Below are 288358 nucleotides of genomic sequence, written 5' to 3' on the forward strand. Positions count from 1 at the left end.
CCCCTATCATCACCAAGCCTATCACCAACCTTGTTAACCTGTTTCTCCTTCCTGGGGAGGTTCCCATTGCTTGGAAGGCAGCCACGGCTCATCCTTCATTTAAAGGTGGAGATCAAGTTGATCCTAACTGTTATAGGCCTATTTCTATTTTGCCCTGTTTATCAAAAGTGTTGGAAAAACTTGTCAATAATCAACTTACTAACTTACTAGCTTTCTTGATGTCTATAGTATTCTCTCGGTATGCAATCTGGCTCAGGTTATGGATGTGTCACTGCAACCCTAAAGGTCCTCAATGATGTCACCATTGACCCTGATTCTAAGCAATGTTGTGCTGCTCTTTTTATTGACTAGGCCAAAGCTTTTGATACGGTAGACCATTCTGTTCTTGTGGGCCGGCTAAGGAGTATTGGTGTCTCTGAGGGGTCTTTGGCCTGGTTTGCTCACTACCTCTCTCAAAGAGTGCAGTGTATAAAGTCATAAAATCTGCTGTCTCAGCCACAGCCTGTCACCAAGGGAGTACCCCAAGGCTCAATCTTCTCAATTTACATCAACAACATAGTTCAGGCAGTAGGATGCTCTCTCATCCATTTATATGCAGATGATAGAGTCGTATATTCACATGGCCCCTCCCTGGATTTTGTGTTAAACTCTCTACAACAAAGATTTCTTAGTGTCCAACAAGCTTTCTCTGCCCTAAACCGTGTTCTGAACACCTCCAAAACAAAGGTCATGTGGTTTGGTAAGAAGAATGCCCTTCACCCCACAGGTGTTATTACTACCTCTGAGGGTTTAGAGCTTGATTTAGTTACCTCATACAAGTTCTTGGGAATATGGCTAGAAGGTCACTCCTCTCAGCACAAATCAAAATTGCAGGCTAAAGTTAAATCTAGACTTGGCTTCCTCTATCATAATCGTTCCTCTTTCACCCCAGCTGCCAAACTAACCCTGATTCAGATGACCATCGGCAGATAAGAGTGCTCTCGAGCGGCTAGATGTTCTTTACCATGCGGCCATCAGATTTGCCACCAATGCTCCTTATAGGACACATCACTGCACTCTATACTCTTCTGTAAACTGCTCATCTCTGTATACCCGCCGTAAGACCCACTGGTTGATGCTTATATTTAAAACCCTTCTGTTAAAGGTCCCCAAAGAGAACACATCCCTGGGTCGCTCACTTTTTTCAGTTCGAGCTGCAACAAACACTCAAACACTCAAACTGGACAGTTTTATCTCCATCTCTTCATTCAAAGACTCAGTCATGGACACTCTTAATGACAGTTGTGGCTGCTTTGTGTGATGTATTGTTGTCTCTATCTTCTTACCCTTTGTGCTGTTGTCTGTGCCCAATAATGTTTGTACCATGTTTTGTGCTGCTACCATGTTGTTGTCATGTTGTGTTGCTACCATGCTGTGTTGCTGTGTGTATAATACTGTGTTTTCATGTGTTGCTGCCTTGCTATGTTGTTGTCTTAGGTCACTATTTGTGTAGTGTTGTGTTGTCTCTCTTGTCGTGATGTGTGTTTTGTCCTATATTTATAATATTATAATATTGTTTTATTTTAATCCCAGTCCCCCGTCCCCACAGGAGGCCTTTTGCCTTTTGGTAGGCCGTCATTGTAAATAATAATTTGTTCTTAACTGACTTGACTAGTTAAATAAAGGTTATATTAAATAAATGAAAATATCAACAGAAGTATTTTTTCTGGGTGATTTAAATATTGATAGGATGTAGTGCTCACAATGTAATAGCCATAGCTAGGAAATCCAAAGCTCCAAAGGCTGAGCCTAATATAGGGAATAATGAGGAGCAACCAGACTCTGCACTTGGCACATTTATGAAATTGCTTATTCCAGTTACTAATAATACACCCATTATGAAAATGACTATAAAAATGTTTAAATCCCCATGGATTGATGAGGAATTGAAACATTTTATGGTTGATTGGGATGAGACAAAAATGAATGGCAAATAAGTCTGGCTGCACAACCGATTGGCAAATGTACTGCAAATCGAGAAATCATCTGAATTAAAAGAAGTACACTATAAAACAAAGGAGGCGGCAGGTAGCCTAGTGTTTAGAGCGTTGGGCCATAACCGAAAGGTTGCCAGATCGAATCCCCGAGCTGACAAGGTAAAAATCTGTCGTTCTGCCCCTGAACAAGGCAGTTAACCCACTGTTCCTAGGCCGTCAGGAATTGAAACATTGTATGGTTGAGAGGGATGAGGCAAAAGGTATGGCAAATAAATCTTGCTGCACAACCGAATGGAAAATGTACTGCAAATTGAGAAATAATTTGACTAAAATAAATGATACTATGAAACAAAAATAAATGATATAAAGAATGGTAGTAAAAGATCTTTAGGGCACCTTAAATGAAATTCTGGGGGAAAAAAGCTAACTCGGCTCCATCATTCATTGAATCAGATGGTTCATTCATTACAAAACCCACTGATATTGCCAACTAATTTAATTACTTTTTCATTGGCAAGATAAGCAAACTTAGGTATGACATGCCAGCAACGAAAGCTGACACGACACATCCAAGATTATCGGACCAAATTATGAAAATCAAGAATTGTACTTTTGAATTCCGTAAAGTCAGTGTACAAAATATACAGCATATTGTTATCTATCAACAATGACAAGCCACCGGAGTCAATCTGGATGGAAAATGACTGAGGATAACAGTGGATGATATTGACACATCTTTAAAACCTCTTAAGGATCCGCCCCTTTTTTTCGATTTTCGCCTAGAATTACAAATCTAACTGCCTGGAGGCCCTGACGCAGGAACATGCACATTCTTGGTACCATTTGAAAGGAAACACTTTGAAGTTTGTGGAAAGGTGAAAGGAATGTAGGAGAATATAACACAACAGCGAGGACTATGAAGAGTCACACACAGAAACAGGCACCTAGACACATAGTAAGACACATGGATTTTGTATTGGTGATATCTCATTGTAGAGTAGTGGTCTGAGGGAACAATTAATGTGTTGTGAAAAGTGTTATGAAATGTCATGTCATGTAATATTTTAAATTGTATATAAGTACATTAGTGTAGCTGGACCCCAGGAAGAGTCACTGCTGCCTTGGCAGGAACTAATGGGGATCCATAATAAACCCCAGGAAGAGTAGCTGCTGCCTTGGCAGGAACTAATGGGGATCCATAATAAACCCCTGGAAGAGTCGCTGCTGCTTTGGCAGAAACTAATGGGGATCCATAATAAACCCCAGGAAGAGTAGCTGCTGCCTTGGCAGGAACTAATGGGGATCCATAATAAACCCCAGGAAGAGTAGCTGCTGCCTTGGCAGGAACTAATGGGGATCAGTAATAAACCCCAGGAAGAGTAGCTACTGCCTTGACAGGAACTAATGGGGATCCATAATAAACCCCAGGAAGAGTAGCTACTGCCTTGACAGGAACTAATGGGGATCCATAATAAACCCCAGGAAGAGTAGCTGCTGCCTTGACAGGAACTAATGGGGATCCATAATAAACCCCAGGAAGAGTAGCTGCTGCCTTGACAGGAACTAATGGGGATCCATAATAAACCCCAGGAAGAGTAGCTGCTGCCTTGGCAGGAACTAATGGGGATCCATAATAAACCCCAGGAAGAGTCGCTGCTGCCTTGGCAGGAACTTTTTTTATTTTATTTTTATTTTTTTATTTCACCTTTATTTAACCAGGTAGGCAAGTTGAGAACAAGTTCTCATTTACAATTGCGACCTGGTCAGGATAAAGCAAAGCAGTTCGACGCATACAACGACACAGAGTTACACATGGAGTAACACAAACATACAGTCAATAATACAGTATAAACAAGTCTATATACGATGTGATGTGAGCAAATGAGGTGAGATAAGGGAGGTAAAGGCAAAAAAAGGCCATGATGGCAAAGTAAATACAATATAGCAAGTAAAACACTGGAATGGTAGATTTGCAATGGAATAATGTGCAAAGTAGAAATAAAAATAATGGGGTGCAAAGGAGCAAAATTAATTAATTTATTAAATACAGTAGGGAAAGAGGTAGTTGTTTGGGCTAAATTATAGGTGGGCTATGTACAGGTGCAGTAATCTGTGAGCTGCTCTGACAGTTGGTGCTTAAAGCTAGTGATGGAGATAAGTGTTTCCAGTTTCAGAGATTTTTGTAGTTCGTTCCAGTCATTGGCAGCAGAGAACTGGAAGGAGAGGCGGCCAAAGAAAGAATTGGTTTTGGGGGTGACTAGAGAGATATATCTGCTGGAGCGTGTGCTACAGGTGGGAGATGCTATGGTGACCAGCGAGCTGAGATAAGGGGGGACTTTCCCTAGCAGGGTCTTGTAGATGACATTACATTTACATTTACATTTAAGTCATTTAGCAGACGCTCTTATCCAGAGCGACTTACAATGGACATGGAGCCAGTGGGTTTGGCGACGAGTATGAAGCGAGGGCCAGCCAACGAGAGCGTACAGATCGCAATGGTGGGTAGTATATGGGGCTTTGGTGACAAAACGGATTGCACTGTGATAGACTGCATCCAATTTGTTGAGTAGGGTATTGGAGGCTATTTTGTAAATGACATCGCCAAAGTCGAGGATTGGTTTAACTTTGGATTGGAGATGTTTGATATGGGTCTGGAAGGAGAGTTTAGAGTCTAACCAGACACCTAAGTATTTGTAGTTGTCCACGTATTCTAAGTCAGAGCCGTCCAGAGTAGTGATGTTGGACAGGCGGGCAGGTGCAGGTAGAGATCGGTTGAAGAGCATGCATTTAGTTTTACTTGTATTTAAGAGCAATTGGAGGCCACGGAAGGAGAGTTGTATGGCATTGACGCTCGTCCGGAGGTTAGTTAACACAGAGTCCAAAGAAGGGCCAGAAGTATACAGAATGGTGTCGTCTGCGTAGAGGTGGATTAGAGACTCACCAGCTGCAAGAGCGACCTCATTGATGTATACAGAGAAGAGAGTCGGTCCAAGAATTGAACCCTGTGGCACCCCCATAGAGACTGCCAGAGGTCCAGACAGCAGACCCTCCGATTTGACACACTGAACTCTATCAGAGAAGTAGTTGGTGAACCAGGCGAGGCAATCATTTGAGAAACCAAGGCTGTCGAGTCTGCCGATGAGGATGTGATGATTGACAGAGTCGAAAGCCTTGGCCAGATCAATGAACACGGCTGCACAGTAATGTTTCTTATCGATGGCGGTTAAGATATCGTTTAGGACCTTGAGTGTGGCTGAGGTGCACCCATGACCAGCTCTGAAACCAGATTGCATAGCAGAGAAGGTATGGTGAGATTCGAAATGGTTGGTAATCTGTTTGTTGACTTGGCTTTCGAAGACCTTAGAAAAGCATTGTAGGATAGATATAGGTATGTAGCAGTTTGGGTCAAGAGTGTCACCCCCTTTGAAGAGGGGGATGACCGCAGCTGCTTTCCAATCTTTGGGAATCTCAGACGACACGAAAGAGAGGTTGAACAGGCTAGTAATAGGGGTGGCAACAATTTCGGCAGATAATTTTAGAAAGAAAGGGTCCAGATTGTCTAGCCCGGCTGATTTGTAGGGGTCCAGATTTTGCAGCTCTCTCAGAACATCAGCTGAACGGATTTGGGAGAAGGAGAAATGGGGAAGGCTTGGGCGAGTTGCTGTGGGGGGTGCAGTGCTGTTGACCGGGGTAGGAGTAGCCAGGTGGAAAGCATGGCCAGCCGTAGAAAAATGCTTATTGAAATTCAATTATGGTGGATTTATCAGTGGTGACAGTGTTTCCTATCTTCAGTGCAGTGGGCAGCTGGGAGGAGGTGTTCTTATTCTCCATGGACTTTACAGTGTCCCAGAACTTTTTTGAGTTAGTGTTGCAGGAAGGAAATTTCTGCTTGAAAAAGCTAGCCTTGGCTTTTCTAACTGCCCGTGTATAATGGTTTCTAGCTTCCCTGAACAGCTGCATATCACGGGGGCTGTTCGATGCTAATGCAGAACGCCATAGGATGTTTTTGTGTTGGTTAAGGGCAGTCAGGTATGGGGAGAACCAAGGGCTATATCTGTTCCTGGTTCTAAATTTCTTGAATGGGGCATGTTTATTTAAGATGGTTAGGAAGGCATTTAAAAAACATATCCAGGCATCCTCTACTGACGGGATGAGATCAATATCCTTCCAGGATACCCCGGCCAGGTCGATTAGAAAGGCCTGCTCGCTGAAGTGTTTCAGGGAGCGTTTTACAGTGATGAGTGAAGGTCGTTTGACCGCTGACCCATTACGGATGCAGGCAATGAGGCAGTGATCGCTGAGATCTTGGTTGAAGACAGCAGAGGTGTATTTAGAGGGCAAGTTGGTTAGGATGATATCTATGAGGGTGCCCGTGTTTAAGGTTTTGGGGAGGTACCTGGTAGGTTCATTGATAATTTGTGTGAGATTGAGGGCATCAAGTTTAGATTGTAGGATGGCTGGGGTGTTAAGCATGTTCCAGTTTAGGTCGCCTAGCAGCACGAGCTCTGAAGATAGATGGGGGGCATTCAGTTCACATATGGTGTCCAGAGCACAGCTGGGGTCAGAGGGTGATCTATAGCAGGCGGCAACGGTGAGAGACTTGTTTTTAGAGAGGTGGATTTTTAAAAGTGGAAGTTCAAATTGTTTTGGTACAGACCTGGATAGTAGGACAGAACTCTGCAGGCTATCTTTGCAGTAGATTGCAACACCGCCCCCTTTGGCAGTTATATATTTTGTCTGAAAATGTTGTAGTTTGGAATTAAAATTTCAGAATGTTTGGTGGTCTTCCTAAGCCAGGATTCAGACACAGCTAGAACATCTGGGTTGGCAGAGTGTGCTAAAGCAGTGAATAGAACAAATTTAGGGAGGAGGCTTCTAGTGTTAACTTGCATGAAACCAAGGCTATTACGGTTACAGAAGTCATCAAAAGAGAGCGCCTGGGGAATAGGAGTGGAGCTAGGCACTGCAGGGCCTGGATTTACCACTACATCGCCAGAGGAACAGAGGAGGAGTAGAATAAGGGTGCGGCTAAAAGCCGTCTGGAACGTCTGGAATAGAGAGTAAAAGGAGGTTTCTGGGGGCGATAAAATAGCATCAAGGCATAATGTACAGACAAAGGTATGGTAGGATGTGAATGCAGTGGAGGTAAACCTAGGTATTGAGTAATGAAGAGAGAGATATTGTCTCTAGAAACATCATTGAAACCAGGAAATGTCATTGCATGTGTGGGTGGTGGAACTAATAGGTTGGATAAGGAATAGTGAGCAGGACTAGAGGCTCTACAGTGAAATAAGCCAACAAACACTAACCAGAACAGCAATGGACAAGGCATATTGACATTAACCTCTTGAAACTCCCCATCCCGGATCCGGGATTGTGACTAAGCCTCAGGCTCATTAGCATAACGCAACGTTAACGATTTCTGAAAATCGCAAATAAAATTAAAATAATGTGTTTGCTCTCAAGCTTAGCCTTTTCTTAACAACACTGTCATCTCAGATTTTCAAAATATGCTTTTGAACCATAGAAATTGACTAATTTGTGTAAGAGTATGCAAAGCTAGCATAGCATTTTGTGTAGCATGTAGCACGCAACATTTTCACAAAAGCCAGATAACCAAATAAATAAAATCATTTACCTTTGAAGAGCTTCTGATGTTTTCAATGAGGAGACTCCCAGCCACATACCAAATGCGCAGTGTTTCCTGAAAGCGTCTGTGTGTAGGAGAAATCGTTCCGTTTTCTACATTGCGCCTGGCTACCGAAACGAACCGAAAATGCAGTCACCTACAACGTGAAACTTTTTCCGGATTAACTACATAATATCGACCGAAACATGGCAAACGTTGTTTGGAATCAATCCTCAAGGTGTTTTTTCACATATCTCTTCATTGACATGCAGTTCATGGAAGCTTGCTTCTCTCTCTGTGCCCCATGGAAAAATACTGGCAGGTGACTTTTGCGCACCAATTTCGGCGCAGGACACCGGGCGGACACGTGGTAAATGTGGTCTCTTATGGTCAATCTTCCAACGATCTGCCTACAAATACGTCACAATGCTGCAGACACCTTGGGGAAACGACAGAAAGGGCAGACTCATTCCTCTTGCGTTCACAGCCATATAAGGAGATCATGAAAGACAGAGCCTCAAAAATCCTTGTCATTTCCTGGATGCCAAGTCATCTTGGTTTTGCCTGAAGCTCACGTTAAAGGGCACGCACAGAGAAGATATTTGTATTTCTGGACACGTCAGAGTGTTTTCTTTCGAACAGTAGCAATTATATGCATAGTCGAGCATCTTTTTGTGACAAAATATCTTGTTTAAAACGGGAACGTTTTTCTTCCAAAAATGAAATAGCGCCACCACAAGTGTAAGAGGTTAAGGAGAGGCATGCTTAGTCGAGTGATCAAAAGGGTCCGGTGAGTGGAGAGGTTGGTTGGGGGTCACGGCGATTTAGACAGCTTGCCAGGCCATCGGTAGCAAGCTAGCATAGGATGGACGTCTGTTATTAGCCACCTCTTGCGTTCCGTCAGTAGATTAGTGGGGTTCCATGTGGTAGAGGGGATTAATCCAAATCACACAACAACAATAAAAACAATAGATTTAGTTATAGAGGCCCAAGAAGAAAATAGATACATAATAAAAATAAATAAATAAATTGTCCGATTGTCTATTCAGATAGCAGCCGATAAGACAGCTAATGGTTAGCAGGCCGCAGATGGGCGTTCAGGTAACGTCGCGACGGAGGAGCCAGCCGGATAACTCCATCGGGTAGATAACGTCGGCAGTCCAGTTGTGAAGGCCCGGTGGGGCTCCGTGTAGGCAGTAAAACGGGTCCGGATATTTGACTGCAGCCCAGGAGTGATTGATGGAACTCTTCAGCTGGCTAGCTCCGGAATAATTGATGTTTGCTCCGGAATCGACGAAAGCCGATAGTCACACGGATAGCAGCTAGCTAGCTGTGAGATCCAGGTATGAATGTCCAGAGTTGAAATCCAGGGACATGGAGAGAAAAATTGGTCCGGTATGTTCCGTTCCGAGCCGCGTTACGCTGCGCCGTACAAAACTGGCGATAGATTTTCGAGCTAAAGGATAGCTGATGACCACAAACCGTGGTTAGCTGAATACTAACGATTTGCCAGTAAAGAAGCTAACTAGCTTCTGAACTAGCTTCTGATTAGCTTCTGGATTAGCTTCTGGCTAGTTCCTGGCTAGCTCCTGGCTAGCTTCTGGCTAGTTTCTGGCTAGCTTCTTGCAGTTTCTGGCTAGCTTCTTGGAGGATTACAGATTTGAGGTAAATAATACTTTTTTATAAATATAAATTGGTGAGGCGGGTTGCAGGAGAGTGTTTTGAAGAAAATTTTAAAAAATGTATGAAAAAAGTTGTAAATATATATATATGACAAGACGAGGACAAAAGACGTCTGAACTGCTATGCCATCCTGGATAGGATGAAGAGGATGGGGATCCATAATAAACCCCAAGAAGAGGAGCTGCTGCCTTGACAGGAACTAATGGGGATCCATGAAAAATACAAATACTCCAAGACACTAACCACAGCATACTACAGTTGAAGTCTGAAGTTTACATACACCTTAGCCAAATACATTTAAACTCAGTTTTTCACAATTCCTGACATTTAATCCTAGTAAAACTTCCCTGTCTTAGGTCAGTTAGGATCACCACTTTATTTTAAGACTGTGAAATGTCAGAATGATTTATTTCAGCTTTTATTTCTTTCATCACATTCCCAGTGGGTCAGAAGTTTGCATAAACTCAATTAGTATTTGGTAGCATTGCCTTTAAGTTGTTTAACTTGAGTCACACGTTTTGGGTAGCCTTCCACAAGCTTCCCACAATAAGTTGGGTGAATTTTGTCCCATTCCTCCTGACATAGCTGGTGTAACTGAGTCAGGTCTGTAGGCCTCCTTGCTCGCACACGCTTTTTCAGTTCTGCCCACAAATGTTCTATGTGATTGAGGTCAGGGCTTTTTTGGCCACTCCAATACCTTGACTTTGTTGTCCTTAAGCCGTTTTGCCACAACTTTGGAAGTATGCTTGGGGTCATTGTCCATTTGGAAGACCCATTTGCGACCAAGCTTTAACTTCCTGACTGATTTCTTGGTACATTTTATGAAGTGTACCAGTCCCTCCTGCAGCAAAGCACCCCACAACATGATGCTGCCACCCCCGTGCTTCACAGTTGGGATGGTGTTTTTCGGCTTGCATGCCTCCCCCTTTTTCCTCCAAACATAACGATGGTCATTATGGCCAAAGAGTTCTATTTTTGTTTCATCAGACCAGAGGACATTTCTCCAAAAAGTACAATCTTTGTCCCCATGTGCAGTTGCAAACCGTAGTCTGGCTTTTTTATGGTGGTTTTGGAGCAGTGGTTTCTTCCTTGCTGAGCGGCTTTTCAGGTTATGTTGATATAGGACTCGTTTTACTGAGGATATAGATACTTTTCTACCTGTTTCTTCCAGCATCTTCACAAGGTCCTTTGCTGTTGTTCTGGGATTGGTTTGCACTTTTCACACCAAAGTACGTTCATCTCTAGGAGATAGAACGCGTCTCCTTCCTGAGCGGTATGACAGCTGTGTGGTCCCATGGTGTTTATACTTGCGTACTATTGTTTGTACAGATGAATGTGGTACCTTCAGGCGTTTGGAAATTGCTCCTAAGGATGAACCAGACTTGTGGAGATCTACAATACTACAGATATCACACCCTACTCTCACCACAGCATACTACAGATATCATACCCTACTCTAACCACAGCATACTACAGATATCACACCCTACTCTAACCACAGCATACTACAGATATCATACCCTACTCTAACCACAGCATACTACATATATCACACCCTACTCTAAGACACTCTTGCAACCACTGGAGTACACTTCCAAAGTTTCTGACTCATGATCCAACTCATAATTTGATATTTCTATTTTGTAGTCCTGTCAGAGACACTCTACTTTAATCTGTATCTCTACATTTACGGTTTATCTGTCTGTCTATCTGTCTGACTGTCTGTCTGTCTTCATGCGTTCATTTGGGGCACCTCATGTTTTGACACATAAAAGGAAACGTGAACATAGGATGTTATTCTGCAGAGGTTTTGATGTGATGTTAGAACATCAAGGACTGAGACAAACACATCCAGATGCTTCTCTCTCACTCTACCCCCGCATCTCTCTCGCTCTACCCCTCCTCTCTCTCGCTCTACCCCTCCTGTCTCTCGCTCTACCCCTCCTCTCTCTCGCTCTACCCCCCCTCTCTCTCGCTCTACCCCCTCCTCTCTACCCCCTCCTCTCCCTCTCTCTCTCTCTCTCTTGCTCTCTACCCCCTCATCTCTCTCTCCACCCCCTCCTCCCTCTCTACCCCTCTCATCTCGCTCTACCCCCTCATCTCTCTCTCTCTCTCCCTAATATCCCCCTCATCTCTCTCTCCCGCTCTATTGCTACCCCCTCATCTCTCTCTCACACTCGCTTTCTCTCCCTACCCCCTCCTCTCTCTCGCTCTACCCCTCCTCTCTCTCGCTCTACCCCTCCTCTCTCTCGCTTTACCCCCCTCTCTCGCTCTACCCCCTCCTCTCTCTCGCTCTACCCCTCCTCTCTCTCGCTCTACCCCCCCTCCTCTCTCTCGCTCTACCCCTCCTCTCTCTCGCTCTATCCCCCTCTCTCTCGCTCTACCCCCTTCTCTCTCTCTACCCCCTCCTCTCCCCCTCTCTCTCTCTCTCTCTCTCTTGCTCTCTACCCCCTCATCTCTTTCTCCACCCCCTCCCCCCTCTCCCTCTCGCTCTCTACCCCTCTCATCTCTCTCTCTACCCCCTCATCTCTCTCTCTCCCTAATATCCCCCTCATCTCTCGCTACCCCCTCATCTCTCTCACTCTCGCTCTCTCTCTCTACCCCCTCATCTCTCTCTTCTCGCTCTCTCTCTCTACCCCCTCATCTCTCTCTCTACCCCCTCATCTCTCTCTTTTTCTCTCTCTCTCCCTCTCACTCTCTCTCTATTACCTCATCTCTTTCATTCTCTCTCTACCCCCTCATCTCTCTTCTCTCTCTCTCTCGCTCTCTCTCCACCCCCTCATCTCTTCTCTCGTCTCTCTCTCTCTCTCACTCTCTCTCCACCCCCCTCATCTCTCTCTCTTCTCTCCCTCTCGCTCTCTCTCCACCCCCCCTCATCTCTCTCTTCTCTCCCTCTCGCTCTCTCCCCACCCCCCCTCATCTCTCTCTCTTCTCGCTCTCTTCTCTCCCTCTCGCTCTCTTTCCACCCCCCGATCTCTCTCTCCCTCTTGCTCTCTCTCCACTCTCCTCATCACTAACTCTCTCTCTCATCTCTCTCCACCCCCTCATCTCTCTCTCTCTCTCTCCCTTTTTTTCTTCTCATGGCATCTTAGGGTTCATCCAAGCATCAAGTCTCCTCTCTCTCCTCTCTCTCTCTCCACCCCCTCTCCTCTCTCTCTGTCTGATGTTCTCACAGACTTAGGAGGAATTCTTGGCAGAACAATACAGAAACCTCAAACCCAAGCCTGATAAATTGGAGGTATGTCAAGAATGATAAATGACTTGGAACAGAGCTCTGTGTGTACTGAACTGCACCAGATTGGTTCATGGTTACTATGATTTTTGGGAAATTAATATATGCGCAATGATCACATGTTCCCAATACAGTGATGTATCCATTTCTCAGGGTTTCAGACAAGAAAGATCCCTTTTATTGTTCCTTAGAGTTCGCCCTTATACTCCCTACGTAGTCAGAATCTGACTGTACCCGTACCTCAACCTTTTCATAAAACCTGAAGGTCCAAAATAGCTCTGAAATGCCCAGAGCTGGTTACCTAGACACAGATCAAGTCTGGTCCTGGACTAAACTTAACATAGCCAGTTCATGACCGGTTCTGACCAACATTTCTGTGTATAGCATCAATTCCTGTACACTCCGTGAATGGTCTGGTTGTCACCTACTCTCCAATGTGATGCAGTTTGGGCCAGATTCCGATCCGAGTTAAGCGCGTAAATGGAACGTAATTCCCCTTTTAATGCACTTTTCTCCCGGTCAATATCTGACCTTGAACTTAAGGATGACAATAGCATGCTATTCACGTAATATTTGTTGGGGATGGAGCTTGAATAAATTAAGACTCGCCTTATTCTTTTTTTAAATGTTATTATTATTATTTATTTTTTATTTTAGTCCCCTTTTCTCCCCAATTTCGTGGTGTCCAATTGTTTTAGTAGCTACTATCTCGTCTCATCGCTACAACTCCCGTACGGGCTCGGGAGAGACGAAGGTTAAAAGTCATGCGTCCTCCGATACACATCCCAACCAAGCCGCACTTCTTCTTAACACAGCGTGCATCCAACCCGGAAGCCAGCCGCACCAATGTGTCGGAGGAAACACTGTGCATCTGGCAAGGTGGGGGCGGCAGGGTAGCCTAATGGTTAGAGCGTTGGACTAGTAACCGGAAGGTTACAAGCTCAAACCCCCGAGCTGACAAGGTACAAATCTGTCGTTCTGCCCCTGAACAGGCAGTTAACTCACTGTTCCTAGGCCGTCATTGAAAATAAGAATTTGTTCTTAACTGACTTGCCTAGTTAAATAAAGGTAAAATAAATAACACCTTGGTTAGCGCGCACTGCGCCCAGCCCGCAACAGATATTGCTGGTGCGCAATGAGACAAGGACATCCCTACTGGCCAACCCCTCCCTAGGCCAATCGTGCGTCACCCCACGGACCTCCCGGTCGCAGCCGGTTACAACAGAGCCTTGGCGCGAACCCAGAGTCTCTGATGGCACAGCTGGCGCTGCAGCACAGCGCCCTTAACCACTGCGCCACCCGGGAGGCCCCAGACTTGCCTTATTCTGACCTTGTTTTAATTCCCTCATAATTCCACAACCTTTACGTGTAATCAAACCATGAATAAGGTTGACCTGAAAAAGCATCTATTTTTTTTACAATATAAATAACACCAATCTCCATGTACTGTAATTTACAACTTGATAACAGTTATTGATAAGAGCTAGGTAAATGAGTAATCCGTTTGGAGAAGGGGATTGTCTTCATCGACCATGCCAAGGCTTTCGACTCTGTCAATCACCATATTCTTATCGGCAGACTCAGTAGCCTCGGTTTTTCGGATGACTGCCTTACTTTGCAGACAGAGTTCAGTGTGTAAAATCGGAGGGCCAGCTGTCCGGTCCTCTGGCAGTCTCTATGGGGGTGCCACAGGGTTCAATTCTCGGGCCGACTCTTTTCTCTGTATATATCAATGATGTTGCTCTTGCTGCGGGCGATTCCCTGATCCACCTCTACACAGACGACACCATTCTATATACTTCCGGCCCGTCCTTGGACACTGTGCTATCTAACCTCCAAACGAGCTTCAATGCCATACAACACTCCTTCCGTGGCCTCCAACTGCTCTTAAACGCTAGTAAAACCAAATGCATGCTTTTAAACCGATCGCTGCCTGCACCCGCATGCCCAACGAGCATCACCACCCTGGATGGTTCCGACCTTGAATATGTGGACACCTATAAGTACCTAGGTGTCTGGATAGACTGTAAACTCTCCTTCCAGACTCCTATCAAACATCTCCAATCGAAAATCAAATCAAGAGTCGGCTTTCTATTCCGCAACAAAGCCTCCTTCACTCATGCCGCCAAACTTACCCTAGTAAAACTGACTATCCTACCGATCCTCGACTTCGGCGATGTCATCTACAAAATTGCCTCCAACACTCTACTCAGCAAACTGGATGCAGTTTATCACAGTGCCATCCGTTTTGTCACTAAAGCACCTTATACCACCCACCACTGTGACTTGTATGCTCTAGTCAGCTGGCCCTCGCTACATATTCGTCGCCAGACCCACTGGCTCCAGGTCATCTACAAGTCCATGCTAGGTAAAGCTCCGCCTTATCTCAGTTCACTGGTCACGATGGCAACACCCATCCGTAGCACGCGCTCCAGCAGGTGTATCTCACTGATCATCCCTAAAGCCAACACCTCATTTGGCCGCCTTTCGTTCCAGTACTCTGCTGCCTGTGACTGGAACGAATTGCAAAAATCCCTGAAGTTGGAGACTTTTATCTCCCTCACCAACTTTAAACATGTGCTATCTGAGCAGCTAACCGATCGCTGCAGCTGTACATAGTCTATTGGTAAATAGCCCACCCATTTTCACCTACCTCATCCCCACACTGTTTTTATTTATTTACTTTCCTGCTCTTTTGCACACCAGTATCTCTACCTGTACATGACCATCTGATCATTTATCACTCCAGTGCTAATCTGCAAAATTGTAATTATTCGCCTACCTCCTCATGCCTTTTGCACACAATGTATATAGACTCCCCTTTTTTTCTACTGTGTTATTGACTTGTTAATTGTTTACTCCATGTGTAACTCTGTGTTGTCTGTTCACACTGCTATGCTTTATCTTGGCCAGGTCGCAGTTGTAAATGAGAACTTGTTCTCAACTAGCCTACCTGGTTAAATAAAGGTGAAATAAAAAAATATAAAAAATATAAATTGCAATTGGTTTAGATCTATTTGACCTTATAATCGCTGGAGACAAATGTGAATCCAGACCTATGGAAGCACACTGAGGCATATCAACATATCAACTTGATGCAGAATTGAAATTGTATGGCCTTGTAACTTGCAAGGATGGGCACTCTTAGATAATTATAGGTGACCCTATTCCATTGAATTACTTTGTTGTGTTTACCGTCATTTCCTTTGTCTGTAAACGCTGTCACGGTCGTATGGTTGTTGTTACTGAGGATCATTAGTAACAGTTGATAATATATATGTTTTAAATACACACATGCGAATGAAGTCTTTATGGAGCAGAGGCCAGACAGTTTGAACCTGACACATGGCCCAATACTTGGCTGTGTCATCACACAGTTCCATGGTTAGTGCAGGCACTAGATGATGGTACTGTTGTACACTACTGTTGTACACGTCATTGTAAATAAGAATATCTTCTTAACTGACTGACCTCGTTAAATAAAGGTTAAATAAAACATTTCTTAAGTATTACCATGGGTTAAACAACTGAATGTGGCAATTTTCAGAATTAAACCTCAGTTTTCTTTATTTTGTGCGTAAAGCAAACTTGCTTTTTATGATTCAGAAATACTTTGCTAATCCTAATAGTATTTTTTTTTATCTACCAATTGGTGCCGAAATGGAGATTAATATGCATATATTAATTATATTTACCGTTCTCTCCATATATTCATTATATTTACGGGTCTCTCCATATATTCATTATATTTACGGGTCTCTCCATATATTCATTATATTTACGAGTCTCTCCATATATTCATTATATTTACCGTTCTCTCCATATATTCATTATATTTACGGGTCTCTCCATATATTCATTATATTTACTGTTCTCTCCATATATTCATTATATTTACGGGTCTCTCCATATATTCATTATATTTACCGTTCTCTCCATATATTCATTATATTTACGGGTCTCTCCATATATTCATTATATTTACGGGTCTCTCCATATATTCATTATATTTACCGTTCTCTCCATATATTCATTATATTTACCGTTCTCTCCATATATTCATTATATTTACCGTTCTCCATATATTCATTATATTTACGGGTCTCTCCATATATTCATTATATTTACCGTTCTCTCCATATATTCATTATATTTACTGTTCTCTCCATATATTCATTATATTTACTGTTCTCTCCATATATTCATTATATTTACGGGTCTCTCCATATATTCATTATATTTACCGTTCTCTCCATATATTCATTATATTTACCGTTCTCCATATATTCATTATATTTACGGGTCTCTCCATATATTCATTATATTTACCGTTCTCTCCATATATTCATTATATTTATGGGTCTCTCCATATATTCATTATATTTACCGTTCTCTCCATATATTCATTATATTTACGGTTCTCTCCATATATTCATTATATTTCCGGGTCTCTCCATATATTCATTATATTTACCGTTCTCTCCATATATTCATTATATTTACCGTTCTCCATATATTCATTATATTTACCGTTCTCTCCATATATTCATTATATTTACGGGTCTCTCCATATATTCATTATATTTACTGTTCTCTCCATATATTCATTATATTTACGGGTCTCTCCATATATTCATTATATTTACCGTTCTCTCCATATATTCATTATATTTACTGTTCTCTCCATATATACATTATATTTACCGTTCTCTCCATATATTCATTATATTTACTGTTCTCTCCATATATTCATTATATTTACTGTTCTCTCCATATATTCATTATATTTACGGGTCTCTCCATATATTCATTATATTTACCGTTCTCCATATATTCATTATATTTACCGTTCTCCATATATTCATTATATTTACGGGTCTCTCCATATATTCATTATATTTACGGGTCTCTCCATATATTCATTATATTTACGGGTCTCTCCATATATTCATTATATTTACGGGTCTCTCCATATATTCATTATATTTACCGTTCTCTCCATATATTCATTATATTTACCGTTCTCTCCATATATTCATTATACAATTTGTAAGTCGCTCTGGATAAGAGCGTCTGCTAAATGACTTAAATGTAATGTAAATGTAAATATATTTACCGTTCTCTCCATATATTCATTATATTTACGGGTCTCTCCATATATTCATTATATTTACGGGTCTCTCCATATATTCATTATATTTACCGTTCTCTCCATATATTCATTATATTTACGGGTCTCTCCATATATTCATTATATTTACGGGTCTCTCCATATATTCATTATATTTACTGTTCTCTCCATATATACATTATATTTACGGGTCTCTCCATATATTCATTATATTTACCGTTTTCTCCATATATTCATTATATTTACGGGTTCTCTCCGGGTCTCTCCATATATTCATTATATTTACGGGTCTCTCCATATATTCATTATATTTACCGTTCTCTCCATATATTCATTATATTTACGGGTCTCTCCATATATTCATTATATTTACGGGTCTCTCCATATATTCATTATATTTACCGTTCTCCATATATTCATTATATTTACGGGTCTCTCCATATATTCATTATATTTACGGGTCTCTCCATATATTCATTATATTTACCGTTCTCCATATATTCATTATATTTACGGGTCTCTCCATATATTCATTATATTCACGGGTCTCTCCATATATTCATTATATTTACCGTTCTCTCCATATATTCATTATATTTACCGTTCTCTCCATATATTCATTATATTTACCGTTCTCCATATATTCATTATATTTACGGGTCTCTCCATATATTCATTATATTTACAGGTCTCTCCATATATTCATTATATTTACGGGTCTCTCCATATATTCATTATATTTACCGTTCTCTCCATATATTCATTATATTTACCGTTCTCTCCATATATTCATTATATTTACCGTTCTCTCCATATATTCATTATATTTACCGTTCTCTCCATATATTCATTATATTTACGGGTCTCTCCATATATTCATTATATTTACCGTTCTCCATATATTCATTATATTTACGGGTCTCTCCATATTTTCATTATATTTACGGGTCTCTCCATATATTCATTATATTTACGGGTCTCTCCATATATTCATTATATTTACGGGTCTCTCCATATATTCATTATATTTACCGTTCTCTCCATATATTCATTATATTTACGGGTCTCTCCATATATTCATTATATTTACCGTTCTCTCCATATATTCATTATATTTACCGTCATTATATTTACCGTCTCCCTCCATATATTCATTATATTTACGGGTCTCTCCATATATTCATTATATTTACGGGTCTCTCCATATATTCATTATATTTACCGTTCTCTCCATATATTCATTATATTTACCATATATTCATTATATTTTCTCTCCATATATTCATTATATTTACCGTTCTCTCCATATATTCATTATATTTACGGGTCTCTCCATATATTCATTATATTTACTGTTCTCTCCATATATTCATTATATTTACTTGTCTCTCCATATATTCATTTTATTTACCGTTCTCTCCATATATTCATTATATTTACTGTTCTCTCCATATATTCATTATATTTACCGTTCTCTCCATATATTCATTATATTTACTGTTCTCTCCATATATTCATTATATTTACTGTTCTCTCATTATATATTCATTATATTTACTGTTCTCTCCATATATTCATTATATTTACTGTTCTCTCCATATATTCATTATATTTACTGTTCTCTCCATATATTCATTATATTTACGTTCTCTCCATATATTCATTATATTCACCTCTCCATATATTCATTATATTTACCGTTCTCATATATTCATTATATTTATTCATATATTCATTATATTTACGGGTCTCTCCATATATTCATTATATTTACGGGTCTCTCCATATATTCATTCCATATATTCATTATATTTACGGGTCTCTCCATATATTCATTATATTTACGGGTCTCTCCATATATTCATTATATTTACCGTTCTTCCATATCTCCATATATTCATTATATTTACCGTTCTCTCCATATATTCATTATATTTACCGGTCTCTCCATATATTCATTATATTTACGGGTCTCTCCATATATTCACCGTTCTCTCCATATATTCATTATATTTACGGGTCTCTCCATATATTCATTATATTTACGGGTCTCTCCATATATTCATTATATTTACTGTTCTCTCCATATATACATTATATTTACGGGTCTCTCCATATATTCATTATATTTACCGTTTTCTCCATATATTCATTATATTTACCGTTCCCTACATATATTCATTATATTTACGGTTCTCTCCATATATTCATTATATTTACGGGTCTCTCCATATATTCATTATATTTACGGGTCTCTCCATATATTCATTATATTTACGGGTCTCTCCATATATTCATTATATTTACCGTTCTCTCCATATATTCATTATATTTACCGTTCTCCATATATTCATTATATTTACGGGTCTCTCCATATATTCATTATATTTACGGGTCTCTCCATATATTCATTATATTTATATTTTCATTATATTTACGGTTCTCTCCATATATTCATTATATTTACCGTTCTCTCCATATATTCATTATATTTACGGGTCTCTCCATATATTCATTTATACGGGTCTCTCCATTATTCATTATATTTACCGTTTTCTCCATATATTCATTATATTTACCGTCTCTCCATATATTCATTATATTTACCGTTCTCTCCATATATTCATTATATTTACGGGTCTCTCCATATATTCATTATATTTACGGGTCTCTCCATATATTCATTATATTTACCGTTCTCTCCATATATTCATTATATTTACGGGTCTCTCCATATATTCATTATATTTACGGGTCTCTCCATATATTCATTATATTTACCGTCTCTCCATATATTCATTATATTTACGGGTCTCTCCATATATTCATTATATTTACGGGTCTCTCCATATATTCATTATATTTACGGGTCTCTCCATATATTCATTATATTTACGGGTCTCTCCATATATTCATTATATTTACGGGTCTCTCCATATATTCATTATATTTACCGTTCTCTCCATATATTCATTATATTTACGTTCTCTCCATATATTCATTATATTTACCGTTTCTCCATATATTCATTATATTTACGGGTCTCTCCATATATTCATTATATTTATATTTACGGGGTCTCTCCATATATTCATTATATTTACCGTTCTCTCCATATATTCATTATATTTACGTTCTCTCCATATATTCATTATATTTACGGGTCTCTCCATATATTCATTATATTTACCGTTCTCTCCATATATTCATTATATTTACTGTTCTCTCCATATATACATTATATTTACCGTTCTCTCCATATATTCATTATATTTACGGGTCTCTCCATATATTCATTATATTTCCGTTATCTCCATATATTCATTATATTTACGGGTCTCTCCATATATTCATTATATTTACGGGTCTCTCCATATATTCATTATATTTACCGTCTCTCCATATATTCATTATATTTACGGGTCTCTCCATATATTCATTATATTTACGGGTCTCTCCATATATTCATTATATTTACCGTCTCTTATATTTACGGGTCTCTCCATATATTCATTATATTTACGGGTCTCTCCATATATTCATTATATTTACGGGTCTCTCCATATATTCATTATATTTACCGTCTCTCCATATATTCATTATATTTACGGGTCTCTCCATATATTCATTATATTTACGGGTCTCTCCATATATTCATTATATTTACGGTTCTCTCCATATATTCATTATATTTACCGTTCTCTCCATATATTCATTATATTTACCGTTCTCCATATATTCATTATATTTACGGGTCTCTCCATATATTCATTATATTTACAGGTCTCTCCATATATTCATTATATTTACGGGTCTCTCCATATATTCATTATATTTACGGGTCTCTCCATATATTCATTATATTTACCGTTCTCTCCATATATTCCATATATTCATATATTTATTATATTTCACCGTTCTCTCCATATATTCATTATATTTACGGGTCTCTCCATATATTCATTATATTTACGGGTCTCTCCATATATTCATTATATTTACGGGTCTCTCCATATATTCATTATATTTACGGGTCTCTCCATATATTCATTATATTTACGGGTCTCTCCATATATTCATTATATTTACCGTTCTCTCCATATATTCATTATATTTACGGGTCTCTCCATATATTCATTATATTTACCGTTCTCTCCATATATTCATTATATTTACCGTTTTCTCCATATATTCATTATATTTACCGTTCCCTCCATATATTCATTATATTTACGGGTCTCTACATATATTCATTATATTTACGGGTCTCTCCATATATTCATTATATTTACCGTTCTCTCCATATATTCATTATATTTACCGTTCTCCATATATTCATTATATTTACCGTTCTCTCCATATATTCATTATATTTACGGTCTCTCCATATATTCATTATATTTCTCTCCATATATTCATTATATTTACGGTTCTCTCCATATATTCATTATATTTACGGGTCTCTCCATATATTCATTATATTTACCATTCTCTCCATATATTCATTATATTTACTGTTCTCTCCATATATTCATTATATTTACTGTTCTCTCCATATATTCATTATATTTACTGTTCTCTCCATATATTCATTTATATTTATATTCATTATATTTACTGTTCTCTCCATATATTCATTATATTTACTGTTCTCTCCATATATTCATTATATTTACTGTTCTCTCCATATATTCATTATATTTACGGGTCTCTCCATATATTCATTATATTTACGGGTCTCTCCATATATTCATTATATTTACGGGTCTCTCCATATATTCATTATATTTACGGGTCTCTCCATATATTCATTATATTTACCGTTCTCCATATATTCATTATATTTACCGTCTCTCCATATATTCATTATATTTACGGGTCTCTCCATATATTCATTATATTTACGGGTCTCTCCATATATTCATTATATTTACCGTCTCTCCATATATTCATTATATTTACGGGTCTCTCCATATATTCATTATATTTACGGGTCTCTCCATATATTCATTATATTTACGGGTCTCTCCATATATTCATTATATTTACGGGGTCTCTCCATATATTCATTATATTTACCGTTCTCTCCATATATTCATTATATTTACCGTTCTCCATATATTCATTATATTTACGGGTCTCTCCATATATTCATTATATTTACAGGTCTCTCCATATATTCATTATATTTACGGGTCTCTCCATATATTCATTATATTTACCGTTCTCTCCATATATTCATTATATTTACCGTTCTCTCCATATATTCATTATATTTACATATATTCGTTCTCTCCATATATTCATTATATTTACGGGTCTCTCCATATATTCATTATATTTATATTCATTATATTTACGGGTCTCTCCATATATTCATTATATTTACGGGTCTCTCCATATATTCATTATATTTACGGGTCTCTCCATATATTCATTATATTTCTCTCCATATATTCATTATATTTACGGGTCTCTCCATATATTCATTATATTTACGGGTCTCTCCATATATTCATTATATTTACGGGTCTCTCCATATATTCATTATATTTACCGTTCTCTCCATATATTCATTATATTTACCGTTTTCTCCATATATTCATTATATTTACCGTTCCCTCCATATATTCATTATATTTACGGGTCTCTCCATATATTCATTATATTTACGGGTCTCTCCATATATTCATTATATTTACGGGTCTCTCCATATATTCATTATATTTACCGTTCTCTCCATATATTCATTATATTTACCGTTCTCCATATATTCATTATATTTACCGTTCTCTCCATATATTCATTATATTTACGGGTCTCTCCATATATTCATTATATTTACGGGTCTCTCCATATATTCATTATATTTACTGTTCTCTCCATATATTCATTATATTTACGGGTCTCTCCATATATTCATTATATTTACGGTTCTCTCCATATATTCATTATATTTACTGTTCTCTCCATATATTCATTATATTTACTGTTCTCTCCATATATTCATTATATTTACTGTTCTCTCCATATATTCATTATATTTACTGTTCTCTCCATATATTCATTATATTTACTGTTCTCTCCATATATTCATTATATTTACTGTTCTCTCCATATATTCATTATATTTACTGTTCTCTCCATATATTCATTATATTTACGGGTCTCTCCATTTATTCATTATATTTACGGGTCTCTCCATATATTCATTATATTTACGGGTCTCTCCATATATTCATTATATTTACGGGTCTCTCCATATATTCATTATATTTACGGGTCTCTCCATATATTCATTATATTTACGGGTCTCTCCATATATTCATTATATTCATTATATTTACCGTTCTCTCCATATATTCATTATATTTACCGTTCTCTCCATATATTCATTATATTTACGGGTCTCTCCATATATTCATTATATTTACATTATATTTACGGTCTCTCCATATATTCATTATATTTACGGGTCTCTCCATATATTCATTATATTTACGGGTCTCTCCATATATTCATTATATTTACGGGTCTCTCCATATATTCATTATATTTACGGGTCTCTCCATATATTCATTATATTTACCGTTTTCTCCATATATTCATTATATTTACGGGTTCTCCATATATTCATTATATTTACGTTCTCTCCATATATTCCATATATTCATTATATTTACGGGTCCCTCCATATATTCATTATATTTACCGTTCTCTCCATATATTCATTATATTTACGGGTCTCTCCATATATTCATTATATTTACTGTTCTCTCCATATATTCATTATATTTACCGTACGGGTCTCTCCATATATTATTCCATATATTCATTATATTTACGGGTCTCTCCATATATTCATTATATTATATTCATTATATTTACGGGTCTCTCCATATATTCATTATATTTACGGGTCTCTCCATATATTCATTATATTTACGGGTCTCATATATTCATTATACGGGTCTCTCCATATATTCATTATATTTACGGGTCTCTCCATATATTCATTATATTTACGGGTCTCTCCATATATTCATTATATTTACCGTTCTCTCCATATATTCCTTATATTTTCCGTTCTCTCCATATATTCATTATATTTATCGTTCTCTCCATATATTCATTATATTTACGGGTCTCTCCATATATTCATTATATTTACCGTTCTCTCCATATATTCATTATATTTACTGTTCTCTCCATATATTCATTATATTTACGGGTCTCTCCATATATTCATTATATTTACCATTCTCTCCATATATTCATTATATTTACTGTTCTCTAAATATATTCATTATATTTACTGTTCTCTCCATATATTCATTATATTTACTGTTCTCTCCATATATTCATTATATTTACTGTTCTCTCCATATATTCATTATATTTACTGTTCTCTCCATATATTCATTATATTTACTGTTCTCTCCATATATTCATTATATTTACTGTTCTCTCCATATATTCATTATATTTACGGGTCTCTCCATATATTCATTATATTTACGGGTCTCTCCATATATTCATTATATTTACGGGTCTCTCCATATATTCATTATATTTACGGGTCTCTCCATATATTCATTATATTTACCGTTCTCCATATATTCATTATATTTACCGTTCTCCATATATTCATTATATTTACGGGTCTCTCCATATATTCATTATATTTACGGGTCTCTCCATATATTCATTATATTCATTATATTCATTATATTTACCGTTCTCTCCATATATTCATTATATTTACGGGTCTCTCATATATTCATTATATATTCATTATATTTACCGTTCTCCATATATTCATTATATTTACGGGTCTCTCCATATATTCATTATATTTACGGGTCTCTCCATATATTCATTATATTTACCGTTCTCTCCATATATTCATTATATTTACCGTTCTCTCCATATATTCATTATATTTACCGTCTCTCCATATATTCATTATATTTACGGGTCTCTCCATATATTCATTATATTTACAGGTCTCTCCATATATTCATTATATTTACGGGTCTCTCCATATATTCATTATATTTACGGGTCTCTCCATATATTCCACCGTTCTCTCCATATATTCATTATATTTACCGTTCTCTCCATATATTCATTATATTCCATATATTCATTATATTTACGGGTCTCTCCATATATTCATTATATTTACCGTTCTCCATATATTCATTATATTTACGGGTCTCTCCATATATTCATTATATTTACGGGTCTCTCCATATATTCATTATATTTACGGGTCTCTCCATATATTCATTATATTTACGGGTCTCTCCATATATTCATTATATTTACCGTCTCTCCATATATTCATTATATTTTCTCTCCATATATTCATTATATTTACGGGTCTCTCCATATATTCATTATATTTACCGTTCTCTCCATATATTCATTATATTTACCGTTCTCTCCATATATTCATTATATTTATTCCGTTCCGGGTCTCTCCATATATTCATTATATTTACGGGTCTCTACATATATTCATTATATTTACGGGTCTCTCCATATATTCATTATATTTACCGTTCTCTCCATATATTCATTATATCTCCATATATTCATTATATTTACCGTTCTCTCCATATATTCATTATATTTACGGGTCTCTCCATATATTCATTATATTTACTGTTCTCTCCATATATTCATTATATTTACGGGTCTCTCCATATATTCATTATATTTACCATTCTCTCCATATATTCATTATATTTACTGTTCTCTCCATATATTCATTATATTTACTGTTCTCTCCATATATTCATTATATTTACTGTTCTCTCCATATATTCATTATATTTACTGTTCTCTCCATATATTCTCTCCATATATTCATTATATTTACTGTTCTCTCCATATATTCATTATATTTACTGTTCTCTCCATATATTCATTATATTTACGGTTCTCTCCATATATTCATTATATTTACGGGTCTCTCCATATATTCATTATATTTACGGGTCTCTCCATATATTCATTATATTTACGGGTCTCTCCATATATTCATTATATTTACGGGTCTCTCCATATATTCATTATATTTACGGGTCTCTCCATATATTCATTATATTTACGGGTCTCTCCATATATTCATTATATTTACGGGTCTCTCCATATATTCATTATATTTACGGTTCTCTCCATATATTCATTATATTTACCGTCTCTCCATATATTCCATATATTCATTATATTTACGGGTCTCTCCATATATTCATTATATTTACCGTTCTCTCCATATATTCATTATATTTACGGGTCTCTCCATATATTCATTATATTTACGGGTCTCTCCATATATTCATTATATTTACGGGTCTCTCCATATATACATTATATTTACGGGTCTCTCCATATATTCATTATATTTACCGTTTTCTCCATATATTCATTATATTTACCGTTCTCCATATATTCATTATATTTACGGGTCTCTCCATATATTCATTATTCATTTACGGGTCCCTCCATCATTATATTCATTATATTTACCGTTCTCTCCATATATTCATTATATTTACGGGTCTCTCCATATATTCATTATATTTACTGTTCTCTCCATATATTCATTATATTTACCGTTCTCTCCATATATTCAATATATTTACGGGTCTCTCCATATATTCATTATATTTCCGTTCTCTCCATATATTCATTATATTTACGGGTCTCTCCATATATTCATTATATTTACGGGTCTCTCCATATATTCATTATATTTACGGGTCTCTCCATATATTCATTATATTTACCGTTCTCTCCATATATTCATTATATTTACGGGTCTCTCCATATATTCATTATATTTACGGGTCTCTCCATATATTCATTATATTTACCGTTCTCTCCATATATTCCTTATATTTACCGTTCTCTCCATATATTCATTATATTTACCGTTCTCTCCATATATTCATTATATTTACGGGTCTCTCCATATATTCATTATATTTACCGTTCTCTCCATATATTCATTATATTTACGGGTCTCTCCATATATTCATTATATTTACGGGTCTCTCCATATATTCATTATATTTACGGGTCTCTCCATATATACATTATATTTACGGGTCTCTCCATATATTCATTATATTTACCGTTTTCTCCATATATTCATTATATTTACCGTTCTCCATATATTCATTATATTTACGGGTCTCTCCATATATTCATTATATTTACGGGTCCCTCCATATATTCATTATATTTACCGTTCTCTCCATATATTCATTATATTTACGGGTCTCTCCATATATTCATTATATTTACTGTTCTCTCCATATTCATTATATTTACCGTTCTCTCCATATATTCAATATCTTTACGGGTCTCTCCATATATTCATTTATTTTCCGTTCTCTCCATATATTCATTATATTTACGGGTCTCTCCATATATTCATTATATTTACCGTCTCTCCATATATTCATTATATTTACGGGTCTCTCCATATATTCATTATATTTACGTTCTCTCCATATATTCATTATATTTACCGTTCTCTCCATATATTCATTATATTTACCGTTCTCTCCATATATTCATTATATTTACGGTTCTCTCCATATATTCATTATATTTACGGGTTCTCTCCATATATTCATTATATTTACGGGTCTCTCCATATATTCATTATATTTACGGGTCTCTCCATATATTCATTATATTTACGGGTCTCTCCATATATACATTATATTTACGGGTCTCTCCATATATTCATTATATTTACCGTTTTCTCCATATATTCATTATATTTACCGTTCTCCATATATTCATTATATTTACGGGTCTCTCCATATATTCATTATATTTACGGTCTCTCCATATATTCATTATATTTACCGTTCTCTCCATATATTCATTATATTTACCGTTCTCTCCATATATTCATTATATTTACGGGTCTCTCCATATATTCATTATATTTACTGTTCTCTCCATATATTCATTATATTTACCGTTCTCTCCATATATTCAATATCTTTACGGGTCTCTCCATATATTCATTATATTTTCCGTTCTCTCCATATATTCATTATATTTACGGGTCTCTCCATATATTCATTATATTTACGGGTCTCTCCATATATTCATTATATTTACGGGTCTCTCCATATATTCATTATATTTACCGTTCTCTCCATATATTCATTATATTTACGGGTCTCTCCATATATTCATTATATTTACGGGCCTCTCCATATATTCATTATATTTACCGTTCTCCATATATTCATTTTATTTACGGGTCTCTCCATATATTCATTATATTTACGGGTCTCTCCATATATTCATTATATTTACCGTTCTCCATATATTCATTATATTTACGGGTCTCTCCATATATTCATTATATTTACGGGTCTCTCCATATATTCATTATATTTACCGTTCTCTCCATATATTCATTATATTTACCGTTCTCCATATATTCATTATATTTACGGGTCTCTCCATATATTCATTATATTTACAGGTCTCTCCATATATTCATTATATTTACCGTTCTCTCCATATATTCATTATATTTACCGTTCTCTCCATATATTCATTATATTTACGGGTCTCTCCATATATTCATTATATTTACCGTTCTCTCCATATATTCATTATATTTACTGTTCTCTCCATATATTCATTATATTTACCGTTCTCTCCATATATTCATTATATTTACGGGTCTCTCCATATATTCATTATATTTTCCGTTATCTCCATATATTCATTATATTTACGGGTCTCTCCATATATTCATTATATTTACGGGTCTCTCCATATATTCATTATATTTACCGTTCTCTCCATATATTCATTATATTTACGGGTCTCTCCATATATTCATTATATTTACGGGTCTCTCCATATATTCATTATATTTACCGTTCTCCATATATTCATTATATTTACGGGTCTCTCCATATATTCATTATATTTACGGGTCTCCATATATTCATTATATTTACGGGTCTCTCCATATATTCATTATATTTACCGTTCTCCATATATTCATTATATTTACCGTTCTCCATATATTCATTATATTTACGGGTCTCTCCATATATTCATTATATTTACGGGTCTCTCCATATATTCATTATATTTACGGGTCTCTCCATATATTCATTATATTTACCGTTCTCTCCATATATTCATTATATTTACCGTTCTCTCCATATATTCATTATATTTACCGTGTCTCCATATATTCATTATATTTACGGGTCTCTCCATATATTCATTATATTTACGGGTCTCTCCATATATTCATTATATTTACGGGTCTCTCCATATATTCATTATATTTACCGTTCTCTCCATATATTCATTATATTTACCGTTCTCTCCATATATTCATTATATTTACCGTTCTCTCCATATATTCATTATATTTACGGGTCTCTCCATATATTCATTATATTTACCGTTCTCCATATATTCATTATATTTACGGGTCTCTCCATATATTCATTATATTTACGGGTCTCTCCATATATTCATTATATTTACGGGTCTCTCCATATATTCATTATATTTACGGGTCTCTCCATATATTCATTATATTTACGGGTCTCTCCATATATTCATTATATTTACCGTTCTCTCCATATATTCATTATATTTACCGTTCTCTCCATATATTCATTATATTTACCGTTTTCTCCATATATTCATTATATTTACCGTTCCCTCCATATATTCATTATATTTACGGGTCTCTACATATATTCATTATATTTACGGGTCTCTCCATATATTCATTATATTTACCGTTCTCTCCATATATTCATTATATTTACCGTTCTCCATATATTCATTATATTTACCGTTCTCTCCATATATTCATTATATTTACGGGTCTCTCCATATATTCATTATATTTACAGTTCTCTCCATATATTCATTATATTTACGGGTCTCTCCATATATTCATTATATTTACCATTCTCTCCATATATTCATTATATTTACTGTTCTCTCCATATATTCATTATATTTACTGTTCTCTCCATATATTCATTATATTTACTGTTCTCTCCATATATTCATTATATTTACTGTTCTCTCCATATATTCATTATATTTACATTATATTTGTTCTCTCCATATATTCATTATATTTACTGTTCTCTCCATATATTCATTATATTTACGGGTCTCTCCATATATTCATTATATTTACGGGTCTCTCCATATATTCATTATATTTACGGGTCTCTCCATATATTCATTATATTTACGGGTCTCTCCATATATTCATTATATTCATTATATTTACCGTTCTCCATATATTCATTATATTTACGGGTCTCTCCATATATTCATTATATTTACGGGTCGGGTCTCTCCATATATTCATTATATTTACGGGTCTCTCCATATATTCATTATATTTACCGTTCTCTCCATATATTCATTATATTTACCGTTCTCTCATATATTCATTATATTTATATATTCCATATATTCATTATATTTACGGGTCTCTCCATATATTCATTATATTTACGTTCTCTCCATATATTCATTATATTTACGGGTCTCTCCATATATTCATTATATTTACGGGTCTCTCCATATATTCATTATATTTACGGGTCTCTCCATATATTCATTATATTTACGGGTCTCTCCATATATTCATTATATTTACGGTCTCTCCATATATTCATTATATTTACCGTTCTCCATATATTCATTATATTTACGGGTCTCTCCATATATTCATTATATTTACGGGTCCCTCCATATATTCATTATATTTACCGTTCTCTCCATATATTCATTATATTTACGGGTCTCTCCATATATTCATTATATTTACTGTTCTCTCCATATATACATTATATTTACCGTTCTCTCCATATATTCAATATCTTTACGGGTCTCTCCATATATTCATTATATTTTCCGTTCTCTCCATATATTCATTATATTTACGGGTCTCTCCATATATTCATTATATTTACGGGTCTCTCCATATATTCATTATATTTACGGGTCTCTCCATATATTCATTATATTTACCGTTCTCTCCATATATTCATTATATTTACGGGTCTCTCCATATATTCATTATATTTACGGGTCTCTCCATATATTCATTATATTTACCGTTCTCTCCATATATTCATTATATTTACCGTTCTCTCCATATATTCATTATATTTACCGTTCTCTCCATATATTCATTATATTTACGGGTCTCTCCATATATTCATTATATTTACCGTTCTCTCCATATATTCATTATATTTACGGGTCTCTCCATATATTCATTATATTTACGGGTCTCTCCATATATTCATTATATTTACGGGTCTCTCCATATATACATTATATTTACGGGTCTCTCCATATATTCATTATATTTACCGTTTTCTCCATATATTCATTATATTTACCGTTCTCCATATATTCATTATATTTACGGGTCTCTCCATATATTCATTATATTTACGGGTCCCTCCATATATTCATTATATTTACCGTTCTCTCCATATATTCATTATATTTACGGGTCTCTCCATATATTCATTATATTTACTGTTCTCTCCATTATATATCTCCATATATTATATTTACGGGTCTCTCCATATATTCATTATATTTACGGGTCTCTCCATATATTCATTATATTTACGGGTCTCTCCATATATTCATTATATTTACCGGGTCTCTCCATATATTCATTATATTTACGGGTCTCTCCATATATTCATTATATTTACCGTTCTCTCCATATATTCATTATATTTACCGTTCTCTCCATATATTCATTATATTTACCGTTCTCTCCATATATTCATTATATTTACGGGTTCTCTCCATTTATCTCTCCATATATTCATTATATTTACCGTTCTCTCCATATATTCATTATATTTACGGGTCTCTCCATATATTCATTATATTTACGGGTCTCTCCATATATTCATTATATTTACGGGTCTCTCCATATATTCATTATATTTACGGGTCTCTCCATATATTCATTATATTTACCGTTCTCTCCATATATTCATTATATTTACCGGGTCTCTCCATATATTCATTATATTTACGGGTCTCTCCATATATTCATTATATTTACGGGTCTCTCCATATATTCATTATATTTACCGTTCTCTCCATATATTCATTATATTTATTCATTATATTTACTGTTCTCTCCATATATACATTATATTTACCGTTCTCTCCATATATTCATTATATTTACGGGTCTCTCCATATATTCATTATATTTACCGTTCTCTCCATATATTCATTATATTTCATTATATTTACGGGTCTCTCCATATATTCATTATATTTACGGGTCTCTCCATATATTCATTATATTTACGGGTCTCTCTCCATATATTCATTATATTTACCGTTCTCTCCATATATTCATTATATTTACGGGTCTCTCCATATATTCATTATATTTACGGGTCTCTCCATATATTCATTATATTTACCGTTCTCTCCATATATTCATTATATTTACGGGTCTCTCCATATATTCATTATATTTACCGTTCTCTCCATATATTCATTATATTTACCGTTCTCTCCATATATTCATTATATTTACCGTCTCTCCATATATTCATTATATTTACGGGTCTCTCCATATATTCATTATATTTACGGGTCTCTCCATATATTCATTATATTTACCGTTCTCTCCATATATTCATTATATTTACCGTTCTCCATATATTCATTATATTTACGGGTCTCTCCATATATTCATTATATTTACGGGTCTCTCCATATGTTCATTATATTTACCGTTCTCCATATATTCATTATATTTACGGATCTCTCCATATATTCATTATATTTACCGTTCTCTCCATATATTCATTATATTTACCGTTTTCTCCATATATTCATTATATTTACCGTTCCCTCCATATATTCATTATATTTACGGGTCTCTCCATATATTCATTATATTTACGGGTCTCTCCATATATTCATTATATGTACCGTTCTCTCCATATATTCATTATATTTACTGTTCTCTCCATATATTCATTATATTTACCGTTCTCTCCATATATTCATTATATTTACGGGTCTCTCCATATATTCATTATATTTTCCGTTCTCTCCATATATTCATTATATTTACGGGTCTCTCCATATATTCATTATATTTACGGGTCTCTCCATATATTCATTATATTTACCGTTCTCTCCATATATTCATTATATTTACGGGTCTCTCCATATATTCATTATATTTACGGGTCTCTCCATATATTCATTATATTTACCGTTCTCCATATATTCATTATATTTACGGGTCTCTCCATATATTCATTATATTTACGGGTCTCTCCATATATTCATTATATTTACGGGTCTCTCCATATATTCATTATATTTACCGTCTCTCCATATATTCATTATATTTACCGTTCTCCATATATTCATTATATTTACGGGTCTCTCCATATATTCATTATATTTACGGGTCTCTCCATATATTCATTATATTTACGGGTCTCTCCATATATTCATTATATTTACGGTTCTCTCCATATATTCATTATATTTACCGTTCTCTCCATATATTCATTATATTTACCGTCTCTCCATATATTCATTATATTTACGGGTCTCTCCATATATTCATTATATTTACAGGTCTCTCCATATATTCATTATATTTACGGGTCTCTCCATATATTCATTATATTTACGGGTCTCTCCATATATTCATTATATTTACCGTTCTCTCCATATATTCATTATATTTCATTATCCATATATTCATTATACCGTTCTCTCCATATATTCATTATATTTACGGGTCTCTCCCATTATATATTCATTATATTTACCGTTCTCTCCATATATTCATTATATTTACGGGTCATATCTCCATATATTCATTATATTTACGGGTCTCTCCATATATTCATTATATTTACGGGTCTCTCCATATATTCATTATATTTACGGGTCTCTCCATATATTCATTATATTTACCGTTCTCTCCATATATTCATTATATTTACGGTTCTCTCCATATATTCATTATATTTACCGTTCTCTCCATATATTCATTATATTTACCGTTCTCTCCATATATTCATTATATTCATCTCCATATATTCATTATATTTACTCTCCATATATTCATTATATTTACGGGTCTCTCCATATATTCATTATATTTACCGTTCTCTCCATATATTCATTATATTTACCGTTCTCCATATATTCATTATATTTACCGTTCTCTCCATATATTCATCTCTCCATATATTCATTATATTTACGGGTCTCTCCATATATTCATTATATTTACAGTTCTCTCCATATATTCATTATATTTACGGGTCTCTCCATATATTCATTATATTTACCATTCTCTCCATATATTCATTATATTTACTGTTCTCTCCATATATTCATTATATTTACTGTTCTCTCCATATATTCATTATATTTACTGTTCTCTCCATATATTCATTATATTTACTGTTCTCTCCATATATTCATTATATTTACTGTTCTCTCCATATATTCATTATATTTACTGTTCTCTCCATATATTCATTATATTTACTGTTCTCTCCATATATTCATTATATTTACGGGTCTCTCCATATATTCATTATATTTACGGGTCTCTCCATATATTCATTATATTTACGGGTCTCTCCATATATTCATTATATTTACGGGTCTCTCCATCCATTATTCATTATATTTACCGTTCTCCATATATTCATTATATTTACGGGTCTCTCCATATATTCATTATATTTACGGGTCTCTCCATATATTCATTATATTTACGGTCTCTCTCCATATATTCATTATATATTCATTATATTTACGGGTCTCTCCATATATTCATTATATTTACCGTTCTCTCCATATATTCATTATATTTACCGTTCTCTCCATATATTCATTATATTTACCGTTCTCTCCATATATTCATATTTACGGGTCTCTCCATATATTCATTATATTTACGGTCTCTCCATATATTCATTATATTTACGGGTCTCTCCATATATTCATTATATTTACGGGTCTCTCCATATATTCATTATATTTACGGGTCTCTCCATATATATTCATTATATTTACGGGTCTCTCCATATATTCATTATATTTACCGTTCTCTCCATATATTCATTATATTTACCGTTCTCCATATATTCATTATATTTACGGGTCTCTCCATATATTCATTATATTTACGGGTCCCTCCATATATTCATTATATTTACCGTTCTCTCCATATATTCATTATATTTACGGGTCTCTCCATATATTCATTATATTTACTGTTCTCTCCATATATACATTATATTTACCGTTCTCTCCATATATTCATTATATTTACATATATTCATTATATTTTCCATTATATTTCTCTCCATATATTCATTATATTTACGGGTCTCTCCATATATTCATTATATTTACGGGTCTCTCCATATATTCATTATATTTACGGGTCTCTCCATATATTCATTATATTTACCGTCTCTCCATATATTCTCTCCATATATTCATTATATTTACGGGTCTCTCCATATATTCATTATATTTACGGGTCTCTCCATATATTCATTATATTTATCGGGTCTCTCCATATATTCATTATATTTACCGTTCTCTCCATATATTCATTATATTTACCGGTCTTCCATATATTCATTATATTTACGGGTCTCTCCATATATTCATTATATTTACCGTCTCTCCATATATTCATTATATTTTCTCTCCATATATTCATTATATTTACGGGTCTCTCCATATATTCATTATATTTACGGGTCTCTCCATATATTCATTATATTTACGGGTCTCTCCATATATTCATTATATTTACGGGTCTCTCCATATATTCATTATATTTACGTTTTCTCCATATATTCATTATATTTACCGTTCTCCATATATTCATTATATTTACGGGTCTCTCCATATATTCATTATATTTACGGGTCTCTCCATATATTCATTATATTTACGGGTCTCTCCATATATTCATTATATTTCTCTCCATATATTCATTATATTTACGGGTCTCTCCATATATTCATTATATTTACTGTTCTCTCCATATATTCATTATATTTACCGTTCTCTCCATATATTCAATATCATTTACGGGTCTCTCCATATATTCATTATATTTTCCGTTCTCTCCATATATTCATTATATTTACGGGTCTCTCCATATATTCATTATATTTACCGTTCTCCATATATTCATTATATTTACGGGTCTCTCCATATATTCATTATATTTACCGTTCTCTCCATATATTCATTATATTTACCGTTCTCTCCATATATTCATTATATTTACCGTTCTCTCCATATATTCATTATATTTACGGGTCTCTCCATATATTCATTATATTTACCGTTCTCTCCATATATTCATTATATTTACGGGTCTCTCCATATATTCATTATATTTACGGGTCTCTCCATATATTCATTATATTTACGGGTCTCTCCATATATTCATTATATTTACGGGTCTCTCCATATATTCATTATATTTACCGTTTTCTCCATATATTCATTATATTTACCGTTCTCTCCATATATTCATTATATTTACGGGTCTCTCCATATATTCATTATATTTACGGGTCTCTCCATATATTCATTATATTTACCGTTCTCTCCATATATTCATTATATTTACGGGTCTCTCCATATATTCATTATATTTACCGTTCTCTCCATATATTCATTATATTTACCGTTTTCTCCATATATTCATTATCTTTACGGGTCTCTCCATATATTCATTATATTTTCCGTTCTCTCCATATATTCATTATATTTACGGGTCTCTCCATATATTCATTATATTTACGGGTCTCTCCATATATTCATTATATTTACGGGTCTCTCCATATATTCATTTATATTTATTCCGGGTCTCTCCATATATTCATTATATTCATTATATTTACGGGTCTCTCCATATATTCATTATATTTACGGGTCTCTCCATATATTCATTATATTTACCGTTCTCTCCATATATTCATTATATTTACGGGTCTCTCCATTATATTCATTATCATTATATTTACGGGTCTCTCCATTATATATTCATTATATTTACGGGTCTCTCCATATATTCATTATATTTACGGGTCTCTCCATATATTCATTATATTTACGTTCTCTCCATATATTCATTATATTTACCGTTCTCCATATATTCATTATATTTACGGGTCTCTCCATATATTCATTATATTTACAGGTCTCTCCATATATTCATTATATTTACCGTTCTCTCCATATATTCATTATATTTACCGTTCTCTCCATATATTCATTATATTTACGGGTCTCTCCATATATTCATTATATGTACCGTTCTCTCCATATATTCATTATATTTACTGTTCTCTCCATATATTCATTATATTTACCGTTCTCTCCATATATTCATTATATTTACGGGTCTCTCCATATATTCATTATATTTTCCGTTATCTCCATATATTCATTATATTTACGGGTCTCTCCATATATTCATTATATTTACGGGTCTCTCCATATATTCATTATATTTACCGTTCTCTCCATATATTCATTATATTTACGGGTCTCTCCATATATTCATTATATTTACGGGTCTCTCCATATATTCATTATATTTACGGGTCTCTCCATATATTCATTATATTTACGGGTCTCTCCATATATTCATTATATTTACGGGTCTCTCCATATATTCATTATATTTATTTACGGGTCTCTCCATATATTCATTATATTTACGGGTCTCTCCATATATTCATTATATTTACCGTTCTCCATATATTCATTATATTTACGGGTCTCTCCATATATTCATTATATTTACGGGTCTCTCCATATATTCATTATATTTACCGTTCTCCATATATTCATTATATTTACGGGTCTCTCCATATATTCATTATATTTACGGGTCTCTCCATATATTCATTATATTTACCGTTCTCTCCATATATTCATTATATTTACCGTTCTCTCCATATATTCATTATATTTACCGTTCTCTCCATATATTCATTATATTTACCGTTCTCTCCATATATTCATTATATTTACGGGTCTCTCCATATATTCATTATATTTACCGTCTCTCCATATATTCATTATATATTTACGGGTCTCTCCATATATTCATTATATTTACGGGTCTCTCCATATATTCATTATATTTACGGGTCTCTCCATATATTCATTATATTTACGGGTCTCTCCATATATTTACCGTTCTCTCCATATATTCATTATATTTACGGGTCTCTCCATATATTCATTATATTTACCGTTCTCTCCATATATTCATTATATTTACCGTTCTCCATATATTCATTATATTTACCGTTCTCTCCATATATTCATTATATTTACCGTTCTCTCTCCATATATTCATTATATTTACGGGTCTCTCCATATATTCATTATATTTACGGGTCTCTCCATATATTCCATATATTCATTATATTTACCGTTCTCTCCATATATTCATTATATTTACCGTTCTCCATATATTCATTATATTTACCGTTCTCTCCATATATTCATTATATTTACGGGTCTCTCCATATATTCATTATATTTACTGTTCTCTCCATATATTCATTATATTTACGGGTCTCTCCATATATTCATTATATTTACCATTCTCTCCATATATTCATTATATTTACTGTTCTCTCCATATATTCATTATATTTACTGTTCTCTCCATATATTCATTATATTTACTGTTCTCTCCATGTATTCATTATATTTACTGTTCTCTCCATATATTCATTATATTTACTGTTCTCTCCATATATTCATTATATTTACTGTTCTCTCCATATATTCATTATATTTACTGTTCTCTCCATATATTCATTATATTTACGGGTCTCTCCATATATTCATTATATTTACGGGTCTCTCCATATATTCATTATATTTACGGGTCTCTCCATATATTCATTATATTTACGGGTCTCTCCATATATTCATTATATTTACCGTTCTCCATTTATTCATTATATTTACCGTTCTCCATATATTCATTATATTTACGGGTCTCTCCATATATTCATTATATTTACGGGTCTCTCCATATATTCATTATATTTACGGGTCTCTCCATATATTCATTATATTTACCGTTCTCTCCATATATTCATTATATTTACCGTTCTCTCCATATATTCATTATATTTACCGTTCTCTCCATATATTCATTATATTTACGGGTCTCTCCATATATTCATTATATTTACCGTTCTCTCCATATATTCATTATATTTACGGGTCTTTCCATATATTCATTATATTTACGGGTCTCTCCATATATTCATTATATTTACGGTCTCTCCATATATTCATTATATTTACGGGTCTCTCCATATATACATTATATTTACGGGTCTCTCCATATATTCATTATATTTACCGTTCTCTCCATATATTCATTATATTTACCGTTCTCCATATATTCATTATATTTACGGGTCTCTCCATATATTCATTATATTTACGGGTCCCTCCATATATTCATTATATTTACCGTTCTCTCCATATATTCATTATATTTACGGGTCTCTCCATATATTCATTATATTTACTGTTCTCTCCATATATACATTATATTTACCGTTCTCTCCATATATTCAATATCTTTACGGGTCTCTCCATATATTCATTATATTTTCCGTTCTCTCCATATATTCATTATATTTACGGGTCTCTCCATATATTCATTATATTTACGGGTCTCTCCATATATTCATTATATTTACGGGTCTCTCCATATATTCATTATATTTACGGGTCTCTCCATATATTCATTATATTTACGGGTCTCTCCATATATTCATTATATTTACCGTTCTCTCCATATATTCATTATATTTACGGGTCTCTCCATATATTCATTATATTTACGGGTCTCTCCATATATTCATTATATTTACGGGTCTCTCCATATATACATTATATTTACGGGTCTCTCCATATATTCATTATATTTACCGTTTTCTCCATATATTCATTATATTTACCGTTCTCCATATATTCATTATATTTACGGGTCTCTCCATATATTCATTATATTTACGGGTCCCTCCATATATTCATTATATTTACCGTTCTCTCCATATATTCATTATATTTACGGGTCTCTCCATATATTCATTATATTTACTGTTCTCTCCATATATACATTATATTTACCGTTCTCTCCATATATTCAATATCTTTACGGGTCTCTCCATATATTCATTATATTTTCCGTTCTCTCCATATATTCATTATATTTACGGGTCTCTCCATATATTCATTATATTTACCGTTCTCCATATATTCATTATATTTACGGGTCTCTCCATATATTCATTATATTTACCGTTCTCTCCATATATTCATTATATTTACCGTTCTCTCCATATATTCATTATATTTACCGTTCTCTCCATATATTCATTATATTTACGGGTCTCTCCATATATTCATTATATTTACCGTTCTCTCCATATATTCATTATATTTACGGGTCTCTCCATATATTCATTATATTTACGGGTCTCTCCATATATTCATTATATTTACGGGTCTCTCCATATATACATTATATTTACGGGTCTCTCCATATATTCATTATATTTACCGTTTTCTCCATATATTCATTATATTTACCGTTCTCCATATATTCATTATATTTACGGGTTCTCCATTATATATTCATATATCATTATATTTACGGGTCCCTCCATATATTCATTATATTTACCGTTCTCTCCATATATTCATTATATTTACGGGTCTCTCCATATATTCATTATATTTACTGTTCTCTCCATATATACATTATATTTACCGTTCTCTCCATATATTCATTATCTTTACGGGTCTCTCCATATATTCATTATATTTTCCGTTCTCTCCATATATTCATTATATTTACGGGTCTCTCCATATATTCATTATATTTACGGGTCTCTCCATATATTCATTATATATTTTACGTTCTCTCCATATATTCATTATATTTACGGGTCTCTCCATATATTCATTATATTTACGGGTCTCTCCATATATTCATTATATTTACCGTTCTCCATATATTCATTTTATTTACGGGTCTCTCCATATATTCATTATATTTACGGGTCTCTCCATATATTCATTATATTTACCGTTCTCCATATATTCATTATATTTACGGGTCTCTCCATATATTCATTATATTTACGGGTCTCTCCATATATTCATTATATTTACCGTTCTCTCCATATATTCATTATATTTACCGTTCTCCATATATTCATTATATTTACGGGTCTCTCCATATATTCATTATATTTACAGGTCTCTCCATATATTCATTATATTTACCGTTCTCTCCATATATTCATTATATTTACCGTTCTCTCCATATATTCATTATATTTACGGGTCTCTCCATATATTCATTATATGTACCGTTCTCTCCATATATTCATTATATTTACTGTTCTCTCCATATATTCATTATATTTACCGTTCTCTCCATATATTCATTATATTTACGGGTCTCTCCATATATTCATTATATTTTCCGTTCTCTCCATATATTCATTATATTTACCGTTCTCCATATATTCATTATATTTATGGGTCTCTCCATATATTCATTATATTTACGGGTCTCTCCATATATTCATTATATTTACGGGTCTCTCCATATATTCATTATATTTACCGTTCTCTCCATATATTCATTATATTTACCGTTCTCTCCATATATTCATTATATTGTCCGTAAGCTCCCGGGTAATGCCACGCTCCCTTGCTCCAGGAAAGCAGTACCGTAAGCTCCCGGGTAATGCCATGCTCCCTTGCTCCAGGAAAGCAGTACCGTAAGCTCCCGGGCAATGCCACCCTCCCTTAATCCAGGAAAGCAGTACCGTAAGCTCCCGGGTAATGCCACACTCCAGGAAAGCAGTACCATAAGCTCCCGGGTAATGCCATGCTCCCTTGCTCCTGGAAAGCAGTACCATAAGCTCCCGGGTAATTCCACGCTCCAGTAAAGCAGTATTATAAGCTGGTGCTGCCAGGTAATGCCATGCTCCAAGAAAGCAGTACCGTAAACTCCCGGGTAATGCCACGATCCAGGAAAGCAGTACCGTAAGCTCCCGGGTAATGCCACGATCCAGGAAAGCAGTACCGTAAGCTCCCGGGTAATGCCACGATCCAAGAAAGCAGTACCGTAAGCTCCCGGGTAATGCCACGATCCAGGAAAGCAGTACCGTAAGCTCCCGGGTAATGCCACGATCCAAGAAAGCAGTACCGTAAGCTCCCGGGTAATGCCACGATCCAGGAAAGCAGTACCGTAAGCTCCCGGGTAATGCCACGATCCAAGAAAGCAGTACCGTAAGCTCCCGGGTAATGCCACGATCCAGGAAAGCAGTACCGTAAGCTCCCGGGTAATGCCACGATCCAAGAAAGCAGTACCGTAAGCTCCCGGGTAATGCCACGATCCAGGAAAGCAGTACCGTAAGCTCCCGGGTAATGCCACGCTCCAGGAAAGCAGAAAGTCTTTGCCTCTAACACATCACAGACAATGGCCACCCTGGGAGGACGAGGTCATGGATTCCCAGGTTTCTTAGAGCCAGTGACCCTGGATGATGGTGGGCCTGTGGGGCATTGGTCTGTGGGGCATTGGTCCGTCAATCTTTAGGATGTTTTTATCATAAATCTTCAATAATGTTCCAACCGGAGAATTCCTTTTTCCTCAGAAATGCAATTTAACGCGAGCTACCTCTCACGTGACGAGCGCAGACCTCTGACTCATTCCCCTCTCATTCAGCCCCCCTTCACAGTAGAAGCCTGAAACAACGTTCTAAAGACTGTGGACATCTAGTGGAAACGTTAGGATGTGCAACATGACCAATATCCCACTGTATCTTCAATAGCGGATGAGTTGAAAATCGACCAACCTCAGATTTCCCACTTCTTGGTTGGATTTTTTCTCAGGTTTTGCCTGCCATATAAGTTCTGTTATACTCATAGACATCATGCAAACAATTTTAGAAACATCAGTGTGTTTTCAATCCAAATATACTAATAATATGCATATATTCGCAACTGGGACTGAGAAGCAGGCAGTTTACTCTGGGCACCTCTGGGAACCTTATTCATCCAAGCTACTCAATACTGCCCCCAGCCATAAGAAGTTAAAGAGGGCTGTTTCTGCATACATCAAAACATGTCACACCTGCCAATTAACTGGTAAACCTAATCAAGCTATTAAGCTACTGTTTCCTATTCCTGTACTCAGCCAACCTTTTGAGTATCTGATTATTGACGGTGTTGGTCCTCTGCCTCGCTGAGCCTCGTCACTTTAGTCCAAGTTCTTGCTCTGCTGCTAATTGCTTGTCCTCCTTTTCAAGCCAAGTTTCAAGGTCCATACACTGAGCAAAACAATCTAGGTGCTCCTCCAGAACGGAGGAAATCGCGACAACTGTATTGCCATTCCAGAACGGAGGAAACTGTGCCAACTGTGTTGCCATTCCAGAACGGAGGAAAGCTTGCCAACTGTGTTGCCATTCCAGAACGGAGGAAAGCGTGCCAACTGTGTTGCCATTCCAGAACGGAGAAAACTGTGCCAACTGTGTCGCCACTCCAGAACGGAGGAAAGCGTGCCAACTGTGCCATGTAAATCTGCTAAAACCCTATTACCCACGTTCCTCTGGGGATGGGAGAGAGGATGGTAAATCCTGTTATATTGGCCTGTACTGTTACACCGCTGTGTTCTTCTTTTTGTCATGCGAGGTCAATGCATGGTGAGGAGGATGGCCCTGTTCCCGATGATTGCATACTGCAGGGTAGATTGAACAATTCAGTCACTGGATGTTTTGGATAGCCTTCTTGCTCATCTGACTGCTGATAGGCGAGACAAATTGTTTGGGCTAATTCAGAGTGTTCCAGTTTTGTTTTCTGATACACCTACACGTACAAACTTAATAGAACACGATATTGACGTTGGGGTTGCTGACTCATTCATCAGCGGTTCTATAGAGTTTCTTCAGAGAAACAGAGTTGTCTGGATGCTGAGATCAGGTACATGCTGGAGAGTGCTATAGCAGAGTCTTTCTCCAGCTGGGCTTCTCCCTGTGTCTTGGTCAGTAAACCGGATGGGACAAACAGATGTTGTACGGACTACAGTAAGGTAAATGGTGTCACCAAGCCAGAATGATTTCCTCTTCCTCAGATGGAGGACTGCGTTGATCAGGTCAGAGCAGCAAAATGTGTGTGAGCACGTTAAAGGGCTATTGGCAGGTGCCACTGACGAGTATGTGAAATCTCTGCCTTTATTAGACCCCCTGGCCTCATATTCGGTTATGAGTTTCGGTCTGCATAATGCACCTTCCACTTTTCAGAGCCTTATGAATAGGGTTGTCTCCAGTCTGGTCGGGTGCGTTGTTATCTGTTGATCACTTCCTCTCTCTGTTTATCTGGACGATGCAGTGGTTTATGCAGATACTTGGGAGGATCTGTCTCGTATTGAAGCCTTGTTCGACCGCCTGGCTCCGTGTCACCTCACTATCAATCTGGCTAAATGTGAGTTTGCTCAGGTGACCGTTACATACCTTGCTAAGGTGGTTGGGCAGGGTGAAGTGCGTCCTGTTCGGGCTAAAGTGGTAGCTATTGATGCTTTTCCACCGCCAACTACTAAATAGGAACTGATGCGTTTCTTGGGAATGATTGGTTATTACCGTAGTTTCTGTGGGAAATTCTCTACCGTAGTCGCTCCTCTGACAGATTGGCTGAAAGCTAAGGCGGATTGGCTGAAAGCTAAGGTGGATTGGCTGAAAGCTAAGGTGGATTGGCTGAAAGCTAAGGCGGATTGGCTGAAAGCTAAGGCTGATTGGCTGAAAGGATTGGCTGAAAGCTAAGGCTGATAAGGCTGATTGGCTGAAAGCTAAGGCTGATTGGCTGAAAGCTAAGGCTGATTGGCTGAAAGCTAAGGCTGATTGGCTGAAAGCTAAGGCTGATTGGCTGAAAGCTAAGGCTGATTGGCTGAAAGCTAAGGCTGATTGGCTGAAAGCTAAGGCTGATTGGCTGAAAGCTAAGGCTGATTGGCTGAAAGCTAAGGCTGATTGGCTGAAAGCTAAGGCTGATTGGCTGAAAGCTAAGGCTGATTGGCTGAAAGCTAAGGTGGATTGGCTGAAAGCTAAGGCTGATTGACTGAAAGCTAAGGCTGATTGGCTGAAAGCTAAGGCTGATTGGCTGAAAGCTAAGGCTGATTGGCTGAAAGCTAAGGCGGATTGGCTGAAAGCTGGCTGAAAGCTAAGGCTGATTGGCTGAAAGCTAAGGCTGATTGGCTGAAAGCTAAGGCGGATTGGCTGAAAGCTAAGGCGGATTGGCTGAAAGCTAGGCGGATTGGCTGAAAGCTAAGGCGGAGGCTGATTGGCTGAAAGCTAAGGCTGATTGGGCTGAAAGCTAAGGCGGATTGGCTTGGCTGATTGGCTGAAAGCTAAGGCGGATTGGCTGAAAGCTAAGGCGGATTGGCTGAAAGCTAGGCTGATTGGCTGAAAGCTAAGGCTGATTGGCTGAAAGCTAAGGCGGATTGGCTGAAAGCTAAGGCTGATTGGCTGAAAGCTAAGGCTGATTGGCTGATTGGCTGAAAAGGCGGATTGGCTGAAAGCTAAGGGATTGGCTGAAAGCTAAGGCGGATTGGCTGAAAGCTAAGGCTGATTGGCTGAAAGCTGAAAAGGCTGATTGGCTTGGCGGATTGGCTGAAAGCTAAGGCGGATTGGCTGATTGGCTGAAAAAGCTAAGGCGGATTGGCTGAAAGCTAAGGCGGATTGGCTGAAAGCTATTGGCTGAAAGGCGGATTGGCTGAAAGCTAAGGCGGATTGGCTGAAAGCTTGGCTGAAAGCTAAGGCGGATTGGCTGAAAGCTAAGGCGGAGCTGAAAAGGCGGATTGGCTGAAAGAAAGCTGAAAGCTAAGGCGGATTGGCTGAAAGCTAAGGCTGATTGGCTGAAAGCTAAGGCGGATTGGCTGAAAGCTAAGGCGGATTGGCTGAAAGCTAAGGCGGATTGGCTGAAAGCTAGGCGGATTGGCTGAAAGCTAAGGCGGATTGGCTGAAGGCGGATTGGCTGAAAAGGCGGATTGGCTGAAAGCTAAGGCGGATTGGCTGAAAGCTAAGGCGGATTGGCTGAAAGCTAAGGCGGATTGGCTGAAAGCTAAGGCGGATTGGCTGAAAGCTAAGGGATTGGCTGAAAGCTAGGCGGATTGGCTGAAAGCTAAGGCGGATTGGCTGAAAGCTAAGGCGGATTGGCTGAAAGCTAAGCGGATTGGCTGAAAGCTAAGGCGGATTGGCTGAAAGCTAATTGGCTGAAAGCTAAGGCGGATTGGCTGAAAGCTAAGGCTGATTGGCTGAAAGCTAAGGCGGATTGGCTGAAAGCTAAGGCGGATTGGCTGAAAGCTAAGGCGGATTGGCTGAAAGCTAAGGCGGATTGGCTGAAAGCTAAGGCGGATTGGCTGAAAGCTAAGGCGGATTGGCTGAAAGCTAAGGCTGTTTATGTCTGGTCTCCTCTCTGTCATCAGGATTTTGAGGATGCAAAGAGGTTGCTTACCTCAACTTGGTGCTGGTTGCTCCTCGCATGGATTTGTGATTCACCTTGCAGGTGGATGCGAGTCACGTGGGGGCAGGTGCAGTCCTGCTGTAATGTGTCTGGTGTTGAGGCCTGTTTCTTTTCCAATAAGTTTATTAAGCATTATCAGTTGAACTACTCCTTGGTGTAAAAAGAAGCGCTAGCACTCATATGGGCGCTACAATAGGTAGGTGTAGTCTGCTCGGGTGTAGTACCTATAGTGGTCTACAGCGATCATTACCCTTTAACCTTCTTGAGGTCTATGTGTCCTAACCAGAGGATAATGAGATGGTGTTTTTTTTGCAGGCATTCCATCTGGATGTGAGGCACATCCGGGGGACTGATAACGTCGTTGCTGACGCGCTCTCTCGTGTGCCCTGTTCCTGAACGCTTCTGGTCATATTGATCGTTGTCACCAGTGTATGCGTGTCGTCCACGTGACTGGCCCCTGTTTATTTTGTATTTCCTGTTGTCCTGTTGCTCCTGTCTGTTCCCTGTTGTCCTCTTTTTTGTCATTTCTCTTAAGGTTGCTTCCTGTGCGCAAAGGTTGCTGAGGTCAGGGGTCAGGGGAGGATGATGTTGGCTGGGGCAGTGGGGTAGCGTTAACCAGGGCAGTATTTTGTTTGTGCTTATGTTTGGTTGGTGTGGTGTTCCGGCATCCTTGGTGGTCCCCGGTTTTATGGGGGAGGGGGGTGTGACAACCCTCCCACTCTGTCTGCAGACCCTCCCACTCTGTCTGCCAAATTCTTTCTCTTTGCTCTTGTTTTCCTTAATAGGATGTCGGTGGGCAGAGTCGGGTGTGTCCCGGGGATAAATGCACCTTACCCTCAAATATTGAGGAGACTTTCTCCATGCAGACACACTGTTGTTTTTGGATGTGGCAATTTGGGGTCTTTGTGTTCATTTGTTTTGGCAATTCTCAACAACACTCATTATCACCAATTGTGCACACATCCACTCACTTCCACTACTGACTACACACACCATTGGTAATTGTATATAGTTTACTGTATTTAATAAATATATTTTTGTTATTCCATTATCTCCACGTTGTCTCTGACTTTGTAATGGCTACGAGCCGGTCCGTGCCTCTCTGTAGCCTCTCTGATCTTAGGCAGAGGCCTAGAGATCTGCTGCCTGTATGGGTGGGGAGTGGGGATCCTCTCTGCCATCTCGCAGCAACATCACTATCTTCTCCTAGAAGGATGCAGAAAATAAAACAAGGTTCATGCTCAATCAGCTGAAGTGTTTTACCAAGAACTCATCGTAAAGGGCAGGGGTAAGGCAGTTTATTTTCTCTCTCTCCCTTGTAAGGTTTGACATTTACCATCATTTGTCCTCACCCAGCTTTCATTAATTTCCTCAATTAGAGACAAAACGTTGTTCTGTATCCACAGGGCACTCAGTAAGGGGTAGATGTGCTTTTCGTTATTTCAGATCGTCATCTGTTGTAATTCCCCGATATTTATTTTTCCCTCTCTTCCCCTCCTCTCTCTCTTCCCCTCCTCTCTCTTTTTCCCTTCCTCTCTCTCTTCCCCTCCTCTCTCTTTTTCCCTTCCTCTCTCTCTTCCCCCAGTCCAGATTGGAGGAGATGTCACCCCCCCCTCACCCCCCAACTGAGAGGCTGCAGAAAATCGATCAGAGACTGATTAACAGTCACAACAACAATTTACCTCATCAGCTCGCTTGCGCTCAGTTGGGAGGGGTTGGAAATATGTTAGGCGTGTCCATCAAAACATCCAAAGTGCTAATTTCAGGCAACGCTGGTAGGGGTATATAAGACCAACCAAAAGCTGGTTTTAGCGGTAATACAGTTGGTTATGGCATGAGTTTTCACAGTGGGAAGACAGCCTGACCAGCCGTGATGCACACTGCCCATATGAACATGGAACATGCAATCACAAAGTAGTCTGTAGTTAAAAGGTTTGTCTCCTGAGACCGCTTGGAAATAATAGTTCATCACCAAAGCTTCAAAATATGGAGTTGGAGAGCTGTGAGCTGACATTCCTTTTTTTATCTATGGATTGTCGGCAGGCCAACATTATTTTAGACATGCAGGTCCCGTTTTGGATGTGTGTTAAACCCTCCATAGTGTGCATTGTTTTAATATTATATGCCCACGGCGATACATTATGGTGCCTGTAAATGTGACTTTGCCTATTTAAAACAAGATGTTTTGATTCTAATTATTGGCTCTCTTTTTAGGCCTTATAATTGTGAATTTAATCTTGCTTATTGACAATGTTTGGCATGTCCACACTCAGCCATAATGCAATTTACAGTAGGCCCTAGCCCCTATATCAGTGTGAATGCTATTGAAGACACAATTACTTAGAACAATGTGGATTGTAAAATGGGTTCAAGTTAATGTATTTAGCAAAGATACTATCGGTCTACATTTTGTTATGTAGTTTCTGTAAGACATTTAACAAACTACACTGCTCAAAAAAATAAAGGTAACACTAAAATAACACATCCTAGATCTGAATGAATGAAATATTCTTATTAAATACTTTTTTCTTTACATAGTTGAATGTGCTGACAACAAAATCACACAAAACTTATCAATGGAAATCAAATTTATCAACCCATGGAGGTCTGGATTTGGAGTCACACTCAAAATTAAAGTGGAAAACCACACTATAGGCTGATCCAACGTTGATGTAATGTCCTTAAAACAAGTCAAAATAAGGCTCAGTAGTGTGTGTGTGCCCTCCACGTGCCTGTATGACCTCCCTACAACGCCTGGGCATGCTCCTGATGAGGTGGCGGATGGTCTCCTGAGGAATCTCCTCCCAGACCAGGACTAAAGCATCCGCCAACTCCTGGACAGTCTGTGGTGCAACGTGGCGTTGGTGGATGGAGCGAGACATGATGTCCCAGATGTGCTCAATTGGATTCAGGTCTGGGGAACGAGCGGGCCAGTCCATAGCATCAATGCCTTCCTCTTGCAGGAACTGCTGACACACTCCAGCCACATGAGGTCTAGCATTGTCTTGCATTAGGAGGAACCCAGGGCCAACCACACCAGCATATGGTCTCACAAGGGGTCTGAGGATCTCATCTCGGTACCTAATGGCAGTCAGGCTACCTCTGGCGAGCACATGGAGGGCTGTGAGGCCCCCCAAAGAAATGCCACCCCACACCATGACTGACCCACCGCCAAACCGGTCATGCTGGAGGATGTTGCAGGCAGCAGAACGTTCTCCACGGCGTCTCCAGACTCTCATGTCTGTCACATGTGCTCAGTGTGAACCTGCTTTCATCTGTGAAGAGCACAGGGCGCCAGTGGCGAATTTGCCAATCTTGGTGTTCTCTGGCAAATGCCAAACGTCCTGCATGGTGTTGGGCTGTAAGCACAATCCCTACCTGTGGACGTCGGGCCCTCATACCACCCTCATGGAGTCTGTTTCTGACCGTTTGAGCAGACACATGCACATTTGTGGCCTGCTGGAGGTCATTTTGCAGGTCTCTGGCAGTGCTCCTCCTGCTCCTCCTTGCACAAAGGCGGAGGTAGCGGTCCTGCTGCTGGGTTGTTGCCCTCCTACGGCCTCCTCCACGTCTCCTGATGACTGGCCTGTCTCCTGGTAGCGCCTCCATGCTCTGGACACTACGCTGACAGACAGCAAACCTTCTTGCCACAGCTCACATTGATGTTCCATCCTGGATGAGCTGCACTACCTGAGCCACTTGTGTGACTCCGACTCATGCTACCACTAGAGTGAAAGCACTGCCAGCATTCAAAAGTGACCAAAACATCAGCCAGGAAGCATAGGAACTGAGAAGTGGTCTGTGGTCACCACCTGCAGAACCACTCCTTTATTGGGGGTGTCTTGCTTGCTAATTGCCTATAATTTCCACCTGTTGTCAATTCCATTTGCACAACAGCATGTGAAATGTATTGTCAATCAGTGTTGCTTCCTAAGTGGACAGTTTGATTTCACAGATGTGTGATTGACTTGGAGTTACATTGTGTTGTTTAAGTGTTCCCTTTATTTTTTGAGCAGTGTATAACGGAGTATCATTGTAATTAGAGTTGATTCCAAGGCAGTACATAAAAGACTGTAAATACACAACTTGAAGCAACCACATATTTAGCCCTGGAGCACGTTCTGATTGGCCAGCGAGGGTTTAAGCCTCAGCACACGCACAACTTGTTTATTCATCAGAATCCAGCCCTTTCACTGAAATTTATTTTTTATTAAACTAGACAAGTCAGTTCAGAACAAATTCTTATTTGCAATGACGGCCAACCCCTAACCCGGACGATGCTGGGCCAATTGTGCGCCGCCCTATGGGACTCCCAATCACAGCCGGTTGTGATACAGCCTGGAATGGAACCAGGGTCTTCAGTGACTCCTCTAGTATGGAGATGCGGTGCATTAGACCACTGCGCCACTCGGGAGCCCTGGCCAATGCCAACAAGTGCGCCGATAATTGTAATAGTGAAAATAGCACAAGAATAACAAACCCTAGACCTACATCACTACCGCCTGCAGTAACATTTACCACTGCTTTAGCGCCTGCAGTAACATTTACCACTGCAGTAACATTTACCACTGCTTTACATCCTGCACTAACATTTACCACTGCTTGACCTACTGCACTAACATTTACCACTGCTTTACCTCCTGCAGTAACATTTACCACTGCAGTAACATTTACCACTGCTTTACCTCCTGCAGTAACATTTACCACTGCTTTACCTCCTGCAGTAACATTTACCACTGCAGTAACATTTACCACTGCTTTACCTCCTGCACTAACATTTACCACTGCTTGACCTCCTGCACTACAATTTACCACTGCTTTACCGCCTGCAGTAACATTTACCACTGCTTTACCGCCTGCAGTAACATTTACCACTGCTTTACCACCTGCAGTAACATTTACCACTGCTTCACCACCTGCAGTAACATTTACCACTGCTTTACCACCTGCAGTAACATTTACCACTGCTTTACCGCCTGCAGTAATATTTACCACTGCTTTACCACCTGCAGTAACATTTACCACTGCTTCACCTCCTGCACTAACATTTACCACTGCTTTACTGCCTGCAGTAACATTTACCACTGCTTTACCACCTGCAGTAACATTTACCACTGCTTCACCTCCTGCACTAACATTTACCACTGCTTTACCGCCTGCAGTAACATTTAACACTGCAGTAACATTTTCCACTGCTTTACTGCCTGCAGTAACATTTTCCACTGCAGTAACATTTACCACTGCTTTACCTCCTGCAGTAACATTTACCACTGCAGTAACATTTACCACTGCTTTACTGCCTGCAGTAACATTTACCCCTGCAGTAACATTTACCACTGCAGTAACATGTACCACTGCTTTACCGCCTGCAGTAACATTTACCACTGCTTTACCGCCTGCAGTAACATTTACTACTGCTTTACCACCTGCAGTAATATTTACCACTGCAGTAACATTTACTACTGCTTTACCGCCTGCAGTAATATTTACCACTGCAGTAACATTTACCACTGCTTTACCTCCTGCAGTAACATTTACCACTGCAGTAACATTTACCACTGCTTTACTGCCTGCAGTAACATTTACCACTGCAGTAACATTTACCACTGCTTTACCACCTGCAGTAACATTTACCACTGCTTTACCTCCTGCACTAACATTTACCACTGCTTTACTGCCTGCAGTAACATTTACCACTGCAGTAACATTTACCACTGCTTTACCGCCTGCAGTAACATTTACCACTGCAGTAACATTTACCACTGCTTTACCGCCTGCAGTAACATTTACCACTGCACTAACATTTACCACTGCTTTACCTCCTGCAGTAACATTTACCACTGCTTTACCTCCTGCAGTAACATTTACCACTGCTTTACCTCCTGCAGTAACATTTACCACTGCTTTACCTCCTGCAGTAACATTTACCACTGCTTTACCGCCTGCAGTAACATTTACCACTGCACTAACATTTACCACTGCTTTACCTCCTGCAGTAACATTTACCACTGCTTTACCGCCTGCAGTAACATTTACCACTGCTTTACCTCCTGCAGTAACATTTACCACTGCTTTACCTCCTGTAGTCAGGCCAGAGGGTTTCTGTTCACCCCTGACTGTCAGCCAACCCTCCGTCAGGCCAGAGGGTTTCTGTCCACCCCTGACTGTCAGACCAGAGGGTTTCTGTTCACCCCTGACTGTCAGCCAACCCTCAGTCAGACCAGAGGGTTTCTGTCCACCCCTGACTGTCAGCCAACCCTCAGTCAGACCAGAGGGTTTCTGTTCACCCCTGACTGTCAGCCAACCCTCAGTCAGACCAGAGGGTTTCTGTCCACCCCTGACTGTCAGACCAGAGGGTTTCTGTCCACCCCTGACTGTCAGCCAACCCTCAGTCAGACCAGAGGGTTTCTGTCCACCCCTGACTGTCAGACCAGAGGGTTTCTGTCCACCCCTGACTGTCAGCCAACCCTCAGTCAGACCAGAGGGTTTCTGTCCACCCCTGACTGTCAGACCAGAGGGTTTCTGTCCACCCCTGACTGTCAGCCAACCCTCAGTCAGACCAGAGGGTTTCTGTCCACCCCTGACTGTCAGCCAACCCTCAGTCAGACCAGAGGGTTTCTGTTCACCCCTGACTGTCAGCCAACCCTCAGTCAGGCCAGAGGGTTTCTGTTCACCCCTGACTGTCAGCCAACCCTCAGTCAGACCAGAGGGTTTCTGTCCACCCCTGACTGTCAGTCAGACTGTCAGCCAACCCTCAGTCAGACCAGAGGGTTTCTGTCCACCCCTGACTGTCAGCCAACCCTCAGTCAGACCAGAGGGTTTCTGTCCACCCCTGACTGTCAGTCCAGAGGGTTTCTGTCCACCCTGACTGTCAGACTGTCAGCCAACCCTCAGTCAGACCAGAGGGTTTCTGTCCACCCCTGACTGTCAGCCAACCCTCCGTCAGACCAGAGGGTTTCTGTCCACCCCTGACTGTCAGCCAACCCTCAGTCAGACCAGAGGGTTTCTGTCCACCCCTGACTGTCAGCCAACCCTCCGTCAGACCAGAGGGTTTCTGTCCACCCCTGACTGTCAGCCAACCCTCAGTCAGACCAGAGGGTTTCTGTCCACCCCTGACTGTCAGCCAACCCTCCGTCAGACCAGAGGGTTTCTGTCCACCCCTGACTGTCAGCCAACCCTCAGTCAGACCAGAGGGTTTCTGTCCACCCCTGACTGTCAGCCAACCCTCAGTCAGACCAGAGGGTTTCTGTCCACCCCTGACTGTCAGCCAACCCTCCGTCAGACCAGAGGGTTTCTGTCCACCCCTGACTGTCAGCCAACCCTCCGTCAGACCAGAATGTTTCTGTCCTCCCCTGACTGTCAGACCAGAGGGTTTCTGTCCACCCCTGACTGTCAGCCAACCCTCAGTCAGACCAGAGGGTTTCTGTCCACCCCTGACTGTCAGCCAACCCTCAGTCAGACCAGAGAGTTTCTGTCCACCCCTGACTGTCAGCCAACCCTCAGTCAGGCCAGAGGGTTTCTGTCCACCCCTGACTATCAGCCAACCCTCCGTCAGACCAGAATGTTTCTGTCGACCCCTGACTGTCAGACCAGAGGGTTTCTGTCCACCCCTGACTGTCAGCCAACCCTCAGTCAGACCAGAGAGTTTCTGTCCACCCCTGACTGTCAGCCAACCTCCAGTGAGACCAGAGGGTTTCTGTCCACCCCTGACTATCAGCCAACCTCCAGTGAGACCAGAGGGTTTCTCTCCACCGTTTCAGTATGCAAAGACCTGAACTGAGTCCCAAATGACACCCCATTCCTTATATAGTGCACTAGCTTTGACCAGGGGCCTCAGGTTACACCTCACCAAAAGTATTGCACTATAAAGGGAATAGGGTGCCATTTTGGACAAAGCCCAGCTATCTTCGCTGGTTCTCCTTTGACACTGGAGAATGCATGTTTCCATACTATTGGCAGTGATGTGCAAAAAATTATATTTCTCACATTGCTATTATTATTTTGACTAAGTTTGAGTCCTTTAAACTCACGTGAAATGTGCCTTTCCCTTTCATAGTGCACCACTTCTGACCAGAGCCCTATTGGTCAAGAGTACGACATAGGGAATAGGGTGCAATTTGGGACTCATTCTGTGGGACCTAGGAGCTGAGTTGTTTTGAACCCTGTGATATTTGGAAGCTGTAGTATTTTACTGACCTGTAGTCTGCTGCTGCACTTATCAGAATCGACACAGCCTGATTAGAAACAGGTGGTCAGGAAAAGACAGTCAGGGGGACAGGCATCACAAATCAAATTACCCAGTCCACAGACAGACATATATCGCATTCATCAGCTGATTTGTCCTGCCGTACATACCTACACGTACGCTACGGTCACAGACCTCCTAATTGTCCCTAGAATTTCTAAGCAAACAGCTGGAGGCAGGGCTTTCTCCTATAGAGCTCAATTTTTATGGAACAGTCTGCCTACCCATGTCAGAGACGCAAACTCGGTCTCAACCTTTAAGTCTTCACTGAAGACTCATCTCTTCAGTGGGTCATATGATTGAGTGTAGTCTGGCCCAGGAGTGTGAAGGTGAACGGAAAGGCTCTGGAGCAACGAACCGCCCTTGCTGTCTCTGCCTGGCCGGTTCCCCTCTTTCCACTGGGATTCTCTGCCTCTAACCCTATTACAGGGGCTGAGTCACTGGCTTACTGGGGCTCTCTCATACCGTCCCTGGGAGGGGTGTGTCACCTGAGTGGGTTGAGTCACTGATGTGATCATTCTGTCTGGGTTGGCGCCCCCCCCCTTGGGTTGTGCCGTGGCGGAGATCTTTGTGGGCTATACTCAGCCTTGTCTCAGGATGGTAAGTTGGTGGTTGAAGATATCCCTCTAGTGGTGTGGGGGCTGTGCTTTGGCAAAGTGGGTGGGGTTATATCCTTCCTGTTTGGCCCTGTCTGGGGGTGTCCTCGGATGGGGCCACAGTGTCTCCTGACCCCTCCTGTCTCAGCCTCCAGTATTTATGCTGCAGTAGTTTATGTGTCGGGGGGCTAGGGTCAGTTTGTTATATCTGGAGTACTTCTCCTGTCCTATTCGGTGTCCTGTGTGAATTTAAGTGTGCTCTCTCTAATTCTCTCTTTCTCTCTTTCTTTCTCTCTCTCTCAGAGGACCTGAGCCCTAGGACCATGCCTCAGGACTACCTGACATGATGACTCCTTGCTGTCCCCAGTCCACCTGGCCGTGCTGCTGCTAGGCTGGGTTTCTGTATAGCACTTTGAGATATCAGCTGATGTACGAAGGGCTATATAAATAAATTTGATTTGATTTGATCAACAAGAAAGCTTGTTCTCATAACACCTTCCACTATAGGTTAATTGAATTAAATATGTAAGGAAACACCTATGGATGGGGCACATGGGGAGTGAGTAGCTGTACTGACAAAACTGTGGTTATATGTAGGAACCAGACATCATAGTTTAAATTAAGCCTCTAAAATCGATAGATCTGTATCCCCAAGCAACTAGGAGGGAGTGAATGGTCCGCTATATACAACAGCGAACCACTCAGTTGGTAAAGCGACACTGCGATACGAATCCAACAAGCCATGGCTTCCCTCAGATGAACAGACAAGGAACAACATGGAGACATAAATGAGAGTAAAGCACAGCTGAATGATATCCAGGACAACACAGCTAAAATGCTGTCAATGCTCACCAAAACAAACACATTGCTACAATCTGTCATTACAAAAGTAGATTTGCTTGAAAACAAAGGAGAGGCTATTGGGGCAGACACGAACCAATAAGGCATGCACATGAATGAACAAGACAACAAAATGTTGTCTTGCTTTGGATACAAAGCTGCAAACTTTAGAAGATGAATGGGACCAGCAAGAAAACAGAACGGGCACAGGGGGGAAAGGAGATCAAAATCCACGGCCGGTCCATTTGATTCGTGCAGGACCTGTCTGCTAAGCTGAGAGAGAGACGTAAGGAACACATTCCGATCAGACAGTCACTGGAGAAAAATGGATCAAGTCTCAGCTTTGCTTCCTGGCAGTGCTGTGGGTATGGAAGGGGACGCAAAGGATGGAATTCACAAGCGCTGATGACGCTTTAATCAAGCTACAAGAAACCTTCCCAGTTTAAGGAGGAGCGCCCCCTGCTCTGAGAAGAGGACGAAGTAGGAAACCTTCCCGTTGAAGGAGGAGCGCCCCCTGCTCTGAGAAGAGGACGAAGTAGGAAACCTTCCCGTTGAAGGAGGAGAGCCCCCTGCTCTGAGAAGAGGACGAAGTAGGAAACCTTCCCAGTTTTGCTCTGAGAAGGAGGTAGGAAACCTTCCCGCCCCTGCTCTGAGAAGAGGACGAAGTAGGAAACCTTCCCGTTGAAGGAGGAGAGCCCCCTGCTCTGAGAAGAGGACGAAGTAGGAGAAAACGATACAGTGATGCCTAAAAACAGCTTTTTGTAAATTTCCCCCAATTCAATCTATACCCTACTTTCCCCAAATAACTATTCTTCTCTGAAGTAATGATAAATTAGCCGATGCTAATGGGCTACATGGGCACTGAAAAGAAAATGCAAAGAGAAATATACTGTATGTCTGTTCTATGGAAGTGTGTGGTTTGTGTATTTGTATTGGAGAGAAGACTGAGGGATGGTGAATATGTTTAGGAGGGTGGGACAGAATGGGTCTCTGGTTGCATAGGGTAAAGGACAAGGACAGCAACCCCCCGAGCCACTGCCTGTTCACCCTGCTATCATCCAGAAGGTGAGGTCAGTACAGGTGGATCAAAGCTGGGATGGAGAGACTGAAAAACAGCTCCTATTTCATGGCCATCAGACTGTTAAATAGCCATCACTAACATAGAGAGGCTGCTGCCTACAGTTGACATCAGAGTTTACATACACCTTAGCCAAACACATTTAAACTCAGTTTTTCACAATTCCTGACATTTAATCCTAGTAAAGATTCCCTGTCTTAGATCAGTTACGATCACCAATTTATTTTAAGAATGTGAAATGTCAGAATAATAGTAGAGAGAATGATTTATTTCAGCTTTTATTTCTTTCATTGTGTTCCCAGTGGGTCAGAGGTTTACATACACTCAATTAGTATTTGGTAGCATTGCCTTTAAATTGTTTGACTTGGGTCAAATGTTTCGGGTAGCCTTCCACAAGATTCCCACAATAAGTTGGGTGAATTTTGGCCCAAATTACACAAATGACAAGACACGATTCAGTACTTCCTAGTTCCACGTATCAAACAGTTATTGCAGTTATATTAAAACCAGGAACATCTGAAGTCGGTTACGACACCAAACTGCAGTCAGATCAAAGCCCTGATGAGGATGACGAGCATGCAGATGAGCTTCCCTGAGACAGTTTCTAACAGTTTGTGTCTAAATTCTTTAGAAACCCACAGTTTCATCTGCTGTCCGGGTGACTGGTTTCAGACCTTTCTGCGGGTGAAGAAGCCAGACGTGGAGGTCCTGGGCTGGCGTGGTTACACGTGGTGTGCGTTTGTGAGGCAGGTTGGACGTACTGAAAAATTCTCTAAAACGACATTGGAGGCGGTTTATGGTAGAGAAAATAACAATTAATTAAATTATCTGGCAACAACTCTGGTGGACATTCCTACATTACATTTACATTTACGTCATTTGGCAGACGCTCTTATCCAGAGCGACTTACAAATTGGTGGGCAGGGTGAGCAGGTGGGGGCAGGGTGGTGGGGGGGGGGCAGGGTGATGTGAGGGTGGTGAGCAGGTGGGTCTGGGCAGGGGGTGGGCAGAGTGGTGTGGGCAGGATGGGTGAGCAGGGTGGTGGGCAGGGTGATGTGACCAGGTGGGTCTGAGCAGGGTGGTGTGAGCAGGTGGGTCTGGGCAGAGTGGTGTGGGCAGGATGGTGTGAGCAGGGTGGTCTGGGCAGGGTGGTGTGGGCAGGGTGGTCTGGGCAGGGTGGTGTGGGCAGGGTGGTGTGAGCAGGGTGGTGTGGGCAGGGTGGTGTGGGCAGGGTGGTCTGGGCAGGGTGGTGTGGGCAGGGTGGTGTGAGCAGGGTGGTGTGGGCAGGGTGGTCTGGGCAGGGTGGTGTGAGCAGGGTGGTCTGGGTAGGGTGGTTTGTGCAGGGTGGTGTGGGCAGGGTGGTCTGGGCAGTGTGGTGTGGGCAGGGTGGTGTGAACAGGGTGGTCTGGCCAAGGTGGTCTGGGCAGGGTGGTGTGTGCAGGGTAGTCTGGGCAGGGTGGTCTGGGCAGGGTGTTCTGGGCAGGGTGGGGGGGGGGCAGGGTGATGTGAGCAGGTGGGTCTGGGCAGGGTGGTGTGGGCAGGGTGATGTGACCAGGTGGGTCTGAGCAGGGTGGTGTGAGCAGGTGGGTCTGGGCAGAGTGGTGTGGGCAGGGTGGTGTGAGCAGGGTGGTCTGGGCAGGGTGGTGTGGGCAGGGTGGTCTGGGCAGGGTGGTGTGGGCAGGGTGGTGTGAGCAGGGTGGTGTGGGCAGGGTGGTGTGAGCAGGGTGGTCTGGGTAGGGTGGTTTGTGCAGGGTGGTGTGGGCAGGGTGGTCTGGGCAGTGTGGTGTGGGCAGGGTGGTGTGGGCAGGGTGGTGTGAACAGGGTGGTCTGGCCAAGGTGGTCTGGGCAGGATGGTGTGGGCAGGGTGGTGTGAGCAGGGTGGTCTGGGCAGGGTGGTGTTAGCAGGGTGGTCTGGGCAGGGTGGTAGGAGTAGGTTGTGTTGTTGTCATGTGTTGTTGCTACCATGTTGTGTTGCTACCATACTGTGTCCTTGTCAAGCTGTGTTGTTGTGATGTTCTCGTGTTGCCTCGGGGTCATGTTGTGGTGTAGTGTTGCTACCATCTTGTGTTTTTGTAATGTTGTGCTGCTACCATGTTGTGGTGTTGTCCAAAATACATATATATATATATATGTTAGCAAAGACCTGATGGTTTTCCAACCTTTGAACAAGTGTACTATAGCGTACTTCATTACTGTAACAGCATTATAGGTTATTGTTTATTCATCCAGATTTGAAATTAATTCCAGTGTTCTTTTTGTATCGTTTTTCAGAATATCACATTGTGAAATACTCGTTGTTACGCCGAACGCCAGTTTGTTACAACACAAAACATACTTTATTTATTTAAACAGGGATATGCCATTTATTTTATTTGATAAAAAAATATTAAAGACATTACAATAGGCTTTCGATAAAAGCGGGATGGGCCGTTGTTTCGGTTTGCCTGTGAATAGGACAGTCAATGGAGAGGTAGAGTTAATGCCGGTGAGGACTCAAAGGTTTGTTCCGCCCCCTTCAATGAATTAAGTAGCAGAGGTCCAGCCAGAGATAATGAGTCAGAGAGCAGCGGTGTTCGGACGTTATGTACTGTACTAACCAGAGCTTTTCTGCAGCCTCTTTTCTTCCATCCCATGGATTGAATCAAGGTAATGCTTTAATTAACAGTTTCACCGGTATTTTTAAAGGTTTGTGAAAAGTCTGACGCGCTTTTGTGGACATTTGTTGCACTTTCAAATGTCATGGTTTGTGTGTCATAAACTGCGTCTGTCACAGAAATGCATCAACAGTTGAATTTACCTGCTTTAGCGACTCTATGAATGAAAGTGTTTCAACGAGTTAGAAAACGTCTTTGCTTAGATCTAAACTTTTGATTTCTGAATTCAAATAAGGCGAATTACTTTTCCAGCCCGACAGGTCGTTGGCAGCCATGTATAGGTATTTCATCTACGGAGAACAATTCCTTTATGAAACTTGTCCAAGCTTTATTGTAATGTACAATAGATTAAGACAAAATCAATGCTGTGAAAGCTGTTGCACAACAACAATAGGTTCCAATGCGGACTCTACTGTGTAACGTTGTTGCAAAATATGAAACTGATTGCCAACAATTAATATCAAAGAGCTGTGACCAGGATATGAATTGTTGGTTATGATGTATTGTAGGCTATAAGAGGTGCGCAGGTCAGCTGTTTGTTTCTGCACGCAATTGCTAGTAACCCATCAGCAACCGTCCGACTATATGTGATAAAGTGGAACTCTGAGGCCCGCACCCGAGTCTATCCCGCTAATATAGAAAATGTGCTCTAGGCTACTGTCAGATGACAGAACAAGTTTTTTTGACGGGGTGCATTTTTTTTTGCCTGATCTAGATGTTTCTGCCTCTAATTTCCGAAATTTTGGCAGGCAATTTGTTGCTCAACTTGTCTGTAATTAGATACATTTAGCTTCTCTTCTGTAATTATACACTGAACAAAAATATAAATGCAACATGTAAAGTGTTGGTCACATGTTTCATGAGCTGAAATAAAAGATCCCAGAAATGTTCCATACACACAAAAAGCTTTTTTCTCTCAAATGTTGTCAACATATTTGTTTACGTCCCAGTTAGTGATATTTTCTCCTTTGCCAAGACAATCCATCCACCTATCAAGTGTTGCATATCAAGAAGTCTTTTGAGGGAGTGTGCAATTGGCATGCTGACTGCAGGAATGTCCACCAGAGCTGTTGCCAGAGAATTGAATGTTCATTTCTCTACCATAAGCTGTCTCCAAGGTCATTTTAGAGAATTCGGCCATGTGTCCAACTGGCCTCACAACCACAGACCACTTGTATGGTGTTGTGTGGGTGAGCGGTTTGCTGATGTCAACGTTGTAAACAGAGTGCCCCGTGGTGGTGGTGGTGGGGTTATGGTATGGGGCAGGCATAAACTACAGGCAATGAACACAATTGCATTTTATCAATGGCAATTTAAATCCACATAATGCATGGCCCCATGTTTCAAGAATCTGTACACAATTCTTAGAAGTTGAAAATATCCCATTCTTCTGTGGCTTGCATACTCACCAGACATGATTCCCGCTGAGCATGTTTGGGATGCTCTGGATCGATATGTACTACAGCTTGTTCCAGTTCCTGCCAAAATCCAGCAACTTTCCACAGTCATTGAAGTGGAGTGGGACAACATTTGACCACTGTGGTCAAATGGAAATGGTTCTAATTGTTTTTCTACCATAAATTTTTCTGATTAATGGATTTTTAAAACACTTAAAGTAAGGTCTGTGTTTCATGTAAACTTACCCTGGCATGACATTTTGATAACCATGTAAATCTCTCTCGGACAAGGTGATTTTTATCATTATATTCGGCTCTATTTACTCTCAGATTCGAAAAAGCTAATTAGCATCATTCAAAACTACAAATCCCTGCAAACTTCCATCACAAACTGACACCTTTGCAAACAGGTATTGTGTCAATTGAAAACTTGCAGGGATTTATGAAAGCCACATAAGCAGCTAATTAGCAAAGTCACCTTGTCCTAGAGATTTAACATTTGAGATTTTTTTTACCCTGTTTTCTCCACAATTTTGTAGTATTCAATTGGTAGTTACAGTCTTGTCTCATCACTGCATCTCCCATACGGACTCGGGAGGGCCGTGCGTCCTCCGAAACACAACCCAATACTTGCAGGGATTTATGAAAGCCACATTAGCAGCTAATTAGCAAAGTTACCTTGTCCTAGAGATTTAACATTTTATATTTTTTTTTTACCCTGCCCATTCAACCAGGAAGCCAGCCGCACCAATGTGTCGGAGGAATTACTGTATACCTGGCAACCGTGTCAACGTGCACTGGCCAGCCACAGGAGTCGCTAGTGCGTGCCAACCAAACAGTGCCTTAGACCACTGCGCCACTCGGGAGGCCCTTTCTAGAGAGATTTATATGGTCATCAAAACGTCAGGGTAAGCCTACATGAAACAGCCCTTATTTTAAGTGTTCCTATGGGAGACATGAATGGTGGAAAAACGATTAGAACCATTTACCTATTTGACTGCTAGGTTTTATGGGTATTACTACCACAGTATGAGTCATATGTCTATATAGTGAACGTCGGTAAAGTTTCCTCTGTCATCTCTGCTTCCTTCATGGAGCAAAGACGTTTAGGGACGGGGGAGACAATGCAATGACTCTTTACTGGAAGAAGAAAACAATTGGGCAAAATGTCCAAATGACGTCAGTGTGACCGGTTGTAAGGAAATGGAAAGCTGTGAAAACAACCCAACATGTTTCTGATAAGATTTCAGTTCGGCTTGGATGCATATTTTATTTGGTTTTAAATACTATCAGCTTTTATGATGCTGATAAAGACAACAGCTCTACTGACGCTATCTAACTGAGCATTGGCATGTTAACTTGGGAACAGGAGTAGAGAAATATGATTTCTTTCTTTCAGCATCTGGAGAGAATGCCAAAGCTCAGTTAGATAGCGTCAGTAGAGCTGATAGTTTTACAGGAAAAAGTGCTTAACTCTGCACTATATATTAAGGAGTTAAATGGAAACTGAAATCTGGACACTGATTGAAGGTCTATAACTTCTCACATAGCATCTGAACAGTAGTCTACAGTTCTCTTGATGTCCCCATCTTGTGACTGGAATTTGTAGTACTTCACAATCATCACACATGATGTAGCCTTTTATCCTCTTAGCAATTCTTTCCCAAACGTTACTTTTCTGGCCCTCCCTTCTCTTCATTTTCAACTCTCCCTTTCACAACTTTTCTCTTCTTGAATTAAACTCTGACATTGTCCTTTTTGCCTCCTGTGGATTGTTAACCCTTTCTGCCGTTCCCAAAAGCATTTTGGGATTGTCTGTTTGGCTCAGGTACAGCAAGAACCTGCAGTTCAGGCCGATGCACTAATGCCAGATGAAAATAATGACAAACCTCCATGTAGCCTATAGATATAAATGACACAATAATGATACATTTGTGTTTTTTTTGAAAGGTATTGTTTTGTCTTTATTCAACCCGCCCGCTCTTCATCCACACAATATTTAATGCCTCTATCCGCAGGGACTGCGAGTTATGAGTCAACCCATGCATCACTAGTTGGCCTATCCTGAAGACAAATGCACCATTCATCTCCAGGTCATTAAAACAAAGACATTATGTGTCTTGAACCAGATAGAAGGCATGTCCCTTCCCTTGGCTCAGACTGCCTGAATCAGGTTGACATGAGGGAGTAATCAGAAATCAGCTGGACGGGGAGGGAGGGGAAGAAGAGATGGAGGGAGGGGAGGGGAAGAAGAGATGGAGGGAGGGGAGGGGGAAGAAGAGATGGAGGGAGGGGAGGGGAAAGAAGAGATGGAGGGAGGGGGGGGGAAAGAAGAGATGGAGGGAGGGGAGAGGAAAGAAGAGATGGAGGGAGGGAGGGGAGAGGAAAGAAGAGATGGAGGTAGGAAGGGAGAGGAAAGAAGAGATGGAGGTAGGAAGGGAGGGAGGGAGAGGAAAGAAGAGATGGAGGGGGAGGGAGAGAGGGAGGAAAGAAGAGATGGAGGGAGAGGGGAGGAAAGAAGAGATGGAGGAGGGAGAGGATAGAAGAGATGGATGGGAGGGGGAGAGAAGAGATGGAGGGAGGGAGAGGAAAGAAGAGATGGAGGGAGGGAGGGAGGGAGAGGAAAGAAGAGATGGAGGGAGGGAGGGAGGGAGAGGAAAGAAGAGATGGAGGGAGGGAGGGAGGGAGAGGAAAGAAGAGATGGAGGGGAGGGGAGAGGAAAGAAGATGGAGGAGGGAGGGGAGAGGAAAGAAGAGATGGGAGGGAGGGAGGAAGGGAGAGGAAAGAAGAGGTGGAGGGAGGGGAGAGGATAGGAGAGATGGAGGGAGGGAGGGAGAGGATAGAAGAGATGGAGGGAGAGGATAGAAGAGATGGAGGGAGGGAGGGAGGGAGAGGAAAGAAGAGATGGAGGGAGGGGAGAGGAAAGAAGAGATGGAGGGATGGAGAGGAAAGAAGAGATGGAGGGGAGAGGAAAGAAGAGATGGAGGGAGAGGAAAGAAGAGATGGAGGGAGGGAGGGAGGGAGAGGAAAGAAGAGATGGAGGGAGGGAGGGAGAGGAAAGAAGAGATGGAGGGAGGGAGGGAGGGAGGGAGAGGAAAGAAGAGATGGAGGGGAGAGGATAGAAGAGATGGAGGGAGCGGAGATTATAGAAGAGATGGAGGGAGGGGAGATTATAGAAGAGATGGAGGGAGGGGAGAGGATAGAAGAGATGGAGGGAGGGAGAGGATAGAAGAGATGGAGGGAGGGGAGAGGAAAGAAGAGATGGAGGGAGGAGGGAGAGGAAAGAGGAGGGAGGGAGAGGAAAGAAGAGATGGAGGGAGGGAAGGAGAGGAAAGAAGAGATGGAGGGAGAGGAAAGAAGAGATGGAGGGAGGGAGAGGATAGAAGAGAGGGAGGGAGGGAGAGGATAGAAGAGATGGAGGGAGGGGAGAGGATAGAAGAGATGGAGGGAGGGGGGAAAGGAAAGAAGGAGGAGGAGGGGGAGAGGAAGAGAGAGGAGGAGATGGATGGAGGGAGGGGAGAGGAAAGAAGAGATGGAGGGAGAGGAAAATAATCCCTGATGTCCTGTGTGTGCCAAGGAATTGCCTGTCACTTTCACTGGGGCTGCAAGTCAAATGTTATTTGTATGCAAAAAAATATAGAGGGGAAAAATACAGATGAAACCCTGCAGACATGGTTACTGAGTTTTTCATGAAATCAGGATTCTAATGTCAGCTGTCTCCTTGGTGATGGTATAATATTAGAACTCAGAAGTTCTTCTGTCTGGAGGGGGTCTGCAGTATGGGCCTTGAGATTGGTCTGGGAGTAAATGGGTATAGAGCAGGTTTCTATATGTTCAGAGTAGAAGAGAGCAGTATACCGTGGTATTTCAAAATACAGACAGAATGAATTTCAATACTGTTTAAAACAATTTATTTTTTGGGGGGGGGTTACGGGCACCCCCGCTTAGCAGAGTCTGCGTGCTACGCCACTGCTTATAATTAAGTATAACAATTAAGATATACAGTGCCTTGCCTATTCGGCCCCCTTGAACTTTGGGGTATGTCTCTATCAGTTTTGCACATCGAGAGACTGAAATTTTTTCCCATTCCTCCTTGCAAAACAGCTCGAGCTCAGTGAGGTTGGATGGAGAGCATTTGTGAACAGCAGTTTTCAGTTCTTTCCACAGATTCTCGATTGGATTCAGGTCTGGACTTTGACTTGGCCATTCTAACACCTGGATATGTTTATTTTTGAACCATTCCATTGTAGATTTTGCTTTATGTTTTGGATCATTGTCTTGTTGGAAGACAAATCTCCGTCCCAGTCTCAGGTCTTTTGCAGACTCCATCAGGTTTTCTTCCAGAATGGTCCTGTATTTGGCTCCATCCATCTTCCCATCAATTTTAACCATCTTCCCTGTCCCTGCTAAAGAAAAGCAGGCCCAAACCATGATGCTGCCACCGCCATGTTTGACAGTGGGTATGGTGTGTTCAGGGTGATGAGCTGTGTTGCTTTTACGCCAAACATAACGTTTTGCATTGTTGCCAAAAAGTTCAATTTTGGTTTCATCTGACCAGAGCACCTTCTTCCACATGTTTGGTGTGTCTCCCAGGTGGCTCGTGGCAAACTTTAAACGACACTTTTTATGGATATCTTTAAGAAATGGCTTTCTTCTTGCCACTCTTCCATAAAGGCCAGATTTGTGCAATATACGACTGATTGTTGTCCTATGGAAAGAGTCTCCCACCTCAGCTGTAGATCTCTGCAGTTCATCCAGAGTGATCAAGGGGCCTCTTGGCTGCATCTCTGATCAGTCTTCTCCTTGTATGAGCTGAAAGTTTAGAGGGCCGGCCAGCTCTTGGTAGATTTGCAAAAAAAATCTGTTTTATGTCTTTGTTTGAAGCCTGAAATGTGGCAAAAGGTTGCAAAGTTCAAGGGGGCCGAATACTTTCGCAAGGCACTGTATAAGATGTGTCAAATACATTATGTCCAGCACATTACATTACATTACATTTAAGTCATTTGGGGAGACGCTCTTATCCAGAGCGACTTACAAATTGGTGAATTCACCTTATGACATCCAGTGGAACAGCCACTTTACAATAGTGCATCTAAATCATTTAAGGGGGAGGGGGGGGTGAGAAGGATTACTTTATCCTATCCTAGGTATTCCTTAAAGAGGTGGGGTTTCAGGTGTCTCCGGAAGGTGGTGATTGACTCCGCTGTCCTGGCGTCGTGAGGGAGTTTGTTCCACCATTGGGGGGCCAGAGCAGCGAACAGTTTTGACTGGGCTGAGCGGGAACTGTACTTCCTCAGTGGTAGGGAGGCGAGCAGGCCAGAGGTGGATGAACGCAGTGCCCTTGTTTGGGTGTAGGGCCTGATCAGAGCCTGGAGGTACTGCGGTGCCGTTCCCCTCACAGCTCCGTAGGCAAGCACCATGGTCTTGTAGAGGATGCGAGCTTCAACTGGAAACCAGTGGAGAGAGCGGAGGAGCGGGGTGACGTGAGAGAACTTGGGAAGGTTGAACACCAGACGGGCTGCGGCGTTCTGGATGAGTTGTAGGGGTTTAATGGCACAGGCAGGGAGCCCAGCCAACAGCGAGTTGCAGTAATCCAGACGGGAGATGACAAGTGCCTGGATTAGGACCTGCGCCGCTTCCTGTGTGAGGCAGGGTCGTACTCTGCGGATGTTTTAGAGCATGAACCTACAGGAACGGGCCACCGCCTTGATGTTAGTTGAGAACGACAGGGTGTTGTCCAGGATCACGCCAAGGTTCTTAGCGCTCTGGGAGGAGGACACAATGGAGTTGTCAACCGTGATGGCGAGATCATGGAACGGGCAGTCCTTCCCCGGGAGGAAGAGCAGTTCCGTCTTGCCGATGTTTAGCTTGAGGTGGTGATCCGTCATCCACACTGATATGTCTGCCAGACATGCAGAGATGCGATTCGCCACCTGGTCATCAGAAGGGGAAAGGAGAAGATTAATTGTGTGTCGTCTGCATAGCAATGATAGGAGAGACCATGTGAGGTTATGACAGAGCCAAGTGACTTTGTGTATAGCGAGAATAGGAGAGGGCCTAGAACAGAGCCCTGAGGGACACCAGTGGTGAGGAGCGCGTGGCGAGCACAGCTATGCATCTGGTTTGCTAACTAAGTGGCTAGATGTCAAGGTCAGACTTCTTGGTGACAGCAGAGACATTCTAGCCTGAGTACCAGTCTTCTGCTAACATTCCACTCCTTGCCACTCCTTGGGTGTGTCTCAATATGCATACTACTGTGCTCTACACACTCATGCTCCGAGTGCATTCTCTTGAGTACATCCTTGTGAGGACGAAAGTTGAGAACACATAAACCTTACATTTGAGCAGCACTCCCCCTACTGTATTACCTCACGCTGAGCATCACTCTCGCTACTGTATTACCTCACGCTGAGCATCACTCCCCCTACTGTATTACCTCTCACTCCCCCTACTGTATTACCTCACGCTGAGCATCACTCTAGATTCTGTATTACCTCATGCTGAGCAGCACTCCCCCTACTGTATTACCTCACACTGAGCAGCACTCCCCTACTGTATTACCTCACGCTGAGCATCACTCCCCTTACTGTATAACCTCATGCTGAGCAGCACTCCCCTTACTGTATAACCTCACGCTGTTTAAGCACTCCCCCTACTGTATTACCTCTCACTCCCCCTACTGTATTACCTCACGCTGAGCAGCACTCCCCCTACTGTATTACCTCATGCTGAGCAGCACTCCCCCTACTGTATTACCTCATGCTGAGCAGCACTCCCCCTACTGTATTACCTCATGCTGAGCAGCACTCCCCCTACTGTATTACTTCAGCACTCCCCCTACTGTATTACCTCACGCTGAGCAGCACTCCCCCTACTGTATTACCTCATGCTGAGCAGCACTCCCCCTACTGTATTACCTCATGCTGAGCAGCACTCCCCCTACTGTATTACCTCACGCTGAGCAGCACTCCCCCTACTGTATTACCTCTCACTCCCCTACTGTATAACCTCATGCTGAGCAGCACTCCCCTACTGTATTACCTCACACTGAGCAGCACTCCCCCTACTGTATTACCTCACACTGAGCAGCACTCCCCTACTGTATTACCTCATGCTGAGCAGCACTCCCCCTACAGTATTACCTCACGCTGCACCTCCCCCTACTGTATTACCTCTCACTCCCCCTACTGTATTACCTCATGCTGAGCAGCATTCCCCCTACTGTATTACCTCTCACTCCCCCTACTGTATTACCTCATGCTGAGCAGCATTCCCCCTACTGTATTACCTCAGCACTCCCCCTACTGTATTACCTCACGCTGAGCATCACTCCCCCTACTGTATTACCTCTCACTCCCCCTACTGTATTACCTCATGCTGAGCAGCACTCCCCTACAGTATTACCTCACGCTGCACCTCCCCTACTGTATTACCTCTCACTCCCCCTACTGTATTACCTCATGCTGAGCAGCATTCCCCCTACTGTATTACCTCAGCACTCCCCCTACTGTATTACCTCACGCTGAGCATCACTCCCCCTACTGTATTACCTCTCACTCCCCCTACTGTATTACCTTATGCTGAGCAGCACTCCCCTACTGTATTACCTCACGCTGAGCAGCACTCCCCTACTGTATTACCTCACGCTGAGCATCACTCCCCTTACTGTATAACCTCATGCTGAGCAGCACTCCCCTTACTGTATAACCTCATGCTGAGCAGCACTCCCCCTACTGTATTACCTCACACTGAGCAGCACTCCCCCTACTGTATTACCTCACATTGCACCTCCCCCTACTGTATTACCTCATGCTGAGCAGCACTCCCCTACTGTATTACCTCACACTGAGCAGCACTCCCCCTACTGTATTACCTCACGCTGAGCAGCACTCCCCCTACTGTATTACCTCATGCTGAGCAGCACTCCCCCTACTGTATTACCTCACACTGAGCAGCACTCCCCTACTGTATTACCTCATGCTGAGCAGCACCCTACTGTATTACCTCATGCTGAGCAGCACTCCCCCTACTGTATTACCTCACGCTGAGCAGCACTCCCCTACTGTATTACCTCATGCTGAGCAGCACTCCCCCTACTGTATTACCTCATGCTGAGCAGCACTCCCCCTACTGTATTACCTCATGCTGAGCAGCACTCCCCCTACTGTATTACCTCACGCTGAGCAGCACTCCCCCTACTGTATTACCTCACGCTGAGCAGCACTCCCCCTACTGTATTACCTCACGCCAAGCAGCACTCCCCCTACTGTATTACCTCACATTGCACCTCCCCCTACTGTATTACCTCATGCTGAGCAGCACTCCCCCTACTGTATTACCTCATGCTGAGCAGCACTCCCCCTACTGTATTACCTCATGCTGAGCAGCACTCCCCCTACTGTATTACCTCATGCTGAGCAGCACTCCCCCTACTGTATTACCTCACGCTGAGCAGCACTCCCCCTACTGTATTACCTCACGCTGAGCAGCACTCCCCCTACTGTATTACCTCACGCCAAGCAGCACTCCCCTACTGTATTACCTCACATTGCACCTCCCCCTACTGTATTACCTCATGCTGAGCAGCACTCCCCTACTGTATTACCTCACGCTGAGCATCACTCCCCTTACTGTATAACCTCATGCTGAGCAGCACTCCCCTTACTGTATAACCTCATGCTGAGCAGCACTCCCCCTACTGTATTACCTCACACTGAGCAGCACTCCCCCTACTGTATTACCTCACATTGCACCTCCCCTACTGTATTACCTCATGCTGAGCAGCACTCCCCCTACTGTATTACCTCATGCTGAGCAGCACTCCCCCTACTGTATTACCTCATGCTGAGCAGCACTCCCCTTACTGTATAACCTCACGCTGAGCAGCACTCCCCCTACTGTATTACCTCACGCTGAGCAGCACTCCCCCTACTGTATTACCTCACGCCAAGCAGCACTCCCCCTACTGTATTACCTCACATTGCACCTCCCCCTACTGTATTACCTCATGCTGAGCAGCACTCCCCCTACTGTATTACCTCATGCTGAGCAGCACTCCCCCTACTGTATTACCTCATGCTGAGCAGCACTCCCCCTACTGTATTACCTCATGCTGAGCAGCACTCCCCCTACTGTATTACCTCACGCTGAGCAGCACTCCCCTACTGTATTACCTCACGCTGAGCAGCACTCCCCCTACTGTATTACCTCACGCCAAGCAGCACTCCCCCTACTGTATTACCTCACATTGCACCTCCCCCTACTGTATTACCTCATGCTGAGCAGCACTCCCCCTACTGTATTACCTCACGCTGAGCATCACTCCCCTTACTGTATAACCTCATGCTGAGCAGCACTCCCCTTACTGTATAACCTCATGCTGAGCAGCACTCCCCCTACTGTATTACCTCACACTGAGCAGCACTCCCCTACTGTATTACCTCACATTGCACCTCCCCTACTGTATTACCTCATGCTGAGCAGCACTCCCCTACTGTATTACCTCATGCTGAGCAGCACTCCCCTACTGTATTACCTCATGCTGAGCAGCAGGGATACTGTATAACCTCATGCTGAGCAGCACTCCCCCTACTGTATTACCTCACATTGCACCTCCCCCTACTGTATTACCTCACACTGAGCAGCACTCCCCCTACTGTATTACCTCACATTGCACCTCCCCCTACTGTATTACCTCATGCTGAGCAGCACTCCCCTACTGTATTACCTCATGCTGAGCAGCACTCCCCCTACTGTATTACCTCATGCTGAGCAGCACTCCCCTTACTGTATAACCTCATGGAGGGAGCAGCACTCCCCCTACTGTATTACCTCACATTGCACCTCCCCCTACTGTATTACCTCATGCTGAGCAGCACTCCCCTACTGTATTACCTCATGCTGAGCAGCACTCCCCCTACTGTATTACCTCATGCTGAGCAGCAAACTGTATAACCTCATGCTGAGCAGCACTCCCCCTACTGTATTACCTCACGCTGAGCAGCACTCCCCCTACTGTATTACCTCAGCACTCCCCCTACTGTATTACCTCATGCTGAGCAGCACTCCCCTACTGTATTACCTCACGCTGAGCAGCACTCCCCCTACTGTATTACCTCACGCTGAGCAGCACGCCCCCTACTGTATTACCTCTCACTCCCCTACTGTATTACCTCATGCTGAGCAGCACTCCCCCTACTGTATTACCTCACGCTGAGCAGCACGCCCCCTACTGTATTACCTCTCACTCCCCTACTGTATTACCTCATGCTGAGCAGCACTCCCCTTACTGTATAACCTCATGCTGAGCAGCACTCCCCCTACTGTATTACCTCACGCTGAGCAGCACTCCCCCTACTGTATTACCTCATGCTGAGCAGCACTCCCCTTACTGTATAACCTCACGGAAAGCAGCACTCCCCCTACTGTATTACCTCATGCTGAGCAGCACTCCCCTACTGTATTACCTCATGCTGAGCAGCACTCCCCCTACTGTATTACCTCATGCTGAGCAGCACTCCCCCTACTGTATTACCTGAACGCTGAGCAGCACTCCCCCTACTGTATTACCTCATGCTGAGCATCACTCCCCCTACTGTATTACCTCACCCTGAGCAGCACTCCCCCTACTGTATAACCTCATGCTGAGCAGCACTCCCCCTAATGTATTACCTCATGCTGAGCAGCACTCCCCCTACTGTATTACCTCACACTGAGCAGCACTCCCCCTACTGTATTACCTCACCCTGAGCAGCACTCCCCCTACTGTATAACCTCACGCTGAGCAGCACTCCCCCTACTGTTTTACCTCACGCTGAGCAGCACTCCCCTACTGTATTACCTCATGCTGAGCAGCACTCCCCCTACTGTATTACCTCACGCTGAGCAGCACTCCCCCTACTGTATTACCTCAAGCTGAGCAGCACTCCCCTACTGTATTACCTCACGCTGTGCAGCACTCCCCCTACTGTATTACCTCACGCTGTGCAGCACTCCCCTACTGTATTACCTCATGCTGAGCAGCACTCCCCCTACTGTATAACCTCACGCTGAGCAGCACTCCCCCTACTGTATTACCTCATGCTGAGCAGCACTCCCCTACTGTATTACCTCACGCTGAGCAGCATCTACTGTATTACATCAGCACTCCCCCTACTGTATTACCTCATGCTGAGCAGCACTCCCCCTACTGTATTACCTCATGCTGAGCAGCACTCCCCCTACTGTATTACCTCACGCTGAGCAGCACTCCCCCTACTGTATTACCTCTCACTCCCCCTACTGTATTACCTCGTGCTGAGCATCACTCCCCCTACTGTATAACCTCACGCTGGAGCAGCACTCCCCCTACTGTATTACCTCATGCTGAGCAGCACTCCCCCTACTGTATTACCTCATGCTGAGCAGCACTCCCCCTACTGTATTACCTCATGCTGAGCAGCACTCCCCCTACTGTATTACCTCACGCTGAGCTACTGTATTACCTCAGCACTCCCCCTACTGTATTACCTCACGCTGAGCAGCACTCCCCCTACTGTATTACCTCATGCTGAGCAGCACTCCCCCTACTGTATTACCTCACTCCCCCTACTGTATTACCAGCACTCCCCCTACTGTATTACCTCACTCACTCCCCCTACTGTATTACCTCTCACTCCCCCTACTGTATTACCTCATGCTGAGCAGCACTCCCCCTACTGTATTACCTCACACTGAGCAGCACTCCCCCTACTGTATTACCTCATGCTGAGCAGCACTCCCCCTACTGTATTAACCTCACGCTGGGCAGCACTCCCCCTACTGTATTACCTCTCACTCCCCCTACTGTATTACCTCATGCAGCACTCCCCCTACTGTATTACCTCACGCTGAGCAGCACTCCCCCTACTGTATTACCTCATGCTGAGCAGCACTCCCCCTACTGTATTACCTCACATTGCACCTCCCCCTACTGTATTACCTCATGCTGAGCAGCACTCCCCCTACTGTATTACCTCACGCTGTAGCAGCACTCCCCCTACTGTATTACCTCACGCTGAGCAGCACTCCCCCTACTCTATTACCTCACGCTGGGCAGCACTCCCCCTACTGTATAACCTCACGCTGGGCAGCACTCCCCCTACTGTATATGCTCACACTGGGCAGCACTCCCCTACTGTATAACCTCACTCTGAGCATCACTCCGCCTACTGTATTACCTCACGCTGAGCAGCACTCCCCCTACTGTATTACCTCACGCTGGGCAGCACTCCCCCTACTGTATATGCTCACGCTGGGCAGCACTCCCCCTACTGTATTACCTCACGCTGGGCAGCTCTCCCCCTACTGTATTACCTCACGCTGGGCAGCACTCCCCCTACTGTATAACCTCACGCTGGGCAGCACTCCCCCTACTGTATTACCTCACGCTGGGCAGCACTCCCCCTACTGTATAACCTCACGCTGGGCAGCACTCCCCCTACTGTATAACCTCACGCTGGGCAGCACTCCCCCTACTGTATATGCTCACGCTGGGCAGCACTCCCCTACTGTATAACCTCACTCTGAGCATCACTCACCCTACTGTATAACCTCACGCTGAGCAGCACTCCCCCTACTGTATTACCTCACGCTGAGCATCACTCCCCCTACTGTATAACCTCACTCTGAGCATCACTCCCCCTACTGTATTACCTCACGCTGAGCAGCACTCCCCCTACTGTATTACCTCACGCTGAGCATCACTCCCCCTACTGTATTACCTCACGCTGAGCAGCACTCCCCCTACTGTATTACCTCACGCTGAGCAGCACTCCCCCTACTGTATTACCTCACGCTGAGCAGCACTCCCCCTACTGTATTACCTCATGCTGTGCAGCACTCCCCCTACTGTATTACCTCAGCACTCCCTCTACTGTATTACCTCACGCTGATCAGCACTCCCCTACTGTATTACCTCACGCTGAGCAGCACTCCCCCCTACTGTATTACCTCACGCTGAGCAGCACTCCCCCTACTGTATTACCTCATGCTGTGCAGCACTCCCCCTACTGTATTACCTCAGCACTCCCTCTACTGTATTACCTCACGCTGATCAGCACTCCCCTACTCTATTACCTCACGCTGAGCATCACTCCCCCTACTGTATTACCTCACGCTGAGCAGCACTCCCCCTACTGTATTACCTCACGCTGAGCAGCACTCCCCCTACTGTATTACCTCACGCTGAGCAGCACTCCCCCTACTGTATTACCTCACGCTGAGCAGCACTCCCCCTACTGTATTACCTCAGCACTCCCCCTACTGTATTACCTCACGCTGAGCATCACTCCCCCTACTGTATTACCTCATGCTGAGCAGCACTCCCCCTACTGTATTACCTCACGCTGAGCAGCACTCCCCCTACTGTATTACCTCACGCTGAGCAGCACTCCCCCTACTGTATTACCTCACGCTGAGCAGCACTCCCCCTACTGTATTACCTCACGCTGAGCAGCACTCCCCCTACTGTATAACCTCACGCTGAGCAGCACTCCCCCTACTGTATTACCTCACGCTGAGCATCACTCCCCCTACTGTATTACCTCACGCTGAGCAGCACTCCCTCTACTGTATTACCTCACGCTGATCAGCACTCCCCACTACTGTATTACCTCATGCTGTGCAGCACTCCCCCTACTGTATTACCTCACACTGAGCAGCACTCCCTCTACTGTATTACCTCACGCTGATCAGCACTCCCCCTACTGTATAACCTCAGGCTGAGCAGCACTCCCCCTACTGTATTACCTCAGCACTACCCCTACTGTATTACCTCACGCTGAGCAGCACTCCCCCTACTGTATTACCTCACGCTGATCAGCACTCCCCCTACTGTATAACCTCAGGCTGAGCAGCACTCCCCCTACTGTATTACCTCAGCACTCCCCCTACTGTATTACCTCACGCTGAGCAGCACTCCCCCTACTGTATAACCTCACGCTGGGCAGCACTCCCCCTACTGTATTACCTCAGCACTCCCCCTACTGTATAACCTCACGCTGGGCAACACTCCCCCTACTGTATTACCTCACGCTGAGCAGCACTCCCCCTACTGTATTACCTCAGCACTCCCCCTACTGTATTACCTCACGCTGAGCAGCACTCCCCCTACTGTATAACCTCACGCTGGGCAGCACTCCCCCTACTGTATTACCTCAGCACTCCCCCTACTGTATAACCTCACGCTGGGCAACACTCCCCCTACTGTATTACCTCACGCTGAGCAGCACTCCCCCTTCTGTATTACCTCACGCTGGGCAGCACTCCCCCTACTGTATTACCTCACGCTGAGCAGCACTCCCCCTACTGTATTACCTCACGCTGTACCTCCCCATTCACTGAACCTTTTTCCAGTCAGGACAATGGCAATGGAGACTAAATTATTGGCCTATTTATTGCCTTTACCTCCCTAATCTTACTAAATTTGCACACACTGTACATGGATTTTTCTATTGTGTTATTGACTGTACGTTTGTTTATTCCATGTGTAACTGTGTGTTGGTGTTTTTGTCGCACTGCTTTGCTTTATCTTGGCCAAGTTGCAGTTGTAAATGAGAACATGTTCTGAACTGGCCTACCTGCTTAAAAAAAGGTTAAAACCTCTTGAAACTCCCCATCCCGGATCCGGGATCGTGACTAAAGCCTCAGGCTCATTAGCATAACGCAACGTTAACGATTTCTGAAAATCGCAAATAAAATGAAAATAATGCGCCTACTCTCAAGCTTAGCTTTTTCTTAACAACACTGTCATCTCAGATTTTCAAAATATGCTTTTGAACCATAGCAATTCACTAATTTGTGTAAGAGTATGCTAAGCTAGCTTAGCATTTTGAGTAGCATTTAGCACGCAACATTTTCACAAAAACCAGATAACCAAATAAATAAAATCATTTACCTTTGAAGAGCTTCGGATGTTTTCAATGAGGAGACTCTCAGTTACATAGCAAATGTGCAGTTTTTCCTGAAAGCGTCTTTGTGTAGGAGAAATCGCTCCGTTTTGTACATCACATTTGGCTACCGAAACGAACCGAAAATTCAATCACCTACAACGTCAAACTTTTTCCGAATTAACTCCATAATATCGACCGAAACATGGCAAACGTTCTTTGGAATCAATCCTCAAGGTGTTTTTTCACATATCTCTTCATTGATATATCGTTCGTGGAAGCCTGCTTTCTTCTCTAAATTCAATGGAAAAATACTTGCAGCTGAGTTTTGCTGTTCCACTGGATGTCAGAAGGTGAATTCCAATTTCTGCTAAATGACTTAAATGTAAATGTAAAGGACACCGGGCGGACACCTGGTAAATGTGGTCTCTTATGGTCAATCTTCCAATGATATGCCTACAAATACGTCACAATGCTGCAGACACCTTGGGGAAACGACAGAAAGGGCAGGCTCGTTCCTCTCGCATTCACAGCCATATAAGGAGACAATGGAAAACGGAGCCTCAAAAATCCTGCTCATTTCCTGGATGCCGTCTCATCTTGGTTTTGCCTGTAGCTCACGTTCTAGGGCACGCACAGAGAATATCTTTGCAGTTCTGGACACGTCAGAGTGTTTTCTTTCCAAAGCTACCAATTATATGCATAGTCGAGCATCTTTTTGTGACAAAATATTGCGCTTAAAACGGGCATGTCTTTTTATCCAAAAATGATATAGCGCCCCCAGAGTTTCAACAGGTTAAATAAATGAGATATACACAAAGCAAATGTTTGACTTCATAACTATCAGCTATATAGATAGAATGTAAACTCAGCAAAAAATACATGTTCTCTCACTGTCAACTGCGTTTTATTTTCAGCAAACTTAACATGTTTAAATATTTGTAGGAACATAAGATTCAACAACTGAGACAGAAAATGAACAAGACTCACATGTGATTAACATAAATGGAATGATGTGTCCCTGAACAAAGGGGGGGTCAAAGTCAAAAGTAACCGTCAGTATCTGGTGTGGCCACCAGCTGCATTAAGTACTGCAGTGCATCTCCTGCTCGTGGGATGCACCAGATTTGCCAGTTCTTGCTGTAAAATGTTACCCCACTCTTCCACCAATTCACCTGCAAATTCCCTGACATTTCTGGGGGGAATGGCCCAAGCCCTCACCCTCCGATCAAAAAGGTCCCAGACATGCTCAATTGGATTGAGATCCGGGCTGTTTGCTGGCCATGGCAGAACACTGACATTCCTGTCTTGCAGGAAATCACACACAGAACGAGCAATATGGCTGGTGGCATTGTCATGCTGAAGGTACCACATGAGGGAGGAGGATGTCTTCCCTGTAACGCACAGCGTTGAGATTGCCTGCAATGAGAACAAGCTCAGTCCGATGATGCTGTGACACACTGCCCCAGACCATGACGGACTCTCCACCTCCAAATTGATCCCACTCCAGAGTACAGGAATCGGTGTAACACTCATTCTTTCGACGATAAACGTGAATCCGACCATCACTCCCGGTGAGACAAAACCTAGACTCGTCAGTGAAGAGCACTTTTTGCCAGTCCTGTCTGGTCCAACGACGGTGGGTTTGTGCCCATAGGCGACATTGTTGCCGGGGATGTTTGATGAGGACCTGCCTTACGACATGCCTACAAGCCCTCAGTCCAGCTTCTCTCAGCCTTTTGCGGACAGTCTGAGCACTGATAGAGGGATTGTGGATTCCTGGGTGTTACTCGGGCAATTGTTGTTGCCATCCTGTACCTGTCCTTCAGGTGTGATGTTCGGATGTACTGATCCTGTGCAGGTGTTGTTACACGTGGTCTGCCAATGCGAGGACCATCACCTGTCCATCCTGTCTCCCTGTCGCACTGTCTTAGGTGTCTCACAGTACGGACATTGCAATTTATTGCCCTGGCCACATCTGCAGTCCTCATGCCTTCTGCAGTCCTCATGCCTCCTTGCAGCATGCCTAAGGCATGTTCACGCAGATGGGCAGAGACACTGGGCATCTTTCTTTTGGTGTTTTTCAGAGTCAGTAGAAGGCCTCTTTAGTGTCCTAAGTTTTCACAACTGTGACCTTAATTGCCTACCGTCTGTAAGCTGTTAGTGTCTTAACGACCGTTCCACAGGTGCATGTTCATTAATTGTATATGTTTCATTGAACAAGCATTGGAAACAGTGTTTAAACCCTTTGCAATGAAGATTTGTGAAGCTATTTAGATTTTTATGAGTTATCTTTGAAAGACAGGGCCCTGTTAAGGGGACGTTTCTTTTTTTGATGAAAAAAATGTACCTAAAAGTAATGCAAGGTAGATGCAAAGTCTTGGTGTGTAGCTAGCTAGCTAACAATTATTTGTGGCGATCTGGCTAGCTAGCCAGTTAGCCCTATTGATGTATGGGCTTGCTATGTACGCACTCTACAGTGTGTATTGTAGGCAGGTAAATATGCCAAAATGAACAAAGCATGTATTTATTAACATGCCAAAATAAAATATTGACTCATACCTTCCCAAAAGAAACACAACCTGCTTTTATTCACAGTAAGACCATTTTATCTTTTTTTTTATTTTACCTTTATTTAACCAGGCAAGTCAGTTAAGAACAGATTCTTATTTTCAATGACGGCCTAGGAACAGTGGGTTAACTGCCTGTTCAGGGGCAGAACGACAGATTTGTACCTTGTCAGCTCGGGGGTTTGAATATGCAACCTTCCGGTTACTAGTCCAACGCTCTAACCACTAGGCTACCCTGCCGCCCCATGAAGGTCTGAGTTACTATGGGGTTACTATGAAGTTATTGATGTGCTTCCAAAATGGCAACCTCTTCCCAATTAAGGGCAGATAGTGCTATGGTCTAAAGTAGTGCACTAGATTGGGAAGAGGTTGCCATTTGGGACAAAGTTTATGCTCCCTACAGTGAGCACAGTAGAAAACAAATTTATGAGACAGAAAGTTGTTTAGTCTCCCGCTCTCTTTCGGTCTCTCTCTCCCCTCTCTCTCTTCTATTCCACTGACCACAGCTATAGAATAATATAATTTTTGTAATCAACTGCAAACAAATTGAGAAAGCAATCATGACAGACGGAGTGCATTTTGAATTAACACGTCAAGACTACAGGGCATCTTTGACCAAATATCCATGGTGATGTGACCCTCACAGAAATGAATATATATATATGCAGTTGTAGTCGGAAGTTTACATACACTTAGGTTGAAGTCATTAAAACTCATATTTCAACAACTCCACAAATTTCTTGTGGTTAAACTATAGTTTTGGCAAGTCGGTGCTGTGTCTTTGGCTATTCTATAAAATCCTTTCTCTGTAATTAATATTACCTGATTGAGCTAATCATGTAAATGTAATTAACTAGAGAGTCGGGGCACCACAAAATGATATTTATAGAGCTGTAATCTTCCTACCTAGTAATATTTTACATCAATAGCAGTCAATATTAATCGTCACCTTCATTCAGTCTCAACCAAGAATGTACAACTTTCAGATATCTGCAGGAACCCTGGCTAACAAGTTGCATCAGCAATACAAAATTTACTAAATACCTAACTAATCACACAGAATTACATATACACAGAGTGAATCATACCTTGATTACAAATTACGTCATAAAGGAAAACGTCCCTGGCGGGTGGAACAGATATGACAGCTGGTTACACAAAAGAAAAGGGGTTGGGTTTGAGTGAAAGAGCGGGAAGACTGAGGGACAAAGGGAGAAGCTGTGCTAATGGTAAATACAGTATCTTATGCATTCTAAATTACCGCCCATTTGGAAAAGGAAAATGCAATAAATATTTACTCTGTGTTTCGGTAGGTTGGTGGTAGATGGAAGGCCGTGTTGCCAAACCGAGTCCTTTGTCCTTTGAAGAATGTCTCTGGTGGTCAATTGAATACATTGTAGTAACTTTGTTGTGTGGTAGACGGGATACTCTGTCTGTTCTTTCCTAGACCACATTTGCAGCTGCTGTTGCTAACTCAACGGCTAGGAGGTATCACTTCTGTAGTGAATAAGAGTTCAAAGTTCATACCATTCGCAACCAAACCTCACTCTGAGGTTGGCTTTGTTCTGTAGTTGAGATGTTAGTCCTTTTAACGCAGAGGCTGCAGACCTCACGTACTTGGAACAGGAGGTTATATTGTCGTCAAGGCTTTATATAGGAAGGGAGAGGAGGGCGTGTTTCAAAAGTTGTATAACCCATGTCCCTTCACAGGGGCGGGCCACTGATTGAGCAGAGCCCTACCTTATGAAAACCCAAATCTCTCATTTGGAAGCTAAAATTACATTTCATCTCTTCACCAATAATTTCATATTCAAACATTTAAATTGAACAACAATTCCACGTGAATCTGAAACTACAATCTTCAGACGGTAGAGTTTATGTCATCTTATCATTGATGAGAATGTCTCAGATGACAACCGAACTGACATCATATTCATTAAGTACCACCGCATATGTTCAATTGGTCAGATTACCAGAATATAGTTCAATTCCCCCCACCTTCTGATGTTCCCAGAATCTCTATGTTAACCAAGAGGTTTTCACATTTCACATCAGTAGGTTAGAGAGAGGAAAAAGCGAGGAAGAGGTATTTATGACTCATAAACCTACTCCCCAGGCCAATGTCATGACATCGGTTAGGACATCTACTTTGTGCATGACACAAGTCATTTTTCCAACAATTGTTTATAGACAGATTCTTTCAATTATAATTCACTGTATCACAATTCCAGTGGGTCAGAAGTTTACATACACTAAGTTGACTGTGCCTTTAAACAGCTTGGAAAATTCCAGAAAATGATGTCATGGCTTTAGAAGCTTCTGATAGGCTAATATACATAATTTGAGTCAATTGGAGGTGTACCTGTGGATGTATTTCAAGGCCTACCTTCAAACTCATTGTCTCTTTGCTTGACATCATGGAAAAATCAAACGAAATCAGCCAAGACCTCAGAAAAAACATTGTAGACCTCCACAAGTCTGGTTCATCCTTGGGAGCAATTTACAAATGCCTGAAAGTACCATGTTCATCTGTATAAACAATAATACGCAAGTATAAACACCATGGGACCATGCAGCCATCACACCCCTCATGAAGGAGATGCGTTCTGTCTCCTAAAGATTAATGTACTTTGGTACGAAAAGTGCAAATCAATCCCAAAGATACAAAGATTGCACTTTTTGGGGAAATGTCCTCTAGTGTGATGAAAGTTGTGGCAAAATGGCTTAAGGACAACAAAGTCAAGGTATTGGAGTGGCCATCACAAGGCCCTGACCTCAATCCTATAGAAAATGTGTGGGCAGAACTGAAAAAGTGTGTGTGAGCAAGGAGGCCTACAAACCTGACTCAGTTACACCAGCTCTGTCAGGAGGAATGGGCCAAAATTCACCCAACTTATTGTGGGAATCTTGTGGAAGGCTACCTGAAACGTTTCACCCAAGTCAAACAATTTAAAGGCAATGCTACCAAATACTAATTGAGTGTATGCAAACTTCTGACCCACAGGGAATGTGATGAAAGAAAAAAAGCTGAAAGAAATCAATCTCTTTACTATTATTCTGACATTTCACATTCTTAAAATAAAGTCGTGATCCTAACTGACCTAAAACAGGGAATTTTTACTCTGATTAAATGTCAGGAATTGTGAAATAACTGAGTTTAAGTGTATTTGGCTAAGGTGTATGTAAACTTCCGACTTCAACTGTATATATTTCATAAATAAAACATCACACAGAAATATGTTTAACCGTTTATCAAGCAACGAACAATGCAAGTCTTGGTGATATTGGCTCTGCTCCTTCAGCGTAGCTCACTGCCCAAGCAAAGCATCGACATAAAATAGTGAGCACGGTAAACTATACCAATCCCCCAAAACAACACAACCTTACCCCAGGTACGCTAGGTAGGGCACATCACCGTTTAGACATCAATAGACCACCTAAAGAAGGCATACTATGGGAATGTTAACCATACCCCAGGTACGCTAGGTAGGGCATATCACCGTTTAGACATCAATAGACCAGCTAAAGAATGCATACTATGTGGGAATGTTAACCTTACCCCAGGTACGCTAGGTAGGGCACATCACCGTTTAGACATTAATAGACCAGCTAAAGAATGCATACTATGGGAATGTTAACCTTACCCCAGGTACGCTAGGTAGGGCACATCACCGTTTAGACATCAATAGACCAGCTAAAGAATGCATACTATGGGAATGTTAACCTTACCCCAGGTACGCTAGGTAGGGCACATCACCGTTTAGACATCAATAGACCAGCTAAAGAATGCATACTATGTGGGAATGTTAACCATACCCCAGGTACGCTAGGTAGGGCACATCACCGTTTAGACACCAATAGACCAGCTAAAGAATGCATACTATGTGGGAATGTTAACCTTACCCCAGGTACGCTAGGTAGGCACATCACCGTTTAGACATCAATAGACCAGCTAAAGAATGCATACTATGTGGGAATGTTAACCTTACCCCAGGTACGCTAGGTAGAGCACATCACCGTTTAGACATCAATAGACCAGCTAAAGAATGCATACTATGTGGGAATGTTAACCATACCCCAGGTACGCTAGGTAGGGCATATCACCGTTTAGACATCAATAGACCAGCTAAAGAATGCATACTATGTGGGAATGTTAACCTTACCCCAGGTACGCTAGGTAGGGCACATCACCGTTTAGACATTAATAGACCAGCTAAAGAATGCATACTATGGGAATGTTAACCTTACCCCAGGTACGCTAGGTAGGGCACATCACCGTTTAGACATCAATAGACCAGCTAAAGAATGCATACTATGGGAATGTTAACCTTACCCCAGGTACGCTAGGTAGGGCACATCACCGTTTAGACATCAATAGACCAGCTAAAGAATGCATACTATGTGGGAATGTTAACCATACCCCAGGTACGCTAGGTAGGGCACATCACCGTTTAGACACCAATAGACCAGCTAAAGAATGCATACTATGTGGGAATGTTAACCTTACCCCAGGTACGCTAGGTAGGCACATCACCGTTTAGACATCAATAGACCAGCTAAAGAATGCATACTATGTGGGAATGTTAACCTTACCCCAGGTACGCTAGGTAGGCACATCACCGTTTAGACATCAATAGACCAGCTAAAGAATGCATACTATGTGGGAATGTTAACCATACCCCAGGTACGCTAGGTAGGGCACATCACCGTTTAGACATCAATAGACCAGCTAAAGAATGCATACTATGTGGGAATGTTAACCATACCCCAGGTACGCTAGGTAGGGCACATCACCGTTTAGACACCAATAGACCAGCTAAAGAATGCATACTATGTGGGAATGTTAACCTTACCCCAGGTACGCTAGGTAGGCACATCACCGTTTAGACATCAATAGACCAGCTAAAGAATGCATACTATGTGGGAATGTTAACCTTACCCCAGGTACGCTAGGTAGGCACATCACCGTTTAGACATCAATAGACCAGCTAAAGAATGCATACTATGTGGGAATGTTAACCTTACCCCAGGTACGCTAGGTAGGGCACATCACCATTTAGACATTAATAGACCAGCTAAAGAATGCATACGATGGGAATGTTAACCTTACCCCAGGTACGCTAGGTAGGGCACATCACCGTTTAGACATCAATAGACCAGCTAAAGAATGCATACTATGTGGGAATGTTAACCTTACCCCAGGTACGCTAGGTAGGCACATCACCGTTTAGACATCAATAGACCAGCTAAAGAATGCATACTATGTGGGAATGTTAACCTTACCCCAGGTACGCTAGGTAGGGCACATCACCGTTTAGACATCAATAGACCAGCTAAAGAATGCATACTATGGGAATGTTAACCTTACCCCAGGTACGCTAGGTAGGCACATCACCGTTTAGACATCAATAGACCAGCTAAAGAATGCATACTATGTGGGAATGTTAACCATACCCCAGGTACGCTAGGTAGGGCACATCACCGTTTAGACATCAATAGACCAGCTAAAGAATGCATACTATGTGGGAATGTTAACCTTACCCCAGGTACGCTAGGTAGGGCACATCACCGTTTAGACATCAATAGACCAGCTAAAGAATGCATACTATGTGGGAATGTTAACCTTACCCCAGGTACGCTAGGTAGTGCACATCACCGTTTAGACACCAATAGACCAGCTAAAGAATGCATACTATGTGGGAATGTTAACCTTACCCCAGGTACGCTAGGTAGGGCACATCACCGTTTAGACATCAATAGACCAGCTAAAGAATGCATACTATGGGAATGTTAACCTTACCCCAGGTACGCTAGGTAGGCACATCACCGTTTAGACACCAATAGACCAGCTAAAGAATGCATACTATGGGAATGTTAACCTTACCCCAGGTACGCTAGGTAGGGCACATCACCGTTTAGACACCAATAGACCAGCTAAAGAATGCATACTATGGGAATGTTAACCCTAAGCTGAGCCTCGTATGAGGCAAGACGAGCGTCATTGTGTGAACTATCTTTCCAACATAGCGGTGTGAACCCAGCTGCCCTAGAGATGCACCGCCGGGTACTCTCACTGAACAACATGAGTAGCGTAATCATATGTGGCCAACATGAAATATCTAAGTATCTAACAAGCAACCAAACAATCTGCACCCAGCCAACCGTTTGTAGCTAATGTGCACTGTACTTTATTAGGACAACCACCAAAGCAATGCTATTGACTGGTCTGAACGCAGACATAGTCAACTAGATAAGGCATGGAACTCATATGAACTCATCACTTTAAGGCATCTAAAATCTCCTTAGTGTTTAATCTAATATAGCATTCGTAGGAAGCAGAGGACCATGACATACAGTGTTAATGCAGGGACAGAGAGAAGCCGTTGAAGCAGCAACGATGTGAAATGAATGGGCTGCGTACAGCTCAAGCGATTGTCCACAGCGTTGGCAGAGGGGACGGAGCACTGATTAAAAATCAGCATCTCTTCATTGGTTCGCCTGGCGTGGCTAGTGGTCACCATTGCAGGTAGCGTAACATGGAAGAGATGACATAAAGCTAGTTTGAGCAGTGATACCTGGGGTACCTTCACCCTTCCTATTAGTTTGAGCAGTGATACCTGGTGTACCTTCACCCTTCCTGTTAGTTTGAGCAGTGATACCTGGGGTACCTTCACCCTTCCTATTAGTTTGAGCAGTGATACCTGGGGTACCTTCACCCTTCCTGTTAGTTTGAGCAGTGATACCTGGGGTACCTTCACCCTTCCTGTTAGTTTGAGCAGTGATACCTGGGGTACCTTCACCCTTCCTGTTAGTTTGAGCAGTGATACATGGGGTACCTTCACCCTTCCTATTAGTTTGAGCAGTGATACCTGGTGTACCTTCACCCTTCCTGTTAGTTTGAGCAGTGATACCTGGGGTACCTTCACCCTTCCTATTAGCTTGAGCAGTGATACCTGGGGTACCTTCACCCTTCCTGTTAGTTTGAGCAGTGATACCTGGGGTACCTTCACCCTTCATATTAGTTTGAGCAGTGATGCCTGGCGTACCTTCACCCTTCCTATTAGTTTGAGCAGTGATACCCCGGCACCTATTATTGCTGGTGTAGTGACGCACATCTTTAATCAAACATTTGTTGTAGGAAAGATTCCTAAATCTTGGAAAACAGCTTTGCTTTACCACTCCTCAAGGGAGGTGATGGTAATGAGTTGGATAATTATCGGCCCATCTCTCAGCTCTCCTGTTTGGCTAAAATTCTAGAGTCACTGCTGAATAGGCAACTACAACATTTTTTAACTGTTAACAATACTCTTTCTAGTAATCAATCTGGCTTCAGACCTAAACACAGTACTATTACGGCCATTGTACGTGTTTTAAATTATATTACTAATGCCTTAATCGAAAGCACTGTGCTGCCTTGTTCATAGATTTATCGAAAGCTTTTGACACTGTAGACCTTGCAATAGTTTTGGGTAAACTGTCGTCAATAGGACTGGGATTGGATGCCTGTCGTTGGTTTCATGACTCTCTAAAGGATAGAAGTCAGGCTGTTGGAGTTGACGGCATCCAGTCGGAGCCATTGGAGTTGGTTAAAGGGGTCCCACAAGGTTCCATACTTGGTCCATTACTGTTCACTCTCTACATAAACAATATCGGTGATGAGATAAAAAAGTGTCAAATTCATTGATATACTGATGATACTGTCATGTACTCTATCGCTTCAACGGCTGGCCAAGCATTATCATTATTGGAGACAGATTTTAAGATATTACAAGGGTCTTTTATACAGCTGAAACTTGTTTTAAATGCAAAGAAAACATATTTTATGATTTTTAATAGGTTCAAACACTTACGAGCTTAGATGGTTCTGGAATGAATCAGGTATCTGCATATAAATACTTAGGGATATGGTTGGATGATAAACTGTCTTTTAAAATGCATATTGACCAACTTTGTAAACGGCTAAAACTCAAGCCTGGCTTCCTCTATAGAAACAGGGAAACAGGGCATGTTTGTCCTCTACAAATAGAGACAAATTGCGCAACTACTTTTATGTCTGTTATAGAATATGGGGATATTATTTACATGCTACGGCATCAACACTTAAATCGCTGGATGCTGCTTATCATTGTCCACTTAGGTTTATTACGGGTGCTAGCTACAGAACTCACTACTGTGTTTTATATCATAATGTGGGTTGGACTTCGCTGTCCGTGAGACGAGAACAACATGCTCTCGTGTTTGTCTTTAAAGCACTTCTGAATAAGCTACCTTCTTATTTATCATCACTCATCAATATTAGAATTATAATTCCTAAAACCAGGTCTCAAGCATGGATTACACTTGAGGCCCATGCGATTTCCACAGAGTTGGGTATGGCTGCCTTTTCCTGTTACACTCCTCACTTCTGGAATAGCCTGCAGACTAAACTTAAACTGTCGTCTATTTTAAATATTTATTGGAAGATGTTTATTTTTGTATTGCTTGTAACTGTTTCGGGTAATGTAAGTTCTTGTGCTGTTAGTAGAATAACCTGTTAGGGGAATAACCTGTGTAAATGAAATCTGTTGCTGTATTTGTTTGTGTTATCTGTGATGGTTTTGTTTGTCTTGTGTAGTTTCTTAATCATTGTACCTAAACTGTATGTGTAAACATGTATACGCAGGGCCCAGCTGTAAAAGAGACCTTGGTCTCAGTCTGTTGTTGAAATAAAGGTATTATAATAATAATAATACCTGCTGGAGTGTACAGGTCGCAGTGGTGGTGGATAGTATATGGGGCTTTGGTGACAAAACACATGGCACTTCGATAGACTGCATCCAGTTTGCTGAATATTGGAGTGTTGGAGACTTTTGTAGATGACATCGTCGAGGATCGGTAGGATGGTCAGTTTTACGGGGGTATGTAAGGCAGCATGAGGCTTTGTTGCGAAATTGGATGCCAATTCTAGATTTAATTTTGGATTGGAGATGCTTAATGTGAGTCTGGAAGGAGAGTTTACAGTCCAACTAGACACCTAGGTATTTGTAGTTGTCCACATATTCTAAGTCAGAGCCGTCCAGAGTAGTGATGCTGGACGGGCGGGCAGGTGCGGGCAGTGATCGGTTGAAGAGCATGCATTTAGTTTTACTTGCATTTAAGAGCAGTTGGAGGCCACGGAAGGAGAGTTGTATGGCATTGAAGCTCATCTGGAGGTTAGTTAACACAGTGTCCAAAGAAGGGCCAGAAGTATACAGAATGGTGTCGTCTGCGTAGTGGGGGATCGGAGAATCACCAGCAGCAAGAGTGACATCATTTATGTATACAGAGAAAATAGTCGGCCCGAGAATTGAACCCTGTGGCACCATCATAGAGACTGCCAGAGGTCCGGACAACAGGCCCTCCGATTTGACACACTGAACTCTGTCTGAGAAGTAGTTGGTGAACCAGACGAGGCAGTCATTTGAGAAACCAAGGCTGTTTTGTCTGCCGATAAGAATGTGGTGATTGACAGAGTCGAAAGCCTTGGCCAGGTCGATGAATATAGCTGCACAGTATTGTCTCTTATCGATGGCGGTTATGAAATTGTTTAGGACCTTTTAGCGGGGCTGAGGTGCACTCATGACCAGCTCGGAAGCCAGATTGCATAGCGGAGAAGGTACGGTGGGATTCGAAATGGTCGGTGATCTGTTTGTTAACTTGGCTTTTGAAGACCTTAGAAAGGCAGGGTAGGATAGATTTAGGTCTGCAGCAGTTTGGGTTTAGAGTGTCTCCCCCTTTGAAGAGGGGGATGACTGCGGCATAGATTTCTAATGTCTGTGGAAATTGGGACTGCACCAAAAAAGACTTCTAAAAGGTGCCGATCGCGGCAGCTTTCACATTTTTGGGGATCTCAGATGATATGAAAGAGAGGTTGAACAGGCTAGTAATAGGGGTTGCAAAAATTGACGGATATTTTTAGAAAGAGCGTGCCCAGATTGTCTAGCCCGGCTCATTTGTAGGGGTCCAGATTTTGCAGTTCTTTCAGAACATCAGCTATCTGGATTTGGGTGAAGGAGTAATGGGGGAGGCTTAGGCAAGTTGCTGTGGGTGGTGCAGGGCTGTTGACCGGGGTATGGGTAGCCAGGTGGAAGGCATGGCCAGCCGTAGAAAAATGCTTCCTGAAATTCTCAATTATCGCAGATTTATTGGTGGTGACAGTGTTTCCTGCCCTCAGTGCAGTGGGCAGCTGGGAGGAGGTGCTCTTATTCTCCATGGACTTTACAGTGTCCCAGAACTTTTTGGAGTTTGTGCTATAAGATGCAAATTTCTGTTTGAAAAACTAGCCTTTGCTTTCCTAACTGCCTGTGTATATTGCTTCCTAACTTCCCTGAAAAGTTGAATATCGCGAAGGCTATTCTATGCTAATGCAGTATGCCACAGGGTGTTTTTGTGCAGTCAGGTCTGGAGAGAACCAAGGGCTATATCTGTTCCTGATTCTAAATTGTTTGAATGGGGCATGCTTATTTAAGATGGTGAGGAAGGCACTTTTAAAGAATATCCTGGCATCTTCTACTGACGGAATGAGGTCAATATCTTTCCAGGATACCCGGGCCAGGTTGATTAGAAAGGCCTGCTCACTGGTGGTCGTTTGACCGCGGACCCATAACGGATGCAGGCAATAAGGCAGTGATCGCTGAGATCCTGGTTGAAGACATCAGAGATGTATTTGGAGGGCAGGTTGGTTCGGATGATATCTATGAGTTTGCCCGTGTTTACGTATTTGGGGTTGTACCTGGTAGGTTTATTGATAATTTGTGTGATCTTGAGGGCATCAAGCTTAGATTGTAGGATGGCTAAGGTTTTAAGCATATTCCAGTTTAGGTCACCTAACAGCACAAGCTCTGAAGATAGATGGGGGGCGATTAATTCACATATGGTGTCCAGAGCACAGCTGGGGGCAGAGGGTGGTCTATAGCAAGCAGCAACGGTGAGAGACTTGTTTCTGGAAAGGTGGACTGATGTTCCATTCTTTCATCTAGATTTGAGAGTCCATAATGCAAACAGGTCTTAAGGGATCATGCCAGATTTAAGGGAAGGAACATTTCCGCCTCTGGAAAAGCGTAATGTAAACCCAACAGCCTTAATGTGCTACTGGGAGGGGAGATTCTCTGAAATGGATCATTGCTTCTTCATAGGCCATGAAGAGTGTGCTGGCTGTAGGATCCCTGCACACTGAAAGGTCCTGATGCCCAATAGGAACTGAATCCCTGTTGTCGGACCATGATAACCTCTTACACTTATGGTGGCGCTATTTCATTTTTGGAAGAAAAACGTTCCCGTTTTAAACAAGATATTTTGTCACAAAAAGATGCTCGACTATGCATATAATTGCTACTGTTCGAAAGAAAACACTCTGACGTGTCCAGAAATACAAATATCTTCTCTGTGCGTGCCCTTTAACGTGAGCTTCAGGCAAAACCAAGATGACTTGGCATCCAGGAAATGACAAGGATTTTTGAGGCTCTGTCTTTCATGATCTCCTTATATGGCTGTGAACGCAAGAGGAATGAGTCTGCCCTTTCTGTCGTTTCCCCAAGGTGTCTGCAGCATTGTGACGTATTTGTAGGCAGATCGTTGGAAGATTGACCATAAGAGACCACATTTACCACGTGTCCGCCCGGTGTCCTGCGCCGAAATTGGTGCGCAAAAGTCACCTGCCAGTATTTTTCCATGGGGCACAGAGAGAGAAGCAAGCTTCCACGAACTGCATGTCAATGAAGAGATATGTGAAAAAACACCTTGAGGATTGATTCCAAACAACGTTTGCCATGTTTCGCTCGATATTATGTAGTTAATCCGGAAAAAGTTTCACGTTGTAGGTGACTGCACAGCGTTTCGGTAGGGCAATGTAGAAAACGGAACGATTTCTCCTACACACAGACGCTTTAAGGAAACACTGCGCATTTGGTATGTGGCTGGGAGTCTCCTCATTGAAAACATCAGAAGCTCTTCAAAGGTAAATGATTTTATTTATTTGGTTATCTGGCTTTTGTGAAAATGTTGCGTTCTACATGCTACACAAAATGCTATGCTAGCTTTGCATACTCTTACACAAATTAGTCAATTTCTATGGTTCAAAAGCATATTTTGAAAATCTGAGATGACAGTGTTGTTAAGAAAAGGCTAAGCTTGAGAGCAAACGCATTATTTTAATTTTATTTGCGATTTTCAGAAATCGTTAACGTTGCGTTATGCTAATGAGCCTGAGGCTTAGTCACAATCCCGGATCCGGGATGGGGAGTTTCAAGAGGATAAGAAAGGCTGCATTCTCTGTTATCGGACCATGGTAAGAAAAGCATATAGTATTACTATCAATCCCCCCAAAACCAAAACTTAACGTTAGTTAATTTCGCTATCTAAAGGCCTAATGTCCTACTGATACTGCTCAGCAGTAACATCTGCTGCATCTTCAGTTTGCACAGCGAGAATGACCTGGTAATCACCCTACGATATAGTCTACCTGAGCTGAAGGCTAATGTCTAACCACAACATGCAATTGGCATGCTGACTGCAGGAATGTCCACCGGAGCTGTTGCCAGAGAATTTAATTCTAATTTCTCTACCATAAGCCACCTCCGTCGTTTTAGAGAATTTCGCAGTACGTCCAACCAGCCTCAAAACCGCAGACCACATGTGATAACGCCAGAGCAGGACCTTCACATCATCAGAGACCAGCCACCTGGACAGCTGTGGGTTTGTACAATGGAATAATTTCTGGAAGAACTGTCAGAAACCATCTAAGGGAAGCTCATGCTCGTTGTCCACATCAGTGTCTTGACCTGAATGTAGTTTGGCATCGTAACCAACTTCATTTGGCAAATGCTCACCTTCGATGGCCACTGGCACGCTGGAGTAGTGTGCTCTTCACGGATGAATCCCGGTTTCAACTGTATCGGGCAGATGGCAGACTGCGTGTATGGCATCGTGTGAGCGAGCGGCTTGCTGATGTCAACGTTGTGAACAGAGTGCCTCATGGTGGAGGTGGGGTTATGGTATGGGCAGGCATAAATTACGAATAAGGAACACAATTGCATTTTATTGATGGCAATTTGAATGCACAGAGATACTGTCACGAGATCCTGAGGCCCATTGTCTTGCCATTCATCCACCGCCATCACCTCATGTTTCAACATGATAATGGACAGCCCCATGTTCCAAGGATCTGTACACAATTCCTAGAAGCTGAACATGTCCCAGTTTTTCCATGGACTTTATACTCACCAGACTTGTCACCCTTGGAGCAGGTTTGGGATGCTCTGGATCGGTGTGCCACATCATGTTCCTGTTAGCACCAATATCTAGAAACTTCTCACAGCCATTGAAGAGTAATGGGACAATATTCCACAGGCCACAATCAACAGCCTGATCAACTCTATGTGAAGGAGATGTGTTGTGCTGCATGAGGCAAATGGTGATCACACCAGATACTGACTGGTTTTCTGATCCACACCCCTACCTTTTAAAAAAGGTATCTGTGACCAGCCGATGCATATCTGTATTCCCAGTCATGTGAAATCCATATATAGTGCCTAATAAATGTATTTCAATTGACTGATTTCCTTATTTATATTTAAACTTTATTTAACTAGGCAAGTCAGTTAAGAAAGAATTCTTATTTACAATGACAGCCGACCCTGGCCAAACCCTAACCTGAACGACGCTGGGCCAATTGTGCACCGCCCTCTGTGACTCCCAATCACGGCCGGTTGTGATACAGCCTGGAATTGAACCAGGGTCTGTTGTGGCATCTCTTGCACTGAGATGAGGTGCCTCAGGCCGCTGTGATACAGCCTGGAATTGAACCAGGGTCTGTAGTGACACCTCTAGCACTGAGATGCAGTGCCTCAGACCGTTGCGACACTCGGGAGTCCTCCCTTATATGAACTGTAACTCAGTAAAATCTTTGAATTTGTTACATGTTGCATAGAAACTTTTGTTCATTATAGACTGCATCTTTGACCAAATCGCCATGGTGATGTGGGCCTTGCAGATGAATGTCAGGTCAGACCTCCTCCTGATAACTCTAGAGCTGCAGTGATGTAGGGAGCCTGTATGTCTGTATGCATGTCATGCTACTGGCATACTGGGTGAAACATACCTGGGTTCAAATACTATTTCACATCATTTTAAACAGTATTCTCAAGCTGTGCTTGATCAAGTTTACCTGGCTTGATGAACCAATAGAAAAGTCCTGAAACTGTAAACCCCACCCACATCTGGCACACCAGGCAGTCTAGAGGAAACGCTCAAAGAAATATGTTGTATAGTATTTCAAAGCAAGCCTGGTGAACTAATAAACTGGACAGATGTTGAAGAGTATTTGAACCCAGGCCTGGTAAACTAATATACTGGACAGATGTTGAATAGTATTTGAAAGCAGGCCTGGTAAACTAGTAAACTGGACAGATGTTGAATAGTATTTGAACCCAGGCCTGGTGACCTAATAAACTGGACAGATGTTGAATAGTATTTGAAAGCAGGCCTGGGGGAAAGAAGGGTGTAGTCATAATAATATCACCCAGCAGTAGTGAAAGTAATGGGACAGACCAGAACCTGAGAGTTCAACTATGAATCCAGATGTTGGTGTGTGTAAATGTATCTCTCTCTCTTTCTCTCACTCAATTCAAGGGGCTTTATTGGCATGGGAAACATGTGTTAACATTGCCAAAGCAAATGAGGTAGATAATATACAAATGTGAAATAAACAATAAAAATAAACAGTTAACATTACACATCTCTCTCTCGAAACCCCCCCCTCCCTCCCTCCCTGTCTCCCTCCCTCCCTGTCTCCCTCCCTGTCTCCATCCCTCCCTCTCTCCCTCCCTGTCTCCCTCGCTTTCCCTCCCTCCCTCCACCCCCCCTCTGTCTCCCTCCCTGTCTCCCTCCCTGTCTCCCTCCCTGTCTCCACCCCTCTCTGTCTCCCTCTCTTCCCCCTCCACCCCATCTCCCTCCCTCCCTCCCTCTCTGTCTCCCTCTCTTCCCCCTCCCTCCCTCTCTGTCTCCCTCTCTGTCTCCCTCTCTGTCTCCCCTCTTCCCCTCCCTCCCTCCCTCCACCCCATCTGTCTCCCTCTCTTCCCCCTCCACCCCATCTCCCTCCCTCCCTCCCTCCCTCCCTCCCCTCCCTCCCTCCCTCCCTCCCTCCCTCCCTCCCCTCCCTCCCCCCCTCCCTCTGTCTCCCTCTCTTTTTCTCTGTAGAGTGGTAGTGATCCCTGAGAACAGAGAGAGTGTGTCTGAATCCTTGAGGAGGACTACAAAGCTAAACCTCAAAACACTGTGAAAAACATCTTCAGTCTCATTGCTTTCAATCCATCTGGTGTCATCATGGCTGGTCCCCCACGAGTTGAACAGACATTACGTCACAGTGCCCTTGTCCTCCTCCTGCTGAGTGTGAGTGGTAGCCTGGGCCAGAAGGACTGTACAGGTGTAGACTGCCCTGATCTGAGTAACTGTATTGAGGAGCGGCTGGAAGCTGGGGCTTGCTGTACTACCTGCGTTCAGACTGGGTGTACCTGTGAGGGCTACCAGTACTACGACTGTGTCCATGCCGGCTTTAAGAATGGTCATGTTCCCGAGGGGCAGTCCTACTTCGTGGACTTCGGGAGTACGGAGTGTTCGTGCCCGGAAGGTGGCGGACGGATTGGCTGTCACTTCATGCCCTGTCCTGATGTCCCTGCTAACTGCATCGAGGTGTCTGAGCCGGCTGACGGCTGTGTCACCTGCGAACGTATCGGCTGTGTCCATGACAACCAGAAGTACGAGGCCGGACACTCCTTTCACCTTGTTGCTTGTGAGGTCAGTTTGTTCTCTCTACCTTTACCCGTGAAGTCTGTCTGTTATCTACCTTTACCTGTGAGGTCAGTCTGTTCTCTCTACCTTTACCTGTGAGGTCAGTCTGTTCTCTCTACCTTTACCTGTGAGGTCAGTTTGTTCTCTCTACCTTTACCTGTGAGGTCAGTTTGTTCTCTCTACCTTTACCTGTGAGGTCAGTTTGTTCTCTCTACCTTTACCTGTGAGGTCAGTCTGTTATCTACCTTTACCTGTGAGGTCAGTTTGTTCTCTCTACCTTTACCTGTGAAGTCTGTCTGTTATCTACCTTTACCTGTGAAGCCTGTCTGTTATCTACCTTTACCTGTACCCTTGTCCCTTTTACCTGTGAAGCCTGTCTGTTATCTACCTTTAACTTTACCCTTGTCCCTTTTACCTGTGAAGCCTGTCTGTTATCTACCTTTACCTGTACCCTTGTCCCTTTTACCTGTGAAGCCTGTCTGTTATCTACCTTTACCTGTACCCTTGTCCCTTTTACCTGTGAAGCCTGTCTGTTATCTACCTTTAACTTTACCCTTGTCCCTTTTACCTGTGAAGCCTGTCTGTTATCTACCTTTACCTGTGAATTCTGTCTTATCTACCTTTACCTGTGAAGCCTGTCTGTAATCTACCTTTACCTGTGAAGCCTGTCTGTAATCTACCTTTACCTGTCCTGTCTTCTACCTGCGTCCTGTCTGCTACCTGCGTCCTGTCAGCTACCTGCTTCTTGTCTGCTACCTGTCTGCCGGTTATCTACCTTTACCTGTGAAGTCTGTCTGTTATCTACCTTTACCTGTGAAGTCTGTCTGCTACCTGTCGATCTACCTTTACCTGTGAAGTTTGCCGGTTAGCTACCTTTACCTGTACCCTTGTCCCTTTTACCTGTGAAGCCTGTCTGTTATCTACCTTTAACTGTACCCTTGTCCCTTTTACCTGTGAAGCCTCTCTGTTATCTACCTTTACCTGTGAAGCCTCTCTGTTATCTACCTTTACCTGTGAATTATGTCTTATCTACCTTTACCTGTGAAGCCTGTCTGTTATCTACCTTTACCTGTGAAGCCTGTCTGTAATCTACCTTTACCTGTCCTGTCTGCTACCTGTGTCCTGTCTGCTACCTGCTTCCTGTCTGCTACCTGCTTCTTGTCTGCTACCTGCCTGTCTGTTATCTACCTTTACCTGTGAAGTCTGCCGGTTAGCTACCTTTACCTGTACCCTTGTCCCTTTTACCCGTGAAGTCTGTCTGTTATCTACCTTTACCTGTGAAGTCTGTCTGCTACCTGTCTATCTACTTTTACCTGTGAGGTCAGTCTGTTATCTACCTTCACCTGTGAGGTCAGTCTGTTCTCTCTACCTTTACCTGTGAAGTCTGTCTGTTGTCTACCTTTTTCCTGTACCCTTGTCCCTTTTACCTGTGAAGTCTGTCTGTTATCTACCTTTACCCTTGAAGTCTGCCGGTTATCTACCTGTACCCTTGTCCCTTTTACCCGTGAAGCCTGTCTGTTATCTACCTTTACCTGTGAAGCTTGGCTCTGATCTACCTTTACCTGTGAAGCCTGTCTGTAATCTACCTTTACCTATCCTGTCTGCTACCTGCGTCCTGTCTGCTACCTGCTTCCTGTCTGCTACCTGCTTCCTGTCTGCTACCTGCTTCCTGTCTGCTACCTGCTTCCTGTCTGCTACCTGTCTGCCGGTTATCTAACTTTACCTGTGAAGTATGTCTGTTCGCTCTACCTTTACCTGTGAAGTTTGCCGGTTAGCTACCTTTACCTGTACCCTTGTCCTGTTTACCTGTGAAGTCTGTCTGTTAACTACCTTTACCTGTACCCTTGTCCCTTTTACCCGTGAAGCCTGTCTGTTATCTACCTTTACCTGTGAAGCCTGTCTGTTATCTACCTGTACCCTTGTCCCTTTTACCTGTGAAGCCTGTCTGTTATCTACCTTTACCTGTACCCTTGTCCCGTTTACCTGTGAAGCCTGTCTGTTATCTACCTTTACCTGTACCCTTGTCCCTTTTAACTGTGAAGCCTGTTTGTTATCTACCTTTACCTGTACCGTTGTCCCTTTTACCTGTGAAGTCTGTCTGTTATCTACCTTTACCTGTGAAGTCTGTCTGCTACCTGTCGATCTACCTTTACCTGTGAAGTTTGCCGGTTAGCTACCTTTACCTGTACCCTTGTCCCTTTTACCTGTGAAGCCTGTCTGTTATCTACCTTTAACTGTACCCTTGTCCCTTTTACCTGTGAAGCCTCTCTGTTATCTACCTTTACCTGTGAAGCCTCTCTGTTATCTACCTTTACCTGTGAATTATGTCTTATCTACCTTTACCTGTGAAGCCTGTCTGTAATCTACCTTTACCTGTCCTGTCTGCTACCTGTGTCCTGTCTGCTACCTGCTTCCTGTCTGCTACCTGCTTCTTGTCTGCTACCTGCCTGTCTGTTATCTACCTTTACCTGTGAAGTCTGCCGGTTAGCTACCTTTACCTGTACCCTTGTCCCTTTTACCCGTGAAGTCTGTCTGTTATCTACCTTTACCTGTGAAGTCTGTCTGCTACCTGTCTATCTACTTTTACCTGTGAGGTCAGTCTGTTATCTACCTTCACCTGTGAGGTCAGTCTGTTCTCTCTACCTTTACCTGTGAAGTCTGTCTGTTGTCTACCTTTTTCCTGTACCCTTGTCCCTTTTACCTGTGAAGTCTGTCTGTTATCTACCTTTACCCTTGAAGTCTGCCGGTTATCTACCTGTACCCTTGTCCCTTTTACCCGTGAAGCCTGTCTGTTATCTACCTTTACCTGTGAAGCTTGGCTCTGATCTACCTTTACCTGTGAAGCCTGTCTGTAATCTACCTTTACCTATCCTGTCTGCTACCTGCGTCCTGTCTGCTACCTGCTTCCTGTCTGCTACCTGCTTCCTGTCTGCTACCTGCTTCCTGTCTGCTACCTGCTTCCTGTCTGCTACCTGTCTGCCGGTTATCTAACTTTACCTGTGAAGTATGTCTGTTCGCTCTACCTTTACCTGTGAAGTTTGCCGGTTAGCTACCTTTACCTGTACCCTTGTCCTGTTTACCTGTGAAGTCTGTCTGTTAACTACCTTTACCTGTACCCTTGTCCCTTTTACCTGTGAAGCCTGTCTGTTATCTACCTTTACCTGTGAAGCCTGTCTGTTATCTACCTGTACCCTTGTCCCTTTTACCTGTGAAGCCTGTCTGTTATCTACCTTTACCTGTACCCTTGTCCCGTTTACCTGTGAAGCCTGTCTGTTATCTACCTTTACCTGTACCCTTGTCCCTTTTAACTGTGAAGCCTGTTTGTTATCTACCTTTACCTGTACCGTTGTCCCTTTTACCTGTGAAGCCTGTCTGTTATCTACCTTTACCTGTACCCTTGACCCTTTTACCTGTGAGGCCTGTCTGTTATCTACCTTTACCTGTACCCTTGTCCCTTTTACCTGTGAGGCCTGTCTGTTATCTACCTTTACCTGTACCCTTGTCCCTTTTACCTGTGAGGCCTGTCTGTTATCTACCTTTACCTGTGAAGCCTGTCTGTTATCTACCTGTACCCTTGTCCCGTTTACCTGTGAAGCTTGTCTGTTATCTACCTTTACCTGTACCATTGTCCCTTTTGCCTGTGAAGCCTGTCTGTTATCTACCTTTACCTGTACCCTTATCCCTTTTACCTGTGAAGTCTTTCTGTTATTTACCTTTTACCTGTGAAGTCTTTCTGTTATCTACCTTTACCTGTACCCTTATCCCTTTTACCTGTGTAGTCTTTCTGTTATTTACCTTTTACCTGTACCCTTATCCCTTTTACCTGTGAAGTCTTTCTGTTATTTACCTTTACCTGTACCCTTATCCCTTTTACCTGTGAAGTCTTTCTGTTATTTACCTTTACCTGTACCCTTATCTACCTTTACCTGTGAAGTCTGCCTGTCTACCTGTCTTCTACATGCTTCCTGTCTGCTACCTGCTTCCTGTCTGCTATCTTCTACCAGTGCTATTCTAGCACATTGCCTGTCTATCTACCTTTACCTGTGAAGTCTGCCTGTCTACCCGTCTTCTACCTGCTTCCTACTTCCTGTCTTCTACCTGCTTCCTGTGTGCTACCTGCTTCATGTCTTCTACCTGCTTCCTGTCTGCTATCTGCTACCTGTGCTATTCTAGCACATTGCCTGTCTATCTACCTTTACCTGTGAAGTCTGCCTGTCTGCTACCTGCTTCCTGCTTCTTGATTGCTACTTGGTTCCTGTCTGTTACCTATCTTCTACCTGTGCTATTCTAGCACATTGCCTGTCTATCTACCTTTACCTGTGAAGTCTACCTGTCTTCTACCTGCTTCCTGTCTGCTACCTGTCTGTTACCTCCTGCCTGTCTGCTATCTTCTACCTGTGCTATTCTAGCACATTGCCTGTCTATCTACCTTTACCTGTGAAGTCTGCATGTCTACCTGTCTGCTACCTGCTTCCTGTCCTCTACCTGCTTTCTGCTTCCTGACTTCTACTTGCTTCCTGTCTGCTACCTGCTTCTTGTCCACTACCTGCTACCTGCTTACTGTCTGCTACCTGCTTACTGTCAGCTACCTGCTTCCGGCTTCCTGTCTACTACCTGTTACCTGCTTCCTGTCTGCTACCTGATTCCTGTTTGCCATCTGCTTCCTGTCTGCTACCTGTCTGTCTGTTATCTACCTTTACCTGTGAAGTCTGACGGTTATCTAACTTTACCTGTGAAGTATGTTTGTTCGCTCTACCTTTACCTGTGAAGTCTGCCGGTGAGCTACCTTTACCTGTACCCTTATCCCTTTTACCTGTGAAGCCTGTCTGTTATCTACCTTTACCTGTGAATTCTGTCTTATCTACCTTTACCTGTGAAGCCTGTCTGTAATCTACCTTTACCTGTGAAGCCTGTCTGTAATCTACCTTTACCTGTGAAGCCTGTCTGTTATCTACCTTTACCTGTGAATTCTGTCTTATCTACCTTTACCTGTGAAGCCTGTCTGTTATCTACCTTTAACTTTACCCTTTTCCCTTTTACCTGTGAAGCCTGTCTGTTATCTACCTTTACCTGTGAATTCTGTCTTATCTACCTTTACCTGTGAAGCCTGTCTGTAATCTACCTTTACCTGTGAAGCCTGTCTGTAATCTACCTTTACCTGTCCTGTCTGCTACCTGCGTCCTGTCTGCTACCTGCTTCCTGTCTGCTACCTGCGTCCTGTCTGCTACCTGCCTTTCCTGTCTGCTACCTGCGTCCTGTCTGCTACCTGTCTGTTACCTCCTGCCTGTCTGCTATCTTCTACCTGTGCAAATCTAGCACATTGCCTGTCTATCTCCCTTTACCTGTGAAGTCTGCCTGTCTAACTGTCTGCTCCCTGTCTCCTACCTGCTTCCTTTCTGCTATCTTCTATCTGTGCAATTCTAGCACATTACCTGTCTATCTCCCTTTACCTGTGAAGTCTGCCTGTCTACCTGTCTGCTTCCTGTCTTCTACCTGCTTCATGTCTTCTACCTGCTTCCTCTCTGCTTCCTATCTGCTACCTGCTTCCTTTCTGCTATCTTCTATCTGTGCAATTCTAGCACATTGCCTGTCTATCTACCTTTACCTGTGAAGTCTGCCTGTCTACCTGTCTTCTACCTGCTTCCTGTCTTCTACCTGCTTCCTTTCTGCTATCTTCTATCTGTGCAATTCTAGCACATTACCTGTCTATCTCCCTTTACCTGTGAAGTCTGCCTGTCTACCTGTCTGCTTCCTGTCTTCTACCTGCTTCATGTCTTCTACCTGCTTCCTCTCTGCTTCCTATCTGCTACCTGCTTCCTTTCTGCTATCTTCTATCTGTGCAATTCTAGCACATTGCCTGTCTATCTACCTTTACCTGTGAAGTCTGCCTGTCTACCTGTCTTCTACCTGCTTCCTGTCTTCTACCTGCTTCCTGTCTTCTACCTGCTTCCTGTCTTCTACCTACTTCCTGTCTGCTACCTGCTTCCTGTCTGCTATCTTCTATCTGTGCTATTCTAGCACATTGCCTGTCTATCTACCTTTACCTGTGAAGTCTGCCTGTCTACCTGTCTTCTACCTGCTTCCTGTCTTCTACCTGCTTCCTGTCTTCTACCTGCTTCCTGTCTGCTACCTGCTTCCTGTCTGCTATCTTCTATCTGTGCTATTCTAGCACATTACCTGTCTATCTCCCTTTACCTGTGAAGTCTGCCTGTCTAACTGTCTGCTCCCTGTCTCCTACCTGCTTCCTTTCTGCTATCTTCTACCTGTGCAATTCTAGCACATTGCCTGTCTATCTACCTTTACCTGTGAATTATATCTGTCTACCTGTCTGCTTCCTGTCTGCTATCTGCTACCTGTTCTATTCACATTGCCTGTTTATCTACCTTTACCTGTGAAGTCTGCCTGTCTGCTACCTGCTTCCTGCTTCTTGATTGCTACTTGGTTCCTGTCTGTTACCTATCTTCTACCTGTGCTATTCTAGCACATTGCCTGTCTATCTACCTTTACCTGTGAAGTCTACCTGTCTTCTACCTGCTTCCTGTCTGCTACCTGTCTGTTACCTCCTGCCTGTCTGCTATCTTCTACCTGTGCTATTCTAGCACATTGCCTGTCTATCTACCTTTACCTGTGAAGTCTGCATGTCTACCTGTCTGCTACCTGCTTCCTGTCCTCTACCTGCTTTCTGCTTCCTGACTTCTACTTGCTTCCTGTCTGCTACCTGCTTCTTGTCCACTACCTGCTACCTGCTTACTGTCTGCTACCTGCTTACTGTCAGCTACCTGCTTCCGGCTTCCTGTCTACTACCTGTTACCTGCTTCCTGTCTGCTACCTGATTCCTGTTTGCCATCTGCTTCCTGTCTGCTACCTGTCTGTCTGTTATCTACCTTTACCTGTGAAGTCTGACGGTTATCTAACTTTACCTGTGAAGTATGTTTGTTCGCTCTACCTTTACCTGTGAAGTCTGCCGGTGAGCTACCTTTACCTGTACCCTTATCCCTTTTACCTGTGAAGCCTGTCTGTTATCTACCTTTACCTGTGAATTCTGTCTTATCTACCTTTACCTGTGAAGCCTGTCTGTAATCTACCTTTACCTGTGAAGCCTGTCTGTAATCTACCTTTACCTGTGAAGCCTGTCTGTTATCTACCTTTACCTGTGAATTCTGTCTTATCTACCTTTACCTGTGAAGCCTGTCTGTTATCTACCTTTAACTTTACCCTTTTCCCTTTTACCTGTGAAGCCTGTCTGTTATCTACCTTTACCTGTGAATTCTGTCTTATCTACCTTTACCTGTGAAGCCTGTCTGTAATCTACCTTTACCTGTGAAGCCTGTCTGTAATCTACCTTTACCTGTCCTGTCTGCTACCTGCGTCCTGTCTGCTACCTGCTTCCTGTCTGCTACCTGCGTCCTGTCTGCTACCTGCGTCCTGTCTGCTACCTGCGTCCTGTCTGCTACCTGTCTGTTACCTCCTGCCTGTCTGCTATCTTCTACTTGTGCAAATCTAGCACATTGCCTGTCTATCTCCCTTTACCTGTGAAGTCTGCCTGTCTAACTGTCTGCTCCCTGTCTCCTACCTGCTTCCTTTCTGCTATCTTCTATCTGTGCAATTCTAGCACATTACCTGTCTATCTCCCTTTACCTGTGAAGTCTGCCTGTCTACCTGTCTGCTTCCTGTCTTCTACCTGCTTCATGTCTTCTACCTGCTTCCTCTCTGCTTCCTATCTGCTACCTGCTTCCTTTCTGCTATCTTCTATCTGTGCAATTCTAGCACATTGCCTGTCTATCTACCTTTACCTGTGAAGTCTGCCTGTCTACCTGTCTTCTACCTGCTTCCTGTCTTCTACCTGCTTCCTTTCTGCTATCTTCTATCTGTGCAATTCTAGCACATTACCTGTCTATCTCCCTTTACCTGTGAAGTCTGCCTGTCTACCTGTCTGCTTCCTGTCTTCTACCTGCTTCATGTCTTCTACCTGCTTCCTCTCTGCTTCCTATCTGCTACCTGCTTCCTTTCTGCTATCTTCTATCTGTGCAATTCTAGCACATTGCCTGTCTATCTACCTTTACCTGTGAAGTCTGCCTGTCTACCTGTCTTCTACCTGCTTCCTGTCTTCTACCTGCTTCCTGTCTTCTACCTGCTTCCTGTCTTCTACCTACTTCCTGTCTGCTACCTGCTTCCTGTCTGCTACCTGCTTCCTGTCTGCTATCTTCTATCTGTGCTATTCTAGCACATTACCTGTCTATCTCCCTTTACCTGTGAAGTCTGCCTGTCTAACTGTCTGCTCCCTGTCTCCTACCTGCTTCCTTTCTGCTATCTTCTACCTGTGCAATTCTAGCACATTGCCTGTCTATCTACCTTTACCTGTGAATTATATCTGTCTACCTGTCTGCTTCCTGTCTGCTATCTGCTACCTGTTCTATTCACATTGCCTGTTTATCTACCTTTACCTGTGAAGTCTGCCTGTCTGCTACCTGCTTCCTGCTTCTTGATTGCTACTTGGTTCCTGTCTGTTACCTATCTTCTATCTGTGCTATTCTAGCACATTGCCTGTCTATCTACCTTTACCTGTGAAGTCTACCTGTCTTCTACCTGTTTCCTGTCTGCTACCTGCTTTCTGTCTGCTACTTGTCTGTTACCTCCTGCCTGTCTGCTATCTTCTACCTGTGCTATTCTAGCACATTGCCTCTCTATCTACCTTTACCTGTGAAGTCTGCCTGTCTACCTGTCTGCTACCTGCTTCCTGCTACCTGCTTCCTGTCATCTACCTGCTTTCTGCTTCCTGACTTCTACTTGCTTCCTTTCTGCTACCTGCTTCCTGTCTGCTACCTGTTTCCTGTCCTCTACCTGTCTGCTACCTGCTTCTTGTCCACTACCTGCTACCTGCTTACTGTCTGCTACCTGCTTACTGTCTGCTACCTGCTTACTGTCTGCTACCTGCTTACTGTCTGCTACCTGCTTACTGTCTGCTACCTGCTTACTGTCTGCTACCTGCTTCCTGTCTTCTACCTGCTTACTGTCTGCTACCTGTTTCCTGTCCTCTACCTGTCTGCTACCTGCTTCTTGTCCACTACCTGCTACCTGCTTACTGTCTGCTACCTGCTTACTGTCTGCTACCTGCTTACTGTCTGCTACCTGCTTACTGTCTGCTACCTGCTTCCTGTCTTCTACCTGCTTACTGTCTGCTACCTGTTACCTGCTTCCTGTCTGCTACCTGATTCCTGTTTGCCATCTGCTTCCTGTCTGCTACCTGATTCCTGTCTGCCATCTGCTTCATGTCTGATACCTGTTTCCTGTCTGCTACCTGCTTCCTGTCTTCTACCTGCTTCCGGTCTGCTATTCTAGCACATTGCCTGTCTATCTACCTTTACCTGTGAAGTCTGCCTGTCTACCTGTCTGCTACCTGCTTCCTGTCTGCTATTCTAGGACATTGCATGTCTTTAGGTGCCATTCCAGAGATGGTGTGGTGAACTATAGTTTAGATCTCAAACCAACTTTTTGATCAATAGATTCTTAATGTCTTCCCAGCTAACAAAATGGGTTCTGTGAAAATTCCCAGTCGTGCTGATGATTATAGAATGTTTGTATAAATCATTCGCCTGATGTTGCAAGAACGTTCCTAGAACACATTTAAGCTATAGGTTCCGAAAACACTGTCCAGTTGTGACGACGTTCATACAATGTTTAAGTTATGTGGCAACAGGACATTCCCTTAATGTTATAAGAATGCTGACAGAACAGCTGGCCTAAGTTCTTTAAAGGTACCCTGAACATTTCATTAACTTATGGGAGTTGTCTGGGGTTTTGCAAGAACATTCTTGTGATATTCACATAAGTTGCACAGAACATTCGGACAATGTTACACAATAAGAGAGTCCGTTTTTATGTGTGCCATCACAGCAGCAAGATTTGTGACCTGTTCCCACAAGAAAAGGGCAACCAATGAAGAACAAACACCATTGTAAATACAACCCATATTTATGTTTATTTATTTTCCATTTGGTACTTTAACTATTTGCACATCATTACAACACTGTATATAAACAATGTGACATTTGAAATGTCTCTACCTGGTTAAATAAAGGTGATCCGGTCTACCTGGTTAAATAAAGGTGATCCGGCCTACCTGGTTAAATAAAGGTGATCCGGCCTACCTGGTTAAATAAAGGTGATCCGGCCTACCTGGTTAAATAAAGGTGATCCGGCCTACCTGGTTAAATAAAGGTGATCCGGCCTACCTGGTTAAATAAAGGTGATCCGGCCTACCTGGTTAAATAAAGGTGATCCGGCCTACCTGGTTAAATAAAGGTGATCCGGCCTACCTGGTTAAATAAAGGTGATCCGGCCTACCTGGTTAAATAAAGGTGATCCGGCCTACCTGGCTAAATAAAGGTGATCCGGTCTACCTGGTTAAATAAAGGTAATAACGGTAAATAAAAAATAAAAAACTGTGTTCTTGGACCTTCAATGCTGTACATTTACATTTACATTTAAGTAATTTAGCAGACGCTCTTATCCAGAGCGACTTACAAATTGGTGAATTCACCTTCTGACATCAGTGGAACAGCCACTTTACAATAGTGCATCTAAATCATTTAAGGGGGGGTGAGAAGGATTGCTTGATCCTAGCCTAGGTATTCCTTGAATAGGTGGGGTTTCAGGTGTCTCCGGAAGGTGGTGATTGACTCCGCTGTCCTGGCGTCGTGAGGGAGTTTGTTCCACCATTGGGGGCCAGAGCAGCGAACAGTTTTGACTGGGCTGAGCGGGAACTGTACTTCCTCAGTGGTAGGGAGGCGAGCAGGCCAGAGGTGGATGAACGCAGTGCCCTTGTTTGGGTGTAGGGCCTGATCAGAGCCTGGAGGTACTGCGGTGCCGTTCCCCTCACAGCTCCATAGGCAAGCACCATGGTCTTGTAGCGGATGCGAGCTTCAACTGGAAGCCAGTGGAGAGAGCGGAGGAGCGGGGTGACGTGAGAGAACTTGGGAAGGTTGAACACCAGACGGGCTGCGGCGTTCTGGATGAGTTGTAGGGGTTTAATGGCACAGGCAGGGAGCCCAGCCAACAGCGAGTTGCAGTAATCCAGACGGGAGATGACAAGTGCCTGGATTAGGACCTGCGCCGCTTCCTGTGTGAGGCAGGGGCGTACTCTGCGGATGTTGTAGAGCATGAACCTACAGGAACGGGCCACCGCCTTGATGTTAGTTGTGAACGACAGGGTGTTGTCCAGGATCACGCCAAGATTCTTAGCGCTCTGGGAGGAGGACACAATGGAGTTGTCAACCGTGATGGCGAGATCATGGAACGGGCAGTCCTTCCCCGGGAGGAAGAGCAGCTCCGTCTTGCCGAGGTTCAGCTTGAGGTGGTGATCCATCATCCACACTGATATGTCTGCCAGACATGCAGAGATGCGATTCGCCACCTGGTCATCAGAAGGGGGAAAGGAGAAGATTAATTGTGTGTCGTCTGCATAGCAATGATAGGAGAGACCATGTGAGGTTATGACAGAGCCAAGTGACTTGGTGTATAGCGAGAATAGAAGAGGGCCTAGAACAGAGCCCTGGGGGACACCAGTGGTGAGAGCGCGTGGCGAGGAGACAGATTCTCGCCACGCCACCTGGTAGGAGCGACCTGTCAGGTAGGACGCAATCCAAGCGTGGGCCGCACCGGAGATGCCCAACTCGGAGAGGGTGGAGAGGAGGATCTGATGGTTCACAGTGTCGAAGGCAGCCGATAGGTCTAGAAGGATGAGAGCAGAGGAGAGAGAGTTAGCTTTAGCAGTGCGGAGCGCCTCCGTGATACAGAGAAGAGCAGTCTCAGTTGAATGACTAGTCTTGAAACCTGACTGATTTGGATCAAAAAGGTCATTCTGAGAGAGATAGCGGGAGAGCTGGCCAAGGACGGCACGTTCAAGAGTTTTGGAGAGAAAAGAAAGAAGGGATACTGGTCTGTAGTTGTTGACATCGGAGGGATCGAGTGTAGGTTTTTTCAGAAGGGGTGCAACTCTCGCTCTCTTGAAGACGGAAGGGACGTAGCCAGCGGTCAGGGATGAGTTGATGAGCGAGGTGAGGTAGGGGAGAAGGTCTCCGGAAATGGTCTGGAGAAGAGAGGAGGGGATAGGGTCAAGCGGGCAGGTTGTTGGGCGGCCGGCCGTCACAAGAAGGGAGATTTCATCTGGAGAGAGAGGGGAGAAAGAGGTCAGAGCACAGGGTAGGGCAGTGTGAGCAGAACCAGCGGTGTCGTTTGACTTAGCAAACGAGGATCGGATGTCGTCGACCTTCTTTTCAAAATGGTTGACGAAGTCATCTGCAGAGAGGGAGGAGGGGGAGGGGGAGGAGGATTCAGGAGGGAGGAGAAGGTGGCAAAGAGCTTCCTAGGGTTAGAGGCAGATGCTTGGAATTTAGAGTGGAAGAAAGTGGCTTTAGCAGCAGAGACAGAGGAGGAAAATGTAGAGAGGAGGGAGTGAAAGGATGCCAGGTCCGCAGGGAGGCGAGTTTTCCTCCATTTCCGCTCGGCTGCCCGGAGCACTGTTCTGTGAGCTCGCAATGAGTCGTCGAGCCACGGAGCGGGAGGGGAGGACCGAGCCGGCCTGGAGGATAGGGGACATAGAGAGTCAAAGGATGCAGAAAGGGAAGAGAGGAGGGTTGAGGAGGCAGAATCAGGAGATAGGTTGGAGAAGGTATGAGCAGAGGGAAGAGATGATAGGATGGAAGAGGAGAGAGTAGCGGGGGAGAGAGAGCGAAGGTTGGGACGGCGCGATGCCATCCGAGTAGGGGCAGTGTGGGAAGTGTTGGATGAGAGCGAGAGGGAAAAGGATGCAAGGTAGTGGTCGGAGACTTGGAGGGGAGTTGAAATGAGGTTAGTGGAAGAACAGCATCTAGTAAAGATGAGGTCGAGCGTATTGCCTGCCTTGTGAGTAGGGGGGGAAGGTGAGAGGGTAAGGTCAAAAGAGGAGAGGAGTGGAAAGAAGGAGGCAGAGAGGAATGAGTCAAAGGTAGACGTGGGGAGGTTAAAGTCGCCCAGGACTGTGAGAGGTGAGCCGTCCTCAGGAAAGGAGCTTATCAAGGCATCAAGCTCATTGATGAACTCTCCGAGGGAACCTGGAGGGCGATAAATGATAAGGATGTTAAGCTTGAAAGGGCTGGTAACTGTGACAGCATGGAATTCAAAGGAGGCGATAGACAGATGGGTAAGGGGAGAAAGAGAGAATGACCACTTGGGAGAGATGAGGATCCCGGTGCCACCACCCCGCTGACCAGAAGCTCTCGGGTGTGCGAGAACACGTGGGCGGACGAAGAGAGAGCAGTAGGAGTAGCAGTGTTGTCTGTGGTGATCCATGTTTCCGTCAGTGCCAAGAAGTCGAGGGACTGGAGGGAGGCATAGGCTGAGATGAACTCTGCCTTGTTGGCCGCAGATCGGCAGTTCCAGAGGCTACCGGAGACCTGGAACTCCACGTGGGTCGTGCGCGCTGGGACCACCAGATTAGGGTGGCCGCGGCCATGCGGTGTGGAGCGTTTGTATGGTCTGTGCAGAGAGGAGAGAACAGGGATAGATAGACACATAGTTGACAGGCTACAGAAGAGGCTACGCTAATGCAAAGGAGATTGGAATGACAAGTGGACTACACTTATCGAATGTTCAGAACGTTAAGCTTACGTAGCAAGAATCTTATTGACTAAAAAGATTGAAATGATACAGTACTGCTGGGGTAGGCTAGCTGGCAGTGGCTACGTTGTTGACACTACACTAATCAAGTCGTTCCGTCGAGTGTAATAGTTTCTACAGTGCTGCTATTCGGGGGCTAGCTGGCTAGCTAGCAGTGTTGATTACATAACGTTACGTTAAAAGAACGACAATAGCTGGCTAGCTAACCTAGAAAATCGCTCCAGACTACACAATTGTCTTAGATACAAAGACGGCTATGTAGCTAGCTAGCTACGATCAAACAAATCAAACCGTTGTACTGTAATGAAGTGAAATGAAAATGTGATACTACCTATGGAGCGAGGCGGAATGTTGACCGGGTTGTTGAAGTTCAATTCTGAAGACGTTGGCTAGCTGTTGGCTAGCTAGCTAGCAGTGACTCCTACGTTAAGGATGACAAATAGCTGGCTAGCTAACCTCGGTAAATTAAGATAATCACTCTAAGTCTACACACTCTAAACTACACAATTACCTTGGATACGAAGACAGCAAAGACAACTATGTAGCTAGCTATCACTACACTAATCGAGTCGTTGAGTGTAATAGTTTCTACAGTGCTAGTGGACGTTAGCTAGCTGCTGTGCTAGTGGACGTTAGCTAGCTGCTGGGCAGAAAGCAGTGTAGACTACGTTAGGATGACGAAATACGATAATTACGCAATTATCTTTGATACAAAGACGGCTATGTAGCTAGCTAAGAAGAAATTGCTAAGATTAGACAAATCAAACTGTTGTACTATAATGAAATGTAATGAAAAGTTATACTACCAGCGGACCGAAGTGTAGATGCGACCGCTCGCTCCAACCCGGAACCCGGAACATGTTTTGGTACCCATCCCCAGATCTGTGCCTTGACACAATCCTGTCTCAGAGGAATTCCTTCGACCTCATGACTTGGTTTTTGCTCTAACATGCACTGTCAACTGTGGGACCATATATAGACAGGTGTGTGCCTTTCCAAATCATGTCCAATCAATTGAATTTACCACAGGTGGACTCCAATAAAGTTTTCGAAACATCTCAAGGAAATTGTGGAACATTATGTAACCTATGAATATCACAAGACTATTCTTGCCAGACTACTCCCATAACTTTTTAAAGATTTAAGAACGGTTGTTCTACCAACATTCTTACAACATTAAGGAAATGTCCTGTGTAACCTAACTTAAACATTAAATTAATGTCATCACAAGGTTGTAACAATGTTTCACCAGGTGTTCTAGTAATGTTGTAACAAGGTTCTAACAATGTTCCCTCCAGGCGTGCCACTGTCCGTCCGACGGAGGTCAGCTGATGTGCTACCCTGTCCCAGGCTGTGGTCCCAGCAACCCCGGTGACCCCCACAAACCTATGCTGGCCACCATACAGGAGGGTCACCCTACCTACCCCCCTATCCATCCCTACCTCACACAGGACAAACTGAGAGAGACGGAGAGAGACAGACATGCTAAACCCCCCTTTAACACACAGGAGACACAGGCTATAGGATTACCCCCCTACAGCCGTCCTCCATACCCTTTCAACGGGCCAAAACTACCACCATCCAACAGCCCACACCTCCCCCCATTCCCAATCGATGCCCCTATTCCCTCGGACCACCTGCCCCTGTTCAAACCAGACCACATGACTGGGGATGGGGACTATGACTACCCTACTACAGACGCATCAGAACCACCTGATCTGGCCTACCCTACACCGTCCTCCTCTGTCACCTCTGTCTCCCACCCTGGGACAGGGGCTCCACAGCCGCGCCACGACAGGGGTAATAGTAAGAGCTACGATAAGTCTTATGATTGGGCTGATAATGGATATGGTAACAAGGCATATGATAGTAGAGATATGCAGGAGCTGAGGGAGATCTATGGAGTCCATGAGCCAACCACAGACAGTATGGTTACAGACAGAGTAGGACTGAGACACAGGCTAGGGCAGACAGACAGATCTACAGAGACAGACAGATCTCAGCATATAGGTAGGGTGAAGCTGACAGACAAGCTAAAGAAAACAGACAGGTTGATGACATTTGGACTTTACAAGGCCACCACAGATGGGTTCGGAGAGACAGGCAGCCCAGTTACTGACAGCCCAGTGACAGTAGAACACACCACTTCTAGCCAGCTTGAAGACACCACAGTAGAGACCAGCCCCCGCAGTACCAGCTCCAGCCACCAGGACACCACCTCGAACTGGAACAGACTCTCAGAGAGCCGGATTTACCCTCACTCTCAAGGGGCCAGTGCTGGGGACGCACTGGAGATCTGGGATAGAGGGATGGAGGGGGAGCAGGAGGAAGAGGAGGAGAGAGTAGATTCATTGGAGAATACCACAGGACCTGGGTGGAGAGACGTGTCTTATGATGGAGATTTGGATAAACAGGGGAGGAGAGGAGGAGAGGAGGAGAGAGAGAAGAGTACCCCTAGCAACCATGTGAAGGATGCAGGTGTCAGAGAACCTGGAAGTCACCAGGACAACACTACAGTAGAACACAGTACTACATCCCCCAGAAGGAATCGGGACCACATCACCCACAGGAAGCCTCACCACCACACCCTGACCCAGAAGCCTAAGCCTCACAATACTACCCCCAGGGAGTATGAGGTCGTCACAGACAGAACTACATCTCCCAGACTGCTTGACCACAACACAGATAGAACTACATATCCCAGACTGCCTGACCACCACACAGTCAAAACTTCAACTCCAAGAGAGCTTGATGTCAACACCGACAGACCTACAATCCCAAGACAAGCTGAGCACCACAGCCTCAACAGACAGCCTGATCACCATACCCTGACCAGGAAGCCTGACCCCTATGCAGTCAGAACTACAACTCCCAGAGAGCTGAACCACCACACAACCCACAGACAGCCTGATCACTATACCCTGACCAGACAGCCTGATCCCCATCACCCAGCTCCCAAGGACCCAGAGCAGCAACATACTCCTCCCAGGGTGAGATTCAGCCCAACCAGCCAGCCTTCTCTCAGGGTATCAGCTGATCTAGGTCACCACGGAAGTGAGCCTCTCCATAAGCAGTCCCAGACACTATTCAACCTGCAGAACAATGATGCAGAGGAGCATGAGAAGGAGGAGAAGGAGAGGGGATATGTTCCAGTCTTTCTCCCAAAAACTCAGGAGGGTGAGTAAAACACTTGACTGAACCTGGACGTTCTTGACTGAACCTGGACATTCTTGACTGAACCTGAACGTTCTTGACTGAACCTGGACATTCTTGACTGAACCTGGACGTTCTTGACTGAACCTGGATGTTCTTTATTGTTTAGTATCTGGAAGCTGAGAAGGTTGAAAGCGCCATAGTTTTAAAGTTAGATGAGTGGGTCTGGTCCAGGTGTTTCTGTTGGCAGCTGTGTGTCTGGTCCAGGTGTTTCTCTTGAGGCAGCTGTGTGTCTGGTCCAGGTGTTTCTGTTGAGGCAGCTGTGTGTCTGGTCCAGGCATTTCTGTTGAGGCAGCTGTATGTCTGGTCCAGATGTTTCTGTTGAGGCAGCTGTGTGTCTGGTCCAGGCATCTCTGTTGAGGCAGCTGTATGTCTGGTCCAGGTGTTTCGGTTGAGGCAGCTGTGTGTCTGGTCCAGATGTTTCTGTTGAGGCAGCTGTGTGTCTGGTCCAGATGTTTCTGTTGAGGCAGCTGTGTGTCTGGTCCAGATGTTTCTGTTGAGGCAGCTGTGTGTCTGGTCCAGATGTTTCTGTTGAGGCCGATGTGTGTCTGGTCCAGGTGTTTCTGTTGAGGCAGCTGTATGCCTGGTCCAGATGTTTCTGTTGAGGCAGCTGTGTGTCTGGTCCAGATGTTTCTGTTGAGGCAGCTGTGTGTCTGGTCCAGGTGTTACTGTTGAGGCAGCTGTGTGTCTGGTCCAGGTGTTTCTGTTGAGGAAGCTGTGTGTCTGGTCCAGGTGTTTATGTTGAGGCAGCTGTGTGTCTGGTCCAGGTGTTTCTGTTGAGGCAGCTGTGTGTTTGGTCCAAGTGTTTCTGTTGAGGCAGCTGTGTGTCTGGTCCAAGTTTTTCTGTTGAGGCAGCTGTGTGTCTGGTCCAGGTGTTTCTGTTGAGGCAGCTGTGTGTCTGGTCCAGGTGTTTCGGTTGAGGCAGCTGTGTGTCTGGTCCAGGTGTTTCTGTTGGGGCAGCTGTATGCCTGGTCCAGATGTTTCTGTTGAGGCAGCTGTGTGTCTGGTCCAGATGTTTCTGTTGAGGCCGCTGTGTGTCTGGTCCAGGTGTTTCTGTTGAGGCAGCTGTATGCCTGGTCCAGATGTTTCTGTTGAGGCAGCTGTGTGTCTGGTCCAGATGTTTCTGTTGAGGCAGCTGTGTGTCTGGTCCAGGTGTTTCTGTTGAGGCAGCTGTGTGTCTGGTCCAGGTGTTTCTGTTGAGGCAGCTGTGTGTCTGGTCCAGGTGTTTCTGTTGAGGCAGCTGTGTGTCTGGTCCAGGTGTTTCTGTTGAGGCAGCTGTGTGTCTGGTCCAAGTGTTTCTGTTGAGGCAGCTGTGTGTCTGGTCCAGGTTTTTCTGTTGAGGCAGCTGTGTGTCTGGTCCAGGTATTTCTGTTGAGGCAGCTGTGTGTCTGGTCCAGGTGTTTCTGTTGAGGCAGCTGTGTGTCTGGTCCAGGTGTTTCTGTTGAGGCAGCTGTGTGTCTGGTCCAGGTGTTTCTGTTGAGGCAGCTGTGTGTCCGGTCCAAGTGTTTCTGTTGAGGCAGCTGTGTGTCCGGTCCAAGTGTTTCTGTTGAGGCAGCTCTATGTCTGGTCCAGGTGTTTCTGTTGAGGCAGCTGTGTGTCTGGTCCAGGTGTTTCTGTTGGCAGCTGTATGTCTGGTCCAGGTGTTTCTGTTGAGGCAGCTGTGTGTCTGGTCCAGGTGTTTCTGTTGGCAGCTGTATGTCTGGTCCAGGTGTTTCTGCTGTCTGCTCTGTGTGTCTGGCCCAGGTGTTTCTGTTGAGGCAGCTGTGTGTCTGGTCCAGGTGTTTCTGTTGGCAGCTGTATGTCTGGTCCAGGTGTTTCTGTTGTCTGCTCTGTGTCTGGTCCAGGTGTTTCTGTTGGCAGCTGTATGTCTGGGCCAGGTGTTTCTGTTGTCTGCTCTGTGTCTGGTCCAGGTGTTTCTGTTGTCTGCTCTGTGTCTGGTCCAGGTGTTTCTGTTGGCAGCTGAATGTCTGGTCCAGGTGTTTCTGTTGTCTGCTCTGTGTCTGCTCTGTATTTGTATTTTGCTGTGTTTGTCTTTTGTATCTATGTGTCTTTCGAGCCACAGTGGTCTAAGGCACTTTATCGCAGCTGTGCCACTAGAGATTCTGGGTTCGAGTCCAAGCTCTGTCGCAGCCGGCAGCGACCGGGAGGCCCTTGGGGCGGTGCACAATTGGCCCAGCGTCGTCCGGGTGAGGGAGGGTTTGGCCGGCAGGGATATCCTTGTCTCATCGCACACTAGCAACTCCTGTGGCGGGCCGGGTGCAGTGCATGCTGACCAGGTCGCCAGGTGTACGGTGTTTCCTCCGACACATTGGTGCAGCCCGGATGGGCATTGTGTCAAGAAGCAGTGCTTGGGTTGTGTTTCGGAGGACCCACAGCTCTCGACCTTCGTCTCTCCCGAGTCCGTACGGGAGTTGCAGCGATGAGACAAGACTGTAACTACCATTTGGATACCAGGAAACTGGGGAGAAAAAAGTGTATCTCTTTCTTTATAAAGATGTGGTTGAGAGGTTGTGTGTGTGTGTGCACTATATATCATGTGTACTATGTGTGTTATTGCCTCTGTATCTCCAGCTGGTCCTGGTCCGTCTTCTCTCTACATGGTGGAGAGATGCTGTGAGGTGGGCCAGAGGTGGGCATCAGAGAACCAACACTGTAACAACATGCCGTTGTTGAAGGACGATAAACACTCTGTCTGCAGGTTAGTCTGCACCACCAGGACCTAGTGTAATATGATGTTAGTCTGCACCACCAGGGCCTAGTGTAATATGATGTTAGTCTGCACCACCAGGACCTAGTGTAATATGATGTTAGTCTGCACCAGGACCTAGTGTAATATGATGTTAGTCTTCTCCAGGGCCTAGTGTAATATGATGTTAGTCTGCACCACCAGGGCCAAGTGTAATATGATGTTAGTCTTCTCCAGGGCCTAGTGTAATATGATGTTAGTCTGCACCACCAGGGCCAAGTGTAATATGATGTTAGTCTGCACCACCAGGGCCAAGTGTAATATGATGTTAGTCTGCACCACCAGGGCCAAGTGTAATATGATGTTAGTCTGCACCACCAGGGCCTAGTGTAATATGATGTTAGTCTGCACCACCAGGACCTAGTGTAATATGATGTTAGTCTGCTCCACCAGGACCTAGTGTAATATGATGTTAGTCTGCACCACCAGGGCCAAGTGTAATATGATGTTAGTCTGCACCACCAGGGCCAAGTGTAATATGATGTTAGTCTGCACCTGCAGGACCTAGTGTAATATGATGTTAGTCTGCACCACCAGGACCTAGTGTAATATGATGTTAGTCTGCACCACCAGGGCCTAGTGTAATATGATGTTAGTCTGCACCACCAGGACCTAGTGTAATATGATGTTAGTCTGCACCACCAGGACCTAGTGTAATATGATGTTAGTCTGCACCACCAGGGCCTAGTGTAATATGATGTTAGTCTTCTCCAGGGCCTAGTGTAATATGATGTTAGTCTGCTCCAGGGCCTAGTGTAATATGATGTTAGTCTGCACCACCAGGACCTAGTGTAATATGATGTTAGTCTGCTCCAGGGCCTAGTGTAATATGATGTTAGTCTGCACCACCAGGACCTAGTGTAATATGATGTTAGTCTGCACCACCAGGACCTAGTGTAATATGATGTTAGTCTGCACCACCAGGACCTAGTGTAATATGATGTTAGTCTGCACCACCAGGGCCTAGTGTAATATGATGTTAGTCTTCTCCAGGACCTAGTGTAATATGATGTTAGTCTGCACCACCAGGACCTAGTGTAATATGATGTTAGTCTGCTCCAGGGCCTAGTGTAATATGATGTTAGTCTGCACCACCAGGACCTAGTGTAATATGATGTTAGTCTGCACCACCAGGACCTAGTGTAATATGATGTTAGTCTGCACCAGCAGGACCTAGTATAATATGATGTTAGTCTGCACCACCAGGGCCTAGTGTAATATGATGTTAGTCTGCACCACCAGGACCTAGTGTAATATGATGTTAGTCTGCTCCAGGGCCTAGTGTAATATGATGTTAGTCTTCTCCAGGGCCTAGTGTAATATGATGTTAGTCTGCTCCAGGGCCTAGTGTAATATGATGTTAGTCTTCTCCAGGGCCAAGTGTAATATGATGTTAGTCTGCACCACCAGGACCTAGTGTAATATGATGTTAGTCTGCACCACCAGGGCCTAGTGTAATATGATGTTAGTCTGCTCCAGGACCTAGTGTAATATGATGTTAGTCTGCACCACCAGGACCTAGTGTAATATGATGTTAGTCTTCTCCAGGGCCTAGTGTAATATGATGTTAGTCTGCTCCAGGGCCTAGTGTAATATGATGTTAGTCTGCACCACCAGGACCTAGTGTAATATGATGTTAGTCTGCTCCACCAGGGCCTAGTATAATATGATGTTAGTCTGCACCACCAGGACCTAGTGTAATATGATGTTAGTCTGCTCCACCAGGGCCTAGTATAATATGATGTTAGTCTGCACCACCAGGACCTAGTGTAATATGATGTTAGTCTGCACCACCAGGACCTAGTGTAATATGATGTTAGTCTGCTCCACCAGGGCCTAGTGTAATATGATGTTAGTCTGCACCACCAGGGCCTAGTGTAATATGATGTTAGTCTGCACCACCAGGGCCTAGTGTAATATGATGTTAGTCTGCACCACCAGGGCCTAGTGTAATATGATATTAGTCTTCTCCAGGGCCTAGTGTAATATGATGTTAGTCTGCACCACCAGGGCCTAGTGTAATATGATGTTAGTCTTCTCCAGGGCCTAGTGTAATATGATGTTAGTCTGCTCCAGGACCTAGTGTAATATGATGTTAGTCTGCATCACCAGGATCTAGTGTAATATGATGTTAGTCTGCACCACCAGGGCCTAGTGTAATATGATGTTAGTCTTCTCCAGGGCCTAGTGTAATATGATGTTAGTCTGCACCACCAGGACCTAGTGTAATATGATGTTAGTCTTCTCCAGGGCCTAGTGTAATATGATGTTAGTCTGCTCCAGGGCCTAGTGTAATATGATGTTAGTCTGCACCACCAGGACCTAGTGTAATATGATGTTAGTCTGCTCCAGGACCTAGTGTAATATGATGTTAGTCTGCATCACCATGACCTAGTGTAATATGATGTTAGTCTGCACCACCAGGGCCTAGTGTAATATGATGTTAGTCTTCTCCAGGGCCTAGTGTAATATGATGTTAGTCTGCACCACCAGGACCTAGTGTAATATGATGTTAGTCTTCTCCAGGGCCTAGTGTAATATGATGTTAGTCTGCTCCAGGGCCTAGTGTAATATGATGTTAGTCTGCACCACCAGGACCTAGTGTAATATGATGTTAGTCTGCTCCAGGGCCTAGTGTAATATGATGTTAGTCTGCACCACCAGGACCTAGTGTAATATGATGTTAGTCTGCTCCAGGACCTAGTGTAATATGATGTTAGTCTGCTCCAGGGCCTAGTGTAATATGATGTTAGTCTGCACCACCAGGGCCTAGTGTAATATGATGTTAGTCTTCTCCAGGGCCTAGTGTAATATGATGTTAGTCTGCACCACCAGGACCTAGTGTAATATGATGTTAGTCTTCTCCAGGGCCTAGTGTAATATGATGTTAGTCTGCATCACCAGGGCCTAGTGTAATATGATGTTAGTCTTCTCCAGGGCCTAGTGTAATATGATGTTAGTCTGCATCACCAGGGCCTAGTGTAATATGATGTTAGTCTGCACCACCAGGACCTAGTGTAATATGATGTTAGTCTGCTCCAGGACCTAGTGTAATATGATGTTAGTCTGCATCACCAGGGCCTAGTGTAATATGATGTTAGTCTGCACCACCAGGACCTAGTGTAATATGATGTTAGTCTGCTCCAGGACCTAGTGTAATATGATGTTAGTCTTCTCCAGGGCCTAGTGTAATATGATGTTAGTCTGCACCACCAGGACCTAGTGTAATATGATGTTAGTCTGCACCACCAGGACCTAGTGTAATATGATGTTAGTCTGCACCACCAGGACCTAGTGTAATATGATGTTAGTCTGCTCCAGGACCTAGTGTAATATGATGTTAGTCTGCTCCAGGACATAGTGTAATATGATGTTAGTCTGCACCACCAGGACCTAGTGTAATATGATGTTAGTCTTCTCCAGGGCCTAGTGTAATATGATGTTAGTCTGCTCCAGGGCCTAGTGTAATATGATGTTAGTCTGCACCACCAGGACCTAGTGTAATATGATGTTAGTCTGCTCCAGGACCTAGTGTAATATGATGTTAGTCTGCTCCAGGGCCTAGTGTAATATGATGTTAGTCTGCACCACCAGGGCCTAGTGTAATATGATGTTAGTCTTCTCCAGGGCCTAGTGTAATATGATGTTAGTCTGCACCACCAGGACCTAGTGTAATATGATGTTAGTCTTCTCCAGGGCCTAGTGTAATATGATGTTAGTCTGCATCACCAGGGCCTAGTGTAATATGATGTTAGTCTTCTCCAGGGCCTAGTGTAATATGATGTTAGTCTGCATCACCAGGGCCTAGTGTAATATGATGTTAGTCTGCACCACCAGGACCTAGTGTAATATGATGTTAGTCTGCTCCAGGACCTAGTGTAATATGATGTTAGTCTTCTCCAGGGCCTAGTGTAATATGATGTTAGTCTGCACCACCAGGACCTAGTGTAATATGATGTTAGTCTGCACCACCAGGACCTAGTGTAATATGATGTTAGTCTTCTCCAGGGCCTAGTGTAATATGATGTTAGTCTGCACCACCAGGACCTAGTGTAATATGATGTTAGTCTGCTCCAGGACCTAGTGTAATATGATGTTAGTCTGCACCACCAGGACCTAGTGTAATATGATGTTAGTCTGCTCCACCAGGGCCTAGTATAATATGATGTTAGTCTGCACCACCAGGACCTAGTGTAATATGATGTTAGTCTGCTCCACCAGGGCCTAGTATAATATGATGTTAGTCTGCACCACCAGGACCTAGTGTAATATGATGTTAGTCTGCACCACCAGGACCTAGTGTAATATGATGTTAGTCTGCTCCACCAGGGCCTAGTGTAATATGATGTTAGTCTGCACCACCAGGGCCTAGTGTAATATGATGTTAGTCTGCACCACCAGGGCCTAGTGTAATATGATGTTAGTCTGCACCACCAGGGCCTAGTGTAATATGATATTAGTCTTCTCCAGGGCCTAGTGTAATATGATGTTAGTCTGCACCACCAGGGCCTAGTGTAATATGATGTTAGTCTTCTCCAGGGCCTAGTGTAATATGATGTTAGTCTGCTCCAGGACCTAGTGTAATATGATGTTAGTCTGCATCACCAGGATCTAGTGTAATATGATGTTAGTCTGCACCACCAGGGCCTAGTGTAATATGATGTTAGTCTTCTCCAGGGCCTAGTGTAATATGATGTTAGTCTGCACCACCAGGACCTAGTGTAATATGATGTTAGTCTTCTCCAGGGCCTAGTGTAATATGATGTTAGTCTGCTCCAGGGCCTAGTGTAATATGATGTTAGTCTGCACCACCAGGACCTAGTGTAATATGATGTTAGTCTGCTCCAGGACCTAGTGTAATATGATGTTAGTCTGCATCACCATGACCTAGTGTAATATGATGTTAGTCTGCACCACCAGGGCCTAGTGTAATATGATGTTAGTCTTCTCCAGGGCCTAGTGTAATATGATGTTAGTCTGCACCACCAGGACCTAGTGTAATATGATGTTAGTCTTCTCCAGGGCCTAGTGTAATATGATGTTAGTCTGCTCCAGGGCCTAGTGTAATATGATGTTAGTCTGCACCACCAGGACCTAGTGTAATATGATGTTAGTCTGCTCCAGGGCCTAGTGTAATATGATGTTAGTCTGCACCACCAGGACCTAGTGTAATATGATGTTAGTCTGCTCCAGGACCTAGTGTAATATGATGTTAGTCTGCTCCAGGGCCTAGTGTAATATGATGTTAGTCTGCACCACCAGGGCCTAGTGTAATATGATGTTAGTCTTCTCCAGGGCCTAGTGTAATATGATGTTAGTCTGCACCACCAGGACCTAGTGTAATATGATGTTAGTCTTCTCCAGGGCCTAGTGTAATATGATGTTAGTCTGCATCACCAGGGCCTAGTGTAATATGATGTTAGTCTTCTCCAGGGCCTAGTGTAATATGATGTTAGTCTGCATCACCAGGGCCTAGTGTAATATGATGTTAGTCTGCACCACCAGGACCTAGTGTAATATGATGTTAGTCTGCTCCAGGACCTAGTGTAATATGATGTTAGTCTGCATCACCAGGGCCTAGTGTAATATGATGTTAGTCTGCACCACCAGGACCTAGTGTAATATGATGTTAGTCTGCTCCAGGACCTAGTGTAATATGATGTTAGTCTTCTCCAGGGCCTAGTGTAATATGATGTTAGTCTGCACCACCAGGACCTAGTGTAATATGATGTTAGTCTGCACCACCAGGACCTAGTGTAATATGATGTTAGTCTGCACCACCAGGACCTAGTGTAATATGATGTTAGTCTGCTCCAGGACCTAGTGTAATATGATGTTAGTCTGCTCCAGGACATAGTGTAATATGATGTTAGTCTGCACCACCAGGACCTAGTGTAATATGATGTTAGTCTTCTCCAGGGCCTAGTGTAATATGATGTTAGTCTGCTCCAGGGCCTAGTGTAATATGATGTTAGTCTGCACCACCAGGACCTAGTGTAATATGATGTTAGTCTGCTCCAGGACCTAGTGTAATATGATGTTAGTCTGCTCCAGGGCCTAGTGTAATATGATGTTAGTCTGCACCACCAGGGCCTAGTGTAATATGATGTTAGTCTTCTCCAGGGCCTAGTGTAATATGATGTTAGTCTGCACCACCAGGACCTAGTGTAATATGATGTTAGTCTTCTCCAGGGCCTAGTGTAATATGATGTTAGTCTGCATCACCAGGGCCTAGTGTAATATGATGTTAGTCTTCTCCAGGGCCTAGTGTAATATGATGTTAGTCTGCATCACCAGGGCCTAGTGTAATATGATGTTAGTCTGCACCACCAGGACCTAGTGTAATATGATGTTAGTCTGCTCCAGGACCTAGTGTAATATGATGTTAGTCTTCTCCAGGGCCTAGTGTAATATGATGTTAGTCTGCACCACCAGGACCTAGTGTAATATGATGTTAGTCTGCACCACCAGGACCTAGTGTAATATGATGTTAGTCTTCTCCAGGGCCTAGTGTAATATGATGTTAGTCTGCACCACCAGGACCTAGTGTAATATGATGTTAGTCTTCTCCAGGACCTAGTGTAATATGATGTTAGTCTGCACCACCAGGACCTAGTGTAATATGATGTTAGTCTGCACCACCAGGACCTAGTGTAATATGATGTTAGTCTTCTCCAGGGCCTAGTGTAATATGATGTTAGTCTGCACCACCAGGACCTAGTGTAATATGATGTTAGTCTGCACCACCAGGGCCTAGTGTAATATGATGTTAGTCTGCACCACCAGGACCTAGTGTAATATGATGTTAGTCTGCACCACCAGGACCTAGTGTAATATGATGTTAGTCTGCACCAGCAGAACCTAGTGTAATATGATGTTAGTCTGCACCACCAGGGCCTAGTGTAATATGATGTTAGTCTGCTCCAGGGCCTAGTGTAATATGATGTTAGTCTGCACCACCAGGACCTAGTGTAATATGATGTTAGTCTTCTCCAGGGCCTAGTGTAATATGATGTTAGTCTGCACCACCAGGACCTAGTGTAATATGATATTAGTCTGCTCCAGGGCCTAGTGTAATATGATGTTAGTCTTCTCCAGGGCCTAGTGTAATATGATGTTAGTCTGCACCACCAGGACCTAGTGTAATATGATGTTAGTCTGCACCACCAGGACCTAGTGTAATATGATGTTAGTCTGCACCACCAGGACCTAGTGTAATATGATGTTAGTCTGCTCCAGGACCTAGTGTAATATGATGTTAGTCTGCTCCAGGACATAGTGTAATATGATGTTAGTCTGCACCACCAGGACCTAGTGTAATATGATGTTAGTCTTCTCCAGGGCCTAGTGTAATATGATGTTAGTCTGCTCCAGGGCCTAGTGTAATATGATGTTAGTCTGCACCACCAGGACCTAGTGTAATATGATGTTAGTCTGCTCCAGGACCTAGTGTAATATGATGTTAGTCTGCTCCAGGGCCTAGTGTAATATGATGTTAGTCTGCACCACCAGGGCCTAGTGTAATATGATGTTAGTCTTCTCCAGGGCCTAGTGTAATATGATGTTAGTCTGCACCACCAGGACCTAGTGTAATATGATGTTAGTCTTCTCCAGGGCCTAGTGTAATATGATGTTAGTCTGCATCACCAGGGCCTAGTGTAATATGATGTTAGTCTTCTCCAGGGCCTAGTGTAATATGATGTTAGTCTGCATCACCAGGGCCTAGTGTAATATGATGTTAGTCTGCACCACCAGGACCTAGTGTAATATGATGTTAGTCTGCTCCAGGACCTAGTGTAATATGATGTTAGTCTTCTCCAGGGCCTAGTGTAATATGATGTTAGTCTGCACCACCAGGACCTAGTGTAATATGATGTTAGTCTGCACCACCAGGACCTAGTGTAATATGATGTTAGTCTGCACCACCAGGACCTAGTGTAATATGATGTTAGTCTGCACCACCAGGGCCTAGTGTAATATGATGTTAGTCTGCACCTCCAGGGCCTAGTGTAATATGATGTTAGTCTGCACCACCAGGACCTAGTGTAATATGATGTTAGTCTGCACCACCAGGACCTAGTGTAATATGATGTTAGTCTTCTCCAGGGCCTAGTGTAATATGATGTTAGTCTGCACCACCAGGACCTAGTGTAATATGATGTTAGTCTTCTCCAGGACCTAGTGTAATATGATGTTAGTCTGCACCACCAGGACCTAGTGTAATATGATGTTAGTCTGCACCACCAGGACCTAGTGTAATATGATGTTAGTCTTCTCCAGGGCCTAGTGTAATATGATGTTAGTCTGCACCACCAGGACCTAGTGTAATATGATGTTAGTCTGCACCACCAGGGCCTAGTGTAATATGATGTTAGTCTGCACCACCAGGACCTAGTGTAATATGATGTTAGTCTGCACCACCAGGACCTAGTGTAATATGATGTTAGTCTGCACCAGCAGAACCTAGTGTAATATGATGTTAGTCTGCACCACCAGGGCCTAGTGTAATATGATGTTAGTATGCTCCAGGGCCTAGTGTAATATGATGTTAGTCTGCACCACCAGGACCTAGTGTAATATGATGTTAGTCTTCTCCAGGGCCTAGTGTAATATGATGTTAGTCTGCACCACCAGGACCTAGTGTAATATGATATTAGTCTGCTCCAGGGCCTAGTGTAATATGATGTTAGTCTTCTCCAGGGCCTAGTGTAATATGATGTTAGTCTGCACCACCAGGACCTAGTGTAATATGATATTAGTCTGCTCCAGGGCCTAGTGTAATATGATGCTAGTCTTCTCCAGGGCCTAGTGTAATATGATGTTAGTCTGCACCAGCAGGACCTAGTGTAATATGATGTTAGTCTGCACCACCAGGGCCTAGTGTAATATGATGTTAGTCTGCACCACCAGGACCTAGTGTAATATGATGTTAGTCTGCACCACCAGGGCCTAGTGTAATATGATGTTAGTCTGCACCACCAGGACCTAGTGTAATATGATGTTAGTCTGCACCACCAGGGCCTAGTGTAATATGATGTTAGTCTGCTCCAGGGCCTAGTGTAATATGATGTTAGTCTGCACCACCAGGACCTAGTGTAATATGATGTTAGTCTTCTCCAGGGCCTAGTGTAATATGATGTTAGTCTGCACCACCAGGACCTAGTGTAATATGATATTAGTCTGCTCCAGGGCCTAGTGTAATATGATGTTAGTCTTCTCCAGGGCCTAGTGTAATATGATGTTAGTCTGCACCACCAGGACCTAGTGTAATATGATATTAGTCTGCTCCAGGGCCTAGTGTAATATGATGTTAGTCTTCTCCAGGGCCTAGTGTAATATGATGTTAGTCTGCACCAGCAGGACCTAGTGTAATATGATGTTAGTCTGCACCACCAGGGCCTAGTGTAATATGATGTTAGTCTGCACCACCAGGACCTAGTGTAATATGATGTTAGTCTGCACCACCAGGACCTAGTGTAATATGATGTTAGTCTTCTCCAGGGCCTAGTGTAATATGATGTTAGTCTGCATCACCAGGGCCTAGTGTAATATGATGTTAGTCTGCACCACCAGGACCTAGTGTAATATGATGTTAGTCTGCTCCAGGACCTAGTGTAATATGATGTTAGTCTTCTCCAGGGCCTAGTGTAATATGATGTTAGTCTGCTCCAGGGCCTAGTGTAATATGATGTTAGTCTGCTCCAGGGCCTAGTGTAATATGATGTTAGTCTGCACCACCAGGACCTAGTGTAATATGATGTTAGTATGCTCCAGGACCTAGTGTAATATGATGTTAGTCTGCACCACCAGGACCTAGTGTAATATGATGTTAGTCTGCTCCAGGACCTAGTGTAATATGATGTTAGTCTGCACCACCAGGACCTAGTGTAATATGATGTTAGTCTGCACCACCAGGACCTAGTGTAATATGATGTTAGTATGCTCCAGGGCCTAGTGTAATATGATGTTAGTCTGCACCACCAGGACCTAGTGTAATATGATATTAGTCTGCACCACCAGGGCCTAGTGTAATATGATATTAGTCTTCTCCAGGGCCTAGTGTAATATGATGTTAGTCTGCACCAGGACCTAGTGTAATATGATGTTAGTCTTCTCCAGGGCCTAGTGTAATATGATGTTAGTCTGCACCACCAGGACCTAGTGTAATATGATGTTAGTCTGCACCACCAGGACCTAGTGTAATATGATGTTAGTCTGCTCCAGGGCCTAGTATAATATGATGTTAGTCTGCACCACCAGGGCCTAGTGTAATATGATGTTAGTCTGCACCACCAGGGCCTAGTGTAATATGATGTTAGTCTGCACCACCAGGGCCTAGTGTAATATGATATTAGTCTGCACCACCAGGGCCTAGTGTAATATGATGTTAGTCTGCACCACCAGGGCCTAGTGTAATATGATGTTAGTCTTCTCCAGGGCCTAGTGTAATATGATATTAGTCTGCTCCAGGGCCTAGTGTAATATGATGTTAGTCTGCACCACCAGGGCCTAGTGTAATATGATGTTAGTCTTCTCCAGGGCCTAGTGTAATATGATGTTAGTCTTCTCCAGGGCCTAGTGTAATATGATGTTAGTCTGCACCACCAGGACCTAGTGTAATATGATGTTAGTCTGCACCACCAGGACCTAGTGTAATATGATGTTATTCTGCTCCAGGGCCTAGTATAATATGATGTTAGTCTGCACCACCAGGGCCTGGTGTAATACTGTATGATGTGTACTTCTCAGACCTGTTGGGTTCAGTATGGTTTCTTCTGGAGGACCTATTGTCCTTTCACTCTCTCATTTTTACCTTATTTTACTCTGTATCTGCTTCTAAAGACAGTGTCTATCTAAATTTCAAGCTTCCACCTCTCACTCTAGGAAACTCTTTTCCACCATCTCCTCCCTCCTTAATCCACCACCCCTCCCCCTCCTTCCTCCCTCTCTGTGGATGACTTTAACTACTTTGAAAACAACATTGACGACATCCGTTCCTCATTCACTCAGCCTATTGAGTCCACTGGTCCCACTCGCACAGAACGACCCTAGCCTTGACCTCTTTCTCCCCTCTCTCTCCAAATGACATCCAGCGACTAGTGATGTCCGTCCGCCCAACAACCTCTCCACTAGACCCCCTCCTCCCTTCTCCAGACCATCTCTGGAGACCTTATCCCATTCCTCACTTCCCTCATCATCTCATCCCTGACCACTGGCTGCGTTCTTTCTGACTTCAAAACGTTCAGAGTCGCTCCCCTCCTCAAGAAAACAATGCTTGACACATCTGATGTAATAACTACAGACCTTTGTCCTTACTTGAGCGTGCTGTCTATGACCAACTCTCTGGCTGTCTCTCTCAGAACGATCTTCTTGACCCAAACCAATCAGGCTTCAAGACGGATCACTGAACTGATTCTGCTCTTCTCTGTGTCCCGGAGGCTCACTGCACTGCCAAAGCTGACTCTCTCCTCTGTTCTCATCCTCCTAGATCCATCTCCTGCCTTCGACAACGTGAACCACCAGATTCTCCTTTCCACCCTCTCAGGCGTCGGCGTCTCAGGCTCTCCATACTTTTGGATTGAATCCTACCTGGCAGGCCGCTCAGACCAGGTGATATGGAGAGGATCTGTGTCTGTACTCTCACTACTGGTGTCCCCCAGGGCTCGGTTCTAGGCCCTCTCCTCTTCTCTCTATACACCAAGTCATATCCTTACATGGTCTCTCCTATCATTGCTATGCAGGTTGACACTAAACTACTTTTTCTCCTTCCCTCCCTTCAGCCCGCCTTTTTGTTCAACTCTCCCAAATTCTCCCATGTCACCCCGCTCCTCTGCACACTCCGCTGGTTTCCAGTCAAAGCTCACATCTTCTATAAGACCATGGTAATTGCCATCGTAGCAGCAAGAGGAACTGCCCCTCCCTACGTTCAGGCTATGCTCAAACCCTACATCCCAACCCGAGCACTCCGTTCTGTCACCTCTGGTCTCTTGGCAATTCCCGCTCAGTCCAGTCCAAGCCCTTCTCTGTCCTGCTACCCCAATGTTGGAACCAGCTTCTCCCTGAGGCTAGGACAGCAGAATTCCTGCCCATCTTCCGAAATCATCTGAAACCCTACCTCTTCAAAAAGTATTTTAAATAGTCCCACAGCACCCCTCCTTGCACACCCCCCCTCACAACATTCGTGAATTAACACTCGCAATTCACTTTTTCTTCCCCTTACTAGCTCTGACTTCGCTGGAAGCTACTTTAGTGAGGAAAAATGTACTTACTATGACTATGATATGTGGTTGACCCACCTAGCTCTCTTAAGATGAATGTACTTACTATGACTATGATATGTGATTGACCCACCTAGCTATCTTAAGATGAATGTACTTACTATGACTATGATATGTGGTTGACCCACCTAGCTCTCTTAAGATGAATGTACTTACTATGACTATGATATGTGGTTGACCCACCTAGCTATCTTAAGATGAATAGACTAACTGTAAGTTGCTATTGATAAGAGCATGTTCTAAGTGACTAAAATGTAAATGTAAAATGTATGATATGGAAGTCTGTAGTATACGGTTGGGTTTAGTGTGATATGGAAGTCTGTAGTATACGGTTGGGTTTAGTGTGATATGGAAGTCTGTAGTATACGGTTGGGTTTAGTATGATATGGAAGTCTGTAGTATACGGTTGGGTTTAGTATGATATGGAAGTCTGTAGTATACGGTTGGGTTTAGTATGATATGGAAGTCTGTAGTATACGGTTGGGTTTAGTATGATATGGAAGTCTGTAGTATACGGTTGGGTTTAGTATGATATTGAAGTCTGTAGTATACGGTTGGGTTTAGTATGATATGGAAGTCTGTAGTATACGGTTGGGTTTAGTATGATATGGAAGTCTAGTATATGGTTGGGTTTAGTGTGATATTGAAGTCTGTAGTATACGGTTGGGTTTAGTATGATATGGAAGTCTGTAGTATACGGTTGGGTTTAGTATGATATGGAAGTCTGTAGTATACGGTTGGGTTTAGTATGATATTGAAGTCTGTAGTATACGGTTGGGTTTAGTATGATATGGAAGTCTGTAGTATACGGTTGGGTTTAGTATGATATGGAAGTCTGTAGTATACGGTTGGGTTTAGTATGATATGGAAGTCTGTAGTATACGGTTGGGTTTAGTATGATATGGAAGTCTGTAGTATACGGTTGGGTTTAGTATGATATGGAAGTCTGTAGTATACGGTTGGGTTTAGTATGATATTGAAGTCTGTAGTATACGGTTGGGTTTAGTATGATATGGAAGTCTGTAGTATACGGTTGGGTTTAGTATGATATGGAAGTCTGTAGTATACGGTTGGGTTTAGTATGATATGGAAGTCTGTAGTATACGGTTGGGTTTAGTATGATATGGAAGTCTATTATAAGGTTGGGTTTAGTATGATATGGAAGTCTAGTATACGGTTGGGTTTAGTATGATATGGAAGTCTGTAGTATACGGTTGGGTTTTGTGTTATATGGAAGTCTGTAGTATATGGTTGGGTTTAGTATGATATGGAAGTCTAGTATACGGTTGGGTTTAGTATGATATGGAAGTCTAGTATACGGTTGGGTTTAGTATGAAATGGAAGTCTAGTATACGGTTGGGTTTAGTGTGATATGGAAGTCTAGTATACGGTTGGGTTTAGTATGATATGGAAGTCTAGTATATGGTTGGGTTTAGTATGATATTGAAGTCTAGTATATGGTTGGGTTTAGTATGATATGGAAGTCTAGTATACGGTTGGGTTTAGTATGATATGGAAGTCTAGTATACGGTTGGGTTTAGTATGATGTGGAAGTCTAGTATATGGTTGGGTTTAGTATGATATTGAAGTCTGTAGTATACGGTTGGGTTTAGTATGATATGGAAGTCTAGTATACGGTTGGGTTTAGTATGATATGGAAGTCTAGTATATGGTTGGGTTTAGTGTGATATGGAAGTCTAGTATACGGTTGGGTTTAGTATGATATGGAAGTCTAGTATACGGTTGGGTTTAGTGTGATATGGAAGTCTAGTATACGGTTGGGTTTAGTGTGATATGGAAGTCTAGTATACGGTTGGGTTTAGTGTGATATGGAAGTCTAGTATACGGTTGGGTTTAGTGTGATATGGAAGTCTAGTATACGGTTGGGTTTAGTGTGATATGGAAGTCTAGTATACGGTTGGTTTTAGTGTGATATGGAAGTCTAGTATATGGTTGGGTTTAGTATGTAATGGAAGTCTAGTATACGGTTGGGTTTACATTTACATTACATTTAAGTCATTTAGCAGACGCTCTTATCCAGAGCGACTTACAAATTGGTGAATTCACCTTCTGACATCCAGTGGAACAGCCACTTTACAATAGTGCATCTAAATCATTTAAGGGGCGGGGGGGTGAGAAGGATTACTTTATCCTATCCTAGGTATTCCTTGAAGAGGTGGGGTTTCAGGTGTCTCCGGAAGGTGGTGATTGACTCCGCTGTCCTGGCGTCGTGAGGGAGTTTGTTCCACCATTGGGGGGCCAGAGCAGCGAACAGTTTTGACTGGGCTGAGCGGGAACTGTACTTCCTCAGTGGTAGGGAGGCGAGCAGGCCAGAGGTGGATGAACGCAGTGCCCTTGTTTGGGTGTAGGGCCTGATCAGAGCCTGGAGGTACTGCGGTGCCGTTCCCCTCACAGCTCCGTAGGCAAGCACCATGGTCTTGTAGCGGATGCGAGCTTCAACTGGAAGCCAGTGGAGAGAGCGGAGGAGCGGGGTGACGTGAGAGAACTTGGGAAGGTTGAACACCAGACGGGCTGCGGCGTTCTGGATGAGTTGTAGGGGTTTAATGGCACAGACAGTGAGCCCAGCCAACAGCGAGTTGCAGTAATCCAGACGGGAGATGACAAGTGCCTGGATTAGGACCTGCACCGCTTCCTGTGTGAGGCAGGGTCGTACTCTGCGGATGTTGTAGAGCATGAACCTACAGGAACGGGCCACCGCCATGATGTTAGTTGAGAACGACAGGGTGTTGTCCAGGATCACGCCAAGGTTCTTAGCGCTCTGGGAGGAGGACACAATGGAGTTGTCAACCGTGATGGCGAGATCATGGAACGGGCAGTCCTTCCCCGGGAGGAAGAGCAGCTCCGTCTTGCCGAGGTTCAGCTTGAGGTGGTGATCCGTCATCCACACTGATATGTCTGCCAGACATGCAGAGATGCGATTCGCCACCTGGTCATCAGAAGGGGGAAAGGAGAAGATTAATTGTGTGTCGTCTGCATAGCAATGATAGGAGAGACCATGTGAGGTTATGACAGAGCCAAGTGACTTGGTGTATAGCGAGAATAGGAGAGGGCCTAGAACAGAGCCCTGGGGGACACCAGTGGTGAGAGCGCGTGGCGAGGAGACAGATTCTCGCCACGCCACCTGGTAGGAGCGACCTGTCAGGTAGAACGCAATCCAAGCGTGGGCCGCGCCGGAGATGCCCAACTCGGAGAGGGTGGAGAGGAGGATCTGATGGTTCACAGTATCGAAGGCAGCCGATAGGTCTAGAAGGATGAGAGCAGAGGAGAGAGAGTTAGCTTTAGCAGTGCGGAGCGTCTCCGTGATACAGAGAAGAGCAGTCTCAGTTGAATGACTAGTCTTGAAACCTGACTGATTTGGATCAAGAAGGTCATTCTGAGAGAGATAGCGGGAGAGCTGGCCAAGGACGGCACGTTCAAGAGTTTTGGAGAGAAAAGAAAGAAGGGATACTGGTCTGTAGTTGTTGACATCGGAGGGTCGAGTGTAGGTTTTTTCAGAAGGGGTGCAACTCTCGCTCTCTTGAAGACGGAAGGGACGTAGCCAGCGGTCAGGGATGAGTTGATGAGCGAGGTGAGGTAAGGGAGAAGGTCTCCGGAAATGGTCTGGAGAAGAGAGGAGGGGATAGGGTCAAGCGGGCAGGTTGTTGGGCGGCCGGCCGTCACAAGAAGCGAGATTTCATCTGGAGAGAGAGGGGAGAAAGAGGTCAGAGCACAGGGTAGGGCAGTGTGAGCAGAACCAGCGGTGTCGTTTGACTTAGCAAACGAGGATCGGATGTCATCGACCTTCTTTTCAAAATGGTTGACGAAGTCATCTGCAGAGAGGGAGGAGGGGGGGGGGAGGGGGAGGAGGATTCAGGAGGGAGGAGAAGGTGGCAAAGAGCTTCCTAGGGTTAGAGGCAGATGCTTGGAATTTAGAGTGGTAGAAAGTGGCTTTAGCAGCAGAGACAGAGGAGGAAAATGTAGAGAGGAGGGAGTGAAAGGATGCCAGGTCCGCAGGGAGGCGAGTTTTCCTCCATTTCCGCTCGGCTGCCCGGAGCACTGTTAGTGTGATATAGAAGTCTAGTATACGGTTGGGTTTAGTGTGATATGGAAGTCTAGTATACGGTTGGGTTTAGTATGAAATGGAAGTCTAGTATACGGTTGGGTTTAGTGTGATATGGAAGTCTGTAGTATACGGTTGGGTTTAGTATGATATGGAAGTCTAGTATACGGTTGGGTTTAGTGTGATATGGAAGTCTAGTATACGGTTGGGTTTAGTATGATATTGAAGTCTGTAGTATACGGTTGGGTTTAGTATGATATGGAAGTCTAGTATATGGTTGGGTTTAGTATGATATGGAAGTCTAGTATACGGTTGGGTTTAGTATGATATGGAAGTCTAGTATATGGTTGGGTTTAGTATGATATTGAAGTCTGTAGTATACGGTTGGGTTTAGTATGATATGGAAGTCTAGTATACGGTTGGGTTTAGTATGATATGGAAGTCTAGTATATGGTTGGGTTTAGTGTGATATGGAAGTCTAGTATACGGTTGGGTTTAGTATGATATGGAAGTCTAGTATACGGTTGGGTTTAGTGTGATATGGAAGTCTAGTATACGGTTGGGTTTAGTGTGATATGGAAGTCTAGTATACGGTTGGGTTTAGTGTGATATGGAAGTCTAGTATACGGTTGGGTTTAGTGTGATATGGAAGTCTAGTATACAGTTGGGTTTAGTGTGATATGGAAGTCTGTAGTATACGGTTGGGTTTAGTATGATATGGAAGTCTAGTATACGGTTGGGTTTAGTGTGATATGGAAGTCTAGTATACGGTTGGGTTTAGTATGATATGGAAGTCTAGTATACGGTTGGGTTTAGTGTGATATGGAAGTCTAGTATACGGTTGGGTTTAGTGTTATATGGAAGTCTAGTATACAGTTGGGTTTAGTATGATATGGAAGTCTGTAGTTCTTTAATCACTCCATTTACAGCAGAATATAATATATAATTCTACTTTTCCTTTTGGCAATATACAACATGTTTTTCCTTTCTCTCTATCTCCTCCAGTACATCCCAGCAGCAGTGTTGTCAGAATGTTCTAAAGGAGACCAGGTGTCTGGCAGGTATCACTGCTGCTAAAGGAGGAGACAGGTGTGAGGTCAACCAGGAGAGCCAGTGTGCTGCAGACTCTTACCAGGCAAGACACACACACACACACACACACACACACACACACACACACACACACACACACACACACACACACACACACACACACACACACACACACACACACACACACACACACACACACACCCACACACTCAGAGACAGGCATGCACACACACTCAATCACCCATTCTCAACTGGTTCTGTGTGTGTGTCAGAACCATTGTATCAATGAAGGATAGATTGTCCTAATGGTATTGCTATAGACTTAATACTACAATACTGTAAGCATGTTAAACAGTCTGTTATACAGACAAATCAAACCGTACGGGACATTCTCAGGATCACAGTGGATCAGGAATTTCTTATAGAACCTGAATGAGAATGTCTTAGTCTACGTCCCATGGTACCCTATTCCACTAGGGCCCTGTAGTGCACTATAAAGATAATAGGGTAATTTGGGACATCAAACAACCTGAGGTATGCAGTAGTGTTTTGGAGGTCCTATTTCAGTAGTTGGCACCCTGCCATTTGACGGTCATGTTCCAGTTTTAGACCCACATCCCAACTCAGTGATTTTGTGGAATTCAGATGAAGGTCGGTGAGTTTATTGGATTTGGTCCAAATCCCAATCTGTGATAATCTAGAATCAAGGAAATGCCAAATGTAATATTGGACCTCGGAGCATCCTTCAGAACCTCAGAATGGTTCCATATGGAGATAGGAAGATGTGTTCTGCCTTCGTGTGCATTCCAATGGAGCCCTCTTCTCTACATGGTCCTCTCCTTTACAGTGTTTGACGTGTTTAACGAACGACTGCCCTTAAAAACAACTAATCCCTTTAGAAATGGTCTATGTGGCATCGATGTATGAGTCAAACATTTATTCTAGTGTCAAATTTGACTACAAAGTGTAAATAGGATAATTTTGGTCATGAAGTCAATCTCATCTAAAACGGAGTTTGGATCCTCTGTGTGTCACAACGAGTAAATTAAGTTTGGGTTTGGATCACAATTATGTCAACAATTAATGCCCCCTTTTACCAAGCTCAGTGTGCAAGTCAGCCCTCTGGCCGCTTCCCTTCATTGAATGGGGCTCAGTTTTTTTTATCGCCCCCAACGCAACGCATTAAGGATCACTTCCGTGCCGAACAGGTGTTTGGAGTTCGTTGATCCCCAGTGGTGGTGAGTATGCTGGTAGTTAGAGAGTAGATTGATGGTTATGTATCTGGTAATGTATATTTTGATGATCACTATCATCTAGCTACCTATACTGAGCAAAAATGTAAATGCAACATGCAGCAATTTTCACCAATTTTACTGAGTTAAAGTTCAAATAAGGAAATCAGTCAATTTAAATAAATAAATTAGGCCCTAATCTATGGATTTTCCATGACTGGGCAGGGGCGCAGCAATGGGTGGGCCTGGGAGAGCATAGGTCCACCCACTTTGGAGCCAGTCCCACCCACTGGGGAGCCAGGCCCAGCCAATCAGAATATGTTTTTCCCCACAAAAGGGCTTTATTACAGACAGAAATACAGCTGTCCAGGTGGCTTGTCTCAGACGATCCTGCAGGTGAAGCCGGATGTGGAGGTCTTGGGCTGGCGTGATTACAAGTGGTCTGCGGTTGTGAGGCCGGTTGGACGTACTGCCTTATTCTCTAAAACGACATTGGAGGCGACTTATGGTAAAGAAACATTCTACATTGTATTCTCTGGCAACAGCTCTGGTGGACATTCCTGAAGTCAGGATGCCAATTGCAATCTCCCACAAAACATGAGACATGTGTGGCATTGTGTTGTGTCAAAACTGCACATTTTAGAGTTGCCTTTTATTGTCCCCAGCACAAGGTGCACCTGTGTAATGATCAAATCAAATTTTATTTGTCACATACACATGATTAGCAGATGTTAATGCGGGTGTAGCAAAATGCTTGTGCTTCTAGTTCCGACAATGCAGTAATAACCAACAAGTAATCTAACTAACAATTCCAAAACTACTGTCTTATACACACAAGTGTAAGGGGATAAAGAATATGTACATAAAGATATGAATGAGTGATGGTACAGAGCGGCATAGGCAAGATACAGTAGATGGTATTGAGTACAGTATATACATATGAGATGAGTATGTAAACAAAGTGGCATAGTTAAAGTGGCTAGTGAAACATGTATTACATAAAGATGCAGTAGATATAGAGTACAGTATATACGTATACATATGAGATGAATAATGTAGGTATGTAAACATTATATTAGGTAGCATTGTTTAAAGTGGCTAGTGATATATTTTACATCATTTCCCATCAATTCCCATTATTAAAGTGGCTGGAGTTGAGTCAGTGTGTTGGCAGCAGCCACTCAATGTTAGTGGTGGCTGTTTAACAGTCTGATGGCCTTGAGATAGAAGCTGTTTTTCAGTCTCTCGGTCCCAGCTTTGATGCACCTGTACTGACCTCGCCTTCTGGATGGTAGCGGGGTGAACAGGCAGTGGCTCAGGTGGTTGTTGTCCTTGATGATCTTTATGGCCTTCCTGTAACATCGAGTGGTGTAGGTGTCCTGGAGGGCAGGTAGTTTGCCCCCGGTGATGCGTTGTGCAGACCTCACTACCCTCTGGAGAGCCTTACTGTTGTGGGTGGAGCAGTTGCCGTACCAGGCGGTGATACAGCCCGACAGGATGCTCTCGATTGTGCATCTGTAGAAGTTTGTGAGTGCTTTTGGTGACAAGCCGAATTTCTTCAGCCTCCTGAGGTTGAAGAAGTGCTGCTGCGCCTTCTTCACGATGCTATCTGTGTGAGTGGACCAATTCAGTTTGTCTGTGATGTGTATGCCGAGGAACTTAAAACTTACTACCCTCTCCACTACTGTTCCATCGATGTGGATAGGGGGGTGTTCCCTCTGCTGTTTCCTGAAGTCCACAATCATCTCCTTAGTTTTGTTGACGTTGAGTGTGAGGTTATTTTCCTGACACCACACTCCGAGGGCCCTCACCTCCTCCCTGTAGGCCGTCTCGTCCTTGTTGGTAATCAAGCCTACCACTGTTGTGTCGTCCGCAAACTTGATGATTGAGTTGGAGGAGTGAGTGGCCACGCAGTCGTGGGTGAACATGGAGTACAGGAGAGGGCTCAGAACGCACCGTTGTGGGGCCCCAGTATTGAGGATCAGCGGGGTGGAGATGTTGTTGCCTACCCTCACCACCTGGGGGTGGCCCGTCAGGAAGTCCAGTACCCAGTTGCACAGGGCGGGGTCGAGACCCAGGGTCTCGAGCTTGATGACGAGCTTAGAGGGTACTATGGTGGCTTGAAGGGTACTATGGTGTTAAATGCCGAGCTGTCGTCGATGAACAGCATTCTCATTTTCTTTCTTTCTTTCTTTCACATTCTCATTCTCTTTCTTTCTTTCTCCATGCTGTTTAATCAGCTTTTTTTAATCAGCTTTTTGATATGCCACACCTGTCAGGTGGATGGATTATCTTGGCAAAGGAGAAATGCTCACAAATTTGGAGAGAAATAAGCTTTTTGTGCATATGGAAAAATTACAAGGTCTTTTATTTCAGCTCATGAAACCAGCACTTTACATGTTGCGTTTTATATTTTAGTTCTGTAAAATGAGTTAGCTAGTTGGCTAACGTTAGCCTACCTCAACACTTGGCTTGAAAACATTACATTTACATTTACATTTAAGTCATTTAGCAGACGCTCTTATCCAGAGCGACTTACAAATTGGTGAATTCACCTTCTGACATCCAGTGGAACAGCCACTTTACAATAGTGCATCTAAATCATTAAGGGGGAGGGGGGTGAGAAGGATTACTTATCCTATCCTAGGTATTCCTTGAAGAGGTGGGGTTTCAGGTGTCTCCGGAAGGTGGTGATTGACTCCGCTGTCCTGGCGTCGTGAGGGAGTTTGTTCCACCATTGGGGGGCCAGAGCAGCGAACAGTTTTGACTGGGCTGAGCGGGAACTGTACTTCCTCAGTGGTAGGGAGGCGAGCAGGCCAGAGGTGGATGAACGCAGTGCCCTTGTTTGGGTGTAGGGCCTGATCAGAGCCTGGAGGTACTGCGGTGCCGTTCCCCTCACAGCTCCGTAGGCAAGCACCATGGTCTTGTAGCGGATGCGAGCTTCAACTGGAAGCCAGTGGAGAGAGCGGAGGAGCGGGGTGACGTGAGAGAACTTGGGAAGGTTGAACACCAGACGGGCTGCGGCGTTCTGGATGAGTTGTAGGGGTTTGATGGCACAGGCAGGGAGCCCAGCCAACAGCGAGTTGCAGTAATCCAGACGGGAGATGACAAGTGCCTGGATTAGGACCTGCGCCGCTTCCTGTGTGAGGCAGGGGCGTACTCTGCGGATGTTGTAGAGCATGAACCTACAGGAACGGGCCACCGCCTTGATGTTAGTTGAGAACGACAGGGTGTTGTCCAGGATCACGCCAAGGTTCTTAGCGCTCTGGGAGGAGGAAACAATGGAGTTGTCAACCGTGATGGCGAGATCATGGAACGGGCAGTCCTTCCCCGGGAGGAAGAGCAGCTCCGTCTTGCCGAGGTTCAGCTTGAGGTGGTGATCCGTCATCCACACTGATATGTCTGCCAGACATGCAGAGATGCGATTCGCCACCTGGTCATCAGAAGGGGGAAAGGAGAAGATTAATTGTGTGTCGTCTGCATAGCAATGATAGGAGAGACCATGTGAGGTTATGACAGAGCCAAGTGACTTGGTGTATAGCGAGAATAGGAGAGGGCCTAGAACAGAGCCCTGGGGGACACCAGTGGTGAGAAAACATGCTGACATTTCAAAAGAAAGCAAAGAATTAGCAGGAAGAAGTCTGTCGCCAGATTGACTAAAGGTGCAGTATAACTTTAGTCAGTATTTTAATACATACGGGACCACCATAATTTAGCTAGCTAATATTAGCATTGCTAGCTATTTTTTGACAAACTTTACTAGTAAAATTAATTGTCAACATTGCCATCTCTTTAAAGTAAATTTGATGAAGTAATATGACAAAGTTGTTTCCTACTAATTATTTGCCTATGCAATGTCATCGTATTTCCTTGCCACTATAAATCAAATCCAAGTTTATTTGTCACGTGCGCTGAATGCAACAGGTGCAGACCTTACAGTGAAATGCTTACTTACAGGCTCTAACCAATAGTGAAAAAAAGGTATTAGGTGAACAATCGGTAAGTAAAGAAATAAAACAACAGTAAAAAGACAGGCTATATACAGTAGCGAGGCTATGAAAGTAGCGAGGCAACATACAGACACCGGTTAGTCAGGCTGATTGAGGTAGTATGTACATGTAGATATGGTTAAAGTGACAATGGATATATGATGAACAGAGAGTAGCAGTAGCATAAAAGAGGGGTTGGTGGGTGGGACACAATGCAGACAGCCCGGTTAGCCACTGCGGGAGCACTGGTTAGTGTAATTTAGATGAAAAAGTGACATTAGCCACTGAGCTGCAACCCATTAGCCACCCTAACTAACTCATGTCTGACTACAACCGTATACTAAATAGCAGCAACAGACCCAATCCATCCCAGGACCAAAACATTTGGTTGTGCAGTGTAATGGCGTCAACGGCCTGAATATAATCCAATCTGGGGCCAGCCAGTCTGCATCTGTAAAGCATAGACTTAGTTTCCAAAAGATTTTACATAATTTCTCAAGCTACAGTATGGTTATAATTAAGGGATGACGACAATCGTTGACCTGTTTTTTTTCTGTTAGACAAATTGCACAGTTGGGTGCCAGACTAATCGTCATACATTGATGCTGGGACTTACCAGAAGGAGCAAAGTTGGGTATCATAACATGTCCAGCAATGTCACTGCAATGGTTTAGCCACCCCCAAAAATAATTGAATTCACTGCTCAGTTAATATTTCTCAGCTTGTCAAGCAAGAACTCAGAATAAAGGTGTCATGTGACACAAGTACCCTTGTGACACATTTTCTATTGTTGCCAGTCTCTCTCAACTCCTATGAAAAGGATATGTGATCGAGGCCTCTGATATTGACCTGGGTTACTGCCTTGATGACACAGTCAGAATCATCAACCACTACAGGTAATGTGTGTTATATGTGAAAAGTTGTATGAAAAAATACCCAGCCTGATAAACTAGCTAATTCCCCGGCCAAGTACACAGTACCAGTCCAAAGGTTTGACACGCGTACTCATTCAAGGGTTTTTCTTTATTTTTACTATTTTCTACATTGTAGAATAATAGTGAACACATCAAAACTATTAAATAACACATATGGAATCATGTAGTAACCAAAAAAGTGTTAAACAAATCTAAATACATTTTATATTTTGAGATTCTTCAAAGATGACAGCTTTGCACACTCTTGGCATTCTCTCAACAAGCTTCTTGAAGGTAGTCACCTGGAATGCTTTTGCAGTCTTGAAGGTGTTTCCACATGTGCTGAGCACTTGTTGGATGCTTTTCCTTCACTCTGCAGTCCAATTCATCCCAGAACATCTCACTTGGGTTGGGGTCAGGTGATTGTGGAGGCCAGGTCATCTGATGCAGCACTCCATCACTCTCCTTCTTGGTGAAACAGCCCTTATACAGCCTGGAGGTGTGTTGGGTCAAATCAAATCAAACTTTATTTGTAACATGCGCCGAATACAACAAGTGTAGACCTTACCGTGAAACACTTACTTACAAGCCCTTAACCAACAGTGCAGTTCACGAAGAGTCATTGTCCTGTTGAAAAACAAATGATAGCCCCACTAAGCGCAAACCAGATGTTATGGCGTATCGCTACAGAGTGCTGTGGTAGCCCTGCTGGTTAAGTGTGCCTTGAATTCTAAATAAATCACTGACAGTCAGTGTCACCAGCTAAGCACCATCACACCTCCTCCTCCATGCTTCACGGTGGGAACCACAAATGCGGAGATCATCCGTTCACCTACCCTGTGTCTCACAAAGCCACAGAGGTTGGAAACAAAAAATCTCAAATTTGGACTCCTCAGACCAAAGGACAGATTTCCACCAGTGTAATGTCCATTGTTCATGTTTCTTTGCCCAAGCAAGTCTCTTCTTATTGGTTCTTTTAGTAGTGGTTTCTTTGCCGCAATTTGACCACGAAGGTCTGATTCACACAGTCTCCTCTGAACAGATGATGTTGAGATGTTTCTATTACTTGAACTCTGTGAAGCATTTATTTGGGCTGACATTTCTGAGGCTGGTAACTCTACCTCTGCAGCGGAGGTAAGTCTGGGTTTTGCTTTCATGTGGCGGTCCTCTTGAGAGCCAGTTTCATCATAGTGCTTGATGGTTTTTCAGATCAAATCAAACTTTATTTGTGTCATGTGCCAAGTACAACAAGTGTAGACCTTACCGTGAAATGCTTACTTACAAGTCCTTAACCAACAGTGCAGTTCAAGAAGAGTTAAGAAAATATTAACCTAATAAACTAAAGTAAAAAATAATATAAAGTAACACAATAACTGTCAGCGTCAGTGGTGTATAGGTGAGGACGGAGTCAAGCGCAGGAAACAGAACTGAGTAAAAATAACTTACTTTACTCGGGAAAAATAAACAGTACAAAATATCCACATAGGGAAATACAAACCCTAACACACAAGACTATCACATAACAGGAACAATCACGCACAACACATAATGGGAACCCGAGGGTTAAATAGGGAAGTAATAATAACGTAATGGGATCCATTTGTGTACAATCAAGACATAACAAATGGAAAACAGAAACATGGATCGGTGGCATTTAGAAAGCCGGTGACGACGAGTGCCGAACACCGCCCGAACAAGGAGAGGTACCAACTTCAGTGGAAGTTGTGAGAATAACATAACAATAACGAGGCTATATATACAGGTGATACCGGTACCGAGTCAGTGTGCAGGGGTACAGGTTTGTTGAGATAATTTGTACATGCAGGTAGGGGTGAAGGGACTATCCATAGATAATAAACAATGTAAATAGTCTGGTGGCCATTTGATTAATTGTTCAGCAATCTTATAGCTTGGGGGTAGAAGCTGTTAGAGCTTTTTGGTCCTACAGTGGTTTGTCCACAGCTTGCATGGTACGGCAGAATTCTATGGCAAGTTATTTAAGTGTGAACCACTGGTACCATTAATGCTAGTTAGTGCTAGTTTAACCATCAAAGGGTGTCTTTGAGAAGCATTTGATAGCCTTCAATAGTGGCTGTACGAGATAATTGAAAACCTTTTTTTGTAAGAATATAGTATATGGGACTGATTTTAAGAATTGTTGCTTAATTAATTAGATTAATATTATGGTGTTTCTATTCCAAGAAAAATTAAAAACACTATGGGTTTCCGTTAGGATGAAACAGAAAATATGGCGCTGTACAACGTGACAGTCGGGAACAGTACTGGGCTAGTTAGCGAAAGAGACCCCGTGTCGTGCGGGTACCCGGCAGACCGGGGTTCAATTCCCTGACAGGGAGGAAGTAGTAGGCCGTCCGTATAAATAAGAATTTGTTCTTAACTGACTTGCCTAGTTAAATAAATGTTACAATAAGAGAATAATATTTCTACACCCTAATTGTATAATTGTAGTACCCAAACGGAAATTCAGTGAAATTGAAAAATCTCATTGATTTATCAAGACCAGTCCACATGCTTGTCTCAGAGCAGAGTGAAACGGTGCTAAAATAGGTGTAGGCTATTGCTTCAACTCCTATTGCTTCTAACTTCAATATGCTTTTTAAATAAATAAGACATACACCACATTTAACAGCACATTACTCAACACTAGTGACTCATGTTGCCTACGGTAGACCTACAGTATATCGAAAAATATGACGTGACTCTCCGCCAGTAATTACATATAGAGGATTCTAAATTAAAACCAAAAACCACCTCATGGGTCTCCCGGCGGCGGCCGGCATGGGTGTCACAAACCTGCATCTGTAGCATTTTGCATTGCGATGCAGTGACTTAAACAGCTGCGCCACTGGGGAGGCCCCATCCACAAAGCATCAAAATACAGAGATGTATATTGTTCTGCTAATAGCCCATAATTATAATACTCTACATGGTGTCCAGACGAGGATAACCAAAACATTTCTTTATTCAAGACTATCAGAAAGAATGTTGGTACTTATTTATTTTGATCCAAAGCCATGAATGAGTGAGTCACTCAGCTTTATGTAGGTGCTGGGCTATATGACTGTGCCATCAACTTGATAATATATAATGATATTTTGGAGGTTATTCCGTTTAAAAAAAACGAAAGTTAGCGATTGTAATCCGGCCAAATTAAATCAAATCAAATCAAATACACATGGTTAGCAGATCTTAATGCGAGTGTAGCAAAATGCTTGTGCTTCTAGTTCCGACAATGCAGTAATAACCAACAAGTAATCAAACTAACAATTCCAAAACTACTGTCTTATACACAGTGTAAGTGTAAAGAATATGTACATTAAGATAAATCAATGAGTGATGGTACAGAGCAGCATCGGCAAGATACAGTAGATGGTATCGAGTACAGTATATACATATGAGATGAGTATGTAAACAAAGTGGCATAGTTAAAGTGGCTAGTGATACATGTATTACATAAGGATGCAGTAGATGATATAGAGTACAGTATATACGTATACATATGAGATGAATAATGTAGGGTATGTAAACATTATATTAGGTAGCATTGTTTAAAGTGGCTAGTGATATATTTTACATCATTTCCCATCAATTCCCATTATTAAAGTGGCTGGAGTTGAGTCAGTGTGTTGGCAGCAGCCACTCAATGTTAGTGGTTGTTGTTTAACAGTCTGATGGCCTTGAGATAGAAGCTGTTTTTCAGTCTCTCGGTCCCAGCTTTGATGCACCTGTACTGACCTCGCCTTCTGGATGATAGCGGGGTGAACTGGGAGTGGCTTGGGTAGTTGTTATCCTTGATGATCTTTATGGCCTTCCTGTAACATCGGGTGGTGTAGGTGTCCTGGAGGGCAGGTAGTTTGCCCCCGGTGATGCGTTGTGCAGACCTCACTACCCTCTGGAGAGCCTTACGGTTGTGGGCGGAGCAGTTGCCGTACTAGGCGGTGATACAGCCCGCCAGGATGCTCTCGATTGTGCATCTGTAGAAGTTTGTGAGTGCTTTTGGTGGCCAAGCCGAATTTCTTCAGCCTCCTGAGGTTGAAGAGGCGCTGCTGCGCCTTCGTCACGATGCTGTCTGTGTGAGTGGACCAATTCAGTTTGTCTGTGATGTGTATGCCGAGGAACTTAAAACTTACTACCCTCTCCACTACTGTTCCATCGATGTGGATAGGGGGGTGTTCCCTCTGCTGTTTCCTGAAGTCCACAATCATCTCCTTAGTTTTGTTGACGTTGAGTGTGAGGTTATTTTCCTGACACCACACTCCGAGGGCCCTCACTCCGAGGGCCAAAACATTTATTTCTGTTTTTAGAGGGAGATAAACATTGGGCCAGCAGAATGTTCTCCACGGCGTCTCCAGACTGTCACGTCTGTCACGTGCTCAGTGTGAACCTGCTTTCATCTGTGAAGAGCACAGGGCGCCAGTTGCGAATTTGCCAATCTTGGTGTTCTCTGGCAAATGCCAAACGCCCTGCACGGTGTTGGGCTGTAAGCGCAACCCCCACCTGTGGACGTCGGGCCCTCATACCAGCCTCATGCAGTCGGTTTCTGACCATTTGAGCATACACATGCACATTTGTGGCCTGCTGTAGGTCATTTTGCAGGTCTCTGGCAGTGCTCCTCCTGCTCCTCCTTGCACAAAGGCAGAGGTATTGGTCCTGCTGCTGGGTTGTTGCCCTCCTACTGCCTCCTCCACGTCTCCTGATGTACTGGCCTGTCTCATGCTACCGCCTCCATGCTCTGGACACTACGCTGACAGACACAGCAAACCTTCTTGCCACAGCTCGCATTGATGTGCCATCCTGGATGAGCTGCACTACCTGAGCCACTTGTATGGGTTGTAGACTCCGTCTCATGCTACCACTAGAGTGAAAGCACCGCCAGCATTCAAAAGTGACCAAAACATCAGCCAGGAAGCATAGGAACTGAGAAGTGGTCTGGTTATCACCTGCAGAACCACTCCTTTATTGGGGGTGTCTTGCTAATTGCCTATAATTTCCACCTGTTGTCTATTCCATTTGCACAACAGCATGTGACATGTATTGTCAATCAGTGTTGCTTCCTAAGTGGACAGTTTGATTTCACAGAAGTGTGATTGACTTGGAGTTACATTGTGTTGTTTAAGTGTTCCCTTTATTTTTTTGAGCAGTGTATATTGTTCTGCTAATAACAGGGTTGATAATAGATCTGTGAGAATATCCATGGGGCTTTTATATCATTCTAAATTAATTATAATAATCGCTTTGTTTAAAAAATAACAATATTTTGGAGATGATTTTGTTTTCAAATAACATAAAATGAGGGACACAACGGCAATTCTTGAACATGGGATAAGACATTGTTACTAATTTGTAAATAAAACCAGTTTGTTATTTAGAATGATTTATTTCTGTTTTTAGAGAGAGAAACCCAAAAACCTACAGTCATCTCATCGGTCTCCCAGTTGAAGCCGGCACGGGTATGGAACCAGCGTCTGTAGCAACGCAGCTTGCCCTGCTGTGCAGTGTCTTAGACCATTGCGTCACTCAGGCGCTGTACAGTACAACGTGCCTGTTGGGAGTGGCCTACAGTATTACAGTAAGAGAAAAATCATCCTAAAAGAATAAAAACCTTAGTGTACCAACAGTTTTAGTAAGTAATACTGAAGTTGTGCACAATTATTACTTTCTATTTAGGTTTATGTCGCCCATTTATTGTCAGTTAGAGACACAGTAGCGCCTTGGGATTCAAAAGTATAACCAGTGCTCTAACTCCCCCTTGTGGTGGTCTGGAGCAATGACGTGGTGACACAGGGTATTGTACTAAACCACAAATTACCTCTTAAGTCCCGCAGCATAATCACTAAATCTTTAGTGGAGCAACTACTGTAGACTTGGTGCTCTGGTACCATTTGCTTTGCAGTAGCAGAGGATCCAGTCTATGACTTGGGTGACTGGAGTCTGAAAATTTTATGGGCTTTCCTCTGACACCACCTATTATATAGGTTCTGGATGGTAGGAAGCTTGACCCCAGTTATTATACTGGGCGGTACACATACCCTCTGTAGCGCCTTATGGTTAGATGCCGGCCGTTGCCATACCAGGCGGTGAGGCAACCGGTCAGGATGCTCTCGATGGTGCAGCTGTAGATCTTTTTGAGGATCTGGAGACCCATGCCAAGTCTTTTCAGTCTCCTGAGGGGGAAAAGGTTTTGTCGTGCCGTCTTCACTACTGCCTTGGTATGTTTGGACCATGATCGTTTGTTGGTGATGTGGACAACAAGGAACTTGAAACTCTCGACCCGGCTCCACTACAGCCCGGCCGATGTTAATAGGGGCCTGTTTGGCCCGCCTTTTCCTGTAGTCCACGATCAGCTCCTTTGTCTTGCTCACATTGAGGGAGAGGTTGTTGTCCTGGCACCACACTGCCAGTTCTCTGTGCGACTGCACTTGAAGAAACTTTCTAAGTTCTTGAAATTTTCCGGATTGACTGACCTTCATAATGAACTGTCATTTCTCTTTGCTTATTTGAGCTGTTCTTGCCCTTTTTTTGGGGGGGGGGGTCTTTTACCAAATAGGGCTATAGTCTGTATACTCTACCTTGTCCCAACACAAATGATTGGCTCAAATCATTAGGAATGAAATAAATTCCACAAATGTACTTTTAACAAGGCACACCTGTTAATTGAAATGCATTCCAGGTGACTACCTCATGAAGCTGTTGAGAGAATGCCAAAAGTGTGCAAAGCTGTCATCAAGGCAAAAAGTGGCTACTTTGAAGAATCTCAAATATAAAATATATTTTGATTTGTTGAACACTTTTTTGGTTACTACATGATTCCATATAAGTTATTTCATAGTTTTGATGTCTTCACTATTATTCTACAAATAAAGAAAAACCCTCGAATGAGTAAGCGTGTCCAAACGTTTGACTGGTACTGTAAATGACAAATGTGTGTTTTGTGTCCCAGAGACTCTTGGGACTGCACTCATGTCAGAAGATAACCTACTGTTTATTTGGAAGACTCTGATATTGTTTTATTTTGACCCAACTGTTATGTACCCCGGTTTAATTTTCTTTGATAATTTTTCTCAGAAGATTCTTTATTCATGAGATGAAGTGGGGGGAGAACAAACCCCTGTTTAAATTGTTTAAAAGATCATTTCGAAAAGAAAAAAAACATCACACCTTTTGACATGTAATACTCCTGTCTGTTACGTTGTTGTTGTATGCATGTTGTCTGTATATTTTTGCTTTTGTGTCATTGTTCAATAAAATATAAAATACTAAGGTTGCTTTGTTTTATTATGTTGGGAGTTATTTTACAACTTGCATTGATGATCATGTTTCTATAAGAAAAGAAGAGAAAAAAGACTGCCATTTGTTCTCTGGAACTGTCACCAGCTGTCTACTACCTTACGTACAGATAACGTGATTGGCAGAGATAGTACCATGGATAGAACACACATTTTGATTGGTTTACAGTTTAGGTACTTTTATGTCAAGCTAGTGAACATAAAAGTAAGTATTTAGAACAAATTTACTCAACCCAACACCGATGGGAGCCAGTGTAGCCCAACACCGATGGGTGCCAATATCGCCCAACACCGATGGGTGCCAATATCGCCCAACACCGATGGGTGCCAATATCGCCCAACACCTATGATTTCCAGTATAGCCCAACACCTATGATTTCCAGTATAGCCCAACACCTATGATTTCCAGTATAGCCCAACACTGATGGTTGCCAGTATAGAGCTTGTACAGGGCAGATTAACATGCGCAACCAACAGACAGGGTGGGGGGGGTTGCGAACTTGACGACGACTCATATTTCCTGCAACTTTCTGAAGAGGCAGCAAGAATGTGTGAGCGGTGCACGTCTACCACTTTGATAAGGAGATACATAGTTAAAAGCCAGGAAGACGATATATAAAGTATTTACTTTGCTCTTTTTTCACGATGAGCCATGAATCTCATAGGGACCTCGGTCATCACTGGTTATCTAGCCGTTAGCCAGCAGGGGTGAATCGGAGGCTGTAAGTATTCAGAGATGTATCCTTGTAATGCTTAGAGAAGAACTTATGTCAAGTGTTATTGAAGTGTTCTGGTTGCAGGTTCACTTGGCACATCTAAAGCCTTTTCTTTTGGGGTGCTGCTTCAGGCCACCAGGTGCTAACAGTCAGTATCTAAATAATATGTGTGAAATGTTTGATAGTGTATGTGATGAAAACAGAGAGGTCTACTTTCTTGGGGACCTGAATATTGACTGGTTTTCATCAAGCTGTCCGCTCAAAAGGAAGCTTCTCACTGTATCCAGTGCCTGTAATCTGGTTCAGGTTATTAATAAACCTACCAGGGTGTTTACAAACACTACAGGAACAAGATCATCCACATATATAGGTCACATTTTTGCGAATCATCAAATCGATTTATAAAGCCCTTCTTACATCAGCTGATATCTCAAAGTGCTGAACAAATCAAATTTTATTTGTCACATACACATGGTTAGCAGATATTAATGCGAGTGTAGCGAAATGCTTGTGCTTCTAGTTCCGACAATGCAGTAATAACCAACAAGTAATCTAACAAACCATTCCAAAACTACTGTCTTATACACTCAAGTGTAAGGGGATAAAGAATATGTACATAAAGATATATGAATGAGTGATGGTACAGAGCAGCATAGGCAAGATACAGTAGATGGTATCGAGTACAGTATATACATATGAGATGAGTATGTAAACAAAGTGGCATAGTTAAAGTGGCTAGTGATACATGTATTACATAAGGATGCAGTAGATGATATAGAGTACAGTATATATGTATACATATGAGATGAATAATGTAGGGTATGTAAACATTATATTAGGTAGCATTGTTTAAAGTGGCTAGTGATATATTTTACATCATTTCCCATCAATTCCCATTATTAAAGTGGCTGGAGTTGAGTCAGTGTCAGTGTGTTGGCAGCAGCCACTCAATGTTAGTGGTGGCTGTTTAACAGTCTGATGGCCTTGAGATAGAAGCTGTTATTCAGTCTCTCGGTCCCAGCTTTGATGCACCTGTACTGACCTCGCCTTCTGGATCATAGCGGGGTGAACAGGCAGTGGCTCGGGTGGTTGTTGTCCTTGATGATCTTTATGGCCTTCCTGTAACATCGGGTGGTGTAGGTGTCCTGGAGGGCAGGTAGTTTGCCCCCGGTGATACGTTGTGCAGACCTCACTACCCTCTGGAGAGCCTTACGGTTGTGGGCGGAGCAGTTGCCGTACCAGGCGGTGATACAGCCCACCAGGATGCTCTCGATTGTGCATCTGTAGAAGTTTGTGAGTGCTTTTGGTGTCAAGCCCAATTTCTTCAGCCTCCTGAGGTTGATGAGGTGCTGCTGCGAATTCTTCACGATGCTGTCTGTGTGTGTGGACCAATTCAGTTTGTCTGTGATGTGTATGCCGAGGAACTTAAAACTTACTACCCTCTCTACTACTGTTCCATCGATGTGGATAGGGGGGTGTTCCCTCTGCTGTTTCCTGAAGTCCACAATCATCTCCTTAGTTTTGTTGACGTTGAGTGTGAGGTTATTTTCCTGACACCACACTCTGAGGGCCCTCACCTCCTCCCTGTAGGCCGTCTCGTCGTTGTTGGTAATCAAGCCTACCACTGTTGTGTCGTCCGCAAACTTGATGATTGAGTTGGAGGCGTGCGTTGCCGCGCAGTCGTGGGTGAACAGGGAACACAGGAGAGGGCTCAGAACGCACCCATGTGGGGCCCCAGTGTTGAGGATCAGCGGGGTGGAGATGTTGTTGCCTACCCTCACCACCCGGGAGCGGCCCGTCAGGAAGTCCAGTACCCAGTTGCACAGGGCGTGGTCGAGACCCAGGGTCTCAAGCTTGATGACGACCTTGGAGGGTACTATGGTGTTAAATGCTGAGCCTTAGTCGATGAACAGCATTCTCACATAGGTATTCCTCTTTTCCAGATGGGTTAGGGCAGTGTGCAGTGTGGTTGAGATTGCATCGTCTGTGGACCTATTTGGGCGGTAAGCAAATTGGAGTGGGTCTAGGGTGTCAGGTAGGGTGGAGGTGATATGGTCCTTGACTAGTCTCTCAAAGCACTTCATGATGACGGAAGTGAGTGCTACGGGGCGTTTAGCTCAGTCGTTTAGCTCAGTTACCTTAGCTTTCTTGGGAACAGGAACAATGGTGGCCCTCTTGAAGCATGTGGGAACAGCAGACTGGTATAGGGATTGATTGAATATGTCCGTAAACACACCAGCCAGCTGGTCTGCGCATGCTCTGAGGGCGCGGCTGGGGATGCCGTCTGGGCCTGCAGCCTTGCGAGGGTTAACAAGTTTAAATGTTTTACTCACCTCGGCTGCAGTGAAGGAGAGACCGCATGTTTCCGTTGCAGGCCGTGTCAGTGGCACTGTATTGTCCTCAAAGCGGGCAAAAAAGTTATTTAGTCTGCCTGGGAGCAAGACATCCTGGTCCATGACTGAGCTGGATTTATTCTTATAGTCTGTGATTGACTGTAGACCCTGCCACATACCTCTTGTGTCTGAGCCGTTGAATCTCTATACTGACGCTTAGCTTGTTTGATAGCCTTACGGAGGGAATAGCTGCACTGTTTGTATTCAGTCATGTTACCAGTCACCTTGCCCTGATTAAAAGCAGTGGTTCGCGCTTTCAGTTTCACACGAATGCTGCCATCAATCCACGGTTTCTGGTTAGGGAATGTTTTAATCGTTGCTATGGGAACGACATCTTCAACGCACGTTCTAATGAACTCGCACACCGAATCAGCGTATTCGTCAATGTTGTTGCCTGACGCAATACATGTCCCAGTCCACGTGATGGAAGCAGTCTTGGAGTGTGGAATCAGCTTGGTCGGACCAGCGTTGGACAGACCTCAGCGTGGGAGCTTCTTGTTTCAGTTTCTGTCTGTAGGCAGGGATCAGCAAAATGGAGTCGTGGTCAGATTTTCCGAAAGGGGGGCAGGGCTGGGCCTTATATGCGTCGCGGAAGTTAGAATAACAGTGATCCAAGGTTTTGCCAGCCCTGGTGGGGCAATCGATATGCTGATACATTTTAGGGAGTCTTGTTTTCAGATTAGCCTTGTTAAAATCCCCAGCTACAATGAATGCAGCCTCAGGATGTATGGATTCCAGTTTGCAAAGAGTCAAATAAAGTTTGTTCAGAGCCATCGATGTGTCTGCTTGGGGGGGGGATATATACGGCTGTGATTATAATCGAAGAGAATTCTCTTGGTAGATAATGCGGTCTGCATTTGATTGTGAGGAATTCTAAATCAGGCGAACAGAAGGATTTGAGTTCCTGTATGTTTCTTTCATCGCACCACGTCTCGTTAGCCATAAGGCATATGCCCCCGCCCCTCTTCTTACCAGAAAGGTGTTTGTTTCTGTCGGCGCGGTGCGTGGAGAAACCCGTTGGCTGCACCGCTTCGGATAGCGTCTCTCCAGTGAGCCATGTTTCTGTGAAGCAAAGAACGTTACAGTCTCTGATGTCCCTCTGGAATGCTACCCTTGCTCGGATTTCATCAACCTTGTTGTCAAGAGACTGGACATTGGCGAGAAGAATGCTAGGAAGTGGGGCACGATGTGCCTGTCCCCGAAGTCTGACCAGAAGACCTCCTCGTTTCCCTCTTTTACGAAGTCGTTTTTTTCCGTCGCCAGGGATCCATTCCGTTGTCCTTGTTGAAAGGCAGAACACAGGATCCGCTTCGCGAAAGTCATATTCTTGGTCGTACTGATGGTGAGTTGACGCTGATCTTATATTCAGTAGTTCTTCTCGACTGTATGTAATGAAACCTAAGATGACCTGGGGTACTAATGTAAGAAATAACACGTAAAAAAAACAAAATCTGCATAGTTTCCTAGGAACACGAAGCGAGACGGCCATCTCTGTCGGCGCCGGAAGTGATCCTTGATGAAAACCTGCTCCAGAGCGCTCATGACCTCAAACTGGGGAGAAGGTTCACCTTCTGACAGAACAACGACACTAAGCACAAAGCCAAGACAATGTAGAAGTGGCTTCGGGACAAGTCTCTGAATGTCCTTTAGTGGCCCAGCCAGATCCCGGACTTGGATCCGATCGAACATCTCTGGAGAGACCTGAAAATAGCTGTGCGATGACCCTCCGCATCCAACCTGACAGAGCTTGAGAGGATCTGCAGAGAAGAATGGGAGAAACTCCCCAAATACAGGTGTGCCAAGCTTGTAGCATCACACCCAAGAAGACTCAAGGCTGTAATCGCTGCCAAAGGTGCTTCAACAAAGTACTGGGTAAAGGGTCTGAATACTTAAGTAAATGTCATATCTCCATTTTTTTTGTAATACATTTTCAAATACTTCTACAAATCTGTATTTTCTTTGTCATTATGTGTTTTTGTGTGTAGATTGATGAGGGAAAAAACGATTTAATCAATTTTATAATAACGCTGTAACGTAAAAAATCTGGAAAAAGTCAAGTGGTCTGAATTCTTTCCAAAAGAATCTTGGCTGATACTGCTCTGTAAACAGAGACCTGAACAGACAGGTTTATATCTTGGCTGATACTGCTCTGTAAACAGAGACCAGACAGGTTTAGTATTTTATTATCAGCTCTCTCTCATGTTTAATAAGGCTGAGGGGCAGAGAGAGATGGCAGAGAGAGATGGCAGGGGCAGAGAGAGATGGCAGGGGCAGAGAGAGATGGCAGGGGGAGATGGCAGGGGCAGAGAGAGATGGCAGCGGCAGAGAGAGATGGCAGGGAGAAATGGCAGGAGCAGAGAGAGATGGCAGGGGCAGAGAGAGATGGCAGGGGCAGAGACAGATGGCAGGGGCAGAGAGAGATGGCAGGAGCAGAGAGAGATGGCAGGGGCAGAGAGAGATGGCAGGAGCAGAGAGAGATCGCAGGGGCAGAGAGAGATGGCAGGGGCAGAGAGAGATGGCAGGGGCAGGGGAGATGGCAGGGGCAGAGAAAGATGGCAGGGGCAGAGAGAGATGGTAGGGGCAGGGAGAAATGGCAGGGGCAGAGAGAGATGGCAGGGAGAGATGGCAGGGGCATGGAGAGATGGCAGGGGCATGGGAGATGGCAGGAGCAGAGAGAGATGGCAGGGCAGAGAGAGATGGCAGGAGCAGAGAGAGATGGCAGGGGCAGAGAGAGATGGCAGGGGCAGAGAGAGATGGCAGGGAGAAATGGCAGGAGCAGAGAGAGATTGCAGGGGCAGAGAGAGATGGCAGGGAGAGATGGCAGGGGCAGAGAGAGATGGCAGGAGCAGGGAGAAATGGCAGGGGCAGAGAGAGATGGCAGGGAGAGATGGCAGGGGCATGGAGAGATGGCAGGGGCATGGAGAGATGGCAGGAGCAGAGAGAGATGGCAGGAACAGAGAGATGGCAGGGGCAGAGAGAGATGGCAGGGGCAGAGAGAGATGGCAGGGGCAGAGAGAGATGGCAGGGGCAGGGAGAGATGGCAGGGGCAGAGAGATGGCAGGGGCAGAGAGAGATGGCAGGGAGAAATGGCAGGAGCAGAAAGAGATTGCAGGGGCAGAGAGAGATTGCAGGGGCAGAGAGAGATGGCAGGGGCAGAGAGAGATGGCAGGGAGAGATGGCAGGGGCAGAGAGAGATGGCAGGAGCAGAGAGAGATGGCAGGAGCAGAGAGAGATGGCAGGAGCAGAGAGAGATGGCAGGAGCAGAGAGAGATGGCAGGAGCAGAGAGAGATGGCAGGGGCAGAGAGAGATGGCAGGAGCAGAGAGAGATGGCAGGAGCAGAGAGAGATGGCAGGGGCAGAGAGAGATGGCAGGAGCAGAGAGAGATGGCAGGAGCAGAGAGAGATGGCAGGGGCAGAGAGAGATGGCAGGGGCAGAGAGAGATGGCAGGGGCAGAGAGAGATGGCAGGGGCAGAGAGAGATGGCAGGAGCAGAGAGAGATGGCAGGGGCAGAGAGAGATGGCAGGGGCAGAGAGAGATGGCAGGGAGAAATGGCAGGAGCAGAGAGAGATGGCAGAGAGAGATGGCAGGGGCATGGAGAGATGGCAGGGGCATGGAGAGATGGCAGGAGCAGAGAGAGATGGCAGGAACAGAGAGATGGCAGGGGCAGAGAGAGATGGCAGGGGCAGAGAGAGATGGCAGGGGCAGAGAGAGATGGCAGGGGCAGGGAGAGATGGCAGGGAGAAATGGCAGAAGCAGAAAGAGATTGCAGGGGCAGAGAGAGATGGCAGGGGCAGAGAGAGATGGCAGGAAGAGATGGCAGGGGCAGAGAGAGATGGCAGGAGCAGAGAGAGATGGCAGGAGCAGAGAGAGATGGCAGGGGCAGAGAGAGATGGCAGGGGGAGATGGCAGGGGCAGAGAGAGATGGCAGGGGCAGAGAGAGGTGGCAGGGGCAGAGAGAGATTGCAGGGGCAGAGAGAGATGGCAGGAGCAGGGAGAAATGGCAGGGGCAGAGAGAGATGGCAGAGAGAGATGGCAGGGGCAGAGAGAGATGGCAGGAGCAGGGAGAAATGGCAGGGGCAGAGAGAGATGGCAGGGAGAGATGGCAGGGGCATGGAGAGATGGCAGGGGCATGGAGAGATGGCAGGAGCAGAGAGAGATGGCAGGAACAGAGAGATGGCAGGGGCAGAGAGAGATGGCAGGGGCAGAGAGAGATTGCAGGGGCAGAGAGAGATGGCAGGGGCAGAGAGATGGCAGGGAGAGATAGCAGGGGCAGAGAGATGGCAGGGAGAGATAGCAGGGGCAGGGAGAGATGGCAGGAGCAGAGAGAGATGGCAGGGGCAGAGAGAGATGGCAGGGGCAGAGAGAGATGGCAGGGGCAGAGAGAGATGGCAGGGGCAGAGAGAGATGGCAGGGGCAGAGAGAGATGGTAGGGGCAGGGAGAAATGGCAGGGGCAGAGAGAGATGGCAGGGAGAGATGGCAGGGGCATGGAGAGATGGCAGGGGCATGGAGAGATGGCAGGAGCAGAGAGAGATGGCAGGAACAGAGAGAGATGGCAGGGGCAGAGAGAGATGGCAGGGGCAGAGAGAGATGGCAGGGGCAGGGAGAGATGGCAGGGGCAGAGAGATGGTAGGGGCAGGGAGAGAGATGAGAGGGGGTGTGAGGGATGAGTGTGGAGGAGAGGGGGATGAGAGGTTAGGAGAGGGAGGAGAGGAGAGATGAGGGAAGGAGAGGAATGAGAGGGCAGGAGAGGGAGAGGAGAGGAGATGAATGAGGGAGGAAAGAGGAGGCTGAGGGGAGGAAGGAAGAAGAGAGGAGAGGGGAGGAGGGAGAGGAGAGGAAGGGAGGTGGGAGAGGGGTGGAGATGAGATGGGAGGAGAGGAATGAAAGGGGAGGAGAGGGAGGCAAGGAGGGAGGCAAGGAGGGAGTGAGGAGAAGGAAGTGAATGGACCACTGTGACGTGTGTGTGTGTGTGTGTGTGTGTGTGTGTGTGTGTGTGTGTGTGTGTGTGTGTGTGTGTGTGTGTGTGTGTGTGTGTGTGTGTGTGTGTGTGTGTGTGTGTGTGTGTGTGTGTGTGTGTGTGTGTGTGTGTGTGTGTGTGTCCGTGTGTGTCCGTGTGTGTCTGTGTGTCCTCCCCTCTCCAGGTGTGCTGCAGTTGTTGTGTGCTGGGTCTGGCTCTACATGCTGAAGGTAGAGGGTGTGATGCCCACCAGTACCTGGGGAACCCCTGTGGTCATGTCCTGCTCACCTGCTGTGAAGAGGAGGGGCTCAGCCCTAACCAAACACAGAGGAGGAAGGAGAGGCCCAGGCCTACTGCCCTGTCTGAGAAAGGTAAATCACCTCACACCAGGCCTACTGCCCTGTCTGAGAAAGGTAAATCACCTCACACCAGACCTACTGCCCTGTCTGAGAAAGGTAAATCACCTCACACCAGACCTACTGCCCTGTCTGAGAAAGGTAAATCACCTCACACCAGACCTACTGCCCTGTCTGAGACAGGTAAATCACCTCACACCAGACCTACTGCCCTGTCTGAGACAGGTAAATCACCTCACTCCAGGCCTACTGCCCTGTCTGAGACAGGTAAATCACCTCACTCCAGGCCTACTACCCTGTCTGAGACAGGTAAATCCCCTCACACCAGACCTACTGCCCTGTCTGAGAAAGGTAAATCACCTCACACCAGACCTACTGCCCTGTCTGAGACAGGTAAATCACCTCACACCAGACCTACTGCCCTGTCTGAGACAGGTAAATCACCTCACACCAGACCTACTACCCTGTCTGAGACAGGTAAATCACCTCACACCAGACCTACTGCCCTGTCTGAGACAGGTAAATCACTTCACTCCAGACCTACTACCCTGTCTGAGAAAGTTAAATCACTTCACTCCAGGCCTACTACCCTGTCTGAGACAGGTAAATCACCTCACACCAGACCTACTGCCCTGTCTGAGAAAGGTAAATCACCTCACACCAGACCTACTGCCCTGTCTGAGACAGGTAAATCACCTCACACCAGACCTACTACCCTGTCTGAGAAAGGTAAATCACCTCACACCAGACCTACTACCCTGTCTGAGACAGGTAAATCACCTCACACCAGACCTACTGCCCTGTCTGAGAAAGGTAAATCACCTCACACCAGACCTACTGCCCTGTCTGAGAAAGGTAAATCACCTCACACCAGACCTACTGCCCTGTCTGAGAAAGGTAAATCACCTCACACCAGACCTACTGCCCTGTCTGAGAAAGGTAAATCACCTCACACCAGACCTACTGCCCTGTCTGAGACAGGTAAATCACCTCACACCAGACCTACTGCCCTGTCTGAGACAGGTAAATCACCTCACACCAGACCTACTGCCCTGTCTGAGAAAGGTAAATCACCTCACACCAGACCTACTGCCCTGTCTGAGACAGGTAAATCACCTCACACCAGACCTACTGCCCTGTCTGAGACAGGTAAATCACCTCACTCCAGGCCTACTGCCCTGTCTGAGACAGGTAAATCACCTCACTCCAGGCCTACTACCCTGTCTGAGACAGGTAAATCCCCTCACACCAAACCTACTGCCCTTGTCTGAGACAGGTAAATCTCCTCACACCAGACCTACTACCCTGTCTGAGAAAGGTAAATCACCTCACACCAGACCTACTGCCCTGTCTGAGACAGGTAAATCACCTCACACCAGACCTACTGCCCTGTCTGAGAAAGGTAAATCACCTCACACCAGACCTACTGCCCTGTCTGAGAAAGGTAAATCACCTCACACCAGACCTACTGCCCTGTCTGAGAAAGGTAAATCACCTCACACCAGACCTACTGCCCTGTCTGAGACAGGTAAATCACCTCACACCAGACCTACTGCCCTGTCTGAGACAGGTAAATCACCTCACTCCAGGCCTACTGCCCTGTCTGAGACAGGTAAATCACCTCACTCCAGGCCTACTACCCTGTCTGAGACAGGTAAATCCCCTCACACCAAACCTACTGCCCTTGTCTGAGACAGGTAAATCTCCTCACACCAGACCTACTACCCTGTCTGAGAAAGGTAAATCACCTCACACCAGACCTACTGCCCTGTCTGAGACAGGTAAATCACCTCACACCAGACCTACTGCCCTGTCTGAGAAAGGTAAATCACCTCACACCAGACCTACTGCCCTGTCTGAGACAGGTAAATCACCTCACACCAGACCTACTGCCCTGTCTGAGACAGGTAAATCACCTCACTCCAGGCCTACTGCCCTGTCTGAGACAGGTAAATCACCTCACTCCAGGCCTACTACCCTGTCTGAGACAGGTAAATCCCCTCACACCAAACCTACTGCCCTGTCTGAGACAGGTAAATCACCTCACTCCAGGCCTACTGCCCTGTCTGAGACAGGTAAATCACCTCACTCCAGGCCTACTACCCTGTCTGAGACAGGTAAATCCCCTCACTCCAGACCTACTGCCTTTTCTGAGAAAAGTAAATCTCCTCACTCCAAGCCTACTGCCCTTTCTGAGAAAAGTAAATCTCCTCACTCCAGACCTACTGCCCTGTCTGAGAAAAGTAAATCTCCTCACACACAATAACCCATAACCCATAATGTTTAAGTGGAATTTCATGTCTTGAGTCAATAAGTATTCAACCCCTTGGTTATGGCAAGCCTAAATACGTTCAGGAGTAAAAATGTACTAACAAGTCACATAATAAGTTGCATGTACTCACTCTGTGTGCAATAATAGTGTTTCACATGATTTCTGAATGACTTCCTCATCGCTGTACCCCACACAATTATCTGTAAGACTGTGCAATAAATTCAACCACAAAGACCAGGAAGGTTTTCCAATGCCTCGCAAAGAAGGGCACCTATTGGTAGATGGGTAAAAAAAGCAGACATTGACTATTCCTTTGAGCATTGTGAAGTTATTCATTACACTTTAGATGCTGTATCAATACACCCAGTCACTACAAAGATACAGGCGTCCTTCCTAACTCAGTTGCCGGAGAGGAAGGAAACCGGGATTTCAACATTTGTATTTGTATTTATTATGGATTCACATTAGTTCCTGCCAAGGCAGAACTGAGAGGACAAGTACATTAGTGTGTCTAGTTTGAGAAACAGATGCCTCACAAGTCCTTAACTGGCAGCTTCATTAAATAGTACCTGCAAGACACCGTGGCTCATACTCTTCAGCAGCACCTGGAAGAGATACTGGTGAGGACTGCCTGAATATACAAATACATACAGACAGTTAAAGCTATGTGAAGGCAGGACAGAGAGGATACAGACAGTTAAAGCTATGTGAAGGCAGGACAGAGAGGATACAGACAGTTAAAGCTATGTGAAGGCAGGACAGAGAGGATACAGACAGTTAAAGCTATGTGAAGGCAGGACAGAGAGGGCACAGACAGTTAAAGCTATGTGAAGGCAGGACAGAGAGGGCACAGAGGATACAGACAGTTAAAGCTATGTGAAGGCAGGACAGAGAGAGCACAGAGGATACAGACAGTTAAAGATATGTGAAGGCAGGACAGAGAGAGCACAGAGGATACAGACAGTTAAAGATATGTGAAGGCAGGACAGAGAGAGCACAGAGGATACAGACAGTTAAAGCTATGTGAAGGCAGGACAGAGAGGGCACAGAGGATACAGACAGTTAAAGCTATGTGAAGGCAGGACAGAGAGAGCACAGAGGATACAAACAGTTAAAGATATGTGAAGGCAGGACAGAGAGAGCACAGAGGATACAGACAGTTAAAGATATGTGAAGGCAGGACAGAGAGGGCACAGAGGATACAGACAGTTAAAGCTATGTGAAGGCAGGACAGAGAGAGCACAGAGGATACAAACAGTTAAAGATATGTGAAGGCAGGACAGAGAGAGCACAGAGGATACAGACAGTTAAAGATATGTGAAGGCAGGACAGAGAGAGCACAGAGGATACAGACAGTTAAAGATATGTGAAGGCAGGACAGAGAGAGCACAGAGGATACAGACAGTTAAAGCTATGTGAAGGCAGGACAGAGAGGGCACAGAGGATACAGACAGTTAAAGCTATGTGAAGGCAGGACAGAGAGGGCACAGAGGATACAGACAGTGTGTGTTTTGGAGGTTAACAGAAGATTAGGATCTGTAGAGAACCGAGGACATCATCAGAGAACAGAGGACATCATCAGAGGACATCGGACAACAGAAGATAAGGATCTGTAGAGATCAGAGGACATCAGACAACAGAAGATAAGGATCTGTAGAGATCAGAGGACACGAAGAGTCTCCTTGGGTTCCCCTTTCTGTTCTCCAGTAGCAGCTCCTGATGCGTCATTCTGTTCCAATGTCCTGTTCTGATGGCCATTTTGTAGTTAGGGCCTTGGTGGAATGAACCAAATCTGGAAGTTACACACACACACACTTACACTTTCAGATGCCCCTAGGCTCCCCAACAGTCCTGTGACAATCATGATTACAATAATGAGGATGAAGGCAGAGTCTGTAAAATGTCCTCTAGTCTACTGTCCAGGAACCTCCACAGCCCAGTAGGAATTCTCTCCAATCACCCCCCCCCACACACACACACACACACTCTCTATGCCATGTTGTGTTATCTGTCTGAAAGGGATTTTAATCCCATACTTTTCATTTACCCGGGAACCCAGGACAGAGCAAACCTTTACAACAATAGAGAAAATATTTTTATTGGTGAGGATATGTCATTTGCAATTATTCTCCCCATTTGACTCACAGGGCATTCAGCCTGAACACTGGATTCATTATCCAGACAAAGGGAGAGAAATAATGACCCTCCTCTCCGCCGTCTCCAAAACCCTCTTTATGTTGACTTTCACCAGTCAAATGGATGTCTCTAACTGGTCCAGGGTTCTGGCACCACATCCAAATGGCCACAACAGAGAGCGTCAACTGGCCAGAGTATCAACAAGACAAACCTAGGATGTGTCCCAAATGCCACCCTATTTGCTATATAGTGCACTATTTTGAATAGCCCCCTATGGGTCCTGTAGTGCACTATATTTGGCTCCTGGTCAACAGTAGTGCAATATATAGGGGGTAGGATGCTATTTGGGACTAAGCCTGAACACAGCATCAACCACCCACCCAGCTTGCTAACCACCCAGCCATCTAACCACCCACCCACCCAGCTAACCACCCATCAAGCTAGCTAACCACCTACCCACCCAGGTAGCTAACAACCAACCCACAAAGCTAGCTAACCACCCACCCACACAGCTAGCTAACAACCCACCCACTCTGCTAGCTAACTACCCACCCACCCACACAGCTAGCTAACCACCCACCCACCCAGCTTCCTAACCACCCACCCACACAGCTAGCTAACCACCCACACAGCTAGCTAACCACCCACACAGCTAGCTAACTACCCACTCACCCACACTGCTAGCTAACCACCCACCCACACAACTAGCTAACCACTCACCCACACAGCTAGCCAACCACCCACCCACACAGCTAGCTAACCACCCAACCAGCTAGCTAACCACCCACCCACCCAGCTAACCACCCACCCACACAGCTAACCACCCACCCACCCACACTGCTAGCTAACCACCCACCCAACCACACTGCTAGCTAATCACCCACTCAACCACACTGCTAGCTAACCACTCACCCACACATCTAGCTAACCACCCACCCACACAGCTAGCTAACCACCCACCCACACAGCTAGCTAACCACCCACCCAGCTAGCTAACCACCCAGCCACCAACCCAACTAGTTAACCCCCCACCTACACAGCTAGCTAACCACCCACCCATCTAGCTAATCACCCACCCACCCACACAGCTAGCTAACCACCCACCCACCCACCCAGCTTCCTAACCACCCACACAGCTAGCTAACCACCCACACAGCTAGCTAATCAACCACTCAACCACACTGCTAGCTAACCACTCACCCACACAGCTAGCTAACCACCCACCCACACAGCTAGCTAACCACACACCCACACATCTAGCTAACCAGCCACCTGCCCAGCTAACCACCCAACCACGCAGCTAGCTAACCACCCACCCACATAGCAAGTTAACCACCCAACCAGCTATCTAACCACCCACCCACCCACACAGCTAGCTAACCACCCACCTAGTTAACCACCCACCCACCCACCCACACAACTAGCTAACCACCCACCCACACAGCTGGCTAACTAACCACCCACCCAGCTAGCTAACCACACATCCAGCTAGCTAACCACCCACCCACCCAGCTAGCTAACCACCCATCCAGCTAGCTAATCACCCACACAGCTAGCTAACTACCCACTCACTCACACTGCTAGCTAACCACCCACCCACACAACTAGCTAACCACTCACTCACACAGCTAGCTAACAACCCACCACCCAGCTAGCTAACCACCCACCCGCCAAGTTAACCACCCAACCACGCAGGTAGCTAACCACCCACCCACACAGCTAGCTAACCACCAAACCAGCTAGCTAACCACCCACCCACCCACACAGCTAGCTAACCAACCACCCACCCACACTGCAAGCTAACCACCCATCCACACTGCTAGCCAACCACCCACCCACCCACACCTCTAGCTAACCACCCACAGTGCAAGCTAACCACCCACCCAGCTAGCTAACCACCCATCCACCCAGCTAGCTAACCACCCATCCACCTTGCTAACCACCCACCCACCCACCCAACTAGCTAACCACCCACTCACCCAGGTCAGTAGTAGACCAGTGTCAACATGACTGAGAAGACACATGACGTGGTAGTAGACCAGTGTCAACATGACTGAGAAGACACATGACCTGTTAGTAGACCAGTGTCAACATGACTGAGAAGACACATGACCTGGTAGTGGACCAGTGGCAACATGACTGAGAAGACACATGACCTGGTAGTGGACCAGTGTCAACATGACTGAGAAGACACATGACCTGGTAGTAGACCAGTGTCAACATGACTGAGAAGACACATGACGTGGTAGTAGACCAGTGTCAACATGACTGAGAAGACACATGACCTGGTAGTGGACCAGTGTCAACATGACTGAGAAGACACATGACCTGGTAGTAGACCAGTGTCAACATGACTGAGAAGACACATGACCTGGTAGTAGACCAGTGTCAACATGACTGAGAAGACACATGACCTGGTAGTAGACCAGTGTCAACATGACTGAGAAGACACATGACCTGGTAGTGTCCAGTCTCAACCTGACTGAGAAGACACATGACCTGGTAGTAGACCAGTGTCAACATGACTGAGAAGACACATGACCTGGTAGTAGACCAGTGTCAACATGACTGAGAAGACACATGACCTGGTAGTAGACCAGTGTCAACATGACTGAGAAGACACATGACCTGGTAGTGGACCAGTGTCAACATGACTGAGAAGACACATGACCTGGTAGTAGACCAGTGTCAACATGACTGAGAAGACACATGACCTGGTAGTAGACCAGTGTCAACATGACTGAGAAGACACATGACCTGGTAGTAGACCAGTGTCAACGTGACTGAGAAGACACATGACCTGGTAGTGTCCAGTCTCAACCTGACCGAGAAGACACATGACCTGGTAGTAGACCAGTGTCAACATGACTGAGAAGACACATGACCTGGTAGTAGACCAGTGTCAACATGACTGAGAAGACACATGACCTGGTAGTAGACCAGTGTCAACATGACTGAGAAGACACATGACCTGGTAGTGGACCAGTGTCAACATGACTGAGAAGACACATGACCTGGTAGTAGACCAGTGTCAACATGACTGAGAAGACACATGACGTGGTAGTAGACCAGTGTCAACATGACTGAGAAGACACATGACCTGGTAGTGGACCAGTGTCAACATGACTGAGAAGACACATGACCTGGTAGTAGACCAGTGTCAAACTGACTGAGAAGACACATGACCTGGTAGTAGACCAGTGGCAACATGACTGAGAAGACACATGACCTGGTAGTAGACCAGTGTCAACATGACTGAGAAGACACATGACCTGGTAGTAGACCAGTGTCAACATGACTGAGAGACACATGACGTGGTAGTAGACCAGTGTCAACATGACTGAGAAGACACATGACCTGGTAGTAGACCAGTGTCAACCAGACTGAGAAGACACATGACCTGGTAGTAGACCAGTGTCAACATGACTGAGAAGACACATGACCTGGTAGTAGACCAGTGTCAACATGACTGAGAAGACACATGACCTGGTAGTGGACCAGTGTCAACATGACTGAGAAGACACATGACCTGGTAGTAGACCAGTGTCAACATGACTGAGAAGACACATGACCTGGTAGTAGACCAGTGTCAACATGACTGAGAAGACACATGACCTGGTAGTAGACCAGTGTCAACGTGACTGAGAAGACACATGACCTGGTAGTGTCCAGTCTCAACCTGACTGAGAAGACACATGACCTGGTAGTAGACCAGTGTCAACATGACTGAGAAGACACATGACCTGGTAGTAGACCAGTGTCAACATGACTGAGAAGACACATGACCTGGTAGTAGACCAGTGTCAACATGACTGAGAAGACACATGACCTGGTAGTGGACCAGTGTCAACATGACTGAGAAGACACATGACCTGGTAGTAGACCAGTGTCAACATGACTGAGAAGACACATGACCTGGTAGTAGACCAGTGTCAACATGACTGAGAAGACACATGACCTGGTAGTAGACCAGTGTCAACGTGACTGAGAAGACACATGACCTGGTAGTGTCCAGTATCAACCTGACTGAGAAGACACATGACCTGGTAGTAGACCAGTGTCAACATGACTGAGAAGACACATGACCTGGTAGTAGACCAGTGTCAACATGACTGAGAAGACACATGACCTGGTAGTAGACCAGTGTCAACATGACTGAGAAGACACATGACCTGGTAGTAGACCAGTGTCAACATGACTGAGAAGACACATGACCTGGTAGTAGACCAGTGTCAACATGACTCAGAAGACACATGACCTGGTAGTAGACCAGTGTCAACATGACTGAGAAGACACATGACCTGGTAGTAGACCAGTGTCAACATGACTGAGAAGACACATGACCTGGTAGTAGACCAGTGTCAACCTGACTGAGAAGACACATGACCTGGTAGTAGACCAGTGGCAACATGACTGAGAAGACACATGACCTGGTAGTAGACCAGTGTCAACATGACTGAGAAGACACATGACCTGGTAGTAGACCAGTGTCAACATGACTGAGAGACACATGACGTGGTAGTAGACCAGTGTCAACATGACTGAGAAGACACATGACCTGGTAGTAGACCAGTGTCAACATGACTGAGAAGACACATGACCTGGTAGTGGACCAGTGTCAACATGACTGAGAAGACACATGACCTGGTAGTGGACCAGTGTCAACATGACTGAGAAGACACATGACCTGGTAGTGGACCAGTGTCAACATGACTGAGAAGACGCATGACGTGGTAGTAGACCAGTGTCAACATGACTGAGAAGACACATGACGTGGTAGTAGACCAGTGTCAACATGAGTGAGAAGACACATGACGTGGTATGAAAGACAAAACAAAATGGGAAATATTATCGACAGTACTTTGCACTTTTCACTGGCTGTCCCTAAGGTTGTGGCAAGAGGACACATCTGTCACGGCTTCATCTTTTATAGTTTCAAATTCTTTGAAAAGAAATGCTCTCTTAGGTCTGAGTATTTGTCACAGTAATAATAGGAAATGCAGCTCTGTCCTCTCTGTCTCTCCCTCTCCCCTGGAGCAGAGTGAGCACACCCTGTCCTCTCTGTCTCTCTCTGTCTCTCCCTCTCCCCTGGAGCAGAGTGAGCACACCCTGTCCTCTCTGTCCTCTCTGTCTCTCCCTCTCCCCTGGAGCAGAGTGAGCACACCCTGTCCTCTCTGTCCTCTCTGTCTCTCCCTCTCCCCTGGAGCAGGAGCCTGTCCTCTCTGTCTCTTCCTCTCCCCAGGAGCAGAGTGATCACAGCCTGTCCTCTCTGTCTCTTCCTCTCCCCAGGAGCAGAGTGAGCACACCCTGTCCTCTCTGTCTCTTCCTCTCCCCTGGAGCAGGAGCCTGTCCTCTCTGTCTCTTCCTCTCCCCTGGAGCAGAGTGATCACAGCCTGTCCTCTCTGTCTCTTCCTCTCCCCTGGAGCAGGAGCCTGTCCTCTCTGTCTCTTCCTCTCCCCAGGAGCAGAGTGAGCACACCCTGTCCTCTCTGTCTCTTCCTCTCCCCTGGAGCAGGAGCCTGTCCTCTCTGTCTCTTCCTCTCCCCTGGAGCAGAGTGATCACAGCCTGTCCTCTCTGTCTCTTCCTCTCCCCTGGAGCAGGAGCCTGTCCTCTCTGTCTCTTCCTCTCCCCTGGAGCAGAGTGAACACAGCCTGTCCTCTCTGTCTCTTCCTCTCCCCTGGAGCAGAGTGAGCACACCCTGTCCTCTCTGTCTCTTCCTCTCCCCAGGAGCAGAGTGAGCACACCCTGTCCTCTCTGTCTCTCTCTGTCTCTCCCTCTCCCCTGGAGCAGAGTGAGCACACCCTGTCCTCTCTGTCTCTTCCTCTCCCCTGGAGCAGGAGCCTGTCCTCTCTGTCTCTTCCTCTCCCCTGGAGCAGAGTGATCACAGCCTGTCCTCTCTGTCTCTCCCTCTCCCCTGGAGCAGGAGCCTGTCCTCTCTGTCTCTCCCTCTCCCCTGGAGCAGAGTGATCACAGCCTGTCCTCTCTGTCTCTCCCTCACCCTGGAGCAGGAGCCTGTCCTCTCTGTCTCTTCCTCTCCCCTGGAGCAGAGTGAGCACACCCTGTCCTCTCTGTCTCTTCCTCTCCCCTGGAGCAGGAGCCTGTCCTCTCTGTCTCTCCCTCTCCCCTGGAGCAGAGTGAGCACAGCCTGTCCTCTCTGTCTCTCCCTCTCCCCTGGAGCAGGAGCCTGTCCTCTCTGTCTCTCCCTCTCCCCTGGAGCAGGAGCCTGTCCTCTCTGTCTCTCCCTCTCCCCTGGAGCAGAGTGATCACAGCCTGTCCTCTCTGTCTCTCCCTCTCCCCTGGAGCAGGAGCCTGTCCTCTCTGTCTCTCCCTCTCCCCTGGAGCAGGAGCCTGTCCTCTCTGTCTCTCCCTCACCCCTGGAGCAGAATGATCACAGCCTGTCCTCTCTGTCTCTTCCTCTCCCCTGGAGCAGGAGCCTGTCCTCTCTGTCTCTTCCTCTCCCCTGGAGCAGAGTGATCACAGCCTGTCCTCTCTGTCTCTTCCTCTTCCCTGGAGCAGGAGCCTGTCCTCTCTGTCTCTTCCTCTCCCCTGGAGCAGAGTGAACACAGCCTGTCCTCTCTGTCTCTTCCTCTCCCCTGGAGCAGAGTGAGCACACCCTGTCCTCTCTGTCTCTTCCTCTCCCCAGGAGCAGAGTGAGCACACCCTGTCCTCTCTGTCTCTCTCTGTCTCTCCCTCTCCCCTGGAGCAGAGTGAGCACACCCTGTCCTCTCTGTCTCTCTCTGTCTCTTCCTCTCCCCTGGAGCAGGAGCCTGTCCTCTCTGTCTCTTCCTCTCCCCTGGAGCAGAGTGATCACAGCCTGTCCTCTCTGTCTCTCCCTCTCCCCTGGAGCAGGAGCCTGTCCTCTCTGTCTCTCCCTCTCCCCTGGAGCAGAGTGATCACAGCCTGTCCTCTCTGTCTCTCCCTCACCCTGGAGCAGGAGCCTGTCCTCTCTGTCTCTTCCTCTCCCCTGGAGCAGAGTGAGCACACCCTGTCCTCTCTGTCTCTTCCTCTCCCCTGGAGCAGGAGCCTGTCCTCTCTGTCTCTCCCTCTCCCCTGGAGCAGAGTGAGCACAGCCTGTCCTCTCTGTCTCTCCCTCTCCCCTGGAGCAGGAGCCTGTCCTCTCTGTCTCTCCCTCTCCCCTGGAGCAGGAGCCTGTCCTCTCTGTCTCTCCCTCTCCCCTGGAGCAGAGTGATCACAGCCTGTCCTCTCTGTCTCTCCCTCTCCCCTGGAGCAGGAGCCTGTCCTCTCTGTCTCTCCCTCTCCCCTGGAGCAGGAGCCTGTCCTCTCTGTCTCTCCCTCACCCCTGGAGCAGAGTGATCACAGCCTGTCCTCTCTGTCTCTTCCTCTCCCCTGGAGCAGGAGCCTGTCCTCTCTGTCTCTTCCTCTCCCCTGGAGCAGAGTGATCACAGCCTGTCCTCTCTGTCTCTCCCTCACCCCTGGAGCAGAGTGATCACAGCCTGTCCTCTCTGTCTCTTCCTCTCCCCTGGAGCAGAGTGATCACAGCCTGTCCTCTCTGTCTCTTCCTCTCCCCTGGAGCAGAGTGAGCACAGCCTGTCCTCTCTGTCTCTTCCTCTCCCCTGGAGCAGAGTGAGCACAGCCTGTCCTCTCTGTCTCTTCCTCTCCCCTGGAGCAGAGTGATCACAGCCTGTCCTCTCTGTCTCTTCCTCTCCCCTGGAGCAGAGTGATCACAGCCTGTCCTCTCTGTCTCTTCCTCTCCCCTGGAGCAGGAGCCTGTCCTCTCTGTCTCTCCCTCTCCCCTGGAGCAGGAGCCTGTCCTCTCTGTCTCTTCCTCTCCCCTGGAGCAGAGTGACCACAGCCTGTCCTCTCTGTCTCTCCCTCTCCCCTGGAGCAAAGTGAGCACAGCCTGTCCTCTCTGTCTCTTCCTCTCCCCTGGAGCAGGAGCCTGTCCTCTCTGTCTCTCCCTCTCCCCTGCAGCAGGAGCCTGTCCTCTCTGTCTCTTCCTCTCCCCTGGAGCAGGAGCCTGTCCTCTCTGTCTCTCCCTCTCCCCTGGAGCAGGAGCCTGTCCTCTCTGTCTCTCCCCTGGAGCAGGAGCCTGTCCTCTCTGTCTCTCCCTCTCCCCTGGAGCAGAGTGATCACAGCCTGTCCTCTCTGTCTCTCCCTCTCCCCTGGAGCAGAGTGATCACAGCCTGTCCTCTCTGTCTCTCCCTCTCCCCTGGAGCAGGAGCCTGTCCTCTCTGTCTCTCCCTCTCCCCTGGAGCAGAGTGATCACAGCCTGTCCTCAATGTCTCTCCCTCTCCCCTGGAGCAGAGTGAGCACAGCCTGTCCTCTCTGTCTCTCCCTCTCCCCTGGAGCAGAGTGATCACAGCCTGTCCTCTCTGTCTCTCCCTCTCCCCTGGAGCAGGAGCCTGTCCTCTCTGTCTCTCCCTCTCCCCTGGAGCAGAGTGATCAAAGCCTGTCCTCTCTGTCTCTCCCTCTCCCCTGGAGCAGAGTGATCACAGCCTGTCCTCTCTGTCTCTCCCCTGGAGCAGGAGCCTGTCCTCTCTGTCTCTCCCTCTCCCCTGGAGCAGAGTGAGCACACCCTGTCCTCTCTGTCTCTCCCTCTCCCCTGGAGCAGAGTGATCACAGCCTGTCCTCTCTGTCTCTTCCTCTCCCCTGGAGCAGAGTGAGCACACCCTGTCCTCTCTGGGCAGCCAGGTTTGTCTGTGATGACCGGTCTCTACAGCCAGACTGAGCTCACGGAGTCTGTACCAAGTCAATGTTTTCCCCAGTTTTCTATCAGTCACAGTGGTCAGATAGTCTGCCACCACATACTGTCTGAGCCAAATAGCATTGAAGTTTACTTAGATTTTTTGTGATGCCTTTCCAATGGGTGTTACATTTTTCTTTTTGTTTTGTGATGATTTGGTTGGGCCAGATTTTCTGAGTGCTTTTCTGAGGCTCTTTGGGTTGGTTTGGGTTGGTGAACTGAGCCTCAGAACCAGCTGGCTGAGTGCTGTCCTGAGGCTCTATGGGGTTGGTTTGGGTTGGTGAACTGAGCCTCAGAACCAGCTGTCTGAGTGCTGTCCTGAGGCTCTATGGGGTTGGTTTGGGTTGGTGAACTGAGCCTCAGAACCAGCTGTCTGAGTGCTGTCCTGAGGCTCTATGGGGTTGGTTTGGGTTGGTGAACTGGGCCTCAGAACCAGCTGGCTGAGGGGACTCTTCTCTTGTTTCTCTTGACATTGTAGAGCTGTGTGATGGAGTATTCTGGGGTCACTTATTTTTAGATGGTTGTAAAATGTGATGTCTCTTTTTTCTATCTGAATGTGGAGGTATTGGCCCCATTCTGCTCTACATGCATTATTTGGAGTTTTTCTTTGCACTTGCAATAAAGTCTTGCAAAACTCTGCATGCAGTATTTCAATTGGATGTGTGTCCCATTTGGTAAATTCATTGTTAGAGAGTGGACCCCATACTTCACTGCCATATAGAGCAACTGGTTCTAGAACTGATTGGAACATGTTGAGCCAGATTCTAATGTTCCCTTTAATGGCATAGAATGCTCTTCTTGCTTGGTCTCTCAGCTCATTCACAACCATGTGAAATCTACCTGTGTTGCTGATATTTAGTCCTAGATACAGTATGTGTAGTTTTTGGTGTGTTCTAATAGAACTGTGTCCAAATATAATTTGTCATCCTGATTTTCTCTCTCGCTCCCATTCTCTCTCTTTCTCTCCCTTTCTCTCTTTCTACATTTCTCTCTCTCTCTCTCTCTCTCTCTCTCATACTCTCTCTGTCCCTCACCCTCTCTCTCTCTCCCTCTCTAACCCCTAACAGATGTGAATGAGTGTGTGACCAGCACGCACAGTTGCCAGGCCAGTGAGCGCTGTGTGAACACCGTGGGATCGTTTGTGTGTGAGAGGACCGTCACTTGTCCTGCTGGCTTCCAGCTCAGGAACCAAGTCTGTGAGGGTGAGTTGGTCAACATCATCATCATTATAATTATGACGTAAAATTGGTTTGTTTTACTTAAGCTAATAAGTTAAATATAGTTCAATAAAAGTTCAATAAAAACAAATATATAGTCAAAGTTAAATTGAGTAAAATAATTGGTCTGATTTCTTTGCTCGACTACAGTAACAACATTAATACTTTGGATTGTGGGACGGTGAGATCACGTATTCACTAAAACGCCTCTCAACGTCATACCCTGTAGGTTTGTGTCTAAAGTGCTGGGAAAGTGGGCAAAATGGCAGTGTGAAATTGTACATGAGGTTACTAAAACAACTGGGTTAGATTTACACAATACATGTCCTATCTATATATATTTTATTTTATTTTACCTTTATTGTACTAGGCAAGTCAGTTAAGAACAAATTCTTATTTTCAATGACGGCCTAGGAACAGTGGGTTAACTGCCTGTTCAGGGGCAGAACGACAGATTTCTACGCCCCAGGGTAGCCTAGTGTATAGCCTAGTATATATATACCCACTAAGTAAATACATGTCCTATATATATATATATACCCTCTAAGTCAATACATGTCCTATATATATACAGTGCCTTGCGAAAGTATTCGGCCCCCTTGAACTTTGCGACCTTTTGCCACATTTCAGGCTTCAAACATAAAGATATAAAACTGTATATTTTTGGTAAGAATCAACAACAAGTGGGACACAAGTGGGACACAATCATGAAGTGGAATGATATTTCAAACTTTTTTAACAAATCAAAAACTGAAAAACTGAAAAATTGGGCGTGCAAAATTATTCAGCCCCATTAAGTTAATACTTTGTAGCGCCACCTTTTGCTGCGATTACAGCTGTAAGTCGCTTGGGGTATGTCTCTATCAGTTTTGCACATCGAGAGACTGACATTTTTTCCCATTCCTCCTTGCAAAACAGCTCGAGCTCAGTGAGGTTGGATAGACAGCATTTGTGAACAGCAGTTTTCAGATCTTTCCACAGATTCTCAATTGGATTCAGATCTGGACTTTGACTTGGCCATTCTAACACCTGGATATGTTTATTTTTGAACCATTCCATTGTAGATTTTGCTTTATGTTTTGGATCATTGTCTTGTTGGAAGACAAATCTCCGTCCCAGTCTCAGGTCTTTTGCAGACTCCATCAGGTTTTCTTCCAGATTGGTCCTGTATTTGGCTCCATCCATCTTCCCATCAATTTTAACCATCTTCCCTGTCCCTGCTGAAGAAAAGCAGGCCCAAACCATGATGCTGCCACCACCATGTTTGACAGTGGGGATGGTGTGTTCAGGGTGATGAGCTGTGTTGCTTTTACGCCAAACATAACGTTTTGCATTGTTGCCAAAAAGTTCAATTTTGGTTTCATCTGACCAGAGCACCTTCTTCCACATGTTTGGTGTGTCTCCCAGGTGGCTTGTGGCAAACGTTAAATGACACTTTTTATGGATATCTTTAATAAATGGCTTTCTTCTTGCCACTCTTCCATAAAGGCCAGATTTGTGCAATATACGACTGATTGTTGTCCTATGGACTCCCACCTCAGCTGTAGATCTCTGCAGTTCATCCAGAGTGATCATGGGCCTCTTGGCTGCATCTCTGATCAGTCTTCTCCTTGTATGAGCTGAAAGTTTAGAGGGACAGCCAGGTCTTGGTAGATTTGCAGTGGTCTGATACTCCTTCCATTTCAATATTATCGCTTGCATAGTGCTCCTTGGGATGTTTAAAGCTTGGGAAATATTTTTGTATCCAAATCCGACTTTAAACTTCTTCACAACAGTATCTCGGACCTGCCTGGTGTGTTCCTTGTTCTTCATGATGCTCTCTGCGCTTTTGACGGACCTCTGAGACTATCACATTGCAGGTGCATTTATACAGAGACTTGATTACACACAGGTGGATTGTATTTTTCAAAAAGTTGAATCGTTTAAAAAAATATATGTTTTATATGAGCAACTCAATCTAGACCAGTTTGCATATTTTAATGTTTGAACAGTGTTTCTTGCTGAAACAGTGTAAGATCACTAGCGTGCAGAAGAGGAAGAAGAGGTATGATGAAGATTTAAAGTGGGGACTTTTGCTTCACAAGCCCCACCTAATTAGGATTGTTGTATGGTTCCACTGGCATCGGTGTGATTGAGGAGTGGAACCCGGTGTGATTGAGGAGTGGAACCCGGTGTGGTTGAGGAGTGGAACCCGGTGTGGTTGAGGAGTGGAACCCGGTGTGGTTGAGGAGTGGAACCCGGTGTGGTTGAGGAGTGGAACCCGGTGTGGTTTAGGAGTGGAACCCGGTGTGGTTGAGGAGTGGAACCCGGTGTGGTTGAGGAGTGGAACCCGGTGTGGTTTAGGAGTGGAACCCGGTGTGGTTTAGGAGTGGAACCCGGTGTGGTTGAGGAGTGGAACCCGGTGTGGTTGAAGAGTGGAACCCGGTGTGGCTGAGGAGTGGAACCCGGTGTGGCTGAGGAGTGGAACCCGGTGTGGTTTAGGAGTGGAACCCGGTGTGGTTTAGGAGTGGAACCCGGTGTGGCTGAGGAGTGGAACCCGGTGTGGTTTAGGAGTGGAACCCGGTGTGGTTGAGGAGTGGAACCCGGTGTGGTTTAGGAGTGGAACCCGGTGTGGTTGAGGAGTGGAACCCGGTGTGGTTTAGGAGTGGAACCCGGTGTGGTTGAGGAGTGGAACCCGGTGTGGTTTAGGAGTGGAACCCGGTGTGGTTGAGGAGTGGAACCCGGTGTGGTTTAGGAGTGGAACCCGGTGTGGCTGAGGAGTGGAACCCAGTGTGGCTGAGGAGTGGAACCCAGTGTGGCTGAGGAGTGGAACCCAGTGTGGCTGAGGAGTGGAACCCGGTGTGGCTGAGGAGTGGAACCCAGTGTGGCTGAGGAGTGGAACCCAGTGTGGCTGAGGAGTGGAACCCGGTGTGGCTGAGGAGTGGAACCCGGTGTGGTTGAGGAGTGGAACCCAGTGTGGTTCAGGAGTGGAACCCTGTGTGGTTGTCTGCTGCAATAACACATCCATGACAAGGACCTAAGAGTTGTGCCAGATGCCGTTCTGCACACTGCTGTGGTTCTGAGGCGTATCTGCCTTTTTGTGGCCTGCCTGTTAGCTTGCCAATCTTCTCTTTGACCTCTCTCATCAACGAGCTGTTTTCTCCCACAGGCCGCTGACTGGATGTTTTTTGTTGCTCATTTCTCTGTAAACCCGAGACGTAAAAATCCCAAGAGGCAGGACATTTCTGAGACACTGGAACCGGCAACCATGGAACAGTAACTGAATGCCTCGATGCCTGTCTGCCTGCTTTATATAGCAAGCCACGGCCACATGACTCACTGTCTATAGGAGTAGTGTACCTAATGAACTGACAACCGAGTGTATATTTCCACACTGAAGTTGAAATTATACTGTGAAATTGTAAAAATGATGATAATGCCCTTTTAGTGTAAGAGCTGATTGAAAAGACCGCCAGAAATGTTAGCTTTTTTTGGTGGGATGGAGTTTTGGCCTGCCTGGTGACATCAGATGTTGAATTAGTAAATAGACCAATAAGAAAGAGTTCCAAACCTATCTGCCACAACAGCTAGTTTTCCCCTCCTAGCAAAATCATTTTTTGAGAAATTGCTCACAGGAAGGTACTTAATTGATATCCAGAAATGATTTGATCTTGAGATACAAATGGCTGCATTGGACCTTGGCTGCTGTGACATTTTAAGGCAGTCATGTCTCCTCAGAAGGGTTACATGCTGCTGAATTAACTGTCTAAGGGGCAAATCCTAACTAATTTTCACTTAGTCATGCATTGATGTCATTTGTAAACTTAATTTGAAATGGAGATTCAGCCCTAAATGATCTTGTCTCGTCTCCTCTCCTCCAGATATTGATGAGTGTATGGTGTCTCCTCTCCTCCAGATATTGATGAGTGTATGGTGTCTCCTCTCCTCCAGATATTGATGAGTGTATGGTGTCTCCTCTCCTCCAGATATTGATGAGTGTATGGTGTCTCCTCTCCTCCAGATATTGATGAGTGTATGGTGTCTCCTCTCCTCCAGATATTGATGAGTGTATGGTGTCTCCTCTCCTCCAGATATTGATGAGTGTATGGTGTCTCCTCTCCTCCAGATATTGATGAGTGTATGGTGTCTCCTCTCCTCCAGATATTGATGAGTGTATGGTGTCTCCTCTCCTCCAGATATTGATGAGTGTATGGTGTCTCCTCTCCTCCAGATATTGATGAGTGTATGGTGTCTCCTCTCCTCCAGATATTGATGAGTGTATGGTGTCTCCTCTCCTCCAGATATTGATGAGTGTATGGTGTCTCCTCTCCTCCAGATATTGATGAGTGTATGGTGTCTCCTCTCCTCCAGATATTGATGAGTGTATGGTGCGCAGCCACAACTGTGGTCAAAGGTTTGAGTGTGAGAACACGGAGGGCTCCTTCCTGTGTAACCCTAAACAGAGATGTCTCACCGGCTTCACCCAGGACTCACATGGAAACTGCATTGGTAAGCCATCACATCTGATTCAGGGTCAGAAGCCTGCTATTCTCCTAATGGTTGAGATTATGTGTTGGTGCTTGGGGATTTGATCCTAGATGTGTGGTTAGGGGCAACAGAAATGTCTCACTGGATTCACTCAGGGTACGTGGAAACTGAATCGGTGAGAGAGACCTCTAATGACTCCAAGTGGACATACAGTGAACTACATTGTGTCTGTTGGATTGAACCCACCCTCCCTCTCTCCCCACCCTCCCCTGTCTCTCCCCACCCTACCTGTCTCTCCCCCTCTATACCCACCCTCTCTCTCTCTTTCTCCCCACCCCTCCCCCCTCTCTTCCCTCCCTCCCCACCCTCCTCTCCCTCTCCCCCTCTCTCTCCCCACCATCCTCCTCTCTCTCCCCACCCTCCCTCTCTCTCTCCCCACCCTCCCTCTCTCTCTCTCCCCACCCTCCCCTCTCTCTCTCTCCCCACCCTACCTCTCTCTCTCTCCCCACCCTCCCTCTCTCTCTCTCTCCCCACCCTCCCTCTCTCTCCCCCTCCCTCCCTCTCTTCCCCCACCCACCCTCCCTCCCTCCCACTCTCCTCTCTCTCACCCCCTCTCTCTCCCCACCCACCCTCCCTCCCTACCCTCCTCTCCCTCTCCCCCTCTCTCTCCCCACCATCCCCCTCTCTCTCCCCACCCTCCCTCTCTCTCTCCCCACCCTACCCTCTCTCTCTCTCTCTCCCCACCCTCCCTCTCTCTCCCCTCCCTCTCTCTCCCCACCCACCCTCCCTCCCTCCCACTTTCCTCTCTCTCTCCCCCCTCTCTCTCCCCACCCTCCCTCTCTCTCTCCCCACCCTCCTCTCGCTCTCTCCACCCTCCCTCTCTCATCCCACCCTCCCTCTCTCTTCCCACCCCCCTCTTCCCACCCTCCCCCTCTCCCCACCCTTCCCCCTCTCTCCCCACCCTCCCCCTATACCCCCACCCTGCCCCTCTACCCCCACCCTGCCTCTCTCCCCAATCCCACTCCCCCTATCTCTCCGTGTCCCTCCCTCTCTCTTCCCACCCCCCCTCTTCCCACCCTCCCCCCCCTCTCCCCACCCTTCCCCCTCTCTCCCCACCCTCCCCCCTCTACCCCCACCCTGCCTCTCTCCCCAACCCCACTCCCCCTATCTCTCCGTGTCCCCTCTCTCTCTCTTCCCCCCTCTCTCCCCACCCTCCCTCTCTCTCCCCACCCTCTCTCTCTCTCCCCACCCTCCCTCTCTCTTCCTCCCTCCTCTCTCTCTCCCTCCAGATATTAATGAGTGCAGTAGTCTATCTGATCCTTGCAGTGCTGGTTTTCACTGTATCAACACTGTGGGCTCCTATACCTGTCAGAGGAAGGTTATCATGTGTAGTCAGGGATACCACTCCAGCCCTGATGGAACACGCTGCATCGGTAAGTTATGGTATGGTGAGTTGTGTGGTGTGGTGATGTGTGATTGGTTACGTGGTGTCACCAACCGGTTGATCTTGTCGATCACCAAAAATGTCTTTAAAAAACAATAAAGCCTTGCATTCCTATTTTTGTTATTTGTTTCGTGCTGTTGGCGGTAGGTGCACTTGATTCAACAGCCCTGGTGCTGTTGGCGGTAGGTGCACTTGAATCAACAGCCCTGGTGCTGTTGTCGGTAGGTGCACTTGATTCAACAGCCCTGGTGCTGTTGGCGGTAGGTGCACTTGATTCAACAGCCTTGGTGCTGTTGGCGGTAGGTGCACTTGATTCAACAGCCCTGGTGCTGTTGGCGGTAGGTGCACTTGATTCAACAGCCCTGTTGATGGGAGGTGCACTTGATTCAGCAGCCCTGGTGCTGTTGGCGGTAGGTGCACTTGATTCAACAGCCCTGGTGCTGTTGGCGGTAGGTGCACTTGAATCAACAGCCCTGGTGCTGTTGTCGGTAGGTGCACTTGATTCAACAGCCCTGGTGCTGTTGGCGGTAGGTGCACTTGATTCAACAGCCTTGGTGCTGTTGGCGGTAGGTGCACTTGATTCAACAGCCCTGGTGCTGTTGGCGGTAGGTGCACTTGATTCAACAGCCCTGTTGATGGGAGGTGCACTTGATTCAGCAGCCCTGGTGCTGTTGGCGGTAGGTGCACTTGATTCAACAGCCCTGTTGATGGGAGGTGCACTTGATTCAACAGCCCTGGTGCTGTTGGCGGTAGGTGCACTTGATTCAACAGCCTTGGTGCTGTTGGCGGTAGGTGCACTTGATTCAACAGCCCTGGTGCTGTTGGCGGTAGGTGCACTTGATTCAACAGCCCTGTTGATGGGAGGTGCACTTGATTCAGCAGCCCTGTTGATGGGAGGTGCACTTGATTCAGCAGCCCTGTTGATGGGAGGTGCACTTGATTCAGCAGCCCTGTTGATGGGAGGTGCACTTGATTCAGCAGCCCTGTTGATGGGAGGTGCACTTGATTCAGCAGCCCTGTTGATGGGAGTTGCACTTGATTCAGCAGCCCTGTTGATGGGAGGTGCACTTGATTCAGCAGCCCTGTTGATGGGAGGTGCACTTGATTCAGCAGCCCTGTTGATGGGAGGTGCACTTGATTCAACAGCCCTGGTGCTGTTGGCGGTAGGTGCACTTGATTCAACAGCCCTGTTGATGGGAGGTGCACTTGATTCAGCAGCCCTGTTGATGGGAGGTGCACTTGATTCAGCAGCCCTGTTGATGGGAGGTGCACTTGATTCAGCAGCCCTGTTGATGGGAGGTGCACTTGATTCAGCAGCCCTGTTGATGGGAGGTACACTTGATTCAGCAGCCCTGTTGATGGGAGGTGCACTTGATTCAGCAGCCCTGTTGATGGGAGGTGCACTTGATTCAGCAGCCCTGGCATCGGGAAGGAACAGTGTTCCCATTTTGAATAATTTCATGTGTCTGAAGGTAGAATTCCGCTTACCCGGCAGGCCCAGAGAGCCAATCAAGTTCACCTACAGGCCTACAGCTGGCCAATTAGATATCTCAGATCACGGTGTCTGTACAGTTTCCTTGACCCATATATCGTAAAAAGAAGCATCGAACACACAGCAAAGTTGATACTGTGAGATTTCAACACTTTTAAAGCCTTGACAAGATATTCAAAAAATACTCATAAAAACAGCAGCTCTTTGCTGTAAGTTTATGTTAAAGTAGTTATTCAATACTGTCAACACTGTTCAACACTTTTATTAGCCATAAACTGCCTTCTCCCTACTTCCACTCACACTACATCCAGCACTGCAGCTGTAATGGACGAGTCTTGTGAAGAGTTTTGATAAGTTTGCCTTTTTATTTTTAGAGTATAGTAAAATGTATGGACACAAGGAGTCAGGCGCAGGAGAGCTGCGATGCGTGGACAAGGTATTTCATTCAAGAAAACACCAGTATAAACGCAATACTATGGTGCTGGAAAAATACCGATACCACAAAATAAACAGCGTAAACAATAGCCGGTAACAATAATACCAGACATCAGATACAGTACAACAAACATGGGGGAAACCAGAGGGTTACATGATGAACATGTAATGGGGGAAACCAGAGGGTTACATAATGAACATGTAATGGGGGAAACCAGAGGGTTACATAATGAACATGTAATGGGGGAAACCAGAGGGTTACATAATGAACATGTAATGGGGGAAACCAGAGGGTTACATAATGAACATGTAATGGGGGAAACCAGAGGGTTACATAATGAACATGTAATGGGGGAAACCAGAGGGTTACATAATGAACATGTAATGGGGGAAACCAGAGGGTTACATAATGAACATGTAATGGGGGAAACCAGAGGGTTACATAATGAACATGTAATGGGGGAAACTAGGTGTGTAAAGAAACAACGACAAAACAAATGGAAAATGAAAAGTGGATCGGTGATGGCTAGAAGGCCGGTGACGTCGACCGCCGAACGCCGCTCGCACAAGGACCAGCTCCGGTGGAAGTCGTGACAGTGTGTGTGTGCCGATGTTTGTTGCTTTACAGTCCCTGCTGTTCCAGGTATTTTTTTATCTGTTTTTTAAAATCTAATTTTACTGCTTGTGTCAGTTAATTGACGTGGAATTGAGTTCCATTTAGTCATGGCTCTATGAAGTAGTGTGCGCCTCCCACAGTCTGTTCTATACTTGGGACAGTGAAGAGACCTCTGGTGGCATGTCTTGCGGGGTGTGCATGGGTATCCGAGCTGTTTGCCAGTAGTTTCGACCGATTATGATTTTTCAACGCCGATACTGATACCGATTATTGGAGGACCAAAAAAAGCCGATACCGATTAATCGGCCGATTTGTATTTATTTATTTGTAATAATGACAATTACAACAATACTGAATGAACACCTATTTTAACTTAATATAAAACATTAATAAAATCAATTTAGCCTCAAGTAAATAATGAAACATGTTCAATTTGGTTTAAATAATGCAAAAACAAAGTGTTGGAGAAGAAAGTAAAAGTGCAATATGTGCCATGTAAGAAAGCTAACGTTTCAGTTCCTTGCTCAGAACATGAGAATATATGAAAGCTGGTGGTTCCTTTTAACATGAGTCTTCAATATTCCCAGGTAAGAAGTTCTAGGTTGTAGGAATTATAGGACTATTTCCCTCTATACCATTTGTATTTCATATACCTTTGACTATTGGATGTTCTTATAGGCACTTTAGTATTGCCAGTGTAACAGTATAGCGTCCGTCCCTCTCCTCGCCCCTACCTGGGCTTAAACCAGGAACACAACGACAACAGCCACCATCGAAGCAGCGTTACCCATGCAGAGCAAGGGGAACAACTACTAGAAGGCTCAGAGCGAGTGACGTTTGAAAAGCTATTAGCGCGCGCTAACTAGCTAGCCATTTCACTTCGGTTACACCAGCCTCATTTCGGGAGTTGATAGGCTTGAAGTCATAAACAGCGCAATGCTTGATGCACAACAAAGAGCTGCTGGCAAAACGCATGAAAGTAGCCAATATGCAGGGATAATGTACTGGGTCTATAGCCTACTGAGCATAGCCAATATGCAGGGATAATGTATTGGGTCTATAGCCTACTGAGCATAGCCAATATGCAGTGATAATGTATTGGGCCTACTGAGCATAGCCAATATGCAGTGATAATGTATTGTTTCTATAGCCTACTGAGCATAGCCAATATGCAGGGATAATGTTTTGGGCCTACTGAGCATAGCCAATATGCAGTGATACTGTATTGTTTCTATAGCCTACTGAGCATAGCCAATATTCAGGGATAATGTATTGGGCCTATAGCCTACTGTGCATAGCCAATATGCAGGGATAATGTATTGGGTCTATAGCCTACTGAGCATAGCCAATATGCAGTGATAATATATTGGGCCTATAGCCTACTGAGTATAGCCAATATGCAGGGATAATGTACTGGGTCTATAGCCTACTGAGTATAGCCAATATGCAGGGATAATGTATTAGGCCTATAGCCTACTGAGTATAGCCAATATGCAGTGATAATGTATTGTTTCTATAGCCTACTGTGCATAGCCAATATGCAGTGATAATGTATTGTTTCTATAGCCTACTGTGCATAGCCAATATGCAGTGATAATGTATTGTTTCTATAGCCTACTGTGCATAGCCAATATGCAGTGATAATGTACTGGGTCTATAGCCTACTGAGTATAGCCAATATGCAGGGATAATGTATTGGGCCTATAGCCAACTGAGCATAGCCAATATGCAGTGATAATGTATTATTTCTATAGCCTACTGAGCATAGCCAATATGCAGGGATAATGTATTGGGCCTACTGAGCATAGCCAATATGCAGTGATAATGTATTGTTTCTATAGCCTACTGAGCATAACCAATATCCAGGGATAATGTATTGGGCCTATAGCCTACTGAGTATAGCCAATATGCAGGGATAATGTATTGGGTCTATAACCTACTGAGTATAGCCAATACGCAGTGATAATGTAATGTATTGGGCCTATAGCCTACTGAGTATAGCCAATATGCAGTGATAATGTATTGTTTCTATAGCCTACTGAGCATAGCCAATATGCAGTGATAATGTATTGTTTCTATAGCCTACTGAGCATAACCAATATCCAGGGATAATGTATTGGGCCTATAGCCTACTGAGTATAGCCAATATGCAGGGATAATGTATTGGGTCTATAACCTACTGAGTATAGCCAATACGCAGTGATAATGTAATGTATTGGGCCTATAGCCTACTGAGTATAGCCAATATGCAGTGATAATGTATTGTTTATATAGCCTACTGAGTATAGCCAATATGCAGTGATAATGTATTGTTTCTATAGCCTACTGAGTATAGCCAATATGCAGGGATAATGTATTGGGCCTACTGAGCATAGCCAATATGCAGTGATAATGTATTGTTTCTCTAGCCTACTGAGCATAACCAATATCCAGGGATAATGTATTGGGCCTATAGCCTACTGAGTATAGCCAATATGCAGGGATAATGTATTGGGTCTATAACCTACTGAGTATAGCCAATACGCAGTGATAATGTAATGTATTGGGCCTATAGCCTACTGAGTATAGCCAATATGCAGTGATAATGTATTGTTTCTATAGCCTACTGAGCATAGCCAATATGCAGTGATAATGTATTGTTTCTATAGCCTACTGTGCATAACCAATATGCAGTGATAATGTACTGGGTCTATAGCCTACTGAGTATAGCCAATATGCAGGGATAATGTATTGGGTCTATAACCTACTGAGCATAGCCAATATGCAGGGATAATGTATTGGGTCTATAGCCTACTGAGCATAGCCAATATGCAGGGATAATGTATTGGGTCTATAGCCTACTGAGCATAGCCAATATGCAGGGATAATGTATTGGGTCTATAGCCTACTGAGCATAGCCAATATGCAGGGATAATGTATTGGGTCTATAGCCTACTGAGCATAGCCAATATGCAGTGATAATGTATTGTTTCTATAGCCTACTGAGCATAGCCAATATGCAGTGATAATGTATTGTTTCTATAGCCTACTGTGCATAGCCAATATGCAGTGATAATGTATTGTTTCTATAGCCTACTGTGCATAGCCAATATGCAGTGATAATGTACTGGGTCTATAGCCTACTGAGTATAGCCAATATGCAGGGATAATGTATTGGGTCTATAACCTACTGAGCATAGCCAATATGCAGGTATAATGTATTGGGTCTATAGCCTACTGAGTATAGCCAATATGCAGGGATAATGTATTGGGCCTATAGCCAACTGAGCATAGCCAATATGCAGTGATAATGTAGTATTTCTATAGCCTACTGAGCATAGCCAATATGCAGGGATAATGTATTGGGCCTACTGAGCATAGCCAATATGCAGTGATAATGTATTGTTTCTATAGCCTACTGAGCATAACCAATATCCAGGGATAATGTATTGGGCCTATAGCCTACTGAGTATAGCCAATATGCAGGGATAATGTATTGGGTCTATAACCTACTGAGTATAGCCAATACACAGTGATAATGTAATGTATTGGGCCTATAGCCTACTGAGTATAGCCAATATGCAGTGATAATGTATTGTTTCTATAGCCTACTGAGCATAGCCAATATGCAGTGATATTGTATTGTTTCTATAGCCTACTGAGCATAACCAATATCCAGGGATAATGTATTGGGCCTATAGCCTACTGAGTATAGTCAATATGCAGGGATAATGTATTGGGTCTATAACCTACTGAGTATAGCCAATACGCAGTGATAATGTAATGTATTGGGCCTATAGCCTACTGAGTATAGCCAATATGCAGTGATAATGTATTGTTTCTATAGCCTACTGAGTATAGCCAATATGCAGTGATAATGTATTGTTTCTATAGCCTACTGAGTATAGCCAATATGCAGGGATAATGTATTGGGCCTACTGAGCATAGCCAATATGCAGTGATAATGTATTGTTTCTATAGCCTACTGAGCATAGCCAATATTCAGGGATAATGTATTGGGTCTATAGCCTACTGAGTATAGCCAATATGCAGGGATAATGTATTGGGCCTATAGCCTACTGAGTATAGCCAATATGCAGTGATAATGTATTGTTTCTATAGCCTACAGAGTATAGCCAATGTGCAGGGATAATGTATTGGGCCTACTGAGCATAGCCAATATGCAGTGATAATGTATTGTTTCTATAGCCTACTGAGCATAACCAATATCCAGGGATAATGTATTGGGCCTATTGCCTACTGAGTATAGCCAATATGCAGGGATAATGTATTGGGTCTATAACCTACTGAGTATAGCCAATACGCAGTGATAATGTAATGTATTGGGCCTATCGCCAATATGCAGTGATAATGTATTGTTTCTATAGCCTACTGAGCATAGCCAATATGCAGTGATAATGTATTGTTTCTATAGCCTACTGTGCATAGCCAATATGCAGTGATAATGTATTGTTTCTATAGCCTACTGTGCATAGCCAATATGCAGGGATAATGTACTGGGTCTATAGCCTACTGAGCATAGCCAATATGCAGGGATAATGTACTGGGCCTACTGAGCATAGCCAATATGCAGGGATAATGTATTGGGTCTATAACCTATTGAGCATAGCCAATATGCAGGGATAATGTATTGGGTCTATAACCTACTGAGCATAGCCAATATGCAGGGATAATGTATTGTTTCTATAACCTACTGAGTATAGCCAATATGCAGGGATAATGTATTGTTTCTATAGCCTACTGTGCATAGCCAATATGCAGGGATAATGTATTGGGTCTATAACCTACTGAGTATAGCCAATATGCAGGGATAATGTATTGTTTCTATAGCCTACTGAGTATAGCCAATATGCAGGGATAATGTCCTGGGCCTATAGCCTACTGAGTATAGCCAATATGCAGGGATAATGTATTGGGCCTATAGCCTACTGAGCATAGCCAATATGCAGTGATAATGTATTGTTTCTATAGCCTACTGAGCATAGCCAATATGCAGGGATAATGTATTGGGCCTACTGAGCATAGCCAATATGCAGTGATAATGTATTGTTTCTATAGCCTACTGAGTATAGCCAATATGCAGGGATAATGTATTGGGCCTATAGCCTACTACTGTACAAACCTCATTGCTACAGAACTGTTTTTAATTGGTTAATGTTGCATAGGCTTACATTTTTTTAAGTCATGTTAATAAAATATCAGAGTGGTAGATCTCGGCATGCATTTTGACTCAGAAAGAGGTCTTGACTCAGAAAAGGTTGGTGACCACTGCCATAACCAGACCTGGCTCTCGAGAGAAGACAGGCTGTGTTCACTGCCCACAGAATGAGGTGGAAACTGAGCTGCACTTCCTAACCTCCTGCCAAACGTATGACCATATTAGACACACATATTTCCCTCAGATTACACAGACCCACAAAGAATTTGAAAAAACAAATCCAATTTGGATAAACTCCCATATCTATTATGTGAAATACCAGTGTGCAATCACAGCAGCATGATGTGTGACCTGTTGCCAGGGCAACCAGAACAAACACCATTATAAATGCAACCTATATTCCTCTGTTTATTTATCTTCTCTTTCGTACTGCAACTCGTTGCACATTGTTACAGCACTGTACAAAGACAACAATACAGTATATCATTTGAAATGCCTCTCTTGTGAGAGAAATATTCTGTTTTCATTTGTTATTGTTGTTTTTGTTTATTGCTTATTTGACCTGCTTTGTAAACATATGTATGACATGCCAATAAAGCCCTTCGAATTGAGAGACAAAGACAAATACAGAGAGAAAGAGAGAGCAGTGTCAGTTCCTGAAGTGATGCCTCTCTTCCCTGGGTAGATGTGGATGAATGTCAGACAGGTAACCATGGGTGTGGTGAGGGCCAGATCTGCCATAACCTCCCTGGTAGCTACCGCTGTGACTGTCAAACAGGCTACCTGTACGATGCACTACGCCAGGTCTGCAGCGGTAGGTAACACGCACTCACTCACTCACTTACTCACTCACTCACTCACTCACTCACAAATGCACGCACTCACTCACTCACTCACTCACTCACTCACTCACAAATGCACGCACTCACTCACTCACTCACAAATGCACGCACTCACTCACTCACAAATGCACGCACCCACTCACTCACTCACTCACAAATGCACGCACCCACTCACTCACTCACAAATGCACGCACGCACGCACGCACTCACTCACTCACTCACAAATGCACGCACCCACTCACTCACTCACTCACTCACAAATGCATGCACCCACTCACTCACTCACTCACAAATGCACGCACGCACTCACTCACGCACTCACTCACTCACAAATGCACGCACCCACTCACTCACTCACTCACTCACAAATGCACGCACCCACTCACTCACTCACAAATGCACGCACGCACTCACTCACTCACTCACTCACAAATGCACGCACCCACTCACTCACTCACAAATGCACGCACCCACTCACTCACTCACTCACTCACAAATGCACGCACTCACTCACTCACTCACTCACAAATGCACGCACCCACTCACTCACTCACTCACTCACTCACAAATGCACGCACCCACTCACTCACTCACTCACAAATGCACGCACTCACTCACTCACTCACAAATGCACGCACTCACTCACTCACTCACAAATGCACGCACTCACTCACTCACTCACTCACAAATGCACGCACCCACTCACTCACTCACTCACAAATGCACCCACTCACTCACTCACTCACTCACAAATGCACGCACCCACTCACTCATTCACTCACTCACTCAAAAATGCACGCACCCACTCACTCACTCACTCACAAATGCACGCACCCACACACTCACTCACTCACTCACAAATGCACGCTCTCACTCACTCACTCACAAATGCACGCACCCACTCACTCACTCACTCACAAATGCACGCACGCACTCACTCACTCACTCACTCACAAATGCACGCACTCACTCACTCACTCACAAATGCACGCACTCACTCACTCACTCACTCACAAATGCACGCACCCACTCACTCACTCACAAATGCACGCACCCACTCACTCACTCACAAATGCACGCATCCACTCACTCACTCACTCACAAATGCACGCACCCACTCACTCACTCACTCACAAATGCACGCACCCACTCACTCACTCACTCAAAAATGCACGCACCCACTCACTCACTCACTCACAAATGCACGCACCCACTCACTCACTTACTCACTCACAAATGCACGCACCCACTCACTCACTCACTCACAAATGCACGCACCCACTCACTCACTCACAAATGCACGCACCCACTCACTCACTCACTCACAAATGCACGCATCCACTCACTCACTCACTCACTCACAAATGCACGCACCCACTCACTCACTCACTCACTCACAAATGCACGCACCCACTCACTCACTCACTCACAAATGCACGCACCCACACCTCTATACCTCTCTATTACGCTAACCTGACCTCTCCTCCTCTCTCTCATCCTCTACTCTCCTCTCCTCTCTCTCGTCCTCTACTCTCCTCTCCCATCCTCTCTCTACTCTCCTCTCTCTCGTCCTCTACTCTCCTCTCCCATCCTCTCTCTACTCTCTCCCCTCCTCTCTCTCCTCCTCTACTCTCCTCTCTTCCTCTCCTCTCCTCTCCTCTCTCTCCTCTCCTCTCTTCTCCTCTCCTCTCTCTCCCCTCCTCTCTTTCCTCCTCTACTCTCCTCTCTTCCTCTCCTCTCCTCTCCTCTCCCCACCTCTCCTCTCCTCTCTCTCCTCTCTCTCCTCTCCTCTCCTCCTCTCTCTCCTCTCCTCCCTCCTCTCCTCTCCTCTCCTCTCCTCTCCTCTCCTCTCCTCTCCTCTCCTCTCTAGATGTGAATGAGTGTTGGAGCTACCCCGGCAGGCTATGTGCTCAGACGTGTGAGAACAGTCCAGGATCCTACCAGTGTTCCTGTACAGAAGGCTTCTCTCTGGCCTTCGACGGGAAGAACTGTGAAGGTAAGACAACTGTGACAGAACTAATACTGTGGAAGCACTCCAGAACTACTGTGAAGGTACTTCAGAACCTCATGTAGTACTGTGAAGGTACTTCAGAACTGCATGTAGTACTGTGAAGGTACTACAGAACTGCATGTAGTACTGTGAAGGTACTTCACAACTGCATGTAGTACTGTGAAGGTACTTCAGAACCTCATGTAGTACTGTGAAGGTACTTCAGAACTGCATGTAGTACTGTGAAGGTACTTCAGAACTGCATGTAGTACTGTGAAGGTACTACATAACTGCATGTAGTACTGTGAAGGTACTTCAGAACCTCATGTAGTACTGTGAAGTGTCTTGCCTTTACTATCATTAAATTGAAGACTTAGTTTTATCAAAGATTCTCTGTAATTAGTATTACGCGATTAGACTCATTAATCATGTAACCGTAATTAACTAGGAAGTCGGGGCACCAAGGAAAATATTCAGATTACAAAGTTATAATTCCCCAATATAACCTTTCAGATATTTTCATATCTGATCAATAGTCTTCTGATTAATTAATTATTTATTTTACCTCACATTAGTCTCATTCCAAACAGATATAGTCCTTGGTTCACCCCAGACTTGACTGCCCTTGACCACGAGAAAAATATCCTGTGGTGTTCTGCATTGGCATCGAATAGCCCCCGTGATATGCAACTTTTCAGGGAAGTCAGGAACCAATATACTCTGTCAGTTAGGAAAGCTAAGGCTAGATTTTTCAAACAGAAATGTGCTTCCTGTAGCACTAATTCTAAAAAGTTTTGGGACACTGTAAAGTCCATGGAGAATAAGAGCACCAACTCCCAGCTGCCCACTGAGGAAAGGAAACATAAATCTATGAGAATCAATCATTTCAATAAGCATTTTTCCACAGCTGGCCATGCTTTCCACCTGGCTACCCCTAACCTGGCCAACATTTCAGAACACACTGCAGCAACTTGCCCCCCCTGCTTCTCCTTCACCCAAATCCAGACAGCTGATGTTCTGAAAAAATGGCAAAATCTGGATCCCTAGATATCAGCTGGGCTAGACAATCTGGATCCCTAGATATCAGCTGGGTTAGACAATCTGGATCCCTAGATATCAGCTGGGCTAGACAATCTGGATCCCTAGATATCAGCTGGGCTAGACAATCTGGATCCCTAGATATCAGCTGGGCTAGACAATCTGGATCCCTAGATATCAGCTGGGTTAGACAATCTGGATCCCTAGATATCAGCTGGGCTAGACAATCTGGATCCCTAGATATCAGCTGGGCTAGACAATCTGGATCCCTAGATATCAGCTGGGCTAGACAATCTGGATCCCTAGATATCAGCTGGGCTAGACAATCTGGATCCCTAGATATCAGCTGGGCTAGACAATCTGGATCCCTAGATATCAGCTGGGCTAGACAATCTGGATCCCTAGATATCAGCTGGGCTAGACAATCTGGATCCCTAGATATCAGCTGGGCTAGACAATCTGGACCCCTAGATATCAGCTGGGCTAGACAATCTGGACCCCTAGAAATCAGCTGGGCTAGACAATCTGGACCCCTAGATATCAGCTGGGCTAGACAATCTGGATCCCTAGATATCAGCTGGGCTAGACAATCTGGATCCCTAGATATCAGCTGGGCTAGACAATCTGGATCCCTAGATATCAGCTGGGCTAGACAATCTGGATCCCTAGATATCAGCTGGGCTAGACAATCTGGATCCCTAGATATCAGCTGGGCTAGACAATCTGGATCCCTAGATATCAGCTGGGCTAGACAATCTGGATCCCTAGATATCAGCTGGGCTAGACAATCTGGATCCCTAGATATCAGCTGGGCTAGACAATCTGGATCCCTAGATATCAGCTGGGCTAGACAATCTGGATCCCTAGATATCAGCTGGGCTAGACAATCTGGATCCCTAGATATCAGCTGGGCTAGACAATCTGGATCCCTAGATATCAGCTGGGCTAGACAATCTGGATCCCTAGATATCAGCTGGGCTAGACAATCTGGATCCCTAGATATCAGCTGGGCTAGACAATCTGGATCCCTAGATATCAGCTGGGCTAGACAATCTGGATCCCTAGATATCAGCTGGGCTAGACAATCTGGATCCCTAGATATCAGCTGGGCTAGACAATCTGGACCCCTAGATATCAGCTGGGCTAGACAATCTGGATCCCTAGATATCAGCTGGGCTAGACAATCTGGATCCCTAGATATCAGCTGGGCTAGACAATCTGGATCCCTAGATATCAGCTGGGCTAGACAATCTGGATCCCTAGATATCAGCTGGGCTAGACAATCTGGATCCCTAGATATCAGCTGGGCTAGACAATCTGGATCCCTAGATATCAGCTGGGCTAGACAATCTGGATCCCTAGATATCAGCTGGGCTAGACAATCTGGATCCCTAGATATCAGCTGGGCTAGACAATCTGGACCCTCTCTTTCTAAAATTATCCGCCAAAATTGTTGAGACCCCTATTACTAGCCTGTTCAACCTCTCTTTTGTGTCGTCTGAGATCCGCAAAGGTTGGTAAGCTGCCGCGGTCATCGCCCTCTTCAAAGGCGGAGACACTCTAGACCCAAACTGCTACAAACCTATATCCATCCTGCCCTGCCCTGCCCTGCCCTGCCCTGCCCTGCCCTGCCTCTAGACCCAAACTGTTACAGACCTATATCCATTCTGCCCTGCCCTGCCCTGCCCTGCCCTGCCCTGCCCTGCCCTGCCCTGCCTCTAGACCCAAACTGTTACAGACCTATATCCATCCTGCCCTGCCTCTAGACCCAAACTGTTATAGATCTATATCCATCCTGCCCTGACCTGCCTCTAGACCCAAACTGTTATAGACCTATATCCATCCTGCCCTGCCCTGCCCTGCCCTGACCTGCCTCTAGACCCAAACTGTTACAGACCTATATCCATTCTGCCCTGCCCTGCCCTGCCCTGCCCTGCCTCTAGACCCAAACTGTTACAGACCTATATCCATCCTGCCCTGCCCTGCCCTGCCTCTAGACCCAAACTGTTACAGACCTATATCCATCCTGCCCTGCCCTGCCTCTAGACCCAAACTGTTATAGATCTATATCCATCCTGCCCTGCCCTGACCTGCCTCTAGACCCAAACTGTTACAGACCTATATCCACCCTGCCCTGCCTCTAGACCCAAACTGTTACAGACCTATATCCATCCTGCCCTGCCTCTAGACCCAAACTGTTACAGACCTATATCCATCCTGCCCTGCCCTGCCCTGCCTCTAGACCCAAACTGTTACAGACCTATATCCATCATGCCCTGCCTCTAGACCCAAACTGCTACAGACCTCTATCCATCCTGCCCTGCACTGCCCTGCCTCTAGACCCAAACTGTTACAGACCTATATCCATCATGCCCTGCCTCTAGACCCAAACTGTTATAGACCTATATCCATCCTGCCCTGCCTCTAGACCCAAACTGTTACAGACCTATATCCACCCTGCCCTGCCCTGCCTCTAGACCCAAACTGTTATAGACCTATATCCATCCTGCCCTGCACTGCCCTGCCTCTAGACCCAAACTGTTACAGACCTATATCCATCATGCCCTGCCTCTAGACCCAAACTGTTATAGACCTATATCCATCCTGCCCTGCCCTGACCTGCCTCTAGACCCAAACTGTTATAGATCTATATCCATCCTGCCCTGCCCTGCCCTGCCTCTAGACCCAAACTGTTACAGACCTATATCCATCCTGCCCTGCCCTGCCTCTAGACCCAAACTGTTATAGACCTATATCCATCCTGCCCTGCCTCTAGACCCAAACTGTTACAGACCTCTATCCATCCTGCCCTGCCTCTAGACCCAAACTGTTACAGACCTCTATACATCCTGCCCTGCCTCTAGACCCAAACTGCTACAGACCTATATCCATCCTGCCCTGCCCTGCCTCTAGACCCAAACTGTTATAGACCTATATCCATCCTGACCTGCCTCTAGACCCAAACTGTTACAGACCTATATCCATCCTGCCCTGCCCTGCCTCTAGACCCAAACTGCTATAGACCTATATCCATCCTGCCCTGCCCTGCCTCTAGACCCAAACTGTTACAGACCTATATCCATCCTGCCCTGCCCTGCCTCTAGACCCAAACTGTTACAGACCTATATCCACCCTGCCCTGCCTCTAGACCCAAACTGTTACAGACCTATATCCATCCTGCCCTGCCTCTAGACCCAAACTGCTACAGACCTCTATCCATCATGCCCTGCCTCTAGACCCAAACTGTTATAGACCTATATCCATCCTGCCCTGCCCTGCCTCTAGACCCAAACTGTTACAGACCTATATCCATCCTGCCCTGCCCTGCCCTGCCTCTAGACCCAAACTGTTACAGACCTATATCCATCCTGCCCTGCCCTGCCCTGCCTCTAGACCTAAACTGTTACAGACCTATATCCCATCCTTCCCTGCCCTGCCTCTAGACCCAAACTGTTATAGACCTATATCCATCCTGCCCTGCCTCTAGACCCAAACTGTTACAGACCTATATCCATCCTGCCCTGCCCTGCCTCTAGACCCAAACTGTTATAGACCTATATCCATCCTGCCCTGCCCTGCCCTGCCTCTAGACCCAAACTGTTACAGACCTATATCCATCCTGCCCTGCCCTGCCTCTAGACCCAAACTGTTATAGACCTATATCCATCCTGCCCTGCACTGCCCTGATTCTAGACCCAAACTGTTACAGACCTATATCCATCATGCCCTGCCCTGCCTCTAGACCCAAACTGTTACAGATCTATATCCATCCTGCCCTGCCCTGCCTCTAGACCCAAACTGTTATAGACCTATTTCCATCCTGCCCTGCCTCTAAACCCAAACTGTTATAGACCTATTTCCATCCTGCCCTGCCTCTAAACCCAAACTGTTACAGATCTATATCCATCCTGCCCTGCCCTGCCTCTAGACCCAAACTGTTATAGACCTATTTCCATCCTGCCCTGCCTCTAAACCCAAACTGTTATAGACCTATATCCATCCTGCCCTGCACTGCCCTGATTCTAGACCCAAACTGTTACAGACCTATATCCATCATGCCCTGCCCTGCCTCTAGACCCAAACTGTTACAGATCTATATCCATCCTGCCCTGCCCTGCCTCTAAACCCAAACTGTTATAGACCTATTTCCATCCTGCCCTGCCTCTAAACCCAAACTGTTATAGACCTATTTCCATCCTGCCCTGCCCTGCCCTGCCCAACATTTCTAACCAAAACAGCAATAGACGAGGTATATTGACATTAGGGAGAGGCATGTGTACCCGAGTGATCATAGGGTCCAGTGAGTAGCTAGGCAAGCTGGAGGCACAGCGATTCAGACGGCTAGCAGGCCGGGGCTAGCAGGGGGACGTCGCAACAAGAGTCTGTTGAAACCTCCTCGGGCGGTTACATTGGCAGACCAGTCATGATGGATCGGCGGGGCTCTGTGTCAGCAGCAAAACCTCCCCCATAAGCATTGAGGCTACGAACCCATATGCTTGGCTCTCTCATCCCTTCCAGGCTTCTGGGAGGGAGGGTGGACAATGAGTCTGTCATAGTGGATGTAAGCAATGTCCCCATGCGCTCTGGCAGCTTTCATGGGGTCAGTTCTTTCCTCTTCTGGCACACAGCTTCAGGATAGTCCTCGTTGAGGAAGATATATGTTCCTCTCAAGTTCTTGGCTTGTTCCAGAGCAGCTACCTTGTCTTTGAACCCCAGAAACTTGACAACTATCGGCCTGGGCCTATCACCAGGGCCGGTGGTGGGTTTTCCAATCCAAGTTGGCTGAGTGACTTGTCCTTGTTTGATGAACCTGTTTCATTACCCAAGGTTTATAGATTTGATTTCAAGGACTTTGCTGTGTGACTTTGCCTTGGTGGCTGAGCCTGGGGGCTCTGAGGAGAAATAGCATCCAGAGGACTCATGCACATTCGTACACATCTTTACAAAGCACAGCATTCCCTTGATCTGGGCAGATGTGTTGTTGATCTCTTTCTCTCTCTTTCTCAGATCTGAATGAGTGTGACTCGAGTCCGTGTGGTCAGGAGTGTGCTAACATCTATGGGTCCTACCAATGTTACTGCAGACAGGGCTTCTACCTGAAGGAAGACGGACACACCTGTGAAGGTATCACACCATGACAGCTCTACCACCATGTTACCAATAGCCTGTGTGTTTATATTGACATGTTTCTCTATTGCAGATATTGATGAGTGTTCCCAGAGTATTGGCAACCTGTGTGTGTTCCAGTGTGTGAACATCCCAGGTAGCTATCAGTGTGCCTGTCCCCCTAACGGATACACCATGTCAACCACCGGACACACCTGCAGAGGTACGGACTGACATCACCCAGCGTCTCACACACTTTATATACAGGGCTGTTCTATATCCATATTCATGTCCTTATGGGTTGAGCTATCACAGGGGTCACAGTGGTCAGTACCATCTGTCTGTCTGTCTGTCTGTCTGTCTGTCTGTCTGTCTGTCTGTCTGTCTGTCTCTCTCTGTCTGTCTGTCTGTCTGTCTGTCTGTCTGTCTCTCTGTCTGTCTGTCTGTCTGTCTGTCTGTCTGTCTGTCTGTCTGTCTGTCTGTCTCTCTGTCTGTCTGTCTGTCTGTCTGTCTGTCTGTCTGTCTGTCTGTCTGTCTGTCGTAGATATTGATCTGTCTGTCTGTCTGTCGTAGATATTGATCTGTCTGTCTGTCCGTCGTAGATATTGGTCTGTCTGTCTGTCGTAGATATTGATCTGTCTGTCTGTCGTAGATATTGATGAGTCTGTCTGTCTGTCGTAGATATTGGTCTGTCTGTCTGTTGTAGATATCGATGAGTCTGTCTGTCTGTTGTAGATATCAATGAGTCTGTCTGTCTGTCGTAGATATCGATGAGTCTGTCTGTCTGTCGTAGATATTGATGTGTCTGTCTGTTGTAGATATTGATGAGTCTGTCTGTCTGTTGTAGATATTGATGAGTCTGTCTGTTGTAGATATTGATGAGTCTGTCTGTCTGTTGTAGATATTGATGAGTCTGTCTGTCTGTTGTAGATATTGATCTGTCTGTCTGTCGTAGATATTGATGAGTCTGTCTGTCTGTCGTAGATATTGATCTGTCTGTCTGTTATAGATATCGATGAGTCTGTCTGTCTATTGTAGATATCGATGAGTCTGTCTGTTGTAGATATTGATGAGTCTGTCTGTCTGTCGTAGATATCGATGAGTCTGTCTGTTGTAGATATCGATGAGTCGGTCTGTTGTAGATATCGATGAGTCTGTCTGTTGTAGATATTGATGAGTCTGTCTGTCTGTTGTAGATATTGATGAGTCTGTCTGTTGTAGATATTGATGAGTCTGTCTGTTGTAGATATCGATGTGTCTGTCTGTTATAGATATCGATGAGTCTGTCTGTCTATTGTAGATATCGATGAGTCTGTCTGTTGTAGATATTGATGAGTCTGTCTGTTGTAGATATTGATTAGTCTGTCTGTCTGTCTGTCGTAGATATCGATGAGTCTGTCTGTTGTAGATATCGATGAGTCGGTCTGTTGTAGATATCGATGAGTCTGTCTGTCTGTTGTAGATATTGATGAGTCTGTCTTTCTGTTGTAGATATTGATGAGTCTGTCTGTCTGTTGTAGATATTGATGAGTCTGTCTGTCTGTTGTAGATATTGATGAGTCTGTCTGTCTGTTGTAGATATTGATGAGTCTGTCTGTTGTAGATATTGATGAGTCTGTCTGTTGTAGATATTGATGAGTCTGTCTGTTGTAGATATTGATGAGTCTGTCTGTTGTAGATATTGATGAGTCTGTCTGTCTGTTGTAGATATTGATGAGTCTGTCTGTCTGTTGTAGATATTGATGAGTCTGTCTGTCTGTTGTAGATATTGATGAGTCTGTCTGTTGTAGATATTGATGAGTCTGTCTGTCTGTTGTAGATATTGATGAGTCTGTCTGTTGTAGATATTGATGAGTCTGTCTGTCTGTTGTAGATATTGATGAGTCTGTCTTTCTGTTGTAGATATTGATGAGTCTGTCTGTCTGTTGTAGATATTGATGAGTCTGTCTGTTGTAGATATTGATGAGTCTGTCTGTCTGTTGTAGATATTGATGAGTCTGTCTGTCTGTCTGTTGTAGATATTGATGAGTCTGTCTGTCTGTTGTAGATATTGATGAGTCTGTCTGTCTGTTGTAGATATTGATGAGTCTGTCTGTTGTAGATATTGATGAGTCTGTCTGTTGTAGATATTGATGAGTCTGTCTGTTGTAGATATTGATGAGTCTGTCTGTTGTAGATATTGATGAGTCTGTCTGTCTGTTGTAGATATTGATGAGTCTGTCTGTTGTAGATATTGATGAGTCTGTCTGTTGTAGATATTGATGAGTCTGTCTGTCTGTTGTAGATATTGATGAGTCTGTCTGTTGTAGATATTGATGAGTCTGTCTTTCTGTTGTAGATATTGATGAGTCTGTCTGTTGTAGATATTGATGAGTCTGTCTGTCTATTGTAGATATCGATGAGTCTGTCTGTCTGTTGTAGATATTGATGAGTCTGTCTGTCTGTTGTAGATATCGATGAGTCTGTCTGTTGTAGATATTGATGAGTCTGTCTGTTGTAGATATTGATGAGTCTGTCTGTTGTAGATATTGATGAGTCTGTCTGTTGTAGATATTGATGAGTCTGTCTTTCTGTTGTAGATATTGATGAGTCTGTCTGTTGTAGATATTGATGAGTCTGTCTGTTGTAGATATTGATGAGTCTGTCTGTCTGTTGTAGATATTGATGAGTCTGTCTGTTGTAGATATTGATGAGTCTGGCTGTCTGTTGTAGATATTGATGAGTCTGTCTGTCTGTTGTAGATATTGATGAGTCTGTCTGTCTGTTGTAGATATTGATGAGTCTGTCTGTCTGTTGTAGATATTGATGAGTCTGTCTGTTGTAGATATTGATGAGTCTGTCTGTTGTAGATATTGATGAGTCTGTCTGTTGTAGATATTGATGAGTCTGTCTGTTGTAGATATTGATGAGTCTGTCTGTTGTAGATATTGATGAGTCTGTCTGTTGTAGATATTGATGAGTCTGTCTGTTGTAGATATTGATGAGTCTGTCTGTTGTAGATATTGATGAGTCTGTCTGTTGTAGATATTGATGAGTCTGTCTGTTGTAGATATTGATGAGTCTGTCTGTTGTAGATATTGATGAGTCTGTCTGTCTGTTGTAGATATTGATGAGTCTGTCTGTTGTAGATATTGATGAGTCTGTCTGTTGTAGATATTGATGAGTCTGTCTGTCTGTTGTAGATATTGATGAGTCTGTCTGTCTGTTGTAGATATTGATGAGTCTGTCTGTCTGTTGTAGATATTGATGAGTCTGTCTGTCTGTTGTAGATATTGATGAGTCTGTCTGTCTGTTGTAGATATTGATGAGTCTGTCTGTCTGTTGTAGATATTGATGAGTCTGTCTGTTGTAGATATTGATGAGTCTGTCTGTTGTAGATATTGATGAGTCTGTCTGTTGTAGATATTGATGAGTCTGTCTGTTGTAGATATTGATGAGTCTGTCTGTTGTAGATATTGATGAGTCTGTCTGTTGTAGATATTGATGAGTCTGTCTGTTGTAGATATTGATGAGTCTGTCTGTCTGTTGTAGATATTGATGAGTCTGTCTGTTGTAGATATTGATGAGTCTGTCTGTCTGTTGTAGATATTGATGAGTCTGTCTGTTGTAGATATTGATGAGTCTGTCTTTCTGTTGTAGATATTGATGAGTCTGTCTGTTGTAGATATTGATGAGTCTGTCTGTTGTAGATATTGATGAGTCTGTCTGTTGTAGATATTGATGAGTCTGTCTGTTGTAGATATTGATGAGTCTGTCTGTCTGTTGTAGATATTGATGAGTCTGTCTGTCTGTTGTAGATATTGATGAGTCTGTCTGTTGTAGATATTGATGAGTCTGTCTGTTGTAGATATTGATGAGTCTGTCTGTCTGTTGTAGATATTGATGAGTCTGTCTGTTGTAGATATTGATGAGTCTGTCTGTCTGTTGTAGATATTGATGAGTCTGTCTGTTGTAGATATTGATGAGTCTGTCTGTCTGTTGTAGATATTGATGAGTCTGTCTGTTGTAGATATTGATGAGTCTGTCTGTCTGTTGTAGATATTGATGAGTCTGTCTGTTGTAGATATTGATGAGTCTGTCTGTCTGTTGTAGATATTGATGAGTCTGTCTGTTGTAGATATTGATGAGTCTGTCTGTCGTAGATATTGATGAGTCTGTCTGTCTGTTGTAGATATTGATGAGTCTGTCTGTCTGTTGTAGATATTGATGAGTCTGTCTGTTGTAGATATTGATGAGTCTGTCTGTCTGTTGTAGATATTGATGAGTCTGTCTGTTGTAGATATTGATGAGTCTGTCTGTTGTAGATATTGATGAGTCTGTCTGTTGTAGATATTGATGAGTCTGTCTTTCTGTTGTAGATATCGATGAGTCTGTCTGTCTGTTGTAGATATTGATGAGTCTGTCTGTCTGTTGTAGATATCGATGAGTCTGTCTGTTGTAGATATTGATGAGTCTGTCTGTTGTAGATATTGATGAGTCTGTCTGTTGTAGATATTGATGAGTCTGTCTGTTGTAGATATTGATGAGTCTGTCTTTCTGTTGTAGATATTGATGAGTCTGTCTGTTGTAGATATTGATGAGTCTGTCTGTTGTAGATATTGATGAGTCTGTCTGTCTGTTGTAGATATTGATGAGTCTGTCTGTTGTAGATATTGATGAGTCTGTCTGTTGTAGATATTGATGAGTCTGTCTGTTGTAGATATTGATGAGTCTGTCTGTCTGTTGTAGATATTGATGAGTCTGTCTGTCTGTTGTAGATATTGATGAGTCTGTCTGTCTGTTGTAGATATTGATGAGTCTGTCTGTTGTAGATATTGATGAGTCTGTCTGTTGTAGATATTGATGAGTCTGTCTGTTGTAGATATTGATGAGTCTGTCTGTTGTAGATATTGATGAGTCTGTCTGTTGTAGATATTGATGAGTCTGTCTGTTGTAGATATTGATGAGTCTGTCTGTTGTAGATATTGATGAGTCTGTCTGTTGTAGATATTGATGAGTCTGTCTGTTGTAGATATTGATGAGTCTGTCTGTCTGTTGTAGATATTGATGAGTCTGTCTGTTGTAGATATTGATGAGTCTGTCTGTTGTAGATATTGATGAGTCTGTCTGTCTGTCTGTTGTAGATATTGATGAGTCTGTCTGTCTGTTGTAGATATTGATGAGTCTGTCTGTCTGTTGTAGATATTGATGAGTCTGTCTGTCTGTTGTAGATATTGATGAGTCTGTCTGTCTGTTGTAGATATTGATGAGTCTGTCTGTTGTAGATATTGATGAGTCTGTCTGTTGTAGATATTGATGAGTCTGTCTGTTGTAGATATTGATGAGTCTGTCTGTTGTAGATATTGATGAGTCTGTCTGTTGTAGATATTGATGAGTCTGTCTGTTGTAGATATTGATGAGTCTGTCTGTTGTAGATATTGATGAGTCTGTCTGTTGTAGATATTGATGAGTCTGTCTGTCTGTTGTAGATATTGATGAGTCTGTCTGTTGTAGATATTGATGAGTCTGTCTGTTGTAGATATTGATGAGTCTGTCTGTTGTAGATATTGATGAGTCTGTCTGTTGTAGATATTGATGAGTCTGTCTGTCTGTTGTAGATATTAATGAGTCTGTCTGTCTGTTGTAGATATTGATGAGTCTGTCTGTTGTAGATATTGATGAGTCTGTCTGTTGTAGATATTGATGAGTCTGTCTGTTGTAGATATTGATGAGTCTGTCTGTCTGTTGTAGATATTGATGAGTCTGTCTGTTGTAGATATTGATGAGTCTGTCTGTCTGTTGTAGATATTGATGAGTCTGTCTGTTGTAGATATTGATGAGTCTGTCTGTTGTAGATATTGATGAGTCTGTCTGTCTGTTGTAGATATTGATGAGTCTGTCTGTCTGTTGTAGATATTGATGAGTCTGTCTGTCTGTTGTAGATATTGATGAGTCTGTCCGTCTGTTGTAGATATTGATGAGTCTGTCTGTCTGTTGTAGATATTGATGAGTCTGTCTGTTGTAGATATTGATGAGTCTGTCTTTCTGTTGTAGATATTGATGAGTCTGTCTGTTGTAGATATTGATGAGTCTGTCTGTTGTAGATATTGATGAGTCTGTCTGTCGTAGATATTGATGAGTCTGTCTGTTGTAGATATTGATGAGTCTGTCTGTCTGTTGTAGATATTAATGAGTCTGTCTGTCTGTTGTAGATATTGATGAGTCTGTCTGTCTGTTGTAGATATTGATGAGTCTGTCTGTTGTAGATATTGATGAGTCTGTCTGTTGTAGATATTGATGAGTCTGTCTGTTGTAGATATTGATGAGTCTGTCTGTTGTAGATATTGATGAGTCTGTCTGTTGTAGATATTGATGAGTCTGTCTGTTGTAGATATTGATGAGTCGGTCTGTCTGTTGTAGATATTGATGAGTCTGTCTGTTGTAGATATTGATGAGTCTGTCTGTCTGTTGTAGATATTGATGAGTCTGTCTGTTGTAGATATTGATGAGTCTGTCTGTTGTAGATATTGATGAGTCTGTCTGTTGTAGATATTGATGAGTCTGTCTGTTGTAGATATTGATGAGTCTGTCTGTTGTAGATATTGATGAGTCTGTCTGTCTGTTGTAGATATTGATGAGTCTGTCTGTCTGTTGTAGATATTGATGAGTCTGTCTGTTGTAGATATTGATGAGTCTGTCTGTTGTAGATATTGATGAGTGCACAACAGGAGTTCATAACTGCTCTACAGAACAGACCTGCTCCAACATCCAGGGAGGGTACAGGTGTCTCTCTTTCTCCTGCCCTCCATATTACAGAAAGGTCTCAGATACGTGAGTACAACACACACACACACACACACTCACACTCACACTCACACTCACTCACTCTAACCCAATCTCTCTCTCTCTCTCTCTCTAACCCTCTCTCTCTCTCTCTCTCTCTCTCTAACCCTCTCTCTCCCTCTCTCTAACCCCTCTCTCTCTCTCTCTCTCTGTCTAACCCTCTCTCTCTCTCTCTAACCCTCTCTCTCTCTGTCTCTCTCTAACCCTCACTCTCTCTCTCTCTAACCCCATCTCTCTCTCCCTCTCTCTCTCTCTCTCTCTCTCTTTCTTTTTCTAACCCTCACACTCTCTCTCCAACCCTCTCTCTCTCTAACCCCCCTCTTTCTCTCTCTCTCTCTCTCTCTCTCTAACCCAATCTCTCTCTCTCTCTCTCTCTCTCTCTCTCTCTCTCTCTCTCTGTCTCTCTCTAACCCTCTCTCTCTCTCTCTCTCTCTCTAACCCTCTCTCTCTCTCTCTCTCTCTTAACCCTCTCCCCCTCTCTCTCTCTCTCTCTCTCTCTCTCTCTCTCTAACCCTCTCCCCCTCTCTCTCTCTCTCTCTCTCTCTCCCTCTCTCTCTCTAACCCTCTCTCTCTCTCTCTCTCTCAATTCAATTCAATTCAATTCAAGGGGCTTTATTGGCATGGGAAACATGTGTTAACATTGCCAAAGCAAGTAAGGTAGATAATATATAAATTGAAATAAACAATAAAAATTAACAGTAGACATCACACATACAGAAGTTTCAAAACAATAAAGACATTACAAATGTCGTATTATATATATATATATATATATATATATATATATATATATATATATATATATATATATATATATATACAGTGTTTTTACAATCTGCAAATGGTAAAGGACACAAGATAAAATAAATAAGCATAGATATGGGTTGTATTTACAATGGTGCGTGTTCTTCACTGGTTGCCCTTTTCTCGTGGCAACAGGTCACAAATCTTGCTGCTCTGATGGCACAATGTGGAATTTCACCCAGTAGATATGGGAGTTTTTCAAAATTGGATTTGTTTTCGAATTCTTTGTGGATCTGTGTAATCTGAGGGAAATATGTCTCTCTCTCTCTCTCTAACCCTCTCACTAAAAAAACATTTTCTCTCTCACCCTAACTCTCTCTCTCTCTCTCCAGTCGTTGTGAGCGCAGTGGTTGTCCAGCTAACTCTGTAGACTGCCAGACCTCTCCTCTGAGAATCACCTACTACCAGCTGAGCTTCCAGATCAACATTGTCATCCCCACTCAGATATTCAGGATTGGCCCCTCCCCCGCCTACAGGGGAGACAACATTGCTATCTCCATCACCCACGGTAACGAGGAGAACTACTTCTCCACGCGGAAGCTGAACAGTTTTACGGGGGCGGTGTACCTGCAGCGGCAGGTGAGACAGCCGAGAGACTTCCTGATTGATGTGGAGATGAAGCTGTTGAGACAGGGAGCCTTCACTACCTTCCTGGCCCGGATATATGTCTTCATCACCTCTAACACACTGTAGAGTCTGTTGAGACAGGGAGCCTTCACGACCTTCCTGGCCCGGATATATGTCTTCATCACCTCTAACACACTGTAGAGTCTGTTGAGACAGGGAGCCTTCACTACCTTCCTGGCCCGGATATATGTCTTCGTCACCTCTAACACACTGTAGAGTCTGTTGAGACAGGGAGCCTTCACTACCTTCCTGGCCCTGATATATGTCTTCGTCACCTCTAACACACTGTAGAGTCTGTTGAGACAGGGAGCCTTCACTACCTTCCTGGCCCAGATATATGTCTTCGTCACCTCTAACACACTGTAGAGTCTGTTGAGACAGGGAGCCTTCACTACCTTCCTGGACCAGATATATGTCTTCATCACCTCTAACACACTGTAGAGTCTGTTGAGACAGGGAGCCTTCACTACCTTCCTGGCCCAGATATATGTCTTCGTCACCTCTAACACACTGTAGAGTCTGTTGAGACAGGGAGCCTTCACTACCTTCCTGGCCCAGATATATGTCTTCGTCACCTCTAACACACTATAGAGTCTGTTGAGACAGGGAGCCTTCACTACCTTCCTGGCCCAGATATATGTCTTCGTCACCTCTAACACACTGTAGAGTCTGTTGAGACAGGGAGCCTTCACTACCTTCCTGGCCCAGATATATGTCTTCGTCACCTCTAACACACTGTAGAGTCTGTTGAGACAGGGAGCCTTCACTACCTTCCTGGCCCAGATATATGTCTTCGTCACCTCTAACACACTGTAGAGTCTGTTGAGACAGGGAGCCTTCACTACCTTCCTGGCCCAGATATATGTCTTCGTCACCTCTAACACACTGTAGAGTCTGTTGAGACAGGGAGCCTTCACTACCTTCCTGGCCCAGATATATGTCTTCGTCACCTCTAACACACTGTAGAGTCTGTTGAGACAGGGAGCCTTCACTACCTTCCTGGCCCAGATATATGTCTTCATCACCTCTAACACACTGTAGAGTCTGTTGAGACAGGGAGCCTTCACTACCTTCCTGGCCCAGATATATGTCTTCGTCACCTCTAACACACTGTAGAGTCTGTTGAGACAGGGAGCCTTCACTACCTTCCTGGCCCAGATATATGTCTTCGTCACCTCTAACACACTGTAGAGTCTGTTGAGACAGGGAGCCTTCACTACCTTCCTGGCCCAGATATATGTCTTCATCACCTCTAACACACTGTAGAGTCTGTTGAGACAGGGAGCCTTCACTACCTTCCTGGCCCAGATATATGTCTTCGTCACCTCTAACACACCATCCCAGAACAGACTGTCACCCACCACTTCTGTAATATTCATATGGTGATAAACTTTATACTTGTAACTTACATATATATATTTCATCATACGATCTTATCCGGAGCGACTTACAAAAGCAAGTGCATACATTTTCATCGTTTTTTCATACTGGTCCTCCGTGGGAATCGAACCCACAACCCAAGGACCGTGCTCTACCAACTGAGCCACGCACTTTGGAAACGGGATTGTTACTAAAGACTGTCTGTTTTTATACAAAATCATTTTTTGGAGTCTTTTATAATGTAATCTCTTTTAATACATGTGTCTCAAGCTGTGTGGTTTGACTCTGCCAAGGTGGTCCCCAGAGTGCTAGGCTCTGTCCTCCTGCTCCTTAACCTCTAGAACCTTCCAATCCCAACATGAACTTTCAGAGGTTTTGAAGCTACTGAATAGAATGGAGAACTCTGGAGCAGCTATGAGACCAGAGCTTGTAGACACACTAAGGGTACCTCTGTATCCCTCTCTCTCTCTGCTGTCTCTCCCCGCTGTCTCTCTCTGCTGTCTCTCCCCGCTGTCTCTCTCTGCTGTCTCTCTCTGCTGTCTCTCTCCGCTGTCTCTCCCCGCTGTCTCTCTCTGCTGTCTCTCCCTGCTGTCTCTCTCCGCTGTCTCTCTCTCTCTGCTGTCTCTCTCTGCTGTCTCTCTCTGCTGTCTCTCTCTGCTGTCTCTCTCTGCTGTCTCTCTCCGCTGTCTCTCTCTCCTGTTTCTCTCCGCTGTCTCTCTCTCTCTGCTGTCTCTCTCCGCTGTCTCTCTCCGCTGTCTCTCCCCGCTGTCTCTCTCTGCTGTCTCTCCCTGCTGTCTCTCTCCGCTGTCTCTCTCCGCTGTCTCTCTCTCTGCTGTCTCTCTCTGCTGTCTCTCTCTGCTGTCTCTCTCTGCTGTCTCTCTCTGCTGTCTCTCTCTGCTGTCTCTCTCCGCTGTCTCTCTCCGCTGTTTCTCTCCGCTGTCTCTCTCCGCTCTCTCTCTCTGCTGTCTCTCTCTGCTGTCTCTCTCCGCTGTTTCTCTCCGCTGTCTCTCTCCGCTCTCTCTCTCTGCTGTCTCTCTCTGCTGTCTCTCTCCGCTCTCTCTCTCCGCTGTCTCTCTCTGCTGTCTCTCTCCGCTGTTTCTCTCCGCTGTCTCTCTCCGCTCTCTCTCAGCTGTCTCTCTCCGCTCTCTCTCTCCGCTCTCTCTCTCCGCTGTCTCTCTCCACTCTCTCTGCTGTCTCTCCCCGCTCTCTCTCTCCGCTGTCTCTCTATGCTGTCTCTCACCGCTGTCTCTCTCCGCTGTCTCTCTCTGCTGTCTCTCCCTGCTGTCTCTCTCCGCTGTCTCTCTCCGCTGTCTCTCTCTCTCTGCTGTCTCTCTCTGCTGTCTTTCTCTGCTGTCTCTCTCTGCTGTCTCTCTCTGCTGTCTCTCTCTGCTGTCTCTCTCCGCTGTCTCTCTCTGCTGTCTCTCTCCGCTGTCTCTCTCTGCTGTCTCTCTCTGCTGTCTCTCTCCGCTGTCTCTCTCCGCTGTCTCTCTCCGCTGTCTCTCTCTGCTGTCTCTCTCTGCTGTCTCTCTCTGCTGTCTCTCTCTGCTGTCTCTCTCCGCTGTTTCTCTCCGCTGTCTCTCTCCGCTGTCTCTCTCCGCTGTCTCTCTCTGCTGTCTCTCTCCGCTCTCTCTCTCTGCTGTCTCTCTCTGCTGTCTCTCTCCGCTCTCTCTCTGCTGTCTCTCTCCGCTGTCTCTCTCCGCTGTCTCTCTCCGCTCTCTCTCTCCGCTCTCTTTCTCCGCTCTCTCTCTCCGCTGTCTCTCTCTGCTGTCTCTCCCTGCTGTCTCTCTCCGCTGTCTCTCTCCGCTGTCTCTCTCTCTCTGCTGTCTCTCTCTGCTGTCTCTCTCCGCTGTTTCTCTCCGCTGTCTCTCTCCGCTGTCTCTCTCCGCTGTCTCTCTCTGCTGTCTCTCTCCGCTCTCTCTCTCTGCTGTCTCTCTCTGCTGTCTCTCTCTGCTGTCTCTCTCCGCTCTCTCTCCGCTGTCTCTCTACGCTGTCTCTCTCCGCTGTCTCTCTCCGCTCTCTCTCTCCGCTCTCTCTCTCCGCTGTCTCTCTCTGCTGTCTCTCTCCGCTGTCTCTCTCCGCTGTCTCTCTCTCTCTGCTGTCTCTCTCTGCTGTCTCTCTCTGCTGTCTCTCTCTGCTGTCTCTCTCTGCTGTCTCTCTCTGCTGTTTCTCTCCGCTGTTTCTCTCCGCTGTCTCTCTCCGCTCTCTCTCTCTGCTGTCTCTCTCTGCTGTCTCTCTCCGCTGTTTCTCTCCGCTGTCTCTCTCCGCTCTCTCTCTCTGCTGTCTCTCTCTGCTGTCTCTCTCCGCTCTCTCTCTCCGCTGTCTCTCTCTGCTGTCTCTCTCTGCTGTCTCTCTCCGCTCTCTCTCTCCGCTCTCTCTCTCTGCTGTCTCTCTCTGCTGTCTCTCTCCGCTGTTTCTCTCCGCTCTCTCTCTCCGCTCTCTCTCAGCTGTCTCTCTCCGCTGTCTCTCTCCGCTGTCTCTCTCCACTCTCTCTGCTGTCTCTCTCCGCTCTCTCTCTCCGCTGTCTCTCTCCACTCTCTCTGCTGTCTCTCTCCGCTCTCTCTCTCCGCTCTCTCTCTCTGCTGTCTCTCTCTGCTGTCTCTCTCTGCTGTCTCTCTCCGCTCTCTCTCTCCGCTCTCTCTCTCTGCTGTCTCTCTCTGCTGTCTCTCTCCGCTGTTTCTCTCCGCTGTCTCTCTCCGCTCTCTCTCAGCTGTCTCTCTCCGCTCTCTCTCTCCGCTCTCTCTCTCCGCTGTCTCTCTCCACTCTCTCTGCTGTCTCTCTCCGCTCTCTCTCCCCTCTCTCTCTCCGCTCTCTCTCAGCTGTCTCTCTCCGCTCTCTCTCTCCGCTCTCTCTCTCCGCTGTCTCTCTCTGCTGTCTCTCTCCGCTGTTTCTCTCCGCTGTCTCTCTCCGCTCTCTCTCAGCTGTCTCTCTCCGCTCTCTCTCTCCGCTCTCTCTCTCCGCTGTCTCTCTCCGCTCTCTCTCAGCTGTCTCTCTCCGCTCTCTCTCCCCGCTCTCTCTCTCCGCTGTCTCTCTATGCTGTCTCTCACCGCTGTCTCTCTCCGCTGTCTCTCTCTGCTGTCTCTCCCTGCTGTCTCTCTCCGCTGTCTCTCTCTGCTGTCTCTCTCTCTCTGCTGTCTCTCTCTGCTGTCTCTCTCTGCTGTCTCTCTCTGCTGTCTCTCTCTGCTGTCTCTCTCCGCTGTCTCTCTCCGCTGTTTCTCTCCGCTGTCTCTCTCCGCTGTCTCTCTCCGCTGTCTCTCTCTGCTGTCTCTCTCCGCTCTCTCTCTCTGCTGTCTCTCTCTGCTGTCTCTCTCCGCTCTCTCTCCGCTGTCTCTCTCCGCTGTCTCTCTCCGCTGTTTCTCTCCGCTGTCTCTCTCCGCTGTCTCTCTCCGCTGTCTCTCTCCGCTGTCTCTCTCTGCTGTCTCTCTCCGCTCTCTCTCTCTGCTGTCTCTCTCTGCTGTCTCTCTCCGCTCTCTCTCTGCTGTCTCTCTCTGCTGTCTCTCTCTGCTGTCTCTCTCTGCTGTCTCTCTCCGCTGTCTCTCTCCGCTGTTTCTCTCCGCTGTCTCTCTCCGCTGTCTCTCTCCGCTGTCTCTCTCTGCTGTCTCTCTCCGCTCTCTCTCTCTGCTGTCTCTCTCTGCTGTCTCTCTCCGCTCTCTCTCCGCTGTCTCTCTCCGCTGTCTCTCTCCGCTGTCTCTCTCCGCTCTCTCTCTCCGCTCTCTCTCTCCGCTCTCTCTCTCCGCTGTCTCTCTCCGCTCTCTCTCTCCGCTGTCTCTCTCCGCTCTCTCTCTCCGCTCTCTCTCTCTGCTGTCTCTCTCTGCTGTCTCTCTCCGCTCTCTCTCTCTGCTGTCTCTCTCCGCTGTCTCTCTCCACTCTCTCTCAATTCAATTCAATTCAATTCAATTCAATTCAAGGGGCTTTATTGGCATGGGTAACATGTGTTAACATTGCCAAAGCAAATAAGGTAGATAATATATAAAGTGAAATAAACAATAAAAATTAACAGTAGACATCACACATACAGAAGTTTCAAAACAATAAAGACATTACAAATGTCATATTATATATATATACAGTGTTTTTACAATGTACAAATGGTTAAGGACACAAGATAATATAAATAAGCATAGATATGGGTTGTATTTACAATGTTGCGTGTTCTTCACTGGTTGCCCTTTTCTCGTGGCAACAGGTCACAAATCTTGCTGCTCTGATGGCACAATGTGGAATTTCACCCAGTAGATATGGGAGTTTTTCAAAATTGGATTTGTTTTCGAATTCTTTGTGGATCTGTGTAATCTGTGGGAAATATGTCTCTCTAATATGGTCATACATTGGGCAGGAGGTTAGGAAGTGCAGCTCAGTTTCCACCTCATTTCTGTCTCTGCTCTCTCTCTCCGCTCTCTCTCTCTCTGCTGTCTCTCTCTGCTATCTCTCTGCTGTCTCTCTCCGCTCTCTCTCTGCTGTCTCTCTCTCCTGTCTCTCTCCCCTGTCTCTCTCCCCTGTCTCTCTCCCCTGTCTCTCTCCGCTCTTTCTCTCCGCTGTCTCTCTCCGCTGTCTCTCTCCGCTGTCTCTCTCCCCTGTCTCTCTCCCCTGTCTCTCTCCGCTCTCTCTCTCTGCTCTCTCTCCGCTGTCTCTCTCCGCTGTCTCTCTCCGCTCTCTCTCTCCCCTGTCTCTCTCCGCTGTCTCTCTCCGCTCTCTCTCTCTGCTCTCTCTCTCCGCTGTCTCTCTCTGCTGTCTCTCTCTGCTGTCTCTCTCTGCTGTCTCTCTCAGCTGTCTCTCTCCCCTGTCTCTATCTGCTGTCTCTCTCTGCTGTCTCTCTCTGCTGTCTCTCTCTGCTGTCTCTCTCCGCTGTCTCTCTCCCCTGTCTCTCTCCGCTCTCTCTCTCTGCTCTCTCTCCGCTGTCTCTCTCCGCTCTCTCTCTCTGCTCTCTCTCTCCGCTGTCTCTCTCCGCTGTCTCTCTCTGCTGTCTCTCTCCGCTGTCTATCTCCGCTCTCTCTCTGCTGTCTCTCTCCGCTCTCTCTCTCCGCTGTCTCTCTCCGCTGTCTCTCTCTGCTCTCTCTCCGCTCTCTCTCTCTCTCTGCTGTCTCTCTATGCTATCTCTTTCCACTCTTTCTCTCCGCTGTCTCTCTCCGCTGTCTCTCTCTGCTGTCTCTCCCCGCTGTCTCTCTCTGCTGTCTCTCTCCGCTGTCTCTCTCTGCTCTCTCTCCGCTCTCTCTCTCTCTGCTGTCTCTCTATGCTATCTCTTTCCACTCTTTCTCTCCGCTGTCTCGCTCTGCTGTCTCGCTCTGCTGTCTCTCTCTGCTCTCTCTCTCCGCTGTCTCTCTCCGCTGTCTCTCTCCGCTCTCTCTCTCCGCTGTCTCTCTCCGCTGTCTCTCTCCGCTGTCTCTCTCTGAGATCTCTCTCTCTCTCTCCACTCTCTCTCTCTCTGCTGTCTCTCTATGCTATCTCTTTCCACTCTTTCTCTCCGCTGTCTCTCTCCGCTGTCTCTCTCTGCTGTCTCTCTCTGCTGTCTCTCTGCTGTCTCGCTCTGCTGTCTCTCTCCGCTGTCTCGCTCTGCTGTCTCTCTCCGCTGTCTCTCTCCGCTATCTCTCTCTCCGCTGTCTCTCTCTGCTCTCTCTCCGCTGTCTCTCTCCACTTGCTCTCTCTCTGCTCTCTCTCTCCGCTGTCTCTCTCCGCTCTCTCTCTGCTGTCTCTCTCCGCTCTCTCTCTGCTGTCTCTCTCTGCACTCTCTCTCTGCTGTCTCTCTCCGCTGTCTCTCTCCACTCTCTCTCTGCTGTCTCTCTCTGCTGTCTCTCTCCGCTCTCTCTCTCCGCTGTCTCTCTCTGCTCCCTCTCTCTCCCCTCTCTCTCTCTGCTGTATCTCTCCGCTGTCTCTCTCTGCTCTCTCTCTCTGCTGTCTCTCTCCGCTGTCTCTCTCCGCTGTCTCTCTCTGCTGTCTCTCTCCGCTGTCTCTCTCCGCTCTCTCTCTCCGCTGTCTCTCTCCGCTCTCTCTCTCTGCTGTCTCTCTCCGCTCTCTCTCTCTGCTGTCTCTCTCCGCTGTCTCTCTCCACTCTCTCTCTGCTGTCTCTCTCCGCTGTCTCTCTCCGCTCTCTCTCTCCGCTGTCTCTCTCCGCTGTCTCTCTCCACTCTCTCTCTCCGCTGTCTCTCTCCTCTCTCTCTCTCTGCTGTCTCTCTCCGCTCTTTCTCTCTGTTGTCTCTCTCCGCTGTCTCTCTCCACTCTCTCTCTGCTGTCTCTCTCCGCTGTCTCTCTCCACTCTCTCTCTGCTGTTTCTCTCTGCTGTCTCTCTCCACTCTCTCTCTCCGCTGTCTCTCTCCGCTGTCTCTCTCTGCTGTCTCTCTCCGCTCTTTCTCTCCGCTCTTTCTCTCCGCTGTCTCTCTCCGCTCTCTCTCTACTGTCTCTCTCCGCTCTCTCTCTCCGCTGTCTCTCTCCGTCTCTCTCCGCTGTCTCTCTCTGCTTTCTCTCTCTGCTGTCTCTCTCTGCTGTCTCTCTCTGCTGTCTCTCTCTGCTGTCTCTCTCTGCTGTCTCTCTATGTTCTCTCTCTCCGCTGTCTCTCTCCGCTGTCTCTCTCTGCTGTCTCTCTCTGCTGTCTCTCTCTGCTGTCTCTCTCTGCTGTCTCTCTCCGCTCTCTCTCTCTGCTGTCTCCCTCCGCTGTCTCTCTCTGCTGTCTCTCTCCGCTGTCTCTCTCCGCTGTCTCTCTCTGCTGTCTCTCTCTCTTTCTTTCTCTCCGCTCTTTCTCTCCGCTGTCTCTCTCCGTCTCTCTCTACTGTCTCTCTCCGCTCTCTCTCTCCGCTGTCTCTCTCCGCTCTCTCTCCGCTGTCTCTCTCTGCTTTCTCTCTCTGCTGTCTCTCTCTGCTGTCTCTCTCTGCTGTCTCTCTCTGCTGTCTCTCTCTGCTGTCTCTCTCTCTTCTCTCTCTCCACTGTCTCTCTCTGCTGTCTCTCTCTGCTGTCTCTCTTCGCTGTCTCTCTCTGCTGTCTCTCTCTGTTCTCTCTCTCCGCTGTCTCTCTCTGCTGTCTCTCTCTGCTGTCTCTCTCCGCTGTCTCTCTCTGCTGTCTCCCTCCGCTGTCTCTCTCCGCTCACTCTGTCCGCTGTCTCTCTCCGCTCTCTCTCTCTCCGCTCTCTCTCTCCCCTGTCTCTCTCCCCTGTCTCTCTCCCCTGTCTCTCTCCGCTGTCTCTCTCCGCTGTCTCCCTCCGCTGTCTCTCTCTGCTGTCTCTCTCCGCTCTCTCTCTCTGCTGTCTCTCTCCGCTGTCTCCCTCCGCTGTCTCTGTCCGCTCTCTCTCTCTCCGCTCTCTCTCTCCGCTGTCTTTTTCCCCTGTCTCTCTCCGCCTCTCTCTGCTGTCTCTCTCCGCTCTCTCTCCGCTGTCTCTCCCTCGCTCTCTCTGCTCACTCTCTCCGCTCACTCTGAGCTCTGTTGCTCTCTCTCTCTCAATTCAAGGGGCTTTATTGGCATGGGAAACAGATGTTAACATTGCCAAAGCAAGTGAAGTAGATAATAAACAAACGTGAAATAAACAATAAAATGGAACAGTAAGCATTACACTCACAAAAGTTCCAAAAGAATAAAGACATTTCAAGTGTCATATTATACATATACAGTATTGTAACGATGTGCAAATGGTTAAAGTACAAACGGGGAAATAAATAAACATACATTTGGGTTGTATTTACAATGGTGTTTGTTATTCACTGGTTGACCTTTTCTGTGGCAACAGGTCACGAATATTGCTGCTGTGATGGCACACTGTGAAATTTCACCCAGTAGATATGGGAGTTTATCAAAATTGAGTTTGTTTTCAAATTTTTTGTGGATCTGTGTAATCTGAGGGAAATATGTGTCTCTAATATGGTCATACATTGGGCAGGAGGTTAGGAAGTGCAGCTCAGTTTCCATCTCATTTTGTGGGCAGTAGGCACATAGACTGTCTTCCCTTGAGAGCCAGGTCTGCCTATGGCGGCCTTTCTCAATAGCAAGGTTATGCTCACTGAGTCTGTAAATAGTCAAAGCTTTTCTTCATTTTGGGTCAGTCACAATGGTCAGGTATTCTGCCACTGTGTACTCTCTGTTTAGGGCCAAATAACATTCTAGATTGCTCTGTTTTTTTGTAAATTCTTTCCAATTCTCTCCGCTGTCTCTCTCCGCTGTCTCTCTCCGCTGTCTCTCTCTGCTGTCTCTCTCCGCTCTCTCTCTCTGCTGTCTCTCTCTGCTGTCTCTCTCTGCTGTCTCTCTCCGCTCTCTCTCCGCTGTCTCTCTACGCTGTCTCTCTCCGCTGTCTCTCCCCGCTCTCTCTTTCCACTCTTTCTCTCCGCTGTCTCTCTCCGCTGTCTCTCTCCGCTGTCTATCTCCGCTCTCTCTCTGCTGTCTCTCTCCGCTCTCTCTCTCCGCTGTCTCTCTCCGCTGTCTCTCTCTGCTCTCTCTCCGCTCTCTCGCTCTCTCTGCTGTCTCTCTATGCTATCTCTTTCCACTCTTTCTCTCCGCTGTCTCTCTCCGCTGTCTCTCTCTGCTGTCTCTCCCCGCTGTCTCTCTCTGCTGTCTCTCTCCGCTGTCTCTCTCTGCTCTCTCTCCGCTCTCTCTCTCTCTGCTGTCTCTCTATGCTATCTCTTTCCACTCTTTCTCTCCGCTGTCTCGCTCTGCTGTCTCGCTCTGCCGTCTCTCTCTGCTCTCTCTCTCCGCTGTCTCTCTCCGCTGTCTCTCTCCGCTCTCTCTCTCCGCTGTCTCTCTCCGCTGTCTCTCTCCGCTGTCTCTCTCTGCTCTCTCTCTCTCCACTCTCTCTCTCTCTGCTGTCTCTCTATGCTATCTCTTTCCACTCTTTCTCTCCGCTGTCTCTCTCCGCTGTCTCTCTCTGCTGTCTCTCTCTGCTGTCTCTCTCTGCTGTCTCGCTCTGCTGTCTCTCTCCGCTGTCTCGCTCTGCTGTCTCTCTCCGCTGTCTCTCTCCGCTATCTCTCTCTCCGCTGTCTCTCTCTGCTCTCTCTCCGCTGTCTCTCTCCACTTGCTCTCTCTCTGCTCTCTCTCTCCGCTGTCTCTCTCCGCTCTCTCTCTGCTGTCTCTCTCCGCTCTCTCTCTCTGCTGTCTCTCTCTGCACTCTCTCTCTGCTGTCTCTCTCCGCTGTCTCTCTCCACTCTCTCTCTGCTGTCTCTCTCTGCTGTCTCTCTCCGCTCTCTCTCTCCGCTGTCTCTCTCTGCTCCCCTCTCTCTCCCTCTCTCTCTCTGCTGTATCTCTCCGCTGTCTCTCTCTGCTCTCTCTCTCTGCTGTCTCTCTCCGCTGTCTCTCTCCGCTGTCTCTCTCTGCTGTCTCTCTCCGCTGTCTCTCTCCGCTCTCTCTCTCCGCTGTCTCTCTCCGCTCTCTCTCTCTGCTGTCTCTCCGCTCTCTCTCTCTGCTGTCTCTCTCCGCTGTCTCTCTCCACTCTCTCTCTGCTGTCTCTCTCCGCTGTCTCTCTCCGCTCTCTCTCTCCGCTGTCTCTCTCCGCTGTCTCTCTCCACTCTCTCTCTCCGCTGTCTCTCTCCTCTCTCTCTCTGCTGTCTCTCTCCGCTCTTTCTCTCTGTTGTCTCTCTCCGCTGTCTCTCTCCACTCTCTCTCTGCTGTCTCTCTCCGCTGTCTCTCTCCACTCTCTCTCTGCTGTTTCTCTCTGCTGTCTCTCTCCGCTGTCTCTCTCTCTCCGCTGTCTCTCTCCGCTGTCTCTCTCTGCTGTCTCTCTCCGCTCTTTCTCTCCGCTCTTTCTCTCCGCTGTCTCTCTCCGCTCTCTCTCTACTGTCTCTCTCCGCTCTCTCTCTCCGCTGTCTCTCTCCGCTCTCTCTCTCCGCTGTCTCTCTCTGCTTTCTCTCTCTGCTGTCTCTCTCTGCTGTCTCTCTCTGCTGTCTCTCTCTGCTGTCTCTCTCTGCTGTCTCTCTATGTTCTCTCTCTCCGCTGTCTCTCTCCGCTGTCTCTCTCTGCTGTCTCTCTCTGCTGTCTCTCTCTGCTGTCTCTCTCTGCTGTCTCTCTCCGCTGTCTCTCTCTGCTGTCTCCCTCCGCTGTCTCTCTCTGCTGTCTCTCTCCGCTGTCTCTCTCCGCTGTCTCTCTCTGCTGTCTCTCTCCGCTCTTTCTCTCCGCTCTTTCTCTCCGCTGTCTCTCTCCGCTCTCTCTCTACTGTCTCTCTCCGCTCTCTCTCTCCGCTCTCTCTCTCCGCTGTCTCTCTCCGCTCTCTCTCTCCGCTGTCTCTCTCTGCTTTCTCTCTCTGCTGTCTCTCTCTGCTGTCTCTCTCTGCTGTCTCTCTCTGCTGTCTCTCTCTGTTCTCTCTCTCCACTGTCTCTCTCTGCTGTCTCTCTCTGCTGTCTCTCTTCGCTGTCTCTCTCTGCTGTCTCTCTCTGTTCTCTCTCTCCGCTGTCTCTCTCTGCTGTCTCTCTCTGCTGTCTCTCTCTGCTGTCTCTCTCTGTTCTCTCTCTCCACTGTCTCTCTCTGCTGTCTCTCTCTGCTGTCTCTCTTCGCTGTCTCTCTCTGCTGTCTCTCTCTGTTCTCTCTCTCCGCTGTCTCTCTCCGCTGTCTCTCTCTGCTGTCTCCCTCCGCTGTCTCTCTCCGCTCACTCTGTCCGCTGTCTCTCTCCGCTCTCTCTCTCTCCGCTCTCTCTCTCCCCTGTCTCTCTCCCCTGTCTCTCTCCCCTGTCTCTCTCCGCTGTCTCTCTCCGCTGTCTCCCTCCGCTGTCTCTCTCTGCTGTCTCTCTCCGCTCTCTCTCTCTGCTGTCTCTCTCCGCTGTCTCCCTCCGCTGTCTCTGTCCGCTCTCTCTCTCTCCGCTCTCTCTCTCCGCTGTCTCTTTCCCCTGTCTCTCTCCGCCTCTCTCTGCTGTCTCTCTCCGCTCTCTCTCCGCTGTCTCTCCCTCGCTCTCTCTGCTCACTCTCTCCGCTCACTCTGAGCTCTGTTGCTCTCTCTCTCTCAATTCAAGGGGCTTTATTGGCATGGGAAACAGATGTTAACATTGCCAAAGCAAGTGAAGTAGATAATAAACAAACGTGAAATAAACAATAAAATGGAACAGTAAGCATTACACTCACAAAAGTTCCAAAAGAATAAAGACATTTCAAGTGTCATATTATACATATACAGTATTGTAACGATGTGCAAATGGTTAAAGTACAAACGGGAAATAAATAAACATACATTTGGGTTGTATTTACAATGGTGTTTGTTATTCACTGGTTGACCTTTTCTGTGGCAACAGGTCACGAATATTGCTGCTGTGATGGCACACTGTGAAATTTCACCCAGTAGATATGGGAGTTTATCAAAATTGAGTTTGTTTTCAAATTTTTTGTGGATCTGTGTAATCTGAGGGAAATATGTGTCTCTAATATGGTCATACATTGGGCAGGAGGTTAGGAAGTGCAGCTCAGTTTCCATCTCATTTTGTGGGCAGTAGGCACATAGACTGTCTTCCCTTGAGAGCCAGGTCTGCCTATGGCAGCCTTTCTCAATAGCAAGGTTATGCTCACTGAGTCTGTAAATAGTCAAAGCTTTTCTTCATTTTGGGTCAGTCACAATGGTCAGGTATTCTGCCACTGTGTACTCTCTGTTTAGGGCCAAATAACATTCTAGATTGCTCTGTTTTTTTGTAAATTCTTTCCAATGTGGCAAGTAATTATCGCCTTGTTTTCTCATGATTTGGTTGGGTGTAATTATGTTGCTGTCCTGGGGCTCTGTAGGGTGTGTTTGTGTTTGTGAACAGAGCCCCAGGACCAGCTTGCTTAGAGAAGTCTTCTCCAGGTTCATCTCTCTGTAGGTGATGGCTTTGCATTACATTACATTACATTACATTTAAGTCATTTGGCAGACGCTCTTATCCAGAGCGACTTACAAATTGGTGAATTCACCTTATGACATCCAGTGGAACAGCCACTTTACAACAGTGCATCTAAATCATTTAAGGGGGGGGGGGTGAGAAGGATTACTTTATCCTATCCTAGGTATTCCTTAAAGAGGTGGGGTTTCAGGTGTCTCCGGAAGGTGGTGATTGACTCCGATGTCCTGGCGTCGTGAGGGAGTTTGTTCCACCATTGGGGGGCCAGAGCAGCGAACAGTTTTGATTGGGCTGAGCGGGAACTGTACTTCCTCAGTGGTAGGGAGGCGAGCAGGCCAGAGGTGGATGAACGAAGTGCCCTTGTTTGGGTGTAGGGCCTGATCAGAGCCTGGAGGTACTGCGGTGCCGTTCCCCTCACAGCTCCGTAGGCAAGCACCATGGTCTTGTAGCGGATGCGAGCTTCAACTGGAAGCCAGTGGAGAGAGCGGAGGAGCGGGGTGACGTGAGAGAACTTGGGAAGGTTGAACACCAGACGGGCTGCGGCGTTCTGGATGAGTTGTAGGGGTTTAATGGCACAGGCAGGGAGCCCAGCCAACAGCGAGTTGCAGTAATCCAGACGGGAGATGACAAGTGCCTGGATTAGGACCTGCGCCGCTTCCTGTGTGAGGCAGGGTCGTACTCTGCGGATGTTGTAGAGCATGAACCTACAGGAACGGGCCACCGCCTTGATGTTAGTTGAGAACGACAGGGTGTTGTCCAGGATCACGCCAAGGTTCTTAGCGCTCTGGGAGGAGGACACAATGGAGTTGTCAACCGTGATGGCGAGATCATGGAACGGGCAGTCCTTCCCCGGGAGGAAGAGCAGCTCCGTCTTGCCGAGGTTCAGCTTGAGGTGGTGATCCGTCATCCACACTGATATGTCTGCCAGACATGCAGAGATGCGATTCGCCACCTGGTCGTCAGAAGGGGGAAAGGAGAAGATTAATTGTGTGTCGTCTGCATAGCAATGATAGGAGAGACCATGTGAGGTTATGACAGAGCCAAGTGACTTGGTGTATAGCGAGAATAGGAGAGGGCCTAGAACAGAGCCCTGGGGGACACCAGTGGTGAGAGCGCGTGGCGAGGAGACAGATTCTCGCCACGCCACCTGGTAGGAGCGACCTGTCAGGTAGGACGCAATCCAAGCGTGGGCCGCGCCGGAGATGCCCAACTCGGAGAGGGTGGAGAGGAGGATCTGATGGTTCACAGTATCGAAGGCAGCCGATAGGTCTAGAAGGATGAGAGCAGAGGAGAGAGAGTTAGCTTTAGCAGTGCGGAGCGCCTCCGTGATACAGAGAGGAGCAGTCTCAGTTGAATGACTAGTCTTGAAACCTGACTGATTTGGATCAAGAAGGTCATTCTGAGAGAGATAGCGGGAGAGCTGGCCAAGGACGGCACGTTCAAGAGTTTTGGAGAGAAAAGAAAGAAGGGATACTGGTCTGTAGTTGTTGACATCGGAGGGATCGAGTGTAGGTTTTTTCAGAAGGGGTGCAACTCTCGCTCTCTTGAAGACGGAAGGGACGTAGCCAGCGGTCAGGGATGAGTTGATGAGCGAGGTGAGGTAAGGGAGAAGGTCTCCGGAAATGGTCTGGAGAAGAGAGGAGGGGATAGGGTCAAGCGGGCAGGTTGTTGGGCGGCCGGCCGTCACAAGAAGCGAGATTTCATCTGGAGAGAGAGGGGAGAAAGAGGTCAGAGCACAGGGTAGGGCAGTGTGAGCAGAACCAGCGGTGTCGTTTGACTTAGCAAACGAGGATCGGATGTCGTCGACCTTCTTTTCAAAATGGTTGACGAAGTCATCTGCAGAGAGGGAGGAGGGGGGGGGATGGGGAGGAGGATTCAGGAGGGAGGAGAAGGTGGCAAAGAGCTTCCTAGGGTTAGAGGCAGATGCTTGGAATTTAGAGTGGTAGAAAGTGGCTTTAGCAGCAGAGACAGAGGAGGAAAATGTAGAGAGGAGGGAGTGAAAGGATGCCAGGTCCGCAGGGAGGCGAGTTTTCCTCCATTTCCGCTCGGCTGCTTTGTTATGGAAGGTTTGAGAATCGCTTCCTTTTAGGTGGTTGTAGAATTTATCGGCTCTTTTCTGGATTTTGATCATTAGTATCGGCCTAATTCTGCTCTGCATTATTTGGTGTTTTACATTGTACACGGAGGATATTTTTGCAGAATTCTGCATGCAGAGTCTCTGTTTGGCCCATTTTGTGAATTCTTGGTTGGTGAGCGGACCCCAGACCTCACAACCATAAAGGGCAATGGGTTCTATAACTGATTCAAGTATTTTCAGCCAGATCCTAATTTGTATGTCAAATTTTATGTTCCTATTGATGGCATAGAAGGCCCTTCTTGTCTTGTCTCTCAGGTCGTTTACAGCTTTGTGGAAGTTACCTGTGGCGCTGAGGTTTAGGCCGAGGTATGTATCGTTTTTTGTGTGCTCCAGGGCAACAGTGTCTAGATGGAATTTGTATTTGTGGTCCTGGCGACTGGACCTTTTTTGGAACCTGTTAAGGCTCAGGACAATACTGCCCCCTTTGGAGGAATTGTGTGCCCAGAGTAAACAGAAAAGAAATCTGTCCAAAATTGCTAATATATGCATGTAATAATAATAATAATTGAATAGAAAACACTCTAAAGCTTCTAAAACCGTTCGAATTATGTCTGTATGTAAAGCAGAACTCACAGGGCAGCCATTCTTCCAAACTCTCTCTCTCATCAGGAAAGTTACCCCAACTTTGACGTCATCGCCCCCACCCTTCCCAACCAGCTACGGATCTGGGATCAGTTTCTGTGTCTTCAGCGTGCTGTGTTCTTTCAATGGGGCGAGTAATGAAGAAAATCCCTCGAGCTTTGACCAGTTGGCGGGCAAAATAGTGACGTGTCACTGGAAAATATCTGTGCGTCCTGGCGCAATTGTATACAGCCTATTCTTTTGTTCCATTTCGTTTGAGAAGAGTTGCGTTCATTCGGTCGAATCACCAATTGTTTTGTACGCTTAGAACATCCTAAAGCTTGATTCTGCACTTCGTTTGACCAGTTTAATCGACATATAATATGTAATTTGTAGTTTTATGTAATATGTAGTTTTGATGCGCAACTGTTCGTGGGTAAGTATGACTCCTTCCACTACATTCTGATCGAAGACCATCAAAGGTAAGGGAATATTTATGTTGTAATTTTGTGTTTCTGTTGACTCCAACATAGCGGAGGAATATTGCTTATGTCTGAGCGCCGTCTCAGATTAGTGCCTAGTGAACGAATTCTGTAACATTAAAAATAAATGTAACACAGCGGTTGCATTAACTTCTTGCGTCGAGAAATCCCGGATCCGGGATCCTATTTATAGCCTCAAGCTCATGAGCATAACGCAACGTTAACTATTCATGAAAATCGCAAATTAAATGAAATAAATATATTTGCTCTCAAGCTTAGACTTTTGTTAACAACACTGTCATCTCAGATTTTCAAAATATGCTTTTCAACCATAGCTAAACAAGCATTTGTGTAAGAGTATTGATAGCTAGCATAGCAATAAGCCTAGAATTCAGCCAGCAACATTTTCACAAAAACAAGAAAATCATTCAAATAAAATCATTTACCTTTGAAGAACTTCAGATATTTTCAATGAGGAGACTCTCAGTTAGATAGCAAATGTTCAGTTTTTCAAAAAATATTATTTGTGTAGGACAAATTGCTCCGTTTTGTTCACGTTTGGCTATGAAAAAAACCTGTATCCAGTTATAGCCTCAAGCTTATTAGCATAACGTAACGTTAACTATTTATGAAAATTGCAAATGAAATTAAATGAATGTGCTAGCTCTCAAGCTTAGCCTTCTCTTAACAACACTGTCATCTCAGATTTTCAAAATATGCTTTTGAATCATAGCAAAACAAGCATTTGTGTAAGAGTATTGATAGCTAGCATAGCATTTAGCGTAGCATTTAGCGGGTAACATTTGCACAAAAACCAGAAAAGGATTCAAATAAAATCATTTACCTTTGAAGAACTTCGGATGTTTTCAATGAGGAGACTCTCAGTTACATAGCAAATGTTCAGTTTTTCCTGAAAGATTCTTTGTGTAGGAGAAATCGCTCTGTTTTGTACATCACGTTTGGGGACCAAAAAAAAAACGAATATTCAGTCATCAAAACGGCAAACTGTTTTCCAAATTAACTCCATAATATCGACTGAAACACGGCAAACACTGTTTAGAATCAATCCTCAAGGTGTTTTTCACATATCTCTTCATTGATATATCGTTCGTAGATGTCTACTTTCTCCTCTGAATTGCTTGGAAAAAGACGTGCAGTTGAAGATGACGCACCAATTTCGATGGAGGACACCGGACGGACACCTGGCAAATGTAGTCTCTTATGGTCAATCTTCCAATGATATGCCTACAAATATGTCACAATGCTGCAGACACCTTGGGGAAACGATAGATCGGGCAGGCTCATTCCTTGCGCAATCACAGCCATATAAGGAGACAATGAAAAACAGAGCCTCAAAAATCCTGCTCATTTCCTGTTTGAAGTTTCATCTTGGTTTCGCCTGTAGCATCAGTTCTGGGGCACTCACAGACAATATCTTTGCAGTTTTGGAAACGTAAGAGTGCTCTCTTTCCAAAGCTGTCAATTATATGCATAGTTGAGCATCTTTTTGTGACAAAATATTGAGCTTAAAACGGGCACGTTTTTTATCCAATAATGAAATAGCGCCCCCATAGATGTAAGAGGTTATTAAGAAGCAGTGTATCTTTCTAACTATATGTAGAACATGTATATTTAGTCAAAGTTTATGATGTGTATTGCTGTTATCTGGCGTTATCTGACGGAGCTATGTATAATTTCTCAGGACATTTTTGTAGCATTTTTTGAACATGGCTCAATATAAACGGAGATTTATGGATATAAATTGCATATTATTGAAAAAAACATAAATGTACTGTGTAACATTACTGTCATCTGATGAAGATTTTCAAAAGGTTAGTGATTTATTTTTCTTTTAATCCTGCGTTTGTGATTGTTTTTTTGCATGACAATATGGCTACATATTGTAAGTGTCCTAGTGGTGGTTTGATATACATATGTGCTATGTTTTCGCCGTAAAACATTTTAGAAATCTGACTCGCTGGGTAGATGAACAAGGTGTTTATCTTTCATTTGAGCTTTTGGACTTGTTAATGTGTGGAGGTTAATTATTTCTAAGAATATTTTTGCATTCTGTGCGCCATCTTTGAGTTGAGCTTGGTGGGGGGGGGTGCCCTTGGGGAACGTGTACCGTTAAGGCGTTAAAGAGTTTTAGCCAATTGGAATTTGTTGTCTGTATATTTGATAATTTAATTTAGGATACCATCAATACCACAGGCCTTTTTTGGGTTGGAGGGTTTGAATTTTGTCCTGTAGTTCATTCAAGGTAATTGGAGAATCCAATGGGTTCTGGTAGGCTTTAACAGTTGATTCTAAGATTTGTATTTGATCATGTATATTTTTTTGCTATTTGTGCTTTGATATAGGGCCAAAAAGATTGGAGAAGTGGTTTACCCATACATCACCATTTTGGATAGATAACTCTTCATGTTGTTTGTTTAGTGTTTTCCATTTTTCCCAGAAGTGGTTAGAGTGTATGAATTCTTCAATTACATTGAGCTGATTTCTGACATGCTGTTCCTACTTTTCCATAGTGTATTTCTGTATTGTTTAAGTGATTCACCATAGTGAAGGCGTAGACTCAGGTTTTCTGTGTCACAATGTTTTTGGTTGCACAGGTTTCTCAATGTATTTCTTAGGTTTTTGCATTCTTCATCAAACCATTTGTCATTTTTGTTAATTTTCTTTGGTTTTCTGTTTGAAATGTTTAGATTTGATAGGGAAGTTGAGAGGTCAAATATACTGTTTAGATTTTCTACTGCCAAGTTCACACCTTCAATATTACAGTGGAATGTTTTGTCCAGGAAATTGTCTAAAAGGGATTGAATTTGTTGTTGCCTAATTGTTTTCTGGTAGGTTTCCAAACTGCATTCCTTCCATCTATAGCATTTCTTAATATTACTCAGTTCCTTTGGCTTTAATGTCTCATGATTTGAGTATTGCTCTGTTCAAGTAGACTGTGATTTTTCTGTGATCTTATAGGGGTGTCAGTGGGCTGACTGTGAACGTTCTGAGAGACTCTGGGTCAGTGATAAAGTAGCTATAGGTGTACCTACCATAGGAGTCCCCTCGAAGCCTATTATTGACTATGTACATACCCAGCGTGCGACAAAGCTGCATGAGTTGTGACCCATTTTTGTTATGTTGTCATAGTTGTGCCTAGGGGGGCATATGGGGGAGAGAATGCTGTCACCTCCAGGCAGATGTTTGTCCCCCTGTGTGTCTCTCTCTCTCTCTCTCTCTCTCTCACTTTCAGCCTGTCCTCTCTGTCTCTCCCTCTCCCCTGGAGCAGGAGCCTGTCCTCTCTGTCTCTTCCTCTCCCCTGGAGCAGAGTGATCACAGCCTGTCCTCTCTGTCTCTTCCTCTCCCCTGGAGCAGAGTGATCACAGCCTGTCCTCTCTGTCTCTTCCTCTCCCCTGCAGCAGGAGCCTGTCCTCTCTGTCTCTTCCTCTCCCCTGGAGCAGGAGCCTGTCCTCTCTGTCTCTCCCTCTCCCCTGGAGCAGAGTGATCACAGCCTGTCCTCTCTGTCTCTTCCTCTCCCCTGGAGCAGAGTGAGCACACCCTGTCCTCTCTGTCTCTCCCTCTCCCCTGGAGCAGAGTGATCACAGCCTGTCCTCTCTGTCTCTTCCTCTCCCCTGGAGCAGGAGCCTGTCCTCTCTGTCTCTCCCTCTCCCCTGGAGCAGAGTGAGCACAGCCTGTCCTCTCTGTCTCTCCCTCTCCCCTGGAGCAGGAGCCTGTCCTCTCTGTCTCTTCCTCTCCCCTGGAGCAGAGTGAGCACAGCCTGTCCTCTCTGTCTCTCTCTGTCTCTCCCTCTCCCCTGGAGCAGAGTGAGCACACCCTGTCCTCTCTGTCTCTCCCTCTCCCCTGGAGCAGGAGCCTGTCCTCTCTGTCTCTCCCTGGAGCAGGAGCCTGTCCTCTCTGTCTCTTCCTCTCCCCTGGAGCAGAGTGAGCACAGCCTGTCCTCTCTGTCTCTCTCTGTCTCTCCCTCTCCCCTGGAGCAGAGTGAGCACACCCTGTCCTCTCTGTCTCTCCCTCTCCCCAGGAGCAGAGTGAGCACAGCCTGTCCTCTCTGTCTCTCCCTCTCCCCTGGAGCAGGAGCCTGTCCTCTCTGTCTCTCCCTCTCCCCTGGAGCAGGAGCCTGTCCTCTCTGTCTCTCCCTCTCCCCTGGAGCAGAGTGATCACAGCCTGTCCTCTCTGTCTCTCTCTGTCTCTCCCTCTCCCCTGGAGCAGAGTGATCACACCCTGTCCTCTCTGTCTCTTCCTCTCCCCTGGAGCAGGAGCCTGTCCTCTCTGTCTCTCCCTCTCCCCTGGAGCAGAGTGAGCACAGCCTGTCCTCTCTGTCTCTCCCTCTCCCCTGGAGCAGGAGCCTGTCCTCTCTGTCTCTTCCTCTCCCCTGGAGCAGAGTGAGCACAGCCTGTCCTCTCTGTCTCTCTCTGTCTCTCCCTCTCCCCTGGAGCAGAGTGAGCACACCCTGTCCTCTCTGTCTCTTCCTCTCCCCAGGAGCAGAGTGAGCACAGCCTGTCCTATCTGTCTCTCCCTCTCCCCTGGAGCAGGAGCCTGTCCTCTCTGTCTCTCCCTGGAGCAGGAGCCTGTCCTCTCTGTCTCTTCCTCTCCCCTGGAGCAGAGTGAGCACAGCCTGTCCTCTCTGTCTCTCTCTGTCTCTCCCTCTCCCCTGGAGCAGAGTGAGCACACCCTGTCCTCTCTGTCTCTCCCTCTCCCCAGGAGCAGAGTGAGCACAGCCTGTCCTCTCTGTCTCTCCCTCTCCCCTGGAGCAGAGTGAGCACAGCCTGTCCTCTCTGTCTCTCCCTCTCCCCTGGAGCAGGAGCCTGTCCTCTCTGTCTCTCCCTCTCCCCTGGAGCAGGAGCCTGTCCTCTCTGTCTCTCCCTCTCCCCTGGAGCAGAGTGATCACAGCCTGTCCTCTCTGTCTCTCTCTGTCTCTCCCTCTCCCCTGGAGCAGAGTGATCACAGCCTGTCCTCTCTGTCTCTCCCTCTCCCCTGGAGCAGGAGCCTGTCCTCTCTGTCTCTCCCTCTCCCCTGGAGCAGAGTGATCACAGCCTGTCCTCTCTGTCTCTCTCTGTCTCTCCCTCTCCCCTGGAGCAGAGTGAGCACACCCTGTCCTCTCTGTCTCTCCCTCTCCCCTGGAGCAGATTGAGCACACCCTGTCCTCTCTGTCTCTCCCTCTCCCCTGGAGCAGATTGAGCACACCCTGTCCTCTCTGTCTCTCCCTCTCCCCTGGAGCAGATTGAGCACACCCTGTCCTCTCTGTCTCTCCCTCTCCCCTGGAGCAGAGTGAGCACAGCCTGTCCTCTTTGATCAGCCAGGTTTGTATGTGACGACCGGTGTCTATAGTCAGACTGTCCTCTCTAAGTAGCCAGGTTTGTCTGTGACGACTGGTCTCTATATTCAGACTTTCCTCTCTGATTAGCCAGGTTTGTCTGTGACGACCAGTGTCTATAGCCATACTGTCCTCTCTAAGTAGCCAGGTTTGTCTGTGACGACCGGTCTCTATAGCCAGACTGTCCTCTCTGGGCAGCCAGGTTTGTCTGTGACGACCGGTCTCTATAGCCAGACTGTCCTCTCTGGGCAGCCAGGTTTGTCTGTGACAACCGGTCTCTATAGCCAGACTGTCCTCTCTGGGCAGCCAGGTTTGTCTGTGACGACCAGTGTCTATAGCCATACTGTCCTCTCTATGTAGCCAGGTTTGTCTGTGACGACCGGTCTCTATAGCCAGACTGTCCTCTCTGGCAGCCAGGTTTGTCCGTGACGACCAGTGTCTATAGCCAGACTGTCCTCTCTGATCAGCCAGGTTTGTCCGTGACGACTGGTCTCTATAGCCAGACTGTCCTCTCTGGGAAGCCAGGTTTGTCTGTGACGACCAGTGTCTATAGCCATACTGTCCTCTCTGGGCAGCCAGGTTTGTCTGTGACGACTGTTCTCTATAGCCAAACTGCTCACCGAGTCTGTACCTAGTGTCGTGTCTTTGGCTATGCCGGATTAAGTGATATGACATGCTATTCTATAAAATATGAATACTAATATTACCTGATTGAGCTAATCATGTAAATGTAATTAACTAGAGAGTCGAGCACCATGAAATAATATTTATAGAGCTGTTATCTTCCAAATAAACTCTTAAAGGCCTAGTAATATTTTACATCAATAGCAGTCAATATTAATTGTCATCTAAATTCAGTCTCATCTGAAAGTTATAAATTCTTAGTTATCTGCACGAACCCTGGCTAACAAGTTGAATCAGCAATACAAAATTGGGTTTAATTATTTATTTACTAAATACCTAACTAAGCACACAGAATTACATATACACATAATTAAATCATAACTTGATTACAAATTACGTCATAAAGGAAATGTCCGTAGCAGGCGGAACAGATATGACAGCTGGTTACACAAAAGAAAAGGGGTCTGGGTTTGAGTGAACGAGCGGGGAAAAGACTGAGGAACAAAGGCCGAAGCTGTGCTAATCGTAAATACAGTATCTTATGCATTCTAAATTACCGCCCATTTGGAAAAGGAAAATGCAATAAATATTTACTCTGAGCTGCGCTTCGGTAGGTTGGTGGTAGATGGAAGGTCATGTTGCCCAACCGAGTCCTTTGAAGAATGTCTCTGGTTGTCAATTGGATACGTTGTAGTAATGTCGCTGTGTGGTAGACGGGATACTCTGTCTGTTCCTTCCTAACCTGTGTTTGCAGCTGCTGTTGCTAACTCAACGGCTAGGAGGTATCACTTCTGTGGTGAATAAGAGTTCAAAGTTCATACCATTCGCAACCAAAGCTCACGCTGATGTTGGCTTCATTCTGTAGTTATTATCTGAACCATTCTGATATCGGACCATCGTCCTACATCCTTGGAACAGGAGGTTATATTGTTGTCAAGGGCTTATATAGGAGGGGAGAGGAGGGCGTGTTTGAAAAGTTTTATAGCCCATGTCCCTTCACAGGGGCGGGCCACTGATTGAGCAAAGCACCATCTTATTAAAACCCAAATCTCACATTTTAGAAGCTAAAATCACATTTCATCCCATAACAAATAATTTAATATTCAAACATTTAAATTGAACAACAATTCCATGTGAATCCGATAACTCTGATGTGTAGACTTTCCACTGTAGAGTTTGTCATCTTATCATTGATGAGAATGTCTCAGATGACAACCAACCTGTTTTTTGTGGTGTTTTGTGATGATTTGGTTGGGACAGATTTTCTGAGTGCTGTCCTGAGACTCTATGGGGTTGGTTTGGGTTAGTGAACTAAGCCTCAGAACCAGCTGTCTGAGGGGACTCTTCTCTTGTTTCATCTCTTGACATTGTAGAGCTGTGTGATGGAATGTTTTGGGATCACTTATTTTTAGATGGTTGTAAAATTAGATTGCTCTTTTTTCTATTTGAATGAGGAGGAGGTATTGGCCCCATTCTGCTCTACATGCATTATTTGGAGTTTTTCTTTGCACTTGCAAAACTCTGCATGCAGTATTTCGATTGGATGTTTGTCCCATTTAGACAGTGGACCCCATACTTCACTGCCATAACTTATTGGACACTTTGAGACAGATTCTAATTGTTATTTTGATTTTAATTTTCCTTTTAATTGCATAGAATGCTCTTCTTGCTTCGTGTCTCAGCTCATTCACAACCATGTGAAAGCTACCTGTGTTGCTGATATTTAGTCCTAGATACATGTATTTTTTGTGTGTTCTAATAGAACTGTGTCCAAATAGAATTTATATTTGTCATCCTGATTTCCAGACCTTTTTTGGGATATCTTTAGATCCATTTTTTTAGGATAACTGTCAGAGCCCAGATCTGACATAACCTGTGCAGATGAACTAGATGCTACTGTAACCCCTCCTTAGTGGGAGACCGCAGCACCAGGTCATTTTGTGTACAGCAGACACTTGATTTCAGTGTTGTGTAGGGTGAGACCAGGTGCTGCAGATTCTTCTAATGTTTTGGCCAATTCATTAATGTCGATGTTAACTAGTGTTGGACTTATTGGGCAGCCCTGTTTCACTCCACGTCCCCGAGATAAGTCTATTGTCTTGTTGTTAATTCATTAATGTCGATGTTAAATAGTGTTGGACTTATTGGACAGCCCTGTTTCACTCCACGTTCCTGAGAGACTGAGAAGGGAAGTATGTTTGCTTGTTGCCAATTTCAACCGCACATTTGTTTTTAGTTGATTGATTTAATAACATCATATTTTTTCCCTTAGAAAATAACTTTGTGACAAATTTAATCAAATTCTTTCTTGAAGAATACAAAACACGGGTAGGATTGTGCCTTTGTTTTTGTTGACTTGTTTGTCAATTAGTGTGGAGTGTGGAAATGTGGTCTGTTGTACAGTAGTTTGTTAAGAATCTAATCTGTCTCCTTGTGTTCATCAAGGAAATTATTTAGTCTGCCAATTATGATTATGATTTTCCCAAAGTTGCTATTAACGCAAATTCCTCTGTAGTTATTTGGGTCAAATTTGTCTCCATTTTTATAGATTGGTGTGATCAATCCTTGGTTCCAAATATCGGGGAAAATGCCTGCAGTGAGGATTATGTTGAACAGTTTGAGTATAGCCAATTTGAAATTGTGGTTTGTACATTTGATCATTTAATTTAAAATACCATCAGCACCACAGGCCTTTCGGGGTTGGAGAGTGCATAGATTTTCCAATAATTATTCTTCTGTAATTGGGATATCCATAGGATTCTGATAGTCTTTGACTGCTGATTCAAGGATTTGTCATTTATATCTTTATGTTCTGGGCTCTTTGTTATATTGCTGTATAGGATTGCAAAGTGATTTATCCATATATCCCCATTTTGGATAGCCAATTCCTCATGATGAGGTTTCTTTAATTTATTCCAATTCTCCCAGGAGTGGTTTGATTCTATGGATTCCTCAATTACATCCAGTTGATTTTAATGTGCTGTTCCTTTTTTGTTTTTAGGGTGTGTTTGTATTTCATTAGTTTCCCCATATTGAAGGTGTATATTTTTGTTGTCCGTGTTTTTGATGAGATATATTTCTCAAAGATTTTCTTAGATTTTTGGGGTGGTCAATGTCTTGTTGAATACAAATGATAGTCCCACTAAGCGCAAACCAGATGGAATGGCGCATCGCTGCAGAATGCTGTGGTAGCCATGCTGGTTAGGGGTGCCTTGAATTCTAAATGAATAGCACGCCCACACCATCACACCTCCTCCTCCATGCTTCACGGTGGGAAATACACATGCTGAGATCATACGTTCCCCTACTCTGCGTCTCACAAAGACACAGCGGTTAGAACCAAAAATCACAAATTTGGACTCATCAGACCAAAGGACAGATTTCCACCAGTCTAATGTCTATTGCTTGTTTCTTGGTCCAAGCAAGTCTCTTCTTATTGGTGTCCTTTAGTAGTGTTTTCTTTGCAGCAATTTAACCATGAAGGCCTGATTCACACAGTCTCCTCTGAACAGTTGATGTTGAGATGTGTATGTTATTTATTTCAACTAGGCAAGTCAGTTAAGAACAAATTCTTATTTTCAATGACAGCCTAGGAACAACTGCCTTGTTCAGGGGCAGAATGACAGATTTTTACCTTGTCAGCTCGAGGATTTGATCTTGATACCTTTCGGTTACTAGTCCAACGCTTTAACCACAAGGCTACCTGCTATTTGGGCTGCAATTTCTGAGGCAGGTAACTCTAATGAACTTATCCTCTGCAGCAGAGGTAACTCTGGGTCTTCAGTTCCTGTGGCGGTCCTCATGAGAGACAGTTTCAGCATAGCGCTTGATGGTTTTTGCGACTGCACTTGAAGAAACTTTCAACGTTCTTGACATTTTCCGGATTGACTGACCTTCGTATCTTAAAGTAATGATGGACTGTTGTTTCTCTTTGCTTATTTGACCTGTTCTTGCCATAATATGGACTTGGTCTTTTACCAAATAGGGCTATCTTCTGTATACCACCCCTACCTTGTCACAACACAACTGATTGGCTCAAACTCATTAAGAAGGAAAGAAATCCTACCAATGAACTTTTAACAAGGCACACCTGTTAATTGAAATGCATTCCAGGTGACTACCTCATGAAGATGGTTGAGAGAATGCCAAGAGTGTGCAAAGCTGTAATCGAGGCAAAGTGTGGCTAATTTGAAAAATTATTTGAAAAATATCAAATCAAATTTATTTATATAGCCTTTTTACATAAACTGAAATCTCAAAGTGCTTTACAGAAACCCAGCCTAACACCCCAAACAGCAAGCAATGCAGGTGTAGAAGCACGGTGGCTAGGAAAAACTCCCTAGAAAGGCCAAAACCGAGGAAGAAACCTAGAGAGGAACCAGGCTATGAGGGGTGGCCAGTCCTCTTCTGGCTGTGCCGGGTGGAGATTATAACAGAACATGGCCAAGATGACCAGCATGGTCCAATAATAATAATCACAGTAGTTGTCGAGGGTGCAGAAAGTCAGCACCTCAGGAGTAAATGTCAGTTGGCTTTTCATAGCCAATCATTAATAAGAGTATCTCTACCGCTCCTGCTGTCTCTAAAGAGTTGAAAACAGCAGGTCTGTGACAGGTAGCACGTCTGGTGAACAGGTCAGTGTTCCATAGCCACAGGCAGAACAGTTGAAACTGGAGCAGCAGCACGGCCAGGTGGACTGGGGACAGCAAGGAGTCATCATGCCAGGTAGTCCAGAGGCATGGTCCGAGGGCTCAGGTCCTCCGAGAGAGAGAATTAGAGAGAGCATACTTAAACTCACACAGGACACCGGATAAGACAGGAGAAGTACTCCAGATAAAACAAACTGACCCTAGCCCCCCGACACATAAACTACTGCAGCATATATACTGGAGGCTGAGACAGGAGGGGTCAGGAGACACTGTGGCCCAATCCGATGATACCCCCAGACCGGGCCAAACAGGAAGGATATAACCCCACCCACGTTGCCAAAGCACAGCCCCCACACCACTAGAGATATCTTCAACCACCAACTTACCATCCTGAGACAAGGCTGAGTATAGCCCACAAAGATCTCCGCCACGGCACAACCCAAGGGGGGGCGCCAACCCAGACAGGAAGATCACATCAGTGACTCAACCCACTCAAGTGACGCACCCCTCCTAGGGACGGCATGAAAGAGCACCAGTAAGCCAGTGACTCAGCCGAAGTAATAGGGTTAGAGGCAGAGAATCCCAGTGGAGAGAGGGGAACTGGCTAGGCAGAGACAGCAAAGGCGGTTCGTTGCTCCAGAGCCTTTCCGTTCACCTTCCCACTTTGGGCCAGACTACACTCAATCATATGACCCACTGAAGAGATGAGTCTTCAGTAAAGACTTAAAGGTTGAGAACGAGTTTGCGTCTTTCACGTGGGTAGGCAGACCGTTCCATAAAAATGGAGCTCTATAGGAGAAAGCCCTGCCTCCAGCTGTTTGCTTGGAAATTCTAGGGACAATTAGGAGATCTGTGACCGTAGCGTACGTTTAGGTGTGTGACAGGTGTGTGCCTTTCCAAATCATGTCCAATAAGTTGAATTTACCACAGGTGGACTCCAAGTTGTAGAAACATCTCAAGGATGGTCCATGGAAACAGGATGCACCTGAGCTTAATTCAGTCTCATAGCCAAGGGTCTGAATACTTATGGAAATAAGGTACACTACCATTCAAAAGCTTGGGGTCACTTAGAAATGTCTTTGTTCTTGAAAGAAAAGTACATTTTATGTCCATTAAAATAAAATACAGTGTAGACATTGTTAATGTTGTAAATTACTGTTGTAGCTGGAAACGGCTGATTCTTTATGGAATATCTACATAGGTCCATTATCAGCAACCACCAGTCCTGTGTTCCAATGGCACGTTGTGTTAGCTAATCAAAGTTTATTATTTTAAAAGGCTAATTGATCATTAGAAAACCCTTTTGCAATTATGATAGCACAGCTGAAAACTGTTGTTCTGATTATAGAAGCAATACAACTGGCCTTGTACTTTTCTAAGTGACTCCAAACTTTTGAATGGTAGTGTATAACTGTTTTCACTTTGTCATTTTTTTTAACCTTTATTTAACTAGGCAAGTCAGTTAAGAACAAATTCTTATTTTCAATGACGGCCTAGTAACGGTGGGTTAACTGCCTGTTCAGGGGCAGAATGACAGATTTGTACCATGTCAGCTCAGGGGTTTGAACTTGCAACCTTCTGGTTACTAGTCCAACACTCTAACCACTAGGCTACCCTGCCACCTCTACACTCTAACCACTAGGCTACCCTGCCGCCTCTACACTCTAACCTCTAGGCTACCCTGCCGCCTCTACACTCTAACCACTAGGATACCTGCCGCCCCTCATTATGGGGTGTTGTTTAAAAAAATGCAATCCATTGTAGAATAAGGCTGTAACAAAACAAAATGTGGAAAAAGAGAACAGGTTTGAATATTTTCCGAATGCACTGTCCCTGCCTTGATGTTATAGCCGGTGGAAACTTCTAGCTGAAAGCATGCTTCCAAATGGCAGAAAGTGTCATAAATCATGTATGGACTGATGGAATTGGGAGATATGGATCAAAAGTCCAACTTTGGGGTCTCAGGTAATGATTATGTCCCATCAGAGCTTCATGTGACTGACTGACTGGCTGACTGCCCATCTGACTGTCTGCCTGAATTAATCACTTGTATACTGACTGACTGACTGACTGACTGATTGAATGGCTGGCTGACTGACTGACTGACTGGGACTGTCTGCCTGACTGAGTGAATGGCTGACTGACTGACTGTCTGTCTGCCTGAATGGCTGGCTGACTGACTGAATGGCTGGCTGACTCCCTGAATGACTGCATGTGTCTCTTGCCATGAGCAGACTGACTCAGTTGTGACCATCCTCTGTGAATGGTCTGTACAATAGAAGATGAGGTAATCACTCTGACTGTAGTTGTACTGGAAGTCTCCACGTGATAAAAGTGTTTGCCACCAGATCCTGCACTAGATAATGATACAACCACTAATCTGTCAGAGTGGGTCCTCTCTAGATAATGATACAACCACTAATCTGTCAGAGTGGGTCCTCTCTAGGTAATGATTCAACCACTAATCTGTCAGAGTGGGTCCTCTCTAGGTAATGATACAACCACTAATCTGTCAGAGTGGGTCCTCTCTAGCTAATGATACAACCACTAATCTGTCAGAGTGGGTCCTCTCTAGATAATGATACAACCACTAATCTGTCAGAGTGGGTTCTCTCTAGGTAATGATACAACCACTAATGTGTCAGAGTGGGTCCTCTCTAGATAATGATACCACCACTAATCTGTCAGAGTGGGTCCTCTCTAGGTAATGATACAACCACTAATCTATCAGAGTGGGTCCTCTCTAGATAATGATTCAACCACTAATCTGTCAGAGTTGGTTCTCTCTGGGTAATGATACAACCACTAATCTGTCAGAGTGGGTCCTCTCTAGATAATGATACAACCACTAATCTGTAAGAGTGGGTCCTCTCTAGATAATGATACAACCACTAATCTGTCAGAGTGGGTCCTCTCTAGATAATGATACAACCACTAATCTGTCAGAGTGGGTCCTCTCTAGATAATGCTACAACCACTAATCTGTCAGAGTGGGTCCTCTCTAGGTAATGCTACAACCACTAATCTGTCAGAGTGGGTCCTCTCTAGGTAATGATACAACCACTAATCTGTCAGAGTGGGTCCTCTCTAGGTAATGATACAACCACTAATCTGTCAGAGTGGGTCCTCTCTAGGTAATGATACAACCACTAATCTGTCAGAGTGGGTCCTCTCTAGATAATGATACAACCACTAATCTGTCAGAGTGGGTCCTCTCTAGATAATGATACAACCACTAATCTGTCAGAGTGGGTCCTCTCTAGGTAATGCTACAACCACTAATCTGTCAGAGTGGGTTCTCTCTAGGTAATGATACAACCACTTATCTGTCAGTGGGTCCGCTTCATGACATTTTCCCATTGGATGGTTGATACAAAAGTTGACCACTAGGGGGGGCTGTACTGATGTTATCCACAACACAACAACACACTGTTCTTCAGGTCCAACAGTTATATGAATGACAAATGACACAATCAAAAAAAAATTGAATAACTAAGTCAAGGGTATATTTTATGAAACAGAGAGAACTATTGTAATATTAAATCCATAACATTTGGCAGTGAACAAGCGGTAGCTTAATAAAAATGCCCATGAGTTCATTTACTTGGTGTTAGAGGTTCATCAAACTCCAGGCTGCCTAATTATGTGAGGCTATGATAATTGCATCCTCAAGGAAGACTGTTCACGTAGCAAAACAACGTGAAAATTGTCTGGAAATGGGAGGAGCCTTCCTGTCTAAAAGGATAAGTCAAACCGTCCTGAGAGAAACTATATATACAGCAGTATGAGGACACCCCTTCATACACTATATATACAGGACACCCCTTCATCCACTATATATACAGGACACCCCTTCATCCACTATATATACAGCAGTATGAGGACACCCCTTCATCCACTATATATACAGGACACCCCTTCATCCACTATATATACAGCAGTATGAGGACACCCCTTCATCCACTATACATACAGGAAACCCCTTCATCCACTATATATACAGGACACCCCTTCATACACTATATATACAGGACACCCCTTCATCCACTATATATACAGGACACCCCTTCATCCACTATATATACAGGACACCCCTTCATCCACTATATATACAGGACACCCCTTCATCCACTATATATACAGGACACCCCTTCATCCACTATATATACAGGACACCCCTTCATACACTATATATACAGGACCCCCCTTCATCCACTATATATACAGGACACCCCTTCATCCACTATATATACAGCAGTATGAGGACACCCCTTCATCCACTATATATACAGGACACCCCTTCATCCACTATATATACAGGACACCCCTTCATACACTATATATACAGCAGTATGAGGACACCCCTTCATCCACTATATATACAGGACACCCCTTCATCCACTATATATACAGGACACCCCTTCATCCACTATATATACAGGACACCCCTTCATCCACTATATATACAGCAGTATGAGGACACCCCTTCATCCACTATATATACAGGACACCCCTTCATCCACTATATATACAGGACACCCCTTCATCCACTATATATACAGGACACCCCTTCATACACTATATATACAGCAGTATGAGGACACCCCTTAATACACTATATATACAGCAGTATGAGGACACCCCTTCATCCACTATATATACAGGACACCCCTTCATCCACTATATATACAGGACACCCATTCATCCACTATATATACAGGACACCCCTTCATCCACTATATATACAGGACACCCCTTCATACACTATATATACAGCAGTATGAGGACACCTCTTCATACAGTATATATACAGCAGTATGAGGACACCCCTTCATCCACTATATATACAGGACACCCCTTCATCCACTATATATACAGGACACCCCTTCATCCACTATATATACAGCAGTATGAGGACACCCCTTCATCCACTATATATACAGGACACCCCTTCATCCACTATATATACAGCAGTATGAGGACACCCCTTCATACACTATATATACAGGACACCCCTTCATACACTATATATACAGGACACCCCTTCATCCACTATATATACAGGACACCCCTTCATACACTATATATACAGGACACCCCTTCATCCACTATATATACAGCAGTATGAGGACACCCCTTCATCCACTATATATACAGGACACCCCTTCATCCACTATATATACAGCAGTATGAGGACACTCCTTCATCCACTATATATACAACAGTATGAGGACACCTCTTCATACACTATATATACAGCAGTATGAGGACACCTCTTCATACACTATATATACAGCAGTATGAGGACACCCCTTCATCCACTATATATACAGCAGTATGAGGACACCCCTTCATCCACTATATATACAGGACACCCCTTCATCCACTATATATACAGCAGTATGAGGACACCCCTTCATACACTATATATACAGCAGTATGAGGACACCCCTTCATCCACTATATATACAGCAGTATGAGGACACCCCTTCATCCACTATATATACAGGACACCCCTTCATCCACTATATATACAGGACACCCCTTCATCCACTATATATACAGGACACCCCTTCATCCACTATATATACAGCAGTATGAGGACACCCCTTCGTCCACTATATATACAGGACACTCCTTCATCCACTATATATACAGGACACCCCTTCATCCACTATATATACAGGACACCCCTTCATCCACTATATATACAGGACACCCCTTCATACACAATATATACAGCAGTATGAGGACACCCCTTCATACACAATATATACAGCAGTATGAGGACACCTCTTCATACACTATATATACAGGACACCCCTTCATCCACTATATATACAGGACACCCCTTCATCCACTATATATACAGCAGTATGAGGACACCCCTTCATCCACTATATATACAGGACACCCCTTCATACACTATATATACAGCAGTATGAGGACACCTCTTCATACACTATATATACAGCAGTATGAGGACACCCCTTCATCCACTATATATACAGGACACCCCTTCATCCACTATATATACAGGACACCCCTTCATCCACTATATATACAGCAGTATGAGGACACCCCTTCATCCACTATATATACAGGACACCCCTTCATCCACTATATATACAGCAGTATGAGGACACTCCTTCATCCACTATATATACAGGACACTCCTTCATCCACTATATATACAGGACACCCCTTCATCCACTATATATACAGGACACCCCTTCATCCACTATATATACAGGACACCCCTTCATACACAATATATACAGCAGTATGAGGACACCCCTTCATACACAATATATACAGCAGTATGAGGACACCTCTTCATACACTATATATACAGCAGTATGAGGACACCCCTTCATCCACTATATATACAGGACACTCCTTCATCCACTATATATACAGGACACTCCTTCATCCACTATATATACAGGACACCCCTTCATACACAATATATACAGCAGTATGAGGACACCTCTTCATCCACTATATATACAGCAGTATGAGGACACCCCTTCATACACAATATATACAGCAGTATGTGGACACCCCTTCATCCACTATATATACAGCAGTATGAGGACACCCCTTAATCCACTATATATACAGGACACCCCTTCATCCACTATATATACAGCAGTATGAGGACACCCCTTCATCCACTATATATACAGCAGTATGAGGACACCCCTTCATCCACTATATATACAGGACACCCCTTCATCCACTATATATACAGCAGTATGAGGACACCCCTTCATCCACTATATATACAGCAGTATGAGGACACCCCTTCATACACTATATATACAGCAGTATGAGGACATCCCTTCATACACTATATATACAGCAGTATGTGGACACCCCTTAATCCACTATATATACAGCAGTATGAGGACACCCCTTCATCCACTATTATACAGGACACCCCTTCATACACTATATATACAGCAGTATGAGGACACCCCTTCATCCACTATTTATACAGGACACCCCTTCATCCACTATATATACAGCAGTATGAGGACACCCCTTCATCCACTATATATACAGGACACCCCTTCATCCACTATATATACAGCAGTATGAGGACACCCCTTCATCCACTATATATACAGCAGTATGAGGACACCCCTTCATCCACTATATATACAGGACACCCCTTCATCCACTATATATACAGCAGTATGAGGACCCCCCTTCATCCACTATATATACAGCAGTATGAGGACCCCCCTTCATCCACTATATATACAGCAGTATGAGGACACCCCTTCATCCACTATATATACAGGACACCCCTTCATCCACTATATATACAGGACACCCCTTCATCCACTATATATACAGCAGTATGAGGACACCCCTTCATCCACTATATATACAGCAGTATGAGGACACCCCTTCATCCACTATATATACAGCAGTATGAGGACACTCCTTCATCCACTATATATACAGCAGTATGAGGACCCCCCTTCATCCACTATATATACAGCAGTATGAGGACACCCCTTCATCCACTATATATACAGGACACCCCTTCATCCACTATATATACAGGACACCCCTTCATCCACTATATATACAGTAGTATGAGGACACCCCTTCATCCACTATATATACAGCAGTATGTGGACACCCCTTCATCCACTATATATACAGGACACCCCTTCATCCACTATATATACAGCAGTATGAGGACACCCCTTCATACACTATATATACAGCAGTATGAGGACACTCCTTCATCCACTATATATACAGGACACCCCTTCATCCACTATATATACAGCAGTATGAGGACACCCCTTCATCCACTATTTATACAGGACACCCCTTCATCCACTATATATACAGCAGTATGAGGACACCCCTTCATCCACTATATATACAGGACACCCCTTCATACACTATATATACAGCAGTATGAGGACACCCCTTCATACACTATATATACAGGACACCCCTTCATCCTCTATATATACAGCAGTATGAGGACACCCCTTCATACACTATATATACAGCAGTATGAGGACACCCCTTCGTCCACTATATATACAGCAGTATGAGGACACCCCTTCATCCACTATATATACAGGACACCCCTTCGTCCACTATATATACAGGACACCCCTTCATCCACTATATATACAGGACACCCCTTCATCCACTATATATACAGGACACCCCTTCATCCACTATATATACAGCAGTATGAGGACACCCCTTCATCCACTATATATACAACAGTATGAGGACACCCCTTCATCCACTATATATACAGGACACCCCTTCATCCACTATATATACAGGACACCCCTTCATCCACTATATATACAGCAGTATGTGGACACCCCTTCATACACTATATATACAGGACACCCCTTCATCCACTATATATACAGCAGTATGAGGACACTCCTTCATCCACTATATATACAGTAAACCCCTCCGTCCACTATATATACAGCAGTATGTGGACACCCCTTCATACTCTATATATACAGCAGTATGAGGACACCCCTTCATACACAATATATACAGCAGAATGTGGACACCCCTTCATACACTGTATATACAGGACACCCCTTCAAATCAAATCAAATCAAATGTTATTTGTCACATACACATGGTTAGCAGATGTTAATGCGAGTGTAGCGAAATGCTTGTGCTTCCAGTGCAGTAATAACCAACAAGTAATCTAACTAACAATTCCAAAACGAATTTCTTATACACAGTGTAAGGGGATAAAGAATATGTACATAAAGATATGAATGAGTGATGGTGCAGAGCAGCATAGGCAAGATACAGTAGAATGTATCGAGTACAGTATATACATATGAGATGAGTATGTAAACAAAGTGGCATAGTTAAAGTGGCTAGTGATACATGTATTACATAAAGATGCAGTAGATGATATAGAGTACAGTATATACATAAGAGATGAGTATGTAAACAAAGTGGCATAGTTAAATTGTCTAGTGATACATGTATTACATAAGGATGCAGTAGATGATAGAGTACAGTATATATGTATACATATGAGATGAATAATGTAGGGTATGTAAACATTATATTAGGTAGCACTGTTTAAAGTGGCTAGTGATATATTGTACATCCTTTCCCATCAATTCCCATTATTGAAGTGGATGGAGTTGAGTCAGTGTGTTGGCAGCAGCCACTCAATGTTAGTGGTGGCTGTTTAACAGTCTGATGGCCTTGAGATAGAAGCTGTTTTTCAGTCTCTCGGCCCCAGCTTTGATGCACCTGTACTGACCTCGCCTTCTGGATAATAGCGGGGTGAACAGGCAGTGGCTCGGGTGGGTGTTGTCCTTGATGATCTTTATGGTCTTCCTGTAACATCGGGTGGTGTAGGTGTCCTGGAGGGCAGGTTGTTTGCCCCCGGTGATACGTTGTGGAGACCTCACTACCCTCTGGAGAGCCTTACGGTTGTGGGCGGAGCAGTTGCCGTACCAGGTGGTGATACAGCCCGCCAGGATGCTCTCGATTGTGCATCTGTAGAAGTTTGTGAGTGCTTTTGGTGACAAGCCGAATTTCTTCAGCCTCCTGAGGTTGAAGAAGTGCTGCTGCGCCTTCTTCATGATGCTATCTGTGTGAGTGGACCAATTCAGTTTGTCTGTGATTTGTATGCCGAGGAACTTAAAACTTACTACCCTCTCCACTACCTTTCCATCGATGTGGATAGGGGGGTGTTCCCTCTGCTGTTTCCTGAAGTCCACAATCATCTCCTTCGTTTTGTTGACGTTGAGTGTGAGGTTATATTCCTGACACCACACTCCGAGGGCCCTCACCTCCTCCCTGTAGGCCGTCTCGTCGTTGTTGGTAATCAAGCCTACCACTGTTGTGTCGTCCGCAAACTTGATGATTGAGTTGGAGGCGTGCGTTGCCGCGCAGTCGTGGGTGAACAGGGAGTACAGGAGAGGGCTCAGAACGCACCCTTGTGGGGCCCCAGTGTTGAGGATCAGCGGGGTGGAGATGTTGTTGCCTACCCTCACCACCTGGGGGCGGCCCGTCAGGAAGTCCAGGGTGGGGTCGAGACCCAGGGTCTCAAGCTTGATGATGAGCTTGGAGGGTACTATGGTGTTAAATGCCGAGCTGTAGTCGATGAACAGCATTCTCACATAGGTATTCCTCTTGTCCAGATGGGTTAGGGCAGTGTGCAGTGTGGTTGAGATTGCGTTGTCTGTGGACCTATTTGGGCGGTAAGCAAATTGGAGTGGGTCTAGGGTGTCAGGTAGGGTGGAGGTGATATGGTCCTTGACTAGTCTCTCAAAGCACTTCATGATGACGGAAGTGAGTGCTACGGGGCGGTAGTCGTTTAGCTCAGTTACCTTAGCTTTCTTGGGAACAGGAACGATGGTGGCCCTCTTGAAGCATGTGGGAACAGCAGACTGGTATAAGGATTGATTGAATATGTCCGTAAACACACCAGCCAGCTGGTCTGCGCATGCTCTGAGGGCGCGGCTGGGGATTCCGTCTGGGCCTGCAGCCTTGCGAGGGTTAACACGTTTAAATGTTTTACTCACCTCGGCTGCAGTGAAGGAGAGACCGCATGTTTCCATTGTAGGCCGTGTCAGTGGCACTGTATTGTCCTCAAAGCGGGCAAAGAAGTTATTTAGTCTGCCTGGGAGCAAGACATCCTGGTCCGTGACTGAGCTGGATTTCTTCTTATAGTCCGTGATTGACTGTAGACCCTGCCACATACCTCTTGTGTCTGAGCCGTTGAATTGAGATTCTACTTTGTCTCTATACTGACGCTTAGCTTGTTTGATAGCCTTACGGAGGGAATAGCTGCACTGTTTGTATTCGGTCATATTACCAGTCACCTTGCCCTGATTAAAAGCAGTGGTTCGCGCTTTCAGTTTCACGCGAATGCTGCCATCAATCCATGGTTTCTGGTTAGGGAATGTTTTAATCGTTGCTATGGGAACGACATCTTCAATGCACGTTCTAATGAACTCACACACCGAATCAGCGTATTCGTCAATGTTGTTGCCTGACGCAATACGAAACTTGTCCCAGTCCACGTGATTGGAAGCAGTCTTGGAGTGTGGAATCAGCTTGGTCGGACCAGAGTTGGACAGACCTCAGCGTGGGAGCTTCTTGTTTCAGTTTCTGTCTGTAGGCAGGGATCAGCAAAATGGAGTCGTGGTCAGCTTTTCCGAAAGGGGGGCGGGGCAGGGCCTTATATGCGTCGCTGAAGTTAGAATAACAGTGATCCAAGATTTTGCCAGCCCTGGTGGCGCAATCGATATGCTGATACATTTTATGGAGTCTTGTTTTCAGATTAGCCTTGTTAAAATCCCCAGCTACAATGAATGCAGCCTCAGGATGTATGGATTCCAGTTTGCAAAGAGTCAAATAAAGTTTGTTCAGAGCCATCGATGTGTCTGCTTGGGGGGGAATATATACAGCTGTGATTATAATCGAAGAGAATTCTCTTGGTAGATAATGCGGTCTACATTTGATTGTGAGGAATTCTAAATCAGAATTATATATAGGGGTGTCCTGTATATTATAATCAGAATTCTAAATACATACTGTTGGTCATGTAGTGTAGATAGCAGACTGTTTACATACTGTTGGTCATGTAGTGTAGTTAGCAGACTGTCTACATACTGTTGGTCATGTAGTGTAGTTAGCAGACTGTCTACATACCGTTGGTCATGTAGTGTAGTTAGCAGACTGTCTACATACTGTTTGGTCATGCAGTGTAGTTAGCAGACTGTCTACATACTGTTTGTCATGTAGTGTAGTTAGCAGACTGTCTACATGGCTTTAAAGTAATACCCCACGTTACATTCATTTATTCTGTCATGCAAACTCTGCAACAGAAACATGATCATTATAAACTTTGAATGCCGTTTATTATATGCATTCTTCAAATCGATATTTTGTATCCAAAATGTAATAATTTGGAAGCACATGTCAATCTTCTTTTATACAAATGCGGTCAGTCACTGTTCCGGAGGATCCTAGCGAATATCGGTGACTTTGTTCCGGAGGCAGCAGCAGTGTGTCTCAGTGCTGGAGTCAGAGAGCTGCTGCTGGTGCGTGTGTTAGCAGCACGCCCTGATAGATATCAGACATAGATACCATCGGCCCTGCAGGCGAGCACTACTATCTGTTAGATATCCCTTTCTCTTAAGGTACCGGAGACAGGCTGACCAATGCGACCGAAACAACTCCACATATACCCCAGGATATTTCCGACTCGTTTGCAGAGGAACTTTCATTTGTCCCCCGGAGTCTTTTCTTTCTGTCGCCAATAAGTTTACCTGGAATTCCCGCCTGTCTGCCTGCCTGCGGGTCCGGGCTGGGTGCAGACAGAAGAGAACACGGTCTGATTGTAGCGGTCATATCAAACTAACTGGCTGGTGATCATGAGCATGAAAACGCGCTGCTGGATTTTCCACATGTTTCTCTGCTTGGGAATAGTGTATTTGAAAATAGGGTGAGTAGAACATTGTGCATGTTGAGACCTGATAGCGTGGAATTAGGGATGAGAGCTGGGGAATGTTGTCAGTGGATAGCTATGAACACAGATCATATGAGACATGTGGGCAGGAAATAATACCTTCATAATTTATTGTTACCGAAATAATATTAGGTAGACTAGTTTGTTTAATTCATTGTTCCATTAATTGTGATACCTGAGTAAATGAGCTATTAGCCCTAATAGACATGTATTAGCCTACTGCCCGGCACGGTGGGATTTATATTATAGTTTAAATAGAGTTTTAACATCAAACAGAGAATGAAACATGACCAAGAATATCTCGGATTGAAAATATTGTGCAGGTCGCTACAATATGTTGAATGGTTTTGTATTGTTATGTATTTATGATTTATAGTCCCTGTAAAATGGCAATATACTCGCATGATTATCATTCAACACTATGTCCAAATATTTTGAAACCATGTTGATGAAAAGTATCCAACACATTATTCATTATTTGCCATAATTTAATGTAACTAATTCAATTCACAGGGTTTTTTCGTCCGTGGCGGCATTAGGCGCGGGTATCATCTGTAACAAGATCCCGGGTTTAGCTCCACGACAGCGGACGATCTGTCAGAGCCGACCCGACGCCATCATAGTGATCGGAGAAGGAGCTCAGATGGGCATCAATGAGTGCCAGTTTCAGTTTAAAAACGGACGGTGGAACTGTTCTGCTCTGGGAGAGAGGACCGTATTTGGAAAAGAGCTGAACGTGGGTATGTAACAATCATTTCAGTTTCACCTCTTACTTTGATTGAATCGATATTAGTAGGATACACCTGCCAATTTGACAGCACTCCGTTCCCAATGTATTTGCCAAGTGCTCAGAAATGTTCTTCCTTTTTTTGAATGCTATAACACGTGTATTCCCCTCTCACTTTGGTTCAGTTTGTCCATGACCATCATATGGCATCAGTCCAATGAATAAGTTGTTTACACTCATTATGTCTGGTGTCCTATATTATGGACATCAGATAGCTGAGCAGTGACAGACTTTAATCATGTATGGTGTCCTATATTATGGACATCAGATAGCTGAGCAGTGACAGACTTTAATCATGTCTGGTGTCCTATATTATGGTCATCATACTTGAAATAATTCAACCATTTCTCGAACACAGAGGTATGAGATGCTTCAAAAACTCAGGGAGCTTAAAGAGGCGATCAGTTTCACTTCAAAGCTGTGGGGTGGGCTAGGCGAGGTGCGTGGCATGGTTCCGGGTGGGTAGAAGGATGCTGGGGGGTGGATTGGGAATAAGTGGAAATGGGTGGATTGGGAATAAGGCGAAATGGGTTGGGGTTATCTTTGTATGCATTTCTTTGATTGATTGATTTTTTTTGTACCTGTAGTCCCCCACAAAACTAAATAATAACTTAATCACAATTACAAGCTGATGGATGATGGGGCTGGAGATACTGTATGTATCCACTTCTTATATTCATAGACTGGTAGACTGTATGTGACCACTCTCAGATTCATAGACTGTATGTGACCACTCTCAGATTCATAGACTGGTAGACTGAATGTGACCACTCTCAGATTCATAGACTGGTAGACTGTATGTAACCACTCTGAGATTCATAGACTGTATGTAACCACTCTCAGATTCATAGACTGGTAGACTGTATGTGACCACTCTCAGATTCATAGACTGTATGTGACCACTCTGAGATTCATAGACTGTATGTGACCACTCTCAGATTCATAGACTGTATGTGACCACTCTCTGATTCATAGACTGTATGTAACCACTCTCAGATTCATAGACTGTATGTAACCACTCTCAGATTCATAGACTGTATGTAACCACTCTCAGATTCATAGACTGGTAGACTGTATGTGACCACTCTGAGATTCATAGACTGTATGTGACCACTCTCAGATTCATAGACTGGTAGACTGTATGTGACCACTCTCAGATTCATAGACTGTATGTGACCACTCTCAGATTCATAGACTGTATGTGACCACTCTCAGATTCATAGACTGTATGTAACCACTCTCAGATTCATAGACTGGTAGACTGTATGTAACCACTCTCAGATTCATAGACTGGTAGACTGTATGTAACCACTCTGAGATTCATAGACTGTATGTGACCACTCTCAGATTCATAGACTGGTAGACTGTATGTGACCACTCTCAGATTCATAGACTGTATGTAACCACTCTCAGATTCATAGACTGGTAGACTGTATGTGACCACTCTGAGATTCATAGACTGTATGTGACCACTCTCAGATTCATAGACTGGTAGACTGTATGTGACCACTCTCAGATTCATAGACTGTATGTGACCACTCTCAGATTCATAGACCAATAGACTGTATGTGACCACTCTCAGATTCATAGACTGTATGTATCCACTTCTTAGATTCATAGACTGGTAGACTGTATGTACCCACTCTCAGATTCATAGACTGTATGTGACCACTCTCAGATTCATAGACTGTATGTAACCACTCTCAGATTCATAGACTGTATGTGACCACTCTCAGATTCATAGACTGTATGTGACCACTCTCAGATTCATAGACTGGTAGACTGTATGTACCCACTCTCAGATTCATAGACTGTATGTGACCACTCTCAGATTCATAGACTGTATGTAACCACTCTCAGATTCATAGACTGTATGTGACCACTCTCAGATTCATAGACTGGTAGACTGTATGTGACCACTCTCAGATTCATAGACCAATAGACTGTATGTGACCACTCTCAGATTCATAGACTGGTAGACTGTATGTAACCACTCTCAGATTCATAGACTGTATGTGACCACTCTCAGATTCATAGACTGTATGTGACCACTCTCAGATTCATAGACTGTATGTGACCACTCTGAGATTCATAGACTGTATGTGACCACTCTCAGATTCATAGACTGTATGTAACCACTCTGAGATTCATAGACTGTATGTGACCACTCTCAGATTCATAGACCAATAGACTGTATGTGACCACTCTCAGATTCATAGACTGGTAGACTGTATGTAACCACTCTCAGATTCATAGACTGTATGTGACCACTCTCAGATTCATAGACTGTATGTGACCACTCTCTGATTCATAGACTGAATGTGACCACTGATTCATAGACAGACTCACCATCAATGATATACAATCATAGTTTGAACCATGTTTTGAAGCTATACTGTGTGCGTTTATATTTACTTTGTTTACATACGTTATAAGTCCACAAATGGATGTTGCAACTGCAGATTTCCCCATTGATTGGGCTGTTTATGGATTTTTACACAAATAGCCATAAATATACTATAATTTACAATCAAATGTAGGCTATTCCTTCTATAGTATGATCTTGTTATATGGAGTAATGGTTTGATTAATATTTAAGTAATGTGTTCAAGTTAAATTGTTTTCAGACAACAACAAAAAATTCAATGGCATTGGTGCGTAAATGTTCATAACTCTTAGTTACAAAACTCAAAACAGATCATGAAAAATACAGTTACAAATCTCTAAGGACATTTTGGTTTAGTACAACACACAACATCATACAGTCACTTTTTCACTCAACTTAAACAGTGTTTTGTAATACACATTGCAATGCATATTCATATAGAGCATTTGCTTTTCACGATACAATGTCCAAATTACTGACTGTCTTCTCATTTGTTAAAATACATCTTGAACTGGTTTGTCTAAAGCAGATTTTAAAGCCCGGATCCGCTGTTGTTTTTCCCAACAGATGGAGCCCCACTGCTTGTGTTGTGAGAGTGAAAAAATACAGAGTTTGAAGGAAAACATGGGGGCTTTTGCCAAGCCATATCTGCTGGGTTGGCCTAGCCATATCTGCTGGGTTGGCCAAGCCATATCTGCTGGGCTGGCCAAGCCATATCTGCTGGGCTGGCCTAGACATATCTGCTGGGTTGGCCAAGCCATATCTGCTGGGTTGGCCTAGCCATATCTGCTGGGTTGGCCAAGCCATATCTGCTGGGCTGGCCTAGACATATCTGCTGGGTTGGCCTAGCCATATCTGCTGGGCTGGCCTAGCCATATCTGCCGGGCTTGTCTGGCCATATCTGCCGGGCTTGTCTGGCCATATCTGCCGGGCTTGTCTGGCCATATATGCCGGGCTTGTCTGGCCATATCTGCCGGGCTTGTCTGGCCATATCTGCCGGGCTTGTCTGGCCATATATGCTGGGCTTGTCTGGCCATATCTGCTGGGCTTGTCTGGCCATATCTGCTGGGCTGGCCCTGCCATATCTGCCGGGCTTGTCTGGCCATATCTGCTGGGCTTGTCTGGCCATATATGCTGGGCTTGTCTGGCCATATCTGCTGGGCTTGTCTGGCCATATCTGCTGGCTTGTCTGGCCATATATGCTGGGCTTGTCTGGCCACATCTGCTGGGCTTGTCTGGCCATATCTGCTGGGCTGGCTTCGCCATATCTACCTAGCTGGCCTAGCCATATCTGCTGGGCTTGTCTGGCCATATCTGCTGGCTTGTCTGGCCATATATGCTGGGCTTGTCTGGCCACATCTGCTGGGCTTGTCTGGCCATATCTGCTGGGCTGGCTTCGCCATATCTACCTAGCTGGCCTAGCCATATCTACTGAGCTGGCAAAGCTATATCTACCTAGCTGGCCTAGCCATATCTACTGAGCTGGCCAAGCCATATCTACTGAGCTGGCCAAGCTATATCTACCTAGCTGGCCTAGCCAAATCTACTGAGCTGGCCTAGCCATATCTACTGAGCTGGCCAAGCTATATCTACCTAGCTGGCCTAGCCATATCTACCTAGCTGGCCTAGCCATATCTACTGAGCTGGCCAAGCCATATCTACCTAGCTGGCCTAGCCATATCTACTGAGCTGGCCAAGCTATATCTGCCGGGCTGGCCTAGCCATATGTGCTGGGCTGGCCTTGGGGAAAGGTGTGTCTTTGCGTAAATGCCATCCACTTAAAGGACCTTCATTGTGCCTCGCTCTGGGAGCCAGTGGAGTGAGAGGAAGCTTCTCCAGCTTGTTACTGCTGCCGCCAGACTGAAACACAGCCTACACATACTGACAAGTGACAAAGTCACAAATAAATGGCCAACGTTCTCCTGTTCAAGTCAGTGTTGATATTGTTGCCTTTATAATCAAATTAATCAGCTAGCTAGGTAGCCTAGTGGTTAGAGCATTGGGCCAGTAACCCAAAAGGTTGCTGGATTGATTTCCCGAGCTGACTAGGTAAAAATCTGTTGTTCTGCCCCTGAGCAAGGCAGTAACCCACTGTTCCCCTGAGCAAGGCAGTTAACCCACTGTTCCCCTGAGCAAGGCAGTAACCCACTGTTCCCCCGGGCACTGAAGACGTGGATGTCGCTTAAGGCAGCCCCCTGCACCACTCAGAGGTGTTGAGTTAAATGTGGAAGACACATTTCAGTTGAATACATTCAGTTGGACAACTGACCAGTTATCCCCCTTAGCTTCTTGCGAGATAGCAAGCATGTTTGATGAGTATGCAGGCCATGGAAGACCTGTGATTTTTTTTTTACTTACAGCAATTGTGGACAGATCCTTGCGACATTATCATGCTTAAACATGAGGTGATGGCGGCGGATGAATGGCACGACAATGGGCCTCAGGATCCATCAATAAAATGCAATTGTGTTCATTGTCCGTAGCTTATGCCTTCCCATACCATTTAAATTTATTTTTAAAAATGTAATTTAATTTAACCTTTATTTAACTATGCATGTCAGTTATAGAACAAATTCGTATTTGCAATGATGGCCTACCCCAGCCAAAACCAGACGACGCTGGGCCAATTGTGCACGGCCCTATGGAACTCCCAATCACGGCCGGATTTGATACAGCCTGGATACCATAACCCCACCGCCACCATGGGGGATGCTGTTCACAACATTAACATCAGCAAACCGCTCGGCCATATAATGCCATACACGTGGTCTGGGAACACGACCCCATACACGTGGTCTGGAAACACGACCCCATACGCGTGGTCTGGGAACACGACCCCATACACGTGGTCTGGAAACACGACCACATACACGTGGTCTGGAAACACGACCCCATACGCGTGGTCTGGGAACACGACCCCATACACGTGGTCTGGAAACACGACCCCATACGCGTGGTCTGGGAACACGACCCCATACACGTGGTCTGGAAACACTACCCCATACGCGTGGTCTGGGAACACGACCCCATACACGTGGTCTGGAAACACGACCCCATACGCGTGGTCTGGGAACACGACCCCATACACGTGGTCTGGGAACACGACCCCATACACGTGGTCTGGGAACACGACCTCATACACGTGGTCTGGGAACACGACCCCATACACGTGGTCTGGGAACGCGACCCCATACACGTGGTCTGGAAACGCGACCCCATACACGTGGTCTGGGAACGCGACCCCATACACGTGGTCTGGGAACACAAAGCCATACACGTGGTCTGGAAACACGACCCCATACACGTGGTCTGGGAACACGACCCCATACACGTGGTCTGGGAACACGAAGCCATACACGTGGTCTGGAAACACGACCCCATACACGTGGTCTGGAAACATGACCCCATACACGTGGTCTGGAAACACGACCCCATACACGTGGTCTGGGAACACGACCCCATACACGTGGTCTGGCCACACAACGCCTTACATGTGGTCTGGGAACACGACCCCATACACGTGGTCTGGCCACAAGACGCCATACACGTGGTCTGGGAACACGACCCCATACACGTGGTCTGGAAACACGACCCCATACACGTGGCTGGGAACACGACCCCATACACGTGGTCTGGAAACACGACCACATACACGTGGTCTGGCCACACAACGCCATACACGTGGTCTGGGAACACGACCCCATACACGTGGTCTGGCCACACGACCCCATACACGTGGTCTGGGAACACGACCCCATACACGTGGTCTGGGAACACGACCCCATACACGTGGTCTGGGAACACGACCCCATACACGTGGTCTGGCCACACGACCCCATACGCGTGGTCTGGGAACACGACCCCATACACGTGGTCTGGAAACACGACCCCATACGCGTGGTCTGGGAACACGACCCCATACACGTGGTCTGGGAACACGACCCCATACACGTGGTCTGGGAACACGACCTCATACACGTGGTCTGGGAACACGACCCCATACACGTGGTCTGGGAACGCGACCCCATACACGTGGTCTGGAAACGCGACCCCATACACGTGGTCTGGGAACGCGACCCCATACACATGGTCTGGGAACACAAAGCCATACACGTGGTCTGGAAACACGACCCCATACACGTGGTCTGGGAACACGACCCCATACACATGGTCTGGAAACACTACCCCATACGCGTGGTCTGGGAACACGACCCCATACACGTGGTCTGGAAACACGACCCCATACGCGTGGTCTGGGAACACGACCCCATACACGTGGTCTGGGAACACGACCCCATACACGTGGTCTGGGAACACGACCTCATACACGTGGTCTGGGAACACGACCCCATACACGTGGTCTGGGAACGCGACCCCATACACGTGGTCTGGGAACACGACCCCATACACGTGGTCTGGAAACACGACCCCATACACGTGGCTGGGAACACGACCCCATACACGTGGTCTGGAAACACGACCACATACACGTGGTCTGGCCACACAACGCCATACACGTGGTCTGGGAACACGACCCCATACACGTGGTCTGGCCACACGACCCCATACACGTGGTCTGGGAACACGACCCCATACACGTGGTCTGGGAACACGACCCCATACACGTGGTCTGGCCACACGACGCCATACACGTGGTCTGGGAACACGACCCCATACACGTGGTCTGGAAACACGACCCCATACACGTGGTCTGGGAACACGACACCATACACGTGGTCTGGAAACACAAAGCCATACACGTGGTCTGAAAACGCGACCCCATACACGTGGTCTGGGAACACGAAGCCATACACGTGGTCTGAGAACACGAAGCCATACACGTGGTCTGGGAACACGACCCCATACACGTGGTCTGGAAACACGACCCCATACACGTGGTCTGGGAACACGACCCCATACACGTGGTCTGGCCACACAACGCCTTACACGTGGTCTGGAAACACGAAGCCATACACGTGGTCTGGAAACACGAAGCCATACACGTGGTCTGGAAACACGAAGCCATACACGTGGTCTGGGAACACGACCCCATACACGTGGTCTGGGAACACGACCCCATACACGTAGTCTGGCCACACGACGCCATGCACGTGGTCTGGGAACACGACCCCATACACGTGGTCTGGAAACACGACCCCATACACGTGGTCTGGAAACACGACCCCATACACGTGGTCTGGAAACACGAAGCCATACACGTGGTCTGAAAACGCGACCCCATACACGTGGTCTGGGAACACGAAGCCATACACGTGGTCTGGGAACACGACCCCATACACGTGGTCTGGAAACACGAAGCCATACACGTGGTCTGAAAACGCGACCCCATACACGTGGTCTGGGAACACGAAGCCATACACGTGGTCTGAGAACACGACCCCATACACGTGGTCTGGGAACACGACCCCATACACGTGGTCTGGCCACACAACGCCTTACACGTGGTCTGGAAACACGAAGCCATACACGTGGTCTGGAAACACGAAGCCATACACGTGGTCTGGAAACACGAAGCCATACACGTGGTCTGGGAACACGACCCCGGTTTAGGAGCTAAAGTTAACTAGAACTATCTAGCGGTTTAGGAGTAAAAGTTAACTAGATCTATCTAGCGGTTTAGGATCTAAAGTTAACTAGTTCTATCTAGCGGTTTAGGATCTAAAGTTAACTAGATCTATCTAGCGGTTTAGGAGTAAAAGTTAACTAGATCTATCTAGCTGTTTAGGATCTAAAGTTAACTAGATCTATCTAGCGGTTTAGGATCTAAAGTTAACTAGATCTATCTAGCGGTTTAGGAGTAAAAGTTAACTAGATCTATCTAGCGGTTTAGGATCTAAAGTTAACTAGATCTATCTAGCGGTTTAGGAGTAAAAGTTAACTAGAACTATCTAGCTGTTTAGGATCTAAAGTTAACTAGATCTATCTAGCGGTTTAGGATCTAAAGTTAACTAGATCTATCTAGCGGTTTAGGATCTAAAGTTAACTAGATCTATCTAGCGGTTTAGGAGCTAAAGTTAACTAGAACTATCTAGCGGTTTAGGAGTAAAAGTTAACTAGATCTATCTAGCGGTTTAGGATCTAAAGTTAACTAGATCTATCTAGCGGTTTAGGAGCTAAAGTTAACTAGTTCTATCTAGCGGTTTAGGAGCTAAAGTTAACTAGATCTATCTAGCGGTTTAGGATCTAAAGTTAACTAGATCTATCTAGCGGTTTAGGATCTAAAGTTAACTAGATCTATCTAGCGGTTTAGGAGCTAAAGTTAACTAGAACTATCTAGCGGTTTAGGAGTAAAAGTTAACTAGATCTATCTAGCGGTTTAGGATCTAAAGTTAACTAGATCTATCTAGCGGTTTAGGATCTAAAGTTAACTAGATCTATCTAGCGGTTTAGGATCTAAAGTTAACTAGATCTATCTAGCGGTTTAGGAGCTAAAGTTAACTAGATCTATCTAGCGGTTTAGGAGTAAAAGTTAACTAGATCTATCTAGCGGTTTAGGATCTAAAGTTAACTAGATCTATCTAGCGGTTTAGGAGCTAAAGTTAACTAGTTCTATCTAGCGGTTTAGGAGTAAAAGTTAACTAGATCTATCTAGCGGTTTAGGAGTAAAAGTTAACTAGATCTATCTAGCGGTTTAGGATCTAAAGTTAACTAGATCTATCTAGCGGTTTAGGAGCTAAAGTTAACTAGTTCTATCTAGCGGTTTAGGAGTAAAAGTTAACTAGATCTATCTAGCTGTTTAGGATCTAAAGTTAACTAGATCTATCTAGCTGTTTAGGATCTAAAGTTAACTAGATCTATCTAGCGGTTTAGGAGCTAAAGTTAACTAGAACTATCTAGCGGTTTAGGAGTAAAAGTTAACTAGATCTATCTAGCGGTTTAGGATCTAAAGTTAACTAGATCTATCTAGTGGTTTAGGAGCTAAAGTTAACTAGAACTATCTAGCGGTTTAGGAGTAAAAGTTAACTAGATCTATCTAGCGGTTTAGGATCTAAAGTTAACTAGTTATATCTAGCGGTTTAGGATCTAAAGTTAACTAGATCTATCTAGCGGTTTAGGAGTAAAAGTTAACTAGATCTATCTAGCTGTTTAGGATCTAAAGTTAACTAGATCTATCTAGCGGTTTAGGATCTAAAGTTAACTAGATCTATCTAGCGGTTTAGGAGTAAAAGTTAACTAGATCTATCTAGCGGTTTAGGAGCTAAAGTTAACTAGATCTATCTAGCGGTTTCGGAGTAAAAGTTAACTAGATCTATCTAGCGGTTTAGGATCTAAAGTTAACTAGATCTATCTAGCGGTTTAGGAGTAAAAGTTAACTAGATCTATCTAGCGGTTTAGGATCTAAAGTTAACTAGATCTATCTAGCGGTTTAGGAGTAAAAGTTAACTAGAACTATCTAGCTGTTTAGGATCTAAAGTTAACTAGATCTATCTAGCGGTTTAGGATCTAAAGTTAACTAGATCTATCTAGCGGTTTAGGATCTAAAGTTAACTAGATCTATCTAGCGGTTTAGGAGCTAAAGTTAACTAGAACTATCTAGCGGTTTAGGATCTAAAGTTAACTAGATCTATCTAGCGGTTTAGGATCTAAAGTTAACTAGATCTATCTAGCGGTTTAGGAGCTAAAGTTAACTAGAACTATCTAGCGGTTTAGGAGTAAAAGTTAACTAGATCTATCTAGCGGTTTAGGATCTAAAGTTAACTAGTTCTATCTAGCGGTTTAGGAGCTAAAGTTAACTAGATCTATCTAGCGGTTTAGGATCTAAAGTTAACTAGATCTATCTAGCAGTTTAGGAGCTAAAGTTAACTAGATCTATCTAGCGGTTTAGGAGTAAAAGTTAACTAGATCTATCTAGCGGTTTAGGATCTAAAGTTAACTAGAACTATCTAGCTGTTTAGGATCTAAAGTTAACTAGATCTATCTAGCGGTTTAGGATCTAAAGTTAACTAGATCTATCTAGCGGTTTAGGATCTAAAGTTAACTAGATCTATCTAGCGGTTTAGGAGCTAAAGTTAACTAGAACTATCTAGCGGTTTAGGATCTAAAGTTAACTAGATCTATCTAGCGGTTTAGGATCTAAAGTTAACTAGATCTATCTAGCGGTTTAGGAGCTAAAGTTAACTAGAACTATCTAGCGGTTTAGGAGTAAAAGTTAACTAGATCTATCTAGCGGTTTAGGATCTAAAGTTAACTAGATCTATCTAGCGGTTTAGGAGTAAAAGTTAACTAGATCTATCTAGCGGTTTAGGATCTAAAGTTAACTAGATCTATCTAGCGGTTTAGGATCTAAAGTTAACTAGATCTATCTAGCGGTTTAGGATCTAAAGTTAACTAGATCTATCTAGCGGTTTAGGATCTAAAGTTAACTAGATCTATCTAGCAGTTTAGGAGCTAAAGTTAACTAGATCTATCTAGCGGTTTAGGATCTAAAGTTAACTAGATCTATCTAGCGGTTTAGGAGCTAAAGTTAACTAGATCTATCTAGTTCTTTATATGAAGTGTTCCTGAGGAGAGACAGGCCTCACTTCACTCCACATGATATTTTAAAACATTTCAATTGATTGCCCTGTCAGTTATTCAGTGTGCAATGTGCTGCATACCTGCAGCTATCGGTCCAGAACTGTGAAACTCATAATGCTGGCAGAGAGAACATATATAATCCACAGATGTGGACACAGGAACATGGTGTTCATTTCCTACAATTACATTTTCGGACAAAGAGTACTTCCTCTGACCTGCAGGTGCTCAGACATGATCAGTCATGATTAACCAGAGTAAACTAGGAAACCATTTTCACTGACTGCTCTGGGTAACAAAGGTTAGGATGTTATACACACTAAAACACATAACATAAAACGATATAGTTCCAAATATGAGTTATTTGGCTTGTAAGCAAAGGGGAACCATTTTTAGTGCTACTGTATATAGAAACTTGTTTTGATGGTTCTATAAAGAATGTTCTATATCGCACCAAAGAAGGGTTCTGCTGTGATTAAAACACTTTTTTGGGGGCTATATAAAATCAAATTTTATTTGTCACATACACATGGTTAGCAGATGTTAATGTGAGTGTAGCGAAATGCTTGTGCTTCTAGTTCCGACCGTGCAGTAACATCTAACAAGTAATCTAACAATTTCACAACAACTACCTTATACACACAAGTGTAAAGGAATGAATAAGAATATGTACATAAAAAATATATGGATGAGCGATGGCCGAACGGCATAGGCAAGATGCAGTAGATGGTATAGAGTACAGTATATACTGTACATATGAGGTGAGTAATGTAGGGTATGTAAACATTATATAAAAGTGCCATTGTTTAAAGTGTATGGTGATACATTTATTACATCCAATTTTTAGTATTTAAGTGGCTAGAGATTTGAGTCAGTATGTTGGCAGCAGCCACTCGATGTTAGTGATGGCTGTTTAACAGTCTGATGGCCTTGAGATAGAAGCTGTTTTGGGCAGGGTAGCCTAGTGGTTAGAGCATTGGACTAGTAACTGAAAGGTTGCAAGTTCAAATCCCCAAGCTGACAAGGTACAAATCTGTCGTTCTGCCCCTGAACAGGCAGTTAACCCACTAGGCCGTCATTGAAAATAAGAATTTGTTCTTAACTGACTTGCCTTGTTAAATAAAGGTAAAATAAAAAAAATTAAAAAGTCTCTCGGTCCCAGGTTTGATGCAGTTGTACTGATCTCGCCTTCTGGGTGATAGCAGGGTGAACAGGCAGTGGCTCGGGTGGTTGTTGTCCTTGACGATCTTTTTGACCTTCCTGTGACATCGGGTGGTGTAGGTGTCCTGGAAGGTGAATTCACCAATTTGTAAGTCGCTCTGGATAAGAGCGTCTGCTAAATGACTTAAATGTAAATGTTAAATGAGGGCAGGTAGTTTGCCCCCGGTGATGCGTTGTGCAGACCTCACTACCCTCTGGAGAGCCTTACGGTTGTGGGCGGAGCAGTTGCCGTACCAGGCGTTAATACAGCCCGACAGAATACTCTCGATTGTGCATCTGTAAAAGTTTAGTTTTTTTGTTGACAAGCCGAATTTCTTCAGCCTCCTGACGTTGTGTGAGGTTATTTTCCTGACACCACACTCCAAGGGCCCTCACCTCCTCTCTGTACGTCATCTCGTCGTTGTTGGTAATCAAGCTTACCACTGTAGTATTGTCTGCAAACTTGATGATTGAGTTGGAGGCGTGCATGGCCACGCAGTCATGGGTGAACAGGGAGTACAGGAGAGGGCTGAGAATGCACCCTCGTGGGGCCCCAGTGTTGAGGATAAGCGGGGTGGAGATATTGTTTCCTACCCTCACCACCTGGGGGTGGCCTGTCAGAAAGTCCAGGACCCAGTTGCACAGGGCGGGGTTGAGACCTAGGGTCTTGAGCTTGGAGGGTACTATGATGTTAAAACCTCTTGGAACCATCCATCCCGGATCCGGGATAATTGTCTTCAACTACGCTAAATAGCATAGCGCAACGGTCAAATAATCTTACTAGAAAATATCCATATTCATGAAACCACAAGTGAAATATAGCGAAACACAGCTTAGCCTTTTGTTAATCACCCTGTCGTCTCAGATTTTGAAATGATGCTTTACAGAGAAAACAATACAAGCGTTTGTGTAAGTTTATCGATATACCGACAAAACATTATGTACACCTAGCAGCAGGTAACTGGGTCACGAAAATCAGAAAAGCAATCACATTAATCGTTTACCTTTGATGATCTTCGGGTGTTTTCACTCACGAGACTCCCAATTAGACAGCAAATGTTCCTTTTGTTCCATAAAGACATTGTTTATATCCAAATACCTCTGTTAGTTTGATGCGTTCTGCCCAGGAATCCACTGGAAATAGCGGTCACGACAATGCAGACAAAAATTCCAAATGATATCCATAATATCGACAGAAACATGGCAAACGTTTTTTGTAATCAATCCTCAAGGTGTTTTTCAAATATCTATTTGACAATATATCAACCGGGACAGTTGGCCTTTCACTAGGACCGGGAGGAAAAATGGCTACCTCTCTGTTTTGCGCAAAAATGACACAGAGCCAACAACTGACCACTTACGCAATGTGGACGTTTACACTCATTCTTCAAAATAAAGGCCTGAAACTACGTCTAAATGCTGTAGACACCTTAGGGAAGCCACAGAAAAAGAAATATGGTTGATATCCCTTTCAATCGTCAATAGGGATGCATAGGAACACAGCTTTCAAAATAAGTCACTTCCGGATTGGATTTTTCTCAGGCTTTCGTCTGCAATATCAGTTCTGTTATACTCACAGACAATATTTTTACAGTTTTGGAAACTTTAGAGTGTGTTCTATCCTACGCTGTCAATTATATGCATATTCTAGCATCTGGTCCTGAGAAATAGGCCATTTACTTTGGGAATGTTATTTTTTCAAAAATAAAAATAGTGCCCCCTAGCACTTCATGGTGACGGAAGTGAGTGCTACGGGGCGATAGTCATTTAGCTCAGTTACCTTAGTTACCTTAGCTTTCTTGTGGCCCTCACAATAGTGGCCCTCTTTAAGCATGTGGGAACAGCAGACTGGGATAAGGGTTGATTGAATATGTCAGTAAACACACCAGTCAGCTGGTCTGCGCATTCTCTGAGGACGCGGCTGGGGATGCCGTCTGGGCCTGCAGCCTTGCGAAGGTTAACACGTTTAAATGTTTTACTCACGTTGGCTGCAGTGAAGGAGATCCCGCAGGTTTTGGTAGCGGGCCGTATCGGTGGCACTGTATTGTCCTCGAGCAAAGAAGTTTTTAGTTTGTCTGGGAGCAAGACATCGTGGTTCGCGACGGGGCTGGTTTTCTTTTTGTAATTGGTGATTGACGGTAGACCCTGCCACATACCTCTCGTGTCTGAGCCGTTGAATTGAGACTCTACTTTGTCTCTATACTGATGCTCTGCTTGTTTGATCGCCTTGCGGAGGGAATAGCTACACTGTTTGTATTCGGTCATGTTTCCAGTCGCCTTGCCCCGATTAAAAGCAGTTGTTTGCGCTTTCAGTTTTGCGCGAATGCTGCCATCAATCCACGCTTTCTGGTTGGGGAAGGTTTCAATATTCGCTGTGGTTACAACATCACCGATGCACTTTCTAATGAACTCGCTCACCGAATCAGTGTATTCATCAATGATATTGTCCGACGCTATGCGAACATATCCCAGTCCATGTGATCGAAGCAATCTTGAAACATGGAGTCAGATTGGTCAGCTTTGAACAGACCTGAGCATGGGTGTTTCCTGTTTTAGTTTCTGTCTATAGGCTGGGAGCATCAAAATGGAGTCGTGGTCAGATTTGCTGAAAGGAGGGAGGGTTTTGTATGCGTCACGGAAGTTAGAATAACAATGGTCTAGGGTTTTACCAGCCCGGGTCGCACATTCGATATGCTGATAAAATTTAGATTAGCCTTGTTAAAATCCCTGTCTACAATAAATGCAGCCTCAGGATATATGGTTTCCAGTTTACATAAAGTCCAATGAAGTTCTTTCAGGGCCATCGATGTGTCTGCTTGGGGGGGGGGGGGGGGGGGGAATATACACAACTGTGATTATAATCAAAGAGAATTCTCTTGGTATATAATGCGGTCGGCATTTGAATTCTAGATCAAGGAGAACAAAAGGACTTAGGAATAGAACCCTAATTGTTATTTATAGAGAATGATTCTAAAGAAACTTTCTCAATCTTAAGGTTCTAGAAAGAACCTTTTGAAGAACCAAACAGGGTTATTTTTCCTGGTTAGCCATTTTATATTGTTAAAATTTCGTTGGTTTTATTCTTGTGTTGAATCAGGTGTTCTAGATCTGCAATGGCTGGGGAGTCCACTGGTTTAGACAGTTAACTCAAGGCCAGATGTGAGTCTTTCACTAGAAACCGTCACGGGCCGTAGTCACATAATTAATTATCACTAAACGAGCAAAGAACCCTTTTGTGAACTGCAAAGAACCATTGAAGGGCTCTAATGGTTCTTTGAGTCATTATGGCTCCACATAGAACCATCAACCAAAGAACCCTTGAGGAACCCTCTTTTCTTAGTGTTTAGGGGGGGGGGCTAGGGGTTGATTTGGAATACAGGGTCTGTTTCCTTGGGTTAACGTGTAAATGATTGATCGGGGGGAGAGTTGACCAGGCAAGTCAGTAACACTGCTTATCAATACTGTAATGATGATGATAATGATGATAGGACTCTGAAACTGCTGAGGCATTCAATCAATATATTTTTTAACGCCCTTCTTACATCAGCTGATGTCACAAAGTTCTGTACAGAAACCCAGTCTAAACCCCTAAACAGCAAGCAATGCAGGTGTAGAAGCACGGTGGCTAGGAAAAGCTCCCTAGATAAGCAGGAACCTAGGAAGAAACCTAGAGAGGAACCAGGCTATGAGGGGTAGCCAGTCCTCTTCTGGCTGTGCCGGGTGGAGATTATAACAGAACATGGCCAAGATGCTCAAATGTTCATAAATGACCAGCAGGGTCAGATAATAATAATCACAGTGGTTGTCGAGGGTGCAACAGGTCAGCACCTCAGGAGTAAATGTCAGTTGGCTTTTCATAGTCGATCATTCAGAGTAGCTCTACTGCTCCTGCTGTCTCTAGAGAGTTGAAAACAGCAGGTCTGGGACAGGTAGCACGTCCGGTGAATAGGTCAGGGTTCCATAGCCACATGCAGAACAGTTGAAACTGGAGTAGCAGCACGACCAGGTGGACTGGGGCCAGCAAGGAGTCATCAGGCCAGGTAGCACTGAGGCATGGTCCTAGGGCTCAGGTCCTCTGAGAGAGAGAAAGAAAGAAAGACAGAAAGAAAGAAAGAGAGAGAGAGAAAGAAAGAAAGAAAGAAAGAAAGAAAGAAAGAAAGAAAAGAGAGAGAGAGAGAGAGAGAGAGAGAGAGAATTAGAGAGAGCATACTTAAATTCACACAGGACATCGGGTTAAGACAGGAGAAGTACTCCAGATATAACAGACTGACCCCAGCCCCTGACACATAAACTACTGCAGCATAAATACTGACTTCAAATCTACTGAGATTTGTCCTGATAGGATGTGATTAGATTACAGTATGGTACTATCACTGACCAGCTCATGGGTGTTTTCATTTCCTGTGTATTTTATTTTCAATAGTATATAGACCTGTAAGTAGTGGTGTATGGGGTGGAACCCTATGGTATCACAACCCTGTGGTATCACAACCCTGAGTTATCACAACCCTGTTTTATTAGAACCCTGTGGTATCAGAACCTAGTTGTATCTGAACAGAACACTGTGGTATCAGAACAGAACCCCGTGGTATCAGAACCTCGTAATGTCAGTACCCTGTGGAATCAGAATATAAGCCTGTGGTATCAGCACGCTGTGGTATCAGAAAATAACCCTGTGGTATCAGAACATAACCCTGTGGTACCAGAACCCCGTGGTATCAGAACAGAGCCCCGCATTATCAGAAACCTTTGGTATCAGAACAGAACTCTGTCATTTCAGAACCTTGTTGTATCAGCACCCTGTGGTATCAGAACCCTGTGGTATCAGAACCTAGTTGTATCTGAACAGAACTCTGTGGTATCAGAACCCCGTGGTATCAGAATATACCCCTGTGGTATCAGTACAGAACCCTCTGGTATCAGAACCCTGTGGTATCAGAACATAACCCTGTGGTATCAGAACCCTGTGGTAACTGAACAGAACCCTGTGATATCATAACCCTGTGGTATAAGAACAGAACCATGTGGTATCTGAACAGAACCCTGTGGTATCGGAACCCTGTAATATCAATACGCTGTGGTATCGGAATATAACCCTGTGGTATCAGAACCCTGTGGTATCAGAACATAACTCTGTGGTACCAGAACCCTGTGGTATCAGAACAGAGCCCTGTGGTATCAGAAGCCTGTGGTATCAAAACAGAACCTTGTGGTATCAGAACAGAACACTGTGGTATCAGAACAGTACTCTGTGGTATTTTATCAGAACCCTTTGGTATCAGAACAGAACTCTGTCGTATCAGAACCTTGTATCAGCACCCTGTGTTATCAGAATCTTGTGATATCAGAACAGAACCCTGTGGTATCAGAACCCTGTCGCATCAGAACAGAACCTTGTGGTATCAGAACAGAACCCTGTGGTATCAGAACAGTACCCTGTGGAATTTTATCAGAACCCTGTGACATCAAAATAGATTCCTGTGGTATTAGAACAATCTTGTATCAGAACCCTGTGGTATCAGAAAAGATGGCTGCAGAGACAGAATGTTGCTCTTTTGAAGTTTGTTTCATGCAATTCTACACATTTTGTCATGGGGCGGAATTTTTTTGTTGAGTTTAAAGCTAGTTTCCTAGAATTATACACGTTTGGCTTGGTTTATCCTGTGCTGTGGTATCAGAACCTTGTGGTATCAGAACAGAACTCTGTGATATCAGAACAGAGCCCAGTGGTATCAGAACATAACTCTGTTGTATCGGAACATAACTTTATCCTCTGTTGTGCTATCAGAACCCCATGGTGTCAGAACAGAACCCCGTGGTATCAGAAATCTGTGTTATCAGAACTCTATGGTATCAGAACCCCATGGTGTCAGAACAAAACCCTGTTGTATCAAAACCTGTGGTATCAGAACCCTGTGGTGTCAGAACAGAACCCTATGGTATCAGAACTCTGTGGTGTCAGAACCCTGTGGTGTCAGAACATAACCCTGTGGTATCAAAACCTATGGTATCAGAACTCTTTGGTATCAGAACAGAACTCTGTGGTATCAGAACAGAACCCTATGGTATCAGAACTCTGTGGTGTCAGAACCCTGTGGTGTCAGAACATAACCCTGTGGTATCAAAACCTGTGGTATCAGAACTCTTTGGTATCAGAACAGAACTCTGTGGTATCAGAACAGAACCCCGGTCTGATCAGAACCTTGTGGTACTGTATTAGTGTGGGGTGTAATGGTGTGGTATCAGGCGGTCCATCTAGGGAGGGTCTGCATGCCTCTCAGCCCTTAGGCTCACCTCAAGGAGCTGCCAGCTGTGTGACAGGAGCTGGGCTGCGGGCCAGATTCTAAACATCACAACACTATCTCTCCCTCTGGGTGCACCGTTAAATACATCTCTGATCATTGTATTGCTGCAATACATGGACTATACTTTTCTGGGTATACCTGGTTGATCTGCTGAGACAGTGTTGACCTATTGAGAGACAGTGTTGACCTGGAGGGTTGACCTGCTGAGCGACAGTGTTGACCTGCTGAGAGACAGTGTTGACCTGTTGAGAGACAGTGTTGACCTGGAGGGTTGACCTGCTGAGCGACAGTGTTGACCTGCTGAGAGACAGGGTTGACCTGCTGAGCGACAGTGTTGACCTGCTGAGAGACAGTGTTGACCTGCTGAGCGACAGTGTTGACCTGCTGAGAGACAGTGTTGACCTGTTGAGAGACAGTGTTGATCTGCTGAGAGACAGTGTTGACCTGCTGAGAGACAGTGTTGACCTGCTGAGAGACAGTGTTGACCTGCTGAGAGACAGTGTTGACCTGCTGAGAGACAGTGTTGACCTGCTGAGGGAGTGTGTTGACCTGCTGAGAGGCATTGTTGACCTGCTGAGGGAGTGTGTTGACCTGCTGAGGGAGTGTGTTGACCTGCTGAGGGAGTGTGTTGACCTGCTGAGGGAGTGTGTTGACCTGCTGAGGGAGTGTGTTGACCTGCTGAGGGAGTGTGTTGACCTGCTGAGAGGCATTGTTGACCTGCTGAGAGGCATTGTTGACCTGCTGAGAGACAGTGTTGACTTGCGGGGTGGCAGTGTTGACCTGCTGATGGACAGTGTTGACCTGCTGAGAGACAGTGTTGACCTGCTGAGAGGCATTGTTGACCTGCTGAGAGACAGTGTTGACTTGCGGGGTGGCAGTGTTGACCTGCTGATGGACAGTGTTGACCTGCTGAGAGACAGTGTTGACCTGCTTAGTGACAGTGTTGACCTGCTGATAGGCAGTGTTGACCTGCTGAGAGACAGTGTTGACCTGGGGGTTGATCTGCTGAGAGACAGTGTTGACCTGGGGGTTGATCTGCTGAGAGACAGTGTTGACTTGGTGAGAGACCGTGTTGACTTGGAGGTTGACCTGCTGGGAGACAGTGTTGACTAGCTGAGAGACAGTGTTGACCTGGAGGTTGATCTGCTGAGAGACAGTGTTGACCTGTTGAGAGACAGTGTTGGCCTGGAGGTTGATCTGCTGAGAGACAGTGTTGACCTGGGGGTTGATCTGCTGAGAGACAGTGTTGAACTGCTGAGAGACAGTGTTGACCTGGGGGTTGACCAGCTGAGAGACAGTGTTGACCTGCTGAGAGACAGTGTTGAACTGCTGAGAGACAGTCTTGACCTGCTGAGAGACAGTGTTTAACTGCTGAGAGACAGTGTTGACCTGCTGAGAGACAGTGTTGACCTGCTGAGAGACAGTGTTGAACTGCTGAGAGACAGTCTTGACCTGCTGAGAGACAGTGTTTAACTGCTGAGAGACAGTGTTGACCTGCTGAGAGACAGTGTTGACCAGCTGAGAGACAGTGTTGACCTGCTGAGAGACAGTGTTGAACTGCTGAGAGACAGTGTTGACCTGCTGAGAGACAGTGTTGACCTGGGGGTTGATCTGCTGAGAGACAGTGTTGACCTGGGGGTTGATCTGCTGAGAGACAGTGTTGACCTGCTGAGAGACAGTGTTGAACTGCTGAGAGACAGTGTTGAACTGCTGAGAGACAGTGTTGAACTGCTGAGAGACAGTGTTGAACTGCTGAGAGACAGTATTTACCTGCTGAGAGACAGTATTGACCTGCTGAGAGACAGTGTTGACTTGCTGAGAGACAGTGTTGACCTGGGGGTTGATCTGCTGAGAGACAGTATTGACCTGCTGAGAGACAGTGTTGACCTGCTGAGAGACAGTGTTGACCTGCTGAGAGACAGTGTTGACCTGCTGAGAGACAGTGTTGACCTGCTGAGAGACAGTGTTGACCTGCTGAGAGACAGTGTTGACCTGGGGGTTGATCTGCTGAGAGACAGTGTTGACCTGGGGGTTGATCTGCTGAGAGACAGTGTTGACCTGCTGAGAGACAGTATTGACCTGCTGAGAGACAGTGTTGACCTGCTGAGAGACAGTATTGACCTGCTGAGAGACAGTGTTGACCTGCTGAGAGACAGTGTTGACCTGCTGAGAGACAGTGTTGACCTGGGGGTTGATCTGCTGAGAGACAGTGTTGACCTGGGGGTTGATCTGCTGAGAGACAGTGTTGACCTGTGGGTTGATCTGCTGAGAGACAGTGTTGACTTGCTGAGAGGCAGTGTTGACCTGCTGAGAGACAGTGTTGACTTGGAGCTTGACCTGCTGAGAGACTGTGTTGACCTGCTGAGAGACAGTGTTGACCTGCTGAGAGACAGTGTTGACCTGCAGAGAGACAGTGTTGACCTGCTGAGAGGCAGTGTTGACCTGCTGAGGGGCAGTGTTGACCTGCTGAGAGGCAGTGTTGACCTGCTGAGAGGCAGTGTTGACCTGCTGAGAGAGAGTGTTGACCTGCAGAGAGACAGTGTTGACCGGAGGATGACCTACTGAGAGACAGAGTCGACCTGCTGAGAGGCCGTGTTGACCTGCTGAGAGATAGTGTTGAAATGCTGAGAGACAGTGTTGACCGGACGGTGACCTGCTTAGAGACAGTGTTGACCTACACTGCCGAGAGACAGTGTTGACCTGCTGAGAGACAGTGTTGACCTGCTGAGAGAGTGTGTTGACCGGTGGTTAACCCGCTGAGAGTCAGTGTTGACCTGATGAGAGACAATGTTGACCTGGTACCTGTCTGTCTGTCTGTCTGTCTGTCTGTCTGTCTGTCTGTCTGTCCAGAGACAGGATTTAAATGCATGGCTGGACTAATGCTCCGTCCGTCCTTCCTTCCTTCATTCCTTCCTTCCTTCCTTCCTTCCTTCCTTCCTTCCTTCCGTCTCCTTCCTTCCTTCCTTCCTTCCTTCCTTCCTTCCTTCCTTCCTTCCTTCCTTCCTTCCTTTGACCATGGAGAACAAGAGCACCTCCTCCTAGCTGCCCACTGCACTGAGGCTAGGTAACACAGTCACTACCGATAAATCCATGATTATTGATGATTATGATTATAGCAGATGTTCTGAAAGGGCTGCGAAACCTGGACCCGTACAAATCAGCTGGGCTTGACAATCTGGACCCTCTATTTCTGAAACTATCCGCCGCCATTGTCACAACCCTATTACCAGCCTGTTCAAACTCTCTTCCATATCGTCTGAGATCCCCAAGGATTGGAAAGCTGCCGCAGTCATCCCCCTCTTCAAAGGGGGAGACACCCTGGACCCAAACTGTTACAGACCTATTTCCATCCTGCCCTGCCTATCTAAGGTCTTCGAAAGCCAAGTCAACAAACAGATCACTGACCATCGCGAATCCCACCGTACCTTCTCCGCTGTGCAATCTGGTTTCCGAGGCTTTCGACTTTGTTAATCACCATATTCTTATCGGCAGACTCAGTAGCCTCGGTTTTTCTAATGACTGCCTTGCCTGGTTCACCAATTACTTTGCAGACAGAGTTCAGTGTGTCAAACCGGAGGGCATGTTGTCCGGTCCTCTGGCAGTCTCTATGGGGGTGCCACAGGGTTAAATTCTCGGGCCGACTCTTTTCTCTGTATATATCAATGATGTTGCTCTTGCTGCGGGCGATACCCTGATCCACCTCTACGCAGACGACACCATTCTGGCCCTTCCTTGGACACTGTGCTATCTAACCTCCAAATGAGCTTCAATGCCATACAACACTCCTTCCGTGGCCTCAAACTGCTTTTAAACGCTAGTAAAACCAAATGCATGCTTTTCAACCGATCGCTGTCTGCACCCGCACGCCCGACTAGCATCCCCACCCTGGATGGTTCTGACCTAGAATATGTGGACATCTATAAGTACCTAGGTGTCTGGCTAGACTGTAAACTCTCCTTCCAGACTCATATCAAACATCTCCAATCTAAAATCAAATCTAGTCGGCTTTCTTTTCCGCAACAAAGCCTCCTCCACTCACGCCGCCAAACTTACCCTAGTAAAACTGACTATCCTACCGATCCTCGACTTCGGCGATAACATCTACAAAATAGCTTCCAATACTCTACTCAGCAAACTGGATGCAGTTTATCACAGTGCCCTCCGTTTTATTACTAAAGCACCGTATACCACCCACCACTGCGAACTGTATCCTCTAGTCAGCTGGCCCTCGCTGCATATTCGTCGCCAGACCCACTGGCTCCAGGTCATCTACAAGTCCATGCTAGGTAAAGCTCTGCTTTATCTCAGTTCACTGGTCACGATGACAACACCCACCCGTAACGCGCTCCAGCAGGTGTATCTCACTGATCATCCCTAAAGCCAACACCTCATTTGGCCGCCTTTCCTTCCAGTTCTCTGCTGCCTGTGACTGGAACCAATTGCAAAAATCGCTGAAGTTGGAGACTTTTAGCTCCCTCACCAACTTTAAACATCTGCTATCTGAGCAGCTAACCGATCGCTGCAGCTGTACATAGTCCATCGGTAAATAGCCCACCCAATTTACCTACCTCATCCCCATACTGTTTTTATTTATTTACTTTTCTGCTCTGCACATGACCATCTAATCATTTATCACTCCAGTGTTAATCTGCTAAATTGTAATTATTCGCCTACCTCCTCATGCCTTTTGCACACAATGTATTGACTCTTTTTTTCTTTTTTTCTACTGTGTTATTGATTTGTTAATTGTTTACTCCATGTGTAACTCTGTGTTGTTGTTTGTTCACACTGCTATGCTTTATCTTGGCCAGGTCGCAGTTGTAAATGAGAACTTGTTCTCAACTAGCCTACCTGGTTAAATAAAGGTGAAATAAAACAATACAAATACAAATGTCAACACTGCATCTCAGCAGGTCAACCTCCAGGTCAACACTGCATCTCAGCAGGTCGACCTCCAGGTCAACACTGCCTCTCAGCAGGTCAACCTCCAGGTCAACACTGCCTCTCAGCAGGTCAACCTCCAAGTCAACACTGTCTCTCAGCAGGTCAACAAACTCTCTTAGCAGGTCAACCTTTCCTCTCAGCAGGTCAACACTGTCTCTCAGCAGGTCAACACTGCCTCTCAGCAGGTCAACAAACTCTCTTAGCAGGTCAACCTTTCCTCTCAGCAGGTCAACACTGCCTCTCAGCAGGTCAACACTGTCCCTCAGCAGGTCAACACTGTCTCTCAGCAGGTCAACCTCCAGGTCAACACTGTCTCTCAGCAGGTCAACCTCCAGGTCAACACTGCATCTCAGCAGGTCGACCTACAGGTCAACACTGCCTCTCAGCAGGTCAACCTCCAGGTCAACACTGTATCTCAGCAGGTCAACCTCCAGGTCAACACTGTCTCTCAGCAGGTCAACCTCCAGGTCAACACTGTCTCTCAGCAGGTCAACAAACTCTCTTAGCAGGTCAACCTTTCCTCTCAGCAGGTCAACACTGTCCCTCAGCAGGTCAACACTGCCTCTCAGCAGGTCAACACTGTCCCTCAGCAGGTCAACACTGTCTCTCAGCAGGTCAACCCCCAGGTCAACACTTTCTCTCAGCAGGTCAACACTGCCTCTCAGCAGGTCAACACTGCCTCTCAGCAGGTCAACACTGTCCCTCAGCAGGTCAACACTGTCCCTCAGCAGGTCAACACTGTCTCTCAGCAGGTCAACACTGCCTCTCAGCAGGTCAACACTGTCTCTCAGCAGGTCAACACTGTCCCTCAGCAGGTCAACCTCCAGGTCAACACTGTCTCTCAGCAGGTCAACCTCCAGGTCAACACTGCCTCTCAGCAGGTCAACCTCCAGGTCAACACTGTCTCTCAGCAGGTCAACCTCCAGGTCAACACTGCTTCTCAGCAGGTCAACACGGTCTCTCTGCAGGTCAACACTGTCTCTCAGCAGGTCAACTTCCAGGTCAACACTGTCTCTCAGCAGGTCAACACTGTCCCTCAGCAGGTCAACACTGTCTCTCAGCAGGTCAACACTGTCCCTCAGCAGGTCAACCTCCAGGTCAACACTGTCTCTCAGCAGGTCAACCTCCAGGTCAACACTGCCTCTCAGCAGGTCAACCTCCAGGTCAACACTGTCTCTCAGCAGGTCAACCTCCAGGTCAACACTGCTTCTCAGCAGGTCAACACGGTCTCTCTGCAGGTCAACACTGTCTCTCAGCAGGTCAACCTCCAGGTCAACACTGTCTCTCAGCAGGTCAACCTCCAGGTCAACACTGCTTCTCAGCAGGTCAACACGGTCTCTCTGCAGGTCAACACTGTCTCTCAGCAGGTCAACCTCCAGGTCAACACTGCTTCTCAGCAGGTCAACACGGTCTCTCTGCAGGTCAACACTGTCTCTCAGCAGGTCAACACTGTCCCTCAGCAGGTCAACCTCCAGGTCAACACTGTCTCTCAGCAGGTCAACCTCCAGGTCAACACTGCCTCTCAGCAGGTCAACAAACTCTCTTAGCAGGTCAACCTTTCCTCTCAGCAGGTCAACACTGCCTCTCAGCAGGTCAACACTGTCCCTCAGCAGGTCAACACTGTCTCTCAGCAGGTCAACCTCCAGGTCAACACTGTCTCTCAGCAGGTCAACCTCCAGGTCAACACTGCATCTCAGCAGGTCGACCTACAGGTCAACACTGCCTCTCAGCAGGTCAACCTCCAGGTCAACACTGTATCTCAGCAGGTCAACCTCCAGGTCAACACTGTCTCTCAGCAGGTCAACCTCCAGGTCAACACTGTCTCTCAGCAGGTCAACAAACTCTCTTAGCAAGTCAACCTTTCCTCTCAGCAGGTCAACACTGTCCCTCAGCAGGTCATCACTGCCTCTCAGCAGGTCAACACTGTCCCTCAGCAGGTCAACACTGTCTCTCAGCAGGTCAACCCCCAGGTCAACACTTTCTCTCAGCAGGTCAACACTGCCTCTCAGCAGGTCAACACTGCCTCTCAGCAGGTCAACACTGTCCCTCAGCAGGTCAACACTGTCCCTCAGCAGGTCAACACTGTCTCTCAGCAGGTCAACACTGCCTCTCAGCAGGTCAACACTGTCTCTCAGCAGGTCAACACTGTCCCTCAGCAGGTCAACCTCCAGGTCAACACTGTCTCTCAGCAGGTCAACCTCCAGGTCAACACTGCCTCTCAGCAGGTCAACCTCCAGGTCAACACTGTCTCTCAGCAGGTCAACCTCCAGGTCAACACTGCTTCTCAGCAGGTCAACACGGTCTCTCTGCAGGTCAACACTGTCTCTCAGCAGGTCAACTTCCAGGTCAACACTGTCTCTCAGCAGGTCAACACTGTCCCTCAGCAGGTCAACACTGTCTCTCAGCAGGTCAACACTGTCCCTCAGCAGGTCAACCTCCAGGTCAACACTGTCTCTCAGCAGGTCAACCTCCAGGTCAACACTGCCTCTCAGCAGGTCAACCTCCAGGTCAACACTGTCTCTCAGCAGGTCAACCTCCAGGTCAACACTGCTTCTCAGCAGGTCAACACGGTCTCTCTGCAGGTCAACACTGTCTCTCAGCAGGTCAACCTCCAGGTCAACACTGTCTCTCAGCAGGTCAACCTCCAGGTCAACACTGCTTCTCAGCAGGTCAACACGGTCTCTCTGCAGGTCAACACTGTCTCTCAGCAGGTCAACCTCCAGGTCAACACTGCTTCTCAGCAGGTCAACACGGTCTCTCTGCAGGTCAACACTGTCTCTCAGCAGGTCAACACTGTCCCTCAGCAGGTCAACCTCCAGGTCAACACTGTCTCTCAGCAGGTCAACCTCCAGGTCAACACTGCCTCTCAGCAGGTCAACCTCCAGGTCAACACTGTCTCTCAGCAGGTCAACACGGTCTCTCTGCAGGTCAACACTGTCTCTCAGCAGGTCAACTTCCAGGTCAACACTATCTCTCAACAGGTCAACACTGTCTCTCAGCAGGTCAACACTGCCTATCAGCAGGTCAACACTGTCTCCCAGCAGGTCAACACTGTCTCTCAGCAGGTCAACACTGACTCTCAGCAGGTCAACCTCCAGGTCAACACTGTCTCTCAGCAGGTCAACACTGCCTCTCAGCAGGTCAACCTCCAGGTCAACACTGTCTCTCAGCAGGTCAACACTGTCTCTCAGCAGGTCGACACTGTCTCTCAGCAGGTCAACCTCCAGGTCAACACTGTCTCTCAGCAAGTCAACCTCCAGGTCAACACTGTCTCTCAGCAGGTCAACACTGCCTCTCAGCAGATCAACACTGTATCTCAGCAGGTTAACCTCCAGGTCAACACTGTCTCTCAGCAGGTCAACACTGTCTCTCAGCAGGTCAACACTGTCTCTCAGCAGGTCAACACTGTCTCTCAGCAGGCCAACCTGCAGGTCAACACTGTCTCTCAGCAGATCAACACTGTATCTCAGCAGGTTAACCTCCAGGTCAACACTGTCTCTCAGCAGGTCAACACTGTCTCTCAGCAGGTCAACCTCCAGGTCAACACTGTCTCTCAGCAGGTCAACCTCCAGGTCAACACTGTCTCTCAGCAGGTCAACACTGTATCTCAGCAGGTCAACACTGTCTCTCAGCAGGTCAACTTCCAGGTCAACACTATCTCTCAACAGGTCAACACACTCTCTCAGCAGGTCAACCCTGCCTCTCAGCAGGTCAACACTGTCTCTGCAGTTCAACACTGTCTCTCAGCAGGTCAACCTCCAGGTCAACACTGTCTCTCAACTGGTTAACACTGTCTCTCAGCAGGTCAACACTGCTTCTCAGCAGGTGAACACTATCACTAAGCAGGTCAACACCCAAGTCTACATGGTGTCTCTGCAGGTCAACACTGTCTCTCAGCAGGTCAACATTGTCTCTCAGTAGGTCAATGTCCAGTCAACACTGTCTCTCAGCAGGTCAACACTGTCTCTCAGTAGATCAACTTCCAGGTCAACACTGTCTCTCAGCAGGTCAACACTGCCTATCAGCAGGTCAACAAATCAAATCAAATCAAATGTATTTATATAGCCCTTCGTACATCAGCTGATATCTCAAAGTGTTGTACAGAAACCCAGCCTAAAACACCAAACAGCAAGCAATGCAGGTGTAGAAGCACGGTGGCTAGGAAAAACTCCCTAGAAAGGCCAAAACCTAGGAAGAAATCTTGAGAGGATCCAGGCTATGTGGGGTGGCCAGTCCTCTTCTGGCTGTGCCGGGTGGAGATTATAACAGAACATGGCCAAGATGTTCAAATGTTCATAAATGACCAGCATGGACGAATAATAATAAGGCAGAACAGTTGAAACTGGAGCAGCAGCATGGCCAGGTGGACTGGGGACAGCAAGGAGTCATCATGTCAGGTAGTCCTGGGGCATGGTCCTAGGGCTCAGGTCCTCTGAGAGAGAGAAAGAAAGAGATAAGGAGAGAATTAGAGAACACACACTTAGATTCGCACAGGACACCGAATAGGACAGGAGAAGTACTCCAGATATAACAAACTGACCCTAGCCCCCCGACACATAAACTATTTCAGCATAAATACTGGAGGCTGAGACAGGAGTGGTCAGGAGACACTGTGGCCCCATCCGAGGACACCCCCGGACAGGGCCAAACAGGAAGGATATCACCCCACCCACTTTGCCAAAGCACAGCCCCCACACCATTAGAGGGATATCTTCAACCACCAACTTACCATCCTGAGACAAGGCTGAGTATAGCCCACAAAGATCTCCGCCATGGCACAACCCAAGGGGGGGCGCCAACCCAGACAGGATGACCACATCAGTGAATCAACCCACTCAGGTGACGCACCCCTTCCAGGGACGGCATGAGAGAGCCCCAGTAAGCCAGTGACTCAGCCCCTGTAATAGGGTTAGAGGCAGAGAATCCCAGTGGAAAGAGGGGAACCGGCCAGGCAGAGACAGCAAGGGCGGTTCGTTGCTCCAGAGCCTTTCCGTTCACCTTCCCACTTCTGGGCCAGTCTACACCCAATCATATGACCCACTGAAGAGATGAGTCTTCAGTAAAGACTTAAAGGTTGAGACCGAGTTTGCGTCTCTGACATGGGTAGGCAGACCGTTCCATAAAAATGGAGCTCTATAGGAGAAAGCCCTGCCTCCAGCTGTTTGCTTAGAAATTCTAGGGACAATTAGGAGGCCTGCGTCTTTGACCGTACCGTACGTGTAGGTATGTACTGCAGGACCAAATCAGAGAGATGGGTAGGAGCAAGCCCATGTAATGCTTTGTTGGTTAGCAGTAAAACCTTGAAATCAGCCCTTGCTTTGACAGGAAGCCAGTGTAGAGAGGCTAGCACTGGAGTAATATGATCAAATTTTTTGGTTCTAGTCAGGATTCTAGCAGCCGTATTTAGCACTAACTGAAGTTTATTTTGTGCTTTATCCGGGAAGCCGGAAAGTAGAGCATTGCAGTAGTCTAACATAGAAGTGACAAAAGCATGAATTAATTTTACTGCATCATTTTTGGACAGAAAGTTTCTGATTTTTGCAATGTTACGTAGATGGAAAAAAGCTGTCCTTGATATGGTCTTGATATGTTCTTCAAAAGAGAGATAAGGGTCCAGAGTAACGCAGAGGTCCTTCACAGTTTTATTTGAGACGACTGTACAACCATTAAGATAAATTGTCAGATTCAACAGAAGATCTCTTTGTTTCTTGGGACCTTGAACAAGCATCTCTGTTTTGTTCGAGTTTAAAAGTAGAACGTTTGCAGCCATCCACTTCCTTATGTCTGAAACACATGCTTCTAGCAAGGGCAATTTTGGGGCTTCGCCATGTTTCATTGAAATGTACAGCTGTGTGTCATCCGCATAGCAGTGAAAGTTAACATTATGTTTTCGAATAACATTCCCAAGAGGTAAAATATATTGAAAACAATAGTGGTCCTAAAACGGAACCTTGAGGAACACCGAAATTTACAGTTGATTTGTCAGAGGACAAACCATTCACAGGGACAAACTGATATCTTTCCGACAGATACGATCTAAACCAGGCCAGAACTTGTCCGTGTAGACCAATTTGGGTTTCCAATCTCTCCAAAAGAATGTGGTGATCGATGGTATCAAAAGCAGAACTAAGGTCTAGGAGCACAAGGACAGATGCAGAGCCTCGGTCCGATGCCATTAAGAAGTCATTTACCACCTTCACAAGTGCCGTCTCAGTGCTATGATGGGGTCTAAAACCAGACTGAAGCATTTGTATACATTGTTTGTCTTCAGGCAGTGAGTTGCTGCGCAACAGCCTTTTCTAAAATTTTTGAGAGGAATGGAAGATTCGATATAGGCCGATAGTTTTTTATATTTTCTGGGTCAAGGTTTGTCTTTTTCAAGAGAGGCTTTATTACTGCCACTTTTAGTGAGTTTGGTACACATCCGGTGGATGGAGAGCAGTTTATTATGTTCAACATAGGAGGGCCAAGCACAATAGGGAATAGGGTCCAGTATGCAGCTTGAAGGTTTAGAGGCCATGATTATTTTCATCATTGTGTCAAGAGATGTAGTACCGGGTTGGAGCGAGCGGTCGCATCTACACTTCGGTCCGCAGGTAGTATAACTTTTCATTACATTTCATTATAGTACAACGGTTTGATTTGTCTAATCTTAGCAATTTCTTCTTAGCTAGCTACATAGCCTACTTTGTATCAAAGATAATTGCGTAATTATCGTATTTCGTCGTCCAAACGTAGTCTACACTGTTATCTGCCCAGCAGCTAGCTAACGTCCACTAGCACAGCAGCTAGCTAACGTCCACTAGCACTGTAGAAACTATTACACTCAATGACTCGATTAGTGTAGTGTTAGCTAGCTACATAGTTGTCTTTGCTGTCTTCGTATCCAAGGTAATTGTGTAGTTTAGAGTGTGTAGACTTAGAGTGATTATCTTAATTTACCGAGGTTAGCTAGCCAGCTATTTGTCGTCCTTAACGTAGGAGTCACTGCTAGCTAGCTAGCCAACAGCTAGCCAACGTCTTCCGAATTAAACTTCAACAACCCGGTCAACATTCCGCTTCGCTCCACAGGTAGTATCACATTTTCATTTCACTTCATTACAGTACAACGGTTTGATTTGTTTGATCGTAGCTAGCTAGCTACATAGCCGTCTTTGTATCTAAGACAATTGTGTAGTCTGGAGCGATTTTCTAGGTTAGCTAGCCAGCTATTGTCGTTCTTTTAACGTAACGTTACGAAATCAACACTGCTAGCTAGCCAGCTAGCCCCGAATAGCAGCACTGTAGAAACTATTACACTCGACGGAACGACTTGATTAGTGTAGTGTCAACAACGTAGCCACTGCCAGCTAGCCTACTCCAGCAGTACTGTATCATTTCAATCATTTTAGTCAATAAGATTCTTGCTACGTAAGCTTAACGTTCTGAACATTCGATAAGTGTAGTCCACTTGTCATTCCAATCTCCTTTGCATTAGCGTAGCCTCTTCTGTAGCCTGTCAACTATGTGTCTATCTATCCCTGTTCTCTCCTCTCTGCACAGACCATACAAACGCTCCACACCGCGTGGCCGCGGCCACCCTAATCTGGTGGTCCCAGCGCGCACGACCCACGTGGAGTTCCAGGTCTCCGGTAGCCTCTGGAACTGCCGATCTGCGGCCAACAAGGCAGAGTTCATCTCAGCCTATGCCTCCCTCCAGTCCCTCGACTTCTTGGCACTGACGGAAACATGGATCACCACAGACAACACTGCTACTCCTACTGCTCTCTCTTCGTCCGCCCACGTGTTCTCGCACACCCCGAGAGCTTCTGGTCAGCGGGGTGGTGGCACCGGGATCCTCATCTCTCCCAAGTGGTCATTCTCTCTTTCTCCCCTTACCCATCTGTCTATCGCCTCCTTTGAATTCCATGCTGTCACAGTTACCAGCCCTTTCAAGCTTAACATCCTTATCATTTATCGCCCTCCAGGTTCCCTCGGAGAGTTCATCAATGAGCTTGATGCCTTGATAAGCTCCTTTCCTGAGGACGGCTCACCTCTCACAGTCCTGGGCGACTTTAACCTCCCCACGTCTACCTTTGACTCATTCCTCTCTGCCTCCTTCTTTCCACTCCTCTCCTCTTTTGACCTCACCCTCTCACCTTCCCCCCTACTCACAAGGCAGGCAATACGCTCGACCTCATCTTTACTAGATGCTGTTCTTCCACTAACCTCATTGCAACTCCCCTCCAAGTCTCCGACCACTACCTTGTATCCTTTTCCCTCTCGTTCTCATCCAACACTTCCCACACTGCCCCTACTCGGATGGTATCGCGCCGTCCCAACCTTCGCTCTCTCTCCCCCGCTACTCTCTCCTCTTCCATCCTATCATCTCTTCCCTCTGCTCATACCTTCTCCAACCTATCTCCTGATTCTGCCTCCTCAACCCTCCTCTCTTCCCTTTCTGCATCCTTTGACTCTCTATGTCCCCTATCCTCCAGGCCGGCTCGGTCCTCCCCTCCCGCTCCGTGGCTCGACGACTCATTGCGAGCTCACAGAACAGTGCTCCGGGCAGCCGAGCGGAAATGGAGGAAAACTCGCCTCCCTGCGGACCTGGCATCCTTTCACTCCCTCCTCTCTACATTTTCCTCCTCTGTCTCTGCTGCTAAAGCCACTTTCTTCCACTCTAAATTCCAAGCATCTGCCTCTAACCCTAGGAAGCTCTTTGCCACCTTCTCCTCCCTCCTGAATCCTCCTCCCCCTCCCCCCCCCTCCTCCCTCTCTGCAGATGACTTCGTCAACCATTTTGAAAAGAAGGTCGACGACATCCGATCCTCGTTTGCTAAGTCAAACGACACCGCTGGTTCTGCTCACACTGCCCTACCCTGTGCTCTGACCTCTTTCTCCCCTCTCTCTCCAGATGAAATCTCGCTTCTTGTGACGGCCGGCCGCCCAACAACCTGCCCGCTTGACCCTATCCCCTCCTCTCTTCTCCAGACCATTTCCGGAGACCTTCTCCCTTACCTCACCTCGCTCATCAACTCATCCCTGACCGCTGGCTACGTCCCTTCCGTCTTCAAGAGAGCGAGAGTTGCACCCCTTCTGAAAAAACCTACACTCGATCCCTCCGATGTCAACAACTACAGACCAGTATCCCTTCTTTCTTTTCTCTCCAAAACTCTTGAACGTGCCGTCCTTGGCCAGCTCTCCCGCTATCTCTCTCAGAATGACCTTCTTGATCCAAATCAGTCAGGTTTCAAGACTAGTCATTCAACTGAGACTGCTCTTCTCTGTATCACGGAGGCGCTCCGCACTGCTAAAGCTAACTCTCTCTCCTCTGCTCTCATCCTTCTAGACCTATCGGCTGCCTTCGACACTGTGAACCATCAGATCCTCCTCTCCACCCTCTCCGAGTTGGGCATCTCCGGTGCGGCCCATGCTTGGATTGCGTCCTACCTGACAGGTCGCTCCTACCAGGTGGTGTGGCGAGAATCTGTCTCCTCTCCACGCGCTCTCACCACTGGTGTCCCCCAGGGCTCTGTTCTAGGCCCTCTCCTATTCTCGCTATACACCAAGTCACTTGGCTCTGTCATAACCTCACATGGTCTCTCCTATCATTGCTATGCAGACGACACACAATTAATCTTCTCCATTCCCCCTTCTGATGACCAGGTGGCGAATCGCATCTCTGCATGTCTGGCAGACATATCAGTGTGGATGACGGATCACCACCTCAAGCTGAACCTCGGCAAGACGGAGCTGCTCTTCCTCCCGGGGAAGGACTGCCCGTTCCATGATCTCGCCATCACGGTTGACAACTCCATTGTTTCCTCCTCCCAGAGCGCTAAGAACCTTGGCGTGATCCTGGACAACACCCTGTCGTTCTCAACTAACATCAAGGCGGTGGCCCGTTCCTGTAGGTTCATGCTCTACAACATCCGCAGAGTACGCCCCTGCCTCACACAGGAAGCGGCGCAGGTCCTAATCCAGGCACTTGTCATCTCCCGTCTGGATTACTGCAACTCGCTGTTGGCTGGGCTCCCTGCCTGTGCCATTAAACCCCTACAACTCATCCAGAACGCCGCAGCCCGTCTGGTGTTCAACCTTCCCAAGTTCTCTCACGTCACCCCGCTCCTCCGCTCTCTCCACTGGCTTCCAGTTGAAGCTCGCATCCGCTACAAGACCATGGTGCTTGCCTACGGAGCTGTGAGGGGAACGGCACCGCAGTACCTCCAGGCTCTGATCAGGCCCTACACCCAAACTAGGGCACTGCGTTCATCCACCTCTGGCCTGCTCACCTCCCTACCACTGAGGAAGTACAGTTCCCGCTCAGCTCAGTCAAGGCTGTTCGCTGCTCTGGCCCCCCAATGGTGGAACAAACTCCCTCACGACGCCAGGACAGCGGAGTCAATCACCACCTTCCGGAGACACCTGAAGCCCCACCTCTTCAAGGAATACCTAGGATAGGATAAAGCAATCCTTCTCACCCCCCCTTAAATGATTTAGATGCACTATTGTAAAGTGACTGTTCCACTGATGTCAGAAGGTGAATTCACCAATTTGTAAGTCGCTCTGGATAAGAGCGTCTGCTAAATGACTTAAATGTAAATGTACTAAAACACTTGAGTGTCTCTCTTGATCCTAGGTCCTGGCAGAGTTGTGCAGACTCTGGACAACTGAGCTTTGAAGGAATACGCAGATTTAAAGAAGAGTCCGTAATTTGCTTTCTAATAATCATAATCTTTTCCTCAAAGAAGTTCATGAATTTATCACTGCTAATGTGAAAGCCATCCTCTCTTGGGGAATGCTGCTTTTTAGTTATCTTTGCGACAGTATCAAAAAGGAATTTCGGATTGTTCTTATTTTCCTCAATTATGTTAGAAAAATAGGATGATCGAGCAGTAGTAAGGGCTCTTCGGTACTGCACGGTACTGTCTTTCCAAGCTAGTCGGAAGACTTCCAGTTTGGTGTGGCGCCATTTCCGTTCCAATTTTCTGGAAGCTTGCTTCAGAGCTCGGGTATTATCTGTGTACCAGGGAGCTAGTTTCTTATGAGAAATGTTTTTAGTTTTTAGGGGTGCAACTGCATCTAGGGTATTGCGCAAAGTTAAATTGAGTTCCTCAGTTAGGTGGTTAACTGATTTTTGTCCTCTGGCGTCCTTGGGTAGACAGAGGGAATCTGGAAGGACATCAAGGAATCTTTGTGTTGTCTGTGAATTTATAGCACAACTTTTGATGTTCCTTGGTTGGGTCTGAGCAGATTATTTGTTGCAATTGCAAACGTAATAAAATGTTGGTCCGATAGTCCAGGATTATGAGAAAAAACATTAAGATCCACAACATTTATTCCATGGGACAAAACTAGGTCCAGCGTATGACTGTGACAGTGAGTGGGTCCAGAGACATGTTGGACAAAACCCACTGAGTCGATGATGTCTCCGAAAGCCTTTTGGAGTGGGTCTGTGGACTTTTCCATGTGAATATTAAAATCACCAAAGATTTGAATATGATCTGCTATGACTACAAGGTCCGATAGGAATTCAGGGAACTCAGTGAGGAACACTGTATATGGCCCAGGAGGCCTGTAAACAGTAGCTATACAAAGTGATTGAGTAGGCTGCATAGATTTCATGACTAGAAGCTCAAAAGACGAAAACGTCTTTTTTTTTTGTAAATTGAATTTTGCTATCGTAAATGTTAGCAACACCTCCGCCTTTGCGGGATGCACAGGGGATATGGTCACTAGTGTAGCCAGGAGGTGAGGCCTCATTTAACACAGTAAATTCATCAGGCTTAAGCCATGTTTCAGTCAGTCCAATCACATCAAGATTACTCTCTCAGCAGGTCAACACTGTCTCTCAGCAGGTCAACACTGTCTCTCAGCAGGTCAACCTCCAGGTCAACACTGTCTCTCAGCAGGTCAACACTGCCTCTCAGCAGGTCAACCTCTAGGTCAACACTGTCTCTCAGTTCAACACTGTCTCTCAGCAGGTCAACACTGCCTCTCAGCAGGTCAACCTCCAGGTCAACACTGTCTCTCAGCAGGTCAACACTGTATCTCAGCAGGTCAACTTCCAGGTCAACACTGTCTCTCAGCAGGTCAACACTGTATCTTAGCAGGTCAACCTCCAGGTCAACATTGTCTCTCCTCTCCCCCTTTCTCTGCTCTCCTCTCCCCCTTTCTCTGCTCTCCTTCACCCCTTTCCCTGCCCTCCTCTCCTCCTTCCCCCTGCCCCTCACCCCCCTACCGTCATTAATCTGTTTAAAGCAGCCGTGATAAATGAACTAAACTTGGCTTGCCTCGCACATTTTATGATTTGGTTTGAACAAGCTATGTCAGGTATGTGAGGAGGCTTGATACCGCTCTAACAGAGGGTCATGTTGTCAGTGATTTCATTGCTGTGCAAAACAAATTCCCTTCGGGGAAATGGTTTCAATCAATCAATCAACCAATCAAATCCTCTCTGCTCTCTCCCAGGTAGTAAGGAGGCAGCGTTTACCTACGCCATCATCGCCGCAGGTGTGGCCCATGCCATCACAGCAGCGTGTACCCAGGGGAACCTGTCCGACTGCGGCTGTGATAAGGACAAGCAGGGGACCTACAGCCAGGACGAGGGCTGGAAGTGGGGAGGCTGCTCGGCTGACGTGAGCTATGGCCTGGGGTTCTCTAAGGTCTTCGTAGACGCGAGAGAGATCAAACAGAACGCCAGGACCTTAATGAACCTCCACAACAACGAGGTGGGACGCAAGGTATGTAGATACGAAAGTGGACATTCCAACTCAATGACTGTAGGAATTCATGCCAATGTTTCCCCTCACTAACAATGTCTAATAGGAAGATCATTTGATCATATCGAGACATGGTATAAAACACCTTTATTGTAGTCTGATAGACCACCATGAGGTAGAGCAACAAACAGCCCCTCCTCTCATGTAATCATTATAACCTGGAAGACTCCGTCGCAAGAAGAGCTGGAAGCAGTGGACGGTGCTGGAAGCTTGGTGATGTCTAATCCCCTGTCTGTATGCTCTGGAGAATAAACCACAGGAAGTAGTCAGACGCGTCAGAGGAAGTAACCTGTAATGGAACCATGGCAGGCGTTACAGAGGAGGCAAAACACAGAAAGGTGTGATCACATCTTAAATCTGGACCTGGTGTGGACCTGGAAACTGGAACACCCTGGTTCAGACACTGTTCTCTCGCTGTTCTCTCTCAGCTCCATCACCCTGGTTCAGACACTGTTCTCTCTCAGCTCCATCAACCTGGTTCAGACACTGTTCTCTCTCAGCTCCATCAACCTGGTTCAGACACTGTTCTCTCTCAGCTCCATCACCCTGGTTCAGACACTGTTCTCTCTCAGCTCCATCAACCTGGTTCAGACACTGTTTTCTCTCTGTTCTCTCAGCTCCATCAACCTGGTTCAGACACTGTTTTCTCTCTGTTCTCTCAGCTCCATCACCCTGGTTCAGACACTGTTTTCTCTCTGTTCTCTCAGCTCCATCACCCTGGTTCAGACACTGTTCTCTCTCAGCTCCATCACCCTGGTTCAGACACTGTTCTCTCTCAGCTCCATCACCCTGGTTCAGACACTGTTCTCTCTCAGCTCCATCAACCTGGTTCAGACACTGTTTTCTCTCTGTTCTCTCAGCTCCATCAACCTGGTTCAGACACTGTTTTCTCTCTGTTCTCTCAGCTCCATCACCCTGGTTCAGACACTGTTTTCTCTCTGTTCTCTCAGCTCCATCACCCTGGTTCAGACACTGTTCTCTCAGCTCCATCACCCTGGTTCAGACACTGTTCTCTCTCAGCTCCATCACCCTGGTTCAGACACTGTTCTCTCTCAGCTCCATCACCCTGGTTCAGACACTGTTCTCTCTCAGCTCCATCACCCTGGTTCAGACACTGTTCTCTCTCAGCTCCATCACCCTGGTTCAGACACCGTTCTCTCTCAGCTCCATCACCCTGGTTCAGACACTGTTCTCTCTCAGCTCCATCAACCTGGTTCAGACACTGTTCTCTCTCAGCTCCATCACCCTGGTTCAGACACTGTTCTCTCTCAGCTCCATCAACCTGGTTCAGACACTGTTTTCTCTCTGTTCTCTCAGCACCATCACCCTGGTTCAGACACTGTTCTCTCTCAGCTCCATCAACCTGGTTCAGACACTGTTCTCTCTCAGCTCCATCACCCTGGTTCAGACACTGTTCTCTCTCAGCTCCATCACCCTGGTTCAGACACTGTTCTCTCTCAGCTCCATCAACCTGGTTCAGACACTGTTCTCTCTCAGCTCCATCAACCTGGTTCAGACACTGTTTTCTCTCTGTTCTCTCAGCTCCATCAACCTGGTTCAGACACTGTTCTCTCTCAGCTCCATCACCCTGGTTCAGACACTGTTCTCTCTCAGCTCCATCAACCTGGTTCAGACACTGTTTTCTCTCTGTTCTCTCAGCTCCATCAGCCTGGTTCAGACACTGTTCTCTCTCAGCTCCATCACCCTGGTTCAGACACTGTTCTCTCTCAGCTCCATCACCCTGGTTCAGACACTGTTCTCTCTCAGCTCCATCACCCTGGTTCAGACACTGTTCTCTCTCAGCTCCATCACCCTGGTTCAGACAGTGTTCTCTCTCAGCTCCATCACCCTGGTTCAGACACTGATCTCTTTCTGTTCTCTCTCAGCTCCAAATCCCCTGTTCAGACACTGTTTTCTCTCTGTTCTCTCAGCTCCATCAACCTGGTTCAGACACTGTTTTCTCTCTGTTCTCTCAGCTCCATTACCCTGGTTCAGACACTGTTTTCTCTCTGCTCTCTCAGCTCCATTACCCTGGTTCAGACACTGTTTTCTCTCTGTTCTCTCAGCTCCATCACCCTGGTTCAGACACTGTTTTCTCTCTGTTCTCTCAGCTCCATCACCCTGGTTCAGACACTTTCATTTTTTTTCAGACACTTTCATCTTTCAATTTTTTTATTTCACCTTTATTTTATTTAACCAGGTAGGCTAGTTGAGAACAAGTTCCCATTTGCAACTGCGACCTGGCCAAGATAAAGCAAAGCAGTGTGAACAGACAACACAGAGTTACACATGGAGTAAACAATTAACAAGTCAATAACACAGTAGAAAAAAAGGGGAGTCTATATACATTGTGTGCAAAAGGCATGAGGAGGTAGGCGAATAATTACAATTTTGCAGATTAACACTGGAGTGATAAATGATCAGATGGTCATGTACAGGTAGAGATATTGGCGTGCAGAAGAGCAGAAAAGTAAATAAATAAAAACAGTATGGGGATGAGGTAGCTGAAAATGGGTGGGCTATTTACCAATAGACTATGTACAGCTGCAGCGATCGGTTAGCTGCTCAGATAGCAGATGTTTGAAGTTGGTGAGGGAGATAAAAGTCTCCAACTTCAGGGATTTTTGCAATTCGTTCCAGTCACAGGCAGCAGAGTACTGGAACGAAAAGTGGCCAAATGAGGTGTTGGCTTTAGGGATGATCAGTGAGATACACCTGCTGGAGCGCGTGCTACGGATGGGTGTTGCCATCGTGACCAGTGAACTGAGATAAGGCGGAGCTTTACCTAGCATGGACTTGTAGATGACCTGGAGCCAGTGGGTCTGGCGACGAATATGTAGCGAGGGCCAGCCGACTAGAGCATACAAGTCGCAGTGGTGGGTGGTATAAGGTGCTTTAGTGACAAAACGGATGGCACTGTGATAAACTGCATCCAGTTTGCTGAGTAGAGTGTTGGAGGCAATTTTGTAGATGACATCGCCGAAGTCGAGGAACGGTAGGATAGTCAGTTTTACTAGGGTAAGTTTGGCAGCGTGAGTGAAGGAGGCTTTGTTGCGGAATAGAAAGCCGACTCTTGATTTGATTTTCGATTGGAGATGTTTGATATGAGTCTGGAAGGAGCGTTTACAGTCTAGCCAGACACCTAGGTACTTATAGATGTCCACATATTCAAGGTTGGAACCAACCAGGGTGGTGATGCTAGTCGGGCATGCGGGTGCAGGCAGCGATCGGTTGAAAAGCATGCATTTGGTTTTACTAGCGTTTAAGAGCAGTTGGAGGCCACGGAAGGAGTGTTGTATGGCATTGAAGCTCGTTTGGAGGTTAGATAGCACAGTGTCCAAGGACGGGCCGGAAGTATATAGAATGGTGTCGTCTGCGTAGAGGTGGATCAGGGAATCGCCCGCAGCAAGAGCAACATCATTGATATATACAGAGAAAAGAGTCGGCCCGAGAATTTAACCCTGTGGCACCCCCATAGAGACTGCCAGAGGACCGGAAAGCATGCCCTCCGATTTGACACACTGAACTCTGTCTGCCAAGTAATTGGTGAACCAGGCAAGGCAGTCTTCCGAAAAACCGAGGCTACTGAGTCTGCCGATAAGAATATGGTGATTGACAGAGTCAATGGCGTAGGTTGCGACAATGGCGGCGGATAGTTTCAGAAATAGAGGGTCCAGATTGTCAAGCCCATCTGATTTGTACGAGTCCAGGTTTTGCAGCTCTTTCAGAACATCTGCTATCTGGATTTGGGTAAAGGAGAACCTGGAGAGGCTTGGGCGAGGAGCTGCGGGGGGGGCGGAGCTGTTGGCCGAGGTTGGAGTAGCCAGGCGGAAGGCATGGCCAGCCGTTGAGAAATGCTTGTTGAAGTTTTCGATAATCATGGATTTATTGGTGGTGACAGTGTTACGTAGCCTCAGTGCAGTGGGCAGCTGGGAGGAGTTGCTCTTGTTCTCCATGGTCTTCACAGTGTCCCAGAACTTTTTGGAGTTGGAGCTACAGGATGCAAACTTCTGCCTGAAGAAGCTGGCCTTAGCATACACAAAGGGAACATTTCGACATTTTCTGTATGGTTAGTGAAAAAGTCCATATTGCAAATGTACCGTCCCTTACTAGACGTCCGAAAACATTTGTTAAATTCGGGGACGGCGTCGGGCCGAGCGGCAGGGCCAGACCTACCGGGAAGTCATCAAATGAACTTTGTCGGACATTCGGTTTTCGTTTTATAAAATAATCAAATTTTGGTCATTTTTCCGCTATCCCGGAAAATCCCACAAGAGTGCATAAGCAATCATACTGCAATTTGACAAAACATCACGAATCACGACGGGCCTTATCTCGAAAACTGAAAATATTTCGAAGCCGAAACTTGGTGAGCATAGGTTTGGCATAATGGGCAGTTGGCCCCGAACAAGATGGCGTCTAGGCCTCAACGGTTTTTGAGTTATGGCCATTTTTCTGGGATTAAATGTCCAAAATGAAAATAGAGAAATGATTTTTTCACTTCACGTCAAAGTCAAGGAGCCTCCGGTGTCAATAACAAAAAAAATCAGCCATTTATCTATCGTCATTTAAGAGAAATCGTACGATGACAGATTTTTAGATGTTCAAATATAGGTGTTTTTTTTCAACAGTTACAGATCCAGTTGCAGGGTGTTCATACGAATATTTTTAAAGTGTGCTGCGGAGCTCTGCGAGATTTCTGTGATTTTCTATGATTTTCTGAAATAACACACACTCACTAAACCCTCCGTAAATAACTCAGTTCTTAACGTAAAGACTTAAAACTCAGGATTCTGTAAAGGCATACCCCAATGAGGATATGAGTTTATTTATAGCTTCCTGTGCCAACAGAAAGTGCCTTAAATGGTGTCATAGTGGCTGTATCCAAGGGTTAAAAAGGTCAGATCTTTTCAAAACTTCATATGTGTGATTAGGCAACCCTCCTGAACTGTAAAATCAGTCATTTCTCCCAACAGATGTCAAAGAAAAGCTCTCACACACACACACACACGGCAAGGATGGAGTGACAAAGCGTGGTGTTTAAAGACACAGAGAGCAGGCAATGGCATAAACATAATCCCAAGGCCGTGCCGAGTTCAACGAAATATCCCGCTTGACCGTAGCCCGCTCGGTCTAAGCGCAGCGACCATGAGAAAAGTAGGCCCAATATGAAGCCTGCACCAGAACGTCATTTGATTTTGGGTGACAGCGGCGGAACCGTTAGGTTTAGAAGGACAATTCAAACACAGGACTGTTCCTAAGGTCCTCCCGATCTGTGCAAGCCTAACCTTGACCGTGTGGCATTAACCCTTCACAGTTAAAAGAAGGTGTTTACATAAAAACAGTTTGCATTGACTTCTCTCCCCATAGGAATACATTGGCTTCACCTCTAAATTCAACCTGAAGCCTATGTGGGTTATGAATGCCTTATGAACCTGTCTTCTATGACAGTCCATCAGACCACTATGAGGTCTACCTGTGTCGATTCTAAGCTTCCTGGTGCAACCGGAAGTGGTTAAATTCACCCAAAAGGTATTTGGATGTACATCACCAGCAAAGGTGAAAATGACTCTGCATTCAACCCTGTGTAGATCAGTCAATTCTCAACGTAAAGACTTAAAACTCAGAATTCTGTAAGTGTCGATGTCAATCAAGACATGTGTGTACTTATAGCTTCCTGTGCCAACCGGAAGTGCCATAATTGGTGTCTCAGGGGCTGTTTGGAAGGGTTAAAAAAATCAGATCTGTCCAAAACTTCATATGTGTGATTAGGCAACCCCCGTGAACTGTAAATCAGTCATTTTTCCCATAAAAAATCAAAGGAAAACTAAATCACACAGATACACAACTTGGATGGAGGGACGTATTGGAGTGCGTAGAGACTGACAGTGCCTCCAATAGTTAGCTTTGTTCGAGCTAAAAAAGAACCGTCAGACCTAGAGTTCCGAAACTTTAGAAACCTGTTCTAGACCTCAGGTCGATAGTGCGTGGTGAGTTAGGTGGCTCTAGAAGGTTCTCGGACCGAGAAACAGCCTCGTACATTTGCAATGACTTCAATACATTTTGACCATTACTAAAATGGCGACATTTAGAAAAGTCTCAGAGACACAAGACTAGGTGCATTGAAACCGGCTCGGCCCATAGACACGAATCCCAACGTTTCTGTCCGATAGCTCATTCAAGGACCCCATAGCAAGGCATGGAAAAAAGTGGATTTTCAGCACCAATTAGGGTTTTACTCGGACACCAAATGACCTATCGAGCCGAAACTCGGGATTCGGGGTCGCCTCACATAGGACTACACATAATGTCCGAACTGGACCCGCAGCTAGAACGTAACTATGTGTTTTACGTTTTTATTATGTTTTAAACTAAAGGCGCTGTGAATTATGGGCCTGCTCTGACATATGTGATAGTTGGCTTCTAAATGAGTTGGAAAAAGTGGGTTTGGTGTCAATTGGTATCAGTTTGGTGTCAGAATGACATCTAATTGACTGATGGACACTGACTTGCTAGTTGACTTTTGTGCATTTGCAACATGTTTAAGCGGAGAGGGACCATCACCAAAATGGCATTCTGAAATCAACACCAAAAATAGCATCACCATAGTGTCCAGGCTCTGCCGAGTTCAACGAGACGCCCCGCTTGACCGTAGCTCGCTCGGTCTGAGCGCAGCGACCATGAGAAATGTAGGCCCAAAATGAAGCCTGCACCAGAACGTCATTTGATTTTGGGTGACAGCGGCGGAACCGTTAGGTTTAGAAGGACAATTCAAACACAGGAATGTTCCAAGGTCCTCCCGATCTGTGCAAGCCTAACCTTGACCATGTGGCATTCACCCTTCACAGTTAAAAGAAGGTGTTTACATAAAAACAGTTTGCATTGACTTCTCTCCCCATAGGAATACATTGCCTGCTCCCCTAAATTCAACCTGGAGTCTATATGGGTTATGAATGCTGTATGAACCTGTCTTCGGTACCAGTCCATCAGGCCACTATAAGGTCTACCTGTGTCGATTCTAAGCTTCCTGGACCAACCGGAAGTGGTTAAAATTGCCCTAAAAGTGTATACCCATACCCTGCCTGCAGTTTGATAGACATAGTGCATTCAACCCTGTGTAAATCAGTCAGTTTTTATGGTAAAGACTTAAAACTCAGGATTCCGTAATAGAATACCCCAATGAGGATGTGTGTTGAGTTATAGCTTCCTGTGCCAACCGGAAGTGCCATAATTGGTGTCTCATGGGCTTAAGGGGTTAAAAAAATCAGATCTTTCCAAAACTTCATATGTGATTAGGCAACCCCCATGAACTGTAAATCAGTCATTTTTCCCATAAAATTTCAAAGGAAAACTAAATCACACACACACACAGCTTGGAAGTAGGGACCCATTGGGGTGCGTAGAGACATACACTCCCTGCATTAGTTAACCTTGTTGGAACTTTTAAAGAACCATCAGACTTAGAGTTCCGAAACTTTAGAATCCTGTTCTAGACCTCAGGTCGATAGTGCGTGGTGAGTTACGGCGCTCTAGACGGTTCTCGGACCGAGAAACAGCCTCGAACATTTGCAATGACTTCAATTCATTTTGACCATTACGAAAATGGCAACATTTAGAAATGTCCCAGAGACACAAGACTAGGTGCATTGTGACCGTCTCGGCCCATAGAGACAGAACCCAACGTTTCTGTCCGATAGCTCATTCAAGGACCCCGTAGCAAGTAATTGAAAAAAGTGGATTTTCAGCACCAATTAGGGTTTTACTCGGACACCAAATGACCTATCGAGCCGAAACTTGGGATTCGGGGTCGCCTCAGCTAGGCCTACACATAACACAAGAAATGGACCCGCAGCTAGAACGTAACTACGTGTTTTATGTTTTTTTTTATGGTTTGAACCGAAGGCGTTGTGAATTTTGGGCCAGCTCTGAAGTATGTGATACTTGGCTCCTAAACGAGTTGGGAAAAGTGGGATTGGTGTCAGTTTGTATCATTTTGGTGTCAGAATGATATCAAATTGACTGATGGACGGTGACTTGCAGGTGACTCTTGTCCATTTGCAATATGTTTAAGCGGTGAGGTACCATCACCAAATGGACATTCTGAAATCAACCCTAACGAGCGATGGAGAGGTACCAGAATCACTGCCCAGCTATCCCGAGTTCATCAGGCCAGTCAATTTTGCATTCCTGCACGATTTTCAGTGACTTTGCAAAAGTGAGAAAACATTTGCAATATGTTTTAACAGTGAGGTACCATCACCAAAAGTGACATTCTGAAATCAACCCTAACGAGCGATGGAGAGGTACCAGAATCACTGCTCAGCCATCCCGAGTTCATCGGGCCAGTCAATTTGGCATTCCTGCACGATTTTTATAGCATGACAAATTCGTGATGGTGAATGCCCAGTTAACCATATTGCAAATGCACAGTGACTTTGCAAGAGTGAGAAAACTTCACCAAATGGACATTCTGAAATCAACCCTAACGAGCGATGGAGAGGTACCAGAATCACTGCCCAGCCATCCCGAGTTCATCGGGCCAGTCAATTTGGCATTCCTGCACGATTTTTATAGCATGACAAATTCGTGATGGTGAATGCCCAGTTAACCATATTGCAAATGCACAGTAACTTTGCAAAAGTGAGAAAACATAAACAAATGGACATGATGAAATCAACACCACGAGTGATTGAAAGGAACAACAATCACTGCCCGGCCATCCCGAGTTCATCAGGCCAGTCAATTTTGCATTTCTGCAGGATTTTTGAGCATGTCAAATTTCTTATGACATTTGGCCCCCACAAAACATATGCCTTATGCACAAGTAAAAAAAAAAAAAAAATTATGATAATAAAATATGACTAAAGTATGTTGATACAGTTCTTATACGTGTGTAATTGACACAAAATTCTAAAGAATTTCGAAAAACGGTCCAGAAAGCACTTTTTTAGGGGTGTGTGAAGTTTTTTATGAAATTTTGCAATTATTGACTTTTGACTTCTGACTTCCTATGAAATCATATTGCAAATGGAGAAAACACATGCAATAATGCGCAAGTAAAAAAAAAAAAATTCTGATAATAAAATTGGACAAAAGTATATTCATATGGTTCTTACACATGTGTAATTGACAAAAAAAGCGAAAGAATTTCGAAAAACGGTCCAGAAAGCACTTTTTTAAGGGGTGATAAGTTTTTGACAAAAAAATCATTTTTTCAAAATTTGGTTTTTGGATGTTGACTTGGGGTCCATTTCCTATATGAAAAACCAAGGTGGAGCGCACACGCCACCTGTTGGATTTTTGAAGTGTTACAACTGGCAATTGCCATATGGCATTTGCAAAACATTTTGCATGAATCAACGCCGATTTGGGTGGTATTGTCCATCGTGTACATGGTTTGTACTATGCCAATGGTTTCCCATTCATTTTTGTCCATTTGAGGGGGGAATTCCCTTACTTTCCTGACTGACTGCGTGTATTGGTTCCTGACTTCCCTGAACAGTTGCATATCGCGGGGACTATTCGATGCTATTGCAGTCCGCCACAGGATGTTTTTGTGCTGGTTGAGGGCAGTCAGGTCTGGAGTGAACCAAGGGCTGTATCTGTTCTTAGTTCTGCATTTTTTGAACGGAGCATGCTTATCTAACATGGTGAGGAAGTTACTTTTGAAGAATGACCAGGCATCCTCAACTGACGGGATGAGGTCAATGTCCTTCCAGGATACCCGGGCCAGGTCGATTAGAAAGGCCTGCTCACAGAAGTGTTTTAGGGAGCGTTTGACAGTGATGAGGGGTGGTCGTTTGACTGCGGCTCCGTAGCGGATACAGGCAATGAGGCAGTGATCGCTGAGATCCTGGTTGAAGACAGCGGAGGTGTATTTGGAGGGCCAGTTGGTCAGGATGACGTCTATGAGGGTGCCCTTGTTTACAGAGTTAGGGTTGTACCTGGTGGGTTCCTTGATGATTTGTGTGAGATTGAGGTCATCTAGCTTAGATTGTAGGACTGCCGGGGTGTTAAGCATATCCCAGTTTAGGTCACCTAACAGAACAAACTCTGAAGCTAGATGGGGGGCGATCAATTCACAAATGGTGTCCAGGGCACTGCTGGGAGCTGAGGGGGGTCGGTAGCAGGCGGCAACAGTGAGAGACTTATTTCTGGAGAGAGTAATTTTCAAAATTAGTAGTTCGAACTGTTTGGGTATGGACCTGGAAAATATGACATTACTTTGCAGGCTATCTCTGCAGTAGACTGCAACTCCTCCCCCTTTGGCAGTTCTATCTTGACGGAAGATGTTATAGTTGGGTATGGAAATCTCAGAATTTTTGGTGGCCTTCCTGGCCAGGATTCAGACATGGCAAGGACATCAGGGTTAGCAGAGTGTGCTAAAGCAGTGAGTAAAACAAACTTAGGGAGGAGGCTTCTGATGTTGACGTGCATGAAACCAAGGCTTTTTCTATCACAGAAGTCAACAAATGAGGGTGCCTGGGGACATGCAGGGCCTCCACATCACCCGCAGAACAGAGACGGAGTAATATGAGGGTGCGGCTAAAGGCTATCAAAACTGGTCGCCTAGAGCATTGGGGACAGAGAATAAGAGGAGCAGGTTTCTGGGCATGGTAGAATATATTCAGGGCATAATGCGCAGACAGGGGTATGGTGGGGTGCGGGTACAGCGGAGGTAAGCCCAGGCACTGGGTGATGATGAGAGAGGTTGTATCTCTGGACATGCTGGTTGTAATGGGTGAGGTCACCGCATGTGTGGGAGGTGGGACAAAGGAGGTATCAGGGGTATGAAGAGTGGAACTAGGGGCTCCATTGTGAACTAAAACAATGATAACTAACCTGAACAACAGTATACAAGGCATATTGACATTTGAGAGAGACATACAGCGAGGCATACAGTAATCACAGGTGTTGAATTGGGAAAGCTAGCTAAAACAGTAGGTGAGACAACAACAGCTAATCAGCTAGCACAACAGCAGCAGGTAAAATGGCGTTGACTAGGCAACGGGGCCGACAGATAAAACATAAACAAACAGAATGGAGTACCGTGATTAATGGACAGTCCAGCGTGCATCAGCTATGTAGCCAAGTGATCAGTGTCCAGGGGGCAGCGGTGTATGGGGCAGGGAAGCTGGACTGGCGAGTGTTATCCAGGTTAAAAAAACTAACAATAACTAAATAGCTTGTAGCTAGTTAGGTGGTTAGATTCTGGAGGTTCTTGAGTGTGTTCTAAAAATTAAAAATAATAGCGATTACGTATCACATTGGGTGAGGCAGGTTACCGGAAGGTATAAACAAATTAAAAATTGAAAAGAGATAGAAAGTAAATCTGGGTCCAGTGAGTGTTTGGGACGTGGCGATTCAGACGGTTAGCAGGCCTGTGCTAACAAGCTAACAGTTAGTAGGCCGGGGCTAAACAAGGTGTAGCAGTTAGGGGACCGGGGCTAGACAAGCTAGCAGTTAGCAGGCCGAATTAGCAAGCAAGGAGATAGCAAGGGCTAGAGAGTTAGCCTTTGGGGGACGTCGCGATGGGGTGAGTCTGTTTATTCCTCTTCATGCGGTGACATCGATAGACAGGTCGTGGGTCTGGGTATTGTAGCCCAGGAGTATGCTACGGTGGTAGCACAGGGGGTTAGGGTGACCCTAAAGAGCTGGTTGGGGTTATGAAATGATATGACCCTAAAGATCTGGTTAGGTTATGATATGAAATGACCCTACAGAGCTGAATGGGGATATGATTTGACCATACAGAGCTTTTTGGATTATGATATGATATGACCCTAGAGGGCTGACTGGGGATATGATATGATATGATATGACCCTACAGAGCTGGTTAGGGATATGATATATGACCCTAAAGAGCTGGTTTGGGGATATGATATGATATGACCCTGCAGAGCTGATTGGGGATAGGATATGATATGACCCTAAAGAGCTGGTTGGGGATATGATATGCTATGACCCTACAGAGCTGATTGGGGATAGGATATGATATGACCCTAAAGAGCTGGTTGGTGATATGCTATGACCCTACAGAGCTGATTGGGTATATGATATGATATGACCCTAAAGAGCTGGTTGGCGATATGATATGATATGACCCTAAAGAGCTGGTTGGGGATATGATATGCTATGACCCTACAGAGCTGATTGGGGATATGATATGACCCTAAAGAGCTGGTTGGGGATATGATATGATATGACCCTACAGAGCTGATTGGGGATATGATATGACCCTAAAGAGCTGGTTGGGGATATGCTATGACCCTACAGAGCTGATTGGGGATATGATATGATATGACCCTAAAGAGCTGGTTAGGTTATGATATGATATGACCCTACAGAGCTGAATGGGGATATGATTTGACCATACAGAGCTGGTTGGGGATAGGATATGATATGACCCTAAAGAGCTGGTTGGGGATATGCTATGACCCTACAGAGCTGATTGGGTATATGATATGACCCTAAAGAGCTGGTTGGGGATATGATATGATATGACCCTACAGAGCTGATTGGGGATATGAT

At 45.0% G+C, this 288358-nt stretch overlaps 2 protein-coding genes across 2 annotated transcripts in view; both read left to right on the forward strand.

The window, feature by feature from the left end:
* The first annotated feature begins 60660 nt into the window (after positions 1 to 60660).
* fbln2 (fibulin 2) lies at positions 60661 to 199888 on the forward strand. Its single transcript, XM_064967371.1, has 15 exons — positions 60661 to 60741; positions 94836 to 95432; positions 110381 to 112259; positions 114867 to 114993; positions 132385 to 132514; positions 154127 to 154313; positions 168478 to 168612; positions 172978 to 173115; positions 174384 to 174527; positions 182925 to 183053; positions 184953 to 185078; positions 191118 to 191234; positions 191311 to 191439; positions 197903 to 198026; positions 199175 to 199888. Exons 2-15 carry the CDS (start codon positions 94962 to 94964, stop codon positions 199533 to 199535), a joined length of 4197 nt encoding a protein of 1398 aa, XP_064823443.1. The 5' UTR covers positions 60661 to 60741; positions 94836 to 94961; the 3' UTR covers positions 199536 to 199888.
* A 38587-nt stretch (positions 199889 to 238475) lies between these two features.
* Positions 238476 to 288358, forward strand: part of wnt7aa (wingless-type MMTV integration site family, member 7Aa) — a 95127-nt gene continuing 45244 nt past the window's right edge. Inside the window, exons 1-3 of the mRNA XM_064967372.1 lie at positions 238476 to 238882; positions 239420 to 239646; positions 275517 to 275788. Of these exons, the coding sequence (XP_064823444.1) occupies positions 238812 to 238882; positions 239420 to 239646; positions 275517 to 275788 (570 nt within the window). The 5' untranslated portion in view covers positions 238476 to 238811. The remainder of the gene's footprint in view (positions 238883 to 239419; positions 239647 to 275516; positions 275789 to 288358) is intronic.

Source organism: Oncorhynchus masou, chromosome 6 (assembly GCF_036934945.1).
Source record: "Oncorhynchus masou masou isolate Uvic2021 chromosome 6, UVic_Omas_1.1, whole genome shotgun sequence".
In the NCBI taxonomy this organism is placed as follows: domain Eukaryota; kingdom Metazoa; phylum Chordata; class Actinopteri; order Salmoniformes; family Salmonidae; genus Oncorhynchus; species Oncorhynchus masou.

Excerpts from the sequence above, each read along its gene's own strand:
- fbln2 (XM_064967371.1), top strand. The coding sequence starts at position 94,962 with ATGGCTGGTCCCCCACGAGTTGAACAGACATTACGTCACAGTGCCCTT. Across the intron at positions 132,515-154,126 it reads GTGCTGCAGACTCTTACCAG|GTGTGCTGCAGTTGTTGTGT; the intron begins GCAAGACACACA and ends TCCCCTCTCCAG. Across the intron at positions 154,314-168,477 it reads TACTGCCCTGTCTGAGAAAG|ATGTGAATGAGTGTGTGACC; the intron begins GTAAATCACCTC and ends AACCCCTAACAG.